Source organism: Sparus aurata, chromosome 13, assembly GCF_900880675.1.
Source record: "Sparus aurata chromosome 13, fSpaAur1.1, whole genome shotgun sequence".
In the NCBI taxonomy this organism is placed as follows: Eukaryota; Metazoa; Chordata; class Actinopteri; order Spariformes; family Sparidae; genus Sparus; species Sparus aurata.
The window spans coordinates 16,531,911-16,817,528 of record NC_044199.1 but is presented as its reverse complement, the minus strand read 5'-3'; the positions used below and the strand labels follow the sequence as shown (position 1 = coordinate 16,817,528).

The following is a 285,618-nucleotide window of genomic DNA, read 5'->3' as shown; positions in this document are numbered from 1 at the left end:
CCGTTCAGTCCGTTTGAAAATTGCATATTTGTCTTTGTAACTGTGACGATATTTTTGCAACACATGATTTGTGATACACAGTTTGCACATGCAGGTTTTCCACAAAAAGTAAATAAATTACAGCACTGTACTTTCACATTTTTGGGTTTTTTGACATATTTCATTGGGACTCTGATATCACATCATCTCAGGGGATCCATCTAAATTACTGATTGTAACCCCTTTGAAAATAAACTTCCAACTCCGACTCAAACCGCATCTGGATTACATGATGGTGTGTTTGCCGGTAATCCCACCCTGTCAAAAGCTGATTATTTTCCCAGTTAAAGGGACAATGTAACTGTAACATTATCTCCGTAAAGCCGGCTCTGATCGCACACGTGGGAGATTTATCATACCTCGTGTCTGAGTCCGCCCTTACGTGACATGACTTATTTCATTATCATGAACTCCAGTGGCTCACTGATCCCCCTCTGCCTCCCTGTGAAGATGTCTTTCCCCCTCTGTGTTGCTTGGCAGGTGAGATATGAAGATCAAGGGGCTGCGTGTTGATCCTAGCTCAGGAATGGCGAGCCCGAGTGTAAAAAGTGTCTCTGTAGACGGGCCCGGTCCTGCTGAAAGCTCCACAACTCCCACACAAAGCTCCGACCTGTGCCCATTCACAGTTGACTGCCATGTAAAACACGTGGAGCCTCTCTGGAACCACGATCACAGCCCCACTGTAAATGAGATACATACTGTGGTTAAAAAAAAAAAAGGTTGCTGTGGACCCTGTTTGGCAAACAGATTTAGACACAAGATCCGGGTGTTCCCAGAGGACCAGGGCTTGTTGTGGTCTGTAAATGTGTCTGCTCCAGAGACAGCATGACAACACCTGATCTGCTGGTCCCCGTGGAGCACTATAGGCCAGCCATGTTAGCTATACCAGTTGCAAGGTCAAGGTCTGGACAACAGCTCACTATTGCCTTTGTGTGAGCACTGGAGGTGCGGCGGATTCTCAGGGAAACTATACATTACTTTCCCACAGCTGGCTCCACAGCGTATCGCTTACAGTGCGGTTAATATTTAAGGAAATCAGCCCGTGCAGGAGAACGCTATGTAACTTTAGGAAGGTTTAATTTAGGAAATGTTAAAGGGCATACCTGTGTGTTGGATAGCATGTGAATACCACAATATCATGTCACATCATATTACTATGCATTGTAACCATTATAAAATAGGTTTCAAAGTGTTACGTTGCACTCAGAGCATCATTTACATTTCAAATTAAAATCACTCCAATGTCAAATTCACTTTTTGCTCTTGGAAACATTTATCATGGAGGTCACTTTGCTACACACAAGAGAGCGTGGCGGGCAGGCGTCCCCACAGCGGAGTCCTTGTTGAATTTTAGTTGTGTTTTTGTTAGTCTGAGCACAAAAGAGACGCCTTAGTGTAAAACATTGTTTCTAAATGGATTCAGATGAAAAACATGAGACATGGCGGCATTCAGTAATTGTAGCAGAATGATTCAATTATTCAGTACTTCTCCATGGGGCTGCATATTTAAAATCAACAGATGCAGAACATATTTTGCTAAATGTCAGGGCTTGGAACACTTTTGACACTTCTTGTATCCGTGTATCTTTTTATATTTTAAGAATGAAATACACTCACATAACTTATTATTGTTGAGGCCCTTCTGTTTTAACAGCATGTTTAGTGTTACTTAATTACAACCATTGCCGTGATGGTAAAACCAAAATACTACTCCATTATTTTGGCGGTGTTTCTCCAGTGCACCGAGTCAAAAGACTATTTCTAAAAGAGAATGCAACTCCTTAGATGACTGAGTGACATTTTCTTTTCTGTAGAATGATCAGACGTGGATGATATTCATCAGTGGCTGCAACATCAGCATCTTGTATTGGAAAAAAAATAAAAAATAAAATAAAAAAAAACAACAAAAAAATCAAATCAAATAAATAAATTATGTATATATATATATATATAGGTTTTGTGGGCTCAAATTTTAAAATACACCTACAGAATGAAGAACTAGAGGAGGTCAATGATTTCAAGTTTTTCTGAATAATCTTAGATCCTTAAACTTAAATTTGATGAACATGTATTTCATATTGTATGACAGTATGGGCTGGAGCATCACCGTCACACTGTCATACACATTACATCTTTACATGATAAGCCATTGGACATGAATGGACAGAAAAGCCTGTGCAGTGGCATCAGTGTCAGATACTAAACAATCTACTAGGCTTTGAGAGCTGTACTCCTTTATCTTCTCGAATACATCACAAATATATATATATATATATATATATATATATATGTATATATATGTATATCTGTAGGCACTGGGTTAAACTATATATATATATATATATATATAGTTTAACCCAGTGCCTCTTTACAGATATATCCAAAGAAAGGTCAGTAACAGGGTAACTCGGGGCACTGCGAATAGCAATTGTGAAATAACACATTGCTAAACAATTTTCTCCGTAAAGGGCTGTCAACTCAATGGAAATCAGACTAATTCCAGATATATAATCACTCACACCAAAGGTTAATCATCCAAAGCTGTACCCATGTTAAGCTCATTGTCATGTAGGTTATATGTGGTATGATGTGTTGTGACAGAAAACTGTATGTTTAATTTACTCTGCTGTACATGTAAGAGCTCAACTCGGCACAACAGTTAAAAAATAAATAATAGCTATAAACTGTCTGTGCAGCACATGAGTTTCATACTACATGTATTTACCCTGCGTTACCACCATTAAAGGGGCACTATGTAATTTTGGGGAAGTAATTCAAACTCGGAATTTTACTAATTACTATATCAATGAGGTTATAATACAAACAACATATTTTTTTTCTCCATACCTGAATAAACAAGCTGTTCTCTGAGGAAAATAAGTTCCAAGGACACTGTTTGAAGCTAGAAAGGTGGCAGGGTCTGCCAAATATAAACAAGGGTAAAACAGTATGAAATTGTCCCTTAAGGTCAGTTTGTTTATTCTGTCATGAAAACAAAGCATTTGTCTATTTCGTGTGCTTACGCACAAAATCCACTTACGGCGTCTCGCCCCAAAACTTTCATACCTTCAAATAAAATCCAATAACAGTAATAAAACAAATTCCAATCCAAAAAACACAGTCCACGTGAACACTTGTTATGCCTTATTTTATTTTTTTTCTGGAGCCTCTTTATCCAACATTTAATCGAATATTTTATGTCCGTGTCACATCCTGTAGAGTGAGCGGCCGGTCACATGGAACCACTGGCTCCTGTTAAGCGTAATGATAAGGTCACACTACACAGTGTCCATTGAGAGCTGGAGGAATTTTAATAGCATTTCATGGGGGTTTGATACCAGGGCAGCTATATAAAAAAGAAAAAATGCAGAAAAAAAAACTAAAAAAAAAAAAAAAACGAAGGTCACTGTGCAGCATTCATGATCACAGACACACTGTAACTCACTTCACCTCCCTGTGGGAATATTATAGGACTATAGCTCGGTAACCTCCCTCTCTCTCTCTCTCTCTCTCTCTCTCTACCTCCCTCCCTGTCTCTGTCTGTGTCTCTCTGTGCGCAGTGCCTCGCAGGAGAGTGTCCGAGCAGCTGTGCACTGGTCCGGCGCGCTTTTTCTTATGCTAATGCTGGTCTGACATCAGCAGTGAGATCAAAAGCAGGCAGGGGTACTTTAGAGCCGAGTCTGCCCCCACTCAGCCTCACTCTCTCCCTCTCTCCCTGTCTGTCTCTGCCCTCACACACACACACACACACACTCACACTCACACACACACGCTCAAACACACTCTCACAGCACTCTCTCTCTCTCGTGCACACCATGCGTACCTGTCCGGAGCTACTCCACCACCCCATGCTGGATTTTACTCACGCGTCTGGCTGACTCCGACGCAGACAAAACTCCCGAAAAGGATACTCCCGACCTTGCTGAGATTTTATTTTCTTTTTAATTTTTCTTCCTCCGTCGTGTTTTTTTTTTAAATGTATTTTTATTGTTGTTGCTGAAGGCTGAGAGCTGTGCGTAAAGGTGAGTCCGGCTTCTGTTCCCCCGTGTGCCGCTGTTAGAGGAGTCTGTGCGCGCAGGAGACGGCGGTTAAAGTTTGGGGATCACTGAGCTTGACTGCTTTGTGTTGTTTGCTGTGTGAGCTTGTCGGCTGTAGAGGAGCCATCAGCTGAGAGAAAAGTCTTGGAAGAAAGTTGGAAACAAAGATTAGTTTGAAATAAGGGGGAGACTCTCTGGTTAGATTGGTCGTTGTAGCCTATTTTGATTTAATATACAAGTACGGGAACAGTTTTCTCAAGATTTATATCTTCGGAGTGATTTAGAATCCCCTCAAAGACTTCAGTCTGCGAGCTGAATGGAAAACAGCATTATTGTACAATATAAATAACCTTGTCCGACCTTGTTAGTTAATCTCCTCTAATTAGATCCGCCCTGATAGTTAGGAAATATGATTAATAGTTGGCTCGGTGCGCCTGCCCGGCTTATCTTGGCTTGAGGAGAGGCACACATCGGTGTGTGTGTGTGTGTGTGTGTGTGTGAGTGTGGCTATCAGCCTTTATCTTCTGGTTGGAAACAGGAGCTGCCACTTAGCTCACTTTGGCCGAATGTAAATTTAAACAGCAAATCCGCTTTAGGCTTCTGGAAAAAAAAAGACAAACAAAGAGTGAGAACGCTCAGGGATTAACTTATTTTTCATCGATGGTGTTTAAAGAATTGTTCTTTTTTATTTTATATTTTTTTTACGATTTCAGCGTATCCGTGTGCTTTAAAACGCAGTTGATCACCGCACAATAGTTTCAGTCCAGCGCATTTAAATAATTAATACACCGTTCCGTCTCCGCCAATCAGCGCCGAGCAGGAACTGCCCCTGTATTAAGGCCCATTATCTGTTACCTGCTGTGTTGCTGTGAGCCCCCTTCAAAGACAGCTGTTATCAGCAGCTCAGGGCCATCAGACAAAGCTTCTGATGCGCTGATTAAAGATCAGTGGGCTGATCTGTGCTGCTGACACTTTTTGTTCTTTTAAATTAAAAATTCTTCACATTTTTACAAAGTGGAACAGAGCTGACACCCAGCTGAGTAACTGCAGTCGGCTCAAACATGCGGGGGGATAGGTCTGGATTAAATGCTAGTGCGTCAAAGTTTAATAAAAGTTCATGTTACTGTAAAACCCCAAGAAGTCCATCCATTTAAAAATCTGAGGTAGTAATAATACCAGCATATCAATGAGCGACATGACTGTGTTATTGAATGTTTTGAAGTTGAAATTCACTATAATAAAGTCAGCATGCTTTGCCTGTTGAGACGCAATCTGTACCACAAACACAGCACTGGTCCCTGTATGGAAATGTAGGATAGTTCTTTGTCATTAAGCGGGGACACTCAAAATGGGGCCCGCGGTTAAATCCCGGTCCGCTCGATGTATCTGGTTTCTACAATGTTTATGCTTTTTTTTATGTTTGTGATGGCAAACTTCTCTTAAAACTAAGGGGCTTAACCATTCATTTTATTTCATAATCTGAGCAAGGAGTTTAGAGATGACGATTTTGCATCGGAACAGTACAATGTAATAGGTGTCTACTTTTGACCCATGGCCCACCTTTATGTTAATGTTCAGGCTCTCTAAGGGAAAAAAAGTTTGGGCACTCGTGTCTTAAATGTTTCATTGCAGTTCTGTGTCTTGTTTCTTGTGATTATCTGTAACTGTAATACCATGGATGTTTCTTTACAGTGTGTTTTAACGCCCACTGTGTTAGTGGCCTGTATGCAGAGCACAATTCTGATCATTCCCAAATGTTTCTACCATGAAGCCAGTCTTTATTCAACATATGCAGTTTTTGAGAATAAATCCCATATTTCTGTTGTTTGATTTGCTCTGTTTTATAGATTTAAATGATGTCCAGAGCTCACACAAAGGCTTTCACAGTGCTCGTCTACTAACACAAGACTCTGTAAATGTCATTGATAATATTTGTATGATTTATTACAGGGTTTAGAGGAGGAAGCCGTGCTATGAGAGTTGACTGTTGAGTCAGAGCCCAGATACCCCGACTGCTCTCTGTATTCGTGTCCTGTGAGAACTGTCCAACCATGAGGAGCAGCTCTCATGCCCTGCCTCTTGGTGTGCTCACGGCTCTGCTGCTGTCTCAGGTCTGCTCCGGCATCAAATGGCTGTAAGTATTCTCCGGAGACCCCGTTGTCCCATTCCTGTCGCCGTCACTGCACTGCTTTACATTTAAACGCTGTCAAAACAGGCGACGTCATGACGCCACACGCCGTTGTGTGGCTCCTTGGCTGCAGTGTTTTATGGAGTGGAGGGCCCGTGACAGCTTCGAGAAGGGCCCCAGCATTCCTCGAGTGGCTGCGTGTTGTGTACATGTGTGTCTGATGAAGGGGACAGTAGATTAGCTGGCAGGTCTTCAGGTTGTGAACGGAAACTTCTTTGTTTGATTAACTTTGATTAGCTTCAGTAAAAAGGGGGATGCCATGTGTGTGTTTGTGTTCGGAGCCCTCAGATCAAACGCGCCCCTGACGTGCAATAAGAAGATGGGAATAGAAAATAAGGCAGATATGACGAGGCGCCGCGGCAGCGCAGACAATGCCGCTGATGTCACTGCTTACTGTGTGTGTAGTCAGGCCTCAATCGGGGTAAAAATAGTGTGCCGTCGAAGGAAACCGATGCCATAAATGTTGACACCGATGTTGATTGCTCAGGCTGAGCACCAGACTGTTTTTAAGTAAAAGTAAACAATCATTTTCTCAATAATGTTGGAAAGTCCGTAAAATTCCCAACTTGCTATTTTTTGAACTTATTTATGTTTCAATTGAAACTGTTGGACTGTTTTTTGTTTAAACCCTTTGAGTTTTTTTTTCTTTCAACCACAACTTGCGTGTGCTGTTGTATATTTGAAGAGTTCATTTGTAAAAACAGATACAAACCATTCCTAAAATGAATGAACCAACACCAGTTTGATTGATATCGTTCACCAAAAACACAGATATATCTGTTTATGTAAATTAACCCTTCTTTTCTTAGTCTGTGTCCCTGATCATTATGTCTGATCGCTGAACACACAGCTTTCTACATTGACTTAAGCAAGACCATCCATGCGTCTTATCAGCACAAGTGGTTGTAAATGCTCACAGTGGGGAAGACTTAAGCAGATGTGCCCATGAGAGCTGGGATGGCATGTGCTAAATCTAAAGCGAGAAGTCCTACAGGCTTGATAAAGCACAGCGGTGCAATGCAGAACAGATGCGGCTGTAAACACCTGTGAGTGCCGGGTTACCACAAGCCCAATGGAGTCACAGCTTATCATTGGGCACAGAGTGGCGGCCCCTCGGCCTCCTAATGTAAAACAGGCCACGGTGCTGCCTGGTTCTCACGAACTTGCAGCAGAGTGCAAGGCGCGAAGAGCCGAGATCAGAGCTGACCTGCTTCGCCTGTGGTTCCTCTATTAAGTTAATCCTAAACAAGTTGAAATTGTTTAATTCAAATGTGTGCATCCTTTTATAGTCTGTAAACAGGCGATTGATGTCAAATGGAGGCCACAGAGGACGATGCTTCCTGTGGTGGAAAATGGCAAGGGATCTATATAGATTTTTTATTTGACCGTGGATCAGAATTTATTGAAGTTTTTATATTTTTTGGCTGATGTTGATGCCTCCTCTCTGCTTAACAAAAGGAAATCCATGTGCCAAGAACGTGTCACTTATATTTTATGGATCCGCAGCTGAGTCTTCTTTGGGAATTTCGCGTGATAAGTTGTTCTTTTCGGCGCGCCGCGCCAAAATATTTCCCTGATTGAAGCATTATCTGTTTGGATTTTCAATTGTTTGTTCAAAGCTGATGTGGACCTCAAATTGCTAACACACCACTGCAGCTTAAACTCCCAGCATGCCTTGTTATTCCCATAAATGTGATAATTTCACAACACATAAAACAGAAACCCGTGATTGGGCAATCGCCCCATTGTTGTCATCGCCACCGCAAATTAAGATTAAGAAATGTATGGTTGAATGCATCCTGACAAATACCTCTTGTCTGTGTTTATCGCAACCTCCCACCCTGCAGAGCACTGTCACACACCCCTGCGTCTTTACACATCAACCAGACCCAACACTGTAAGCTGCTGCCTGGCATGGTGTCCTCGCAAGCTCAGCTGTGTCGCAGCAACCTGGAGCTCATGCAGACCATCATCCAAGCGGCCCGCGAAGTCAAGAAAACGTGCCAGAAGACCTTTGCTGATATGCGTTGGAACTGCTCCTTCAATCGAAATCCCCGCTGATTCCCCGAAGTATCGACCAGACCTCGACCGAGGTATGGTTACACACAGTTTGGAATGACAGCGCGGACAAGGTTTTTTTTTGTTTTTTTTTTGCCACGAGAATCTGACACTTATAGTCATGCTTGACATTCACTGAATATCTAAAACCGAGGTCATTAAGAGCTGCATGTTTAGTGCAGTTTAGGTTACAATAACTGGTGGAATGATCCCCAGACCTCTAATAGTGGTTGTGCTCAGACGCCACAACAGATTTATCCGTACCGTATGTATTAACGTGACAGCCATCTTGAAAACTTTAATACAGAGTTACATCCGTTTTATAAGTGAGTCCTAGTTTGAAGATGACGTGCTGCCTCATCTTTCCCCTTTTTATGCTGCCAGTAAAATGATTCCATCAGTCATTCCTGAGGAGGTTACACACTGCTCAAGCTGTTACTCAAGAATACACACACACACACACACACACACACACACACACCACCACATGTGTACTTTCTTTAGGATGAAATAATTGGCTTGTTATTTCCAGAATCCACAGCTTCATCTGACTGTGTTGCGCTGCAGTCTGACTCTGCTGTTTGCATTGCCAGAAAAGACCTTGAGCGAGCCAGAGACAGTTGCAGGGTCGTGGGTGGGGGGAGCGGGTGCAGCGCTCCTCAGAAAAGGACATGGCTGCCATTTACCGAACGAGCAGTCCGCACCAAACAGGAAATGGCTCATCTCTGTCAAGGGATGGCTTTGATCTAGGCAGCACACGGTCATACATGATTTCTTCCCTTACTTCAAATTGCTCCTCGGCCCCTTCAGCATATGTGCTTTCCGGGTATGCACATCAGCAGCGATCACATCAGAGCTCACTCTGCATTACAGCATGAGCAGTGACAGGCTGCGTTTGACTGGTTCATTGTTTCCCACTAAACAGAAGAAGGCTGAGAGGGAAGTCGAGGAAAAGATCACAGAGAAGTGTTGAACTGTCCATACATGGACGTACATTGATTTGATCACACTTACACTTCATCATGAGAGATGGTGCTGGCTCAGTTGCCTGTCTCAAAAGTATGAAATCTTCTAGCTTCTCAAATCAATGTGCACACATTTGAGCCATCAAAAACAAACTCATGTAACCCTTAAAATAACAGTTCACCCAGAAATTTCTTTTCAGTCATTATCTACTTAACCCCCTAGTTGATGAAGAGTCACGTGAAGTATCGTACGCCACAAAACATTTTCCGGAGCTTCCCAGCAAAAACAGTGTTAGAGCATTCTGCTAAACAACTGAAGTGGGTTAGAAGTTGTTTTAAATCTTTAAAAAAAACAAACTTAAAAACTGCGTGAGATGGCTCCATACAGCTCACCTTGCGTCACCCAAGTCTCCAAAAAGCCTCGAGATCCCAAATTGATTCAAAACGACCTTATTTACAGCCTCGACACGCGGTCGAGCTTGTACACCCACGTAAGACGGAGTGTGGTTTTACAACGCTGTTTTGCAGTCAAGTTCCAGAAATGTTTGTGGACTATGAAACTTCACCTGACTTTCCCTCGTCATGGGGGTGTGTAGATAATGACTGAATTTTCTTTTTTTTTTTGAGGAACTGTTCCTTTAAACAAAATCAGAGAAAATATTCACACACTGCATTGGCAGCGCCCTACATCGAGTAAATACTGTTTATTTCAAGTTTCTATATCTACAGTTGTTCGCCCCTGATAGCTGTTAGAGCTAAATAGCAATTAAGAGATCAATAAAAAGAAAAATAATCAAGCTAGTTTAATTATCAGATAATTGTTCCTTCTTTGTCCAGTCTAAAATGTGCGTTTCAGACTGCTGGTCGGACTAAGTGAGAAATCGTTCTGATGATGTCAGCTCAGGCTTTGGGAAACTTTGAGAAGAACCTTCACTGCATTCTGACCTTTGATAGAACAAAGATCACTCAATTAATGTCGACACATAATGACTGTACAGAATATATGCCTAAAGATATAATATGTAACATTTCTGCATCAAATATCTAACAATGACTAGACCTTTGTTATGTATTTTGTTGAGCTGTGTACTTACATTATCCTTAATGTTCAAGACAGTGTTCAAACCCAGAGAATTCTGTAATTTAATTCAATTAACTGCATTTCAATTGACCGACTGTCGCTATAACTTCTTATAATATGTCAGAGAGTGAAGAAGGAAGTTGGTGAATGGGACTTCACGTAAAGTGAATAAAACTTTAAAACCTTACTTAAAACTTAAAACTTTTCTGCCCAATTTACATTTCATGATGATTTCATCATCAGCATTGGTGGTTGTTCAACAATAAGGACAACAACTCCCATGATCCCACACTATTCACATTTTTTGTTATGTTTTAAGCGAGAGACCCCTAGTGCCAGAAATGACATACTGTGCTTGTCAGTGTCAGCACTGAACTCAAGAGGAAAATGATTATTGAATGACTTTGACGTCTTCCATTTTTACCCACACCATTTGGGTTTCTTATCTTTTTTTTAACAGGAACAAGAGAGGCCGCGTTCGTCTACGCCCTGTCGGCAGCGACCATAAGCCACACCATAGCTCGGGCGTGCACCTCTGGAGATTTGCGACTGTGCTCATGCGGTCCTATTCCCGCTCAGATCCTAGAGCCTGGCTATCGCTGGGGCGGCTGTGCTGACAACCTGCACTATGGCTTGATCATGGGCTCTAAGTTCTCTGACGCTCCCATGAAGATGAAGCGGGCAGGCTCTCATGCTAACAAGCTGATGCACCTACACAACGCTGAAGTCGGGAGACAAGTAAGCAATATGGAGTGTTTTTACTCTTTACTTTTTAAAACTTCACACTGCACATACTATTGTTAATGTATCAGGGTCCCACACAGAGTGAGCGCTATCTGACCTCCATGTCCTCTGTCCCCATGTCCAGGCATTGAGAGACGCGCTGGTGATGAAGTGTAAATGTCATGGCGTGTCCGGCTCCTGCTCCATAAGGACCTGCTGGAAAGGCCTGCAAGACCTGAGAGAGATTGCCATGGACCTGAAGACCAAGTACCTGTCTGCCACCAAAGTGGTCCACCGGCTCGTGGGGACACGCAAGCAGCTGGTACCCAAAGACATCGACATCAGGCCGGTGAGGGAGAACGAGCTGGTCTACCTGCAGAGCTCCCCGGACTTCTGCTCCAGGATTGACAAACAGGGGTCCGTTGGCACGCAGGACAGGTGAGACTGCCACGTCACATTGAGTGTTTCGACTGTGAGTGTGCATGACAAAGGGGGAGGATGCTTGGTGGTAATGATAGCTCTCAGTGGTTGGATTTATTAGCATGACTCATGTCAGTGACAGCTAAGCAGCTGACACATAGGAAACAACCAATTCTGAATGGCTGCTCATTCAGGATGTTGACTCTAGTGAAGTGCCTTCCTGCCTCGGTGGCACCGTTGAGTTTGCTGGCCGGCTGATAACCAGCGGCCCCTGAGAGCGCTCCGTCTGTGGCCTGTCTGAGCATGTGTCACTGGAAAGGCTGTGCTGACTGGAGTCGTTGTCCTGCTATCTGATACTATGACTAATGCAGTTATTCTTAGGACTGAGTGCACTCGAGCTGATATTGATTGGGAAAGGGCCACACAAATGGGGAAATAGTTAGTGGTCCCCCCAAAGATAAAGGTTTATTTAGACTGTTCAGCTCCAGTGTTTGAGTTGGGACAGTGTGAAGTGCTGCTGGTTCGCAGGAAAGCTAGGAGCCCATTAGCCAAAGGGGGTCTAACTCAGGCTTAGATCCGGCTTATGAACCCATTAATGATTATATTGTGTATGTTAGGGCCCTGAAACACCTGGCTGACAGTCGGCTGTCAGCCAATGTTAGGCCCATCGGCGAGTGTCTGTTGGTCTAGTTGTTGCAGTGTGTCTGTCGGCACTAGTTGGCCCTGGTCAGCAGCTTTCTGGCTTATTTTGCATGTCTGTGTTTGCATCTGTTAGAGAAACTACTCTGATTGGCTGATTCAAATCAGTGCAGAGAAGATAGAAAGTAAAAGGAACAGGAAAAGCCCATCAAGCCTGTCGGTGTAGTTTACATGATTTCTTTATTTGTTGCCCCCGCCCCTTTGCCGGTGTCATTTTGGATTTTCTGTTTCTTTTCTATTAGTACTGGCAGTGTCTATAAAAAACTTTTTTTATCAGGACAAAGTCGTCCTGTTTCCCTTTCTGAATGACCAACATAGTCAATATACCTGGCAGTGTGCAGAGGGACTTCCAGCTGTAGTCTTTATGGTGTGTTCGAGTGCAACTTTTTGGGTGGGACACAGGAGACTTGAGTCGATGCAGCAGTCTTCATCGTCATCTTAAGGAATCTCCCCCTGAAGAGTTTTTCCTGTTAGAGGTGGAAACACACTGCTGTGGACACTGGTCAGGACAGTTGATTTAGTTGATTTTCTTTGATGCAAAAAATCTAAAACAAAGTTTAAACATCCTTTTGAATGTTAAAAACAGACAAACAAAAGAATTCCGCTGTGAACATTAATCAGGCAATATCAGAGAAATCTTGCAAGCTTATCGAATTTCCCAATTTTCCATATTTCCAATATGTTTGCAGAGAAAAACAGATCATATCTCAGGCTTAAGCTTTCTTCAGTTTTTTTGGCGTGGCACTGGAGGCAGATTTGACTAGTGTGGTTGCTTAAAGGAGCACTTTGGAGTCTTGGGGAAGACATTTCAATCAGAAGAGAAAGCTCTTCATTGACCTAGTGTTACCCTGTGGTGTTGCTGTTGGTGTTATGTTCACAACATGGCTACAGTGAGCCGTCCAGAGCAAAAATGAATAGCACAGTGAAAGTGAGTATCAGTATTTACTTTAGAGTGATAAGTTCAAAGGAAAAAGTTGTCAATGGCCAGTTTAAGTGTCTCCATTCATACGTATAAAAACTTGATCTCATGTAATATCCCCAACATCACCCCACTGACTGACCTCGTTTCAGTTTGTTGAAGCAGGACAGCAAGGAGAAAAAGTTCTACTAAATGGCACATGATCTCGTTATGTGTTATAAATATCATCCATCATATGACTGTCATATCATGTGTTCCTTAGCCGTAGGCCACTCTGCAGATAACCAGGAGACATGCTCCATGTCAAAGACACTCACTGTGCCTGGTGTGTCCCCACGTCCGCAGGCTCATAGCGCAGCAGCAGCCACGCACAGTTTGCGACATTAGTGCATTTGACCAAATCATGAGGCGGCCGCTTTGCTGCCATCATGACATGGATTATTGACGCCGACGTTTGTGTATGAGAGCACATGCGCGGGTATCGATTATTTCCAAATGTGCAGAGGAACTTCTCAAACCCCGATCACATGGTTTCAGTTTAGTCTGCTTTGCTCTGAGTTCTCTCTATCGCTGGTGTCCATTCGAGGAGAGTTGTGCTTTCTAAAGTTTTACACTTGGACTGACCTCGCTCCTGCCTACGTTGTTAGCTGTGACCAAATCACAAGAGCTGAGGGCAGTGGATACTCTTTCTCGGGTCAGGCTTTGTGGCCAGCGAGATAATCTGGGACAGAGAAAGTGAATTTTTTGCAGCTGTTCCTAACGAATTAAGTGTGATCACGGACGCAAAAATAAAGTGTCAAGGCACACTAATGAAGCTCGTGCTTTAGTCTTTAATTACATTACTAGATGGGAACTAGAGAATGTACTGAGCTGTCCTCCCGCTCCACTTCCAGCACAGCAATGGTATAATGAGATCTTGGTCCTGACAAAACGTAATTGTGTGGGGGTTTCTGTCTGTTTCCCAGCTCCCACCGATCTAATAAACCTGTCTTATACTCTCAATGACTCTTGTCCCTCCTCCTCCTCCCCCTCCTCCTTCACTCCCGTGGCAGCCATCAGCTCAGCATCTCCCCACGCCATGCTGGTCATTAACACTCTGCCATCATAAAACAATGCAATTATGTGGAAAGGGCAAGCTAAAGAGAGGGAGGGCAGCCTTGTGATTTATGGCAGGGCTATTCTCCGCTCATTCAGGACGCCTCGGGCTTCTGAAATGAGAGGCTGAGCGTCCGCTGGCCAAAGACGAGGAAACAAAAAGAAAATGAAAGAGAAAAAAATGTTTGAAGGAGGATCGCACAAAAGGTTAAGGCGCAGCAGCCGGTCAGGCGCTTTTAAAGGACTATTACTGGCTCTTCCCAGGCTGAAAATGTTTTAGATTGAAGCTGTAAATTTAAACGCCTCTTAGACAGGAAACCAAACTGCGTCCATCGTCAGTTGCTCGGTACAAAAGTTTGCGGCGGTCTGCGTTGTTGAAGCTGACACAAAGCAACACAAAACAAAATAACTTGCTTAATTTCTTTTTTTTTTTGGTCTACTTTCAGGCAGTGCAATAAAACCTCCCTGGGCAGCGACAACTGTGACCTGATGTGCTGCGGCCGTGGCTACAACCCTTACATGGAGAAGCTGGTGGAGCGCTGCCACTGCAAGTACCACTGGTGCTGCTACGTAACCTGCAAGAAGTGCGAGCGGATCGTGGAGAAATACGTCTGCAAATGAGTCGACGCAGGCTGCAACCAGCAGTCCCCGAGGCTACAGATTAACCAAAGCACTACCATACCAAGAAGGCTTACTTTTGTCTTAAGCTTTAGCATGTGTATCTCAAGGAGAAATGGTCTATTCTTGTGTCAGTATCACTTTTTTGTATCGAGTCTCCGAGCTGACAGTTGGGCTTCTGAGGTTTTTGTTTTTTTTCGCTTCACAAACCTGGAATGCGGAGAGCATGGCGACAGCGCCGGTTTACGTGAAGACCGCCGTCCTCCTGGGTATTTCCTTTTTTCTTGTTATTGATTATAAATTCCTCTCACAGGGATGTTGAAAGTCTATTTTATTATATCTCTAGTAAAAAAAAGAAATAATGTTGGATTTAATGCTGGAGGAGAGGGATTGTTTTTTCCCCCTCACTAGACTGAGACTCATGTTTGGCTTCATTCCACGAAAATCCAGAGGGTTCTGATGGATCCATGCTGTACTTTTTTTCGGTACCATTCAGCTTTTTTCCTCTGCAGCGATGGACAATGGAGGAAAAAAGGGAACACAAAGGGAATTTCAAGTACTTTTCAATCACGGAACTTTTCTTTTTGTGGTTGACGTTTTTGGACGCTCGTTCATGTGTCCTGCGTGGATCTTCACATGGCCCGCATCCCTGTGGATTGAGAGAAGAAGAGCATTGAGGACTTTGTAAAATAGTGCATTATCTCCTTTATGTCTGACATGCAGTTCAAAATATATTCTATTTTTCATGAGCATATGAGCTGAACTCATGGATTTTGTAAACCACTTTTGTGTGGATGTACATACTGTTATTTTGTATACTGAAATAAAGAAAGAAGTATTTATAAAATAATTAAATGATCTTCACATGAACATTTTTCTTTTATTCTGTGACCTGCACCTTTAATAACGCACCGTATAGCTCTTACAGCGTGTTGGCATAGTCAAGCCCGTAACCTCCCGTCCTAATTATTTTTAAGCAAAGCAATATAAACTGTAATTCACTGCAAATCTAAAGTGTTATTAAAAAAAACAAAAAAAAAAACAGTTAACCACAACTTATAGCAATGTGTGATTGTAAATCAGCTCAGCACACTCAGTAATGAGTTGCAGGGTTCAACCTGACAGCCTGTTGGGATCACTCTCTGAATCACCCAAACCCTGGGAAAGTGTTTGTTTAGACATTCCACCCCCTCACAAAGGCCATCACAAAGGGATTTTTGTCACTCCTATCACGGCTTTAACACTCAAACACTCATTTGTGTGCGAGCCAGACCCCCGCCGTACAAACACCAAACAACAAAAAGAAGAAATTTAATTTATTTTGAACATGCAGCCAGACTGTTGGACTGTCGGAGGGAACATACTTGGCTCTGTATCGGGCCAGGATATTACCCTCTGGCCAGCCTAGTGTTGGTTAAAGTGGTTCTCATGATTTTACACTGACAGAAATAGCTGTGGAGGATGTAGGACCCATGCTGTGAGCTCACATGATCCAACACAGCACCAGCCTGTGCAGGCTGCACACTCACTGGAGCTGTAACACTTCTTGACCTTAGCCTGTGGTCGCACACACAAAGTGCCAAAACAACTCCACGTACTGTGGAAAAACAAGGCTGAGCGCAGTATTACCACCAGTCATTTATGTTTTAGAGGCCAATTTAATAGAATAGAATAGAATAGAATAGAATTACTAATAGAATTACTTTAATGATCCCAGACTAATGATGCTGGACTTGTTTCACAGTCCACTGCATTTCATCTTTGGACACAGATATATGTTAACAAGAGTTGATCAAGTTCAACAGCAAGACTGAAGGGGGTGACTGAACAATGAACTATAAGAAGTCTTAAAGCAGACACAGGACTGACACAGTGCACTGTGGCTTTTGGTTTGGGGGCAGGGAGGATCTGTCGGGTGCAGGTGAGCGGGGGTCTGCTCTGTCTGCACACAGGCCTGTCCGTCGACAGCCTCAAGGACTCTTCAGTCACTGGCATTCCTCAGCCTGGTAGTTGGAGAGAATAACCTGTGAATGATGTGTGTGTGCGTGTGTGTGTGAGTCCATCCACTGCTGTCTGTCACTGGGTTCACTGCTAACTGAAATGTGAAGCCTCATCTGCAGATTGAGGGCTTCCACACTGTCCCTCGATACAGGTAGCTCAGCCAGAGTCAGGACGATCAGATGACGCAATAGTGCAAATGTTAGCGTAAAAATAGGACGTATGCAGGATGCTCAGATGTCACTCTCAACACATTTGATAAATATACCACAAAAAAAAGTCTGATTTGTTTTGGAAAAGTGTATTTTAAAAGTCAATGCTTTTGAAAGGACACCAGCTGAACTCTTGACCCTCTGAAGAGCGCGCTCCGACCCGTGATCCCTCTCACAAAATGACTTATCTACCTTTTTCATCTTCTGTCAATATAAGTCTGTCTAGGAATTCGCTAAATTCACGAAATTGTGCTTAAGTAAATGTTGAAATCCGGTTGATAAATTCATTGTCTAACTCCAAAAGCATGGGGTAATTTCATCAGGCCTCCGAAGATTAGATAGAGCCTGAAGTCAGTCTGGAAATGCTGACCCTCTGAGCAACCACTGTTATCATTAAGACATGCAACTATTCAGTTGACCTCTGTCTCACCCCCCTGAAATCTCTGTCTTGGCCATCGCCCACACAATAAAACAACATTTCACGGGAAGGTCTGAGCGTGCTAATAATACGAACCTGTTGTTAACATTAATTTGCTCCACATTCTTCCATTTTTCTATCTGTCAACGTGAAGCTGTGGTGGTGCGGCAAGAGTGACTGTGTGGAAAATGGGTCTTGAATGGGCTGCCATTTTGGTGGGGATCAGGTACAAACGGCTTAAGAGCGGCCCTCATCCGGGCCGTTAAAGACCTTTGTGTTGGAAAGGAAAACAAAACAAAAGCAAAGACGACAAAAAAACGGAACTAATCGCCGCTGCGGTTTCTGTTTCTTTTCTTTCTCACTGTCTTTGTCCTAAAGTATCTGAGTATCTCTTCACGGTTGGCGTGACCCCTCGCTCTGTGGGAATTGCCTGGTAATAGAGAAGGAGAAGAGGACTTTAATGGAGAGCAGTGAAAATATCAGGGGTTAATGTCAGCCCGGACAATATAATACCAATTGCCTTTGTGCTGCCTGTGGTCCAGATAACTAGCTGTGAATGAGAGAGACAAAGAATTTGGCTGGAGTGGTAAAGGCTTTCAGATGTACTGACCCATACTGTAAATGGACTTTTGTGGACCCCACCCCCACCCTGACCCTCCAGCCTTTAAATAGGAACCCTGCATTATGTGCTGTTAAAGGCTATTTTTTTGTTTTGGTGTGTGTGTGTGTGTGTGTGTGTGTTTGTTTGTGTGTGTGTCCTCAGCCATGTTGCCAGGAGACCATTCAAAGCATGCACCTTTCAAGGTAAAGACAAATCAATGGACGGCTGAGGAGCAGGCAGGCAATGACTGAACCAGGAGTTTATGGTGTTAAGTCGGAAACTCATCTGGCTGAAGTCGGCCCTCAGTTAATACAATAAAGATTTAAAGATACATTATCATCATCATAACATTTCCGCATTCAAATGTCCAAAAATGACTTAACATTTGTCGTATTATTTATTGAGCTGTGTACTTACCTTATCTCGAATGTTTCAAACAATGCTCAAACCCAGAGAAAACCGTAAGTTCCCTCAAGGTAACTTCAGGTGTCACTTCTTGAAGTGCCTCTAGTATAAAGAGCCAGAAAAGTCTTTTGGGGGCTGTTGAGATAGGTCATATTGTAGACCAGGGTGTGTGTCCTGTTTTTGACCAGGTAAATTTATGTTAAGCGAGCAAATCAACATACGGTATATAGATTACGTAACTTATGTCATGTTATAATTGATGTACATCACTTTCATTGTAATGTGAGTAACATCACTTACCTTAACGTAGTTATTTTAACCCAACCCTTTTCATAAACCTAGTAAAGTAGTTTTGGTACCTGAACCCAACCAAGTCGTTTTGGTGGCTAAACCTAACCAAGTAGTTAGGTAGTATTGCTAACTTGCCTGCATAGCCCTTCACGTCTAAAACTGACTCAGGAGAGGTAGGTAGAATGTTTTAGTTTAATGCTTAATGACACTGAACAAACTGGTTGATTTCACTGCCTGATCCATGTAGATGTTTAGATTTCTTTCAATCTTTATCATCAATGGCGGTTGTTTAACATTGAAGACAACAACTCCCATGATACCATGTGACTTCATGATGTCATCAAATTATGTCTCCTGCTCTGTTTAGATCGAAGACACCCCATAGTGGCAGAAGCTACACATTGTGCCTTTAATATTTCACTGTGGAGACACTTTTTTTTATGAACTTTTAGTGCTTTTACTCTGTGCCATTCTTCAATTTTATGCATGACATCTTGTATGTGTCTTATGTTATTTACAGCTTTGTTTTTTTTAAACATTTTTCTTTTTACGTTTTGGTCTCTGCATGTGGTACATGTGTCTTTTGTTTTGGTTTTCTTATTGCTTTTTTTTTTTTTTTTACATTTGGACGCGTATGTGACGTGTACGTTCTTTACAAAGAATGGAACAAAAAAAAGGCAAACTGAGCCATACCTCCGTTTTAAATCACTCTACTACTCTTCAGCATGATATAAGGAGGAACCCAATATTAAAAACAAATCCTGTATAACTGCAAACAACTGGTGAATCGCTTCTATCTACTGTAAGCTTGTTTTTTTATTCAAGTAAGACTTGGCCATCTGAAAGTAGAGATACAAAAGAATAATAAACATGAATCCTATGTCAACAGGATTGCAATATTACAGTTTATACAGCACCATTTTTAGAGATGCTGGTCATAGTTAATTTCTTTCTGTTATGAGTCGCAGTGAAATGTCTCAAGATGGTTTGTGCATGATGAAGGTTGGTGAACAGCTGAAAAGCTTTGCCATATATAGTCACATTGATGAAAATCATGTACCTATTTACATTTAAAAACATCTCTAACATATTATTTCTGAGGTGTTTGAAAACTCTGTGAATCTAAATCAAAATAACTTAGTTTTAGTTTTGAGTTGTACACCCTACATTAAAACAGATGCCACGCTGTTTGGGGTAAAATGTGTTCATCTTCGAACTAAACTTGTCTTCAAACATCTGCATTTATACTTCCATAATCTTAACACACAGTGAATCAGTGACTGTCTGGATGGCAGACCCTCAGTGTGAGCCATCAGAGAAAAAGGAAAGATGAAAAGAGCCGTGGAGAGAGAAAGAGCGAGACTGAATTAATACGAATAAAAGAAACAGCGAGCTAAGTACGCTGGGAAAAGTAAACACTGGTCCGTGTAATCACAGTAAATCTGGCCGGGGGGCCGACATAGCAGGCTGCGCCCTCAGTCGAGGAGTCAACAAACCCAGAGAGAAAAACAGCTAGCTAACTAACATTAGTGAGAGGGGTTAAAGAGGGTAGCAGCGCGGCTTTATTCACATGAAGATCAGTGAAAAGCCGCTGTGTTTACCCAGTGTCTGGCTGAGTTAAACTATGTAAACTTCAATGCATAATTCAAGGAGAGAGCTCAGGGTCACAAATGTAAAGACGAGTTAAGTTTGAGAGGGTTTTTTTTCAGCAAATGTGCGTCCTGTGAAGCCAGCCGCGTGTGGAGAATATGGTGCGCTGATTGTTTTCTGACATGAAACCTGCCGCTGTTTAAGGCCAGAGTGAGAGGAAAAACATTCGCCCCGCCAGCGACGTTACTATCAGCAATGATGATCTGATAAATGGAGCGGCCCGGCCCCCCACACCGGCCACAGATCAGTTGAGGCGTCAGGCCAATTGCCTTTTGCATTTCATCACCCTGCGTGAAGTGTTTTCTTCCTCTGTAATATTTTAATCTTACAGTCAGCTGTCATGTGCTGCCAAGATGACTGATGTCATGCAAACATATCAAAGGAAGCTGGTTAATGGCAGATATGAAAAAGGCGGGATATTAAAGAAAATATGAGAACAAAGAGGTTATGCAAGACTTGGTATTATTAGTATGAGTATTATTACTTTTCCATCTGTCAATTGATGCAAAGGAAACAATGAGGTCAGTGACATTTTTTGTTTGTTTTATGTGTCTGCAAGATTTATAGAATCTTTTGTGTGTGTGTCACACATGTTTACTGTTAATTCATTTATAGTAGTTTCATTATTTTATGAACTGAGAAACAGATTTTTTTTTAAGGTTTGAAATCTGGAAACGTTTCAAATGACTCTGTATTGATTCGCGGCTCTTTATTTTTAAGCACGGTGTGCGCCGCCCTTTGTTTGGGGGTCCAGTTTCTATAAAATAAATGCCCAAGCGGATACTGTTGGAAAAGAACTTTGTTTATCATAATATATTGATGTATTGAGAACAGATGCGGTTGCTGTTTATGCCTAACAAATATTCCACTCTCTCGTTCTCCCTTGAGGTTTCCATTTCACGTCTCTTAATATAGGAGGCTACAGACAACTCAGGTCGAACCACAATCACGAGGACGGGTTCAGGGCTGGAGTTGCTCCTCCGCTACACGGTTGCTGAGTGGCTTGAGCACACACGCAGCCCTTGGCTTGAAGCAGATAGACCACATGAGCTCAGTGCACGGCTCAATTCCCCGCTGATCTGGATAAATGCCGCTGTTCTCTCAAGTTGTCCAAATGAATGAACGAGGCATAAAATTCAGACATTTCTTCCCTTGCTGCAACTCGAGCGCATCCCCAGTAAATCAGTCTCTCCCCTTGCAAATCTTTCAACTCGCGCTCTCTTTTAAAGGAATCATTTTTTACAGGGTGGGAAAGCGATAGATGTTTGGCGGGAACCAACTTTGTACACGCACATATTTGTTTCAATCTCTCCCCCATTTGAAACATCAGGGTCATTCTGAATGGTAGCCAGATTACCCCCCACCCCCCTTCTCTTTAATTGCTTCCACATTTCTAAGCCTGAGTGAGGTAATACCATTTATTTGGCAGCGGAACGGGCAGCCAGCAAAGCCATTATGTGTGATTAGAGCTTATTGCAGCACGGATTTGATTTGTGAATTGTCTGATTGGTGACACACCCTGTGGGAAAAGAGTAATATTTTTTTTCAACTTAAGAATACCCAACTGGAAACTATGTGCCACCATCAATCATCAATAACCTGCTACTGAAAGTGAAACAGGTGCTGAAATATTTCAGTCTCCACCAGTTTTGAAAGGCAGTATCAACAAAGACAGATGTTGGCTGATCTTTTGTGCTGATGTTGCGCAGCCTCTCTTTGTTTTTTTGGTTGTAAAAAATGATGTTGTCGAAAAAGAATTCGTCGTTTCCCACCCTAGGACAAATTCCTCGAAAGGAAGAAAAACAGGGATAAAATCAGAGATGCCTTAAAAAAGGGAAGGTGACATTGCTGTAGGTTAAATTAAAGGTGCACTATGTAGTTTTGAAAACAAATTCAAATTGAGAAAGGTAACATATACAATATTGATAAGTTCTTTCTGAAGCTAGAAAGGTGGCTAATTGAAAGGTTTTTGCAAATATAATCAAAGTAAAACAGTGTGAATTTGTGTTGTCCTTCCAGAACAGTTTGTTTATTCAGTTAATTTAGTCTCCGAAATTAACAAGTGATGGTTTTTCCCTTCTTCCCCAAAACAACAAAAATTGCACTAGTGCTATAGTGCACATAGTGCCTTTAAATAATAAATACAGTTTATTAAAACTTGGATCGTCTTCTCGTAGTTTTTGTAAACAATTTATTTTCAAATCTGATCTTAAAAAATCTAGGAAGCTGATGTAAATGTAAATAATAGTTCTAGTGCATTTCTATTTTCCACTTGCATAGTTTACTTCAAATAAGTGATGGAATACAACTAACTTTTACTTAAGTACTACACTTAAGTCCAATTTTGAGGTATTTGCACTTTACTCCACTACATTTTTTAGCCTAATATTGTACTTTTTACTCATTACATTTATTCAATAACTTAAATACTAGTAATTTCAGAGCAAAAATAGCACAGTTGGAAATCAATTTACTTATTGGATAACAAAAAAAAAATTGATTGATCAGATATGTCATTCGACCAAGCCAATAATTGGTCAACCCATATTACACATTACATGATTTACTTTTACTTGTGCTTTTGACACTTAAGTATATTTTTTTTGCCAGAAAGTTACTTTGGATATTTAAGTACATTGAATATTGTATACTTAAAGACTTTTACATAAGTACTGCTTGTATGGGTGATTTTAACTTTTAAAAAAGTTACATCATTTTTTGTGCTAAGTAATAAAATGACATTTTCACTTTTACTTAGATATGATTCTTTGGTCCTTTTTACAACATCACGTAAAATGTATTTGTATTGACTTGATTTTCTAAAGCTGTAATAGCATAGTAACTTAGTCTTTAGCTTTAGACCTGTGGGGCAAAAACATGACCAAGAATATTATGAAATGTTGATAATGACGACAGAAATGATGCTAAAAATGTAAATAGTAATAAACCAGAATTATCAATTGCAAACTTTGCAACCAAAAACTTGTTGAAAAATCATGTGAAGAAAATGAAATCTATTTCTATTTCCTTTTTTTCATAACTCTAGGAATAACTACTTCCCGCGCACTTCTATTTCACAGAAACTGAGTGACTTTTGACTTCTTCTTTGGCTACTGGAGCTTCAGGTGAAGCTCTGAGGTGTGATGACGGTGAAGACACCCGTCCACTGAGCTGTCTCTGAACCACACACCTCAGCCACAGGCCACAGGTTGAGTGTGTTATACCTGCAGCCTGACGCCAGCCTGATTTACTAGCCTCCATTAGAGCTGGAATGACTCAGGCCTCGGCTTGGCTGTGAAATCCACACGCTGATGTAGCCAAGAGGGGAACAGTCGGTGTTATTACACTTGGTCTTGACTCCTCCTCTCCCAGATACACCCTGCTTCTCCCTTCTAACCTGCTTCGTCCAAGTTCCTGACAGAACGGGGTTGCACAATGCAATTAAAGTTGTTGTCTCTTTTTGCTAAAAAAAAGAAAGAAAGGTTATTTAATCTTGTTTTGGTAAATACTCCCTGAAACCGTCTTCTTAAAAACGTGTACATATACAACTGTTTGGGTGGGCCCGTTCAGATCTGTCAAGAAAATCTGTCTATGGCGCACCAATGACGACCGCACAGCTTAACATACAGGTGTGAACACTTTCGAGATGCGCTGGGAATCCAGTCACCAAACCACATTAGTCGTTGGTCACGGACAACTGCTTCCTGGCCACATTAGACACACACATGTCGTCTGTGTGAGTCGGAACGCGGTGCCAAATGCCATAATGAAAAGCGGAACTAAAGTCCAGATCAACGCACGACAGTAGATGCACGAAACGGGGCAACAAGCCTTTACATGAAAGGAAAGTCTAAGATGCTGCTAAATTACAACAAGGCGGTGGAAACGGTGGAAAATTACACGAATTTCAGTTCATTGTTTATCGTACACATTTTCTTGGTTTATGAACCGGGGAGGTGAAATGGATCAGAGGTGCACGCAGGATTTTGAGTCACACGTTGAAATTGGCACCGACATGTGAATGCTGTTTAGCCGCAGACAAGCAGCTAGCAAACACGGCCTCTGTAACACGATGAGAAGGTATTGTTCCATGCCTGTTTAGTTTAAGGCAGTAAGTTTCCATGCATGCTATCCTTCACACACAGTAAAACGCTTCCAAAAAAATGCCTTTTTATACTCACTCACAGATACCAGCTCCTAAATATGCCTGTTTTTTTTGTTGGTTTTTTTTTTATCGTTATTCTCTGAGAAATTACGGAAAATGTCCCACCTCACGATGTTAAAGAAAGTACGTAAAAAATTCCTGGATCAGCACCAAAAGTTAGTGGGGTCTATTGTGGGCCAAGATTCGTTCCCCATCCAAGTTTCGTTAAAATCTGTTCAGTAGTTTTTGTGTAGTCCTGCTGACAATCCAACCAACAAATGGACCTGGAAAACAAAACCTCCTTGGCGGTGGTAATAAAAAAAAAACAAAACACACAATGCAGGTTATTTTAAGACTAAACGTGTGAGCTGGCTGTTGAACAAACCTCATCGTTGTTCTGCTCTCGGAGTTGCCACCATCATTAAAACGAAACGAAATGCAGTAATGTCTGTACCTGGCGAGGGGGAGATGGATCTTTATTTGAGGAGGAATAGCTGGAGGGCCATTACAAGGAGCAAGTAGGTGTGAAGGGTTAAAGCAATTAGCACACATCTCTGTCACATCCTGCTGGGGAGCACATTTCAGATGTTCTGCCAGTGGAGCCGCTCGCTCCTCATTTCTCCGGCTGCCCCTCTCATGGCCCTGCTGCGGGCTGCACATTTCCAAGTCTTTCTAAATAGTCAAGTCCTAATATTTACTTTTCGCTTTCAAGCCCAGGCAGAGCGGGAGCCGGGCGCAAGACTGTCGGCGCAGGAGAGCGGAGGTGGCAGGAACTGATGCCCTCATTAATTCTGCACAGGGAAACAAACATTTGTCCTTTCAGGGCCTTATGTGACTTTGCGGAGGGGCGCAGCTGTAGACTGACAGGAGCGGCCTTGTTTGTCGGGTTCATATTCGTATTATGAAGCTTATTGTGTGTATTTGTGTGTATGTGTGCGTTTATGGGTGTGTGTGAGTGGGCCGAGCTTTCTTGTTGAGCAACAGAAGAAGCTTATTTTCAGACTAGACGTTGGCATTGTCTCAGTGCAAAATACGCCGCACTGTGCTAAATACATGTCAACAGACAGTGCATGTGGGTTGATCATGTCGCTGTTAAACATGCGCGTGTGTAAGATGTAATCTGTAAGTGTGAAACACTCCATTGTAGTGCCTCTAATTGTTCTTTCTTTTTGTTTGTCTCGCCACTGTTGCCCAGAGACCGGCGTGACCCCCGCACCGTTCACAGTAGAATGACAATAACATCGAGTAGAATTGAATTTCCACAACCGGCCAATCAGCAGCGCGCAGCACTGGAGTCAAATTTAATGTTTATCCCTCGGCGGGTAAATGATTAAGGAAGCCTTTTCTCTCCGTTGGCGCCAAAGTCTCAGGAACAAACAAAGACGGTACAATAACCATCTGCTGGTCCGGAGATGTCGGATCATCGCCGTCTCAGTCTCTCAGTAGGGGCGTGTGTATGTCACAAACGACAGTGCAGATTTTGTTTTGTGTGTGCTGTGTTTATTATTACAGTTTGGCAAATTGGGATCAAGATGTATGACAGATCGTTTCCTCTGGTTTTCCATTCTCCTTCCCTCCATTCTCTCTCTCCCTCTGAGTCACTCCTCCGCAGTGGAACCAGACTATTGCCCGGGAGGTTGTAGTGCATTCCTACACGGATCTGTTCCCTAAAGAAATTGCATCACAATCATCGTTTCACACAGAACACCGCAATACACAGCTGCATATGTGCAGAAGCAGCGATCAGAGATGCCAATGGCAGACACAAAACATCTTTGATGACAGCTTAATGTCGTGAGAAAAAACATTGGAAAAGAAAATATAAATTATCCCTGCAACTATGGAGCAATATAACTGTCTTTTTTTATTTAACACTATCTGCTAAGTACACTTCTGAAATGTCATAAGAATATAGTTAAATAACTTTTCGCGACTAACAAAATGCACCCAGTTGACACTTACTTCTCATGGAGAGTACTACAGAGAGGGAAAAGAGCACCTATCCAGAAGTGCATAGGTTCACAAGTTAGTATTAAAATATAAAAGTTTTTTTTAAATGATATGAGCTTGGAGCGTGTCATATCAGATAAAAACACACTGCTAATTCTCCCCTTTAAAGTGAAAGTTCACCAGTCGCCTGTCAAAGAAGTATGAGATCTGGCAGCTTCCGAAAAACTGGAGTGCACACATTCAAACTATTAGAAACAGACTGTTCCAACACTCTGCACTTAAAGGATGAGTTCACCTTAAAATGAAAATGCAGTCCTTCTTCAAGTTCCTTCTCCCTCATGCCTCACGAAAAGCTGGTTGAAGTTTTTTCTGGTCCACAAAACATTTTGGGGGCTTCACAGCAAACCAGCGTTGCAGCATTCTCCTAAACATCTGAAGTGCATGTGGAGAAACTTATATATTCATCTATTTATTATGAGGTTAAACCCTCTCTGTAGCTGCTAAGCTAACAGTGTTAGCATGTGCCCCCATCTGCAGTAGGGGCACGTGGGTGTGAAAAACACATTTTCAAACCAATTTGGGATTTCAGAGCTTCTGGAGGCTTTTATCATCCCAGACGAGCTTTTGGGTGAACTGTTCCTTTAAGGCTTTTTCGAACCAATATGAGCTTTTCACATCACATATAAACATCCCCATAATTCATTTTGATGTAGAGTAGATCTTTTGTAATTTTCCTTTCTTTTGCTCTAATCTGAAATGAAATGAGATTTATTCTAACCTCTCAATCGTTGTGCACTTCCACCCGTAGTGAAGGCAGAACACCCCTCACTCTTAGTACCTCTGACAGAGCACTTCACAGTGACGGACGGCCTCTTCAGCTCAGAGGCCCTCACACTTCTCCTCAGCCTGCCAACTGGGGATTAGCACTACAGCCTCGGCTGCTGGCCCTCAGCCCCCTCCACCACACCTCCCCTCGTTCCCAAATCCTTCACTAACCTTGCCGGTTCCCCCCTCCATCTACCCCCTCCGACTCCAGCCTCCAGCATTCCTCCCCGCGTCACGTGCCCCTCGAGCCGGGCCCGACGCTGCCCCGGGCCGAGAGATCCGAGTATCCGCGCGGTGCCAACATTCCAGCCTGACGGGCGTTTTGTTGGAGGGATTTCCTGTGGGCTTTCATGCCAACATGGAACAATAATTCCTGCTCAACAATCACTGGCTGTGACAGGTGGACACAAGGCCAGGGGCGTCCCACCAATCATCTCTCTCTGGCTTGGAGTTGCCACTTTAAACCTAGTGCTCACTGGGAGGCCGTCTGTATCTGCATAGAAACTTTTTTTTAACCGAAATTTGGTTATCCTTGTCACAGAGCACGGACTAAAAGAATCAAACAGATACATACAGATCTGGACAGCAGGAGCCAGGTAGTGCCATGCTATCATCAACAATCGAATGGGGAATTCTTGCCTTCAGGGGCCTTTTAAGGGGCCCCGAGAATGTTTTTCTCCTTCAACTGAGGTCACTTCTTCTTATCAGTTTGATTGTCTGAAGTCATGCTGCACATCGACCACACAAGGGCCATATTAGCTTTAAATTAGATCATGTTTAGCGCAGATAAAATCAACCGAGCCCCCTCAACAAGGTCCAGCTGTGTGTCCGGCTCTATTTTGGCTGGGGCACTTGAGCAGGCTTTGATGAGGACCATGGAATGAATATTTGAATCAGTCAGCCTCACTATATTTCACCGATCTGCCTTTGGTCTATCAGAACGACTTAGCCAGACCCAGAGAATGTGCAGAGTCTTAACCTCGGTGGCATCTTGGGTGCATGTTAGCACATGAGGTGTTTTTAAAGAATGGAAATTGTTAAAAGTTTTGGTTTTGCATGAGAACTCTGCGTCCCCTCTGTCATGTCCACACACGCGAACACACTTTGAATCGGTTGGTTCCTATTGGGGCGAAGGTCAGGGCCCAGATGCCACTTAAACGGCTTTAATAGAGGCTGATTAACAGAGGACGAGCTGAGGACTGGAGATCATTTGGAGCGAGTGAGAGGGGCTAGAAAATCCTGCTCTCCACTCATGCATGCTCTCAGATCTGCACTGCGTCGTCCTTCACGATCTCAACGCAGAGTCAGTAAAAGTCTCCGTAAAATCTTTGCGAACCCTCCTCCCTTCAGCCCTGTCACGTTGCATTTGTAAAAAAATTTAAAATTAGAATCAAACATCTGCGCTTCTGAGGGAATCATCCTTCATTATCCTCAAGTCAGTGATTTCTGCTGAAGGTAAATAGATTCCGAGAAGGAGGTCAGAAATCTTCTCTGGGCTGTAATTCTTGAAAATGTCAGGGCTTCAATTGCTCTCAGATTGGCTCTTTCCTCTGCCAAACAAGACCAGAGTTACTGAGGTATTTTGTGGGAGCGCCGGGACAAGAGAAACTAATTATTTTCTATGACACTTTCGGTCCCAAGCCTTGTTGGTTAGAGGAAGGGAGGAAGGAATTATCTATCTCCGTCGCCACCAGTCAGAAGAATGAGATGTTTTGGCCTTGAAGCCGAGAGGGGGCACAGGAGATGGTCCCCACATGAAAGACTCAGTCGAGCTCTCTGCTTCAATCAAGGCTCGCCCTGGCTGGCAGGATCTATTTCACATCTGATCCTTTGGAGTCTCAAACAGCGTCTTTGTTTGTTTTCCTCCTGCTTTTGTTTTGATAGATGATAGTTGGTTTGCTTGCGGCTGTTTTTTCAGTTCTGCCTCTCTTCACGTCTGACGTGGAAAGATAAATGGGCATAAAAGACGACGGTCCCGGAGACCATCCCTTGATTTTTTTTTCTGTTACTGCGGTGGTGCCGATCCTTCTCATGGCATCCTATGTATCAGGTCATAAAGAAATTCCACATTAGCCGGGCACCGCTTGTTTACATTCAGACGTTGGTCTAACTGTGAGCCATAGCTCTCCTGCCAGAATCAATTACCTCCTTCAGAGCTGCGGTCGCTGCTAATAAAAGCTCAATGAGTCAGAAAACACCTTGGTTCTACATGGAGGGACGTGCCAGGGAATCAAACTAGCGTACTTCCTCCTTCTCCACATGCCTGAGCAATGTGTCTGAGCAGCACATTTGATTCATGGGCACCTATCGTCGAGCTAACCCCGTACAGCCAAGAGGGAAAAGGTTACTCCACAAATCCAAATTCTGATAGCTTTAAGTTTAAAACCTAAATGTTAGTCTCGAGGTCACGTGTGTGTTTAAGGGTTTTCTGAACTTCTTTCCTCTCACCGTGGCCTCTCAGGAGTGTTTCTCTTGTGGCCTGTTCGTGCTGTGCCCCCCCCCCCCCTCTCTCTCTCTCTCTCTAAATGCTCTACTGACCTTGCATTTCCCTTGTCTCCCTCTGCACTGGGTTCCAGCAGCTGGACTGGTAGCACTGGCCTCTGACTTGCCTCCATGGGGCCATGATCATTTCCTGTGCACCCCTCTGCCCTTTCTCTAGCTGACAGAGGCTCTAATCCCCTCGGCTGCACTCTGCCTGCCTGTTTGCTGCCTGCCAACGTTGGGACACATCTCTTAAAAAGAAAAAAAAAAAAGAAATTGAAATGATTTCCTGATAAAAGACTTTTTGTCCTCTGCCTTTGAATGAGATAAAAATGTCGCATAGTGACAGGTACTTTTAGTCCATGTTCTCTTAAAATCAAATGTAACGCAGCAAAATTAGTGAGGCAATAGGATTAACGAGCTCCATCCAGATGTCTCCGTAGAACAGTCTAAATGATAACACCATTAGTTCCAGCGTCTTGACTCTGAAACATTAGTAAGCTGACATAAAACAGGTGGTTACTAAATGCCTAAAAGAGAGTGACTTGAACATATTACCATAAGGGATCAAATAATGGAATACTGACTGTAAGTTTATGTGGAATTTAACATACAAACCATGATTATAAATATAATGCTTTGTTATAGATTATATTATACAACCACAACAACAACATTATACAACCATACCACTTAACAGAAGTAATTCACTAATTAAACCTGCTTACATGTTAGTAAGTCAGTCATAATAAGCCAACAATAATTACACTGAAAATACAAGCGTGATAGGAGCCATTTAACTTTGTAATGAATTGATGTATTTGAAATGGAGGACTTTTTTTGACTTGTAAAGGAGTTTTTTAATTGTGGTACTCTTTTAACAGACTTCTTCTCACTGCATATATTTTCAATTGTCATAGATTGAAAAGCACATGTGTAAATAGTGATATTAATGATCTGCTCTGTTGGTGGCCATGCCATACAGAGACTCCTAATATACGTTCTTTCACTTTAGTCTATAACATTTTATGCAGTTACAACGTTTTATTTTTAAGATTAAAATAATCGTTAGAATAGCGTCAATAATCTAATTGGACCATAGGCTCCACTATACTATCCAGCCTGTTGCTTGAAAATGTTTTTAGCAACTACAGTTACGAAGCAATCAACACTAGATCCATACTGCATGGCAAAGTTACAGCTATCTTGCTAACCGTAGCTTAGCATAGGTTACAGATAGCCAGGTGGCGCTCCTGCTTGGCTTCACTCTTAGCTAGTAAAAAGCAGTCATTAGTTATACAGCTTCGTTTTGTACCGTTACATCATTTATCGTTGGCTAAAATCAACACAGTTTGTAATTAAAACATACAGTGCGATAGTATCAAGGATCACATAAGCAAGTAAGTCCACAAACATATTCACTCAGGAAGTATTGCTCTAGTAATAATGTTAGCAAGCAAGCAAGCTAATGTTAGCCATGTAGAAGTTAGCTGTAGCATACCTACATCGCATGAATCTGCCGTGTTTTCTTCTTAAAGGTCCCATATTGTACTGTTTTTCACTTTCGCTGACTTCACCATCCTCGTAGGCAACTGTAAATACTATCAAAAAGTGGCGACACTTACCTGTGGCTTGGGTGCAGTCGCTGGGTCCAGTATGGTTCGGAGTGGGCCTGATCCTTTCACGAGGGTCAGTGTCGAGGCAAAGCCAGCTTTGTACTGACCCTCATAACTGACGCAGTACAACGTGAAGTGGATTCGCACACACATACAAACTAACAGGAAGCGTAGCCGGCATGTTGTCGTTAAAAATGAAATGCAACCACTGTCTCTTCTGTTGTTCTGTAGCTGGGACACAATATAGGCACTGATGTTGATTTATACAACCAACAACAGAGCAATATGCATGTCTAGCTCTGAGCGGCGATATTGTGAAACCCTGCCAGCTTACCGCTAGACACACCGAACTTCACTAGGATGGACGCCCCCCTCTCGGATATCTCCTATCGCCGTGCAGAGGAGGCCGGCCTATGAACATCTCTCCTTTTGTTACGTAACGACAGGAGCTGAATCTGAACAGTCTGTAGAAGCGCCGTTTTACCAGCGGGTGGGCTGCAGAGGCCATGCAGGACTCATTTGCTTTCCTCATTCTGGGAGTTGGCAGGCTCAGGGAGGACCTGTTCATATATGAGGAGACCAGAGAAAATGTGTTTTTCATAATATTATTGTTAGCTGATAAAGTTATTTGCAAACTGCAAGCTAACTAGCAATTCATGTACATTAGCAAGCAAGCTAAAGCCAGCTAAAACCCCAATATCACAATATGTTTCATGTGCTGTGCAGTCATTTTAACTTTGATTTTACAGTTTGTGTTGGACTATGTTGTGATGGGTGGGCTTCGTTTGTTGTTGTTAACGGACTCTAAGCTAATATTCCTAAGCTAATGTTAGCTGGTGTTGCACAGTGGGAGGGCTGAAGACTGTTAAAAAAAAAGAAAAAAAAAAAGAAGCCAAAGCTTTCACATAGGAATCAAGCTATTGGCTCTTAGGCAACTGAGGAATTGGATTTTTCTTTTAATTTACATTAGAATTAATTCACACATTGGCAATACAAAGCGATTAATATGTACATATTGTACCTTCCTGTTTAAGATACAACCTGCTCTCTACCTGAACTTTAATTTCAGCGTAACTCATTAGCATTAGCATTTTAAACCATAGACAAAATAATAATAATGTAACAAGCTTGCTCAACTACCGAATATGCTCTCCAGGCTGAAGCCTCAGAGCAGAGGGATGAGAGAAACAGAGTTGGCCTTGCATAACCAATATCTAGGCCTTCTAAAATGTCTCATGATTCTCTCAAACAGCTCAACAGGTATCAGCTTACCTGCTGCTTGTGTGTCAAAAAATGTGAGGCCAGGAGTCATCAGTGTGAACCTGATGCGGCCCTGGTGGTAAGATTGTTGTTTGAAATAAGGGCTGCTTACAATAAATTACATTTTTATATGCCTGGGGCAGTAAGAATATGACAAAAAATACATTAAAAGAAAATCTCATACAGAATTTAGAACTTTGAAGTGAAGCATAATTCCTTTTACATATGTTAAGCTCTTGATTATGAGCTGGAATCTGATCATTGAAAACTCAGGTGTGGCAGAAATGATCCGTCGGCGAGTGCATATATTAAGACAACTGTGGTTATTCATGCTACAAGTTATTTAATTTGTGCCACTTTTACCCTGTGATATTAAAACAAGAAACAAATTGAGTTGTTATTGCTGACAGCAATCTGAGCACCCTTTGTGGTCACTTGGCTCCCTACATATTCATGGAAATAATCCACACTTCTGGGAACACAAAACCTCAGTAGATGCCAGAAGCTACAGAGCAACAAATGCATATGCAAAGAGCATGCTCGAACCACATCTGGCTGTAGTGTCGGGGGAGAGGGTGTCAGCCCAGGACAGAGTGTAGAACGGTAAGCCACTTCTATCAGCTGCATTTTATTTAAATAATGTAAACATCACACATCTGTCTGTCTGTGCATCCCCTTTGGCCATCTGACAATGCATCTGCATATCATGAATAAAGTGTGTTGTCCCGCTGCAGCTCAATTTGATCATACTTTATAAGTAAATTTGCCATGAAGTTGTGGCGCACAAACTCGCTCAAAAAGAAAGTGCTGTGGAAGAAAAACAGCCCCCTTTCATCACCAATTACAGGCCTGCTTCAGACATGGAAATACTCCACATAACTCTAAAGCCGCTTTTTTTTTTTTTTTTAGAGCATTCTCTAATCTGGTTTGAGATTGTAGGAAAAAATGCCTATCTGGTCTTCCTTGGTTGCTGTTGTAAAGCCTTGATAGCAGCCATTCTGAATCAGCTATTTGTGCAAAGTATCTGCCCTGACAGAGTTATGTTCGTATAAACTGGGAACATAGAGTGGTTTGATGATCATCAATATCAGACAATATTGTATTTGTTGCTCGAACAGAATATATAGATACATCGAGGGATTGGCTCCAGATATATCACTGTATATACTCTATATTTTAGGGACATTATTTTACTTTATTTAAAAGTGATCCTGTTTTATATTCATTTTGCTATCTTCACATCAGTACCATGTACAAATAAATGAGCACAAGGTGCTATTTCAACTGTCTGTTTGTTTGGTTTCTTTTGTGGGGCATCTGCTGGTACTTATTTTTCTGACTGATTCATAGATCTATTATTTTTTATGTCTTAATTTTCATTAAGTTCAGAGAGTCCAAAAGGATCCTCAAATTAGATGACAATTGCTTCTTTGTTTAAAATAATAGATAGGATAATCCTTTATTGATAATCCCCTAGAAGAGAATGTTGGACAGAATAAGTACACTTGACTAGAGAAACATAAAGAAAATAAATAATGATAAAAAACAAAAAAAAAGTGCATAAAAACGTGTGTAAAATAAAAATAAAAATAAAATAAAATAAAGGAAATAAACGTCACAGTATGAGAGCAATTAGACTTCAAATCTGACTCTTTGTATTCTATTCTATGCGATATAAAACACTGAAAGGTTTCATTTCAGCTGGAGTTTAACAGCCAGCTGCTGTATTCAGGCTGTGTGATAGATGATTCACAGTCATTCGTATGTTGTTAAGAGCTTGGCGCAGTCCTCTCTCCAGATTAACTCTCTGATCAGAGTCATTAATGTGAGAGGACCTGCTGTGCTGATGCTAGTCAGCTGAGTCCAACTGCTTAATTCCAACGTTAAACTAATTTCAGCTCAGTTTAGGCCATTTTGGGTTAAAAACCTGCCCAGCTATTGATTATTACTCTCAGTTCAGCCGAGTGTTTTCCACACCGAACATGATCATTGTCATCTGAGCTGAATGAGATTCTAATGAAGCTCATGTAGGGTTTTTAATGTAGTTACTGAGATTGTTGCGTAGCTCCGCGGCTCTTTTTCTTGGGCTCCATTTCTGAAGTGTGTGTTCCTGTATCACAAAGTAAATACATCTACACCTCACAATACTGTGAATACTAACTGCAGGTTAAAAGTAGAGCTGGACCTATATATCGGTCAGGTCATGCAATTGGCTGATACAGATATGTTTGTCTAGCATAAAACATATTGCAGAGAACGATGCGTGAGGTAACTTAAAATTATTTATTTCTGAGAGAAGAACAGTAAAATACCCTGCCTTCATTATGCACAACCTCATGTACTAAACTAAACTAAAATAGCACCCAGTAGAGAACATACTTCCACCAAGGCCCAACAGCCCACTTTAATTCAATCAAGCCTAATCCAATATCAGATAAAAACATTAAAAGTTTGGATCTGCGTTAAATTATACTTGCTCATATATGCCAGCCATCTTAGTATACCCAATTACTTACATCGAGATCCATGCATTATTCCCTGAGAAATGTACCACAACGTTGTAAAATACCTTATCTCACAATATTAAAGAAAGAGAGAAAACTATTCCTGGATCCTGTTCTAGGCCAGGACCCGCCCTCCGTCCAAATGTCGGGCACATCTACTCAGTAGCGTTTGTGTAATCCTGCTGACAAACCAACCAACAAATACACAAACAGGCACAGATGGAAATATTATCTTTTTGGCAGAGGTAAAAATGCGTATTTGTCTGTACTATAAACTGTGTATACAGAATTGTATTACTCCCAAACATTGGCATATGCCGTGCCCCCAAAATCCCAGTATCGGTCAGGCTTTAGTTAATCGTTTCTGCATCACACCTCTGTAAGTTGAACATTGGACCACGATTAGCTACCACGCTAGTTGTGATGTCACAAAATCCTGCTGGTATTTTACACCCATGTTTTTAGGAGAGAAACTTTCCGCCCTTCAGGGAATGAATGTGTCTTCTAATGTCGGACTCTGCTCACCCATCATTCTGCACCATAAAGCTCAAACATCACAGTATAGTAACTTTTACTTAACACAGCTTGGAACAAGGGGACTTCAAATGATTCTGAAAGGGTTTTATAATCAAATCCAGAAAATGGTTCCAACTCAGAGGCACATGAGCAATGGGCTTAATTGAAGTGATTATTGAACAATAAAATCACAAGATCCGAAGATCTGGATTTACCTAGATGCACTAAGTAGTACAGAGAGGGCTTTTGTTTTTGATCTGTGAGTTGCGGCCATGCCTTTTCCCTCGGGTTCTCTCGGTTTTGGTGCTGACCTTTGGTGAGTCAGGGCCCACGAACTGTTGCTGCTGATTGGAGCTTTCGGTTAATGTGTTCCCCTTGAATGGAAACTGGCGTGAATAATGAGAAGTGGATGTTGAGACTCTGCCTTACTGACAGACAGCCGTTGGAAAAGATGTGTTTGTTTGCTTGGAAAATGCAACGATGAAAATTTGCTCATCAGCTCGGGTAAACATTATTAGCCGCCTCTGATAGCGGCCGCAGCGGTACACAGAGTCTCGGCCGGGGCTTTGATGTTTCCTATACCACCCTAAACATTTATGCTTCCATTAAAACCATATTTTGTGTCTCACACAAGCTGTTTTTGAGTCATTACACTCTCGAACCCAGCAATCGTTTGCATCTCGCCCTCTATTTGTAGCGACAGCTAGACAGCGCAGAAGAAAGACGGATCAAATATTTACTCTCTCCATTGTTCTCTCGGTGGCCTCTCCTCTCTCACATGCTGAGGTATCCAATAGATGTAAACAGGTTCATCTGAGGAATCATTAACAAATGGGATATGGCAGGGCGTAAGGTTATTTTCCCCCGCGCCAGCTCTGCTCTGTCATAATAGGGCACAGAGAGACATCTTTCTAAAACAAGCGTTCACGGAAACAATATTGATGAGGATGTTTTTACGAAGTTTCTTTCACAGCTGACTTAAGAGGTTTCGACATCCCGACGATCATTACAGGATAGCACGCAGCAATCAGCAGAGGAGCAAATATCATCGTGATTCATGCTCTCAAATCAAATTCCTCCCGCCGCTTCCAGAAGGCAGAGGTGGTAATTAGAAGCTGCGGCATGTTGTGCGCCACACATGCAGCTGATGAGGCCGTACGTCTGGCATTCAGCCGTAAACGCTCATCTTTTTTGTTTCCATGGCGACAGAAACAAACAGACAAACCAACACTTTAATATTACCTGTTAGAATTCAGAAGTCGTGTCTCTCTGTAATTACACACTTCCCCGTACAGTGTAATGATTTCTACCTGGGAGAAATATTTTTATTGCAAATTGCGAAAAAAAAAAATGTGGAATGTGAAATAACAGGGTCACTGTGTGGGATTGATAGTCAGTCACAAAAATCTGGCAGAGGCTTGTTTAATTTTGTCAAATTTCAGTCGCACGATAAGTTTTACAACTGGCAAATATTATTCTTTCTCTGTGTGACCTCTGATTCGGGGCGAACCTACAATTACTTCTGTTTGCATAGATTTATTTTGTATTATCCATCACTCATTTGAATGTGATCTTTTCTTGACATTCTATTCAATGATCTTAAACCTACTACAAGGGAACTTTAAACTGGTTATGAGACAGTTTTAATTTAATGCTGATGCCTCTCAACGAATTACATAAGCAGACAAGACCATCAGCGAGAAGACTGGCTATTTCTGTATGAATGTTATATTTATTGTTAACGCCTGTCATCCGGGTCAGATTTCAACTTATCTGTGTCGGATAACTCACTGGTTGAAACTGTTTTCTAGTACAGACTGCTGAGGAAGTGATTATTATAACCCAAGGAAAGAATGGAAATATGAAAATTCAGCCGTGATCTACTGGGGATTTGTTTTTAAAATGTGAAAAGCCCGTTAGTAAGCCCGTAAGCCAAGTTGCCGGAGGCCTCGAAACGCGGTCGAACATGTGCACACACTTCAGACAGGGTGCGGTAAACACTTTTTAGTGACTTGGATTACGCTGGACAAGCTGCATAGTGCTATTTCATAGTCTGTCTTTGGTTGTTTTTTTACATTTGAAAAGTCCCCATCGACTTCAGTTGTTTAGGGGTGTGCTGCAATATTGTTTTGCTGCCAACTTTCCTGCTCCTCGGACTACAGTATGATGGGCGCGCACTATAGAGCTCGGCCATTTTTGTGTTTCTTTCCCACAGACTTGCAACTAACCAAGACTGTTGATCGTTGATGAAACACAGGCGCCACGTGATTGCCAAGGCGTTATACTATCGGCTGACAAACCTAGGGAGAGAACTGTCCAAACTCTTACACAGACATAAACAAAACCCGACAAACACTGAAAAATTGTTGACACACGATCATAATGATGCACCTTTCTGCAACCTCTGTAGATGATTTGTCGAGATATTGATGCTACCAATATGAGACCAAGTGCTCAATAAATGAGATTCAAACATCGGACACAACCGCTGCAACATGGATGAGAACCACAATAACAATCGTGATAAACATGGTGAATAAGCTGGAGAAGATAGATGTGAAACATCCTCAGTGTTTGTCTTCCTGTGCCTCTGGATATTGAAATATGTTCGCTCCTTTATGACTCAGCTCCTCTTTAATAAACTCAGAGCTCTGTGTGCAGCCTAATAAATCTGCATGCTCTTACTCCGGTCTTCCCTTCAGTCCAATAACAATGGCTGCGAGGAGAAAGCGGCCACAAGGTATTTAGTTTCTCCTCAAACCCCGAACTGGAGCGTTGATGAGGACCTGAGATGTAGCGCTCACCAAGGGAACAAAAAAGACTTGATTGGAGTCCGTCCCCGCGGGGAGTTTCTGGCCTTTACAGGGGCTGAGCTGCCTGCTGCTGTCCACGCTGCTCCCTGTTGTGGTGGGATTACAGGGTAAAGGACCATCTGCCCCACTGGCAGATACTGACGCGCCCCCCCCAGCCCCGAGACATTCCTCTGTAGCACATAATGCAAACCGATGCTCTACTTTATTGTATTTTCATCATTAACAAACTATTTTTAAAAGTTTTTCCAGCTGAAAATAAGTGGCTCAGCCTATATCCTGTACATGAAACCCTCTACATGTGCCGTTAAACATGCCTTCCCTGGGAAAAGTCCCGTGGATCAGAGGAAGCGATTTTTACTTTTCCAGTAACAGCTGCAACAGAGGTTTCTTTGTAATAAATACGAGAGGAAGTGTGTAGTTAGCATGAGCAATACTAACCACACCTGAAAAGAGCACCACCTGCAGAAAAGGTTCAATGTGTGGAGAGCTCTTAGTTTCTATCAGCCAGTGTAAAGCGTCTCGCCTGATGGTACCTTCTTCTAAGACGGATATGATGTTTGTACGGTGAAATCAGCCGCGCGTGCAGCCTTAAAACTCCTTAAATTGCTTTCACTTTTTTTGCGTCAAAGCCTTCCCCCCCCCCACTTTCCATCTGTTACACGACTTATTAACACAGAACTGTTGATCCTCGTAAGCCAGGACACCCAGGGCCGACATTCACGGATGATTTGTTTGGCTCTGATCAGACGGAAGGGTCACACGCCGGCGATCCTTCACAGGATGCTCCGAAAAAACTGTAAGCATCTGCCACAGGACTGAATCCAGCAGGTGTTAAACTGCATCAGACAGCAGGCTAAAACATTTCAATGCTCTCTAAACTACTATTGCTCTTTGTGTGTGTGTATATGTGTGTGTGTGTGTGTGTGTTTTTTTTTTCCTGCTGAACACAGTCCAAAGCTGTGAGCTCGCCAAACTGGCAGGTCAAAATCAACCCAGATCCAACTTGGCCTCAACCCGTGCATCCTTGTTTCTAAGCTCGCAGCTCAGCTCAGCTATCTTCACTGGATTGCATCTATTCCTTTTTCTCTTTATCTTCTTCCTCCCGTCTCATTTCTCCCTCTGTCTTTCTCTCCAAAGTTGTATAAGGTGTACTGAGAGTCTGGGAAAACTGAGGAGGAGGCATTGTTGGTCAGGAGAGACCACTAGAATTCAGCTTATATAAACTGTGGGAGTTTTTACAAAGATCTTTACGGGTCCCTTGTGCAGGAATATGAAGAACATCAACATATAAACTCGAATCATAAAAACCAAACATGGTTACGTATGAGTGAATGGTTTCACATGATTGCAAAATCCAAAATGTGCGAGTTCCGCTCGCTTGCCTGCTTTGGCTGACCCTGCCCACCAATGGCGGACTTTCTTTCAGTCTTCAAGTGTGACTCTGCCTTGGAGCTGTTGCGACTTGACCCCCCCCCCCCCAAAATAGGTGAGGCAGGAGGTCGTCGTGCTGTTGTGCTGAAAATGTTGTGTGCTATCCAGTGTCTCTGTGGGGGAGCTGCATTGAGATCCTCTGCCCTAGGCTCAGTGCGCCGCTGAACAGCAGAAACACAGGCACTCAGTGTTTAGAAGCTAATTCAGGGGTCGTAATTGTACGCTGCAAATGATGCGTCGTAAATCACATTCAGGTAGAAGGGCTTGTCTGTGTGTGTGTGTGTCAGAGAGGACTCCAGTCTGACTGGCATCATCTGCCAGTGAACGCTGTAGCTTTATAGTGACGTGTGTTTTTTTTTCTCTGTTTATGTTTCAGAGCAATACTGCATTATAATTTCTTCATGTTATTGCCATGTTGCCGCAGCGTTGATGGACAAATAGTTTTCTGTGTAGATTAAAATGCTGGCTGCATTCCGAGCTGAAACCAGAGACCGGAGCATGGCATACCTCTGTCACGGATGTACTTCCTCAGGAGTTACTGTAATAATAGAATCTGTCTGGACCATCATCAAAATATACACCGTCCCAATTATGGGATACATCTGCAAGTATCTGCAGAAGCTCAGCGGAAATCGAGTGAAAATGTTCAGAAGTGCCCTCCGGCTCGTGATGTTGAGAAATCATTGGACCTGCACGCTCAGCAGCTCTGTGAAGCTGTATGAAGACACAGTGGTGCTCAAACTAAATGCTAGCTTAACTCTCCACCAGATTTAATTGAAATGTAAGGTAATTTACTTAGGTTTGTGTTGGGTTTTTTTTTTTCCAAAATTAGTTTAGTGATAATATGTTGGACTGATGTGATAGGGGGCTCTGTAGAATCTCTGGGTGAAAACAGGGGACGGTGGTTCTAAAAACCATTACAACATACATAAAGCCCCTTTATAATGTGTTCTGTCACACAGTTGTCTGAAGAAACAAAAACATCTCTTGGAAAACATTTTCCTACTAATCTGTCTTGTTTTTAAGGAAATTATCATTATCTTTTGCAATCTGATATATTTTGTCCAAGAGGACAACGAATGTTAGAGAGTCAAAAATGCTGTCTGTTTTTGTCATGTCAGTCCTGATTGTTGAGTCTACACGAAGCAAAATGATTAATCATGAAACATTTTAGAGGAAAATCCCAGGCTGACTTATCCGGACTACCGTAGCAATCAGCTAATATCCTAAAAGAATGGAGTTTTTTCATCTAACTCTGGTATTTCCTCTTTTGTTTGTCAAAGTCAAAAGCCTGACATTTTTGTTTTTCTTTCATCTGCCCTCTCTCTTCTCTGTAAAAAATCACAAAGTGCTTACTTTGTTCCAGAGGAGAAAGGTGCTAAACGAGAGCTGTATGTCATGTCCTGAGTGAGAGGGACGTGAATATGGGGCTCCTTGATGAAGACCTTTGGCCACTGCGGGACTTTGGTTTCAGGTCAGGCTGTGGACACATGCTGCCAGGAGCTGAATGGCACCCCGCCCTCCTCCTGAGACGTGAGGTCAGGGGCCAGCTACATCAATACAGCCTCCTGACCTCCCTCCTTGACCCCTGGAGAACCGCAAGTCTCCTCTGTACCTTGGCCATCAGAGCCACGAGGCTCACAGAGCTGTGTGTGTCACAGGTGTCATTTACAGAAAGAGAGATAGATGACCAGAGCCGGGCAAGTCAGACATCTTCCATGGTTTGTAGCTTTTGCCTCTCTTCAGTGGCTGTGACCCTCAGCAGGGTTGGCCCTGGCTTAAGCTGACTTCTTCTTTGAAGCCTCGGGGGACCGGGCTGTGAGTTAGACTTTATTGCAGGGAAATGGATGGGTCAGGTACCTGCTGTGGCCTGTCGTTAGCCCTAAGACAGTCTTATCAGCTTAGACTCAATCTGGGCTCTCAGCTACTGTGGAGTACATTTGTAGCTACCCCTGGCTGCCTCAGCGCTCCTGCTGCAGCCAAATGTCCCCTGCTGTCGATGGGCAGAGCATAAAGAAGCATTTTCACAATAGATCCCATTGGAGCAAAGTGTGAGAGCTGCATGGGATTATCTCGTCCCATTCAAGAGTTGTTTGTAAGCTCTCAACAAGACATGCCTCCCTCAAGTGTTATTTATCCCCGTTCTTCAGCGAGGATTTACAGGAAACAGAATATCTGCAGTAATTGGGCCTTTGATTTGATGCTCTGTGAAAGTGGGCAAAGCAACGAACTCGACTGCTTCACATCGCGTGCTTTGAAGATGACTTACTCGCAGACACAAATCTGTAACACAGATTGTTGGAAAACAGATACACTGTGACTCACGCACACGAAAGAGTATGCTAACAAGACTGCTGCCTTCCATCTGAGCTGTCATTTTATTGCAGACTTGCAAAGCTGTTTTTTAAAGAGCTACAAAATACTTAAACAGAGCGCGGCAGTAAAAATGTCGTAAAGCGATTAACTAAAGCATGAAATGGTGACGTTTAAAACTGAATAAAAAGTAACAGCAACAAAAGCAGAATAAGTACCCTCGAGGATGCCAGTTAGCACACTGAAATCACTTGTTCTTTTTCCATCATGCAATGCAAAACAACAATGGAGAGGCTACTTACAGCTGGAAAACATTTATTCACATTGTGGACAAGAAGCTCCAGGACCATCTCAGAGAAGAAAGACATATTTTTCATTCTGCTGAATCTTTTATTTTTCCAAATTTAAAACTGTTAGCATTTCCAAGTTGCGGTTTGACTGTTGATGGGAACTCCTCTTTCATTATTTTCTTGTTCATACAAAGCAGTGAAGTATTTGTACTTCTTATATATTAATCATCAAACATTAGCATATACAGTGTCAATAAAAAGTATAGTAATGAGTCCCAAAACCCGAAAATCAGCATTAACACACTCCAGGTTCCCTCGTCTCAAGGTCAGTTGGATTTTGAATGGGTTTTCAGTTAAGTGCCTGAAATAAGGTATCTGGTTACCATAGGCTGAAGATATTTACATGTACATAAAATACATCACTAAGTGTCCCACACGTCAATTGTAAAGCGCTTACAAGCGGCTAAATGGGAATACAAAGGTTGTACAAAGGAAACCCATCTACTCACTGATTTGTCTTTTCAGGCCAACTTTAGTTGCAGCTATTCCAAGTCTAACTTTGCTTAAATTTGTACATTGATCACTTCACAGAAAACGTGTATAGATGCTTAGTGGTGGTGACATTTAAGTCACGAGACCACAATATAGTCTGTTTATTGCCTAACATTAGCTTTTTATTCTAGCAATTTCATTTCTGTTTTGTAAATCACAAGAGTGGTGTTCACCTGGGAAGATTATCTTGCTGAACAAAACGTGTATGCATCATAAACATGCCACAGAGATTATATTTGACAATAATCTAAAAGCCAATTTAAAGTCCCATAAGGTTTCTGTTGAGGGAACCATTGCCATGCCAACTTCCGGGCTGACCTGCAAAAATTACGTCACCCCTACACCACTCTATAGTTCAGGTCTGAACTGGTCATCAGGAGAGCTGGGAGAATTATGGATGGCTGGCAGGCTGATTAAAAGTGCTGAATGAAATTTGTAAATCAACGTGAGAATGAGTAGCAGCATGTGCCTGCAGGCTACGCATTCAGGACTGCAATTGTGGGAACAACAGGCCTTTAACAACAACTCAGATGTTTGAAATGACAAATTAGATCAAATTTAAATAGTTAACTTTAGCCAACTGAAGTGTGAGTAACACTAGTTCACTATATTATTCTTAAAAGCAATAATGTTACAATCACCTGTTAGCTTAGATAGCTTACTGCAAAAACAAACCGTTAGCCTATTTGTATATTTGTTTGGTGTTGATTCAAAGTAGTGCAGTGGTGGCTAGCCCATCTACCTGTAACATGTAACTGTTGGTGAAATGCCTATGCTATTTTATTCTAGCCATCAAAATGATTAAATGATAAAAGCATTCATGTGTTTGATTTGTGTCTGTCAGCTACATTAAATCAACAGTATAACCTACTGTCCTCCATGTAAACACTTTTTTCATAGTCATTGTTTTTTATTAAGTTCACAGTGTTGACTGTTCACCCCACATTAACTGTAGCTTAGAATCAGGGTCTCGCATCATTGCGACATTGTATTGTAATGTTAACTTTTAAACGCTTGAGTTCTTGGACAGAAAGTTGTATTTGGATCAAATACACCCCTGGGTGAACTTGCAAAAGACTACGGTCCCACAACTGCGGTCCTGGAACTGCTGCCGCCTCCACTGCAGGAGCGTGATATTGAAAATGACACAGGGCGGCTACAGTCCCCCAGAACGGTAGACCGCATTCACCCATCATGGTGATAAACATAATTCCAATCAGGGTTCTGAGAAAATGCCAGGTACAAAATAAACAGAGAATATTTATTCTTGTTGTCCTAATTGTGGAACTCTTGAAACTGAAGACACTCGGCTGTTTTTAACTAGGGAAAGATATGTTACTGGCATAAACAGTAAACATCTCTAATAGGCACTTATGGTATAAGTGGTTTGCTATAAATGTGGAGATTGGCCCGAACTGACGTTAGATTCCCGGACAGAATTGCTATCCATGTCTGCCCCCGCCTGAGTTTCACCCAAAATGGCCGCCGGCACATGGTGAGCATGCAGCTTTTCTGTGGCCTTGATTGCGATAACTCTGCTGTTCTCACACAAATTCTTTGCGTCTGACATCTTCTTCTGGACCTAAAAAGACTAAAAACAGAATCTGTAAATAATTTACAGAATTAACAAAGACACGGCTAGTGACAATAAACCACGATCCTTAGAAGTCAAACTCATGGCTCAGTGAAACTGTGGTGCCTGCTCTTTGTAGGAGGACGGGGCATCAGGTTTCAGACATTTTTCAAACAGTTTTTGCCTTTGTAGACATTTAACAGCTCCAAAAATCCCATTTGTTGTCAATGTTCAACCCATTCCTATGCACCACAGACGATGTCTTTGGGCTTAATTTGTTCTGGTTCACCTGCTAAACATCTTCCACTCTCCTTACAGTTGGTGCCTCTAGTGTGTCCTTCTGTCGTACAAATGACCAACAGCTTAAACCAAAAGACGACAACAGATTCTTAACAGTTGTTCCCGTTTTTTTTGTCTGTTTTCCATTTTCCCTCTCTTCTTCCATATGCCGTTGTAAAGTGGTCTAATTTTCAGATAATGCTGAGGCTTTCCTCTGAGTAACTGGGTAAACACAGCCTGTCAGCGGGGGTGATAGCCACCAGAGCTGAGCTACTGTGTTTCCCGTCTGCTCATCATCGTTTCCTTGCAAATATTCTGACCAGCCAATCTGCTGACACCCATCGCGGATAAAAACCCAAACTTCATGCGAAAGAAAATATGAATAATAGAGAAAACTGCGGAAAGAAAACAGGCTGTAAATTAGTCAAAGTGACACACAGTTATTGTATCATTAAGCCAAAAAATGCGCAGCTTCGTTTTCACAGTGGGTTCCGAGACTTCAAAGTTTGTGCGTTGCCTTGGTACACCCTGTCGCGGTTATTAAAAAGGGCATCTTCTGAGAATGTTTTATTAGATTTTGAGGAATGGCGATCCATGAATAAAATTTATAGCTCTGCCACACAGAACGAAAACAACTCCAGAATCTTGTACTCATTTAAGCGGTCACATTGCCAGCTCGACGCGCACTGGTCCCGATCACATAGACGGGCTGTCAGCACAGTGATGGATAAGTGTTTAAACAAGGTCTTCCATAATTAGAGCAATCCATCCTACAAAAGGGATCGCTGTGAAGTAGACTTCACACTCAGATGAAATCCAATAATCTCTTTTGGCCGCAGTACGCATGCTTTAAACAGCTGCCAATCAATTGTGCAACAAAAGGCATTTGAGGTAGTCCGTTCTAAACATTTTCAGCTCATCTCACACTGCAAATAAACAGAAAAAACAGTCATCCAAGTTCTGATTGTTTGACTTCACAGAAATGTGGACATCATTTTAGCTCATTTGTGGTCCAGGCTGCCTCAAACAATCTCACATTTCCTATTGCACGCTAATTATTCTCACCTCTGGTTGTGGGAACAAACGGAGGGAGCAATCAGCAAATCATGGAGAAAGCTGTTGCTCTCTCTATCAAACAAGCGTCTGTTTTGGCTGTGTTTAACATGGCTGTAAACAGCGCTGCAAAACACACCATCCATTCAGAGTTGGACAGAAGGATAACAAACTTGTTCCCAGTACAGAATTTCACAGAAATGAACATACGCAATTTGAAAAAACAAGACAGAACAAGAGTACAAGTATCATGACAATAACAGCTGTGATAATTACTACCTATATATATATATATATGTGTGTGTGTGTGTGTGTGTGTGTGTGTGTGTGTGTGTGCAAATACATATTAATGTAATACAATAGCAATAATCCAAGATTTATCCGGCAGACTATAGAATGATATAACACTCTATTTTTCTAATGAGTGCTTTATTCTGCTACACACACACACACACTCTCTCTCTCTCTCTCTCTCTCTCTCTCTCTCACACACACACACACACACACACACATACACACCTAATTAAGCATTTACTAGCAGTGTAACTGTGCACATAACATTGCTGACACGTTTCCAATAAGTGTCTATAAAAGTGTTAGCATATAATACATGTATTTATTATGTTATTATTCACGCTTACATAGTCTTATAAATGTAAGTATGTCATGAGCATTTATAATTGATTTATTATCTATTAACTAATGTTTATTACAAGGACCTAGCATGAAGACTCAGAATATTCCTCTGCTTTACAGAGCATTACAGTGAGATCCAGCTCATCGTTCAGCTGTCCATTCCCTAACGTTACTGGTTGGGTTAGTTCTCATGGCGTTGTCAATGTTCCCTAACCCTAACCCTAACCCAGCATGAAAAAATAATTATCAAAAAGCTCTAAAAGCCCACTGTTGGTACCTGCTCAGGACCAAACAGAGGACAGAATCATGTAGAGACTAGCTGGTGAATATACTGGAACAGCTAAGGAGCCAGATATTTCCCTCAGGAGGTGGTAGAGACAAAAAATAGAGCTAACATGGAATCAAATCAAATCACATCACAGAATTCATGTAAAAGCTTAATGGGACCTTTAAAGTCTGGCCCTCACAGCTATATTTAATCATAGTAATGATTCTTTTATTCTAAGCCTCACCAAATGCTTATTTTTCAGATTGGATTTAAATTTGTGCTGAACACCAAAGCGACCCTGAGGATAATTTGCAACTTGTATTCATTTTTTATCATATTATGCCTTAATAGTTCTTGGTTGTTTTTTTGTTTGCTGTCAGAGAACAACGAAAGAAATGACCGGTCCTCTATCACGTCATGTTTTCTAACTATTTTCCACTCTGAAAGAACTAGAGAAGCCACCACGCTGGCGTGCGGCTCCCGAACTCAGGCGTGTTTTGCAAACTTTGACCCGCACGGCGAATTCAGGCGATCAGTCGGCAAGATGGCACAAGGATGACATTGTGCAGGTGTTTCAGCCTCTCTCCTCCTGTGTATGAATCATTCCGCCACACACACACATGAAACCAGACGTACGGGCCGAGCTGTGCGGCTCTTCCGCTAAATGCTCCCACTGTCCTGCGCTGGAAGGACTGAGGCAGTGTGGCTGAGGACTAAAATAAAAGTCAACTCTTTCTCCCCCGACCGCCGGGGAAACCGCAGGCCTTTTTGCATGCTGTATAAATGTTTTGACACGGGGAGGCCAACAGGCTTTCTCCTCTCATGCTTATTAAAATTGTAATAGTCCGTCACTAAATATGTAAAGCGATGAGCACCTTGAGGCAAGAAGGATGGAATTGTTTGTTTATTTGACTCGGCGCTGAATGTGCAGCGGAAAGCCCTGTCATAGCTCAGGGGCTATTGAAATGGGGGTTGAGGATTCAAAATATACCGACCTCATATTTGACTTGTGCTGACCAGAAGCGGGCATACAAATCATGGCTTTAAATAAGTCAACAAACGCGTATTCGCGTCGTAGTGTGCAGACACTCAGAGCTGATACCTGTAATGTTCTATGGACATACTGACCTCACAGTCCTTCACTGCTTCTTTTAGAAAACGAGTGACAGCTCGGATGGAGAGGGCTAAGATGGATGTTATCAGGAGGTGATTTGTATAGGTAAAATGTTGCCTGAACTCAGATATGCTTTGGCCCCTGGGTGCCCTGAGGGCATGTTGGCTCTTTGATGTCCCACACGCCTTCTGTTTGCCTTGGTGGGTGGGAAAAACAAAACCAGAGCTGGCCCAGGGCTGGTTTGGAGCAACAACACTAAGACGTTGTTAGCGTTCAGATTTCATGGCTGCTTTTCAGTGGTTATTTTCTGATGCATACCTTTAAAATCATGATCACACAGGCTGCCACACATTCCAGCTAAAAATTCAAAACAAGCAAGTCCTTCATTATTATATAATAACCTATAAATGCTGTGGTTTGACATATTTTTGAACTATATTTAAAGACAGCGGTACCCTGATGACCCTTGAACTAAAAAAGTTGATGAAAGTATATTGACATGGCCAGGAGGAAAAATCTTTTGAAAATAATGTCTGTGCCGTAGGATTTATTTTATCCTGGCAGAAAACATGCAATTTAGGCAACCGACTAGAGTGAAAAAAATTAAACGGTTTATATCCAGGGTGAAAACATTTATTTTGTCTTGCGTCTCTTTTTCTTGACATTCTTTTCTGATTAGAGACTAAGCAGGAATCATCAAAAAAGACAGCCCTTTCACTGTAGTAATATCCTTATAATCCAAATTTTCTTAAAGTTCACCACATACATTCCAGCCCGTGCAAAACCCTGCCTGTTTTTCTGGTTAAAATCTGTCTGTCAGTCCACGGTTATTTATGGCGCCGCTGACCTGGGTGCTGGATAATTAATAATAGTCTGATTCATCCTCATCCAAATGTACACGGTCTGCTCTGAAGGAGGACACAGCGCAGCTCAGCTTAGAAAATCCCCGGTGATTTAAAGCTCCCTTACTCGGAGCGCAGCCTGCAGCTCTGTGTGGACGGAGGCAACAGAAACGCAGTCGCCCAGGGAGCTCCTCCGGGAAAAATTACCCCATCGCATTTCTGTCAAAGGGAAATACTGTATGTGACATGTTTCTGTCGTTATTTCTGATAATGGAAAAAATGTTGAAGGGTCACATGCTTTCAGAACAGCTGTCCAATAGGGTTCCAGAGTTTCTAATATTTGTGCGAACTCTCAGTGTTTAACCTGACCATTTTGTAGATCAGTGGTTTTTCGGGATTTTACCCTTGTCAGCATTTGCCTAAATGTTGGCATTGTACATGTATCCATTGCAAGATCCCGGATGCATTAAATTTGTTTCATATGAGTAGAATCAACATGTTTACGATGTGTGTCATGTCGAGTTCAGATAACACATATTTGAGGAGAGGCGATAGTGGTGGTTTTTATGAAAGCCGGGCGAGATTGGCTGCCAAGCGAGGGGGCTGCGTTTCAACATTTGTAAGTGTGAAACCACTGAATATTTTTAACAAGATGTCGGGAGATTTCCAGTCTGGTTAGTTAGTTAGTGGCAACAAAACTGCATATTTTAAAGGCTAGAAAATCTCTTCACATTCCAACAGCAATCAGTAAATCAAATGCTTTGACAAATCAACGAAAAATATCCAGTATCTGTGGTCGGGGGCCTTCAGCAAGGCAAGGCAGATATATTGCTAAAGCTATTAGTAAGGTCGTGGCACGGGAATGGCAGAGAAAAGTGCTGCCCAAATTTCCCAATACAAGCATGCTAGCTCGTTAGCGATGATAATGATAATAGGGGGTGTTTTCTCATGTGTGAGACACAGGGTTATGTTGGCTGGAGATGGTTAGCGATGACGACAATGTGCTACGCTCACAGTGCACAGCCACCAAGACTGTTGTTCAGCAGCTAGCTAACTCAGCAGCACAAAGCCAACCATCCCTGAGCCATAGAGCGAGTGAGCAGCAGTGGCAGCAGCAGCCCTGTTTAGCTTTCAACCCATTTAGCACACAGCACACACCCACAGCAGTAAGGGGTTACTGTTGGGCCGCATAGCCTTTTCGGACTGAGGTCTCATTTGACAGATTTGTTTATTCATGCATTTAGTAGACATACAAGCTAATAGAGCTTGTGGAACATAGTGGACTAGCAGCCAACAGAGCAGTTGGTAAAGGGTTTTGGAGGAGCGGCTCTGAAAGAAGTGCCTGAATGGAGGGGTGGGAATTCTATAGACCTACTTTTAAAATTTAAATCATGTTTCAAAATAAATCTCAGCAAGTCCAAATGGTATCCCTTTACATCTATATAGCCCACTCAGTCAAATGAGCTGATTCAATACTGTGAGCAAGAGCTGTCCCCATCATTACCAATTGTTCTCGTCCACTGTTTATATTTATGAATATTTTCTTGGCATGTTAGGCCTTTATTATGACAGTCAAGAGAAGAAATGTGGGAGAGAAAGATGGGGAATAACATAAAACAAAGGATCCCGGCTCAATGTAAAGCAGGGATGTCACGGTTCATTGTCCTAATCTCTAAGGCCACTCGAGCAACATTTTCTCTGCTTTTTTTCTCCAGTGTCCTTTAGGGACAACTCTGTGTGTTTGTTTTTCTGACTACCGTGACGAGGAGATCAGAAGTCTGACGCAACTCTTAAATGTTTGGAGAGGAGCTTTAATATCTGAGTTGACATGAGGAAAGATTTCATCACCCTCTTGGAAAAAAAGACAAAACCCAGAAGTCACTTGGGACTGAGAGAGGGACACTGCACCCCGCTCTAATTACACAATGGCAGATCTGGTCTATATCTCAGCCACTGCTGCAGGTCACATCCAGACATGACCTCTTCTCTTTCCTGCTGCTGGTCCCCCAAACGTCATGTCAGGCGTTAGGTGATACCTCTTTCTGTTGAAGAGGAAAATACAAATGGTAGAGAAAAAAAACCTTGGAGAACAGCTTCAGAGGGACCATATTAAAAAGCAGAGATGCTCAAGAGTGGAAAATGTCTGGCTCAGAGGTAGGCTGGAGGTGAACTGTTTTTACAGATTGTAAAAGTCCCCATGACCTCTTTTTTTCTAAAAAAAGGAGTGCTCTAATGTATCTCAGGTATCGGGACTCATACTCGTGCTGCAGGTTAAATATAAATCTCAAGAATTGAGAATTGGACCTCTCACTCCTTTCCTAAAAGACTCAAAACTGTTCATCCAGGTTGGTCATTTCTGAGCACACATTCTTTTTACAGCTCTGCACAGCTGCAGATGTACACACTTGGGAGCTGCCCAGCAAGACTGGAGCTGTTGGGCCAAATGCCTTGCTTATGAGCACTTTGTTTCAGTTATAGTTGAGGAAGGAAAGAGCCCCAACACTACTTAGTAAGACATTTTAGGGCTATGAAGCAGAAACCTTCCTGTCAAACCTCCACTTGTCAAACCCTGTATTAATACCTCCATAGGAATCGATTTTTTTCAATAAAAATGTCCATAATTTATCACAAAACCTTGAGTTCCCACCACAAAATCTAATATTTTGAAATTAATACCTTCATAACACCCTTAAAATGACTGTGGTTCCAAACACGCATATGGTACCAATAGTTATCATTTTTTCAGTTCCAACTCCAATCTGAGTTGGCTGTATTTCGAAGTGAGAAAAAAATGTCAGATATGTTCCCAAAAATATTCAAAAGGTTTCCAAGACATGTTCATGACCCCGTGGAATCACAGTGCAAATCTAATGCCGAGCCAACTTTATATTCAAACTGAATGGACATTTTTAGAATTGTTCCACAAAATTAAGATGTGTGTAGCAAGTCAGAGGTCTGGAACCAAAGCTGATCAAACCAACCCCATCACTGGTGAATCTACTGCAAAGAGCAAACCACAACCGGATTAAAGATATGACACGTAACATTTCTATAAAGTATAAACACTATAAAATGTTGAAAAACCAGTAGAGCTTTGTTATATATTGTGTTGGGCTGTGTACTTACAAAATGTTTCCAACAATGATAAATCTCAGGTTAATCAAGGTTAGGGAGTGAGAAAGTAAGTTGGTGAATTAGACTAGATGTAACGTGAATAAAACATTATCTTATCCGTGAACATTTGTACCCGAGTCACGTCAGAGAGGTTTTCATCAATGATGGTTGTTCAATGCCAGCAGAGCATATTTCCACCTCACATTACTAGGATCAGAGCAGGATCAACTGCGCCTCTGGGTGTTTATTCCTCCAGAAGTTCTGGCTCTGCGTCCCCGGCTCAGCTTTTCAGAGAAGTCTGGCCCTCAGCTGTAGGACCCCAGCACCGCCCCAGCCTGGCAAGTAAAAGCCATTACCTCATTGTTTTAGTTTTACTTAAATTGCTTTCTTGCTTCATTGCCCAACTACAGTAGACATAAACAGCCTGGTAAAAAAAACTGTTTTGGTCTCTACAGCTAATTTCCCTGCTCATGATAACTGAACGAGGGGTGATTTTGATATGACTCACTTTACCTATACATTATATTAAATTTAAGCATAATTAGGGGGTGGCCGATTTGAGAGCGGATAGGAGACGGGGGGGAAGAAAAGACTCTGCAGGATAACAGAATGAGAAGGAAACTGAATACACAGACATACACACCCTGGGTGCAAATTGTTGCTAGCTACCATATGGCTAATGTAAAGTAAGGTATTCTGGCTATATAGGGCAAATAAACCCGCGGTCAAACTCACACCAGAAAGTTGAATAAACACAAATGATCCTGCAATCAAGCTCATGCCAATAATGTGAGGTGAAAAGTGCTTCTCTTTATGTGTCAACAAAGATAGCTTGGAGGGCTTGTTTAAATAAGTCACCTCAGCTTCACCCGCGCTCCACCTCTTTGCACATTTTTGATTAGCCCGGAGTACGGGAGGAGAGACAGGTACTGCCAAAATGGCAACGGCTGATACCACCCACTTTCATTAACCTGTGGGTGATGTCACGGTGACTCTGTCTGTGACTATTTTTTACAGTCAATGGCAGTAATAGGTCAGTGCTGTTCACAGCTTGTTTCTGCTGCCCCCAAGTGGCCAAATAAACTGTGAATGAAGTTTTCAGAATATGTCAAGTGCAGGATTCAAGTCTTCAGTATTGTATTTTGATGGCTTCATTTGACAGCCGACAGCCACTCATCGCAACTCCAGTTTCCCTCACTGCTTTTGGAACAGTTCTTTTTCTCACATAGACTTTAAACGATCTGAATATATTGCTAATGTTGCAACAGAAATACCAGACAGATCTCTGATGTGTTAATCGTTTTTTCTCACTGTAAGGACCAAATACAGGGGAGCACAATGGCGGTGTAATGAAGTAGACAGGAATTGGCTGTGAAAATCTGGAACAGGAAGAGGACTATAAAAACGTAGTGCCAGTGGATGACCTGTTGAAAAGGCATTCACATTTTACAGGCTTTGACACGCCACTTAGAAGGCCATTGTTTGTCTGTGAGGGAATTTATACTCCCTTTAATGGGTTGCAAAAACTGTTGCTCCTACTTACAGACCAGATGTGATTAATGTTTAAACACTTCATGGATGGGGACCAGCTTTGAATAATCAGGCATACGTGTCTGTTTGAGGTGACTTCTATGAGCACAGTACCCCACATTTGAACCTGAACATCCCACAGAGCAAAGTCTTAACACGTCCCGATGTTAAAATAAAACCAGCTGGATGCTGTAACTAACTAGCAGATAGGCATCAAGGCATTTTCATCCCGCAAATGAAGTTGCATATTGACAGGAGATTTTACAGCATACCACAGTTGTTACACTGAAGATCCTGTTTAGAAAGCCATTCGTTATGGCGCGAGATGCTTACTTAGTTTCTCAGCATTCTCCACATTCAGCCATGGATGTTTTATGTTTGATCACCCGGCTCTGGATGCAGCCCTGTGGTATGCCCTGGGCCAGCTGTCACTGGAGTGACCTCTAATTATCACTGAGCTCCAGGCTTTAATGTCCTTGTGAGTGGGTGTGTATTTACAGTATGTGTGTGTCCAACTCTCTCCATGACCGAGTAAATACCCTGCAGCGTGTAGTAGCGATTCTGATCACGGAACACTGTTTGTTTGTGTGTGCGTGTGTGTGTGTGGGCATGCATACTTGTATACATTATTTGCACAACTTAGTGTGTGTGTGTGTGTGTGTGTGTGTGTGTCACATAAAAGTTAAAGGTTGCTTTATTGGTGTTCAAAACAGAGTGGAAAGTAAAAAAAAAAAAAAAAAAAAAAGGTGCAACATTCTCCCACCTGTAACCAAAAAAGGAGGCGATACTGTTTTAATTAAGGATGGGATGTTCCTCCCTCCCACGCTCCGGTTAATGGTGGACTCACACGTTCATCCACTTCACCCACACATGCCTTCCACTTGTCGACCTGCAGTACCAGCCTGATCTCGTCTTTCTAGCAGCCCATAAAGACAGCCTACAGTGTGGACAGCCCCTTCACACTCAATGGTCCGTCTCAGATCTCATTACAGTGTGTTACAGCTAAGCCCACCATGTGTTCCCGCAGTGGAAAATCCTGCTGTTCTCAAGGTATGGCTGAAAAACCATTAATTCCGCCTCCCCCACCATCTTACGCTCATACAATCTCCCTTTCCTAATGTTCATAAAACCAGAGCGGGCTCTCCGTGACAGTGGGATACATGCTGCATGGATGGTGTTCCTCCACTATATGAGCAATGAACAAGGGGTGCCACATGCCTTGGGGGCCCCCGGTGCTCACAGCAGGAGCAGCTCAGCTCATATTGTTGAAAAATGGTTTGCTAAAAGAAAAAGAATGTGAGATATTCTCTGAATGAAATCTCACAGGATGTGTAAACTCCAGCGGGGCTGGCAGCACTAAATCAAGACAGAAGGGGCTTCATTAATATGCTTTTTTGTTTATCTCCCCGTGTCAACGCCGGTATTCTGAGAGCAAATGTGGAGCAGTTCATTCAACAGCTGTGACCCACCTGGGATGAGTGTGTGCATGTATGTTTGTATGAGGGTGAATGCTGTTATTAGTTCATGGTCACCATCCCGGCTTAGCAGCCAGTGATCGCTGGGTGGGGTGTGAAAGCGAGCCAGGCCACACACCTCATACGTGGCTTCAATGTTTATGTCCCATGGTTTCATCCCCAGCTGTATGAATTACAGTCAGAGGATACAGTGTTAGCAGTCAGTTATATTGGCCTGTACGGCACCACCTGAGAGAAGCCAAAGAGCTCACGTGGCAGATCCCGCTCACGCTGATACCGTTGTATGATCTGATACTGTGTGTTTTCACTCTGGATGATTTGACAGCGAGAAGCATGAGGGCAAAAAATTTCAAGATAGCGTCTACAACCCTAACCCACTGCACAGAGGGATTTGGGATGGGGAGGCCCTAGCTCTGCGTCTACAAAAATAATAATAACATGCTTCTTTGTAGCTCCCTCTGTGTCGGAATCCCAGCCCGCTGCGATCACAGGGGCAGGAACGAATTCCTGTCTGGAGATGCCAGAAGCTGTTAGTCTGAGCAGCAGTGCTCAATTGCTCAGCCCGTTCCAATCAGACATGAGGGAGGGAAGATGAGGGTTCTTCTGTATGAGGAAGTGCTCAAGGCCGGGTTAACATGCAGCAGGGAGATGGACATGCAGGCTTATAGCTGAGCATGAGGCGATTAAATCAGTGAAGGTAAACAGGGCTCGGGAAAGAAACGCGAAAATACCTGCGCACCTCTTACGCAACATTCACATTCTTACAATCTTTGTTTTTGTTATATTCTCTTTTTTCCTTCTGTTTTAAGATATCTTCCGTCATCTGTCCCTCGTTTCTTTTCCAGAGTTGTAGCCCTGTCCACACATAGACAGATGTTACTTTACCATTTGGCCTTTCTTGCAAAAGTAACCAACGTTTCAGGTAACTGGAAACAGACCTATTGGGAAACACCTGCGAGATGAAGATATTCAGTAAATCCCTTGTTGTCAGTGTTTATGTCTGGACATCGGAAGCTGAGATTATTGGAGATGATGACGCGGACACGCATGTTCGCATCACTGTCATCAGTGACAGACTAAAGACAAAATAAGTCACTGTGACCTGGACTCGAGGTTGACTTGAGTAACTGTTTTGCTGACTTGTTTTGATAGCATAAAATAAATAACTCAACATGGATATTAAAGACCTGAGGCTTGACTTGACTTTAGACATGATGACTTGACAGACTTGTCTGCGCTCGTATATGTTTTCAGTTTAGCCTCTTTTAGCCGGGCTGTGTCAGGATTTCACTCTGTCATGGGGGAGGGAATATTTCTCACTGAGAAGACATTAGGTATTAAGCTCTCATAAGGTTAGATGATGTTGATTACATTTATTTCACTGAATATCATCCATTATAATACAAATTCAATTCACCTTCTGAACAGGTTGGATAATTTGGTCAATTCTATCATAATTTGGACAGGTACTAATACCCTGTCTTTTCTCTCTAGACTGACAGAATACAGGTTGTAGATTCTTGACTTGACAACTCAACTTGACTTACCCTCGAAAAAATTACCTGGGTTTTGCATGAAATGACTTGGGTCACATGTCTGTTTCTTTACATTTCCACTATGTCCTCCATTTTTCCGCCCTTGCTTCTGTTATTGCTTCTTTTATTTTGGCTATTTTACCTTCTTCCTTCCACCTTTTCCTGTATTTCTGTTAGAGCCTGTCACTTTTATCTCCCCCCTTTTCCCTTATCTGCCCATTCTTTACAACCTTGCCCCCTCCTCACTCTCCTTTCACCTGGCTCACCTCTTATGCATTATATCCCTTCTTATTGTCTTTATCCCCTTTTCTCCCTGCCTGCTGTCTTCCTTTCCCTCCGTCCTCCCTCCCTCCCCACTTTTCCTCTATCTCGGAGCACCTCAGACAGTTGAATTCACACTGTGTCTTTGTACCTGTCTGACAAAGTGACAGGCGGACACCGAGAGGAGAGAGTTACAGTTGCACACTGAGCCCTATGTGTACGACGTGACAGCTCTTAAACGTAGCTGCCTCTGTAGTGACAGGCTGCTGAGCGCTGTGGTTGATGGGACACAGTTAAAGTTACACCAGCAGATGGAAAAGCATTACAGAGAGGCATGCAGAGCTACTTCACATGCCCCCTACCTTTGTGAGGCAGCAACATATATATATGGCGATGTATTAAAAGCAGAGGGTCACATATATCTTCTGGTCAAACACATCCTCGGCAACCAGGAAAGGAAGGCTCATGGATTTCCCACATTGCACCAGGGTGAATTTTGAACCATCCATGCTTGCTCACTGCCTTTCCTCCTTCATTTGTCTTTTGCCCTTTCGTTTTTTTCTTTCTAAACTTAGTCTGACACCTCTGAGCTTCCTCCCCTTGAAGGGTGCAGGGGGGGTGGCAGGCAGCGTGGTGCTACACCACAGGCCCCTGCGGTTTGCATTGTTTTCCCGCTGCACTGACGTCATTGGACATCCATACCCACCTCCTACCCTGCAAAATGGCTGATCTCGTTACCATTCAGCAAGGCGGAATTCAAGAAGAATAAATCCTTGGCCGTGTAAGAGTTTATAGGGCTCCCTGGATGTTATTTATCCTTGCAGCCAGAGGGAGATCCCATGTGAGTACAAGGCATTCAGGGGTTAATGTGAAATCCTCCTTATTCCCCTCATACAGGATGATTTATTCCTCCGACTTAAGTTGTAGCACATGTGTCTCGCATGGACAGAGCAGCACATCGGATATGACTGCTGCCCCGATGCCTTGGGAGTCATTTGTTCAGGGTCCAGAGGGGTCAGAAATAATTTTTGAACATACAATCAGCCAAGTCTGCTGGCCGGGACATGCATATCAGTTGTTGTACAAGCTGAACCTTAAAGGGTCTGTATGTTGCTTAACAAGCAGGAAGCTTAAACTCAAGTACCATCAGCTGGAAAGCTGTCACCCTATCAACCACCCCAGCACAAACACAGGCAGAATACGAGCGCCAGCAACTGACACTGAGAACAGGCAATGATCCGTTATTTTATCACAGGAGAGCCTGGATGTGTCTTGAGGCTACAAATCTGTAAGAGCCATTAAGGTGAGCAGCAAAGGTTAGCAATCAGGATGTCAAAGCCTTGTAAAGGCTTAAAATACACCATTGTCCCCATTGAAGCTGGAGATTCACAGTCCTTCATCATTGTTCGTCCCCTTCTCCAGTATCCACTTGGCTTCTATTCTTAGCTCTATTGTAGCAGGGATTATGGTGACATGTTGTCTTTTGTGGCTATTACATCAGCTACAGCATCCGTCGCCCGCAGGACAGCTACAGTTCTCTCAGTGCATGTTACAGGTTTCTTTACACGCACTGTGCACCAGGATAATGTTACCTGCTGGTTTGATAAAGCATGTTCACAAAGGTGAATACTGTTTGAAGGAAGTTACTTAGTTAAAAAGACATTTTCAAATAAAGCATAGTCTATTGATGTATTAATTGTCACTGATCAAAGATTTGATTTTACTTGATTTTAGTCATACTAAAAACATTTATTAATGCTCAAAAGAATAGTTGAACATATTTGGAAAGAATTCTTAGTTGCTCTTGTTGCCAACAGTTAGATAAGAAGAGCTATACCACTCTCATGGCTGTCCATTAAAGGTGCAATATGTAAGAATTGGCCACAAACAAGGGGCAACATATCACAAGAGTAACCGCTAACTGTAGCTGCTGTTAGTTAGATAGCTCATATATCCGTGCGTCTAGTGGTCCAGACTGGAAGCAACGAGCAGAGGAGTGTTGTTCTTTTACACCATTAGCACAGTTGGACCAGGAATGAAAAAGGACTAGCTGGTTAGCATGTTAATTTCAGTATCAATACAATACATGTACCTCATTACATCAAAACTGCAATTTCTTTTCTTCTTTTCCTTTTGTCAACCAGCTTAGATAATTTTTTAACATTTCCAACGAAAAAAATATCTTAGCATTTAAAGCTATAGCTATTAGTTTAGATTAGCATAAAAATTGGAAGCCGGGGAAACAGTTAGCATACTCGTTGCCCAAAGGTTAAAACAACAAAGCAGCCATCAGAACCTCTACAGCTCTGTGACTTACTTGTCATCAAGTTAATAGCTGGACACATGTTAACACAACAACTAGCAACTAGCTTTTTTTTGAGCAAATTATATTTGACACGTTGATATGTTAGCTTTAGAGGTGCTGGTAATGTTTGTGGAACCTTTGTAGAAAGGCAGGGTAGATGTTTCCTCCTGTTTCCTAGTCTTTATGCTAAGCAAAGCTAATCGTCTGCTGACTAGCTTCATATTTAGAGTAGTCTACAGATATGAGAGAGGTTCAGTCTTATCATCTGACACAGTGTGTATTTTTGCCACAGATGCTCTGCAGTCAGATGGTATCAGGTCAAACAAACCATCGACAGAGAGCGGCTTGTTTAATGAAACAGCTTCTGTAACAATAAAAGAAAGCAATATGTGGATCCTTCACTTGAATATGAGCTGGATGCAGAATGTTAGGTTTGTTAGTGCATTGTAATAGAGTGTTAATGATCTGCTGATGAATAATAAATTGACTGTAAGTTGATTCCTTTGTTAGTCATTCAAAATCAGCAGTGGCAAGTTACAGTGTAAACCCTTTTAGCGCTGACATGTCACCACATATTGAGATGTGATTTAATAAACTCTTCATCCTCAGACATTGTAGTCTCATATTTGGTGACGCATTTTTACATTTTCTTGTAATTTGAAGAAAAATCTAATTATGCTGAAGCTATAGTAAGTATTGACCTCTTGAGTCCTGCTGTGTTGGATATTCATGACAAAAGTTGCTAAATGACCCACATCTCTGAGTACTACATATGGCTGGAAGAAAATGCATACAGAGCAGAGGAGAAACCTGCAGACCGAACCCTGAATGTGCAATAAACTTTGTCTTTAAGGAGGAAAGTTACAATTCCCCAATGGTCAAAAAACATTGAGAGCCAAAGTCGGGTCAATCTGTCAATCAAGTTACGTCGTTGCTGCAGCGGTCCTCACCGGGGCGATCAGGTGGAATATTTTCATACTCCAGAGCAGTCTGACCCCCCTTGTCCTCTACTGCACACCATCTGGACTGTCTGTGTATTTGTTCACCTGTAATAAAATACTTCCCTTCAACAAACAAGAGCGGCATTACCCCTCCTGTTTTAGTTTAAGACCCTCGGTTGTGCCGTAAGTCTGTTCTGCGCTTTTAGCACCCGACGACCACGTAGCGCTTCATTCATCGGAAATAATTATACAGTCATAGAGTAAGGATTTGGGGATTTTTGGAAAATGTTTTACTGCAAACATCATATCACTTCTGGTCAGAAGTAAACTCAAAGCTGTTGTTAAACCAGTTGGAGTACAGGCATGGTTTTGAGACTTTGAACACTTTTATGCAAAAAAAAAAAAAAAAAACAGAACCCATTTAATGACCTCAAAATAACCCTGCCTGAGAGCAACAGGGGCAACTACTCATTATAGTTCTTTATACAACAGATTTATATCTTTACACTAATGTTGTGCATGTAAAATAGTCCAAATCAAATGCTTAGGCGAAAACAGGCCATTCAAATTGATATGGTTTGCATGAAAAGAATTACAAGAATCCAAGCTTTCTAAGGATATACGACATGACTACACACTTTAATGGAGGAGTTTGCCTATTCGCTTCTGTGTCTGTAAAGTTTGGCGAACTGGTCGGATGAGCTGCTGACTTTGAACAGGTTTAAATGTTGTCACTATACAGCATGCACTGGTTCATAAGAGGTTTGAGTCTGTTCAAACAGACCACAATAAGGTACACTGTAAGTAAAACAATTGGGTAAAAGTTTATTAGCATTAGCTTTTCTCTGGTGTCTTAAAATGTATATGTTTGCAAGCTGTGAGCGCTGACATGATGGCTCCACGTTTTTAAAGCTTGTGCACAGTATTTTTTCCCTTTAGACGGCAGATGGAATCAGTGGGTGATTAATTTTTCTGTATAGATGCGTGCTGACAATGCAATTTATGTAATGTTTAATCCATCCACTCTAACAGGGAAATCATGTGTGACTAATGAGACGTCATTGAGACAGTGTCTGATGTTTTCTCAGATGTGATTCATGGTGAGGCTACAGTGCAGAACTGCAGATAAAAAAGTTTTTCTTGAACAAAGTCATGTGGCTTCACGCTGATTCAGTTAGACTTGAACTGACAGAGAAGCAGCTGCAATGTTTCCTATGAGGCAGGACTACCGATTCCGATAATGTGGCCACATATGCCTCCAATAAGAAGTGGTGGCAAACGTGGGTCAAAGTTGACATCACTAAGGCCACAAAACATCAGAAGACACAGATATAAATCTGGCAAAGTCAATATTAGCCAGATAGGGGATATGCAGACTTTGAAGGAGACATCTCTAGATCAATGCACCGGCCCTCAGGGGGGTTTTTAAACAGAACCCCTCCGCCTTGCCCCACCTTGAGCCCTCCTGTCTTTAGGTCTGCCTGCACTGCGGCCTCTATCTCATCCATCTCATCTGCAGTGCTGCTGTTAGGCTGCTCCCGCTTGCCCAGCTGCCTGCTCAGGAATCCACATACCATCTTTTCTCTGTGCTCCCCCATTCTGTCCACAAACAACAAATAACGTACCTCAGCTGATGGATGACTCACTATGAAACCTAATACGGAAGCTTTCATCTGGTCTGCAGAGCTACTGACAGCTCGAAAGTCTTGATCATGAAGGGAGAAAATGGCACAGTCCATTAAAGAAAGTCAGATTAATGCTTCGCCGCTGAATACATGTTTTTTTCATGAATTCCACATTAACACAGCACGTTGAAATTGCAGTGCACACACGTGCAGATCCTGTAAGGTATCGGCTATAGGAGCAAAGGCTGGAGTTATGTAGGCTTTTTTCCAAGTTGGCTACAAAGTTAAGCTGGACAGCAGATTTCACAATACGCTCTTCTTAAACCTTCTTCAGTCCGAAAACATTATTTATCTTCCTGCTCCGAGAGCTCCACACTCCCCATGAGCCCAATGTTTTGATGATGTTGTGGTTTCTCGAGTTGCATTTAAAACGTTCTCAATGATACAGGAGCAACTCCGGGTCACATCACATTTATGCTCACCATAGCAAGAACAGTTTAGTTGAGCCTGCACAACAAAGATTTATTAACCAACAGAACGCACCTGTATTCAGACCTCTGAGCAGTCTGTTGTATAAAAGTGCTTCCAAAGCAGTCCCCAAAGGGAAAAATCTGTGTAGGATGATGATCTACATGGCACATAGATGTTTCCTAAATTGTTGATTTAGATCAGATATGTATTTTTACTATTGCACAGTAAACTCGTGAGAGAAAAAACATAACATTTAGTTCATTGTAAAATTTTTCTTAAATATTGATGTTTGACCAGGGAACAGGGAAGACTCCAGAGACACTTAACTCTTACTTAAGTGCAATGAAGAAAAAGCTGACAGTACTTCCTTATTAGCTGTGACGCGATCAGCATATATTATAGCAAAGATGTTCTTTTAATACATACTAACTTTTTTAATAGTAAGACTTTCTTGCTTATATTTGACGGCAAAACTAGAGAGGTGTAGGAAAGAGAGAAAGGAGAGAGTGGGGGAGAAACATTGTAGTTACATGATAAACATTAGTGTTGTCATGATAGTGAAATCTGCACTTATTTTTTCTGGAAGGAATTTGCTATTTGTAAGACGCATTTTAGTTTCTAAAAACCCATTTTTTATGCTTAGGCTTGGTGGGCTGCTGGTCTTGCAGTGCACTGGTAGAAACCTTGATGTGCGCGTGTGTGTGTCAACTCTGATTTGGTCATGTGGTCATCATGCAGAAAATGAGTATAGAAACCGTTTCAGATTATTCAGACTTGACATGTATCACACTAGTCAACATCCTAGAACCCTGACTCCGGGCCATGAGACACCTTTCATCTCACAACTTTAGGAAACTCATAAAAAGTCATGCAGCTCTCAGACACAACTGTAGATGCTGTAGCTGAAAATGACAAACATCCTCATATTGGGCTGATCAGCTGAGTTGAATTCACATCGCTCATACTGACAGGGAAATTGCCCTCCTGCCAACTCACAGCGCTGACAATTGCTAGAGAGCATTATGCATGAGGTGAATAATGCCAGTGTTTCTGCATGACTCACAAACACAACAAGTGCGCTTGTAGCTGCAACTGGAAAGGGCAGAATGAAAAAAATATATAAAAAAATGTAAAAGAAAGCTCCAGATTGGCCACTGTTAGTAGGTACACAATCATAATCTCTGAAAAAAATATTTTTATCATCTGTCATGTGAGGTACTGTGGCTTATCTGTATTCCCCAATGACACGGCTGAGACACTTCTTATCTTCTTCACAAGCCTCCGTTATATCTAGCATGCACTTCTGCTGTGACGTGAGAACCTACATCTGGCAAACCTACAGAACAGTCTGCAATGGAACTGTCTCCAGCATGGTGGTCAGGGGCAACAGAAAGTCGTTATTCCTCCGAGGGCCTTATATCTTATCAGTTAACTGGATAATCCTCCAGCCCTGTCTCATCATTGCCAGTCCAGTCAGTGCATGCCCTGTCTATTTCTGTTATGAACTGTATTCAATCCATACAAGCCTCTCTTTATGTCCACTCCATGCCTGAACGGATCAGAAATCGCTTGTCCATTGTATTTAGATGTTGCACACTATTATGTTAGTTGTCCTATCATTCAGTACGTTTACATGCACAGCTTAGTCAGATTACAGCCATAGTTCAACTATGCTACTCAATCAGACAACTGCAATTGTCCGAGTATACATGCCGGTGAGAAAGTCAGATTATTGGCCGAAGCATGTCATACCCCGGTACGATAGGTGGTGCTGTACCCATTTCAACTAGTGGTAACAGAGCCACCTCAGGCTGACCTCTTTACGTCACCAGCAACAACAAACTACCTCGGCATTCGAGAAAGATGGTGTACAAAGAGCGAGACTAAGCTACATCTTTGCATTTCGTACATGGTGTACATGATAATTACACAAACTAGATGCACAATTGCGCTCTCTCTTGTAGTGATTTCGGAGGAAAGATGCCGCAGAACGCAAAATCCGATCCGATCTGATAGAACGTATACATGCACAAGTAATGCAACTATCAATCGAATAATCTAGGTGTTTTAATCCGACTATGAGAAATCCAATGGTCCGATTTCAGTCAGACTAAGGTGTGTACATGCATCTTAAAAATCCGATCATAGTCGGACTAACACAGTAATTCGATTTTCTTGAGTGTCATATAAATGCACTGATTGTCTTTCAATCGCATGCATTATTAAATGTACATTTTTTGAAGCAGTACTGAGGTTTAGGCCACATTATCCTACATTACAGAGAAAGAGTAAAGAATCTGCCCCCTCCTGCATGGAGCAGCAGTTTGCCCCTGCTGGCTCCGTCTTTATTGTCTCAGCTAAAATTGACACTGCACGGTAAAAGCAGCAACCTGAGCCTGACTGTTGCATTTTCCTAGCAGCTCATATAAGTGCATTTCAGTTAAAAGGCAACTCCACCGATTTTACACAAATCAAGTGTGTTTACAAGTCTTAGGGACAACTACTGCATACAGTATATGAAAATAGTGCTATGAAGCCTTTTGTGGCTCCAGAGGAAGCTGCTTGTAATCTGACTAATTGCCTCCAGTGATGTTGCTCAGTGGCTAGGATGCATTGTGGGTAATGTAGGCATCAGGTCTGGCATTGCAATGGTAAGAAACGATAAAAAAAATTAATACAGCTGATCCAGACACTTTTGTTTTAACTTTTCAAATCCCTAATGCCTACATTACCCAGAATGTCACTTAGCCACTCAGTGACATCACTGGAGGCAATTTATCTGGTTACAGGCAACCCCCTCTGGATTCTACAAAAGGCTTTATACTACTTTTTTCACAGATGCAATAGTAAAAAAAATTGATGGAGCTACCCTTTAAGAAGAACATTTACTATAATTACTCTGCCATCCATTGATGTAAGAGTATGTCAGTGGATGGAGGAAAAGAAGTAGCTACAGCTGGCATCAGTGATACGGAGAAACTCTCCATGAACATGATACGTCTGCTCAGTAACTATGACATATGGGAATAAAGTTGAAAACAAGCAAAGTGCTCCTTTAATCTAAAAGGAGTTACCTTCTGCAGCAAGAAAATAAGCACATTTGCCGATGTTTCTGCAGCCAGTGTCCACAGTACATTTGTCATGCAGCTACTAAAGCACAAGCGCTTGGTGTACGTGTACGCTGTATGTAGACTAATGGACAAGCAGTCTGCACTCCAACCACTTCAATTGCTCTCCTCATTAGATTCTAATCAGGCTTTAATATAGCTCAGTGTTGTTTTACAGTGCATGTGTGACTTATGTGTGACTAGTCAGTTAATCAGTGTACACTTACTTTAATGTACTCTTGATAGATTGAAGCGATTTCGCCCCTTGCTCCATTGCTTGCCATTTCAATGTCATTAGACATTATTGTTATGTTAACCAGGACAAGATCCTTGAAATGCCAAAGGCTGAGGGAACATTTGATTAAATGCATCAATCTCTATTTAGGAGGCCGTAGAGTCTATCCTTCATACATGCAGACGATGAAACCTGCTGCACTGCTGGTACAAATTAAAGTGACATTTATCCAACTTATCCCTGAACCTTCTTGTCACTGAAATAAGATGCCTAAAATATTTAAGGGGTATATGAGTGAGTTTCAGGCTTTGAAAAATGTTATTCCTCTGTCAGATAGTTCACTATGTGTTACATGAACTTTGGTTTATCACTCCTGAATAAGAGCTTTGTAACAGCTGCATGGCACGCTGTGCACTATTTCTGATCCAGCCATTTATAACTGAAAAGTATACCTTTGGGTTAGCCACAGGCAACCCATGTTTTCTCTGTGTTTTTCTGACGTTGCACGCTGTCTGTTATATGTACTGCTCTCTGATACATGCCGCCTCTCCATGTGCTTCTTCTCCACCGTCTGCCAGTTGAAGCACGGTCTCATTCAGCCTGCTGTTCTTTGGCTGATATTGTGTCTGAAATTCCTGATCTTGTATTCAGCCCAACCATTGTTACACAGAAGTGAAATGTTGCCTGTTGGCGTTGCCTTCGTAGCTTATCTCATCTTTCCCCACCCTGCTGCCGGTGATAGGCAACTTAACAGTCTACCTTGGAAGAAGTCCAGTTGGACAACAGCAAAGCAGCACGTAGTATGGTTAATCTCTGAAACTGTCACACTAGAAGATACTTACGGTAAGCTAAAAGGCTATCATCAAGGCTAGCGATCTATCCACCAACAAGTTTAAAGTTATTTGCACACAAAGTCTGTTTGTTACGTATGCATTTTTGAGCTAACTTCCTGTTAGACGTGTCCTCTCTACGTCACCACAATGGCGCAACTCTTTTGACGCAGCTCTATGTGCGTCTTTCGATTCTCCAGGTGTTTTTTTTGCTTTGTTTTTTTTTGGGGGGGTTGATAGTATAAGCTATCACCAGGAGCGCTAGGATTGGAAGCTTTCCCTTTTCCGCCATTGCCATTGAACAGGAGGATCCTGCTCTCTGTGTCTTGACGAGAAGACAGGACCACCTCTTGATGGAGTTCTCTGTCCTGATTGGATAAAGTGGGCAGGGATACCAGAAAATGGCTTTTCTCTTTTATTGTATGAGCAGGATGGAGGAGAGACATGGGTTACTGACTAAACACTCTCATTGTAGCGGCTCTGTAAGAACATGTACTTAATGCTAATGTGACCATGCTAACATTGACTATTTAGCACTTTACACAAACTAATGATGGGAGCATCATTAGTTTTGTATATATTTGTACTAAAGTATGGGACAAAGAGACAGTCTTACTTTAGAATGGTATGAAAGTTAGAGGATGACCAAACAATGTCCGTGCCAAATGTCACGGTCGCCCATTTAATAGTTGTTGAGACATTTCACTCAAATCCACATAACCTCGTGATGTAGACAGAGGAAAGGTCATAGGATCCCTGAAGTCATCAGGATTCATAATTGGGAGCATGAATGTCCTTTCAAAAGTTCATTTCTTTCGGGATCAAAGTGGCAGAACAATGACAGACAGATCGACATGGCCAAACTGGGAGTATTGCTTTTAAGATACGAGGTATGAGCTGAGTCAAAGGTTTGGATGTTTTGCATACTTTACGTTGTTAAAGTATATATTTTTTTTCACACTGGCAGAGCCGCCACTAATGGACACCAGAGAGCAAATGCAAAATATTTCCAGAGCAGAGCAATCTCCAAAAAATACAGTCATTTTGCCCCTGAGGATTGGATGATTACACAGATTACAGTTACACTATCAAACATCTTTAACCAAAACTACAATAACATAATAACACCTTAAAAGGACTTGTTATGTGCTTTCTTAAGCTCAGTCCACATGATTTTGTCTAATATGTCATTCTTCACATTACAAAAGACTTTGATAGTGTGTCTGATTTCAGTGTTAAACCTATAATTAGAGTAATGTTAATGGCGTAATACCACCATTTTTATGATAGAGAGTGGGGGTATCCATTTCAAGGGCTGCTAATGGACTACTGGTGTGACAAAAAAAGCTGAGGAATGTTCCAGGTTTCCTTTTACAAACTCGTGACAGAAATACACAGCTTCCGAACAAAAGATACACTGACAGATGAGCTCTTTGGGGCTGTAGAAAATAAAGACACTTCGATTGCACAATATGAGGGAATCCATATCCCAAAATGATCTGATCAGAATTGACAATCATTTGAAAGCAGATGGTGCTTTTTTATTTTGTAGTGGACTGTCTTTGTGAAGAAGCTCTTGCACAAACAGAGGATTGCATTACATTGCATTCCTTTCTTGCTTTGTTCCACTTTTAATCACACATACAGTAGTACCTTATTTTTTATAACATGATATACAGACAACCTCCAGGTCTATAGGACAATGAGGTCTTGTCTTTCTAGAAAGTTAAGAGGAGTTGTCAGCCATCCTACAATTGAAGATTTGCACATGCCAGGTATTTTTTTAGCAGTAATTCATGTAATTTTAGGGCTTTTTAATGCTAGTTTCTGCCCTAAATCAATAGATAAAGAATTTGTCCTGCAGAATCTTGTCACCTGGTAGGAGTGAAGAGGGCTTTGAAACAGCATTTAGGCCTCCATATTAGAAAATAGATGAACAATAATGCTGTATTAAAGGAGACTTAATATACTTTCTGTTATTTTGTTCCTTTCCTTCAGTGTTTTATATATGTTATGCATATAAAACATCTTAAAAGTTAAAAAGATCAAAGTCTGCACCAACAGAAGCCGCTCTCTCTCTAACTCGTCACTCGTCCCGCCTTTATTTCCATGGCTTTGTGACATCACACTTTGTCGGCATCTCCTACATTTGCATAATTTATGCAGAGTGGCTACTTTGTCAAAGCTGCTCTGTTGGTGTTAATGGTGCTGGCTCAGGTGTGTGTGAGCTGGCCAATCAGAGGAGACTTGGTATTCAGGCAAGGAGGTCTTAAAGAGCTGAAAACACTGAAACACAGCACTCAGAGGGGAAATACAGTGCTGCAGCACTGGAAAGTATGGGAAAATTGACGTTTTTGAGCACTGAAGCATATAAACCTACTCTAGTAATAACCCAGTATGAAATTGTTAACCTGGAAATGTGCATAATATGTCTTCTTTAAACCACAAATTTTAAACGGGGAAAACATGAACAAAACATAACAGCTAACTCGAAAAGAAAATAAGAAAAACTTTTTGGTGTCTGTGAGTGATTTTGGAGGGGATTCTGTATTTCTGGAGTCACATCTGGACCCAATTCTTGTTTCAACCAGTTAAGAAATCACTTTAAAGATACAGAGCCAGCGCTTCTCTCTTTTATGTTCACAGAAATCTACGAAGCTCTGTCATACTCCTAACACAAACCTGCTTCTCCTCATTTATAACAGAATATTATTAGGCCTTGAATAACAACATTTGTTTGGGTTCCTCTCCAGAGGAAGTTGGTTGGGGAAGGTCAGGGTGGTTATGGCTGTTTGTCCTGAGCGGCTGACGAGCTGGAGCCCTGGAACAGATTTCTGGAAGGGTCTTAAAAACAGAGGCCTGCGATGTTTCTTCCCCCCATAGAAAAACTAGACCAGGAGGCCCTCTAGAATAACACGGAATGCCTGGAGCAAAAATAATCCTCCTCATATCACACAATAGGGGAGTATGTGGATTTTGTCTCCAGCACAGCACTGAAAAAATGTGTAGATTGATAAGAACCCTGCCCTCTTTATCATAAAAAACAAGGATACAGGTTTCACTGAGAAGGCTTACTAAGCTATCCATCTGACTTCCTGGCAGCCGTGCCTCTTGTTGCATTCATCTCCCACATGAAGAGGTAACTGAAACCATACTGGATGTTGTGAGCGGCAATATGTGCATGTAAAGTTTTAAAGAAACAATGTAAAATGATGTGTCAGTAACATATAAACCACACTTGTGACAGAGAGCCTATTTTTAAGCAATAATTCACTTTAACAAACAGGACAGATTATTATCTTCATTTTTTTTTTGTGAATGTCAGGGGTTGTTTGGAGCTTAGAGGTCATGGGCACAATTATAATAAATCATACAATAAAGTCACTTTTCAGGGAAAAGGGTTTTTTCCCTTTGTACTGCAATGTACTTGAAAATGAAGGGGAGGGAATTAGATCAATGAAATAGAGGTTAATTTAAGGACAACCCTTCAGGCGTATTTTGCAACAATGTTAAGTGAGGATTTACAGACTGCCATGGTCAGTGAAGAAGAAATGAGACAGAATTAAGGTAAAAACAAGTGGTACTTTCTCTAATATAGTCTGAGGTATGTCTCAGCGTTGTCATATTAAGTACTTGTTGCTACGCAGTGAATTCTAACACAATCTAAATGATAATTACATTTTCAATATTTCATTAAGGCAATAGACATTGACATTTGACATTTGGGGAAATTCACTTTCTTGCTGAGAATTGGATGATCAATGCTGCTTTCATATCCGTCCACTAAACATGAAGCCAGAGCTAGGAGACAGTTATCTGAGCTTAGGTTATTTTAGTGTAAAAATTGGAAACATAGAAAATGGCCTGCCTTGAGTAAGTTAAAAAATACACCTGTCAACACACTACAGATATCACAAATGTATATGTTATATGTCATTTTCAACCAAAGTGTAAAGTTGAGTGTGGTTCTGTGCTAGAACTAATTAAGATGTATGTTAATTTGTGAGCTTGAGATTTATTTTTATTCTTTTGGAAAGAGACAGCTGTCCTTCTGCTGCCAGTCTTTTATGCTAAGCTACGCTAAGATAACTGTCTCCTGGCTGTAGCTTCATATTAAACAGAGAAATATTAGAGTGGTTTCCCACAATATAGAACAATTCTATGAAATAAATATTTAATGCCTCTTACCTGCATGGAGTAGTTCCTCTTGCTACCTATGGACTGGGTAACTCCACTGGTGTCAGAAAGAAGCCCAGTCGTATGTAAGCTTATGAGAAAATGACCCCACTTCTCACTTGTTTATTACCTCAGTCAATAGTTTCCAAATTAGTTTATGGTCTTAATTGCTAGTTCAAGGTCTACCCCAATACAGCATGATGTTCATTTTGTAAATTATGGTCCAATTTAGAGAACAATAAAAAACATAGCAAAGTACGCTTTAGGGCAGGGCTACATTGTGATTGATAACCCGCGACTAGGGCATATGCTTGGCAGCTCTACTCTCTCGACCAGATATGGTCTCTTCTGGCTCCAGGACGGTGACGACCGCAATCCAAAACATGAGGCTACGAAATTCAGACAATTATTTTAATATGCCTGGCTTTTCTGTTTGTTGAAAAGTTAGGCAACAGTGAAGCAAACAATGATTGAGCACAGTGAGTCAGAAGACGGTCTCATGACCATCTGCCTCAACAACAGCGAGCTAACCAACAGCAGAACTGCAGTCGTTGGCTAATTCCAGGAAGCAGGACACGTGAAACACTGCCACCACGTTTTCCATGAACATGTTCCTTTCAGGTATTGAAACAATTTGGTCCATGAGAGACAGGTAGCTCTCTCCGTCTGAGTCCATCACCCTCATTTAATTGTGTTTACTGGTTTATGATAAATTCACTTTGAGTTGTGAATATGGATGAAACTCTCCCCTAGCTAGCAAACAGAGAAAACCTGGAACTACGTGGCTGACCATTGGGAAGACAACATCACATGTTGTGGTGATTTTAGGAATGGGGCACTTATAATGTCAGACATTTTTCCACTTGTGATTTAATTTATAGGCCCAAAGTATCTTGGCATGGGCACACAAATAAAAGTGGAAATGAAAATGGGCAAAAAAGCAACCTCGTGGTTCTGGAATCTCCCCAAGCTCTGGATTGTTTTTTTCATAACTTTCATGGAAGTTAGCCCAGAGAGAAAATTGAACATGTTTAGGTAATGAAAAACAAGGGACAGCCCTGGGAGACAGTAAACAGCTCCAACTTCGGTAAGGCTGATGTTAAATCAAGGATACAGATTTTATTGATAATACAGGGGGTCTGAACCCATCTGCACTGAATGTTTTCTTCTAACCTCGACAAACTTTAACGCTGAATCTTCAGACCAAACTGAATCATCACGTCACTGAACGAATCAGTGGCTTTCAGCAGTGGAGATTCACTCACTCGCTCCACCAATCCACAATATGCAGTCTGGTATTTGCATGTTTAAAGCTTATTCAGGGACTGCAAAAGCCACAGGAACAATCATGATGTGGTAACTCTGTGGTGAATACATTAACCTTACAGTGCTTTCATGACCCATATTCGTGCTCAACTTAACAGAGCAGCTTGAACCGGGAATGGACTGCATGTGCAACTGAACTGAAAGATATAATCAACATGTCTAAAGAAACGATTAGACTTTTGTAATATATTTTGTTGAGTTGTGTACTTCCAACAATGTTCAAGCCCAGAGAAATCTGCAAGTTTACTCAAGGTAATGCTGCATTTCATTGGGTTGCCTGTCACTATTCCTTGAGAGAGGCAGAGTGAGGAAGGAAGCTGGTGAATGACAATAAACGTAACGTGAATAAAACTTTTCAATATTGCCTCGCCCTTGAACATTTGTGCCCGAGTCATGTCCTACTGATTCTGACCATCATTTGACCACCGTCATTTGCATTAATTTGCTTAAACAGACGGATTACTTTATCGTACGTTAGCCGTAAGATGGCAAGCAACAGCACAGCCTCTCAATAAACTCAGCACTCACCAGGAGGCTCAGGTTATCTCTCTTCTTTTCCCCCTCTCCTCTGGGTAATGCTATGTTCATGAAGAAAAGTACATTTCCCCTCCAGCTCCAGTCAGCAGTCGACACCACAGTACAGACAAACTAATTGACTGCTGCAGTCATGTTGATAAACAGGAGTGAAGCTAAAACCCCCAAATTAAAAAGCAATCTCTTAGCTTAAATCGGTAAACTGCTCTGGATCAGATCAGAATCCATTGTGACTCCAGGTGTTTATTCCTCCAGAGGGTCTGGCTCTTTACCTGGCTCACAGATGGCTCAGTTCACGCAACACTCGGCATCTCTTTTTTGTTTTGTTTGATAGAGAAGCTCCTGACTTGGGAGTTTAAGATTTAAAACTTACATCATTGCTTCGAATGACTCACTAGCCCTATTCACACTGCCGTTTGGATGCGCGAATCCCGTGCCAATTCTCCGCCTCAGAGAATGCGGCTTGTCTGTGTGAGAGGGGCTACTGTGTCTCTGGAAGCACAGCTGCTTAGAAAGTGCAGATTTCAGCCAGTTATCTCGCTTAAAGCAATAATCAGATAATATACAGTATCTGACCATTTTATAACAGATAAATGTGCTCCCATCAATTCGGCTTCATTAAGGCATCTGGCCAGCTAAATAAGATAAAAGCGTTCAGGCACTAAACAGGAAGATTTGCTGCTTTGATGATTGAGCCTCATGGATATGTGACTGTTCAGACAAAGTCCAAATCCATCTGTTTATTTGAGCTGGTTCTCCTCAGACTACAGCCTGTGTTGTTTTGCGAGGAGAAGGGTCCTGTTTCATTTTAACATGCCCTGTAGTAATATGTTGCACATGTTAGTAAGTGACCACTCAGAGGGCTGGACAGGAAGCAGAGCATTTAGACGGGGCTTGCCATCAAAGTAACAGAAAAAAGTTTTGATCAGAATCCCTTTAATGACGTAAATGTCAGGTGCACCAGCGGCCGCAAAGACGAGCAACTCACTGAATCTTTGCATTGGGGTGATCCCAAGTTCGCCACAACTGATTATATCGCATTCTCTGAGAGATTCTTTTTTTTAAGTCGACAGTCTTACCAAAGAATTTCTACTATACTGAAGCTGGCAGCAGAGAGTACACATTTTGAATACCTGGAACTGAACTGAGTCATAAATGTGTGTGTGTGTTTGTGATGTGAAAGAGTGATTTCTGTGTGGGGTAATTTAATGTGAAAGCAATGAGGGAGAAACAAGTATTTTTCCACTATCCATCCAAGCGCAGTCATTCCGTTTTATTGTCTGCAAATCTACCTTGTGATTTATTTTAATGAATTTCATTCAAAGCCAAGTGATTCAACTGGAACGCTCTGTGTGTAGCCTCCTCTCTACGTAGGCCCTCTAAAATAAATAGACTGTGGCAAGTTAAGTGACATTTTTATAGAATCCAGAGTGGTTCCAAGATTTTTATGTATTCATTAAAAGTAAGGCAACGCTTTTACAGGGAGAAAACAAGCAGTCGGAATCCGTCTGTAATGTGACAAATGGGGAGAGAGGGAAACGCAGAGGGAAACGAGGGGCTGAGCGCAACAGGAGTCGCCCAATGGCATCAATTAGCAACATGTTTGTCTGAGCTGGCAAACGTGTGGCTGCTGGAGAACGTTGCATGTTGGGAATTATGTTATAACCCTAACCCTCACGCCACTGGATGATCCAATCTCTCTTCTAAAACAGCTATATATACACCAACTTACTAACTAACTAACTATATATATATATGTGTATATGTATATATATATATATATATATATATATATATATATATATATATATATATATATATGTATATATATATATTAGGGCTGCACAATATTGGAAAAAACTGACATTGCAATTTTTTTTAGCCCTGCGATATATATTGCGATATGAAAAAATACAGGAATTTTCATCAGATGACCTGAATAGCACTTTATGTTATGCTGCATTTCAAAATGATAAGCATTTATATTTCATATGAGCTCATTCATGCGTGCTTGCGCCCTCCCAGAACTTCCATTCCCCATGCTGGCTTACTTTCATTTATAAAAATTACGTCCGTCTAATTTTCCTTCGGGTGCGGGTCGGGCGTCGGTAACAATTTATAGGGTCGGCTCGGGTGCGAAATGTAATTTGTGCTACTGTAGGAAAACGGGTTGGATGCAGTTTTAATTATGGCGTGTACGGGCGGGTTTTCAAAATAAGACCTGTGCAGGACTCTGCTGTGTGGTACTGACGTAAATGGTCAAACAAATTAGTTGTGTTACCTCTCGTTGTGGCACAGAACATGTGTTCGGTCAATATCATCCTTCTTGTAGCGAAATAATTCCAGATGACTGACGTTGCTTTTCTTTTTGGCACCAAGTCTTCGTTTTCGCGATGTTCTCTTGTTTGTTGCTCATTTTTCAATGTTGTGACCAGCGACTCACTCCATGTGCAAGGGCATGGTCTGTTTCAGCACACTGATAAAGAACTAATGTGATTGGTGGATCGCTGTGCATGCACAGTGTGTGTCAGGTACCCTTGAAATTAGATGAGTTCATTTGTGTCCTACATCGCAGGCCCTGCAATGTGACTATTGCACACACGTACATCGCGATGCTCAAAATGCATATATATATATATATATATATATATATATATATATATATATATATATATATATATATATATATATATATATATATATATATATAGCAAATTAGTTTGTTAGTTGATTAGTTAGATAGTTTCCAAGTGTCATATCATACACCAAGAGGGGCCCAGCCTGCACGGGACACTGCAAACATAACAAAGAGCAATAACATTATAATATCATGAGATTGTAATTTTATGAATGAAAGAACAAATGACAAAAAAAATGAGCACATTCCTGCTGCTTAGATGTTACAGCTTACACAATGACTGCTTTGTTATCATGCCAGGCATAAAGCACCCTCCTACGTTGGGCGCCTCACAAAAAGTGAGCTGAATAAAACACCTTTTCTGTAAACGAGCAGGGAATCCAGCATTCAGTCTGGCACAGGAAACAGATCGGGGCGGCCTGCAGATGATTTAGAGAAGAGCTTTTTTTTCTCCTGGCAAATCATGTGTGATATAATACACAGAGAATGAATCCAGAAGGAAGATCATGACAGTGGACAAATGGTTTTGTCCATTGTTCCAATTAATGATAACAGTATTGTATTCACAAAGTTCACTGGTGAGCTCTTGAGATGTAGCGATGTCACTAAAAGATGGAGTCTTTGTGTCAGCCACTGGCAGTTCAATGGTGCCTCTCTTTGTGTGGGTGTTGACAAAACTACATCGGTGCTAGCCGTCTGCTATCATTAGCTGATACTGTTAGCAAAGCATTTTAGCTAACTCTTCAATTCATTTCATTTGTGTTATGCTATTGACTCTCTGTTGTATAGTGTGAGGCCAGACACACTTTACAATTACCGTACTAACCATAGCTAACTAGCTGCAGTATGATCATCTGACCACTTGTGGCTTTGCCTCTGGACTTCTGTGTTCCTAAATCTCAGAAATGGTCTTATGTAATGCTACATGCAGACCAAAATTACAAAAAAAAAAAGGACCGGTTCTGTAATAAACATGCATTATCCTGTCAACTGCATTACACAGTAAGATTTGTTGGAAAAAACGAGGTTGGGAAAGTTTGATGACAAGACGCAGTATAAATTCTCCAGCCAATCCATCCATCCATAACTCACAATGTGAATGAATCCTTCCCTTGGGGTGCCACAAATAATAAAACTGTCTGAGCTCACTTGATTTCAGGATGAAAAAACAGAATAAGGCATGACAAGTTTGTGGAAGTCTAATTCGGCCACTTCCTCACAGGGCTCGGCGTCGACTGTGTGCAGCGCTGATACTTTAGCACGAGCCATCATAGCTACTGTATGAGGCAATGAGCATTTAAGGTCTCAAACAGAGCTTATAAATACTACACAGGACTTTGAACTGGTTATGAAACAGTCTTAATTTAATACCGATGCCTCTATATGGCCTACAGGAGGACGCGAGACCAACTTTGTCATATTACAGTTAATAGGCTAACATAGCCACAAACAGATGCATTATCCCATTGCTACACATCCTGAAAGCAGCTGTGTTTTAAAAAGAAAAATAGTTGACTCTTCCTTTCACTCGCTTCCAAAACAAACGCCGGCCAGATTGTGACAAGGTGGTGGTGCTCATACTGCTTTGATAGGGTGAGAAATGAAAGTTTCTCGTAGCTGCTTTCCATGTGTTTGGTACTTTTAGCACTCTGAAGATGTCGATGAGGGTGTTAAGTGTTCAGCCCTGTTGATAAAGTTTCGTCATCAGAAGGATCTGATGTTCCCCAGTGGCTGCCTGGCCTCCTGGAGCAGTTTTCAGGCCAAGGTGAAATACTGGGAGCTCTCTGAGGACGACGCTTGCCAAAGCCCTGTGTAGAAACACAGAGAGGGGGACCAGAGACGATTTGTCAAAAAATTAACTTGACATGTTGATGAACGTTCCTGCTGAAAATTTGACCACCAGATACATAGCTTAGACCAGCTGCCAGCCTTTGGAAAGTGACGGTGGTCATATAGCTCTGACCGTGAACAGGGATTAAATATTTGAGAGGTGAGAATGTGCATGGAAGTTAGCGCAGAGCAGGCAGGCAGGCAGGCAGGCGGAAAAGATTTCAGGGGCTTCGTTCTGGGCGAGTCGGTCACTGTTTCCAGGCGTATCAAAGCCTTTGGGCAGCCAGGAGGACATTCTTCCTTTTTTCACAGAAGAAAGCTTTTATTCTCCGATGCTGCCAGGAAGAGGCTTTAGTAAATCCTCTGGCAGGACCGTCCTGCAGTACCTGCTGGGTGGATTTATAGAAAAGGGTCCTTGGCCCCAAGCTCCTCCCTGGAAATCTCACCTCCGCTACTTACCACTCAAGTGGCTCCCCTTCACACACACACACACACACACACACTCTTCTCATTCCTCTCCCCTCCTTCACTTCCTCTCGCTGCTTTGTGTAACTGCTCTCACTGAGAGACAATGAACATCAGATGTGTGTAATTGCCGCCCGGGATCTAAAAAGCCTGGATGCACCTGTGATGTACAAGATGAGACAATTACACACATAACAAGGTAATTAGCGAGCAGAGTGTTGGGTCAATTTACCAACCTTGAGGATTCCTTATTAAACGCTGTTAATTCAGTGATTATCAGCAACTGTGGCCATGTGTGTCCCATTATCAGATGACTGAGATGGCTAAGGCTAAGATGTGGGTTTGGTCTCGGTTTGAATCCAAATCTTCTTTCCCATGCTGGATATTTTGAATTTATATTGCACACTAGGAATGGGAGGGAATCACAAGGGAGTTTAGCTACTCGACAAGATGGTTTATAAGTACAGGAGCTGTTGTTTAGAGCTAGATAAATCTACGCAACTGCACAACAGTATCTCCCAATATGAATCGGTATTGTTCTAATATGTTTTCATTAAAGAATCTATTGTATGTTCAAGTTCATAAAAGCTGCTCATTGTACACCACAGTGCACTCTTCAAATGGATACCAGTATATCTCCATGCACGGCTTTTTAACACAACATATGTTGCTGATACATTTTTGCACAACACATGTTATTAATACAGCCTCTTTTGAAAAATAACCCAAATGTGCACTGTCCCGAAGAAGACACACAGATGTGGTAAAAAAAAAATACGGTGTGACCTGTGTGTGACTTGTGTTTGTAATGGTTGCTATGGGAGTAAAGTCTGTAAAGCTGAATGACTGTCTGACCTGAACGAGCTGACATTCAGTGGCCCAGTTTGGGTTCAACAATAAATCAAACATTAATAAACAAAACAATAGAAATTTCAGCATAATTGTGTCCTTGCCTATTATCAACGCTTGACTCAAGTCATTAGAGTGGCCCAACCTTTTTGACCTTTTGTCTTTTAACTGAAACAGCAAGCAGGTACTTGTGACAGGTCATCAGACGCTGCTTATGTCTTCGGGCCCTGACACACCGGGCTCACAGTCGGCTGTGGGCCAATGTCGGGGCCTTGTGTGAGAGTGGTGTCAAAAAGTGCTGCTTAATCGCAATTACAGTTTTTTCTTTCAAATGACGAATACAGACTACCACTACCTGGTGGTGATGGAGAGGTATTTTCTCACACCCAGGTGCAGAACGTACAAGCTAGCTGGCCGTCAGTCGCAGCTTTTGTGGTGTGTTCAATGCAGCTTCAGGCAATGTGCAGCGACGCAACAGTCAGTAGTATCACCATAGAGCTTTGAACTAAATGTTAATGCTATTATACTAATATGCTCACAATGACAATGCTAATATGCTGATATTTACCATGTTTACCATCTCAGTTTATCATGTTAGCATGCTAACTTTTGCTAATTAGCGCTGAACACGAAGGTATTTGGTCATAAACCAAATTTTGGACAAATCCTCCAATAATTACTGAAAAATTTTATTTTAGACCTCAAATGTGATTCCTCAAACAAACATTTTTAATGCTGCTTGCAGAAATGTCAGAGAATCTGAGAGTCTTTGAGGATTCAAGGAGTCAAAGTCTTGTAAAATGACCTTCAGGATTTTTAAAGCACTGTATTTGAAAACAAATGCTACAGCTTTGTGACTTGAATATAACGCTAATGCTAATACATGAGGGGCACAAACTGGGGCTAAGTGCAGTGGACTGAGATTGGGATTGGGATAAAGCTATGCTAATAGCATGGCTAAAATGCAAAGATTACACAAAAGTCACAAGCTTTTATCATAGAAATATGTTTTTTTATCATTATTTCTTGTTTGTCTTGTTAATCATGACCCCTCAGATTTATCAGTGAATTACTGCTTTAAAATAACACTCAAAGCCAAATTCAGTACTAACCTTAATTGTATTTCAATAAAATGAATCAATTAACTGACACCAGCACCAATATTTAGAATAAAATGTGAGAAAAATGCATAGTGTAAGCGCTACTTGATGTTTAGATTGAGGACGAATTTAGGGCAAGATCCTCCGCATCACTTCACTTAAACGCTTCAGTTGTGTGCTTTTTGTTAGTTTTGTCAAATTAAAGAAGGGACAATGTGAGTACTTTTAAAAAAATATAGAAGAATAGAATAGAATTTTTTTTTTTTCCCTCTAAGTGTTGTGGTTTGACTGACGGCGCCGCTGTCGCAAAGACGGCTACCGCTTACAGCCAAGCTAATGTTCGAAGAAAAAAACAACCATAAGAATCCCAATTTGACCCAGAACCAATGATCTCAGTGTTACAAAAATGTCGAGTAAAACACCCTGTAGTCTTTTTACTTACTTCTAGTAGAAAGAATGGCAGTTTTGAGTCCAGGTGGTAAGGGGAAAACACATAGCAGCTGAGACACAGTGCTGTCTATTGAGTGAATGCCATCTTTCACTCTTTTTTATCTGTATCAGAGATTTTCCCCAGTTATTCCAGTTGTTGTGCACTCATCTGTGGATAACGGCCAGGGAAAACAATGCATCTTCCTGTTTTGTTCTTTGCGTTTCCATTGTGCTGTGATTTAACCTTTGGTTTTGACGGAAAAAATCCTGCTGCGCCCCAATAGCATAGAGAGAGTGAGAGGCAACCGATCTATTCAAGGGTGGTGTCATTTTTCCACAGCCATTACACTGTACAATCAGAATGATAAGTTAACGCAAAAAAAACAAGACAATTGTCTACCACCAGTTCAAACCGCTACGGAGGATACATAATGATAATATAAAGGAGTAGTTTGAGATGAAGAGCAAAATCGTCATGCTGGAATGTCCAGTTGTGGCTCAATATATGCAAATAACAAGCAGGCACAAGCTGGTATTTCTTTTTCAGTTTCCTCACATCGCAGGCCATGCAGTGGTAATTCTCAGCAGCTCAGCCCCAGCAGGACACACCGTTGTTGTTGCCCATCGTGTACAGCCGGCGCTGTAGTCACGAGATCAAGGGGCCATGAATCAATGCATGGCTGTACCTCAAAGGCACAAGGAGATGGGGAATCATTCCCAGAAATAAGAGAGGAGAAAAAAGAAACATGATGTTATCCAAGAAAGTACTTCAAAACATGTACACCACATAGAGCACAATGGCTACCGTACAAAAGCAAAACGATCATCCGGCAAAAATCTAATCTTTCCCTTGGTGCTGTGATAGGCCTTTTATTATTGTCTCCCGCTGTTAGCTGTAGGGGGACTGTTGTTCAGGCCTATTGTGTGCTTGGGGAGTATTCCCCTCTTCGTCTGCAAGTCAGGTGTCAATTACGTCATTCAAACCTCCTACAGGTAATTATAGAAAGCCACATAATGTCTTCAAGCATGAATTTACCACGGACTCCTCATATGAGCGCGATGACATCAGTCCTCAGCAACCAGTTTTAATTTCACAAGGTCCACAATAAAACCGTCATGGTCATTGCGGTATTATTTTTTACCCGGACTTCTCCACTCACGGCACTCCAATCCTAATATTGATACTGCTGCGATGAAATCAGCTGGACACCACTGCATTTCATTAGGCTGTGCAACTGGACCATTTGGGGAGAAGAAGTCGGCCCTATAAAAGACAGAGTTTGCTAAAATGCTGGGAAGCTTTGGGTTTGAGTTATTAACAAAAGCCCAAAGACAACACCAGCAGTGACGTTTTACTGCCAAAAAATTATGAGAGGTGACTGGGATTATATCCAGGCAAGATGGTCTCGTTTCTGAGATGGTTTAAACAGCCGGGGCTGGGTCACGGCACAGTGTTGACCAGCCAGGTCCGGTACCGGGACGGGTGGAGGTGAGTGGATCCACCAGGGCCTGGTCCGAGCTCTCAGACAGGACACCAGAGCGGCCGTGTCTCCCTCCATGCTCGTAACACAGTCCCCCAGTTCCTGTATTATGACTGTAATCCAGCTATAAAGAGTTACAGTTGCAGTATGAGGTCTCAACTCAATGAATGAGAAAGTACTTTGTGTCTTTGTGTTAGCTATAAACCACAGATTTGAACACGGGCCAAGACTGATACATGACTCCTGCCCTCCTCTTGTCCCCTGTGACAAGATATAAGGGCTGGGCATTTACGTTCGGACACAGGCGGTTTAGTGATACATCCAACACAAAGTCTATTATTATACTGAATACTGTATAAGTCAAAAGAACAGTGTGATTTCATTTAGGAAATATGCTTATTTGCTTTTCGAAGAGCGACACCAATTATTGTGTGTTAAATATGAAGCTGCAGTGAGGAGATGGTTTGCTTAACTTCTGTAGAAAAAAGTTAGAAAATGCTTACTGTAATTGATAATTAAAACAGCTGAGACATCCAACTGTTTAACAAAACCTGAAGTGAAGACAGCAACTAGCAGCCCCACAGTAGACTCTGAGACACTGTCCACAGCCTCCAGTAAAACCACAACCTTTCATTTTCAGAAATACTTTATTACAGATTAAAACAGACAAGTTAATTGATGGTCTTTAGAGGTACTGGAAGAGTTTTATTATTAATTTTTAATCTTTGGTCTGGACCAGCTGTTTCCCTGCCTTCACTATACAGAGGAAGAAGAAGAAGAAGAAGAAGGAAAAGAAGGAGGAGAAGAAGAAGAAGAAGAAGAAGAAGGGGAGAAGAAGGAGACGAAGAAGAAAAAGGAGGAGGAAGAGGAGTAGAAAAAGAGGGAGAAGGAGTAGACGAAAAAGAAGAAAAAGAAGATGAGGAAGAACAAGAACAAGATGACAAAAAAGAAGAAGAGGAATAAGAAGAATAGGGAGAAGAAGAAGAAGAAGAAGAAGAGGAAAAAGAAGAAGAAGAAGAAGAAGTAGACCAGTCCCTTGGTCAGAGGCACTGACTGAAGAATTGACCTCATATACATGTTCGATGGGTGGGGAAAATAGGGGCACCTGGAAGAGACCCACTTAAGCAAGGGGAGATCATGTTAAGTCTGCACAGAAACTCAGGACCTTCTACACTAACGTCTGATAATGATTTCTAAAACATAATCTAACAAGAGCACAAGTGGAGTAAAGTCATGAAGTTAGCCCCCTTCTCAGATTGCATGCTACATAATTTTAAACACATTTATTTTATCAGCAATCTAATGAATACAAAACAAAAATCTGATGTTGATAATCTGAACAATGATGCTAATCGGCCGATTACCAGTCTACCCCGGGTGTACAGTGTACGTATAGGTACATACATGTAGGATTTACTTTTACTCTTACTTTCACATTTACATTTATTTTCAGATAATTACTTTTGATACGTAAGTACATTTAATATCAGATACTTATAAATACTCACAAATAAAGCCTCTGTTGCTTTTTGGCGAGAGTTTCACTTTAAATGTACAGTATGCCATTTCTGGGGTTTTCTCAATCAAAACAAAACATGGGACATACTACAGGTAGTGTGGGATCATGGGAATTGTTGTCTTCACTTGTCTCAGGCTGAAATGGTCCCGGACCGAGTTAGTGTTTTGAAGTTTCAGTCGGCTGACTTCCTTCCTCACCCCCCGAGTGTGAAGTGTTAGCAACAGGCCCTGAGTGAAGTTACAGACTTCCCTGGGCTTTGAACAACACTTGGGATGATGCAAGTACATAACTCAGCAGAACATATAACAAAGTTCTTGTTGACATTTTAGACGTGCAGAAACACAACATATCATGTCTATGAAACTGACTGGAAGGATTACTTCAGAGCTACATACAGCTTCTCTTCCTTCTCTGGTGCAGTTCCCGAGGGAAGCGCGCGTTATTAATCACACGAAACACTGTAATGCAGACATCAAATACTCTTGACTTCTTTGTCCGCCGTTAGTTCACAGATTTCTAAAAATAAAGGCGCAGGACACAGTGCTGCGCCTGACACACAGCAATGACAAATTACAGTGCGTGCGTGACACCCACAGTATTAATGACAAGGATATACTGTATGACGAAGAGCAGGTAATGACAAGAGTATAGAGTATCAGTGGGACCTAAGAATGACAAGAGTACGGCGAATGACTTTGACCCGGGCCTGTTGGTGTGTCAGACGATACGGCTGCTGTATAAATGAGGTGCTGATGGACTGCAGCTATTCCCCTCAATGTGCACACTGCTAATCCTACTTATGATGTTTGAGGAGATGGATCTGCTCCTATCGTAGGCGGCCATCAAGATGAGATGGATTGCACATTTTGGCCAGCGACTATTTAAATCAATAATCAGAGTTAATGGGGACGCTGCCACGGGGTAAAGACAGAGAGTGAGGTTCATTCATTACTGTCACACACACACACGCACACATACACCGGTGTAAAGTCCAGCGGCCCGGTTTTGAGACAGCCAGCAGTGCCGGTTTGGCCGATGTGTATTTTGTGAGGTGCCTGTGATGAGGAACAGTACAGCAGACTATACACTGCAGCAGTGCTGAACTCTTTAAACTGAGCACTCAGCTCAAAAATATGAAGATGGCTTTACGAGTGAGGAAATAGGGCCTGCTTACACTCACTCTCAATGCCTCGGTTCTTGTTCTCATAAACTTTAAACTACAATAATAACCTGCGAACTATCAAAGTTATAAGCTGTGCACCTGTGCGTGGGTGCATGCACTCACACGCCTCGCCGAGAGCAGGTCTGCCCCCCCCCCCCCCGATGGCACACATGTCCCGACTCTGGCTGGGTGAAATGTCATTCCCAGCGAGCCGAGCGTTGAGGCCTACAGACACCTGTATGTAGGGGCTTAGCGGTGAAGGCAGACAGTCTGCGGAGTGACACGAGGAGCTTATAGGATCGGGAGCAGGAAACTGCTTTATGTGAATCTGGAAACATAAAGTGCTAAAGGACAATCATCTGCGTTATTGGAATTCCTAATGAGAAAGACTATATGAGATGAGCCAACAGGTGATTCTAAGAGAGAAAGCTTTATTGCCAGTGAGTGATCGTCTGACAGATATTGATAGTCGCATGCCTGAAACAAGGAGGCAGTGAATTACTCCAGTCCTTCAAATGATATGAGTTCAGGTTTTCTGCTGATGTGAAGAAATTAATACATTACCTGGAGCCCTGACAGGGAAGTGACACCGTTACACCACCGGAAAGGTTGGATTTCACTCAGTTAAGTGAATAATGAGGTAAAGGAATGCAGATGGGCTTATTTAATTAGAAATGGGCTTACCTTAACTACTGAAGGCACTGTAAGGTGGGTCACATGTACCACGTGTACACACCTTGAACTTGTTTTGGCAAACCGACTGAAGCCGCTCTCGCGAGAACGAATGTGTTGTTTGGAAATACCGGTTTCCCTGTGAGGATAATTCGTGTTTCAGCAGATCAAATGAATAAAACAGAAAGAAAAAAAAAAAACCTGGCTTCTCCTCTCAGAAGCTGGCTAGAGTACAAATAATGTCAAAAAAAAGAGTCGTATAACAAGATTTAAGATGTCATTTATCACGTTGCGCTTGAAGCTTTTTCTGAAGTTTCAACAATATTTCACATCTTTCATTCCACACTTAATAAGCAGAGATGCAAGGTGCAGCATGTCTCCAAGACCTAAATTAACCTGTTGAGAACAAGAGGTTCCATCTGATTAAATTACACTGAGCTACACATAAAATATTTCAAAAAAGATGCATTCCAGGCTGATGAAAAACACAAAACTGTGTAACATTTATAGACCTTACCTGTCAAGATGAATGCGATTTAGGCAGTTTGAAGGAGGATGCATCTGGAGTCTTTCCGTGTCCTTAAATGACTGATAAAAAATTGTGTTTTAATAGCCCATAAACATATCAGCTACGGCAATGATGAACATTTATGTTGTTTATGTAGAATCTCATGATCCTGGGGCTCTCGTTTCAACCATGCAGCTGTTTTCGCTGAGTTCACCTGAACAGACCTTTACTCTGGGCCGAGACATTTTCATTTGTTGGAGCAGGAGGAGCGCTGATGCGATTCATTATGAATTCATTAACATTAATAACGGCAGCTTCCCATGCCGGTGTGCTGTGTGCAGGGCCCTTATATTGTGCATTTAGAGGCAGCTGTCCGACATCACATAACAATGTCAGCACCCATGGGGAGAATGGGACATTTAGGGCGAACTCACACTAGTCAATCCGTACCGTGCCCAAGCATGTTTGACCCCCGAAGTCCAGTTTGTTTGACTAGTGTGAGCGCTCCACACCGTACACTTCCTTGGCCCTTGCATAATCAAGAAATCTGGAATTGTGAGAAGCCGCCCGTGACCAAAAAGACACAAAAATAAGCCACGAAAAAGTCAGTGAAGTTAGTCATGATCTCTTTGTTGTTCTTCATTGTGCCGGGATCATTAAATAATGGGCAGAACAGTTTAACAAGATATTATGATGTTATAATTAATATGAATCAATTAATAACATAATTACTGTATGAATTCTTGAGTTATGGCCCAAGATGTGCTTTGTAAAGTCACAGTGACCTTGACCGCTGACCTTATGCCACCAAATTCGAAGCAGTTCATCCAAGAATCATATTGCACTTATAACAAATTTGAAGCAATTCTCTGGATTGCATTTTGAGATATGTTGTTCATGAGAATGGGACACCATGAAGACACAGTGACCTTTGAGCTTTGACCACTAGGATCTAATCAGTTCATCTTGGACTTGAGTCATAGTGGACATATTTGACAAATTTGAAGAAATTCCCTTGATGCGTTTCTGACATATTGCATTTTGAAGAACTGGGCGCCATGAGGTCACAATAACCTTGAACTTTGGACACCAAATTCCACCAAAATAGGTTAATCTTCCAGTCCAAATTTGTAGAAATTCCCCAAAGACGTTCTCAGGATATTGCGTTCCTAAGAACAGGATGGACGGATGGGCAGACGAACAGAAGACACAACGGCGTCCATGGCTGTTGCCTGTGAGGAGGCATAAAAATAAATAAGATAAAAGGTGGAAATTAAAATCATCGTCCACAGCTATAGTCTTTCAGCCAGGTGATCTATTAACCCTAAAGCTAAGCTAATGCTATCCTTTGTGTTTAATGCTACAATGCAAAAGCTAGCATGTTTACACCCTAAACTAAGATGGTGAACATATTATAACACATAACATTATAATTTATCATCTTAGCGCTTACATTGTGAACTTGTTAGCATGCTGATGGTTTACCTCAAAGTACCTTTTCATGGAGCTCCTAGCACCTTTTCATGGAGCTCCTAGCATGGCTGTGGACTCTTTAACCTTTTCAAAGGCGATGTTTGAATTTTGTCCACAATTTTGAAACTGTCATATTGTTCATCATAAATTCATTGCTAAAACTACCTCACAGGAAAACTTGAGCACACCCATACCAATAGAAATGCAGGCAGACAAGTCTTAAAGGGGGCTACATACATCCATGCCATTGGACTGCAAGTCTTTAATAACAAAAAAAACCCTCCATACAAAAGTATATGTACATGGTCACTTACTGAACTGTATAGCAGTATATGGAAATGGTCTAACATGGTTAAATTTTTTGTTTAAATACAATATTTCTCAACAGTCAGCAACCACAGTGCTGGATCTCAAACATAAGGTGGGCTACCGGTGGAGGGTCCATCTTCGTCACGGCGGGCGATGCAAAGCAGCTGTCCACATCAGGACCCAGACACTGGTTATGATTTCAGTCTAATGTTTGACAATAATAATGGGTGACGTCCCATGTGAGTGGGGAAAATAAAACTTGATATTGATTTCATTTGAAACAAAGCACACACAATTGTTGAGACATAAATAATGCAATTATTGAATACCAGTGCAAGAAAGCATTCGGACACGGGACAAAATCACAGACAATGGGATTGAGACACTTGCTATTAACATTTACAGCAGAGCCTGAGTGAGACATTCCAACTGAACACAGACACAGAATTAAATTTTTGCTCTACTGATGACAAGAATCAGCGGACTTAACATTAACATTTATGTTAATATTGATGGGATACATTAAAATTGCAAAAAAAAAAATAAAGAGAAAGGAAAAGGACATGGAGATGGTCAGAAAAACAATTGCACCGTATCCCTGCCATGTGCCGTAAGCGCCAACCTGCCACTCTTGTGATCCTCATCTTAAGACCTGAAGGAGAAACTCTACCCCGTGTGGAGAATGACGGCCGGGCTGAGCTGTTGCATGAGAGGAGATGCTGTGCGTCACAGTTAGGGAGTCCCTGATTTGGGCTACTGGCTCCAGCTCCCACCTCGCTTTAGGGTAGAAAAATCCTGCCTTGTTCACAGGTCATTGGTGGAATTACTGGATACCTCACTGTGATTGTGTGACTGCGGTTGCATGCTAATGTGAAGCCCCAATTCACACGCGGACACATCACGTCCTTCCTCACGCACACACCCACTGTCACGCACCCTGACTGAAGGCTCGGGAAGAGTCTAAACATCTGCTTGTACAGTCAAAGGTGTAAGTACTGGGACAGCTGTCACTTTGATAAAACCTCCAATTGCAACAGCTCTCTGTATGTCTGTTGTTTATATCAGTCCTTTTATAGTTATGATACAGTTATGGTGAAACTTGAGGTACAGTAGTAAGGAAAAGGATTTAAAGCTGCTGCATTGAAACATTTTTATACCCTGACGCACTGAGGCTGCACTCTGGGTGTTGATGTGTACTTTGAATGCTGTTCAGAGATGATGATGTTTTCTACACGTCACAGGCTGTTATTGCAGTAAGTTTGTGTGAACAAAGTGTAAGTGATATACATTTGTTCGTGTGTCGTTTTATATGAATGGTCCCCTGTTTTGGTAAATGGCCTACGTTGACTGACACTAATTTAGTGTCAGTCATCGCAGTCTAACAAAATAATTTAGTGAAAACAAAGGTCTGAATAATGTTTTGTTCTATTCAATGTTTAAAAATATATCAATGACGGCATCAAAAATACAAGTAAAACTTACTGTCCCAATACTTGCACTTTTAACTGTTTCATTTAAAAGATTACTATGGAAATGTTTACAATAAGTGCAAATTGGTCGTTATTCCAGAATAGCTCCTATGATTTTTGATGCTGCGATAGGAGAGCGGGGACCCCACCCCTGTCCTCTCAGTTCATGTCCCTGTCTTGTATTTGTCCAAACCCCCTGTGCAAGTTATTTTATGCCTCCCTCTCTCATTAGGTCCCCTGTCTCACTTATCAGAGCCCTTACGTGGTCTGCGGAAGCTGGACATGTTCTCATTTAGTGCATAGATGCGCCTGGAGAACTCCTCAAAGCCAGCGACGTCCAGCTCGCCCAGCACCTGTTCGTCACTCTCCACAGCTACTGCGTGGTCCACGGGGATGCAGCGGTAGTCATCCAGCCGGGCCTCGTCGGCTATCCCCAACCCCAACCCCAACCCTAAACCCAGGCCTAAACCGGTGGCCTCTGTGCCCATGATCTCCTCAGCTTGCTCCACAGAGCACCGCAGCTCTGGGACGAGGCTAACAGGCGCCTGTCCTGGTACCAAAGAGCCATTCATGGCACCTGTGTGCTGACTAGTGACCTCCGTTTCCTCGCTGGTGTCCTGCACTGCAGAACAGATGGGTGCAACTGTGCTACTGGCTGGTTGCTCTTCAGTATTGTCCTCTTTATCTATGTTGCTCTCTCCGTCAGTGCTTCTGCATCTCTCCACCTCCACAGCTTTTCCCTCACCCTCCTCCTTCTCTTCCTTCTGCTCTCCCTCCTTGTTGGCCTCCGTTGTCTTGGCCAGGTTAAGGGATGCCATGCCGGCATCGAGGGAAGAGGACAGCTGTTTGGCAGGAGGTGAAGGCGGTGCCAGGCCAACTGGGGGCTGCTCTTCACCCATGGCTGTGTTGTAGCTGGGTGGAGGAGTTGGCTTGTACTTGGGCTTATCGGCTTCAGAGCTTGCCCTTTTCCTCAAGCCTCGGTCTGGGGAGCTGGTGTGGCAGGAGTAGCCTATATCCGAGGCAGCAGACACACCAAGTTGAGACTTAGTCGGCACTGGGATGGAGCTGGAGACATGGTGTCTGTCACTGTGATGAACAAAGAAAAAAGACACTAATAAGCAAAGATATAAAGAAAAGCAATGACAGGCAAACAACTTGTATCCATTGCTTTGAATCCATGATACAATTTAGACTGACTTTTTACCTCTTTGCCTTGTTTTTTCGTTTTTTGTTTTGCCCTTCAGAAGAGTTACAAGGACTAGTTGTATAAATCTTCCCCTATGAAATGGGACAACGTCCATCTGGGAGTGCTACTGTCCTGAGATCGTATACTTGGTCTACAACAGTGTTTGGGTGGGTGGTACGTGTCAATTGGCCTCCACACAAATGCCAGGACCCAAGGTCTCCCAGCAGAACATTACATTGTACTGGATGATCAGTATTATTTACTTGGTCTGTTAGTAGATTTTATGTTGTGGCTGTCATGCACAAATCAGCATTAAGAATGTAGCATAGCTAGCTAGTTATCTACCGAGACATCATCAAATTAGTAGTGACTGTTTTATGCTTCTTCTTCTTCTAAAAAAGAACCATATAACATTGAAAAGACAGAGTTCTCATAATCCCCAGTCTGTGTGCCTTTGAAAAAACAATATTTGCAGGGCCATGGAGCTCTACACTTCACCCTACCCCTCCATTAAAATAATAATCGGGACACCCTCCTAAAGGCATTTACCCACAACCGGGCTCAGTGGTGGGGACAAGGGGTGTGCTGGATTTGATTGATTACAGTAAGCAATGATGTCTACAGCCAATATTTAAGACTGTGATGACCAAAGGGGGCGTATGAGACACCCGCACTCTATTTGGACCTAGTACACCCTTGAAGTCATTTGCACCCCTCCATCCCAAGCACACAACTCCTTGCCTGATCCAGGGAGAGAAACAGCTGCAGCTCTTTGTAAAATCACTCCACCTTACAGCATTCAGAAAACATTTATGCGGCCTGTGAGAGTCTACATTCACATTCTGCTGAGCACGCAGCAGGCGTCCACCCAAGTATGTCAGACATTTTCCTCTATAACAGATAACAGACCCAGGGTCTGGGACACCCGCCCCATCCCAGTGCTGGAGCCATAAATTCACTTAAATGGGGGCCTCACTGCATCTTCCGATAAGATCACCGGACTATTTAGCAGTCTGCTTAACGTGCCCATTCCTCGATCTGTGGAGCAAAGGCACTGTACTGTTGGGGTCAAAGGTGAAGCAGGGCCTCCCTGTGCTCTCTAGAGATTCACGTGTTGGTTAAAGAGTTAACGACAAATCTCTGCTTGTTCAGTTGGAAATGCAGCCATGATAGATGTCCTTGTAAATTTTTTCCTGTCACTCAGCACTTTGCACTTGAGCACTGGTGATGAGACCACTGGTTGATGTACGCATTTATTATGTACTAACTCACCATCTGATGAACAAGCACCACTAAACACATGACAGCTTGTAAATAGGGCTTTGACCTTGACCCACGCAGGCATCCCGCCGAGGGTCCTAACAGGGTTCACGGGCAGGACATTGCACTGAGAAAAGCCTGTCTAGTTTTAAGAGAAACTTGTCAAACTTCAAAGTGCCTGTTATAAAGTAAACGAGAACCATCCACGGTCTGAAGGTTCAGTATGTAACCACATATGGTACCAACCTGTTAATACTGTACCTCATGGCTAACATTTATGCTAATTGGAGGCCTGCAAATGTATATGTTGGATGGTCAACCCAGGTCAGGGTTAAGACAATAACGGCACAGGGTAATGACCTGATCCTGTGAGGGTGTTCCTGTTAAGTGGGCAGACTAGGAGATGGACTGTGCTTTACTTGGCAGTGTATGTACATCAAAACACATAATTTAATACAACTGGCTTTAGCTTGCCCCTCCCTAACAAGCACATGGTTAATTCTGCTCCAAACCATTTTTTGGAAAAATGGAAACAATGTGCTCTTTAACACCTAATTTTCTGGAGGGACAAATGAAAAGAGGCAGAATCGAGGGAAGTTCAATGAATCGCCATCTCTAACACTTATCTGTGACTTTCCAAATGAAACCATCATGCTCTCTTTGGAAGCCAGTCCCAAAATGCAAAACCTGATTTGGTGGAAAGGAATAAAGACGGATGTCATGAGAAGTCAATTATCATTTAAGTAAGTGGAAAATGTGATGCAGACTCTTTGAAACAGGATACAGGTTTGGAAACCAGAGATGGCTGGTACTGAGCAAAAAGTCTTAGGTTTCCATGCATCATTTATAACAAGCTAATAAGTGACTACTATGTTTTTAGCTTGACTGAGTGATGTCCTTACGGCAATGTCTGATTGAATGGCTTTGATTTTAATTATCTGCAGCCATTTCCTTCCATTTCCTCCTCCAACTGGCTTTATAATATAATCAATGTGGTCTGACCTTAGCTTGCCATCTACACTCCAAACAAATGCATTATTGACAGTGGCATAAAATCAAATGGTCATCACAGCGAGACTTGTGCATAATGAGGAATTTCGTATTTGGACCGTGGTATTATGTTCCACTTCGTTTTTAGGATTGAGTCAAAATGTGCAGTAGTGTGTGAGTAACTGGGTGTGTCAGTGAGGACTTGAGCCAAGTAAACCTCCGGGCAGTCATAACATATTTTTCTTGATACATTTCTACTGTTATACTGATGACATGTTTTTTGACATGGGCAATCAGGCTACGCATGTATCGACACTGTGAGCATGTGTGTAAATTTAGGGTGGTGGGGAGGCCAAACAGCTGAAAAATATTTCCTAAAGGTGATTGTAAAAACTGGAACTATCATGAGCTATCTCTGTCTCTTGTTGACGTTCTTGGTATGCTGCATGAGATTTGTCATATTTCTTTATAAACATTTACCCTGTTCCTGTTAGGAAGTTTCCTTGTCCTTGCAACCATTCTTACAAGTCTGTCTCTCGGTTAACTACTATGGTCCAGACCGAAATATCAGCCCAAAACAGCTCTCCAAAAAGCTACTGGAGAGTCTGCCACTATATTCAGGGTCCACAGAGGGATACTTCTTTGGTGGCCTCCTGACTTTTTGATCTTTAGCAGGTCAAACCTTTTCACTTATCCAGTTAAATATCAACATCTCCTAGATGGATTGGCATAACATGATACAGGTGATGTTCATGGCTCCCAGAGGATGAAATCTAAAGACTCTGGTGTTCCCCTGACTTTTCCTTGGGCACCTCCAGGAGTTTGACATTAGTTCCATTTAAAAAAAAATATTTAAACAACTACAGATGCTACACAAAAGTCATGTCCCTCTCAAGATGAACTGTTATGACTTTCGTGATCCCTTAAATTTTGACCTAGCACTATCATAATACTTTGGTTTACATCATTACACCTGCAAAACTAATGATATACTCATCACAGCTGTACATATTAACTCCATAAACTAAGCAGGTGAGAACTATACCTGCTTGGCATGTTAGCAGTGTCACTGCAGCATTTTGGCAAGCTAATGTTAGCATTGAACTAACAAAGGACCACTGTGCTATAGTACAGCATTACAGTGCTGCTTGTGCAGCTGTAGACTCTTACATTTGTTGAAAACATAGTTGGATCTAAATATTCACTGTCTCAGTTCTGTTGAGACAATATTCCGTCCTAATTTGTTGCCAAGCATCCCTGAGTCATGACACATACATTAATTATTGTCCGCTCTGCTCGATGCTGCGGTCCAGTAAAAGTTGTTATTGTGCATGTAATGATGCGATTGGACATGTATCTAGCATTCCTAATGTCATACGTATATTTTATGTGGTAAACTTGAGCTCTGGGAAATGTTACTTTCACCAACTATCAAAACCATGAAGGGTGGAAAGAGCTCAGATCCTAAACTCTCCGTTCAGCTTGGACTTTGTCTAAGGCATTCATGACGAGCAATGTGAATTCATGATAGCAGCTCAACATACCATACTGATGGGAAAAAAGCCTGTTGCTTATCCCTAATGTTTAATACCTAGCTGTGTAATGGTAAGTTCCCTCCACTCGTGGGCCCAAGCTATCCACCTACAGTACATCTTTTCATTGGGCCCCAGTCCCTCCTGCATTACACTTACAACAACTTCACTGCACACTGTAAATGCTAAGAGGCCTCTGCCTAAATCATCAAGCCGAAAACTTGACATGCCGAGCCAGAAATAGCCTTCACTCCTCCAAAGCTCCCTTCCTTTCCACTGCTGATGTCAAACCTGGCATATTTCAGGCCGACTCAAGAATTCAGTGAGCCAGACCTTTCCACTGTTCAATCCCCTGACAGGCTTTGCAACATGCCCCTGTTCATATCCAAATCCTGTTAAGGAGCCATGATTTTAGGCCAAAACAAACAATGGCAGATAAGATTTGGTTGTTTGATGTGGTTTAGGGAAATCCCTATGAAACTACTAGAGCAAACATTACAAAAAATTTGATATGCACTATGGTGGAGGCTAAGTTTTCTTTTGACTTAACAGGGCAGGGCTTATTGACTGTTTAGCCTTTGAAGAGAGGGAATCACTGCAGCACAGTTTGTGCAAGCTGACAAAATAAATCCCCTTACATTTTTTTTTAATCAAAAAGTTAATACTGTTGTTTCAACAACAAAATTACATATCTAATATGGAATGCAAAAGCAAATGTTAATGCATCGTTTTTTTTCAATATTTCAACCAAAATATCAAGCTGTGAATGGTTTAAATAACTTTAACTGACATTTCAATTTTTTTATGTTCACTTTGCTATATGTGGTGTGTTTATGCAATGACTATTAAAGGTGCACTATGTAGTTTTGGGGAATACATTTTAGTCAGAAGAGAAAGATCTGCATTGACTGATTTTTTATGCCAAAACAAACCAAATAAACAACCTCTTTGTTCTCATGACTGAATAAACTGAATACACAAATTGACCCTAAAGAACACAATTTCACACTGCTTTACTTTGTTTATATTTGGTGGAACCTGCCATCCCTCCAGCGTCTAACAGCGTTCTGGGAACATTATTTTTCCTCTGAGGAAAGCGTGTTCATTCAATTATGGAAACAAATACATAATTTGATAATATTTCTGAATTTGAATTTCTTCTTCAAAACTCTATAGTGCCCCTTTTAATGTAAACGGTTCCAGAATATTACATGAACAGGGAGAAGGGAAATACTCCTGATTTATTCTTCCAAACATCAACTGTTATTGTAAATATAGTAAATCTATATAGGACAACTGTCAGGCTTCATGTACCTTGCAAATACAACATATACATTTGAGATGATATGCTTTTATCTTTCACTGACAAGGCGGCAGCTGCTAAATATCATAACACTTTGAATACATCATGTAGCACTTGGGGGCTACAATGGTTTTGCTAACTTTTCGCTCACTATGGGATCTTTGGGGAGCTTCGCATCCTCCAGCTGCAGTGTTGAATCTGCCTGGCCAGGCGCTCCGCCACACCTTGCCTCCCCCCATGTATAGTATGTAGCCCTGCTCCCAGGCACCAGAGTGGGATTAGGGCCCTGTGAACCTCTGCCAGGCCCGCAGCGGATGTAAAGCGGCAAATGGGAGCATGTTGAACGCGTTTGCTTTGATCTCAGCAGACTGTACAGTTTACAAAGAATTGGTTTTCTGGTACTGTCTCTGTCTGCCTCTTGGCAACAGATTCACCATGTTCCGCCGCTTCTTATCTTTCAGCAGGATTTAAAAAACCTATACGGCCCATTTTTCACCAGAGCTGGACTGTATATATTATGACATGTTATGATGTGTTTCTGAGACAGTACTGTTTGAAAATGTATAACGATATAATCAGCAGCTTACCAGACGAACATCATATAGCCCACTGTGTTAAAATGACATGCTTTGTGGTACACTCTTTTCCTACAAGCACTCTGCTTTTCCTCAGTTAGACCATCCAGTCTGTATACAAAATCCAAGATGAACCCAGTACACTCCCATTGTGTGGTTCTTGGCCCTTCGGGAAAGGCTCTCCCTGCAGAGTGGATGCATGCTGAATTAGTTCTACATGGAGGGAGGAACGGTTTCCAAATCTGTTCTGGAAATGGTGCCCTCGGTCATATCCTTCATCACATCATCCCTGTTTGGATGTGTGGAGGGAAGAAAGAGGTGGCAAGGAACGATAGAGGAAGCAGATGAGCCTCTCGCTCACAGTCTATAGGATAATTACCTGCAGCTGCCATGCAGCGTTTTTTATACATCCATATTTCATAAGCTGAGTCCCAGCGCTGGAAACTTTATCTGAATTTAGGCTTTTTCAAACAAGACTGGAACTGATATGGCAAGGAAATCAGTGCATATCCTCCTATTACAAGATATTGTGAAACAGCCACCTCCTCATCCTTGCCAGAGGCTTTCACTCAGGCTGAAGGTGTAGTATGCATTATGAGAGGGGGGAAGGTTTAACCACTGACACTCTGCTTCAATTTTAGCATTTCTTTTATGTATAAATATATATAAATACACTACTCATAGTTAGTGATATTGGGATATGGGTGCATACATGCATGTTCATGGATAAACAACAAAAGTCAAATTAATTATTATTTTTGGTGAACAAATATATTCAAAAAACACAAAATAAGAATTCAGTGCTTCATGTTACAGAATCAAGTGAATCAGTAGTGTATCCCAACACCCCTAACTCATTTTGAGCAGTGTATAGATGACAAAGTTTCCGTCATGCTGTTTTGGGCTTTATGATATGATTTTGCAATTGGTTCCTGTCTTAGATAACACTGACCAACTGCTATGTATTAAGGAGATGCAACACAGTTAAGAGTAGATACATTTTAAAACATTTTTGGAGATGTCTGGTGTGATGCAAATGTGAAAATGACATGCTGTGGTTTTATGAGTGTTAATTTGTGAGTATCAGAGATGCCGATGGGTGCTAGTTACTTTTGGTCAGAGCCTGGCAATCCGTTTCCCCTGCCTCCAGTCAGTCTGCTAAACTAAGCTGATCGGCTGCTGGCTGCTTCATATTTACTGTCCAAAAGTGTCAAACTGTTGAATCTTTCCTTTAAGGTGTTGCTAAGTCTGTCACTTTTGCTGCAAAGCTCTATGTCATATGACAGTGAGAATGACTGAACTCAAAATATTTTTTTGAAGCTTGGTGCTGCTCCAGCTGATGAGAAAGGCAGTTTTCTTGATTCCCAGCTGGTGACTTCTGAGTCAGTTCAGGGCAGTTTTGTGTTCCTGTCCCTGTGGTCTCGTAGTTGCAGGAGTGTGGCTGTGAGCCACTGTACAACTCTTACACTCTCACCTCCACTTCTTTTAGAATGTACTTACGCACGCACGCACGCACGCACGCACGCACGCACGCACGCACGCGCACACACACACACACACACACACACACACACACACACACCCCTTCAGGGTTAGTGGTCCCTAGCTTTCATCTCATCTATCTTTGGCCCTTCCACTTCCCATTAAGGAGGGGGACGGTGGGGGGTTGATTTGAGAGCTCAGGCTTTTCATGGCTTCTTTCCTTTCAAAACAAAAGATTATTCAATTAATGTGTGTAATACACATTTTCCCCTTTGCTGACCCTGGGAGAGGACTGGAGATCAAAGACAGCCTTCTCTTTTATAGGGCAGTGGAGCTGAAGCCTGACACAGACCAACTCCCAGGTTTTACTGAAGGGTTAGGTGCAGGCCATAAGACTGTTGAAGGAGGGAGATCTAAGCATTCCACTTCATGGGACAAAGTGGCTGCTGCAAATCTCATCAAACAGTGCCTTTTTAAAGTGCTGATGTAGTGTTGATGTGCAGAGGTGGTGCGCCATTACAACTGTGATCTATATAGCATTCCTACCTAATAGCTTTTACCGTATACATCCATATGATTTCAGACAATATTGTGCTGTCTGACGATATTCAAATGTTAGTTGTCTCAATAAAAATGAGAATAATCTGAAAGAGATTGCAATGCCTGGTGTCATTAACTTAAAGCAACATTATGTCACTTTTTTTTAAACCTTAAAATAACAGCTTCAATCATGTCACAGTGTTTTGTAATAGAAAGAAGTAGTGGTGTTCATTTGTGAAGATTATATGGCTAAGCAAAATAAGTAAGTATCATGAACTTGTGTTTACCACACATCTTTCTTTCGGCGGTATTCCAAAATCCAATGCAAAAGCTCCATATTCCAAATTCCACAGCTTCACATTGCTAAGTTTCCTTTTAATGATGAGGACTCTTTTCTCATTGGACTGATAATATCCTTCTGAAAGTGTTTCAGATCTAAAAAGTTTTCTAAAAACAAGTGTTGGTAAAACACTCCAAACAAGTTATAATGGAATAAGTAATAATGAAAAATACAGTAATGTATTGTGCCATGGTGTAATCGAACCCTTTATCTGTAAATGTGTTAAAGATGAAAGCAAATACACTGTAAATACAGATGTATCACTTAAATACGCCATCTTTCTGGCTTCAGTGACCTCTGAGGGAATACTTGAGGTGTAAAGTTTCTTTCTGATACTTACCATCGGACCAGCAGGCCATGTTCCAGGAAGTTCTTCAAGTTCGGTAATGTCTGCTGCAGATCCGGGGTGGTCAAGCCATGTTGATATCGCAGCTGCAAGAAAAGGGAACACATACGGAACTGTTAACCTCAAACAACCTACCACACCGTATATCCTAGAACCATACATATATCTTGTGCTGGGCTAGCACTGCCGCAAAACACTTACACACATAGGCACGTTTCTCCATGTTTGGATGTCGTTTGGAGGAGAAAGAAACACCACCTACAGCAGAGGTTTGAAGTCTACATTCTTTCACCGTGACACATTTCTACTCTCCCCGTCAGGCCATTACTCATCTGGACACACAATGGGCAGCCTTCCCTGATAACAGGCGTGAGGACTAATACGTAAGGTGTGTGGAAAGACGGGATGAGATGCGGGTGGCAAGAAAAACCAACCTCGCTGTTAAAACATCTGGACGCAATGGGGCAAAGAGAGCACATCAGAAACCTCATTACATTCCCTCATGATCTCTCCCTCTCTCTCTAACAGACCCACTACTTCATTTGGCCTTGAATGTTCCCTCGTTGTACCACAATGCTTTTTTCCCCCGATGATAGAATCAAATCCGGTAAAAAAAACAAAACAAGGCCACCTAGAAACCCCAGCTTTGTTGCCAGAAATATCTCTTCTGGCTGAGTGTTGTCACAGCGAGCCAACTCTTGTCCGGGAGAGTTTATTTAACCTATATTGCTGAACAGCAGAGGAGCATCATGCCGCACGTCCAGCGTAACTCTCCGAGGCCCCTCTGTCACACACACTGCCTGCACCAGCTGACATCTGTTTTGTTTCCACTTGGGTGCCACGGCAACCACACTGATATTCTCACAGACACACACACACTTCTGGAGATGAAGCGCACATGAGTCTGACACACCACTCAACCCGGATAACATACTGCTTCTTCGTGAGCACATAATGGATGAGTGACATGATAATAAAGGAATTGCAGAGAAAAATATTTTTGAGTCTCAGAGGGCAAAGGTCACATTTTCTTGTTGTTTTTCAGTTTAGGAGGAGACAAATTGTTTTCAGGGTACCAGCAGCACTCAAAACACATCGATAACTGTTCCTGTGGGTAATGTTGAGTCGCGTGTGTGTGCGTGTGTGTGCGTGTGTGTGTAACTGTAAGGTATCAATGGTACGGTATGCACTGTATGTGACTTGTACCAAGGCTTTCATGTGTCTTTATCAATGTTCCAGTATCTTTGCACATGTGTGTGTTCTGGCCTGGAATGATCCATGTCTGTTAGGGGAGCCACAGAAACAACAGTCATGACAGTATGAGAGGAAGGCTTTATCAAAAGAAGCTCAGATTGAAGGAATCAAACAAGGGGTGTCACCTCGAAACCCAGCTGGTGATGGGATGGTCTAAAACCTGCGAGAACAACATAGAGATCCATTCATGGCTCAGAGCAAACCTCAGGGTCTAACCAAATGACGGCGCTGCGCTGTCCACAGAGCTGCCTGAACGGAATTGGGTTTGAAACATTAGGCCAAGATCAATAACTGCACCGGTTTTAGAAACAGAAAGAGCATAGCTGAATCGGGCAGGGGGGCTTGCTTGTTCTGTGGCCGGATGCTAAAAAAGGAAATTCCCAAATCTCATGGAAATCTCAAGGTTATGGTCGAGGAAGTATGAATCATAAATTGTGAATCAGATACGAGCAAAGAATAAATATTATGGCTGAGGAAAAGTTAAACAGTGTTTGTTGGATATGTTATATGCTTTTCTTTGATTCTCCGTCAGAAGGCTTGACAAAATGCTATCTTTAAGTCCCATTACTTGGCCTGACCTCTCAGATGTGTGTAATAACCACAGTGCGTGTCTGACAGGAGCCCTATGTCAAATTACACGCCTGTATGTCTGAGAGTGTGTGGGAGAAAGGGGGAACATGAGTGTGCATTTGTATGTGTGGCTCCCATTGTTTTCCTTATGTGAAGAGATCTTACCAAGCGTGCAGCACACAGAAACTGGATATAGGTGAAGACATGAGAGTGATGGGTGACATCACTGGCTTGCTCGGGGCGCACTTCATTACCATGGAGCTCGTTGCGTGGGGATTAAAAAATAGGAGGATGTTACTTGGAAGCACATGTGGGTATGTTTAATATTTCTGTAAGAAATGCAGCTTGTCCAACATTCTTCATAATGTGTGGCGCCAACAAGGAAACACAGCAGAGTTCGTAGCTCTACCTGCATTCTGTATGCTTTTGCCAAATCTCTGCCAGTGGGCACCAACAACACTTGAGCTAAGTGTCTGGTTGGCAGCACCGCAGAGCCACCAGCGCTGGGCGATTGCTCCTTCACACTATCTTTGTAATGAGATGTGTTAAACACATTCAGACAGTTTGGAAGAGTGAATACTGTAGTCCTGCAGCTGACCCAGCACTCAGCCAGACAGACTCTATCAATATTCATAAACTGGTCTGGCCCTTCCTGGTCGGGGCTGCATTAAGTTTCTCCAAAGAGTGTGCTGCATGTGTATATATGTGTGGAGCTCGTGGCCTCCGTCCTAGGAAGGCATATATCCTGGACGCAGGCTGTCGAATGTGCAACCATCAACCACCCCCCCCCCCTTCTTTTCTGCTCACTAGACGAGCAGAAAAGACTTTAACTACCCAGCTGTGTCATCTGAAGGAGAGGGGAACAGAAAATGTTCTGCAAGTGGGAGAAATGTCTGAGGAAGCTTAATGACATGAAGCCGTTTCCAAATGTTGGTGCCATGAAAGCTTCGACTGCAGGATGGAAACAAACATCATGAAAGTTTAGATTCTGGTTTTTGGGAGTGTGTTGAAACAGATATAAGACAATGTGTTGAAACTGACGTGAGGTAGAAAAATAAAATACAACAAATTGATTTCTGTCGCACACAACAGAAATAAATTTTTTTGCATACTTTCTGATATCACGACCCAGTAAAAATTAGTATCTTGGAGAATTTTTATACAAACGCTGAAACAAGAAACAATCTCTATGTCAACAACTCCAGACCAGATCACAGAAATTACTCAGAGTCAGTCCACTTGAGACAGCTTGTCATTTCCAGTTTCCCTTTCATACATCATTCTGATGAATGCTGCTGGAGTCATTTGCTTGCTTGTGCGTCTATGGAAGAGTGCTTTCAAAGCTGGCCACGGGGTTCTTTGTAATGGGGCTAACAAGATCGTGGTGAGAAATTCCCAGGGCCCATTTAGGATGGGTGAAAGACGAGAGGAGTTGCAGAGGTGGGGGCGGAGTGGGGGCACCCACCGGGGCTCTTTCACATGATGACATAGTGAAACAGATCCGGCAAGGACTCCTCGTCGCTGCTCACACCTTTGTGTCTGGACACCCTTCGCTGTTTCGATATTGAACAAAACCCACTCAGGGCTTTGGAGAACCAGCACCATGTGCAATGGGTAATCGGGCGGTATGGCAACAAGGTTTGGTATGGGTGTGTGTGAGACTTTTTAGGATGGACGGAACTGACTTGTCACGTCCAAGAATTTAGGAATCATCCTCATCCATCTCAAAGATAAAGTAACAAACCAAAGAATGCAGTGGTGTATACAGCCAAACCCTGCCAATCCACTGGAGCCATGACCACACGTAAACACATTCAAACTCACTAGAGTCGACAGGAACCAGTCAGTTTACAGTTCATGCCACCCATCATTTGGCAAAACCTGCGTGTTTGCCCTGAGCTCCGTACAGCGGCTAAACAAACACAGCCTGGCTTATGCCACGTATTACTGTTTCCCTGAGTTTGTCAGTACTAATCACGCTCAGATCAGACCACGAATGTGGGCGGGCTGCAGGAAATTCTGAGGCTGATTGCTGATGATGTGGTGAAGGAGGCTGGCCCAGGTAGCAAAGCAGAAAACCCCCTTCCTTCTCCATCTTTTATGTTGAGGTCATTGTAGGAGCCGCCTGTGAATGTACACGTCACAGTTCAACTGGTGCACATTATTAGCAATCGCTTGACAAGTAGTCTTCCATCGTCACAGGAGATGGGCAGTGGAGGTAATCTGGGATGCAGGATATTTCCATCAGGAGTTTCGTGTGTCAGGAGGTTAAAAGTCTCAAAATCAAACTCCGGTATATCCTGTGCATGTCTGACCTGCATTACAGACAATTACCCTGTGTTTTTTAATCAGCAGGCTTTTGTCCACTGGGGGTAAAAATAGGAACGGTTATTTTGCAGCACATAGGTTTTATATACTCCCTGGGGAAGATAATCAGGAAGCTCATTAGGTCCTATGACAGCTTGTTATAGTGGGGCTATCCAGGTGTTCCGCCCTCCACCATCCCTCTGGTCAAACTGTGGAGTGGATACTTAAGCAGAGACCGTGAGGTTGACGCAGACATTAGTCTGCATACATAGACCTCATATGGAGAGAAGTGGAGCTATGGGAGATAACCTGCCACTGATAATATTTCAGGGCCATGCCTCTTCTGGTTAAGATGATTGATTCATGAACAGCAGTGAATAAATAACAAGCTGTAAAAACATCATATTAGAGGAGCTGACTCACACTATGGCGTCGTGAAATATCCCAAAACAAATTAAGAACTTCAGTGTGGACTCATTTTCTACAGTTTAATGTAACAGGTCCTGTCACTTCTATCATCATTTCTACTGATCCTGCCAGTAAATGCTACAAAGCCTGCATGCAGTGCTGTTAATTATTAAGCCAAAACTAACAGTGTGAGTCACCAGAATGCCAAACAAAGTGGTCAGTCAAACTTCAGTCAACTTACCGGTTTGTTAAGGTAAAAAAACCACAACCATTACTATTTTACGCACTGAGCTTGCTTCCAGGTGTTGGGGAGGACCTCATGCGTTTGTGAAAAAAGTACATTGAAGCCTTTTTTGGGATCCAAAGGAAGCTGCGTGTAATCTGATTAATTACCCCCAGTGATGCTACCCAGGCTTTGAGAACAGTATGTGAATATTTTCTGGTTTCTTTATTCATCTATGAGAGGAAATCTTTGGGTTTTGGACCAAAAAACACATTTAAAAGACATTATCTCACACTTTGGGAAACACTGAGCAATAATTTTCACAATTTTCTGATATTTCACAGACCAACTACTAATCAATTAACAAAGAAATTTATCAACTGTGAAATTAATTGTTAGTCGCAGCCCTCCGTTATGCTAATGAATCCAATAAAAATAGTGAAAACTGTCTTCGACATTAATGTGCTGTACATTTAGCTAATGTTGCATTAACATCTATTTGGAGTGATATGGGTGGTACTCTCCATGGGCCATTTTAATATGTGTAATTTCAAGTGAGACTTGCAATAAAATGTTCAATAACCAGCAGTTTCTTGGCTTGTGAGAGCGGCTTTTGGGCATCTATAGCATCCTCTGGAGCCGGTTGGCTGGCTGAAAGCCACATGCGCCACACAAAGTTCATGTTTTGTTCATGATTAAGCTTTAGCAGCTATGAACTCCAGCCAAGAACTTGCCTACAGATGATTCCTTCACACTAGACAGCAAGCATCAACTTTCCTCATGGCATCAGGTGAAGTTTTAATTTTCTCATTACAGTGTTCATTAAATTTGTGTATACATGTCCTCGTTTCCTATGATCCTCTCATTATATGTCTTTGTTTTTGTATAACCACTTCACACAGTGGCACGTCGATCCAATTACTTTTAGTTTGTATTTACAGCTCAGAGAGCCACACGTTAGCTTGGGATCTTTTTGATCGACATCTTTTTTATGTTTGCCTGAAAGATTTGTTGTTGCCAACTTTTGGAAGGCTGGGTCCAGCTCTGGAGAAATAAACTCATTCACCTCAGTGGGCTGATATGGTGCAAACGTTAGAATGCTGTATTTACATGCATAGAGATTTCCGTCTGATCTATTGTTTGGACTTTTCAATAAACAGTTTGACTCGTTCAGCACTGGCCTTATCTTTTGTGGCCAAGCTGCAAAGCCAGACCTCATAAGTTTTTGTGTTATACAGTATATTTATTTTAACCCAAAACCTTCAACATAACAGAGCTATGCTTGACTTTGAACATGCAGAAGAAAGTACTTGCCTTGCCGTTGACCCAGAAAGTGAAAACTAGGAAGTTTCCTTGGTAACTGCTATTCAAACGGGCTCTATGTAACAATTTGCAGATATGTATATGTATTACTCTCGTTTTTATTGGTCACATCTGAGCAGATTGTGACGTGATGTGATGAAGTAAGACCCTTCCTGGTCCCTGTCATGTCTGAACAGTTTAAAGGAAAACAGGTTTCTCGTTTAAAAACAAGACACCTGATTTGTAGTGCTGTAAAAAAATATTCAACACTCATATTTTACATAAAAGTAATCGTGTTAAAACGTGCCAATGTTAGTTTGTGCTAATCTAGTTGTGTTGCTAGTATTAGGATACTCAGGTGAAATGTGCTTACATACGCTACATACTGCAAACTAATCAGTAGGCGTCTGGAGAAGATAAATAAAAATGGCTTAAATTCATGACTTTGGGGAAGTATCATTAAGAAATTCAGCTGCTGTTCTTCCCTTAAAGCCCCATTAACTTGGAACAAAAGAGTGTAAGAAAAAGCAGCCGTTGCTTTGGCTCATGTCCTCTCTCTGGCGGCTACAAAAGAAATGCCAGGAACTAATTTCAAAATCATTATTTCTTTACACGAAGGTTGAAAACTGACACATAAACACAGAAACGTATTTCTCGGAACCAAAAATCTCCATAGTTGTTATATAAGGTTCTAAAGAAATACGGTGCAAGATAGAACTTTATGGTCTTATCAGCATATTCATCATTCATGTGTTTTTTCTGTCTATTTTTTTTATTTTTTATGACCTGATTTGATTTACATTACACAGGATCCAGCCTCTGTGAAGCTCTTTCTAGCTCACTGGTGGATTTGAAATGGTTGATTATGTTTGCTACAGTGCAGCGCTTCTATGATTCCACCCATCTGGCTTATGGTGGGCCCATAATGAAACTCACTCGGTACAGCCTTCACTCATCCACCAAATGAATAACAGTGAAATGTTGTGCAGGATGCATACAAAATGGCTGAAACAAAATTGCTGTAGATGGAGGCTGTGACACGAGTGGAAAGAAAGATTGTGAAAATGTTTCACAGGAGAATGAAAATATGAGAATAATAGTCATTCTTATTGTTCCTTACAGGCTTCATTGAATGTTGTTAATTTTTTGGTTGTTCACTGACTTGGTGTTGTCAGATTTGTACGTTTGCAGACATGTACTGGAAGATGATGGGTGAAACCCCACACAATGCAATGGAGGCTCAAAACCTCAACAATCATGTGGTACAGCGCAGAATATGAAATCCAACTTGATTAATCACTGCAGCCTTTCATGTGTCGCAATAAATATACAATGCAGGGCTGAAAAGTTGTTTGAGTCTGACTAGAGTCTCATAATTCATTCACAACAGAAATTCACCTAAACTCGGAACAGTTTCTGGCCTTGAATTCGTGCCACAGTCGTCATCATCGTCCAGTCTTTAAGCCAAACTGGGAATGTGGACTCATAAACACCACAGGCATTTGCTTACAACGGAAAATATCTTCCCACAGTGTGAAGAATTCATGCTGTCTTATACGTGACTTTCAAAAAGTTATTTCTACAGGCAAAATTTTCAGTTACATTAGATTTTGACTTGAAAAATGCCATACTGAAATGTTGATACTTCAACATAATTGTTAGGACAGTAGGCCTAATGGTTAGAGAACAAATATTGTTCATCCAAATGGCCTGGCTTCAAACACTCCAAAGGGCAAACAGAAAGAGAAACTTCTTTTATTTGAAGTTTATTTTCATAAAAGTTTCAGAGGATGTAAACCTCTACTGAAGCAGCTGTTTAGGAACACTAAAGCACCAGGGATTCTACAATAAATTCATTTTCTAATTAAATTTAGACAAAAAGAAAAGAGCTGAAACTTTATCTGAAGGTTTCCATTGCCAGCAGTGTGTGTACTTTGCACTGATTGGACACGCAGGATCAAGTCTTTCAAGTCATTATCAGATTTCATGTCAATAATAAATGTTTACTGATTGATAAACTGCTCCCGTCAATTCCAGAAATGAGTCAACACAAGTGATAAGCAAGAATAACTGATGTCAGCAGGCCAGTGTTTATGAAAAATTAATCACAGTTACATTCCAACTAATTAAATCAACCATCTTGCCAATAACACAAACACCTGCTCCAGTATGTTCGTGAAGAATTTTAAATTCAATCAAATGTTTCCAACATGAGCTTTAAGTGGATGGTGGAAAGCAAGATAAAGAAAAATTTCAGTCTGTAGCAACTAAAGCTCATTCTTCTGCTGAGCAGCCCTCATTGTAAACAAGGAAGTGTATGAGCAACAGTAAGAGCTTTATAAGGGACGGGCAAGATTCAAATGGAGCTATGGAGCCATTTCTGTAATGAATAAAAGTCATGGGTAAATCATTTTCAGAATGTTATCAGCCTCTATCAGCATTAAGGTCTATAGCTCTGCTTACAGAGGATTGTAACTGGTCTACAGCTAGGGATTGGTGCCACAACCCAGTATTAAATGGTCAGTTTGGACCTATTATGCTGATTGTTAGCTGGCGTTACAGGCTATTGCAAACATTTTAGCAGTTTATCTTAGTTGCTAAATTACTAGTCTACAACATGCTGAGGTAACAAGTTATCTCATTTATCAACTGACTGCAGACCTTTTTAACTGGGGGCCCTTTAACAAACTCTGGCCCTTTGATAATTTTATAAGTAAACTAATTGGTCCCTTTGTCGGTTGCTAAGCACAGAAATACTATTAAGTCATTAAAAAGTTATACCTCAGGTTGTTTAAGCAGAGGGAATTGAGGAGAATCAAACTGATGACCCACTTCTACGATTAAAGAGGTGCATTGTTATTTGTGTTTGTTTGTCTGTCAATTTTGAAAAACTAAGAAAACTAAACTAAACTGAAATTTAAAGTAAAACGTGCATTGCTTCTACCCATTTAAATTCCAAGTTTAATTTACAACTCTTGCCCCTTAGTTCTTTCACTTTTTTCAATTACCACCGTTCTACAAAAGTAGCTGAATAAGCTTGACCTATTGTATTGTAATTTCAGGTCTAATCAGGTGGGCATACCTGCAAATATGGGTAATTTATAAATGTATTTATTTAGAATTTATTCACTGAAAGAGACTTTTATTACGTTTACCTTGTTAAATTAAGGTAACTTAAGGATATTTACAGTAAATTCAACGAACAGGCCACGGCCTGTTTTTCTCTCTAAAAAAATCACAAATAAGAACCTTAAATGATTAGATAATTAGATTGTAGATAGTGGAGCAGTATGCTTAAGATTAAGGTGTTTGACTAAGTTATTGACTTTAGGAGCTGCCTTATCACTGTAAGATGTTTAAGAACCAAAGTTAAGCCATCCCTCACGTGTCCATGGGAACTGCCTGAATACACAGCTCGTACTATGTGTTTTAGCACTTCCTGAGCAGGTGAAATGTAATATTCTTTGTACTTCCTGTCTCTGTTGCCATTTCAAACAAGCGTGTAATAAAACAGGTTTTAATATTGCATACTCAAAGTTCTTCCACTTCATTTAACATCCTTCAACTCTTTTTCTTTTTACTCTCTCTGCTTTGCCCTCATTTCTGTCTCCTCCACACTGCAGTAATGCAATACAGGTGTGGTGTATTCACTGGGCCTTAGTCCGATTCTAATGCAGCCCTAACTCAAACCAGACTCTTCCATCTTATTTTTTGTTGTTACACTTTGCTGAGTATCATGTTGCCGCCAAATTCGGTCAACAGATTTACATAATTACGGGAAAGGCATTGTGAGATGAATAGGAAATTCAGTTAGGGAGACCACCGGTGACAAGAGACCAATGTCGGTCTCCTCTGACCCTGATCACTGCAGGGAGGGTCGGAGGTCGGTACTGCCATGTCTACAGTCTTAATGAGATCCCTTTGTGATGTGGTTATTCAATCTCTGTATGTTCTGGTCAGTGGAGGAGGCCAATGAGTGTTGTGTGCTACAGTGACACCTATTGGACCTTTGAAGGTCGCCCTGGTCCTCAGGGCTAATGACCCTGGCCACTGTAACACTAGAGCCAAGCTATTTCAGTCAAGTAATCCAACACCCACACAGGCTGACCCGGTCTGTGAAGTCACAACACTGAGGTCAACTTCCTGTTAGCAGTATTGGCATGCTGGACCATCATCAATCCTCCATGGCAGCTCTCACAAGGACTCTTGGTGCCTGAATGAGTGACACCTAGAAGAGTCTTCTAATACACTCATTTGTAGACTCAAATTCAAAGCATACGAAGCTCTTGAGAGAAGCCACAAATATCTGTGGCCTTAAATGGCAAATGGAGCCAAACAGTGAAGGGCACAGGATGTGTGACGAGTGACTGGATGGAAATGGAGGAAAGTCTGAACTCTGGACAGGTCTAATGTCTTCTCCTGAGCATGAAATGATTCATTAAAGGAGGAAAGTGTTGCTGAACAAACACAACAAACTTTGCCCCAGTTGTAGCATGCCTTTTGAATAAAGCTGCCAAAAAGGGTCATTGAAACATTTTAATTTTAGCCAGAGTCTGATCACACTCATTTTATTATTTGGAATAAAAGTGTTGTGGTATTTTACAGGGAAAATCTTTTTTTATATGTGTGTAGCGTTTCCACAAGGCCCCTAGGAAAATAGTACTCCAGAGAGGAGGATGAATATATGGTTTGTGGGCAGGTGCCTATCCTGGCCTCGTGCTGCCCGCAGTTTCTCTCCCTTCCACTGCTTGTGAATGGCCATATTATTTTCTTTTCGTTTCCTCTTTATTTTGTGGATGGCTTTACGACTGAGTTTTTTCTATTAGTATTACCACTGGATTTGGGCTAACAGGGAGAGCCTGGGCTGGCAAACTGTGTACATTTCTCTTCATCCGTCTGAGTTACTAACTCTCAAATGTGTTGCTTTCAAAGTGATGATTGTTGAGAGCTACTTACCCAAATGTCTGCTTATTTTAACTTCCCTTTTCAACAAGTCAAAAGTGAGAGCGTGCGGTAACAAGAAATGAAGGATGAACATCAACTTTAGTTTGGTTGTTTCTCACTGTTCCTCACTACATAAAATTTGCAAACATTTGCATCTGGCAAATAACATAACAGTATAAACCTCCTTCAGCTTACTTCATAGAAACAGTTTGTCAAGTATGAATACAACCTTGATGACAGTGAAATGACCATGTGCTGGCCTACTACAGTGCAACTGACTGGCCAGCTACATACCCTATCCAAACAGTAACCAGAGAGCCGCAGATTAAAGCTCTGACTTCCAATATTTCACAGAGTTCAAAGGGATTTCCAGTCAGATCCCGCTGCTATTCTACCAGGATAAAATATGCAGCATCCAACTGCACTGTGGAGGAATTTGGGTTGGCGAGGATAAAGGTATAAATTAGAAAATGAAAGGTCTTTTATATATCCACATGGGGCAAGCTTTAGCTATGTATTCCACATGCAATATATGTGTGTTTATTGACTATACATTTATGCACACAGTGCATACTGCAGATTTGTAAGATTTTTGTTTTTGTTTTTGTGCGTATCAGCGTAAATGTGCATTTGTGTGCGAGCCAGACAGAGCCATGAGGATAAAGTTAGAAACATATTAAGTATTAGCAGGCATCCTAGTTGTAAGCCGACAGATCAACCCTGCCTGGACTTACACAGAGTAGATCTGAGATTGATTTCAGCTTTCCAAGAGCCACTGGCAAAGTACACATTATGCATCAGAAAGACCACTTATATGAATAAAATTAAATGTAGTCACACTAGACAGTAATAAAGACCAAATTGTGCTTAAAGGAAATCTGAGAATGTTAAACCTGAGCCTTATATTTGTTTGGTGTGTAAATGATTCATACTTATCAATAGTTTTGGAATTGTTCCAGTAGATCAACTGGAAAAACAAGTCTTGTTTTTATGGTCTTGCTCTGAAATCTTGTGAGGTGTGTTGTTACAGTTGTTGCCTCATCTAGACTGTCAAAATCAGTTCAATATTCAGCCATGACTTAAGAAATAAGTTCTTGTTGGCAGTTCTTCCAGGCAAACTCCAAACTCCTCTCCAAGTCTCTGACTCACGTTTCTACCATCATATTCCTGCAATGACTAATCTCTTGCTTTTTGGTCACAAAAAGGATCTTATTACCTAACAGAAAGGTCTCCCTTTAAGAATTGTTTCCATGTTGTCAGACACTTACAATAACAACTTCAGCCTGTCTGTGACAAAAACAAGCATTTTAAGTTTGTGTCACTTTGACGGTCGGATTTGCCCCAAAGGGTTACATGGCAGGTGACTGAGGTGATTCATTGAATCATTTACACATCAACACATGGAAATATAGGGCCCAGGTTCAAAAATACCAGAACTCCCCTTTAACCCCTCTAAACTCAAATTTTGAGTGATGCAAAAAATCTAAATACTGAGTTGAAACTGAAAGATGGATGAGTGCTACTCTGCTAGCATAACAGACTGAGCTAACAGTAATGACTTGGGTCATAAACATATAAGGACAAGTAAACTGAATGTCTCCAGTCACAGGCTCTCAGTCATAAATTATACAAACAATTATGTGAACTAATCGTGCATTAACATCCAATTCAGAAAATGACGAGGACTAAAAAAAAACATTGGTATACATTGGTATAATAGACAAAAGAAAGATAAATGCTTGGCTTTTTCTTCCATTGGCTTCAAGTATCAAATTGAAACCTGCCACCTTACTGGAAGAGCATAGCCTGTATCCGGTTTACTTTAGAGGGCCTCGAGCATTCTCTAGTCATCTGGGTTTGTTCAACTGTGACCCTGCACAGTGTTAAGGATGTTACAATCTTCTTTTTTGTGTGCACTGCCAACAAGCAACAGTGTTGGGAATTGAAAAAGTCATAGTCCGATACAGAAAAAACTGCTAATAACGAATAGCTAGATAGAATCAGAGACTTGTCTTTGGAATCCACAGTGGATTGCAAGAGGCAGTCTACTGTATACAATATCTGATCCTAAATGGAAAGCAAAGCACTGCAAAACTCTTGGCAAAATTCCCATGTAGAACATTTGTTGCATTATTTGTTTTAAATCAGATAAAGAGGTGTAATTTGTGATTAGTTTGGTGTATCCAAGCTCATAATGTTCAATTCACTCAACTTTGTGCTTCATAATGCTATAACAACTCACAGCTCTTCATTTGTTTGCCTATGATACAATGATTAGATTCATTTGCTACATATCCTCTCCAGCTGCTTCTCCATGCGCTACAGCCAGACAAACAAAAAACATGCAATATATTTAATTCAATAAACGTAATACATAACATTCACTTCCATTCCCATTTGCACAAAATTAGCTCTGACTAGAGATGCATGTTATGCGGCTCTACTCTGTCTCTCTTCTCTCCAAAAAACAGCTGCAGAGGGTTTCATATAAAATCAATAGGTACATAAATGGCTACAAGAACTTTTAATTTTTTTCAGGGGACCTTATTTTCAAGAAGCCGAATCCGATTAGGACTTGAAGAGAGAGGCAGAGCTAGAATGATGAACAGGAACAAATAGCTATTGTGTGGTGAAGGTTTTTTTTTTTCCCTCCACACTTTTGGTGGCCAACTATGTGGATTGTTCCATTAATTCAGCATGAGGGAAAGAGTGTGAGGTTGAATGTGTGGTTTCTAACTCTCTAACGAGCTGGAAGAAGGCCACCGCTGAATTGAATTGAAGTTTATAGTGAAATACGGGTCAATCCGGCGCTCTTACAACAGCCAATTCACTTAAACCAACCACTTCCAGCTGAGAAAAATTAGCTGGAGAACATTATATCATCTGTCATCTCATCAGGAAGTAGTAGTAATCTAATTTATTAGAATTATTGAATTTGACAAAAAAAACAGAAAACAAAAAAAAACCTTAAAGTCAAGTGAAACAACACACTACCAATCTATCGAAGGGCTATAAAAAGAACTGTTCACACAGCACCTCTCATTAGTTGGATTGATTAATAATAACTCTGTGGACAATAAGGATGGGAATCGATAAGATTGTATTGTTACGAGTGTCATTATTAAATCTGCTCATCAGTCCAAATCTTCATCATTTCAGATTTCTCATTCGCCATTTCTGGGTGAAAAAAAAACTAGGCCTACACATGTTTTCAACATCAATGCAACCGTTTGATTATCTCCGAGTCTGGACACAATGTACAAACACAGGAGAAAAAAGGCTGCCTGTGGCAACGGTCTGTGTGTCATCATATAAAAATTTATTAAATGAGAGAATATTTGTACAGCAGTCATTTTCATTTGTTTTTTCTTAGTCAAAGAAAAAAATCTGTTAACCCTGCGTGACACTGGATATTTATCCTCAGAGTGGGAAAGAAATCTGCTGCTCAGCTGGGAAGCAGTGTTACTTGTATGTAGAGTATCAAATACACAGCATTCCTACCAGCATATTGCTGGTGTTTCCACCCTTACTTGAAATTATTCTTTTCACAGACATTACAACTAGCACTGTTGTCATCGGCTCATTTCAGTTTATGAAATGAGGCATATGACTCCAATAGATCAGATCATTTGGAAGTGGTCGTCAACTGGAAACAACTCCATACATAATGTTTGATATTCTATAGAATTTATAGAATTCTATAGAATGTATTTATATATTTATATATATTCATAAATATGACAAGAAACAATGTTGTTAATATTAATTCAGGTGCAACAGTGTCTTGCTTGACTGTCATCTCCACGGTAGCCACACACTGTGATGGTAGCTAGCTCAGTAGTTGCTGTGTTTTGTTTTTTTTATCCGTCAAGAAGAAAGCCTTGTCAATAGGTATGGAGGACATACGACATTGCCACTGACAGGTGAAATTATCTGTCTCCTTGGTTCTCACAGCCATGGGAAGAAGCAACACTCTACGCTGCTCAAGAAAAACATGCTCCAAACTGCTTCAATCTGACTGTTGCAACGGTGGTGAGGCTCAGACTCAAAACACATAAAAGCCAATTACATGCAGTGACATAATAAAATTACAACGTGTGCATTTGTGTTTATATTTGTAGTTGGGTGCATACTTAGGTAAGGCTGGGTGCAGTTTCTGTCGACAGCATCCTAATTGCTGTGAAAGGCACAAGCCAACGACTTGGCTGAGGCGTGTTTAAATTTAAAAAAGGGTCAGTTTCCATGGGGACAACAACAGTATTGGCAGTAATTTGTCTGCTGAAACCTTAGAGATGCCTGTTTGGAGTCATAATGCGAGCGTAACAACCTGGAGTGCAACAACAAACAAAACTGTTGAGATGCAATCAAGCTGAATCTAACTTTATGATATGAGCTCATGTGTGGCTGGTGCTAACCCTTTAGCCGCAACATTCACTCAGCGATGAATGACCTATGAAACTGAATCCAATAAAAAAAAGTAATATCTCATTATATTGCTACTTACTTCATAGATGGTTAAAATTCCTAAAGCAGCGTTTTCTGCGAATGTATGGCCAAATATTTCTATATTCTTGCACTATATTTTTCTTGGTAACACTTTAAATTGACCGATTAATAATGACGGCTATATAGCTAATTAAACCTTACTCAAGCCTTCACTGTTGACGAACATTGAAATTGTTCACGAACAATATATTAAGGAGTTGTAAAGGTTTATAAACAGCAATTGCAACTTTTTTAATGGTCATCCAAATAATGTTTATAGAAGAATTTATCAACCATTTACAACATACTGTAAACATCATACAAACTCAACAATAAACAATTGATTAATAAATGGTTTATAAGTCATTTTGCTGTTGTTTTAACAGTCAAATAACTATTTATCAACTATACATTAACAAAAAATTAATTATGGTAATTAGGAGGTGTTGGCTAGATCTTGTATGTTTCTGCATCATATAAGCCTCTGGTGTTATCTGATAACACTATATAAAATAAAGTTACTTGGATTGAGAAAAAACAGCTTACACCAATTATTTTCAAAAAGTAAAGAAAAACTCCCTCGCAGCCATCTCTTTAAACTTGAGCTGGTGTTTATTTAACAGCTGCTTTCATGAGCCACTTAGCCCTTTTCCCCAATAACTGTAAAACAATTATTAGGCCTCTGGGACAACAGGCCTAGGCTCATCACAGGCGCGTCATTAATAAAGACAAAAGCTGTGGCTGGATGGCACAGAAGATGACATGACAGCGAGGACACCCCACCCATATCCTCTCCTCCTGGCAGAGTAATGGAGACTGACATCAGGGGTGACAGAGAGACCCTGCCCTAATGAGGTGAGACCTTACTTGAGGGAGAGGAGTGTTGGAGCGACTGACATTCAGAGAGAGGGAGACTAATGCTGGGGCTTAACTTGACAAAACCAAATTAGGGGAAAGAGACATCGACTCCCTTAACTCAGTGATGAGTGCCGCTGATAGAAGCCTTTGGTTCACAGTCACTCAGTTAATTCACATGAAAAGCTGCCGATTGGCTGGAGTCAAAGAGCTGTAATGAAATCCACATGGCAGCAGGAAAAGCACTGGATGGAAGGACTAACACAGAGCCAGCATGGCTGATATTTTTTCAAATACTGACCAGATGGGGCCAGCATTGTTTTATTCTAAGAGCTGTTTAATGTCATTGAGCCACAGTAAGGCCTGAGCTCATGATGGAATACCTCTACTCCCAAACACCCATATGACAGCACACAGGGTTTGATGAATTAACAAGAAAAACAAGTTTTTCTAAACTTGCTGACATAAAATATACTTGGTCTCTGCCCTCTCCTTTCTCATGACAAGTCGGTGGGGGCCCCAAGAGGTAAGCATGGCCAGCCAAAAACAGCCCACAAGCAGAGAGAATTCCTTCATTCGTGTGCCTTGGTCCAGTTTCTCGACTTTAACAAAGAGAAAACAAAATGGACCCAAAAGCTGCATAGATTTTAACACACAATGACATAATTATGATCAAAAGAAGAGATATAAACTCCACTAAAGAAATAACATGCTTAACATGCAACTCACTGTTTGATGGGGTTTTCTCTTGCCTTTAATCTACAGAACAGTTAGTTTCCTCTAATTTAAGCCAACATTTTTAGATATTACCATAGGAACATAGCTGTTTAAGTGGAGTAGAGAGACTTACCTGAACTAGCTGTAAGTAACGGGACCTTAGAGGCCTTGGTGCTCAAGCACAGAGGTATACTACATAGGGAGACAACAGGAGACTCCAAACAAACAGGCCTCAGCTACAAATTCCAACCCACTGGAAACTGCAGACACACTATTAAGTAAATGATGGAGCAGAGCAGCCAACACTTTCCAAACACCAAGAATCGCAGCAAAATCCCTCGTTTACAGAACGTTTTGCCAGTAAAATCCACAGTCAGACCTGTGGAAAGAAACTATTCTGAGATGATGGTCATAACATGATCACACTGATTGACTGTAAAAGATGAAGAAGACACAAATGAGACGTGCCACTCACTGCATCATCTCCAGATCTGGACGATTACGTTGTGATGTAATGAAATAAAAAAAATACCATCTTTAAAAGTCATGTTCTGTACATTGACGTCTTTGCCCCCATTAATCTCTGCAAATAACATAACATTTTGCCTTGACTTAATTGCCTAGTGATACCAAAAACTGAATACTTTGGCACATGACATTTTCTCCAATCACTCTCTTAGACACATACACTCAAACACACAGACACAGGATTAACATTTTCTTTTCACCCTTATATTCAGTGGAACTAGCTCCTCTGGTACCTCTTTGTGGCGATGGACAAACCCTGAACTACCAACCACGAAATGTGGAAATTCAATTAGACGAATTTAAGTGTTTCATAAAGTCATAGGTGGCTGTCCAGAGGAATTCCCATAAAACCCTAGGGCTCAGGCATAATCGCAGCGCACTGATGGCCTCAATACGAACACACGCCCAAGGCTGGAAACCACAGAACAGTGACATACACTTACAACTGCGGTTTGAGACCTGCTTATAAATCGCAACTTCTGGCCAACGGCAAGCTGACAAACTACAAAGACCACTCTCTCCATTGTACTGGTCAGGAAAGGCCCATCAATTACTTCCACACTTCGTTCTTATCAAAAACAGAACTTGCAAGGCAGTTAAGGCTTTTGTGGGCAAGGCATATCAGACACACTCCCACATTTCCACAATCTCCCTTATATAGCAGTATATGGTGAATATCTGTTTATGGAAAAGGGTGCTCCTAATTCTGGTCGTTAAAAAAAGGGGTCCCACCAACAACACAATCTGGCCGAGAAGTGGCACTGGATGAAAGCTGTAGCTACCAACAAAAGTTTGTGATGGAAAACAGAGACCACACACAGTAAGGCTGTGAAAAACCCATGAACATAGAGAGGTGTACACTGAGGCCTGGGTTTGGTTAATAGATAGCTTGAACAAGGACTTTCAGAACCACAGGACGACTTAACCACTGGGAGCTTTTTTCCCCTACAGGCTGTTCCTTCAGAGCAGAAAAAACAGTTCTTATCTGAATGTAAGCTCTCAGTAGCAGTTCTTCCTGTAACAGTGCAGGCAGCTAGTCAAGTTTCTCCTCACACATCTCCTGCCTGGCTCGGGCCAAGACACATAAACCACAGGTTACTCCTTATTCAGATTTAGAAACACGTATCCGTTCAATTATTCCCTTTCAGCATTATTTATTGCTTCTTCTTACTTATTATGAAAATGTGAAGACATACAAGTGGGGCAGCTTCAAAAACTATTATATGTGAGGATAATTCACCTGTAATCTGCAATATTTCATTGCAAACAAAACACTCATATTATCATAATCATATTCAGGTAGCATCTGTCCAATACATACAATGTACAATCCAAAATGGATAACATGGTAGAGCCGGCTTTACACTACAACCTTTGAATAGATCTCATCTTCAACCCAGTTTGCCACTTCTGCCACTGGGGTCTCGGATTTAAACCAAAACAAAAAGGTGCTGTCCAAGTGTGTTGTGAGGAGAGCCACAGCTACTCAGAGGTGGCCAGCCTTAGAGGAGAGCGTCAGGTGAGGAGCCTGAACCTTCTGGAAGAATAAACAACAGATTCTACTGTGATCCAGAGCCGTATACTAATGAAAATAGAGCTCAGTTTTTTTTATTTCTGGGGATCAAAAGTGGGTTCACTTTCAATTCTATCAGCCTGACTGCATCAGTGGTCCGTGGGTATGACCTTAATTTTCAGGTGTTTATGTACCATAATGTTGACTGCTGACTAGAGCTGGAAAGTGTAATTTACTTAATCAACTAATTAGACATTGCTTGCTAGCTTAAGGCTAATGTACAGTAAAGTAGTCTGGCTGTTTGGGGTAAATAAACACTCACACTAGTAAGGTAAATTAACACAAATTATTCCAATTATCTCTGGTAGTGAACACCTTGTTAAACACCCACCAATGCTGGCGAAAATCCATCTGACGTCACTCAGGCACAAATGTTTACAGACAAGGCAATGTTTCAAAGTGTTATTCATGTTCAGATTGCTCTTGTTCGTTGACTTGCTTCCTCACTCTCTGACTCTCTTTCATTATAGTGACACGCTTTTGGATGTCTTTGGGTTTGAACGATGGTAGAAATGTATATCAAAAGTACATGCTGAGTTCTATACTTTTACTAATATAAAAGTAGCTACACAACTCACAAAAAACACATGCCTATAGACATTTTGATTCAGAATTCCCACACGTTGTGTCTTTAAGGCTAGTGCTCTTAAAATAGTGGCTTCCCTCTTCTCCCCTCCCTCTTGCATCAATCACCAGACGGGGAGAGCAGACAGCCATCAGCCTTCTGTCTCTGCTCCTGTCAGGCTGTTAACAATCTCACAATACAACTCTCAATTTAACCTACTTATAACCTGCCAAATATAATTTCTCGCCTGAAATGCGATAATACAGTACGCTAATGAAGTGCTCTTTACTGTCAGCAGAGTACAGACATCTTGTTAAAAGTGGCACCTTAATGGCGTTCAAATGCAAAACACATTGTCAGACGCAGGGTCTTTGACTTATCCTCTATTACATGTAAGGGGATGATTATCCAACATTTGTACAGCATGTGGCCATGTGGGAAAAGATGCTCGGAGCATACAGATTCAGGCTATTCTTCAGTGGGCTAAAGCAAAAACAGACACGTTTATGGCTCGGCCTAAAACAAAATTTCACTTGGTGCCTCATTTCTTCTTTCTTCCTTCCTGTTAAGGGTGAAAGTGAGGTATATTACGTTGACTTGGCAGTACATTTTCTGCTGCCTGTCCTGCCCATTATGTGTTTTATCATATCAATCCCTTTAAAATGGAAAACGGATGTGGCTGCTATGGAAGGATGAAGACAATGAGTGGCAGCAGGCGGTTGAAATGGCCTGATTACTTCCAGGCTCTGTCTGACTTAGGATAGAGATGGTGGCAGAGCCTGGGGAACCGTGGTCCAGGGTTCAGGTAAACAAACTGCATACAGTGGGCCTCATTATGATTTCTGAGCATTGAGGAGTGCGTTTGTTGAGATGAGGTTTCTGCAGAGGGGGCTGGACAGCATAATGAATGCTGTTGTTGAAGGGGGACAGTGGAGATGTAATCGACAGTTTTTTTTCTGGAACGCTCTCTGGAATGCACCAAGAAGTGAGTCACAAACCGCAAGCCTCAGCTGGACGAAGAGAGTAAGACCAACAGGCTTCTGAGGGGAAACCTGGAATAGTTTTGTCTAAAAGTGTTCCAATTCTCGGAAAAATCCCGCTGAGAAATAGGCTGAAGCTCCACTTTCTGATCTCTTTCAAGGGTATTCAAGTGAAAGAGGAGTGAAGAATAGTAATAAATATGACAAGAGAGAGCAGAACTGTGAAGTTCTATGGATTGTTGTCAAGCATGATTTTTTTGTTTTTTACCGTTGAGGATGTAGGGTCTGATTCATTATTAATATCAATAACTTTCAGTCCTGTTAAGATTTTAACAGAACTGATGTTTGCAAAACATATGACAAACGGAATCAAAATTAAAGTCCTGTCACATTGCGATGTGCATAAATCAAACTAGGAAGATCAAAGGGCATATTTTGATATCCTATATTTGACATTATGCAATCACTCATTGTACACAGCCATGTCTGATTCACAGGCTTGTGGACCGACAGAAAGTAAACACAAAACTGCTGACATGAATGTCAACTGTGGAAAAACTGAGTGCATGTGCAAATATGGTACGCCCATTGTTTCAATAAAGGGAGGCAAAACCCAGTGGTAGACCGTGACCCATCGCCACCATCCACATTAAAGAAGAAAGGAAATAAAGGTGGAGATAGTTTTTACTTGGGAATTTTAACAGTTCACTCTGAGTTGGAGGGGAGCTGTGTAATTTTCACTTTTTTTATGTTTTTGCTCAGGTCATATGGTTTTTATCGAAGCACAGTAACACAAGCTAATGGCTGCGAAAGGCTATGCCAAGACTACGTCGTATCTCTTTTGACTGAGTTACAAGCTTTGTCACAGAGATTAAGAGGCTGAATTAAAGAAATGGCTGAGATAAGTGCGAGAGTGAACAGAAGAGAGGACGAAGTGAATGGGTTTGCTTACAGTCATCTCACTTAGCCTAATGACACATACGATATAGCTCCATATTCCTTATTCAAGACAACTAACAGAGACTGCTCTCCGACCAGTTTTAGTTACACAACAGCAACACGTATGTTTCGGTGGTATGAGTGAAGAGAAATGACTATATTCTTGTTATATTAGTATCCAAGCCAACATGCTAAAGTTGAGATTAGTGAAAATTATATTTTTGCAAATTTTTTTGGACCAATAAAGGTGCATCTTATCTTATCTACTTATCCTGACGATCGTCTACGAGGACAGTAGCAAAGACCAGTATCAAGCAAAAATGTTTTTTACAGGTAATTTGCAGACAAATCCAATTTTAGTAATAGGTATTAAATAAGAAGTTGGCTTGAACGTTCTGATTGGTTTTGTTTAGCTGTGAGTGTTTCTATTGCTCTGACTGGTCTGACAAGTATTGGTCTTTTTAGCTCTGAAAGTGATCCAAAATATGTTGTTTTGGTGTACTCCACCATACACTTGAGTTAGAACAATTTTCAAAACAATCTATTTTTAATCTAATTTTTAAAAATCCATGAGTCCTTTGGGAAAGACCTCATTTTGTTCATTATTATTGTCATTTTAAGCAAAAAGTCTTGCTAGAGCACCTATATCCTTTCTAAAGCCTTCACCCCAAATACCTCCAGCCAACCAGCTCCTGTTCTGCTTGCTGCCACCTCAACTAACCACTAAACACAGTAGGCTCCCCCATGACTCATTGCCGTGTTTTATGGAGCCACAGTTGCCATTCTTAATGGCAGCAGGCGCTCTGACGTATGCTCCAGACCACCAGAATGGCACTCTGCCTGCAGATTGTGCTGTAAAATTGGTAAGAGACTTGGAGGGTGGGAGACTGCAGGCGACTTTCCCCAGTAGACAAAAATAAAAGGTGAACCCAAAGGTGACCTGGTCGGGCCACAACAGATTTGCTGTGTTTTAATTCCCCAAACTAAGTTTCCTGTGCCTGAGGCCCACAAAATATGATACACAGAGCTTATTGACTGAGGACTAATTGTTGTGCCTACCCCCTTCACCTAAAAACCTAGAGACTTCGTGTAGCATCAGTCGTCAACTAATCATCCCCACATGCCTGTTTCACAACATCATAGCCGAGTGGATAACACAGAGAGTAAGTCAATTCAGAACATGGCATGCCTCCAGATAAAAGGCTCCTGGTTGTCCTTTGGAATCAGCCACACTAACTTGACTAATTTGTCTCTGTGAATGGAGGAATGACAGGTTTAACATTTTTGCACCCCTGCAGATGGGCACTTTGGGCCCTGTTACATACCTGTGGCCCGCTACTTCAGGGCAAATCAGCAGCCAAGTGCCACTCATTTAACAGCTAAGCTGAGAGAAAGTCACATGCTCCGTCAATCAAGCTCACGTTATGGTTTCAGTTCAACGGGGAGTGAAAACATGCATGTTCGCAAAAATGGCCCCACATAAACATGACTGACTCACTAAGGCCTTGCAGATTTCACAAATTTACTGATTGCACGGGAAGTAACAAGGAGCTGAAGAAATTAGCTGGGTTTGAGCCCAGCAACTTCCTGAGCCTTTTTTAGCTTCTTTTTGTCAAACAAATGAACCTGAAGTGGCAACATGTTACCAGCTGACATCCAGGGTGCACCAAGCAGCCTCTCCATCCTCGCCTCTGGCCTCATGACACAAGACCTAATAAAATCAAACTTCTCCCTCTGCCACATCAAAGCAGGGTCGAACTGCTGTGGCCCTGATCCTTCGCCAGCTTCCCTGTATCACTTTCAAACACAGCCACACAGGGCAATTTAATAAGAGATGGACAGCTAATGTCTCCCACCCAGGCTCTAGCCAGTCAGCAAACCAGCCAATCAGCCAGTCAGTCGGGTCTGCTGTGAAACCAGACCTCTGCTTTGTATACAGAGCCAGACACTGAACAAGCTGTGCAATGGCCTGGCTCAACCAATGGAGGCCATTAAAGATACAAAGAAAGTTCAAAAACCGCAAACTAAATAATAACTGTCTGCTCTGACTAAAATACTTTCTGTTGGTATATCATATCAACAGTAAAGGATTCAGGTTTAACGTCTAGGGGTCGGTAAAACAACCATTCCTTAATAAGAGCCCCAACAAATTAACAAGAAACATACAGCAAAGTGTCAACGATAAGGCAGTTGAGCATGACACTGTTACGGAATCCTAATTAGATTTAAAGGGAAATTTACATGTTGCATGAAAGAGATCTGTTGCTTCACGCTTTTCCCAGCCTCAACTTACAAAGCTTGAACATGTGAGATCCAAAAAACTGAAAGATCAGACACACAGGAGTGCAGCGTTTAATGCGGCACGCAGACACCCGAGCAAAGTGGTGCGGGGAGCTCCGTTTGTAATGGGTTTTAATTTTATCAACAGTGACATGTTTACCACTTCTTCAGGTTTGAAACAATGGTCTATTATCACTTTCATATGGAACTGAACTACTCATGTGGCAGCTTAATATTGTTTTGAAGTCAACCTGATAACTCATCCTTAACGTGGATGTCGTGAGGCACACATGGGATGTGTTAGACAGGACTTTGAATGAAATTTCATCCTGAAAAAAAAACTGACGCTTTACCGAGTTGTTTAAAGCTGAGAATGTTGGCTTTAGATGGTACAGTACAATGAAGATTTTTAAGTTAGTTTGCCGGGTATTAATCAGTCAATGAGATCGACTGAAACCTCAACAGATGTTACATATTCACTTATAATAGACAGAAGCATGCTTTCGTTTAACAATTCATCATTCCACAGATTGCTCTTTAAAAAGTTCTAATGCACCTCTCACATGCCGCCCTGATGGTTCACACCTGGTTTCAAAACCTTGAGTTCATATCTTTCTGTATTGGTATAATAGACAAAGGTGAAAACGTGATGCTGTCTGGATCTCATTTCTCATATGCTGCAGGTCAGAATTGTTTGAAGTACCATGCATATGAAAAAGTTTTTTTTTTTTTGCATCTTTATGATACAACAATCTTGTGTTTTGGAGAATATGTCCTACTTTAATGACAGTCTCCTCATGCATCACTGCAACATTCTGATACAACACATTCAAAAATATTATTCTAGATTTTATTGTTAGGAAGTAAACTCAGATAAACAGATTTTTCCCCTCAAGACACTTACATGTGCCTTCAATCTGTATTCTAATGAAACTTTCAGCAAAAGTGAGCATGCAGTTCTACATGCGATGGCACCACATGGTCAAGATTCCTGAAATAGATATCTCAGAAAGCTTAGATCATGATGTGTGGCTTTGATAAAAAGGATTATGGGTGGGAGTTATGCAAGTTGAAAGGTAGGAATATGCATTGAGATGAATGCATGGCAAGTTTTCTACATGTGAAAAAGATTATATAGTGTCAGGCACATTAAAATCTGTCTCTCCCTGATGCATAAATATGGTAAAGTCTGAATTTTTGGGTTTAGAAACAAAGTAGCCTATATCATACTCATACATTTTACTTTATCTTTTACTTTTACACTATCACAATAAGATACTGTTAAAGTTAGACTACATATCACTTGTTTCTCTGACACTAAAATGAATGTCATGGAAAAGTACAATATGTTCAACTTCTGGGATATGAGAGCAACGTATAACATTTCTTGGTTTTACGCTGAAAAACTTTGGACAGATTTTTGGACACCCAATATTCTCTTATTCAGCATTGCTGCTTAGTAAAGGTTAGTAGTATAATTGTGGTCTTGTGACTTGGTAGGTTTTTTGTAGGAATATGGTTATTAGAGTGTGTCAGGCAAATCTACATTTTGCCAACTGGTGATTGCAGGTATTAAGTAAAAAAACAGCATTACATTCAGTGGTAGGTTTGAAGATTTGTAAAATCAGAAATGTGGACTTGACTGACTGACTCATTTTGACAAAAAGAAATTAGATGATGGATAAATGAAATCAGATAAAGATCAAGATCTCAAAAATTAAAATGTAAGACTATTAAATGACTTTTAAGGCATACACCTCCTGTTCAGATTTTAAATCTTATAGCGGCACATTTGTAATTTGCGATATTGGGCTTTATCTAAAACATTTACTTCATTTAACTTGATGGAAAACAATACATATCACGGTTTGGCATTACTCAACAATGTGCACTGAACTAACAATGTACAAGACAGTATCAACCTAGAATACTGGCGTTAATTTTGGATTCATTACACACACATGATTTGACACATGACAAACTCTATCCAGTGAGACTTCTGTCAAAGCACAACTGGCCACTTTGTTGCTCCCTTTGGCTGTTTCAGAGGCCACTTACTATCCATTGCTATTTAAAATGTTTTCTTATCTGGATTATTATCTTACTCTGACTCTGGTAGGAAGCTGTCAGACTCGGATAACCCTATCAGCTTGTGGTCTGGTATTAGCACTAAAACCTCCCAAAGTGCAGTGGTTTGAAGTCAGCCACCTGCTAGTGCTAATTGCGCTGTGTTCTGCAGTGGAGAGGCCCTTGATTCCCGCCTGGATGAGGAGGAAAACAGGCGATGGAATGCAAATTGTTAAAAGTCAGTGCTAAACATCTGAGGGGTGACTGAAGGGAGTAACCCAGGTCAACACATTAGCTGTACTTTAATAAGCACGGATAGGTCAAGAGTGCAACCCTCTCCTGAGGTGTTGTGTTTAGGAGAGACGGGTTGAGAAAGAGCATTAATTTGACATGTGTGCCAAATGTCACCAGCACACATAGATTCATTTCATTTTGCGCCTTCAAAGGCAACAGTGTAGTAATACAAAGCCAGCTAAAAATCGGCAAAGTTCCCGTTCAAACACCTTCCTTAAAGAATGTCTTAGCTCCAAAACTCAAGAGGTTTCTCACTTTTGTCATGATAGGGTTCCATTCGCATAGTAATAGCAAACAGTTGTGAATTCTATGTGTGTTGATATATTACCTGTGCAATGTTCTTGTTGAGAAGGTAGACGCCATATTCAAAATGAAAGCGCTCTCCTCTTGAGTATAAAGGGAATCTGTGGAAGACAGGAGAAAAAGACAAACATGTTGTTACACGGTAGCAGGCGAATTATCCCACTTGATCCAGTCTAGAAACAAATGTGTTAAAACCCTCCAAACATACACTCAAACACCAACTGGGCACAGTAAAGCTTACAGCAGCATTATTTCCATACTACATATCACAATACACTGTAGGTCTACCCATGTGAAACTGTCAGCAAAGGATGGGGGGATAAAAAGGGGATTTATCTTTTAATAATTCTACTGGAAGGGATTAAGGCAACTGTTGCTCTTTGGCTCTGCAGCAGGCAATGAATTCATCCATTATTGAAAGGTGTTGCTCATAGCCAGCAGCGTTTACAGTTAGTAACTCTTGCAGGTGGTTGAAGAAGCTGGGTCAAGATCTATAATTCCGTCCCACAGATGCCACCTCTGTACCTTGTTAAACTGAAATATCAAACGTGAGCCGAGGCGTCCAAACAGTCTGTCCATCCGCCTCTGTAAAACAACAAAGTGAGCTTTTCCTTTCAGCATGGTGGGAAAGTCCCAGTGGTGCCAGTCAGCTGTCTGAGTAAGTGCTACACAGGGAGTGCTCATAAAGGACGGGGAAGATTCCTGTATAGAGAGGGAGAATGCTGACATCCAGAGTGGGAAAATTCTCTTTGCTACTGGGGACTTAAGGCAGGACTCATCCTTTCCTGTCATTATGTGCTTATGTCTGCTCATCTCCCGCTGAGGAGGATACGGAATTTGGGGAAACCTGCCCCATGAACTGGGAAGTGCTTTGGTCTGACAACACACACACACACACACACACACACACACACACACACACACACACACACACACACACACACACACACACACACACACACACACACACACACACACAGTTGCATCAACACACTTGTGATGACCTCCGTTATCTACATTCATATCTGAGCCTTATCTTAACTCCATCTCTAAATGCTTCACCTTAACATTCAGAGTCACCTAAATCTAATCCCTCTTTACCTCTCTCTCAAACACCGACACAGTGCTCTTACAGAAGTGGGAGGGAAGACGACTTCATTTTAGAGGTTGACATCTGGTCTTTGTAATAACACAAATCAGACCACACACACCTGAGCTGTTACCACCGCTAGGTACTGTCATACAGTACACACAGACACAGCATCCATGCGCTATGCACATCAACAACTGTAGCCTACTTTTGTTGCAAAAGTCGTTGGTTTTATAGCAACTTCCATAAATGATAATTATTTGCACAATGTCATTGATATGAGTGAGCTGTTGGTCTTTGATGTGACAGTGTTTTCATTTCGTTACTGCAGTTAGGTCTGTAAAAAGCTATTTCGAGAGCAGGTGTCACAAAACTCCAAATTCACAATTTTATTTTCTATCTATAATTATTATTTTTTTTTTTTTTCAGAATTGATGGCTAAGCCAATGTTAGACTATGATATCTGGCTTTGGAAAAGATCAACAGTTAATTTGTTTTATTGCCTGATAAAACCGTCAACTGTCATTTACATTTACCTATTCTTCATTAAAAAAGGTATTGATATTTTGCATCAGCAGTTTGACTTCATCCCAGTGCCATTTTGCAGGTTAGGGCTCGGCCGGTTCAAAGAATATTCGCCAAAAAATACGATTCTAGAGTACAATAAAGTATACTAGCCCTCATGGATTCAACAGTAAATAATACATAAGATAAAGTAGAAAAAATTATAAAAGTAAGTTTGTTGCAAAGTTTGATTCCTGGAATCTGTCCGAAGTAAACCCTCTTCACAAACAAATCAATAAAGGATCCGAAACAGAAAAATAGACCCAAACATCTCATCACAGTACCAGACGGTTGATCGACTTCGTACAAACAGGATACGTTTTTGCAAGTACAGCAGCAGGCTACTAGAAAGCTAGCTGCGCTGTCTTTTAAGTGTTTCTTCCCTTCAGACACTCGTACATAGGCAGGGGCGCAGAGACAAATAAAACACTGGGAGAATCACTGATCCTGCTTTTCATCTCGATGATTGGCTTCTTTCCCATAAAAACACTGAACTGAAGGGGAAATCAAGGTTCCTCAATGGGAGTCTTAATAATAATCAATTTAATATGCATCATTTTTAAAGAGCTATATGTATGCCACCAATAAATGTGACCAATTACATAAGAAATGTGTCTCTGTTATTACAGGATAAGGCTGCCAGAAGCAGCAGATCCATTCTCATGTGTTGGTGCTGTACAGTATGTGCAGACATGTTCTGAATGCTTTGCACATGTGTGTGTACTTGTGCATCCGGAGTCCTCTGCATGTGTGTGTGTGCCCCCCGAGGACTAGGTCATGGTCTTTTGTTAATCCTGTGAGAGCAGCTATGGGGCTCTTCACCACCTCTTCGTCCGGACGCTACTGCCAACTGAGATTATGTTCACAACTTGTGGCATGTTGAAGGCTACATTTTACTTATATCTTGATGCTCTGAGGACAAATCTCAGCTGACACCCATGTTTCAGTGTGTCAGCTGTGAAAGCATTTGCTCTCGACAACGTGAACTTGCCCGGAGGACTTACAACATGAGGTCTTTATTTCTTTTATTTGGTTTTAATCAATCAAGTTTGTTTTCTCCGACTCATATCTGAGTCTGTCTGAAGGCCTCAGACAACATTCTGATTTAGTGTTCAATGTAAACACCTCCTCACACACACACATTGCACTGCAACTCTGGGAATTTAAAGAAGCAAACCCTTAACAGATGGAGATCATTTCAGCCCTTGTGTGGATGCTAACAGGATGTTGCCATGAAGACTGGCGAGTACAAAGTGAGACGCCGTAGCCCGAGGGCCACACAGCCAGCCACATTTTGGCCTTCCATATTCCCGACATGCAGCCAGGGCCCTGGGGAGAACGCGACATGCCAGAGGACACATCTCAGCAATAGGAAATAACGAACAGAGAGAGGAAGAACAACAAATCAGGCATTCCCGTTGCACTGCTGGCATTTCCAATATCACTTCCCCACGAACAGATAGGATTTGTTTGCTGATGAACACGCATGAGAAGGAAAACAGAGCTACTTCCAACACACACATGCAAACATATGAACACACACAGACTCCGTCACAGTGAAGTGATTAATGACCGCTGTCCGCTGTGTCTGAAATCACACTGGAGAGACTCCGGTTCACCAAACACCAGGAATTCCTCCCGGGGACGTCCAGTAAAGTTAAATATATTATTACACACCAGCAGGGAGGATTGAGGGAGGAAGTCTGAGGACGGAGGAAAGGGAGGGGGGCACCAAAAGAGTCTGTGGTTCAGTTTTATTATTTTATACATTATCTAATCTGAACAGCTTCATCCCACTGAGATTAAGACACATTTCAAATGAGACATGAACAGGAGAGCACTCAGAGGAAGCATAGCTATGTCGATTAGGCGTACAATGTAAAAGTCACATTAAAAGAATATAAAGCACTTACAAAGAATGAATTTCGCTGTCCAGAAATGCACCAACTCAGCTGTGACTCAACTGTGAAGATAGCTACTGCTATCTTTTCTGCTACGACAGTAAAATGCAAGCGGTGTGTGTCTGGCAGAGACATAAGGAACAGAAGAGCACGAGGACACAGAACGCCATTTTTAATCACTCAGCCAGTGGCAGCAGCATAAACTGATGCAGTCTTCTACACTAAACAGGATGAAATAAATTACAATCCTGGAGGAATATGGAGGCCAAAATCAGTACCATGTCTGTCCATCAGGATATAAGGTCCAGAATAAACAGACACAAACCAGAGAGATTCACACACAGGCGGGAGGAGGGCCGTTCTGTGGCAGTAATTGTCCTTTCCCACTGGCTTGTAACTATTTGTTTTTCGTGTTGTTGCAAACGAGGTCGTGCCTGCCTTGCCTTTTTTTTTTTTTTTTTTACCTCATGCACAATGCCCTTGGTTCTTTTGTTTAATTTTGTTTTACACACAAATCAAATTAAATCATCTCTATCTCAGCAGTCCTGCTCAGATTTCTTCACTTTCCTTAATCAGGCTGTTTCTTCCGTCAGCACATCCCTCTACTGCTCCCCACAGTGGCAGCTCTGTTGAAGGGTCGTGTCCATGAAACTAACACAGCAAACTGAAGATGACAGGCACCGTAATCAACACACCCACTCGCTTTCGCGGCCATCTAAACGACTGATTACTGAAACATGAAATCTGCTTTCATTTAGCTAATATTCAACTTTGTGTGCACTGGACAAAAAGATGAAAAAGAAATCACAGTGGGTTGAGAGCAGAAGTAAATCTGTCACTTTTTTCCCCCTCGTCTCATAAAAAAATTACCCTTCAGAGCAATCTCACCACTTGAGAGTTAACGTGCGAGTGCTGGAGACACAGAAAAATGTAATTAATATTGGAGCCATGACACTATAAAAAGACAAAAGCTGCATCTCACAGGAAAGTCCCCTGTCTTTATGAAAGAGAATATGTATGCCCTCGGCCTGCCAGCTTTTTAACTGCAGGGTCTAGACACAGACAACCTCAAAATATAGGACTCTTGTGAAAAGGAGGAAACAACCAATAAACATATGGCCACAATGATGAGATGAAGTAATAGGAAGTTCTTTGCACTTTCTTCCTGTCCATTTCTTTTTTTAAAAACCCTCCTTGCCCTTCCTTTTATTCCCGTTGAGCGATCTTTGATAGCAGGCTGAGTTACGATTGTTTCATCTCTGAGTGATCCACCACCATCCTTTCCTACACTGTCTGTCTGAACTGCACCCGGGGGCCTACTAGCAGGTGTTAGCAGCACATGACGTCTTTTATAGCCTCTGGTTAAATGGCCACATTTGTGCAAAGAGAAAAGGTGAGCTTACTATGGCCCAAAGACTCCAGTTAAAGCTTTGTATACGCATTTCTTTGTACGTACAGCCTGAACATAGGTTTCTGGAGTTTTACAACAACGACAGCGCAAAAATGGAGGGCGCTGAGTCCATCTGGGCTCCGTTTTTCAAGTTGAAAATGACCGTTGTCTCCACAAGCAGCCCTGTTAAAAGCTACCTATTAGAGGAACAGGGCCACAAGGTCAGTGGGTACTTCTTGTGCAAACTTTGTATGTATATCTAAGCATGTTATAGTATATTGGACACCCCTTGCTTCCCTCTTGGGTGCATTGTATTAAACGTAGGAGTATTAGGGAGGACACAGCTATGCAGGTGGGTGGTCGCCCTCAGCTTTACTGCGCTTCATGAGAATACGGTGGGAAGACTCCTAGTGACTGGCTGACCTGCTGTAATGTATACACAGACTGAGGTCTCCACATGTGCTGGCTTGCCTGTTTAGACGTCCTAATTAATACTGCAAATGTGCAAAACAACAGTTCTGGCTCACATGTTGGAGACGAGGCTTGGCCAGGACTTACACTCCTGTGTTAATGCGGGGGGAAGGGCAGGGCGGGGGCTTGTGAGTTTCACAATGTCTTTAATGTGCAATTTCAAACAGCATGGGATCATAAATCATCTGGGCCTGCTTTTTAAAAAAACACCTGCCTTGCAACTGTCAAGGCTCTAATGGCAGTGGTTACTATATAAATCACGTTGAGCTGTAATTTTCAATATCTGAGAAATGATTACACTGAGCATCTGTCAGTGAATGCTATTTTAATGACCGCTGCTGCACTAAAGACCCCAGTGTAACCGTTTCGCCATCTTGGTCGACGCCGTTAAAGCATCTCCTGAGTGATGTGGCGGCTCCTCGCTCTGTCATACTGCGTTTTCATCACAGCTCTTAAGAATAACCAGGGGTCCAGTGACCCCAGCTTCCAACACACACTTTTTTTCTTTCCTTGCCTTTGTTTCCCTCCATTGTTTTAAATCATAAACAGAGATGGAGAAGGCTCAGTCTCACCAGCAGCCTACATAGCATTCACTAGCCAAAAAACTAAAAAAAACTAGGCCAATGTAGGTCATCACTTCCAAGACGCACTCATCAAAAACAAATATGACACAGAATATGACCTCAAATCAAAAGGCTGCAACACCATTTAGGCAATATGTTCCAAAATCATGACAAACTGAAGTCAACACAAGCAGGACCCAACACAACATTCACATGCCAAAAACCAAGGTCAAAGCAGATCATTACTGTCAAAACACAGTCTTTCAAAAGTGACATGAAATCTGACATAAATCATTTCAACAGCATAAATCAATTATGTTCCAACCTCACAGCAGTCCCAAGTCAACACATTACTGACAAGAATAAAAGTCTGAAGCCAAGCTAGCTGCTTTGTGAGACTCTCCCTCGCTAAAGAGCTACACTGAGCTAAATGGTATAAAAGGCATGCAGGTCTAATATTCGCCATAATTACCACCTTGGTTTAGAATTGTTTTGAACTACACACTTTCTTCTCAACTCGAATGCTGTCCACAGACAGACTGACAGACCTACCAACACCCGGCAAGATACTCAAAATTGCTTCTGTGAAAGTTCAAGCTACAAGAGATGTCTCCAGGACCACATTTTGCAATAATGAAACACCACACTGACTCACAAAGTGAAAAAAATTACAAACTGATGCTGTTGCGGCTGGTAAAAAATAATAGTTAAGACCAGAAAACCAAAGTGGTGGACCTTCTCTCAGACATACAGAAATTGTCATCCACAGAGCCATGCAGCTGGCAGTGCTAAAAAGACAGCAAGAGCTGAAACTGGCGGAAAAAAACTGCTACAAGTGCATTCACTTTTTCCCAACAATAAGATGAGATTGCTGTCAGCTGATTGGGCCATTCCCTTCATCCTACAGCATCCTCCAGTCTGCCATGAAGCACATATGCTTCTTGTTATCTTTTTAATGAAGTATGGACAAAGACTGCCCAAATAAGCTGCACAACAGCAGGACTCCAAGATGAAGAGCTGCTTGTGCAACCAACCTGTCAATGTCGAAGAGACTCCTTGACTTCTTCAAAGCTTTTATAAACATACCGTTCCTGCCATTGTCCTTGAGTGATTTGGCTAAAAACCTCAAAAGACAAGTAAACATTCTGTCCAGTCCCAGGGTTTCTTTGTAGTTGAGCTAAATAATGAGTGATTTTTGGGAATCTGATTTAAGCTCGCCAGCTCCCAAGTTAATCACCTCCTTCATCTCTTCTATGAAGAATATGGTAACTATGCAACTGAACCTGTCCCAAACATGTGCATATTGCACTGCTTCAATAACACAATTTATTCTAAAATGCCAGACAATCTGCAGTCTTTTATAGAACCCACTAGAACATCCAACAATTCTAATTGTATACTATGCCCAATGCTCATTTTAATCTGGACAGCACTGCAGGAGATTAGAACTGCACCAGAATTATAAAGATATTGAATTTCAGATAATGCTGAACTATGCAACTTGTTTGATACTGTCATTAAAGGAATCTGTACTTTAGGACAGATTTTTTTTAAACAGAAAAGAAGACAAATTTAAAGGGTATCCTCCTTAATGAAATCCCCTTGATCCACTCTTTATAATTATGGCTAGGTAACAGAAATGTCCAGACAGTCATCAGTTTTGATCATTACTATCATCATTGTTTTTATCTCATACAATTGTTCAGTATATCATTCCATTTTATTTTTGTGCAATTTAGATTGTCTGAGTTTACTTGTCTTCTGTTTCCTTCCATTATTTTAATCAAGAGCAGACCCTACATAGTATTTGTGAGCCAAAAACCCAGGCCAAAGAAGATCATCACTTCAAAATGCAGTCTTTGAAAAATGACATACTATCTGGCCATAAATCAAAAGATTTTGACACCATTGAGTATTTATGATCCAACCTTATGGCTTTCTCATGTCAATACATAACAATACTAACGAGACTAAGAGTCTGAAGACATGCTAGCTGCTTTATGAGACTTTCCTTTGGTAGTGGTACACTGAGCTAAATGTTACAAAAGACATGTGAATAGTATTCACCATAATTACCATCTTGGTTTAGCATAGGTAAAAGGTGACGGGAATATCGTTAGTTTTCCAGGTATTTGGACATAAACCAGAAGTTATTTTACCTGCATTGTCATGAAATGAATCTGTAATGAAACATAAAGACCATACATTTAAAGGGCATGATCTTTGATGAAATCCCATTAATCTACTCTGTACAATATTGGTTTGGCAACAGAAATGTCAGGACAGACATTCAGTTTGAATTGTTATTATCAGTACTGTTTTTATCTCATTTTATTGTGGGGCATTTTTCTTTTTTTTTAATTCAACAATGTAAAGCACATAATAACTTTGTATTGAAAATTGTTGTTTAAATTAAGTTTTATAATTTATCTATACATAAACAGAGTGAGTAGCTAAGCATTTAATTTAGGTGAACTGACCCTTTAACTTCATTACCTTAAGTAGAAGATGTAAAAGACAGCCGGATTGCAGCAGGATGTTTAACCTGCCCTGCAGGCTCCCAGTGTTTTCCATGACTTTGCATTGCAGGACATGGTAGTTTGGGTGCAGCTCGCCCTTTCCTCCTGTGCACATGGTCCATGTTAAGAGACATGAAACTGCTGAAGCCCCCGAACAATAACCCCTTTTCTTGGAGCTCACAGGTTGCTTTCGTCTTAAACTGGCCTCCCTCCCCTGGCATTAACATTCACAACCTCAAGCAACAGTTTATTTTGTGTTTGAACTAAGCAGTGATGTGTAAATCCCTCTTACACCGATTTTTCCATTAGCCAGTGATAAAGAAAATAAAAAAAAACTGATTTGCCTCAATACTTTGGGTGAACGACTATTTGAAGCGCTGCTTGCTTTTTAATGGCTGGGTTCTGGTCTCAATCAGACACTGGACATCTGGATCGTATCTGCCTGGTTCTCCCCCATGCAATCAGAAACACTGGGATTGGGCTCTCCACAGGACTAAATGTGGGCGCAACGTGTCGTTAGAGTCCACTGATTTCAGAGAACGTCTCAGACAGGAAGGAGGAGGATGTTGTGATCCAAGAAAGGCCAAATAACACAGATTGCCAAACAGACCGGTCGTACTCCACACCTTACTTCAAACATTGTTACAGGGACAGTTTCAAATTCTGGCCTGTGCCAAAGTGCCGGAGGGTTACACAGTTCAGATCAACACAAGCCTTCGCTGGTTTTGCTCTCGTAAAATATCAGACTGTGTGAAATAAGGCAGCCATTACTGTACCCTGCAGTTGTAAAGGAATAAAGTGATATTAGCCAAACTTACGGGGTGAAAAATATAAACACTCTTCACACCACACTGAAGAACAAACACTGCAACTAAACCCAGAGCTCTGGGGATTTCATGCTGGATAGTAACAAGGGTGAATATTTCTGCAACCAAAATCTGGATCCATGCCTACCTTAGTCAGTCGAATAAGATTTGGATCAGCCTACATGAGTGTGTTTTATCTGCGGCCTCAGACTCACGTTTTAATGACTTTCTTTTTCATCGGTTCCACTTCAACAGTCAGAGACAGTTAAAGTGTGCACCCAACACATAGTCCTAGTGGACATATTGGAGATACAGATATGTTTTCAGCATTTCAACATCTATTATTATAATGATACAACATCCAATACAAGTTTTTTACACAACAAACTACAGAAATCACAATTTTTTGGGGGGGAACCACTGAATTTCCTTTGGATCCACTCAAGTGACCACCTGTGGGTCCCAGGGACTCACTACATGGTAAACCTGTCAACATTACTAGTGAGCCACAGAAGGCGGATGTAGAGCTTTACTCTTCAGGGGTGCATGGAGTCATCTAAACAGAGCTCAAAGATTCCTCACATCTCAAAAGTGAGGTCAGAACGATAACCGTTTAACAGGGGCCTACAGTGCAACATGCAACTAAAACATAAGGTTCCTATGTGCACGCCATTATACCTGACGGACTGCCTGGTAATCCCACCACGCTCTGAGAAACTGATCTCATGCCACCTCACTTATCACCACTGGCTGCCTATTTCCGACACTTTAATCACCCCTATTTGTTCACTTTCAGAGTGCGCCTAGTTGCTTTCCGTCTACCCACACATCATTTTGCTGTGTGACTGCAGCCCGATGGGACCTTGGAGGTCATAAACATGTGGAGGGAGGGTGGGACGTTCGCTGGGGAGTTTGGCCTCACTCAGCCACACCTAAGGGAGAAGCTTTATTGTTGTGTCTGCTCAACAGCGACACATCCTACAGGTTCATTTTTTGTTGCTGGACGCTGGTGTAAATATCCTGCGTGGTAGGACTGGAAATGGGTAAAGTTGCTCCCAGTGAGCCTGTCCAGCTGTTGTCATGAGGCAATCACCCACACAAACAGATGGCCGCTCAATCACTGTAGTGTCTGATAAACTCACACACTTTCTCCCAGCTTATTGATGACAAATGGGTGTGAAAGTGTCAGGCTTATTAACACAACATTCCCATGTGCCTCTACCAGGGAAATGAAGTCCCTTGTGTTTGACTGAGAGTACAACACGAAGACATAGAAGTTGTTGAACCCTATAGGATTACACTCATGGTTGGCAAATGTCACTGAAATGTCAGAATAGAACCAAAAGGATTGTGGGCCTGTTTGCAGTCCTGTTAAAGTGACCTGATTTGACATCACCATGTGGCCTGCATCTCTTCTCCAAGCAATTTAAACAATTCACCGTAATGAGTCTTCTTCAAGTTTCAACCATCCCCAAATCGCCTCTTCACAGCCGCCTGAAAACACAGCAAACTCTCAAAACACATTTCACACAAACAAGGCCCACGGGTGCATCAGAAAAAGCCCGTATTTGTTCAGATTCTCACCATAAAAAAATCTTTTGATATTCTTTAAAAAATAAAAAGGACATGGACTGAGATATTCTGCTGTGAATGTACAGAAAAGCAGAAATGTTAGCATGATGTGCAGTTTGTGTGTTACGAGTGCAAGCACGACTCTGGACTTTCATCTTCTCGTGGCTTTGAACCAACCCAGACTATTCACTCCAACACATCTTCACCCACATCCAGGGCTATTAGTAACACTGCTGATTATAGCATAATCCTCCTCATCACTCCCCCTCTTGTACTCATTGAAGGAGGTCGTGCATGTGCGGAATGTCAATACCAAGTGAGAGGCATACCTCTGCAAGTGTCCCAAGCGTGCAATTATCGTATCGCAGTGGCGTTTTTTGTTTTTTTATTATGACTTGATGCATAGCTACAAGACCATAACACATACAAATAATAATTTCATTACATTGGCCCTTGCTGTGATTACAGTGTCTGCACAGTGCCTGACATACACAAACGGCGCTGACAAAGCCCCAGGTGAGGTAAGATTCTCAAACGTATCATTTGCCTCCTTCTGTGTCAACATAATATTTTCAATCATGAATAGCTCTTGATTCAAAATTTCAACAATTATATAACGCTGTGAAGATAGGAATCAAAGTGGATACAGCCCTGAGGTGTGATAGAGACGCTGGCACTAAATGGGCATTGTGATTTACAGGCTCAGCAGGGCTTCATCTTGGACTCTTTGAACACATGAGTAAATTGAAAGAAATGGGAACTTGTTACAATGGGCAAAACAAATCAGCTTAAGAAGAAAGCACCCTCCTCCCAAGCTAAGCTGTGGTAGTAGTGGAAATGGAGGGCAGATGTGCATTTTTTGCAAAATCCACTATATATACTTAGATTTATCAGCAATGCAACAGGCCCATTCTGATTGTTTAATATATTTATCTGTATTCAATCTTTGAATTTAGACAACACCAACGAGACAATGCAATAAATAAGCATGCACTTTTTCAGCTCTTGCTATGCACTGAAAATCTGAAACTGAAATACCAGTGTTTCTCAGATTATGGGTGCCAGTGCAGGTATTTCTGGTGGTTGGCCTCCATTTCATTTACCAGGGTTCAGTGACTTTAAAGATGTCAGAATTGTTAGCACTTAAACAAGTACTACTAAGAGGATTTTTTGTTAATTCCGGCTGCCCCTGTGAAAATAAGAGAATGATTTTATGACTTTTCTGACGCAGTTAAATCGGACTCTGTCTTAATGACAGGCATCAAGAATGAATATAATAATCATACAGAAATTGCCAATCTTCGCGCTGATGGTCTTGTTACATAGAGGGATCAGGATTAAATTACTGTTTCATAAGCAGTTAAAAGTTCCTTGTAGTACGCTCAAAAACAAAAGTAATACTAAGGCCCTGGATTAAATTAAATTGGGTGACAAAGCAGTTTCCAAATGATGTATTTGGAAACTTTTAGGGCCAGACATTTATTTTTGGCCCTGGAAGAAATGGAGTGAGTGCAGTGTGTGTTTATTCAAATCCAATCTAAATGCTCTTGCAATGTATCTGTTTTTGCTTAGATAGAATACTGCAGCTACCACCAGCTAATGGAAGACAGGATACATAGCAAGATGCAGCTGAGGGGTGTGAGGAGGACAAATAAAAATAATCCCTCTTGTGTTCTGCACTCCAAAAGGATGCGTATATAAAGCCTCAAAGAGAATCAGAGTATAACAAGGCTGGAAATTTATTGACTACAATATCCCAGGAGTTATCAGATGTGGTGCTTACTAACATGTAACTAACTTGGTAGAAATAAAAGAACAGTTAAATCATTATGCAGTGATTAAAAATGTAAGAAATTTAAACACTTGTATTGTGACTGTTGCAGTTGGAAATGAGCACCAGCTGAGATGTCTGATTAATGTCCCTTTCAAAAACAGTTATTCTTTACCAGAGCTCATTTAAACTGGTTCAATTATTCTACATTATGTTTCTAGCATTACCTTTCTGGGAGTACAATGATGTATTTTCCAGAAATACATCTATATAACAGATAGCGGTTTACAAAATAGCTGAAGTGAGTCTGAAAGGAAAATCAGAGAAAACCAAAAACATTATTTTGTAATCACTGATAGAAATTCTTTAAAGACAACACTACTGCGCAAACATAAAACTAATTTTAGCATTCCTCAATCAGCAAGTAAAGACTCAGAAGATGTTTTGGGAGGATTTGCATGAGCAGAACAAGCATGAAACGATGACTTAAGTATATATTGATTTTGTATGACGGCGATGAGGGAAAAGCAGAAAAGGGAAACAGACTGCAGTTTTATGGTTGAAACGTGGAATAAATAAAATCATTTTCACATGGACAATGTGGCTCGTCTTTTCCTTTGCCACAAAAAATCCCATTGCCATGTTTTTACCATTTATTATCATGAACCATCACAAATCATTTATTCATTCAAGTTTAGTTTTTTAATGATTTGCAAAATAACTTCACTGTTTGTGCAACTGTTAATAAAAGTAAACATAAAAAGGTGCTGTATTATTTTTCTTTTACTCAAACTTAACTCTAAAATAACTTTTTAAAATCAGTTTATGACACTGTGTCACATTCACAAACATTCACATTGTTTGAATCTGTGAAAGGGGGCATGCTCAAGCTAAAATCAGGCATTAAGTCACATTCAGTTACTCTACAGTCTTGCCTCTATGTACAAAAATAAAACTACCACTGTTGAAAAAAATGCTGAGTGCGTGTCTGTTAGATCCCCTTACATGTATAAACTGTCAGTTACCCATAACAACCTTGTTTACATGACAGCAATGTGAAGTGGACGTTTTTCTAAAACAAATAACTTGTTGCGTGACTCATCACATCATATCTAACCAAACATATCACAGACAGAATTATTCTCCATCACTCAAGGGCTGTCTTTACGAGAACCACATTTGAGGGATCATTGCAAAACAGTGTGTGTATCGGCCAATGCACTGATATCAGATATTTTTACTTCCTAGTGAGGATTTTTTTTGGTTTGTTTCATTCCGCTGATCCATTTTCTAAGTCTGACCTAAATTGTTTTCTCTCCTGCATTTATTACTCGATAAACGGGTGAAAAAAGACAGCTTTGTAAGGATAATCTTTTTTTAAATACATTTTTTTTTTCATCTGTGAAAACGCGTAAAAACATGTGAAAACATGCTTGCGAGAACTTATTTTGAAGTTGTTTTCCCCTGAAAAAGAAAAAACTGTTAGACACAAAACTTTTTTTTCTCCTTAAAAAAAAAATATATATATTTTTCACAAATATACAAAAAATTCACTTGGTTTCACTTACAAAAAAAAAATTGTTTCTCTCCTGAAAAAAAAAAGGCTTGTGACGCTAAAACCCTTTCTTCAACGGATCTCGAGACATAAACAAAGGAGGGAAAACAACTGAGACCAGACCCAACTGAGTATCAGCCAGGCTCCAGGCGCAACATTTAATTTGAATGACTATTCAATACAAATGGAATAAATATGCACTCATTTTATTAAATGTTCTCTGATTTCTGGTCCTTCTATGTCAAGTACTGAGTCTACTTACTCTCTCTCCTTTTCAGTGAGTCTGTCAGTGATGGTGTCCTTTATGGAGGAGCGTGAACCCTTGTGAATCACAGGATACCTAAGAGGGACCTGCAGGAAGCACGAGATCATCAGGACCAGGTGCGATGTGTAACCCAGGGCAACTGCCACGCTCCCATCATCCTTTGCTGCAGGACACAAAGTCAAAAAGAGGTTCTAGTTATTATACATTTAACAGAGTTGTGCCGAGTGGACAAGAAAATGTTGTATTTGTTAATCAATCACCAGGCTTTAAAGGTGATGACATTAACACATCAACGCCTGTAAATGTAATGCTAATTAAATTCAACAGAGCAGTATCATCCATAAGTAAGTATTCTATCACATCAAGAACTTTAAAGCCCACACTCGGCAATGTCGAATGTACTTTCATTACGTATGAAGATAAAAAGAGTTCACATAAACTGCTCATGAATCCAAACAGGAATGTCTAAACATCTGACCAAAGATATCTTGGTAACCAAGTATCCACAGGAAGACGAGCAGTTGCATTCATGTGGAAGAATGTTTGGAAAGTAATACAAAATGTGGCATAACACACAGCGTACCACAGCAGCAAACATTGGCTACAGTGGGATGACCAATTTTCTTTCAGATATGTGCTTGAGAAGCAAAAGCATCGCATAGAACCATGGAAAACTGGATGCCTTTGTGAACGTTTGTGACGGGGAAAGACACTCGCTTTGAGTACGAGAAATGGTTTCAAGACAACACATTAAGTGGTTTCACATTCTCTAACAGCAGCAGGACGCTGCTTGAGGCAAAGACTTCAAGTCCCCATGGTTTTTATCTCCACGCTTTGAAATAATAGACTATGGCAATAGTGAGTGGTAGACTCCTTGGCTCACACTGCATGTTTTTTTAACATGACACAGAAAGCCTGCTTTGTGTCATTACTCTTCCTGTAATTTTTTAGTCCATAGCAACAACAGCACCTGGAGTAAACAGCTTCCTGGCCTCTGGTGCTTTTGGATGCTGCTATGCACTAAAAGGGATATAAAGTCAACTGGAGGACATGCATCTATAAACGAGACCTAAGGGTGCAAGTGGAGACTGCTGATATCTTGTCAGGCTGAACTGACAAGGAAAGCTTGAGTTAAAAGTAAAGCATTGAAGGGCCTCAGCAAAGTACCATCCTGTTCCACTTTGACCTCTAGTTGGATTAGGACTCCAACTAACCCTGACCCTGGTCTCTAATGTGGAACATCCTCCCCTGTAGGCCTGTTTAAACTGACTTTGACACAAATCCAGACAGTTCTAGACTTGATCAGGCTTTCTTTGGGGCCAAACCTCACACGGGTGAGAGCAGAGTTCAGCAATGGGGTAAAATGAAGGGGGTAAAAAGCATGCTTCTACATCCTTCCATTAAAAAGTATGTTGTACTGGTCTCCGCAAGACGTCTCTGTGTGTTGCGGGGTTTTGTTAGAGGATGAATATTAATGGCTGCCTGGACTGCATGATACTCTACATTCTCTACATTTCACAAACCACAAGCCACCAGACCATGAGGGAGGGCATACAGGAAAAGGTAGTTAGCAGTAAATGAATTAGAATGTTTTCTGTTAGGTCTTTTATCTTCTGCCACAGCCCATGCTCTGTTGTTTACTCACTGCTAGGTGTCCACCTACGCAGAACTGGGAGGCAGAAGCAGACACAGGCCTCCACCTTATGGGAACAAGTGATTGCTGCAAACACAAATGTGCTGGCTGTCACTACTGTGCACTTCACAGTGCTCTTAATAGATGTTAACAGGTGGAGTGTGACAGCGGGGAGCGGAGGAGATTGGGAGCGGTATTTATGAATTATGGCTTCAGAGGTCTGCTGGGTCTCACCAGCTGGGAGGAAGGGCAGCAGGAGAATGTTGAGTGGACAGTAGCTAGTTTGTTCTCAGTATGCACACCAAAGCTAACCATTCATTACTCGTTCAATCCGACCCCACCCTCAATTCATCTGAACTATTGAGAGGTCATGAAGTCATCAAGTTTCCCTTGCTGTGACAGCAAATCCCATTTGTCACAACACATGCCGCGTGACCCTTACTCTAACCTAGCACACCACCATGATAACAAGGGCTTTGTGGCTCAAACTGCCTGCTGACAAAACCTTTTTATTCAGCAATCTGTTGTCTAAAACTGTGTCTTTCATATTAAATGATGTGGTTTCTGTGGCTGCATGTCATTGGGGCGCTAAACCAGAAACATCAACAGCCAACAGGAAATAAGAAAGGCAAAAGAAGAATGCAAACCAACCTATTTCTGTCTACCATCTCTGCCCAGCCCACAAGTCTGGCTCCAAATTTTTTCCATACTTAGTAGATTCCAAAGGAATTTTTTTTTTTTATCTCTCGATTCTCTTTTATCTTCCTTATTTTAGTGTTGATCAGCCGGGAGACTTTTCAATTCTCTTTTTCGGTAATATCTATTCAGGACACAAAATTAGCACCAGACAACTGCCAGATGGCTGGTAGATTTGTTTCCCTATCATCAGCCAAAAAGCAATGCGAATCCAAGTGTTAGTGGCAGGTAAAAATTAAACATTCACCCGTCACTTGGCCCATGGACAAAAAAAGTACCTTGTATCATTACAACATTACAATTACCTTGTCATGGTGGCGAGAAATAAATAAATAAAAAAATACACCTACGAAGGTTTGCAAGGGCATGTCTGTCAATTTGAGGAGTTTTTGCCACAGGGGCATGAAGGTGCGTAGTAATTGCCATCTCTATCATGCATATTATCTCAGGCGAACATACTGGTATGTGTGTATAATGTGATTTTAGCTACTAAGAGTGAGGAAGAATGTCAACCTGTCCCAACGAGCAAAACTATTGACTTCCTGTTGATAACACAATAGAGTTATCAAATGTAAATGTAAATATAAATGTAAATGTAAATGTAAATGTAAATGTTGACAACACAACAGCATTTTATGCAATAAAATGACATACCGGTAATTATTGCATGTTAAAGACTATTACTCGTTGCACAGTAATTCCAAATTGCCACCTATAGTTGCCAAAGGTATGATATCATAGATACTGTGTCTATGAGATCATCAGCCTTCAAATTGTAAAAGGTTTAATTGCTGTGCCACACCAAACCTTTACATGTAACCACACACATTAAAGCTAAGGCTAAACACTTGTTCAGCATGCCTTACCACCGCTTATCCTGGCACGTAATCAATTACCTTGAAAGTCTTCAGAGTTTGGCAGCTTCACTCCGCAGATGACATAATCTGACTGATTAGCCTGCGGAATTGAAGGAGAGGTTTCATGTTAAATACAATAATCAGTCAGTAGAAATAGACGCAGACAAGGTAAAACCCTGCACAGGATCAAACTCCAGCTTTGCCACTGGCAGAGGCACTTGCTTTAAATCATTCCATCAGTGTATCTTTAAAACAACAAACAAAAACACTTTGGCACACAACTATCTGCCCTATTTCTGCATTATGAAAGCCTCGTTTTTAGAGCAAACCATTCTTTGCAGTTGCCGGTCAACACTGCTTTGTACAGCTGTGTGCCACCAGGTTCGACTCACCACATCAATGGGGTAAATGTAGGAAAGCTCAGAGAGGAGCTGGCGACAGCGGAAGGTAAGCTGGGCGTTGGACTTGAGGAACTGCTCTCTGGGGAGACAAAACCAGACACAGGGACTACACAATTAGTAACCGACTGGCTAAAAGAGGCAAACGCTGCAGTTGAGATCGGAGGACTTGAGGAGCCATACGTAAGGCCCAGGAGGGACAAGAGAAAGAGCAGAGACGAGTTTGTAGGGCAGAGAGTGTAGCTGTAAGAGATGGGAGGAAGAGGAAATGAGCTGTAGAAATAATCCAGGCTTGTTACGGCTCCGCAGGGACCCACTGTAAGGCATACAGGTAATTAAAGTTAGAGAAAATAGAAAGGATTCGTGAGGAACAGAGAGGAGAGCTGATTCATGCAGCATAATGATGTGTGAGGGCAGGTTAATGTTGCTCTAAGGAGAAGATTAGGTCAATCTGCTTTTCTCTACGCCTTGTATGGATGAAAGCTATGCGACTCATCGTTGAATCACCTGCAATCTAAATGTAAAAATATTTTTCCAGTCATCCATCATCGGACGATCAGTGTTAGTGCAGGGTCTATCAACCCCAGCCAAATCCATTATCAGAGGAGGCTGGAGGACATTCAGAATTATGACCTATGAAAACTAGAGAAGATTTTCACAGATGTAAAACACCATCATAGACTGAAATACTGCATAAATTCAGACTTTGCGGTTAAAAATAATAAATTGTCCTGAAAACAAGTAATTACTTACATCATCATAAGTGATCTTGTTTCTGTAAATGGATGTTGAAGCTGTATACATATACTTTATTTACAGTACGTTCTAGAAAACAATCGTTGTTGGATGTCACTTCCACTTCAAGCAGCAATATACTGTAACACCACTGAGGAATACATAATATAAGACTTTGCATGTTAGATTAATCTAGTTGCTGATAATATCTGAAACCATTGCATTTCAAAAAGCCCTGCATTTTAAAAGTAAGTATTACACAACTCTTGCAGGATATATATGGTTATCCCTGTGACTGCTCATGTGGGAGCAATACAGATGTTTAGCTTTGTATGAATGGTGAGTTTGTGTGAGTGAGTCTCTCTCTTTGGGTGTCCTCTCTAAAACTTACAACACTACTTATGCGTAATAGCCCATCATTTCACGCAGATGAAAAGGGATTTTGGAGGGAAAATGGTTATTGAATGTGACGCTCCCTCCCATCCACGCTCCTCACTTTTCACTTAAATTTCCTATTTGGCTTTGCCTGTGGTCAGCAGTCTCTTATCATTTCCCTTTCCCAGTGTGCGGCTGCTTTGTACAAGTGTAAGAGGAGACAGATTGGTGTGTGATGATCGTTTGATCTGAAATCAGTCATCTGTCCAACAGGCTCTGCCTCATCTAATTGGTTAAACTCGTGTTGCGAGGCCTTCAAAAACGCTTCCTAAAACATGCAAACTCATGTTTCCCTCCTCAGCCCTTCTTAATGCATGCTCACAAATCAAATTCTTTGTGATAATCTACATTAATAATCTACATTAATAATCTACTCATATTTAAACTTGCAGCACATTTTATATATAAATGGACATCTTTTACATTCAAGCCCTTGCCAAACACGTTCACACAATGCTGATGAAGCAGCAGATAAATCTCTGTATTTGGCAGTATTGTACAGTTTTTAAATCTGGAGTCTGTGGTCGCACAGGCTCAATGGAGTATGGCAGAGCCTATGGCATTATAAGCACATCGACAGCATTTGTGTAATTGCTAAAGTGCCAGAAGGGAAGAGACAAAAGTTTTGCACAGCAGGTTTAAGTATAATCAGCAAAATGTACTTAGTACAAAAAAGTTTCACATTTTGAGAAACATGCACATTTGCAACCCGCTAGAGATTAAAATGAAAATACTCTCATATCAGTCTGCTAAATTTAAGGCTACAGCCATTGGCCAGTCAGTTTAGCACAAAGAAAAATAGAATATGAAGAGATTAAATACACAAGGTAAACATGACCATTGGCTTGGGGACTGGAGGGTGGCCGGTTCTAAATAAATAAATAAACAAATAAATACACACACATATTTATCTTAATTTTTTTCCTTTTGGGAACCACATTGTCTCCAACATTTGGAATTCCCTCCAAAAAAACTGTGCCTTCTGTCTTATGCAGAAACCAATAAAACATTTCTATCTGAATTCCCACCAGACATTTCATTTCCGCTGGAGTCTACACATAAAGACAACTTTCACTTGAGATGAAAAGATTAACCCTCTCTCTGTCATTTTTCTTGAATGTATTCTGTGGTGTTGGAATTCTTTTTCATAAGGCCATCATAAAGTTTAGAGATAACTCCCTCGTTAGACTTATTAAACTGTAAATATTTTTAGTATTCTTGATATTATGTTTGTAATGATTTTCGGTTTACTCAGGGAGTAAAATGTTGTTATTACTCTTGCAATCCAGGATTTAGTCCATTGTCAATTTTGCTTGGCTTGAACATGGGATCATAAGCACACCATTGGATTAATTGTAGTTTATCTTGTGGTCATCCCTAATAATATTCCAGATTTTTTGTTGAGCTTTGGTGGTGTTTTTTTTTATTTTTTTACTATTTCATATAAAGCCTCTTGGGAGGGTTGGGGAGCCCCCTCCATTAGGTCATAAGATACATTTGCAGGGTGGTGAGATGATCAATGAGGTTTTGCCCCAAAAACTCTTGAGCTTAAACTTTCTCTATCTTTAAGTTAAAAAAAAGAAGTTTCATAAAAAGAGACATTTCCATGAAAAAACACAAAGACACAGATATTTCCAAGCAATGGATGTTAGGCAGATGTACAAGTGTCGGCATTAATTTCCTGTTTGCTGGGTCTCTTGGCCTGTACTGGCCTTCCTGGGGCTCTGGTTTACCCTCTGTGACTGCCAGGTACCTCTCAGACAAACAAAGCTCTATCCAGGGTCAGCGCCCGCCACACACGTCTCCCCACAGGCCAAGGCAAACACAGGCCAACAGGCTTTTTAGCACAATGCATAAACCCTCCGTTGAGAACACATAAATAGGTAGTGCCAGCCGCAAAAACATCCCCTTGTTTTGAAAGAACATGGTGGGAGGCAGGGAGCAGGGTGTAGCCTCATCACAATTCACATCGAGTCACATCATTCACCGGGCTCTGGGTAATGTCTGGCTGACGAGGGTGACTGCATTTAAAAGTGTGTTTTCTCTGAAGAAATAAAGCAATAGTTAATTATAGGTTCACACATACCTCTTGGCAGTGCATTCCTTCTGCAGCTTGGTTAAGGATTCTTTCTCCTCCTTCAAACTATCGTGTTGAGTGGAGAACACTTCCTCTGGCAGACAGAAAGAAAAAAAGAGCAAATTATCAGGTGTACATTCTCTTCTACTACATCTGAACAGACAGGTGGGCTTGTGTTTGGTCGGCTGCCATCGACTGTTAAACTTCAGTGAGATCAAACAGCTCTTTTGATCAGGCCAGAAAACCATTTCCTTTTGACACCACATAAAAACCAAACAGCGTATGTATTCAAATTACAGGATTTGTCAGACGCTGTAAATACAGAGCTGAGCAAATAAATAAAATCAGGCAGAGAAGTGACGGTGATGATCCAGCCTGTGGAAGTTGTATAACTGCAATATTGGCAAGCTCACAATACCACAGAGTAGCATAAAACAGGAAAGAAGCAAATGTATCATTTAGAATATTACGACCCTATAACCCAATCTGTGTTTATAAAACATCACATACCAAGTGTCAGGCAAATGCAACAGAGACGTGGCTTACTGTAGGGTTCAACATGATTGTAATTAACAAGAGATTTGACTATCAAATACATGTCAAAATAGAAAAGCTATTAATTCAATTCCAAACCAGTTCTTTTTTGCAGTAATTATTATTACAATCCAAGTTGAGAATAAGTAGGTAGTTAGGGTTTCAACAATAGGAGATTTTCACAGTATGACAGCCACCTCAGAAATTATCGCCAGTATGAAAGCATGTGGTAAAACACATTTATTAATATCAGTTACATTGACCCTTGAAGGAATGAAAACAAATGTTGTTTTTTTGCTTGAATAAAGCCTTCATTATAATTTCACAACACAGAATGTCCTGACAGACATGAAATCTGATATAAAATTGTAATATATATTTTTCTAATAATGCTAATAGGGTAAAATTCAATACCACAAATGTGCATGGTGCAATAATTGTCAATTTTCATACCATGGTATACCGTGAAACTAGTATGACACTGCAACCGTAGTCGTAAGGCAAAGCAGTGAGTCCTAATAACCAAACCACATGTTTGCTACACATTTTTCTCCTGCATTTTTTCCCGACACTTCAGTATAAACAGAAGTGAGTGTTTGCTTTTTTAGCGTTCTATCATTGTTAAAAGCTGAACAGGGAAAGGGCATAAGGACAACTGTATGCGTCTTGTGATGATTATTAAAACATTTGGATTTTTGTCCTAATTTAGAGCTTATGGTTCTTAATTCTTGCAAGGTGAGATTGACCATCAGGTGCAACAGCTAAACGACTGTGGCGAAGAGAGAGCGGAGCCACAAAGCAAAGCTCTTCATGCCAAAAATCACATACTGAATGCTTCATGCTCAGACTGTTAATATAAACAGCGGTAATGAGGTTTCTCCCCAAGGTGGCTGGCCTCACTCTTTGTGACAAGGGAAAGAGCTAGGCCAAGTAGGAAGACGATGGTGTCAAGTCACTGCTCTTCAACAGCCAGATGAACTGAGAGGTAACTGTCAAATAATAAGTATACTTATTAGGTGCCTCCACTTAAAATGCCCCAAGGACAATTTAGTATTCAGGCTTTCCTGACAGGGCCTAATATTCCTCCAGGAAGAGCAGAAGGAAGTTGGTGAGGACAAGAACATTAAAGAGCAAATGCACAGATTTTACATATCAAACTGTGTTTCCATGTGTTGGAGAACATGACTGCATATGTAGAAAAAAAAAAAAAAGTACTGTGGCTCCAGATGGAGTTATACAAAAGCTGATAAATTGCCTCAAGTGATGTCAGCGTCGATTTGGGCTGAAGAATACAGATTTGAGGAAGAAGTGATCTTACCAGACTTAGAATAAGAAGGTAGCCTGCTCCTCATCAAGGTTTGAAAGCTAGTAGCTTGAAGCTAGACTAATAACCAACCACTAACTAATAACCAACCAAGACTTTGACCAAACCATCTGCAATTGAACTGAATTGTGAGTAATGTAGATGCCCGGTCGTGACAAGAGAGAGACATGCGTGGCAAAAGATGATATCTCTGATTTTGTTACATCAAATTTGATCCTTTTTAAAAAACGCTCAACTATTACTCTTTCAAGGATAGTAATATTATTGATACCAATTCTTATTTAGTTTATTAGTTACTTAAGTTGAAAGCAAAAACCACCAAGTGTCCTAAGTAGTGTCATAAATGTTCCGACGCTGTGATGCAAATCCCAGTTGGCATCTACTAATGTAAACCTAACAATTCCTGTTGCTTCCAAATATTTCTGTAGCCTAACTTACAGCTTAAACTAGACAGGGACTTTTTTATTGTTAAATTTATATATTACAGAAAGAAATTAAAAAGAGGGGCTTTAACAATTCTGTTGCATGGAAAACTATGCACTGATGATATGCAGAGCTTTGTGAAGTTTTAGCCAGGCTTTCGGGCACTAGCTCTGATGCAGTGCATCACCAACCAAAAGCACCTGCATCCAATGACCTGAGAACCCAAGAAGATATTCAACAATTAACTAGTGACGTTTTGCTATCATTAGCTGTATTCTGAGACTGCTGGTCTTACTGCACACTGCTATCTGTCATTGTCTACTGACTTAATGTACTGAATTGAACCATACCGCACACGGTTAACTGTCTACAGAAAGTTGACACACAGTGCATACTGTTAAGGTAATCTCACTTTTGAGTTTGTTATCAGTAGTAAACATTTGTTTGATGTCCCTGAATCGTATCGTAGCCCATGTATCTAAATACATATCAAAATGTCTTATAAGGGAGAGATGCGCTCCCTTGGTAAGTGTGTAATTTCACTGAAAAATTTGCTCCATGTCTAGTGTGAACAGTGCAATAATTTCCACCAGACATCATTATTTTACTGGTAAAAAAAGTAATGACACATTGTCCGTGTGCATTGAAATACAGGTTGTGAAAAACCAGATAGGAGGAACCAAACAGCACATTGCTTGAGGATTCCCATGCTTTTTCAATTTTGCAAAAAATTCCAATTCTAGTTTTACATATCAGTAGCCCACCCTTATGTTTGCCTGCATTCTTCTATCTAAAATGGACACAAAACTCTTGCACAATGTCTTTTATGTGTTAGAGTGCTGGGAAACATTCTTGAAAAACACAAAACAAGTATACATTTGACATTTGAGTCAACATCAAATAAAGCCTGCAATCCCCACTGAAACGCCAGCAGCTGGCAGTAAAGTGTGTTTTGCGCAATTACGTTTATCACAGTACATGTGTCATCAGTTGGATCACAGGACCTGCTTTTTATCACATACTTCCACTCACATCCATGTTACTCCTGAAATCATAAGGGTGCAAGAAGAGATATGGCGACAGAGACAGGGAGGGGGAAAATAAAGGTACTCAGAACTATCTCAATCAGTAAGAAAGAAAGACAGATAGTGTTAGACTGAGATCAGATAGAGCCATCCCTCTGTTGTCAGTGATGACATGAAAACACATTGAAATACTGACTGCTTGGACCTGAATCGCACCCTTTGCTTTCATGTAATGCCCAGCTCTGAAAAATATGTTCAATACGTCCCTCTTCTCATCCTTTCATCCCCCCTACCAGTTCCAGTTAGTACCGATGGACAGACAGACTAATAACAACATGCTATCTTTGATATTAACATGAGCGGAGAGTTTAGGATCCAAAACTTTCTTTTATCTGATAAATAGCAACAACACTAGACTAGTTAATCATTTGATAGTATTATTCCTCTGCGGCGCTTAAGAACAGTAACTTGTGAGTCTACACTTTCAGAGAAAAGATCACTGAAGCTATGGGGAAACTTGTCAGAAATTCCACACACAGAATCTCTAAAGGGGATGTGACATCATTATTAAGGGATGTTTTATCCATGCAGTAATCAATGCAGCTGCATCAAATGATAAAAATACAACATACAATAGAGTCGACAATTCATTCCTTCACCTCAAAAAATAACCACTAGTACCCCAACACATGAAATTAGCTCAAGAGCACAAGGAAAGTGTTTCCCAGGAATAAACTGTACTAGTGTCTTAGGGAAAACTGCACGCATTAAAAAAATCAGTATTCAATCAGATTCTGAAAATTAAAACGGCAAGTTGAGTATGAATTGTTGTTTTTAAACCAAGTCTGTATGCTCTGAAAAGAAAATGTTTGGCCGGGACATAGAGACAGAGCAGGATATTAGGGGGGTTAACAAAAGTGAGAGCAACGTAGAAAGACATCCTAGTTAGTCATTACACAGAGTGTTGGGCTGCAGTACCTGTCAACTCTTATTCTCCATCAAGATGGCAGCCAACTGAAGGATGTAAATGTGTAAAGCTGAGCTGCTGCTAAAGGAGCCTTAATGATGATAGCTTCAATATGAGGCCTTTTTCTCTGAGGTGACAAGTACCTCTGCACACCATACCTTCACAAAAACTGTGTTCCTCACACTTGAGAAACCCAACCACTGACATTTATTGCTCAGGAGCCCTGGCTGTGTTACAGAGCGTGAGAATAACTACCATTACTAAGTACAATAAACGCTGTTCACAGACCTGATTTATGTCGTACGCTCAAGGTAGAAGGAGGGAAATTAGACGGGAGGAAATTGTGACAAGAGGGTGACCCCAGCAAAACCAAACCCATTAATTCTGGGGGTAGGAAAGAAAGACTTATTCTAAATTCACAGCTGTAAAGAAGGAGAAAATTGTGGTCATGCTCATATGTCCTCTGTTATGGACTGTGTGAAAGACATACAGTGGAGTAAGTGTGTATGTGCAGGAGAAGAGGAAAACGACAGCTTTACTGAAGTCTACATTCCTGCTATGATTTTACTGCTATCACACTGCTAAATCAGCGGTCATTGAGCAGCTAGTACTTAACCTGTCATCAGGATGATACCGGTTGCTTGTGTTTTTTTTTTTTTTTTTTAGTTCCTATTATGCTCACACTGTCCAGGTTGGTAAAAAAAGGGAGCGAATACTTATGTACAAAGATGAACACAGATTAGACATCCGCACGTCGCGCAATAATGTTCTAATTGTTACTTTACAAAAATGCAGACACCCCACTTCAATCTCATCTTTATCTATTAGCTCACGTGTAGAGACACACCTGCAGAGCCTCGACTGTATGTTTGGGTTTTCCGGGAAATTTGTTTTGACAGAGGCCCGGTTTCCTGGGAATAACAGGTTGATAAGAGTCATTTGCTAATGGGCCCGATTACTGTGTGAGAGCTGGGAAGACCACACGGCCAGGTACAGATGAGATTTTTAAGAGTGTGACGACACACGGAGAATAACAGTCCATACGGGATGCCCTCTGGGGATATATTACATAGCAACCTACTTACACATACTGTTAAACTGTCAATAAAACTTAGAAAGAAACCTGTATCTAATAAGGACTGGAATGTGTGAAAATTCAGCAAATTAAACACTCACTTATAATTAAATCAACATTGACTTTATGTGAGAACATAAATCATAACCAGCATGTCACACGAGAAAACGAACAATTGATTGGGACTAATTCTGCACCTACAAGTTTGCCAATAGTATCCAGAGGAACGTTCCAAGATGAAATTCAAGCCACAAAAGATAAAATCATGCGTGTCCCCATTATGAAAGATGAGATGAGATGAAACAAACGCGTTGCGGTGCCAATCTAAATACAATCAGACACAAAATCAGCTGCTGTATGAAATACAGTAAACACCTGTCTCCCAGAGTATCCTGTCTGTAATTAATGCAGGGCTCTTTCCGATAGTGAAACAAATGAATATGTGCAGGCTGATTAGAAGAGTTAAACAACAAGTTGGAAGTACAGCTCAGCCCGGCAGCATATGGTTTTCAGCTTTTGACTTATGAGTTTGGGAAAGAACAACACGATTTTCAGCACGGCCCTATTCAGCTACAGCATTTCAATTTATCCTAAAATACCTCTTCCCTCTTTTTACCAGCTGAAGGAATTTATTCTGCTGTTTCTTAATAAGCACTTGTCCAGTCTGGAAAAAAGCCATCAATGAGCTGTGGAGCAGGAGAGCAGCGGGTTCTTTTGGCTGTAGAAGCAGTGGTGACAGGTAAAGAGGGAGAGGATTAACGGCCTTTTTCTTTTTCTTTTCTTTTTTTAAGATCGCAGCACAAAGGAAACTTCTCCCTGAATCCCTCTGAGTGCTCCCTCTTTTTGTGTGAGTGCGAGTATGTGTGTATGTCTGCATACATGTGCAGACTACATGCTAATCATTTCCAATCCCCATCTCAGGTTTACGTCTGGGTGAGGTGCCCTGCCCTTTGGCCAAACAGCAAGCTGATCTTACAAACCCAGGGGGGTTTGTAAGAGAGAGCACCTGGGATTCCTTAAGACATCCAGTGCTAATGAAAGTGGAACTGAGAAATATCTTGTCCAAGCTGCACAGGAACAGGTTGTTCAATCGCTAATCGCCAACAATCATAGTACAGCTGTTGCTCTAAATGAACCTGCTTTATTAACTGTTTGTTCTCATTTGACTGAACTAAGGTAGTTCTGATGCAATAAAGCCATCTACAGACCACTTGAAAGTGTATGTTCTTGCTATTAAAGCTGTATTTTAATAAGCAAACACATAACTAAATATGAAACAAAGGTTGCTGATGTGAGAAAGGAAAATAATTCATGTTCTGCAGCAAAATATACCTAAATTACAATATATGATTTGTGGGTAGATGCAATCATAACAAAATAGTTAGTGTTAAAGGGTAACTCCACCTATTTTACACATTAAAGTGTGATAACAGATCTTGGGAAGAACTATTGCATATGTGAAAAAGTAGTTTAAAGCCTTTTCTGGGTTACATTTTCTTCCATACAGTCCCTCAGTCCACTGGTCTACTCTGGTCTATACCACTGCAAGACTCATTATGGACAGTTTAAAATGATCAAAATGGATACAGCAGAAACAGGGATACCATCTTGATTATTACACGCATTATTACTCGGGTCGAGAAAGGCAGCCACCTTCATCCTCTCTCAGAAAAAAAAGCGAATACAACAGCCTTATGTCTCTGTTTTACTCTGTTCACGTCTCACCAATTTCACAAATACTTGTGTCTTCCTACTGCACAGACCTGCATGGTTTGGGTTTACTAGTGTGTACGTCTGTCAAACGAAGCTTCGTTAACACTGCTTTTTATGAGTGACAGGCAGCAGTAAAACCGTCCTCAGCTCTCAGGCATCAGTCAGGAGCAGCAGATTTCACAGGGTTAACTCATTGACACCACTGCACGAACACTGTTGCTTTAGTGGCCTGCAAAAACCACAGGCATTGCTCTGTATACTGTATACAACGTGTGTGTGTGTGTGTGTGTGTGTGTGTGTGTGTGTGTGTGCGTGCGTGCGTGCGTGCGTGTCTGAACGCATGCGTGCGTGTGGTTGCGCATATGTGCGTGTGTGTTTTGAGTGACTCCAATCCTCTCACTGGTAGCATGACATAGGTTTCCTGTATGTGACAACACTGTCTACTGTACCTCACTGTGCTCAGAGATGAACAGGTAAAACAGTGCACACACAGTCTACCTGCTGCAGCCAGAGGGAAAACTCTACAACAAATTACTCTGTAAACCTCGTCCGTTTAAGTCAAATTATGAAGAGTATCTTAATAACTGAGTTTATCGTGTGATACATTGCAGTCACAATCCATCAGCAGTGTAATTAACTTGTCTTTAAAATCCCTTTGGTGAATCTATGTATTCAAAAAGCTATACTACAAGGGATTTACTGTCTCATTCTAACTGTAAACTGAAAAATACACCACTTCAAGCCTGTGCTTTCTGTAATAAGAGACTAAATCGTGCTCAATCAGCGTCATAAAAACATTCTCTATTATTCAATAATTAGCAGCAGCAAAAGAGTCTTGTTGTTAATATGAAAGGATTGGTGCTTTCGTTTTTTTTTTTTTTACCATTGTCAGTGTACTGAGTAATTTTACTACAATTAAGATGGATTTGAGTCAAGTCTTTTTTTTTGTTTCGTGGCAGTTTATATTTGGATCCATTTACTGCAGTGTATTGTTGTCGTGCGGTCGTTTTCGTAAATTAGCGACCTGCTAACTTGATCTCTCGAGAGGGAGTCTAACACAGTTTCACGGTGATTTAGACCATGGATTAAATTAACACCGGAATATCCCTTTAATGCAACACTAAAGGCCCAGTGCCCTATATGTATTTTAGAAGCAGTGTGCTCATGTAAGCAGTTATTTGTGAGGCATAAACACTGATGCAGTGTACCGAATACACACAACCACATGTGCACTAATGTGTATACAGTATTGGCATTGGCAAGTTGCGTGTGTGTGTGAGCAACAGTCAGGCTTGTTGCACATGACAGCAGGTATTCTGACACTGACTTAAGATATGAATAGAAGAGCACGGTTTATCCCCCAAGACAGCAAACTGAAAATTGTAGGCCTCGATTGAACAATGAACAACCAATCATCATATCTGGTGTGTGCAAAAGATGAACCAAGCAATTGATAAGAATTGATTTCCCATCCTCTATTTCATTACGGAAATGTTTACAAGAAAATAAGACTTAGTTGTGGTATTAACAGTCAAATTAGAGCAGGTACACCTGTTGTCTGTACACCTTGTTGTCTTTACCTTTCCTCTGAAGCTGTGTCCTGTCCTTCTGCCGCAGGTCTATCTCCCTGCCGAGCGCCTTCCTCTGTCGCTGCAATTCACTCCGCAGCACGGCTATGCGCAGCTGCATGCACTCCCTCTCTTTCTTCTGTTCAGAGCAGACAGAGGAGAATGATATGGAAAGAAAACAAATATAAAATATTTAGCATGTGCTCACTGCAATCTCTAGTGTTTATTACCCTTTATAAAGATGCCTAGAGCTCCTACTAGCTTCTTCAAAAACACGCCATGTTTTCACAGGCTGATCCTGGGTTGCACTGATTTAGTGTACATCTACTGAGCCAATAATTCAGATTCCACTTCCAACAGCTAATGACGAGAGAGACGGGGAATTATTGGACTATTCAAAACATCTCATTGAGCCATGAGATCGGTGCAACAGGTGAAATGGTTTAGTAATAATGACCCCAAGTCATGGGAATCGCTGGCAGAGAGTTAACTGGTATGGAGTTCTGGCATGCAATCAGCCGCTCTGGAGAGAGCTGAGGGCCCTTCGTTGGTGGTGGTGCGACAAGCAGGGCAAGTGGCGCTCCAGCTGTTCTTTTCTCTTGACCTTGACATTTGCTTTTCCAAGAAAAGTGCAATGGTGCACAGGTGAGGCGCAAACATGTGAGAGGTTTATTAACTGATTCAAACCTTTAGACTTTGAGAGAGAATAAATGTCTCAATGCCTGTTTCTGGCCCAGTGTGACTCTGCTGCCAGTGTGGTCATTATATCAATGAGAACACACACAATACATGGAGCAAAATCACAAAAATGGTGGAAAAAATGCTTAAAACATAATATACATAAACTACTTTTATTCAACCAATAAATCTGGTTAATACAGTCCACATTTATCTGTCAACAAATGTCAGCGATTCTTACTTTATCTGCAACTACTGTAATAGAATCTTCTTCAGCTCACAATCTAAAAGCAGCAGGATATATGTTGATGAGTCTGCGGCATCTGATTTACAAAGTACCTTGCCAAAAAGCAGTGTCATTAAGTGCAGCTGTTCACTGCGTTTACCTTCATGAAATTGCAGGCAAAAGGCACCAGGACTATGCTGCTGCTGCTGTACTAAATAACCAAAAACATCTCTACAAACATCAGACTGCCGGTTATCATCTGCTATTCTGTCTGTTTATACAGCAGATGTCGGATTACAGCAGCTCACCACTCCTGTGTCTCACAGCCTCTTTCCCAACATTCTTTGTAGGAAAAGTGGCGTTTCAGGTTTTATGTGTGCATGCATTCTTGGAACTCTTTTAATACATCTATATGTACGAGCTTGGGTTTTGTTTTGTTTTTTAAATACTTTCATGTGTGTTTTTCTAAATGTTATGTTGGTATTTTTCTTTACATTTACCCACCGATTTCACACAGCACATAATTGTTCATATTAATACATAAATAACACACCCATTCTTTTATTTACAGCAGGCATCATGAAATGTTTTACCGTAAAAACAAATGGAAAAGGAGGAAAAGAGCCGTAATTAATACATTTAATGATGGCTGAACTTCAGTTTCAGGAGCCTCATAGTGAACATTCTGGCTCACTGTCACACGGTCATGTCTTACTGGGACACTTGAATATAACAGCACTATTGTTACTGTTATTAGTAACATCTGTGCTTTTCCAACTATGACAAGTCAAAATGGCTGCTGTGAAAAATGGTTATTACACATGCTTGTTCAGCATGGCTTACTTGGAAACTTAAACGAAAATAAATTGCTGTTATTAATCAAGCCCGTGCATTTCCTGGTATGTAAACTTAATAATTCTGCTGTATAAAAAGGAGTGTGTTCTTGAAGTACTACATTCCCACATGTTCCTGTTCTGGATTTCTATCAAAACAAGCCTATAAACATGTTTTTTTGTTTTTTTTTTAAATCCTACTATAATAAAGATCTTAAAAAATGTCCTACATTTCTCACACCCACCCACACAGGTGCTTTCACTTTATGTGAATGTATGGCTGCATACAGACCTTGCTGGACTGACAGCTCCATCATTCACCTGTTCATTTGTTTCACCTGTGAGAACTGAGCAACTAGCACCGTTAAAAGCTTTTCACAGCAGACATTTTGAGTTATCACGTGTAATCAATAACACTGATTATGGCTGCGTTGCTTTTATACACACACCGAGGACTCAATCAGAACTATTTAAAAAAAAATAATATGTATGTTTCAGTCCAACCTCCTCTTAGAAAAAGTACAATGTAACACCATTCACAGTCAGAATTCCTACTAATAAACTCAAATCTAACCCAACTCATTGAGGAAGGCCTCTGACTTTACACAAAAATTTCAGTCTGCATGGAGAGAGGTAAGAGCTATTTGTAGACAACAGCATTCGAATTAGGCTAGTGATGAGAATATTAAGATACATTTTCAAGTATCAAAGAGCTGTAAAGTAAAATGTATAATGGCGTCTGTTACCTCATGTGTTGTTTTCCCTCATCCGTTTCATTTATATATGCAAGGAGGCCACAGTGCTGATGGTATACTTGTGTGCACTCTTGCCAAAGTGACATCAATTTGTTATAGTCAGCCAGGTTTTGCTGTTAACTTTTAGTGCCGAGCACTTGGAATGCTCGGATGTTGTGAAATAGCATGGGATCATTGTCTTCGCCATTGCCGATGAAAATCTATCCATACCCACCAACAATAGGCTACGAAAAAGAACGAGATTTTCTGGGGTATTGGCAGATGGCCTATCATCAACGCCCCAACTGCCCCAAGAGTGGAGACAAGAAGACGAGTAGGGTGCAAATATCGATCAAAGGGAAGGTCTTATACCGATACTCCAGTCTGACAATTATAGTGGCACAAATCTAAAGTTTAGTACATTGTTACAAAACATAGAACTGCACCAACTGTAGAGCTAGCTATCCCAGGGCTACTGCTAGCAAGCCACATGTCCTTAATTCTCTCCACCAGACGTTACACCTGACAAATGTCCATTCAGTCAGTTGGAACTAAGTTGAACTTGAAGCTAATACAAGTGACTAGACCCGTAACCAGAATACCACTCAACACTGGTTAGAGCTAGAAGGTACGTCTTTCTGAGGGGAATCAAGAGGTAATGTTACAAAGATTTATTAACATTACACTGATTCATGTCTGCTGACTTCCTTCCTCACTCTATTGTATATCATTATCTGATGTTTACCTGAGAGTTGTAGTGAACAGCTGTTACAGTACCTTGAATACTATTACAGCTTTCTCAGGGTTGGAACATTGTTGTAAACATTTTGGATAATGTAAGTACACAAATCATAAATACATAGCAATGGTCTAGACATTTTTAGACATCTTTATGGGGAAATGTTTTGTATTATATCTTTAAGTGTATTTTTAGCCCTTGTATTGTGCACACTGGCTACCTGACATGGTTTTCCTGGGAATTGCAAGTGTGCCCAGTCACCTTTTATCAGATAAAAGAGTAAGAGTAATGCCCAACACAGAAAACATGCAAATGTGTGGATGTAGACCACAATAAAGCCCCCATTAACTCCAGATGAGTGTCTGTCATTGCCTCTGTACCCACAACTCTGGGGGCTGGATTCTCTCTCACCACATGCCCCCTGACCAGCAGCAGCATCAGTGTGCAGGTCATTAGTCAACATGTTGGCCTCTCTGTCGGGTGTCCCCTTCATCAGGCTTCGCATCTCTATCTGGAAGATGGGGAGCCTGCAGTTGGCCAACCATCTAATGAGGAACAGCACATGGGATACATGGACTGACGGATGTGGATGTGGTGTACAGTAGATGAAGGGGAGAGATTTTACATGAACAGAAACATACAATGAATGATGTTAAGTTTGGATGAACGGACGGGGCAACTTCAAAACATGCACAGAGAGATTTGACAGACAACGTTTGGGAACACGAGGATGATGACTAAGACATGTACATGTAATATAACCTGGAGGAGAAAATCATGACATGGACAGCGGTGAGCTGGGAGGGAGCAAACTTGCTGCCAGGATCACAGAGATTCAGCCTTGTTATTCATCCTGTAGTCTGCAAGCAGGGACTGTGGCATCTCACACACTCACTCACACACACACACACACACTCAGATAGTGATCATGGCCTGGATCAGAGGAAACACAGATATGCTTCTTCTTGAAGACTTCTGAGAGCTTTGTGGCAAAAACAGAGTGGGGTATCAGTGGCAGGGAGACGACTGATAGAGCCTCTATCTCTCCAATGTGTCGCACCCTGATGCTTGCATGTTAACCACCTCTGGCTTTGGCACGAACCATGAGCCTCCTACACTTTCACTGAGCGGCATAGTTGACAAGTGGGTCACAGCCATGTCAGCGTGTGTGTGTGTGTGTGTGAGACTGTTACCCACCATCAGGGCCCGTCTGACTCCTACTGAACATCAAACAGCACCGGGTCAGCTGAGTAAATAAGCAGCAGGCGTGGGGGGAACAGCAGATTAATGGCAGGGTGTGGGTGAGAGGGTGAAAGGGCCATGCGTTGAGGTTGGTGGCCTCCACTCTGTCCCCCTTTGATCCATGCTCACTTTGACGCACACAGAAGGATAGGACAGAGCCCTCCAAGGGCGAAGAGGGAAACCCTTAGAAGAGCCACACAATGATCCACTCACTACAAGTTGCCGGGTTTTACAGAAAGGTAGAGGACGAGGATTATGTGATTTATTAGCTGATGTGAGCTCTGAAAAGGGTTTCAAGGAATGTTTCACTGAGGGGGAAATATCAGAGGCAAGTTTTTGAAAGGGATCCTTTGTGGCAAAAGAATGGAGCCTCAATGTTTTTGTGGGAAGGCCTGCGAAGGCTATAGTGGAGCTGCTTTTATAGGAAGGGTGAAGGTCTGGGGAAAGGAACAAAAAAATGCAGATGGAGAGCAAGATGGAAAGCAACAGCTGTAACAGCTGTCTAAAGAGGTACTCTAAAGAGAAGCCTTAAAAAAAAAATACTTAAAATTTGGTATCCGTGCAAAAGCTCATACACAACACACACACACACACACACACACACACACACACACACACACACACACACACACACACATACATAAATACATACATACATGCATTCTTGTAGATTCAAAAAGCTGTTAGGTATGCAATCCTGTGACCGGGAAAATGCTTTTTCCAAAGGCAAGCTAGGATGGAAGTGTCACTGCCCTGGGGCTTTTGTAACAGGGGATGCTTTTGGAGTGAATGTTGACAATAAACACAATGTCAAACCTGGGATCAGTGCCCAGTATTCACAGCTGTGTGGCTGCCAATTCCAAAAATGTTAAATATGCCTTCTTGCTTTTGCTGTGGATCCCAGTTGAGGATATGACAGGAGGTGGAAACATAAACAGTGGACTTTGGTCGTAGCATTATCACTTTGGAGCAGGTTGGATATTGCTCTGTCTCCGCTTTTCAGTAGAGCCATCAAAACAAAAGATAGAATAGCTGCCCAAAGGATATAATTACATCCCACTTTACCTTATTTTACAATAACCTCAGAGGATCTGGGTGATACAAGCTCTTAAGTCTAGTTAAGTATTTAGCACAATACATACTGCTTATGTTTATTATTCATGTTGGAACCAATGGGCCCATTATCGCTGATCACAGCAATTACTGCTCTCCGGTGTTGATGAACCTTTTTCAAAAACACTGAATCTCAAATCGCACCTCGTCTTTATATATTTTCTCAAAACACAAACCTCAATAAATTTTTATATACTTCTACAATAACACAAGCTGAAGAAACAACACCTTCTGCTCCTGCAAAAAAAAGCAAATGCGCTCTCTGAAAACTGCTTCTGACTGACACGGACATCGCTGATGAGCTGCAAAATGCTGCTGATGGGTGACTGCGCTCACCCGCTCTGTGCAGGTCGCTGTCGTCCTTAGCTTCTCCTCGATCTCCTTCCCGATCTTCTGCACTGTCACTTGGGTCTGCTTGATGGCTCTCTGGGCTGTGTGAAGTCTGCAGGAGGAGGAGAACACAAAGTCACCATCCAGATCATTGTTCGTAACCACACAAACAACCCCATATTTAAACAGTCTTTCCGAGAGGCCACCAAATTGAGTGGCCGTGTCGGCGCTATGGCAACACCAGTGATTCATTTCGTTTAGCTTGGATGTTTACAGTGACTGTTTGGAGAGCATCGTGAATTATGATTTTCCCCAAGTGGAAGAGTCATTGTGCAGTGTGTTTGTTATGCCTCGTTTGTATTTCTGATTTATTGGAGTTGATCTTCATTGTTCCAGACGGCCGAGCTTGGTCTCCTAAACTATAAAGGTTTAGGTTAGTTTTGACTTTAAAAAATGGACAAAAAAATACTAAAAACATTCCTAGTAAAAGAGGTTTAAAGTTTATTAGACCACCAAACCACAAATATCCCAACAAGAGTTGAACCACTATTATTTTCTCCAAGTTGTGTAAGAAACCGGAATCAGAATCAGTGCCAGAAAGCAAAGACAACCGTTAAAAGGCCCACTGATTAATGGAAACCACAATGATGGATGCTTATTCCAAATGGCATGTCATTGTCATCGCTGAAATAGAGAACAGCTTCAGTACACAAATGACAAGCCTGCGCATTATTTACTCCATCAATCATGGGGCTAGTTAATGTCAAAAGTATGCTCTTTTTCAAGTCCAGAGCCCATAAACAGAGAGACAAAACCCCCGTCAGAGTAACCCAAGGGACTCATCTACAGACAACAATCCAACAGGGTGGGAATGAGTTACAGAAAACAGACAAAAGAGGGAACTGGCAATTAGCAATCATGATGTCAGACTGGTCTTAAATCATCCACTTTTTGCCAAATTTCTCAATGCCGGTACTTCTTGTTAGCACATTTTTTGTCACCCTGTGGTTTGGGTCATGAGGGTGATGTGAACAGGGTTTTCTTAAGGTATGCACTTGCTTTCAGTCTTCAAGAAATTGCCTCTTGAGTGGGTTTAGTGTAAAAGGCTTTTTTCTAACAGGCTTACATCTTGGTGGGGTCATTTTACAAATCCTATGAGGCTTTTCTGTTATGAGATTCACAGTCACCTCTGGATATTTTTGCCTCTCCATGACTTACAAAAATTCCTATGAAGATGCGAATAAAGGTTTAAAAAGGGAGTCCAACAGGAAAATCATTTCAGATTTTTTGCGCATGTTTTTTAATCTCTCTGAGGTGACAGCGATAGCAGTTGGAGATAGTCCTCTGGAACATCAGGGCAAATCTGTTTTGACAGCTTCATCTGTTTAGGTGATTGCGGTGGTAGAATCTGATATGGCCTTTTCCCCCAGGTGAGAATAGTTATCTCCTCTCTCCTTTTCACGCATGTCTGCCTCCTTATCATTGCCTGATTCTTGGCCTAACGCCTACCCATCAGGCTCTATCACAACCTATAAAGCAACAGGGGGCATGGGTGCTCCTACCTTGCACCCTCATTCGGGCAGCAGTTTAATCGCTGGGCAACCGTCCAGAGAACGTCTTCTCACGAGCCATGACAACTTTCTTTTTCCGAGGCATGAGAGGTAACTTACAACTCTGCCAGAGGGGATTTGCAGGAAGTTATGACTGAGCCTGTGCACTCAACCCTTCATGCCGATAAACATCAGAAAAACAATAACATTTTCTCCTTTGACCGTGGCACTCGATCCTGCAGGGGTGTCAGATGAAACTTGTGCTTTTGAAACGTCCTGGTTTTTGATAAACAGAAGGCATCTTGCAGAAATCTATAATAGGGGCTTTCAGGTAAAGTTAAAATCGTAAGTAAAAATGCTAAAAATGCTAAAAATGTTAAGATTTACAAATAAGTAAACACAAGTTGATAAAACTGATGACCTTACAGTCTGTGTTAAAGTCATTTTGGTGCTGCTGGATGGCAGCAGAGGTCTCCTGTTTTCAGTTCATTTACCTTACTAATCATCTTGAAATAAATATTTGCCATGGTTTACGTGCTGTGATCCAGAGTCTACAATTTCGTAATCAGAGCTGAGATCAGCAAATGCAGATGTGTCATCAAGGTCACGAATATAAGCAAGAGAAAAGACTGGAATTTGAAAAAGCCACCAGGGAGTACACTGTTGTTTATTTGAGAGAAACTAAGAGGGAAACGTCGAGAAAAGCAACATTTACGGCCTCACGTAGCACTGTGTCTTCACCGGTTGGTTTGAATGGCAAGATGTAGCTGAAACTGGTATAAACTTCTCAGTCAATCCTCTAATTCCTCACTAGAATCACTGCAGAGCCTTTTCCTGTTGCAGTCAACAAGTAGGATCTAGCAAACCAGATATAGTAATGTACACATGGTGACCTCCAGTCACAAATTCTGCATTCAAATTAGCTGAATTAAGGCTGCCTACACTTATACCAAAGCAGTATTTTAAATCTTGAACATTGTGTGTCCTGGCGAGTGTTCCAGCTGTACTAATGACTGCCCTGAATGCATTTCCAGGAACCATAACCCAATAGCACAGGGTGAACATGGCAGCCCATTAAGCCATTCAAATGAAGCTGTGGGACATTCTGTTCCACAAATTGAGGACAATGTCCTCCTGTCACACCTCCGCCTCGGACAAAACAGACAGCGGAACAGTAGGTAAATCACAACAAACGAACTTTTCTAAATCCTCTGAATCTCATTGCCAAAGAATGTAAACACGTTTAAGCACTTGTTATTCACTTTACTTCAACACTGTCTACATCTACTTGCAATTGAAGATAAGTTGACTGGACTGGACCTCGGGATCTGCTGAATTGTTATGACCCATGTTTACATGGTAACTACAACACAGAGATGCAGGTAAATCAAGCAGATCTTGAGAAAAGATATTTTTGGTTTTAGAATGGTTCAAAAAGAGGTCAAGCATTCTGTAGATAATTATAGAAATTTTAATCTCCAGTCATAAGCGTGAGCTCCTTGCCATTTTCTTACACTAAAAACCCTCAACAGTTAGTCACGGTTACTTAAGAAGCCTCTTGTAGTAAGTAAAATAACAAACAATGACTTAGTCATGTTTTATCTACAAAAACCTCATATAAGATTTTATTAGTCAAGGCTATTGTCTTTTGTGTGAGAAGCCAGAAAACAACAGACAGAGGCCAAGGCGTATTAGTTTAAAGCTGGGGCATAATTTTAGAGGTGGAAAGAATGAATCTTACATTAACAAGCTGAGATAACAACAGACAGCACTGCAAGGCAAGCAATAAAGAAGCTGTGAAGCTGGAGAAAGTAAGGGGAAAATACGAGAACAGGAAAGAATTAGGCAGGTAGTGAGAACAGAGGGCCGACATGCTGGAAAAAGTACACGTCTGAGGTCTTAGCCTTGAGACTATGTAATCCGATAGAAGAAATGTGTTGCAGGCCCACAGCCTACAATGAAAAAAACACAACCCTCTCCTCTTAAATTATATCCTTTTGTCCTGCCACACCAGTCCACTTCAAAGGCGTGAAATGAAAAAAGCAACATCCACATCGACACCTACGTAGTGATTCAAAGTTTAGGCGGCCAGTCTGGTTGCTGCTGGTTGAAACCTCAGGGTCATCTGTAGACTCTGATCCAGCTGCCTGGTTAACGTAGAAACACAACAAACTCGCTTGTCAGAGAGCCGAGAGCTGTGCCTGCAGCATCCAACCAGCAGGTGAGTGGACCTCAGGGGCCGCCTGCAGGAAACCATTATCACCTCAACAACCTCTGGGGCACGAGAGACCCCCCACAGAGCTTCACCCTCATTGTGCCCTGCTTCTGTTGACACATACTGTACATACATGCATACTCCACATAGGAACATACAAAAACAAATCCAGAAACTCAAGCAACATATGGATCTGATCACTGGGAGAAAAACGTTTCCCCTTTAGGCAGGAGGAGTTTGAGGTAAGCTCAATCTACAACAGCATAGGGGTGAATTGTTAAAGTTTTGACCCAAGAATGATGTTAGAACAGACCCGATACTTCAACATTCGGCATCCACAGTTCTCGTCACTATCTAACATCCTCAAGTTGGTGCATAACTCTGAGTAAGAACCGAGGGGCCACTCAAGCGCTTCCTCATATACACCACTTGAATGTGACATTCAAAAACACATAAGGCCATAAAAGATGGCCTCTAACCATTACAACTGGAACAGTAAACCACTCTGTCAGTCTTTCTGCCTCTCCTTTTTGTTACTATTAAACAAGTCCATTATGCAGCGCAGTCATGTCCTCCTTCCTCTCTTACTGCTTGCACATTAAACTTTTCCCTGGTAGGAAGGAGCAGTGTTACTGTGAGGTTGAGAAATATCTGAATGTGTATGAATAGTCTCTACAAAAGGAAGAAAAAAACAATTTGTTGAACAGCTGGTTCATCTTCATCACTGTCTTCTTTACTTTCAAGCTACGTAGACAGGGCCCCAGCTCTACATAGGATGTGGCTTAACTTCTTCTATCTAAGTCTGGAAGACTCTTTGGAAGAGGCAAGACTCTGCTGATTGATGAGCTGTGCTCTCCCTCTTCATCCCTCCATCTGAGACGTGTTGTGTTTGCTAGCTCAGATCACCATGCTTCTCACACAGGCGATGGGTGCTGTCAACATGAGCAAGGCTGAAAAGCAGGCCTTGAATCTGCTGACAAATTACCATCATTAATCAAGGCCAGGGAGCTCTTTGCAAAGCGGCTCTCATCCTTTCCATTAAAGCACTGCACTGGGCCAAGGCTGAGTGGGAGAGACTTGGGTGAGAATATCTGACACATTGCGGGTGTTCCCTGTGGACATGCATCAGTGTTCTTGGCGAGAAAAGGACATTTACTCCAAGTTCTCTGAATGAGACACAAAAAAACATTAGACGACTACACGAGAACAATATTTTTCATCACACTATATATGATGAAACAGTCAATGCATGGTAAATGCATGTGACTCTGTAAGTGAGCCAATAAATAAATCAGTTTTAACACGAGGCGCTGTTCCACAGGCAGCTCTCCACCTTAATGCTTCAGAAAATTAATGCACTTTGAACGAAGAGCTCTGTGGGTCAGAAACTGAGAGGTATATATAGTAATGTACCATGGGGGGTGGGAGGATAATCCCTGTTGGAGTGTACAGTATCTGATTAATCATTCTACAGTACATAATCATAAACTATGTGCATATGAGTGCACTGAGCCAAGGAAAAACTGTGACAGGGGTGAGGAGCTCCAGGCAGAGCAGTGTGTGGGAAGGGGGGAATCAATGTAACTGTATTAAACTCTGCAGAGTCCCACTGGATGTGAAGAGAAGAGGAGGATGTGGAAGAAAGCTGCAATAATAGAAGAGGCAAGAGCAGAGGTCATTAAAGTTATGATTCAAACTAGGCTTTTATTCCTGAAAGCTGCCGGGGAGGCAGAGTATCCTCTCATATAAACATAAACCATGACCACTTCTAAATGAGGGAGCACTGTTAAGGTTCAGCCAGCTTTGGCACAACTCCTATTTCTTGACACAGCAAAGGCCGGTGACGCGTTTACGTCCCCCTATTTAATTCTTAAAGTAGGAAAAAGTCGGTGGAAGCCTCCATAATGTTCATAATGACAGATCCTTATCTTATTTTGGTGGTCTCTAACTCCCAAACTTACATTCATTTGGTTAAAACTGGATGTAATTACACTGTTAAGTTATCAGGATACGGTTAGATAAGGGTTTCCCTCGGGGGAAGCCCTGGTAATGCTGAAAGTGGTCTTTACATCCACCACATTTAAATATAAATATACAAAACAAGCCTGTTTGTCAACAGACACCAGAAGTGCCTCGTGTTGCCTCAAGCTCTTAATTACTACACCGGGGTTTCCCTTCTAACAAGCAACCCACTCAGCAAATCTCTGTATCCTGCTTGTGGTGTAATTGTGTACTGCAGTCAACAGCACCCAGACTTCTATTTTATATCACAATCGCAAATCTGACTCTGGCCTTATCATAACTTCTTTTTGTTGAAATGGACTAATTAAAATGTCCCATTCATTTGTCCCATCATGTGCAAGATATACAGAGTAGACTACAGGCTTTGTGACTTTATATGAAGTTGGAGGCCAGCAGAACTTCCTTGACAATGGGTCAAAATGTTGGCTTTCCTGTGGCACCATCTGCTGGTATACAACTGCCCAAGACAAATATGCAAAACACATCATAGAAGGTAGGGGTAGGCAATATGGCCACAATCTACTGTCAGTTTATGTAATACAATTTTACAGTAACGGTATATATATCAATTAAGGGTCACGGTTCTATTTTTTAAAACATTTCCAGAGGAGAACTCCTCCGTAATGATGACTGTTTTGCGTTGATATTTTTACTAAATGTATTTGGATGTATCTGCAAAATCAACGAAAGAGTGTAAAGCAATTCACAGGCAAGCTAAAAAGAACAGGAAGCAACTACACTCAATGCAACGTCATCAACACACTCACTGTGTAGCAGGTCAGCAGTGCATACGCTGTGAATAACAGTATGTGAGGGATAGCTCCCACAGTGAAAACAGCATTGCCAAATTTCTATTGGTGCACCCCTTGTCTACCATTGCACAGTACATACTGTCATATCACCCAACCTTAATAGAAAGGGGTCAAATCCCATGGCTAATTCAAAAGTAAATCAAAGATCTATTTGAAGAAATAACTAGTTTTAGGTTAAAATAAATCAAATACACTGTAAAACATTCTTTTTTAAGGAGGTGAATTCTATCATACGTGAGCAAAAACAGTTAGGTTGCTGCTTTATTGTGATATTACTACATTTGATGAAAGTAGAGTCTCAATGATAGGATAATATAATGTAAAACAGCTATATGGCATGAATCTTACCTGAGCAAAGAGAAAACACTGTAGGAGTTCCTGACTGAACTCTGGTCGACTTGAAGCAGACTGTTTTTCTTCCGCTCCGACTGATCCTGCAACAGCCACATGTCAATGTTTCAGTGCAGATGTCCAACAATGTCCAAATACAGCTAATGAGATATGCACTAGGTATTCCATTGTCATGCTCTGAAAAATGGAAAAAAGGCCGTACCTTATGATCAAAGTCAGCTGCATAGTAGCCATCATTCAATCCAAATATGATTTCATTTGGATTTCTGGATCGAATCTGTGGACAAAGCAAGGCAATAGAGGCTCACTGTCATGACTAAGACAGAGAGAACAAAAGACAGCGGGCATCTGGATGTTCATGAGACCGGTCTATCTGTTTATGAGCTTTGAAAATAGTCTCACTATGAAAGAATGGAAACAACATTGAGCTATTTTATGGATTGCATTGGCTCATTATTCAATAAAATATTTTAGTAAGTAAAATCATTGTTTTCAAAACGTGTTCATACTGATCGCTAATCACTGCAGCTCTAGCCAAAGTTATACCATTTTGTGCGTCTAACCTGAGCCAAAGCATTTGTAAAATACAATAAAACACATGTAAAGAACTGAAAAACATGCACCTCATGTGTGTTGTGTAGCAACCGTATTATATACTGCCTGGCCAAAAAAAGGTCACACATTCTTAATATTTCAGTGGTATTTCAGTTAGCTTTGATTCCGACATGCATACACCATGGCATTATTTTGATCAGCTTATGCAATGTCACAACATTTACTTTCATCTAGAGTTGCATTAATTTTTCACCAATATCTTGTACTGATGATGGGACAGTCAGAGCGCTGCATAAAGTCATCTCCAGCACATCCCAAAGATTCTCAGTGGGGTTAAGATCTGGACTCTGTGGTGGCCAGCTGAAACATATTACTGCACTGCAGTAATCATTCAATGGAAGGCTCTTACCTATTTGCTTAGTTAAATCCATGTGGTGACATTTTTTTGGCCAGGCAGTGTATATCTAAATGATTGATAATCCCCATGTAGGCTGTGCAGAGTTACTACCACACTGGGATCCCAGTGAAAAGAAAAACTATATATCATCCACATAAAGTTTACTATTATCATTTTCATGTTTGTGTTTGCTGACCTGCTGTCCTGTGTATCTGAGGCCATCCAGATTGACCTTCCATTCTATGAGGAGCTGGTACTGTTCCTCCTGTCCTCCCCAGATCCTCACCACGAAGCAAGACACTGAGGTGTCCAGAAGGTCTGGCAGCATGCCAAAGTCCAGGCTCCGCCAAGTCGGATTCTGACAAACACACACACAGACAATGAGCAGTCACGTGAAGAGAACAAACAGTATATACAAAGGGCACATTAATACCTGACATAACAGCTGATCAGCACAATAACTTTAATAATCAAAATGAAACTGAAACTACTAATGTCAGACAGGAAAATCCAAAGGAAAGAGATTGAATCTGTGTGCTACCCCCGTCAAAATCAATGTCAATGTGATCCCTATCCACTGTAAAGTAATTGAATGATCCTGTTCTCCATTTACCTGAAAGTCTCATTGCTCCGAGAGTTGGTTCTCTGTCCTTGAACTTTCAGACTGACAGCACTGAGTACTGGTTCTGCAAAGCGCTGCAGCCATTTACATCATTTAATTATGTAGCATTTCCCTCCATCAGAGAGAAAATCTCTTGCTCTTTGAGCCACTTTCAAGGACAGGCAGGAAAAGCAGAAACAGAAGTACTACAATCCACATGGTGTGTGTGTGTGTGTGTGTGTGTGTGTGTGTGTGTGTGTGTGTGTGTGTGTGTGTGTGTGTGTGTGTGTGTGCTCGCGTGTGCACGTGTGTGTGCGTGGGGAGGTAGAAAACAGAACAAGTGAGAGCCAGTAGCGGAAGCAAAGGGGCATAACAGTTACAATGAAAACAGGAAGACCAACCGGTTTCCAAAGACAAATGATGACAGGAAGGAGACAGAATACTAGAAAATGACTGTCAGCAAGGATGTTAGATTCAACAGGAAGAAGCTGGGCTGAGAGATGACAGGAGTCATGACTCCTGCAGTACATTATAGAGTCTGTACGCTCAAGGTAGTGAACAGTATGCCTGGAAAGCAGCTTAGGTCAGCTCATGACTCGGCAGCGAGCCCAACAGTAATGGCTTGCTATCGTTGGCCGCTTCTACAGCTTCATGCAGAGCTGCATCTGCCATGCAAATAAGAGCAGCAATAGCCAAAGAGTCAGATATAGAGAAATATATAGCAGCTGGGTAATTTACACAACTGACTTATGCTTACAGGCCAGGGGAGAAAGTTGCGGAAAGAGAACAGCACATTTCATATTTAATTCATGTGGATGAAAGTCTGGCAATTTATTCAACAAAGCAAGTTTCACTACACGCCACTGTAGCTTTGATGTTTGAAAACCAGTTCAAGTAAGGTTATTGTGAAACGAGTCCAGAGGTTGCTAAATGTGCGACTGCCAGATAAGCAGCAGGTATAAACACCAGCCTTGGCATTAGAAACATACAGGAAGTCTGTCTTTCTTCATTATGGCACTGCACATAATGACCAGTGTACTTACACACAATATAACAGCAAAGTGCAGGTAATGACACAATCCTGATTCTATCCTAGGAGAGCAGACATGAAGAGTTTGAAAGTTAAAGGAAGTATACTCACAAGTGAGTCTCGGATGACTTCACTTTTGTAAAAATCTGAAAAGACATAAAAAAAAAAAAACACTGATTAAGAGAAGGTAGACAAAACGCATGCACAACCAGCTGGGTTAAATCTAACACAGAACACAATCCATACAAACTAAGCCTGGCTTTAATCTGTGAGGACAACACTGTATTGGTAGTGACATCTAGATTAACTTTTTGTAGCTGCTCCCCACAGAGCGAGGACACCACAGTATCCTTATTGGATTAAGGGAACATTGTGTTTCACAGCTGGGAGACGTACATTTAAAAAAGAATCTGAATGGATCAGGCCTGCAAAATTAATTGGAATCACAATGTGGCCTTGTACAATATCCAAATCACAGTAGCAGTAATTATTTTGACACGGGCGAAATGTGTGACAAAACCACATTAAAATGAAGTACTGTGGTGCTGCAGGGATGTTCTGACCTACAAATCTTGTTCTCTAGATGTAAGAAAACATGTTTGTTTGGTGCAGACCCAAACAAATTTCACATCATCAAGATTTTTATATTTCTTTCAGCCAATACAAAATATTTGACGCAAAAAGGATAATTCCCACTCATCATAAACCGTATTGGGACAGTAATATCCCTCAAAATAATTGCTATATGATTGTTTTTTTCACCATATAGTCCAGCCCTAGAAAGGAATACTTTTAATTAAATACTCTCACTAGGGCTGACCTTAATAACACAATATGTAGATTAATTAATTTTAAAGTCAAAGTTTATTCACATTATCATAATACTGAGGTTTAGAAGACATGCAATTCAGCTGCAATTCTTAAAAAGCAATAAAACACCGGTTATTAGGCTATTTATTGACCATTTATAAACATGACATGTTGGTAGATATACAGGACATGAGGTGTGTGCTTGCTGTCTTTTTTTCCTTTTCTTTTTTTTTTTTTTTTTTACACATTTCTGGCCAGGAAGACGAGCTTGTCTCCTACCTCTGGCTTGAGACATGCCCCATTGCGGCTTCGTAACACATACCTAGGGTCGAACATTTTCAGCATGTGGATGAACCTCTGGCTTTTCCCCTGTATATATGGGCACAATATCTTTAGCAATATGCAACGTGACTGCATTCGTAAAAGCTGTCCACCCGGCCCCTTTCTTCTCATATGGGGCACAATGATTAAATGAGTCCGCTGCTTTCTAGTGGGTATTTGTGGGCTGCCGCGCATCTCGTAGTGAACAACAAGTGTTTGAGATGCTGAAATAAATGGTTTGTTTCTCTGTGGAGAGTAAATGCGGGGGGGAGGGCGGAACCCACTTTGAATTACAGGATCCCATGAGGAGCGGTGGCGGAGCAAATTAAAGAGAAAATCGATATTTTTTTTCTTTAAATCGTCCTAAACCACAACCTCGAATGAATCGATTTTACCAATTTATCGCCCAGCCCCAACTCCCACACAGCCCACAGAGTCAGTCACTGGTTCAATGTCCATATATGGGTTAGCCAAGTATTGGCCTATCACAGACATTACAGCATTGTGATATATGTTGTCTGTTATGCACCAATGACTGATTTTTTTTTTTTTTGAGATTATAAAGCAGAAAAAGATGCGAGTGGTCGTTCCCACTGAAGTTTACCGTTTCAGTGCACTGTTGTTGTTTCAGACAGTGAAGTGGAAAACGTTCTGCCTCAGCAACATATCTTTGTTGCGTTTGTTGTGTGTTTGATAACCACACTTGAGGGATTATTGTAAAAAAAATGTGTGTATGTCGGCCAATATATCGTTGTCAGAACTTCTGTATTCCTGATATAGATATCAGCATTTGGTCTAAACACTGAGCATCAGTTGGACTCTACACTGATAATGATAACATCAGCTTAGGGGGACAGATTTTGTGTTTGGAGATGGTGAATCTAGTGTCCAAAATCAGTGCATAGTTTCTATTTTAAGGTGCGTCTCCTGGTTAGCGACAAACACAGGGTGGCTTGAGATGCTCACTGAATTACTCAACCATCACAAACCATATACTACAATTACAGCAATCTGGAGAGTCATATTTGTCACGGCCACTTTCACCATTTTGACCATGCAAAAGCTAAATCAGTTCATAATGGCTGGGAAAGTACTCCTTATTGGACAACATTGGGCTGAATAAAGAACTGTGCATTCTAATAGTCAAGTTCTACTACATTCAAGACCATAGAAAACGACTATTAGCTATTAACTTGGCTGGTGTGTGGGAAGGGTGTTAACACTGACCTCTTGATATACGTTCTCCTATACATAGGTGGAGGGTGAAGTACGTGTCCAACAGTGGGGAACCATTCTTGTTGACAATGTTCCTGGCTGCGATGCTCCGGAGATGACGCAATCTTCTCTGTTTGGCAGAAGAGAATACAGAAAGACACGGAGCGAGAGTGAGGAGAGATAGAGAACAAATAACAGGCCTCAGAGCTGTTGTATTCAGTTTCATCCTGATCATGTGATGATCATTGGCAAATACTATCTAGGCTGTTCAGAAGACACTGGATCCTAACTGTGTCCCAGGGCAAGAGTTTTGAGATTAATACAGAGATCAATGAAGTACCATCCTCATCCTATAAATGCCTGCCTAACTGCCTAAAATAGCAGTCATTTCTCATGCGCAGAGGCCGCTAATTTTGCAGCAGTTCAAATAATAGAGGCATGACATCTTCATGGTAAAATTAAGCAGCCGGTTAACTCGCCGGGCATGGTCAGTCATAACAGTCACATGAGAAATGTGCCAATATTTTTAGATCTACAATGAATTATCACATCACACAGAATGTACAAATCACAATGAGCTGACTGTGGAAAGGCCATCATTTGTAAACATGTGACTTCCCACACCAAAATCAGTTCATGTTAAAGCCAGCATACCACTGGTGCAGAGTCAAGACAAGTAAAGACACAATTCATTAGGGAATCTCTAGAGCAATACACAAACAGCCAACATCTGCATGGTTTCACCTTTAACTCAACGACCTGCTTCCATGAATCTTCCTCTCAGTATCTGGTGTAAGAAATATCTAATACTTTTTGGTGAGGTTAATGATGCCTGGAAAAACTGCCTGTGTGTTTGTGAGTGTTTGAATGTGAAGAGGCACAGACAAGTTCCCGCTTTAGGGAAAACACGCCCCCACAGCCTAACATCTCTGCTGACCAGCAGACGGCTCAGCCTCTCTCTCCTGCAGCCATACTGAGACTAAATCTAAGTCATGGGATTCCCTATAAGATTAAGGGCAGCAGAAACAAAAACACTGATTGTTCCGTCATGGACTTTTAACCCCCCCCTTAAATTTCAGTGCATGTTTCTGAATGGACTAATGTAGACCACAGGCAGAGAGAATTGGTGAATGAGCTTGTGCAGCATGAAACTGCTGTGCTAAGTCAGGCTCTCCATCATAAAACTACAGTTCTGATCAAAGCCTTTATCACAGACTACGAGCTCAGGCAAAGATCAAAGTTAGTACCTCTGTTAACTGACCAAATGCCATATTGTGATCAAAAAACTGGCAATGGTATGTGACAGAGTTACTAGTGTGACAAAGGGATTAGATGGTCACAAGCCCGCTGAACATCTGTAATTCCAACATAAAGACATGCACTTTCCTTACAAACTGGGCTGATTTAATTACACCAAAGCACTGGCTTCAAACAGTCAGTAAAACAACTGTAGGGGATGAACTTAAAATTAAGCTATACCCTGATACAAACTTCATACACACTCAGCTAACTGACAAATCCTGCCTTTGTGAAGGGTATAATGTTCTGTTTTTGATGATGTTGGTTCAGCTTCATGGTCGGTTGTCTGCAGGGTGTGGTTTATGGAGCTGTTGTTGGGTATTTCTATTATTAATTAATGTATCATTATTTCAGCAAGCTGTACTTAATAACTGGCAACCGCGTGCTTATTACTGCCATCACCACAGATATTCTTGATTAGCTAGCGTCTCACAGAAGAGTATCTGGGTTTGATACAAGAACAAATAGTATACCAACAGACCTGTCAGGCTTTGTGCAACTCTGTGTGTCACAATTTCATGGCTGCCTGTGGCAAATACACTGGAACTTTATTCTACCTGGACCTTGGGGTTATACTGTATATCAGTTCAATAGGAAACACAGTAGAATACATTTTATTATGATAGTAGTGAATTGCTTGGTTCTGTAATCCATCCATAATCACTGAGAACTATTTCATTAAACTCGCAATATTCAAGTTTTTGCCTTAACACATCGTTATGAAGTAAATGTTGATTGCACAGTATAATAGCTAAAAATGTAATTTGGATTAAGATGAAATAAAATTTAAATTAAGAAAATTAAAGATGATGAGCAATCCAGTCAGGTAGACAGCCTGGCAATATTTCTATCTGCTTTCACATCTCCATTAGCGAATAAATGGTTGAATAAAGTAAGTTTTGTCCTGTGTTATTTGTAGTTGCTATTCGTAAGAAAACAGAAAGCGATCAGGTTTTCTTTGCAACAGTGGCGCCAACATGTTTGGTCATGAAAGTATCTATTGGGATAAAATAACAGACTACTTTCAATTTCATGTTGCACCTAAAGCTGTAAATTAAACTTTCCACACAAGCGGACGAAATACTTTCTGAAAAACAACGGAATAAAATGAATTACTTTCTACTTATAGTTTCTTTATATTACAATTCCTCCATTGCAATAAACAATCTTTCTGAAGTTGAGACTGAGAAGTTGAAACCAAAGTTTACCCCTGATAAATAAACACAACAGAAGAGCAAAGCAGAGTGATATATACTGAAATATAATGAATGTGTGTGTAATATATTATTATTATCATTATTATTATTATCATTAGTAGTAGTAGTAGTAGTATTATAATTGTTATTATTATTATTGTTATTATCATTATTATTATTATTATTATTATTATTATCATTATTATTATTAAAAACTAGGAAAAGGGTGAAAGCACCAACTTATCCCACATTATTGTTATTATCACATTACAGTAGCTACACACAGACAGCAAAGTATTTGGTCCACAGTGCCATATTTAGTTTTTTCCAGATCACAAACACCTACACCAGAGCAAGCACTTCTGAGATTTGTGTACAGATGTTACAAGCCCCAAGTCCCACACTGATCATCTCTCCTTAGTTTAGCTCTCAGTATGTGTTTTGTTACCCCGAGTCAGTGGGCCAACAGATATATGTTGCTGGGAAAATGCTTTATCATGAACCTATCACATGGTGTGAGAAAAAGCACAACCAATCTAGCAAGTGGGGTTGGAATGTTAACAGAAATTATAGTAACACTGTTCCCTACGACAGGCATGTGACCACACTAGTGCATGTCAAACAGTCATTCATTACTCTATTTCTAATCTGAATTTAAAAAAATGAATATGTTAACCCTGCTCTTTAACTCAATTATTTGACACAGCTTCAATTAACACCCACACTAAATGTAAATCCAACACAATTATTTACTTAAATGACAGCCAAGGGCGAACTCATTCTCATGTTCTCACCACGTACACTGTTAAGTATGACTTACTATACATAGTAGGGCATACTAAGAAGAGAATCTGATCGAAAGCTGAACTTAATGCCCAGTCAGTGACACCCACATTAGAATCCAAACAGTGTACAGGACTCAGCAGGACAGCTTGATGAAAACATGTTGCTGCTTGTACAAGAGATCTTAATCTTGTGAATCTGAGATTGGCTGCACTCACAGTTTCACAGTTTACTTAAGTAAACTCATTTCCACACCTTTGCTGTGACTGTGGAGCAACATACCTAGAGGTCCTCTACTGTAGATGCTTTGATTCCTGAGGGGGACTGAGGGGGCTTGATGTTAAAGTCCAACAAACCCCTGGTGCATATCATGTTTGTCTAGGTGGATGCTGATGGGTGGACCAATAGTCATATGATTCTTAGGATAATGGAGACATCTGACTATGTGGACAGCATGTTTCTCACTATATACAGGAATCTTATGTGAGACATTCATGGACCAATGGTACATTCAGAGGTCGGTAGTCCTGATGAATGAACTGTCAACTCCTAGCATCTGAATGAATGGATGAATGAATGAATGGCTGAATAGAGGATGATTTCCGCATGCTTCCAAATAACCCTCCGATTAACTCTGCATCGCTGAAATGAGTTTACGGACTATAAATGTATCAAATTAAAATATAATAGCTGTATGCGCCAATATAACATCAGAGTCACTACAAATGCTGTGCTTACCTTTAAATTGAGCTGTCACCTGCGTGCTGACATAACGTTAAGTTACCATTAGCAGTAGCATACTAGCTGAACAATTAACACGTGCAGACTAATGTATACCTTCTTAAAAGGACAATACACTGAAAAGACTAGGCTCAAAAATGCATATCACCAGGCTAACTGGTTCAAGTGTGTCTGAAGTGTCAGTCCAGTTCCATTAATTTCCAGTAAGCTAGCTAGCTGCAAGCTAACAGCTGCTAACTAACTAGCTAGCCTGACAGGCCTGCCGTGGTTCTCCAGGCAGCAGTTGTAACTGACGTTAGAAACTAGCACACAACACACTGAGGAGGCCCCTCTCCAAGTTTTCCTGACTTCATTTGGAAGCAGTTCTTGTTAACATGAGCCCAGAGGCTTTGCCTTTACCTGCTGTGATGTGAGCTCTACGTGTAAGGCTCGAGAGGATGAAGCTCCAGAGTTGGTGACAGAGGCGGCGGGTATGGCGAGAACCCGACCGGTGATGGAGTTCATCCTCCTGTCGGCATCTAGCGGATCCCCTTCATTCAACAAAACATCCCATCCACGACATCCAGGACACTCTGTTTAAAGTTTGTGAAGCTCCAGTCAACCACCAGAGGCACGCAGAGACGGTTGTTTGCGTGGGTAAAGTGCTACAACAGCTGTCAGCTAACCAACGGGACGTAAACAAAGTGCAGGCTATTTTGCTTCACTTGGTTCGGAAATCCGTCTCCGGTTGGAAGGCGCGACACCTCGGCTGCCGATTGGCTCAAAGTGACGTATGTCATGTTAAGGCGGGGCTTCCTATTAAAAACGCGTGCTACTATTGGTCGTGTTGTCTGTTGATCTTCCAGGAAGGGGCGGGTGTTCGTTGAAATCTGTCAAAGCTGCAAAATATGAGGAAGTTGCAAAGCGCAGCGTGACATGCAGGTGACAGTTGAACGTTGTCATACGGGCCTTTCATCAAATACAATCCTCACTAAAGCTCGTACAAAAAGTCAAGAAAATTATCCAAATCTGAATTGTGCAGGCTATCCAAGGGTCTGTCCTCAACCTTAAGTCACTGATTTCTATGTACACAACCATTAGAGCATGAACCAACAGCTGATAGATGGGGCAACTGAGTATGACACCTGATCAATAATGTCCAAATTTGTCTTCCATTTGAAAATACTTTTTGCGCACTACACCAGAATAAAATCGAATTATTCCTCATCTAGTAGCAGAGGAAAGAACCACAGGAGGCCCCTGGATCCCTCATTTAAAGTACTGTAGCTATACCACAGTGTAAAAATACTCACTAACAGCTCAAAGCCCCGCATTCAAAATTACACTACAAAAAAACAAAAACAAAGCACAAAATACTTTCAGCAAGTGATTCAAGTGAACCAATTCAGATTTTTGTATTAATTTGGTCATATAATATTATTAGACTGGTGTTTTTATGGTTGATGGATGTACTTTCAAACAGCATTGTGATGTTTAGTTAATGTTGCAGTCAAGGTGGAGCAAGATAATCTTAAAGAAAATAATTACACTGTGTACGATCTGTTGAAATTACAGATTGTACAAAGTGATCATGTGTTTGGATGTAAAATCTCAATCTTCAATGAACATGTCTCAACAGATGTCAGATACATGTAGTGTAGTAAAAGTATAATGGCCCAGTCTGAAATGCAAAGAAGTGTTGAATAGTTTAATGTGAAAAATACATGTACTTCACTATTGTACATAAGTACATTTCTTTTCCCCACTAGTGATCCCAACCAGCCTTCATCAGAGCAGTAATGGTCGTCCTTACTCTACTATCAAACAGATTTCTATGAGTCTTTATCACCATGACTGCAGAGCATTAAGAAGCCATCGGGGGGCAGCATCAGCCACATTGAGGAGTTCTGTCTCCCCGGTCATTGGATTTAGAAAGAATTGATTGCTCTCTGCTTCTAGGAATACTTTGTCATGTATATTTGAACAGACCCTGCAGGGTTTGGTTTAATGTCTTTTTGGTGTACAGAATAACCTTACACTGCGATCAGGTCAGGTTTAAATTCAACATTTACATTGACTAGTTTCCCTCATTTATGAGTATTTTCATTTTCTACCACTTCATACTTACAGTCTACCATAGTCAAGTGCGGAATATTGTCCTTTTCACTCTAGAACATTTATGTTACAGCCATGGTTACTTTTCAGGTAAAGTTTTTCATCCAAAACATTATCAATTTATAAAATACAATGCACTGTTGTAGAAATTATACATTATCGTATAAAGTTCTAAAATGAGCTCCGACCCAAACCATCTACAAATGAAAATTCTGTTTACATGTTAATGCAATGATAAAATATTGTAAAAATGATAATATATCATTCTGTGTTGTATGAAAGGAGCCATTCAGCATGATGGCTTTTGAAAGTTGTTAACTCTAACCCTTTGTATTTGGATGAGACTCCATTGTTATAATAGATACTAGATATGCCACATTTTTGTTTAAAAAATATAAAGATTTGATGGAACCATAAAATAATGTGTTTGGATATTTCACTCAGCATAAACATATACTGTAGCTTCAATACAAAATATTGTAAATAATACTGTCATAACATTATTTTAGCAGCTGTACAGCTTCTTATGGAGGAATTTGTATAATTATGTGCTGAATCGTGAAGATGAACTATACCTACAATGGCTTGACATAAGTCATGATCAAATGACGGACACTTTGCAGAGTTACTTTGAAAAATCATGTAGCAATGGAAAGAATCAAGACCCAAAAACCCACGCATCTCCTTCTGAAAATATACAAAAGTTTAATTTAAATATCAGCAGACAGGTCATCATATTTCATCATATAGACAGGTCTCACTGTTTATTCCTTGCAAATTTATTGCACTTGGATTACACTGCTCTTTATAAGAAGTCACAATGGTGAAACCACAGGAAATTGTTCTTCTAATGACAATATTATAATCTACCTCCCCATCCACATGGCACATGCATATTTGTTTTGACGATTCCCAGGATACTCACATATTACTTATTTTTACAAAAGTATTAGTGACACCCCCACTCCCCCAAAACATGTCATAATACCAGGAATAAAGCCGGTATAATCCGTTCCATTTCAATCATCACCCATTGCATGGTTCAAAAAGATCCACGGTACACTGACTGGAATCATCAAACATCAGTATTTTCACCTACTTAACCTGATCTTCCTCCACTGCAGCCCACAATGCTTGAAGACACGATACAACACTGTAGTTTTTGTTGCAAAGACAAAAACCCTACCCATCCGGACCTGGACACCTTGTGGGACAAGAAAGTGAAATCAAACCAAGCAGCACCATGACCGTCTTGGAAAAATCTCATATCGAAGGCATTTTTCTTGAGACAAAAAACCTCAGAAGGTAATCGGCGATACAAAAAGTGCATCAGAGATATTCATTGAGGGACAGGCACTTAAACAGGCTTTTTCCTCTATAGAATACAATTAATACTTTATGGCATTAAACAATCACAGGCTCATATGTATTGTGCATTTACAATATAAATCCACCCTGTAGAATTCCTTTGCTTTCAGCTTTTATACAGTAGAAACACATGCATCTCCGGGGACAACATAGGTCTTTGGCTCAATTAATCTTTGGGCTTACTATCCCAATAATAAAGTGGTAGCTTCTGTTTGCATTGTTTGTGCACTTAGCATGTAGTAGGACCTTAGAGAGCTTAGGAAGAATTATATGGACGCATGAGTGAAAATAGAACATTGGCACTTGGTGTAAGTCCCGTATGTTTACCTTCCAGCTCCATCTAGTGGACCTTACCCCCCTCTGCACTGATAAGGCAGTCCGAACGCGATGCCTTCACTGAGAAATATTAATGGAAAGAAAAAAGGCACTTTTTACACTTACACTTGAACTGGAGACAGCGGCAAGGAGAGTTGACTATTCTCAAACCTGCCGTTTCCTGAGAAGGAACAATGTTTATGTGTGTGTGGGTTTCTGTGGGTATGTGTGTGCGTGTGTAATGACACACAGAGCAAAGGTTTCTTTAGCAAATGTGCTCATGTGTGGAGTTCGCAGTCCAGAGATAATCCAAACCAGGCACCAAGATTGGACGGGGGACAGGGTGGGGAAAGGGGCCGTGTGAGGAGGGTCTGAAGATGCTGCCACAGTTCAGAGCTTTGACAGGAACCCCCCGTCCATTCAATTGATGTACAGGACGTCACTCTCTTTCAGGCCAAACCGGGTCTTGTACTTGTCAAAAAGGCACTGGAGGGACTTGATGTACATTGTATGATAAATATCCACCATCTCCTCAGTTGGGTCCTCAATTTTTGGCACAGTGATTGGCTCCCCAACTGTAACAGAACAGGAGAGTGTTAAAACGAAGAACTAGAACCGTCAGTGTTAAAGGTTATATTGAAATCATTTTTATGAAGACAAATCATTTAAATGAAAATAACACATTTACAGATCTTGTAGAAATGTGCAGAATAAAATAATCTCTTCAACAATAATTTAAAAAATGGCCCAGCTGGCTTGCAAGCATTAGAGACATTAGCGTTAAACACTAGCTAACTTTAAAATTTGCAAACACTAGCTAAATTTAACGTTGCTAAAACTAGCTAACATTAATGTTGCTAGTTAGCATTAGCAACATTAGCTGTTGCAACCACTTGAGGGGGCAGATAATTGGAACAACAGCCATGTTGTGACATGAATGCAATGGAAGGAGGTGACTGGAGCCCTAACCCTAACCCTTCAACCATTAATACACTTTCAAAAGCTGGCAAATAGTGACTTTGTCTATTCTGCCAATCTGTTAAAAGTTTGTGTCATTGTTAAACTGTACTAAAAAGGGGGGATTTGGAGTATTGTTTACGTTTTTAAGACAACTAATGAGCAGGTGAACTTGCCTATGGTGGTGATTGGCTTGCTGTAAGGCACGAAGCCCCAGGAGTTGCCGAAGAAGAGGCCACATCCGTGGAAAATGCACGGGGCAAAGCCTAAGATCTTCTGTAACCTCTTTTGGATAGCCCTGGAGTAGGTCCCCTCCTCGAAGATCACTTGCTTGTAGGCGTCGTTCTCCCCAAAGGAATACACTGGAACCAGGTCAGACCTGAGCAGACATAGAGGAGGCAACTCATCAGCTGTCACCCGAATGGACATTTACCAAAGCAGCAGCACTGTAGGACCATGCCAAGCAGTATGGTTCTGACAAAGCAGCAGATGTGAACAGATTTCTGAAGTGTTAAGTGTTAGAAACCTGGGTTCTACTAACGATAATACCTCTTTTCAAAAAGGGATATTTAACAGAACTTTTATACAACACTTTCCCTTTGCTTAAACAAATTTCCCACACTTGTTATGTCACTGTTTATATGACCAACACTTTATGCTTCAATATTTTTATGGTTGTATAACGGTCATATCTCTGATGACTACCCTGGCTTCTAAAACAATTATCACGGCTCACTTTAATGCACAGTACATCTGTGATAGCCACCACACAGAACTGAATGATTTGTATTTAATAGGCATGACTCTACATGAAGAAAAGCTCAAGTTGCCACACACACATACACACGCACACACACATTTACTCACTCACACACAGGAAGTCACTTTTGCTGTGGCTTTTGTGTGCAACGTGCCAATTATCATGAATCAGTTGAGCTTACTGTTCACGTAGGTCACGTAGTTTCCAGTTGCTAAATCACATACATTCGTCATTATGTGTGGGTCTTTTTTCAGCATTACTGAACAGCTAATTTAATTTTTTTTTTGTCTTGCCGTGGAATAATAATTGTAACTGAACAAGATCAGTTGCCAAGCTTAAAATTCCGAATTTAACCACTGGCACAATCATTTTCAGTGTTTTTTTTTTTATTTTTATTTTTTATCAAAACTTGTAGCAATTTTATTTCTACTCAATATCATCATTTGTGAATGTTTTTCCAACATTTTCACTGACCAGTGCTTGCATCGAGCATCATCTGCACTAGTGTTTGCCGACCTTTTTGGCTTGTGGCCTTTCCAAACAATACAAAGTCAACTCGCGACCACTTATCAACAGTAACATACTTCTGTGAGCTTAGAGCACTTTTAAGAGTGATTCATCATTTACCTTCTCAGAATGTTTCATTAGAATGTTTTTTCAAGAACCAAAATGATCCAGTATTTTATCTACACACTTCCACAGGGCTGGTGTATCTCCAGATACACCAAAATCCCAAATTGATTTGAAAATACGAGGTTGAAGGTTCAAACCTTTTTAAACAAATCTTCGTTTTTGGGTGAACTTTTCCTTTAAGGCCTTTATAAATTTTAAATCAGCATTTCTTTATTAATTTTCCTCATTAAAAACAACTCACTTGTCAGTTGTTATTTAACTGATTAAGACATCGAATTCTATTTTTCAAGCAACCAGTGGAAGCTGTAAATGTTCCAGAGAGAGAACTCAAAGTGACCTCGATTCATAGTCTGGGACTTAGCTCAGCTGGAATGCCAACCTATTTGTTATGAATTACGTTCTGCATAACTACATGTCTTTTCTAACAAGCTCTAATCGTCTTTCGAAAAGGTGCACCCTGACATCCGACAGCTACACCCGAGAAGGGATCACCAATGTTTGGGTTAGCAAACAATCCGGGTCCACCTCCCTTTATAGTACAGTTTGTTACGATGATTAAAGCACAACTGAGCTCAGCCTAATGCCAGCTCTCACAGCCTGACCTTTCCGAAAAAGTACTGCAGGCCAAAAAGAGCTCAAAGCCTTGTGAGGGACAACACTGCACATTCATTAAAGCTCTGGTAATGCTCCCTGTGAGGTAATTTCAACCTTTCTGTGAGTAATAATCTTGGGTTTATTCATTCTGCTGAGTCACTACGGCCCTGAGAATGATATGTCATGTCAAAACAGATTTTGGTCAGCGCTTTGTTTTGTCGCCGCTGCACGTGTCCTTGTGTGTAAAACTTGTGCAGCGAGCTCACCCTTTCTGGAGGGCCAGCCTCACGAAGCCTTTTCGTTTCTTCAGGGTGACAGAATTCACGCCTGGAGCACATTGCAGGGACTCCGCCGCTCCTCCCACAACAATGACCACGGCATTACCTGTCCCATTGCGTGACAGCAGGTAGTCGATGGAGTTCTTGTTCACCGGGCAGATACCTGAGAGCGTAGCGGAGGATGTGGACAGATTATTCAAAATGCAGAAGCCAAGCCAAAAGGGAAACGCATCACATCTGTTTGTACAACTGAGTTTGTTTGTCTTAACATCTTTTGCTGTACATTTCTCCCTTAAGTTATTGTTTTTTTTCCTACTAATCTGTGATGGGTTTTTTTATGTGCACCGAAATAAATAAATATACTTAGGTCAAGTCTGTTTGCATTAGTAATACTATGAAGGAGACAAAACTGTCTCCTGCCCGTCAACGGCTCCTGATCTAGCTGAACCCCAACACTTCCCCAGAGCCCTGAGCTCTCAGTCTGGACCACTAGCTGCACGGCTAACCGTGCAAACTAGCTAACTGCAGCTGTAGTTGGCAGCAGTTAGTGGTTACTGTCATGTTATGCTTTCCCCCATTTGTTTTATTAAGTATATATTTTTAAAATCAAGCGCACCCACAAAGCGTCTGTTACTTGATCTACATGAGCTGAAAGTGTGCTCTGCTTCTGAAATGTAGACATTAATGACGACCTTTGACTTCATATCCAGGAGATAATGTCAGTAAATTCAAGTAAGACTTTGCTCAATCCCATGCAAAAGCACCAAAGGAAACACAAATGGAGGGAGGTCATTTTTAAAAACCACATGAAGTCCCCTGGTTGTGGTAGTCCTGTGCAAACAGGGCTGAAGAAACATTCTGAGACAATGTGTACAATAACCTGTAGTAACCTGAGTATGTATGTACTATATCTGTGGGCAAAGATGAAGCCTGAACAGTAAACAGCCCTCCGAGCAGAACAGTTAACTCTATCAATCAGCTCAATCAGCAGATCCAAGTAAACAGTAGCCATTTCAGCTGTACAATAGGACAAAGGTCCACTCTCAAGCAGAAACTTTATCAGACATTACGAGTCGACTCCGCGGCTTCTCAGACCATCTCACCTCCAGACATCAGGTAGTCGCGCAGGACGGGCAGGCGGAAATTTCCCGCGAGCGTTGCCAGGGAGGGCTTGATGCCCGGGAACTTCTTGGAGAAGCCTGTGGCTTCTGTCCCAAAGTTGCAGAAAGCTCCGAAACAGAAGATGCCGTGGGGATGGTACCCAAAAATGTAGTTCCGGTTGGGCAGCAAGTTGTGGGTTTTAATTAACTGGAGGACAAAAAGACAAAGAGGAGTAGTGTGAGGCTGATTTCCATATGAGGGGCACACTGCGAGGAGAAATGTCATGATGGTGACCAATATGGCTGAAAGGCTTGAGAACAGAAGCTGTGTGTTATTTCCACCCTAAATACTTATCATGCACATTATCTAAACAGTGTACTCTATTCTTAACTCATGCTGGGTGCTTTACTGGTTCCCGTCTGGATGCTTTTTTTTCCTCCTTTATTTATTGCGCTGTGCAAAAGTAGTTGTGACTCTGTTTTTTTTCTGATGAGATGGAAAAAAGGATCAAGGCACCTTTCTTGAAAAGAAAAAAAGCTTGGAAAGCCTTTATGGCTATTTCATACTGAAAGGCGCATTATGCAAGAATTTTACATTAAAGCCTTTTTTTTTTAAGTAACTAAAATTATCAACAGAATGTGAAAGAGTGAAAGTATTCCGATAGTATGCATACAGTATGCACATACAAGTAAATTCATGGAAAATTTTACTTTTATTGGTACTTTTGATACTTAAGTCATTTTAATATCTTTTCCTGAACAACTACTCATATGGGTGTCATTCACTTTAACCAGACTGCCAGGCTTTATCACAATATCTTTGTCTTTACTTGAGTATGACTTTCGGGTGCTGTGTAAAACCCTGTACCTACAAGGAATCTGAGGCGCAGTTTGTTTTAGTAGAACTAGGACATCCTTATCAGCTCAGGCCTGGCATGACTCTGTCTGCTCATTTGCAGTATCATAAAAAAATGACCCAGTGAACAAATTGAGCACCTGTTCAGGCTGGCAGCGATACAATTTAAACACACAGCATTGTTATATCCTCTGTGGTTTCATGTTGTAAAGCTGCAGGATCTCACAGAAAACTTTGCCTTGTGCTCTGCTCTGCTCCTTACCGTAGACCTAGATCCATCACAATGTGTACACAAAGCTGCCTCAGTAGCTGCTCAAACACAACAGTTGCATAAGCACATTAGCAAAGGAGATCACATTCAAGATCCCCATAGCACCGCCGGACTCCGCCAGGCTGGTATGGCAGGTTTAAGAGGGGGTTACAGAGGGGAGAGAGATGACAGAGGTGTAGACAGCAGTTAAAACCATGTATAATGAGTGGAGACAGTAGAGAGATGGCAGCTGGGTGACAGTTACTGGATATTATTAAAAAAAAAGGGCCCTAATATTACAGAAGAGTCTTTGTTTGTATGCAGCGTTGAAGGCAGTCGTACAGACGTTCACATAACTGTTTTCGTAAGAGTCACACTCGAGACTTCTTACAGTCCTCCCTTAGATTTTGATGTTGGTTTGGACTTTGACCAGTTTGCTTCCAACTCACTTAAATAATAGTCATCTGTTCACGACAGACACATAACTCCTGCCCTACAATCAGTTGAGAGATACTTTGTAGGTGTTTGTGGCTGAATTATTTCTTACTGCAACCTTAACTGTTTTGGGCAAAAGCAAATTTGAAAAAGCTATACTAACAATGTAAAGGTTTTCTTAAAGCAAGATTAACCAGCTGGTATCAAACTACTGGGTGACAAAAAGAATGATCTAATCAACCTGCTGAGACAAACAAACGGCTGCACAGCACACACAGTTCAGATCAATGTGATGGACAAAGTTCAGCTGCAGAGAGTAGGACTTCAGAGTCAGACAGCCCTGTTGTCTTTCTTCCTCTCATACAGCTGATAAGCTCATCAACACCTGGCAGGGCATTTGTCCTTACACTGAAGGGATTCATCACACTGAAACATAGTCAGTCATTACAGTTTACTTTGCTATGGAGGGGGAACATGCTAAGTAAAGAAATGATGAACGACTGCCTGTGTTTCATTAGCATTCTGAAGAACAAAGAAAAGCCGAAACTACCTTAGCAACAGATTAAAAAAGAAATCGTAAGATTAGACAAACATTGATCCTGTCCGTGGTATCTGTTGGAACGGTTCCCCCTGAACTAAAAGATTATCAATTGTTTTGTCTATAAAATGCCACAAAGTGTAGAAACATGTCCATCACATTATCCCTGCACTGTAGGCGACATCATAAATTGTTTTTTTTTTTGCTTGAAACCCACATATATTCAGTTAAATAATAAGACAAATTAAGTAAAGCATTATTTTTGTGGTGATCCACTTATCGATCACTTAACTTGTCCTTGCACATCTAATCTGTATGAAAGTGATGATTCAATAAAATCATAGGACTGCTGACTGAATGGAGCACGTATCCACACACTCCAACCTTGACTTTTGGCTTCTTCCCTCAGTCATGCATCACTACTGTACAGTGCTTTACTGGCGGTGTCCCAGTTTTGTGATAAGGCGTCCTCCTACACCCTGAACCAGGGGTTTCCTCTCATCTAAAAGATGCATCAGCTAGTATCTGATGGAAAAAACAAGCTGAGCACTGCTCCTTGGCCTATCAGGGTAGGACAAAGTCTAAAACTCGGCACCAACGTCAAACCCTCATCATTATCAACATAGGGCAAGGAACGGCCTGGAGACGGGCTGATACCCGATCCAACCCCGATAAGCTTATCTATAAGTCCAACCTATGCACGACTGCAAATTAACTGGCTAATAAGTCATACAATACCAACCATCCTAAGGAAGAGTTAAAATGATTAATTTACATTTTGTGTGACGGTAACAAATGCACAAAGCCACACCGGTTTTAATGGTATATTTCTACTGTTTGCAACCCCAACATCTTCGTTCCTCTATTGTTCTCTTGACGTTTCAAGTTTGGGGCTGGATAAATTAGCAATGGTACAACAGCAAACTGACAAAGTTACCTACCCTGATTGGAAAGTAGTCTCGGAAATATGTCCACACTGTCCAATTCCTCACCCAAGACGACCTCCTGCCACCTGAGGAGAACATTACAGATGAGATATTACATTATCACATCAATAATTGAGCTGCAGCTAACAATTATTACCTCCACCAATGAGGTTGTGTTTTCAGACTTTTGTCTGTTGGTTTGTGACCAAGATTACACAAAACTACTGAAGAGATTTCTGCAAATCTTGGATGTAGGATGGGTCTCAGCCCAGAATAGAGCCCATTAACTATTGGTGCGGATCAGGATAAAGAAGAACGATACTTTTCTTTCCACTTTCTTTATCATTGCAAGGGCTTTTTTTCAACATTTTCTGTGTATGTCCCTCTTTGATTGTGGAGGTATGCGTTCTACTGAGTGCCATTTTAGTTTTCTTAAGCGATCAACCAGTTAGATTTCAAGATGTCAGGTGGCCATCCAGAGCCAACATGGCTTGTTTTATCAGGTTACAAAAAGCATTTCAATTGATTTACAATACCAAAGTAACGATCACATTTGAGGAGCTGGAACCAATAAGTGTAACTGTTTCATTCAGTTACTGAACATTAACCTTCCAGCTATCGTGCATTTTAGCATGCTATCCAGGATGGGAATCACCAAAGGCAGCAAGGTTCAGCCTCTGGGAACCATGAATGTCCGTGCAAAGTTTTATGACAGCCCATCCAGCAGTTGTTGAGATATTTCAGTTTTGACCTAAGTGAAAGACCAACTAAGTAAGAGGCTGCCTATACCCTCTTTGAGTCTGCACAAAATGAACTTTCTGATATGAACACTTTGAGAGCTAAACACCCTCTAAACATAATGCAGTCATTGTTGGTACTAATCATTACATACCCCACGCTTATGCAATAAGGGTCTCAGTGCATTCATTCATGTGCTGTCACACTTTTTCACACAATTTAATTGGTGACCACCGTAACCGTTTTAGACCCAGAAATGCGTCATTCAAACAAATTTCCGGAAAATTCCAACCAATAGCTTTTGATATGTCACGCCTTTAAAATTCATCGTCGTCATCAGACCAGTGATTTTTATTCGCATTAGGTCGATACTGAACTATTAGCTGACAGAGATTACTGGTGTCTCGCCTTGTTTCGGGGTGTTCCAGTCGAAGATGAGCCAGGCGGTGTACATTGCAGCGATAAGCCAGCAGTCGGTGCAGAACATGTAGATGAGCAGCAGAGTGCAGGCAGCACCTGGGGCGACAGAGGAGAGACTGTACAGTCAGGCATTTGAAAATGTCTGTCATTCTTAAATACAGAAATATCTATTATATACACGCAAAATGATTCTCTTCAAGGGGAGGAGGGTAATGAGGAGTCAGAGGCAAGAGAGTGTGTCAGTGTGTGTGTTTCTGCGTGTGTGAGATCTGACCTCCTTATGACACTAATGAGACCAGGTTTCTTGGCTTAAGTGAAATGCATGCGGTGGCCTTACACGAACACACTCACTAACTCACCTAATGCCAAGAAGCTGATGACCCACTGCAGCACTGAAATGACCTGCAGATGTTTCTCCATCTTGGATCTGCAGGGCCAGAATGCCAAGGGCAGGTCCTGCAGGGCAGAGAGGATGCTGGAGCCGGTGCCTGGAGACAAAAGGTGAAGATGAGAAAACAGAGTGTTAAAAAAAATTATCCATAAAACTTTTATCAAAACTGTCAAATTTCCAGTGTGGGGATTATGGAACATGCAGTTACAGAAGCCTCAAGAAGCATTTGGTGAAAAATCAAACTGAAGAGACAGTTAACACACTCCCAGTAGTAATACTTTGCTAATCCTGTGCTGGCTTAACAACCTCAAAGATAGACGTCAAACAAGACAAAGTGATTTCCAGGAACGCGGTCAGACAATGCAACAACGCAGCCCGCTGTCAACAAAAAAATGAGCCACGGCTGAAAACCTCCTCTACTCACCAGCTCTGTTCGGTCACCAGCCCATGCAGCTGCAAGTGAGGAGACTGTGCACAGACTGGCAGCGTAAAGTAACGGACACATTAAGAGCCACTAAAGCCAGTCAAGCTCATACCGCTGCGAGCCAATGAGGAGGAAGATCTCCCCCTTCAGGAAAACACTGTCTTCTAATCCCATTGGTACACACTGAAAATAACCCAGCACACACCAGGCTGCTGGTATTACCTGTAAACTATGATGCTATGACTCCTCAAAAGGCCATCACTGCTTGAATCAGTGGCCAGGGTCTGTTGGAGGCGGACAGAGATTTGGCAAGGATGCAATCAGTGATGGCTCCCACTGTGAGCCAGATCGAACTAGTCACCGGAGGGAGGAGGTACGCAGTCTTGTCTCTTGGCTATCTGTGAAAGAGCATCCTGCTCCCGACTGATTTGTGAATGCTGCTGGAAGACTTGCTCAGCTAAAGGAAATACACTCCAAAAAGGCAAACACTGAATCAATACAAGCGCCTCAAACGATTCATCTCTAGCTGCAGAGCTGGCTCAAAGGATAAGTTCAGAATTTACAGTGACCTATAACCCTTTAAGTGTACTGACGGAATAGGCATGTTTATTTTGTTTAAGCCTAAAATGTTAAGCTGCCACTGTGACACATGTGGACAGGTTCCTGACCTGTCACCAGTATCATCTCATTGACCCTTCTCGATCAGTCGGACCCCACACTGCAAACGAGTGTCAACAAGGAAACAGAGGAAATCTACCACTAAAGCCGACTATCAGTTCCTGTACCAGCACCTTTTAAATTAGAAGTTCCTTCATTTTCCACAGAAAATGTGCAAATAATTTTTCATTTAGCCTACATTTTAATTTGAAGTTCAACTTCTTCAACTGCTGAAGAAGGCAAAACATGTCAAAAATGTAAAACATTTTTTTCAATACAAACGTGTTTAAACATTTGAGGTTTTCCCCATGTATCAAACATTGCGTGTATTTTCTAAGGTAACCTGGGCAACACCAATTCACACCTGAAGCTGCTCTATATGGTCCCGTGTTTATGATCTGCATATATCTGAAATTTTGTCATCATAAAATGTATGAACTCCAATTCTTTTCTTTTGTTTTGGTCTGACTCTATTCTGTACACACATCTATCGCAAGTCTGCCCATTCTGGGAGAGGGACCCCGTTTCTGTTTCTACAAGTTCTTCCCGGTCAAAAGATTTGTTTTTGAGAGTGTTTCCTCATTTGAATCATTAAAGACAGAGGATGTCATATGCCGTACAGCGTGCAAGACAAATATTGACTAATAATATGACTATGAAAAATTAAATTGACTTGACTTCTGACTTTAAAGCAGTGGCACAACCAGTCACAGAGCACAAATCAAACACTGTTATCATAATATTCAGCAGTTCATCGAGAACTTTGCACTGAAAAACAATCTTAAATCTCCAATAGTATTACCTACAGTAGAACATAGAGATGATGATGATGATGATGACGATGATGATGATGATTATTATACATGTGATTTTTGATGTTCTGTCATATTTCTGCAGTAATATTCTCAAATGATCTATGTTATGATAACGATTCTGATATTTTTTAACTGAAGTTTGGTTTGTTTGGGTAACATGATGTTAAAAGGTGTTTAAAACAGCAATAATTGTGTGTGTGTGTGTGTGTGTGTGTGTGAGCTGTAGCCTCTGTCACACTCCTCCATTCAGCTGAACGCGTCTTACCTTTGAGCACGCCAGAGTACGCAGCCAGAATAGTCTTCATAGCTGTTGCTTCTTGGATGGTGATGGTGCCCCGAAGAGAGGAGGAACAAAACAAAAAAAAAAGTCAGATGTTTGCTGGCTGTCAGGTCCTTGAACCGGCCCTGCAGCTCCTCTGTCACCGCTGCCCTCTACTGCAGCCGCCTGCAGCGCGGAGCGGGCATTTAATGAGTGCGGGGAGGAGCCACGCACAACCGAGACAGCTGAGTGCGTGAGTGCGTGAGTGTGAGTGTGTGAGGGATGAAGGAATGTGAAAAGGAGCGCCCGGACACTGGAGTCCTCGCCGATCGGCAACACGTACGTCTGCAGGTGGGAACCAGGAGCATGAGTGTCCCCTCTGAGCCGCTCTCTGGGTACTTATGGGAGAAGTCACGTGGGTCACCGGCGGGTCAACCGTGAACAACAAACAGCAGTGACCATCAGCCCAGCCTCACCTGTCAACAAGTACCTTCCTATGTCCTTCATTTCAACGACCACATTTAAAGATGTGCGTTGTGCCACTTATATGAAGGTGGTGTTTAAAAAAAAGTTACATTTTCTTTCAGATGTTTGTGTTTTTAACATGCAGCATGTGTCATATTCTGTGGCTACTTATCACAAGGCCGCCATACAATCAATTATTTACCGATGAGGACAGGGTCGTTTGGATTGCCACCAGTCTTTTTAGCGTCTTTGTGTGATTTTGTCCATTGGTTGGTCCAATGTCCTAGATAACAGTACAATTATATCTACAAGTAGCTTGCTTTACATCAGTTACTATTACCAGTCATCATTTTAAGATCATGCGTCACTTTTCAAGATAGTTTTGGGATGGGAAGTGAATTTAATTTGAAGTTTAAGGTCATTATTTTCACAAAGTTTCTGCATATTTTGAGGAAGTTTCTCATTATCTTGAGGTAAACAGCGCTGCTCAGATGCTAGGTCAATTTATATGAAACATTTTGTCAGTATTTTTAGATACTAAGTATTTTGAGAAAGTTTATCATCATTCTAAGAAACTCAGTCATTATTTTGAGATAAGTAGTCATTATATTGAGAACATTTCTTAGTATAATGACTTACACAATCTTTTTCATTTCATCACAGTAGTGTAAACGGGTTTCCGTATTATTTAGTGCCTAACTTAATTAATAATATTATAATATTTAATTCTAACAGTATGAACTTGGAAACAATGAGTCAAACAGTCCTTGAAAAGAGGCTGCTGTTGAGAAACCACCAATATCAAACAGTTTGGGACATTAATGATTTGATCACATCTCAGCATTCTACCTTAATGTTTTCTTTCTGTTATCTCATACTCAAGTGGCTCTTTTGGCGTTGAATGTTTGCTACAGTCCACTTTATAATGATGTGATGAGTTCAAGTGCCCAGTTCAGGTCTAGATTTTGCCACAACGATGTCAGCTCTTAAATTATTTCTTCATGTGTAATGCAATGCCTCAATTAGTCTCACCTGTTTCCACCTGTTTTCAGCGTCCCGTGCTCTTACATAAGTCATTCTGTGTACGGACGTCTCTATCTGTAGAGCAGATACCAAATCATCTAGCGATATGACCTTGTTATCGCGCAAGCTTCCTTTCTGTATCTGTTTTACCTCAGGACTCAGTAAGCAGTCATGTTTGTCTTAATACGACTTTATTCGTTCAAAAATCTGATTCATACAAAAACATGAAGCTACTTTTGTTACTCTTGACTCATGGAGCATTCTCTTCTGTCTCAGGCTGGCTGCTGTATGTCAAGAGAATGTGATTGATGAAAAAAAATACATCTCTTATAAAAACGCAATTGCCCTCACACAATATCAGAGAGAGGTTTAATGTGTTGTACTGGTACCAAACATATGTAGGCAGCTGTGGGTTGCAATGTTTGAGTCCACTGAGGCTGCAGACACTCCAGGGACACCAAGCTATGGGGCCTGCTGAAACTGTACACAGGAATGATGAGGAGCTAAAGCAAAGTATTGTCAGTGCTGGAGGAAGAAGGATACTCATGTCTTTTACTAGTAAAAGTATCAATACAGTACTACATTGTAAAAATATTCCAGAACAAAAGTCCTGCATTTTTTTGCCCCTTAAATGGTGCACATATAGTTACCTTGAGGTCCAATGTTTAGTCCTAGGGAGTACATTAGTGTAGGGTTAGTATTTCCCCCCTGAAATGTAGTGAAGTAGAAGGTGAAAGTAGCAGAAAAGGTAGCGTTACTCAACTAAAGAACAAGTACCTCAAAAATGGATCTACGTGAGGTGATCGAGTAAATGAGCTTAGATACTCTCTTCCACTGATTATGATCAATTCAGCTTTGTATCAACTCAGCCTGACGTCCTAAGATTCAAGTCTTGAGTCATGTCCCAGGTCTAAATGTAACAGAATGCAACTTAAACCCACAGAACGGCAACCATGCTGACCTGGAGAGAGGGCAGTATTAATTCAACATCCATATTCCTGGAATTCTGACACATTACTGTAAGGAAAACATTGTTACAGCAGCCTCGATGAACCATTAAATGAATAATCACACACTCAGGTCTAAGCTTGTGTGCTGATGTGAGGATTCTGCTGAAGTCATAACTCCCAAAAATCTTGTCTGCAGTACATGTCCTCACCCCATATGACTTAATCAAATTGAATATAATGACCAGTCTCTACTGGAAAAATCTTTTGCACTTTGTATCCCATGCGGTTCACCCCCAAAAAGTTGAACTGATAGCAGGTATCTAGTGGGACCAGGCCAAAGAATCATAACTGCATTTGGATGAAATCCGTCATACGGTCCTTGACATGAGGCTGCTGTTGGGAAATGTCAACATCTATCATCAGTGATATAATACTGCAATTCTGTCCACCTCTAACATCCTCCATGTTTTCTCCCTTTTATTTAGAACGTCAATTTGATTCTCCACATCCGATGGAGTCATTATGTGATGAGTTCAAGTCTAGTTTTTGCTGCAATCATGTCCATCTTTGAATTATGTCTCATGTGTATGGCAATGCCTCGATTAATCTCACCTGTTTACACGTGTTTAGCGTTCCATGCTCTTATATAATTCCTGTTGTGTATTGCCTACTCTGCTGTATCTGTAGGGCAGATACCAAATCATCCATAGATATGACTTTGTTATCATGGGAGCTTCCTTTCTGTATTTATTTTTGCTCAATTAGTCTGTCCACATATAACTTGATTCATTAAAACAAAATTCAAAATTGTAATTCATAAAAAAATATTAAAAAATTATAAAAATTAACCCCTGTTGATATACAGTATATATTTATTATGACCTCGGGAACTGGAACTCCATTTATGATTTGTTTTCTGTCAAGAAAAAGCCAAGATAAGATATGACCCGCGGGATTCAGTGAACGCAGGGCCTAGATTCTTTTGTACTTTGGCCACTGTCTTCAAAAATAAGTCAATAATGTTGTTAGCCCAGCGTCACTCACGCCCACCGGAGAGGAATGTGTGACCGTGCAATTATCAGCTGTGAGCACCTTTGTCCATACAACAACCCTTATGTGATATATGAATACACTCCCCACAACTATAATGTCCTCAATATCACTGTCTCTGAAACGCAAAGCCCGGCCCACTGACATCCTATCAGTTCTATCATGTTGTGATTGTAGCTCTGCGGGGTATGAAATTGATTGGTCTGTTCTGATTATGATTAAAGACTATCAATATAAGAGAATCTGCTCATCTTAATGTCCCTAATCAAGTGTATGAATACAGCTCTGCTTGCCCCACGACAGTCTTTGCAGTTGACATGGTTCCACGACAGGTTGGCCGGTCTTTTCCAGATTCGTACCATCACATACTCATCACTGGTTTACTGTCGACTGGCTTCAGCTGGCGTAAGATGCCGATAGATGATGTGGGTGAAGGTGAGGAGTCATGTTCATTTTCAGTTTGTCAACTTTTAGTTTTAAATGTGATATTTTCCCAATTTCTGCCTTTGGCATCCCATCACTGCTGTAATTTTTTTTTCCTTTAGTCAGCATTTTTATCAGCCCAACACACACACACACGTCTTGTCCAGTACATGATGAAATGATTGGGGCATTACCAGTCATTCGGTTTTGTAATATCAGAAGCCTGCCATCTCATATAAAAAAAAAGTTTGCCAAAGTTCGCAGACAGTCTTATCATTTGGGCACGATTCAAAGTACAGTCGTTGCCTGATTTCAATTGTAGCAGCGAGTATCAACTGTGGCTCAGGGGTAGAGCCAGCATCTTGTTATCGGAAGGTCACTGGTTCGATTTCCCTGGTCTGCATGTTGAAGTGTCCTTGGGCAAGATACTGAACCCGAAACTGCTACTGATGTGCTGGTTGGCACCTCGTATGGCAGCCACAACCATCAGTGTGTGAATGTATGCATGAATTACTGTAAGTTAAGTACAAGAAGCTCAAAATGAGTGCTTGAGTAGGTGTACTTTGTTACTCTCCATTACTGTCCACATATAAGAAAAACCACCATAACCCCAGTTTAGTTTGTGTTAAGGTGTCATCTTATTCATCTTGGTAATTAAAATAGATTTGAAGATTTTTAGTTTTCATTTAAAACACTAAAATTCATCAAAAGAATGTGAAGAAACAACAAACTTGTTGTTATGTCAGTGCCGTCTATGTACTGTGTTGCCGTCTCTTAAAGTTAGCGTACTAACCAGATAGCCCTGGGCCGAAGAAGCTTCTTTCTCCAAAGTGCACACCCCAACACTCCTTCGGCAGTCCTGCTAGCTGCACAGCTAACGGAGCAAACAGACTTACAATTCTACAGTCATGGATGAGCAGAATACAGCTGGGAGTTATTTGTTTGGTGTATGAATTCAACGGGTGGCTAATTCTCACACGTTGCACCTACAGATCTACAATGTATCTGTTTTTTCATGCTGTTTCACGTGTTAAAAGTCTTGAGTTCTTGTCTCTTTTTTAGGCAGTTTTTATACATTTAAAGGCAGATATTAAAGGAATAGTTCAGGATTTTGCGGAAATAAGCGAATCGACTTTCTTTTCAAGAGCTAAAATAGAAGATTAATACCACTCTCATTTGAGTTAGATATTAAGATAAAGTCAGGAGATGGTTATTTAAGCTTAGTCTAAAAACTGGAACCAGTGGTTAATGTAAAATCTCAATCCGGAAAAAAAAAAACAAGAAGTAGCTAATTAAGTAGATAAACTTAGTTGCTTTCCATCACTGAAATGTGGAGAATTCCTGTAGGTGCATATTATAGAAAGAAAAGGCAGACAATTCAGGTGAGTGTTGTGTATGAGATTTTTATTTCACGTTTATAAGATACAGAATCCTGTAATTATTAGTGTTTCATGACAGTATCTCCAAATGATGTTGTAACCCAGATTCGACCTATGACTCTGTTTCAGAAAGGGTCAGTTCTTGCACAAAATGCAAAAAGTCCAGACAGATGCCGCCGCTGGGAGATTAAGTAAGGAAAACTTGACTTGTGTCATGAGTGTTCCCTCTGAACGATGTCCCACACAGCTCAGACATAAGCATTTCCACTGTGGCTGATTTTCTCACTCTGTAGATGAATCCTACTTTTATACAAACTGACACAGCAGTGTGCACAACCACAAATATTTTTTTTATTTTTAATCAACAGGCCAGTTGAGAGCAAAGTCAGGCTTACAGGGCCAATCAAAAGGTACAATTATCAGAGCACCAGAGCTTTAAAAATAAATAGCATTCAAATCCGCTCCATCATCAGTCCGCTTTAGACAAAGTTCAAGTGTGTGTCTTTGTCCACTCCATAGTTGCCTTTGTGCTCGTCAAACAGATTGCTGAGCTCGTCCATGTACCGCTGGTGGAGGGCATCAAGTTCCTCTGCCGTTGGCTTCTCGTTCCTCTCCACCCTAATCGGCCGTCCGACTGCGGAGAGGTGAAGAGGTGAAGGACAACACGCTCGCAGTCAGTGCACTTTATAATTTTCTGTTCGGTCTGTTTGATTTTATTGGAGGTATAATCTCAAACATGATGACATAGTTGGCCAGCGTGCCAGCAGGTCTAAAAGGCGTGCACTGTGTGTGAGTCAATCACAGTTGCTGTCGATGCACTGGTGATTGCATCAGACTGGGCCATATCTGACAAATCCTGCTCTATATCTCGCTGATATTAATCACATCTACTGGAACGCTCTTTACCAACTTAGTGACATTAGAGGTGTCTGCCAAAACACATGAGCACTGACAACGTAGCTCAGGTTTTTGCCTACCGGACAAAGTCTGAAGCAGTGTATCTTTAATTTGACATCCTGCAGGTGATGTTTAAAGTAATTCACATGATTAAAGCAAAGTGCAGTATGTAAACCTGCTGCATGTACTGTATGACCCCGAGAGTAGCAGATGAACAAAACTGCTTACTCACCGACTGTGCTGATGGGTTTTCTGTAAGGCATGAGGCCAAAGGAGTACTGGAAAATGCCACGCGCGTGGAAGAGAGGCAGGGAGATACCCATGATGCTTTGCAGCCGTTCCTGTGTCCATCGGAGCCAGGTTCCTCTTGGGTTTTCCACCTGATCAAACACCTCATTCTCCCCAAAGGAGAAGACTGGCACCAGATGAGCACTAAAAAGAAAACATATTTCGATGTAAAAGGTTGCTAATTGATATCTTACTTACTGACCTTTTGTATACATCATTATGTTTTATTTTAAACTGATCTCATAACAGCCACTGTGCTTTCCCAGGAAATTCCATGTGAGGGACTTGAATGAGCCTCTGTTTCAAGAGGCCACGCTCGAGACGCAAGAGATCTAAAATGAACAGACTGACACAATCTTTTCAATAAGCCGTGAGACCTCTGAGCATCAGCTGCATTTCCCAGCAAACTTTCCTCACTCCCTCAGGGACCTCTGCTCTCACCCATGCTCCATGGCCATTTTGATGAAACCTTTCTTCTTAGCCAAGAGTACATTGTAGGATCCAGGGTGGGCATCCAGGGCCTCTGGAGCCCCACCGACTGCTATTACGACAGCGTTACCACCACCCCTCTTGCTGAGCGGATATTTCGCACTGTCTTTGTCTGAGGGAATCAGACCTGTAGTGATGTAACAGGAAAGAAGAAGTGGTCAAAATGTTAAAAAAAAAAAAGTTTATACTTTATCTGTATGCTCAGTTGAATTAAACAGTCCAGTAGGCAAACTAGTTGTATTCAGATGTCTGTGGCCCACACCTGCACACATGATGTAGTCTCTGAAGAATGGTGCTCTGAACCAAAGGGGCAGCATGAGCAGGTAGCTGGTGAGGCCAGGGAACAGCTGCCTGAAGCCTGTAGCATAGGTGCAGAAGTTAGCGAAGGCTCCTGCCACCAGCACGCCGTGTGGATGGAAGCCCATCACGTAGTTGTGCTTGGGGTCCAGGTCAGCTGTCTTCACGAGCTGGGGGAAGAGAGGCAGAGAAAAATTAAAGTGTTAATGTTGCTTTACTTCTGTGTCTGAATATGGGTCCATACATTGTATGTACATTAATCTTGTGAAATATTTTATTTCACATAATCGGATTATTGATAAAAGATCAGATCACTGCCTGCTCATTTATCAAAATTGCTGGCAGCCCAGCTGGCTGCAACCCAAACATGTGCCTGCATATCCCAGTTTCAACAGTGTCTTCGACCCTCTGAACCCTCTCATCCCTCCTGTCCATGACCTCGGCAAACTGACTGAAAAAAACTGGAACCAACCTACTGTAAGGTACACACAGCTACAATACCTTAAGTGTTGGAATTAACATTCATTTACTCAAGTACTGTATTAAAATACGATTTTGAGGTACTTTAACAAGGTCCTATGTCACTTTAAACTAAACAGTTCAGATGGAATTAATGTTCCTTTTACTGTCTTACATGTATTTGACAAATATAGTTACTAACTATAGTTAATGCTTAATATAGTGTTAAAAATGTTATAACGAGTGCAACTATAAACCGTTAATAGTATATTAATAATTAATAAACATTATTAATTATAATTTCATTGTTTGTTAATGGTAAAGTAACATTATCTTACCTTAATAAACTATCTATTTGCCATTTATAAATGATCGTTAAACATTAATAAATTATCTGTTTACCATTTATAAATGAGGGTTATTGTAAAGTTTTACCAATAATTGTAACGTTTACGATTAAAATGTTTAGTTTAAAACCATTTAAATGCGACTATTTAAAAGCAGTGTCTTGTGGAGGCTTCCTGTCACATTTTTAGCAGTTTTACCACCAAATTATGACAACATGACCAGTAGTTTTATTTAAATAACTGATTGAGGCAGACAAAATAGCAAATAGCTTCTTTTGTCTTGCCTCAGATTTATCTCTTGACACTTTCGAGGGGTCCAACCTTCTAGACTGAACTACCTCGCTGTATAAAAGCAGTCAGGAGCTCCATCATGAAACAATGATGTACTCTTCTGACAATCTAACAGTGTCGTATGATAATATCCGTAACAGGGAGCTTGGTGCAGCACTACTAAAAAAAACACACACCACTGTAGTGTGTGCGGAGTGATATGTGCTGTTTACTTTGGACCTGTCCGTGAGGTTCCCTTGTTCCTCTACTATGTCTATGTCCATAGGCTACGATGAAACTCTTTACCTCTCATCAGTGTCACATCAAATTCTTATTTATTCGTGGCACACAACAATTGTTCAAAAGTGTACAAGTTATTTAGCACATTTCTAAACCAGGGCTCACTTATAGAGGTGAGGAGACACCTGCGCAGCACCTCAAATCTATTGAAAAACTCAAAATGAATTTGAGTTGAATCAGGGTTCAACATGCATCTTCCAACAGTATGCTGCTGAAAGCAGAGACAGAGATTTCCCCTGGGGGGAAAATCACTGGACTCTGATGAAGACACAGTGGTGTTGAAATATTAGTCTGCTAGCCTGCACAATTAAAAGCTGCAAACTAATGAACTATATACACCCTGGAATAGTATCATACTCCAATTGTTTATCACTGGGCAGGAATCCTGAAGAGATACTTTAATGTTTGCACTTATTATGGCTGATTTCTCTGTTTGGCAGGTGATTCCAGTGTTAACCCCTTACATGTGCCACGGATCCTTGGCAACTGGGTAATATTTCTTTGTATTGTCAGAAATAATGGTTCTTGGTCATCAACTGTACAAGAGCAGATAACATATCTCACCTTCGGATTGTTGTTTGCATGCCTCCACCGGCCCATAGTGGGTAGGGAGGAGATAGTGAAAGGCCTTAAAGGTCACTGTCAAGAGTAAAGAGTCGCTTGTCATGTGTGGCAGTTTGTTTTGCACCTCAAGGCGAGCACTGTGTCCTCATGTAGAAAAATAACAAAACCCTTTGTTGTTTTCTTTTTTTTTTCTTTTTTTTTCTTCTTTTTTCTTTTTCTTTCTATCATCAAATAAAAGATGCAATTTTCACCCAGCACTGATGCAGCACCTGGTGTTTAAATTACACATTTTCTTGTAGCCAGTCACCTGTAGAATGTAAAACAGCAGGCCACGATGTTGGACAGTGTTGTTTTGTGTCCACTTTGTTTGTATTGTGGGTACCTGCTTCTGCTGGCCCCTAACTACCAGTTAATCATTGATCTGAGTTCCTCTAATCAGGACCAAAGCTGCTCAAAAACAAAATATCTGTCCACTGGTGAACAATCACAGATTAGTTTGGCCGCCAAAGCTGTTTATTTCAGTGTATTTTGCTGGAGGTCTAAATGCGGAATGTTTCATATTATCAAAAAAAAAAAAAAAAAAGGATGCGAACACTGTTCAGCCTCGGGAGCAGTCTGCGCTCTTTCAGTCCTTTATTCACATCCGAATTTGCATCATCATCCTGTCTAAATCTGTCGCGCCCTCTTAAAAACCAGGAGAGCACGCATCAGCTGGTAAGGACTGAGTGGGAGCCGATGATGGTGGAATTAGAAACGGAGGGAAAAACACACCAATGAAACTAATTTGGCTCCCTCAGGGACGCTGCTTCTCTTTACCGTTACATTGATGCTTTGTCTCAGACTTAATGTGGCATACAGTCAGATGATACAGAAAATGGCTGACTTTGAACTGCATACCATTATGTGAGAGATCACAGAAGAAGGGGGATTATTGAAAGTTCAGATTCTTGGAAATGAGTGAACTTGTGTATATCTTTGCAGAGAGAAAAAGTAGGATTACTCTTCTTCTGTCTAATATACCATCAGCCACAACATTAAGAGGACTTACAGGTGACTTAAATAACACTGATCATCTCGCTACATTCAAATGTTCTGCATGGAAACCCCGAATCCTGGCATTTCACTCTGACATGAATCACCCACCCAAACCTGCTGTCAACATGGATTGCTGTTGCCGTAAGGGGGTGTGCTCCGTCTGCAACTGTGTTTGGGTGAGTGGTGGCGCATGTCAAGTGGCGTCGCTGGTGCCAGGACCCAAGGCTTCACAGCAGAGCACTGCATTGTAACTGGTGATTCAATGTTATTCGTTTTACCTGTTAGTCTTCCATGTTATGGCTGACTGCTGTACATTCAGACAGGATATCCAACAAAAGACTGACACGATAACCAATTACAAACTCCCAACTTATTTGAAAAAAATCAGCAATAATACATATGCAGTCTTGCTTCGTGGTGTCGGCTGTACCTGCCAATTTTTCTAGTCTACCATTGGTGTCAGTATCACTGCTTTAATCTTTGAAATACTCTATCTGTTATTATGACTTCTGTACCTGTCTTCTCCTGACTTTTATTATTATGTGGTGCCGCTTTTATGGTGCTCACCGCTTTAACTACTGTATCTATCTTGGCTATAATTATTGTGATGGTATTATGCCATTCTTGTTTTGAAGTTGTCTATAAATCCATTTTTTTAAACATACATAAATAAAGTACGATGACACTGCTGGTAGCAGCAGTAGCATTAATATTTCTGTATGTAAATCAGTAACTTCACTGCATCATCTACATTTCAAAATGGTGGTCTTATCCCCGAAGTGTTTTTTGCTTTTGCTTTAGTCCCTGCTGTAAAATGAATATAGATGACAAGAATCTGATGAGCGAAGATAGCTCAACCGAACAGCCTGATATAAAGAGCTTTGTTTATGTCACATTTTAAACATGTCTGTATGTATATTTTATACAAACATTTATAACACATGCAGCGCCTCTCATAACATAGATATCTAGTAAATAAACAGAAATGGCTTCTCAAGGGTTGAAGAGAATGTGTGCAGGGCTTTTTTTTTAAAGGGCTGTCTGACTTCTGTTATTGTTGTTGCACTCTGTTTTTATCAGTACAGTCCAAAGTGCTCAGGGGCAAGATGTACATCCATGTGGTGGAAATGGTCAACAGGCTTTCTGTTCTCAGCAACTTTTTTCCGATGACGTTCTTTTATTTTTCATGGGGTTAAGAATGAAAATCCCAACATCGAACCCCTACTGCTAAATTTGATGTGAATACTGGACTTTCCATAATAAAATGACATCAAATTAAAGTCATATGGATGCACTATTCATGCATGACCACAAGAGGGACACTGCAGGCTTCAAGAGAGACCCTTGTACTGAGCAGCCGGGGCCAGTTTATTGGCCCTGACTGCCCCAAATGTTTGCAGTGTCACATTGAAAGAATGGCTAACCTGCCTGAATAGATGATACAAGTTTCTTTCCTGGCAAACAAATTCCACTACCAATCCTACAAAGTGAGCAGCCTTTGTTTTGAACAAACCTGTACAGCACTGATAGAAATCTGTATCCACCCCGGATCACTGGATAATGTGTGCCAGTGTAATTAGTAGCAAGCCTCTGGCAGACTCGTTGTGTTTACTTGATTTCTATGATTTCTCCTCATTCTCGAGGCGGCGATGCATGTTTTTCAACGTGCTGCTGAAGGTTATGGTTTCATGGTTTATAGTCATAACTGTAACAAATTTGTTATCCATTTTCACTTTGAATAACAGCCTTGTGTTCTTCCACTATAAGTGCCTTTGAACACTAAAATATCTTTGGTTTGCAGCAGCATTTGGTGAGAATCTGTGAATAATCACTAGACGGGCAACGCTTTGCTACGAGATTAAAGGAATAGTTTGACATGTTGAGAAATGTACTGAGGCCCTGTTCAGACCTGATATCAACATTATCAACATGTGTTCTGAGTGATTCGATCACACAAGTGGACAGCTCTGACTACAGGTGTGAACAACCACAATACGCACTGAGGATGCATTTGAGATCCAATGTCACATCCAGAGGTGGTCCGGTCCGCATGTGACCACATTTTTTTAGCTGTGTGTACACACGTGGCCTGGGCCACACTGAAGGACTGCCTGTTCAACTGACAACCTCCACAAACCAAGAAGCAAAAGCGACAGCAGGCAGAATGGATCACACACTGTCTGATTTGCATGTAATGTAATTTAAATTCCATGTTTGGGCTGTCTTAGCCAGCAGATGTTTGTGAACACACATCTGAAATGAAATGCAATACATTAAGTTGTTCCTTTCCATGTACAATGCTGCCACCACATTTACATTTAAGGTAAACATGTCAAATTTTGCAAGTACATTAAACAGTTACTAAAACATGCTACTTTTTTTTGATAGATAGCAGCTATATGCTCAGAAACTATGCAAAATTGTTTCTATTTTTTTTTTCTTACTTTATCGACGGTGATATGTTGTGGTTTCTTTCTTGTATTAAATGTACTTATTGTAAGTCACTTTAGACAAAAGCTAAATCTGCTAAATGCCCTAAACGTAAACGTAAATTTACTTTTTGATCTTTCTGCAAGATAATCCCCAGACTCTATTAAAGATTTGCCTGATGTTGTCAGTGTTGAGTTAGGGAGACACTTTATAAACTTGTGTGAAACGCTGTCCGCAACGCATTCTTTATTGTTTGGGCCCACTTGTAAATGTGGTATTCTTTAAGTTATTTCTTCTTTGGGGAAACAACATTGTGTCTATTTGTCCCAGCGATACATGTGTTTATTTGCATATAGTTTGGGGATGTGAGATGACTCTTATCTGCTTTCAAACCAAATAAGATTAATCTATTCTACTCTCAGGTCTGTCTGTTAAACATGAAGCTTGAGCGAGATGGTTATGGTGATGGTTACCTTAGCTTAGCATAAAGACTGGAAGCTCTGCTCACAAGAACAAATCTTCTTAGACACGTCCTACCTCTAACGTTTGAACACAATATGCATTTTCTCCACACAAAACCAAAGTGAAAAACAAGAAGGGATTTATGTTATTATTCCCTCACCAAAAGCAGTGAATTCCTGGAGATGCCTCATCATCAGGCGAGCTCTTTCCCTTTTACTTTCAGTCCTTGTGCTACGCTCAGCTAACTGTCTCCTAGCTTCAGCTTCATATCTATCAGACTGAATTGGTAATGGTATCAGTGTGCTCAATGGCAACAAAGCAAATAAAGTATTAAACGTATGATTGAAATGTTTTTGTGGGGAGGTTATGTGTGCATATACAGTGCATGACTATAGGGAACACAGGGACGTCGTCCATTAGTGGTCTGTTTGCTGCCAGGACAGAGATAAGGCCCACTGCCTGTATGTAGCTGGAGATTTGAGATTAGATTAAATGACCTAGCTGAGCGAGATGTTCTGATGTCTAAATCCCACCGCACCTTCCGTGGACTTTAGGTCTGCTCAATGCCAGTGATGTGAATATTAAGTATACAGTGATTAAGATGTAGGCCTTGGATAATAACTGCCTGAAGGCTATCTCCTTACCTTGATGGGGAAGTAATCCCTCATGTATTCCCAAACTTTGAGGCCACACAAGAAGGGCACCCTGCGGCCTCCACGTAATGGAGTGTCGTAGTCAATGAACCACCAGACGGCGTACAGCACACTGATCAGCCAGAAGCGAGTGAACAGCAGGTAAAAGAACAGGACGATGCAGGTGGGTGCTGAGGATGGACAGAATTCCTATAGTGAGCAGCTAGAATGTAATGTATGCATGTAACCATCCGTTCTGGTGTGGCAGAACACGTCAAAAACACATCATATGAAAGGTTACGAGAAGATCATGTGTTCAGTTATCCATTTCATGTGTGTTGAGTATCAGCTCTGCATCACTAGTGTACACTACGACTGCTGCTGAAATCATTGGTGGTTACTGATAACAGCCATGATGTGTGAGAATGTCTGATGAACATTTCATGTTTCACCATGAATTATTTAAGCCAAACCTAATCTATACATTTAATGAAAAAATCACTCCCTCCAGGTGATGACTTGGACACCAGTGATGAAATCAACTAGAAGTTTCTGTGTTCAAATAGTTCTGTCTCAGCTTGAGTTGGGAGGTTGAGATGGGCATTCTTGTATTGTATGTGACTGCTGCCTGTATGATGTAACTGGATTCACTCCTGATTAATTCACTCCGATTCAAAAGAACAGACAGTAAAGCAGGGCCTCTGGGATCAGTATACCGCAGTGATTACCAACCAGCAGTTCCCAGGGATAATGTGGACTTAAGTAAAAAAAAATAATCTAAATTTGAAATATATCCAGAGGTAGAGGACAAATGTAACAGATGTTTGAACTCACAAGGTCATTTGAGTCATATTTCTTGCTTCTGCCCAGAATTATATCATTTTTGTTCCGGTTATTGTAATGCAATGCCCATTACTTCTAAACCCCCATCCACTGGTTGCTATCTGGGGGCCCTTAGAGTCAGATTGATTAATAAATACTTTGCCAAAGCAAAGATTAGTTTCAACAGCCACATGTTGCACAGTCCCCCTTCTGTTTTACAGTGGCTCAAATGTAATGTTTTAATTTCTCAAACTGGTGGGTGTTGTTTGTCTGTAACTCCTTGTTTTTGCTGCCAGAGGTGGTCAGGACCCTAGACATTTTTTTTTTTTTTCAAAAGAGGGTTAATTGGTGTGAGACTGATATATATTGTCAAAGTCATCAATAAATAATAAACTGACGACACAGGCCACACCTCCCAGCCACTCCTGTAACTCATGTAACCCCTGCTTGTGATTGAGACTCCTGTGTGTTTGGGCCTAAACCTAAACAGATCCTAACCACAGCATTGTCACATTATTAATCATAATTTATAATTTTTCAGAGGGTTTTGTATGGTAACCTTCTCATATTGAGCTTGTAATGTAAAAGTAATAGAGAAATGGTTGAAAGCTTATCTTGTCTTTTTTGGGCTCCCTCTTCTGGTTGTCTAGCAGCTATGTCAATTATAACAGTTCCCTGCCTTTCACCTTCCCTTACACTTAAAGCAAGATCAGCTTGGCCAACATGTTTGAAACCCCACAGTGAAAAAAAACAAAGACTAACTGTAGATTTGACGTGATTTAACATTACCATCCCACTGATACTGCACCATTTCCAGATGTTTCCAGCGGACTCAGACACAAACATGCACACTCACCCAGAGCGAGGAAGGAGAAGACCCACTGCAGCACGACAGCCGTCTGCAGCCTCCTGTGCATGGGCAAATCCAGGGGGGCAAAATCAATCTTCATGTTTCCCACAAGAGAAAGAGAGACTAACCGAGGAGCTGCAGCCGGTGGCAAGAAGGAGAGCGAGTGAAGCAGGTCCAAAGTCTGCCCTTCTCACCTCTCCACCATTACCTCCTATTGACAGTCTTATCAGACAGTCAGTGTAGGGCCGGATTTGTCAATCCATATCTAACATATCTGACTTTTGACCCTGTGAGGAAAGAGCTGCTCAAACACAGAGTGGAACACTAAAAACATGAAAGAAAAAGCACCATAAATAAGTAGAAGATGGGAATGTAAAAGGCCTTTTTTTCAGTGTTGCCTTTGCTGTTTTGTTTTTTCTGTCTGCATGGAAGGCAGCATGACTGTGTGATATTTTGGCCTAAAATGCTGAAAGGCAGCCATCTGGTTGAGCAACCACGTAACTGCATCTTAGAGTGATACAGATAGTGATCAAGGTCCTCTGACACATTATTATCACATACTGTCATTATCAGTGCTGCTATTGTTACTTTGATTTGATTTGATTTTTTTTTTAATTGCTGTTTTTTTAAGCCCATCATCAAGGTGTGTATGACACAGTGGGGCATTCTCAAGGGTTATTCAAGGTGATGAGGAGGAAAGAAAAAAGTCAACAGGAGATAGTGGAGGAGCCATCCATGCCTTATCTCAGCGATCCACACTAAGACGCTCAGATAAATGTAAAACTTGAATTCTCTTGCTTTCTTTGTCTTCTTCATATTTACCTTTAATGTTTCCCTCGTTAGCTTCTGTAAGAGTGACACTTGCCAGGGCCAATAGGTGTGACTGCCAGTCCATTTTGTTTTGCCCTTTGATTACGTCCTCATAAATTATTGACTCCTTCAGGGCTTATCTCCTTTTAATCACCTCATTACCACTTTGATCTTGCAGTCAGTTAGACAATCGGTTGGTTAAGGTTTTACCTGCCCGCTGACAAAAGAAAGTCAATGCAGCTGCACATAATATAAAAGAATAGCAGCAATAATGATATTAATATATGATGTGAGAAAATAAACATATTTTGCTTTAAAGCAAAGGAGTGATTATTGCCTCTAAAAATGAGCTGCCAGCCTTCATTATTCAAAACCTCCATTAAGATAATGTGCCTGTCTTTTTGGAGTCTCAGAAATTGCAGTCTGATGGGAAACAGCCCCTCAGGGTGTGCAATGAGTTGGCATTATTCATGAACTCTTTCATTTGCTGGCGCAGTCTGCAAATACTGGATGGGCTTTGTCACAAAGGCAAGTCTGCCTGAATCAGTGTCGTTATGTTTAACAGTGAGGAGCTTTTTACACCCTTTGATTATCTGTGTCATACATAATTCATTCAGAACTTTCTTCCAAAATAAATTTAAAAAAAAAATCAATTATTAATTGTTTTTAATCCAATAGTGCATGGAGATGTTATCCAACTTTATTATCTTCTTCTGTTGTTGTTGTTGTTTTTTTTTTTTTTTCAATTCACGAATTCATCTGGTATTATAATCCAGCTTCATCCATCATTTGTATCCTCCTGAAATATATTAATTTTACTTTTAATACGCTTACATGAGGCAACAACGCTCATGTTCTTACTGACCACCAAATGTTAGGAAAACATGAAAATGATGCGAGTAACAGAGGTGATGGCTGGACCACACGTCCTTCCTCCCGTACCACGACGCAGGGTGAGTAAAAACACGTTTACGTCGAGTTCACTGTGTTGATCCGCCTTGCAGCGGAAATCCGTGTTTAAATTTCAAAATAATAGCAGGCGACCTAAATCAATGTTTGTAGCGACAGATATGTGACATGACCAATCCAATATACGTACATGTATACAAAAAATATATATATACATATATATATATATCTGTTGATGTGTTTTATTCCCCATTTCGGTGTGTTTAAAGTTAACTCGCCCTATTTCACAAGCGAACCAGTCCCTCCTTGAGGCTGCAGGTTGAACCGGAACGCCTTCATATTCTTTCTGAATTGACTGTTTTCCTCCTCGGCGGCCCCGGTTTGTCTCCGGGATGCTGAGCAGGCGGGCGGGGCCGTTTTTCCTTGCAGTGCCCTGCCGTGGAGTGATGTAGCAGGACGTACGGGACAGAGCTGCACACAGGGAAGCAGAGCAAACAGCACCACGGTTGGTTTATTTTTCTCCAATAAATTCGTTCCAATCTGTGTATTTATGAAGCACAATGGATCTATTTAATACGCTAGTTTAACCGCCAAACGTCTCGGAGCCAACCGTGCAGCCTGACATACGGACATCTTGTTTGTCTCACATCAGGAGTGTAGAGAGATATTTTTTCTAGATTCTGGACCCCGGCTGTGCTTCAGTGGAGGCTCTCTACAGCCCGTCATGGCGTGGCCCTGTATCAGCAGGGCGTGCTGCATGGCCCGCTTCTGGAACCAGCTGGACAAGGCTGACATTGCGGTGCCTTTGGTGTTCACCAAGTACACGGACGTCTCTGAGATGCAGCACATCCAGCTGCAGCCGCCGCTCCACCCTCCCCAGGCCCGGGTCGCCATAGAAACGCAGCCGTCTCGCGCAGAATCCCGCACACGCGCGCCGCGAAGGTGCGTCTCCGAGGAGCGCGTGTGCAGCTCGGTGATGCGCGAGGACTTTAAGCACTGGAAGGTGCGACCCGAACCGAGCTGCAAACCCAAGAACGAGTACCACGGACCGGAAACACCGTTCAACAGCGAGACCCAGTACCAGAAAGACTACAAGCCGTGGCCCATCCCGAAAAGGTACGACCACCCCTGGATACCCAAACCTCCGAGCGACGAGCGGGCGCCAGACAGGTCCAGGCACGCCAAACAGCACGCAGTGCTGGCGGACGCGGACAGCGGCGTGGAGAAGAGCGCTATCGCAGACAAGGTGCAGGAGAAGGACCTCCTGCAGGCCCCGGAGAGGAAAAAGAAGTCCAGTAAGCAGGACGGGGCGAAGAAAGTTGTCCTGAAGGTGGAAGGAGAGGACAAAGGGAGGGCGGCGGCGGACGCTGTGAACAGGCAGATCAGAGAGGAGCTCACAGGAGGCAGCTCGTACAAGTGAGTTCAAACACTGTCCGTCACTATCCACTGAGTCCAGAGCCAGGCCTCCAGCCAGGCTCTCGGGGGTCAAAGGTCATATCATGCAAATATAAATGGGTATTAAGACGCTAACCATAGCCAGAGATTACACACACAATGTACCTATTTACACAATACACAAGAAATTAATCTGTTGTCTGATGAAAATGATTAGGGACTGTACGAAAACTACTGCAGTGAGGAAAGGGGTCTTCTTTTAAAGAATAAAGGCCTCTCTAGCCTGATTACATAGACAAAAGTCGCAGCAATCTCCCCACAACATTTTAAAGTAGCATACCACTATTGAATAAATTAATCCAGTTTATTTATCCATTAAAGGGGCTGTACATAATAATTACTAGCATTTTACATGTGTTAATCGCTGTTCTATTGGTCATCTGTGACCAGATTGTAACTATGTGTGAAAAATGAGACCTTCCTCGTCTCACTCTGTTGCCTCCACAAGCCTGTGGACGATTTGTTTGAGTTGCCTTATGTGCTGACTGTGGATCTCATTGTATAGGATTCAGGATCGGATCTGCTGTGGCAGTCTAAAGACTTTTTGCACGTTCTCGAGTGCCTCGTCTGAGTGCCTCTCTCTGCTCCACTGACAGACAGTTACAGTAGCTAACTTCAGTATAGAAATGGAGTCCACTAACTTAAACTAACAACCGACTAGTAGTACAACAGACATTTCCACATAGCACCTTTAATACACAATTGTTCAGATAATTTGGGAGGATTTAGTTCAACTAATATTGTCATTTGTCAGTGGTTCAGTGTGTAGAATTCAGTGGCATCAGCAGTGACATTGTAGGTGAGGTCAAGCGCCAGAGTTTGGTATGTCCGTTCTGGGCTACTGTAAAGGCAGGGCGGTGCAACATGGCAAACTCCGTAGAAGAGGACATGCTCCCTCGATTGATACAAAGGCTCATTCTGAGTTAACGGAAATGCAATGATTCTTAATTTCATGTTCATTAGTGAAAATATACGTATGAATATTATATTCTATTTCTGCCCTCTTAATCCTTCTAAATCCTGCACACTGGACCTTTAATGAAAGTGGAATTGAGAAACTGTCAAACGGAACTAAATGATGTATCCTGGTTACCCATTTGGAGCTGTCATTGTTATAGCTTCACTTTACTGCAGCTCTGCTCTCAGTTAAGACCCTAAACTACCAACACCCCAAAACCTAACCCTCCCCCTTCTTTGAACCCATTCCCTGAATAATCACATAGTTTTTTACTGGAGGCCCCCTGACAAAACATTAATATAATGTGAAATGTGAATTCCTGCACATTTGAGACTTAATGAGGGGTAAACAATTTGTCACTTAAATTGAGGGAAACAGTTGTTTAACAAACTAACTGAACGCTTGTTATCTTGAAACAAGCAGCTCAGAGGTATACGCATCATGGTGAAACATTACAGAGCAGTCAGATTTTCCCTACAGGTAATGAAATTAGATGAAAAGGTCAAGGTAGAGTTGTTGCCAGACACTGTTGATGCTTAGGTCCACGGGGCTAATCTCTCTCCTATTATGCAATGTTCCTGAGGATGATAGGGACTGGTGGATGGATGAGCATCAAGTCACGCATGTCAACAGTCACTGTGTGCGCGCATGTCTCCTGAAGCTGTGCATTGACGTTAGTGGTTGCATTAATGTTCAGGGGAGGCTGCTGGTTGTGTAAGTGAAACATGATGTGACATATGAGATCCATGTCACTTTTTTTTTTGTTGGTACGGCTGCTGTTATCTGGATTTGGTGGATTTTTAAGGGTTTTAGCAGCATCTAATGGGTAAGTCTTGAAGAATAGTCTGACTTTATATTGAATACAATCGGTAAAACATTTATTTTCACACACAATATTCACTTGAAAGAATTCAAGTTAGTATATTTTTGCTCAGGGTTTGTCACAGAGTACAGACTTGGGTTGATACAGGAATCCTTGCAGAGCATGATTCGGCTGGCACTCTGAATGACACTGTGTGCCATCAGCGAGTGAGTCTTACAGCTGTTTGGTGCCTTGCTGCCAGGCCTGTGTTGTAGAGCAGTCAGCAGGGTGCAGCCCGGGGCGCTTTCCCCCCACATGGCATGAAATGGCTGCACGGTGACAAGCAGAAGCCCAGTCAGACTCTGTCTTCCTCTGCAGCAAGCAGAGATTCAAAGCAGGTCAGCTGTGGGTTAACACAATGACTAGTGTGCGTAGAGTAGCAGTACAGTGACATACACATAATTACCCCATTTAACAGTCATTGCATTACTAAATGATGAGGCATAATTACACAGTCACCATCACTGTACTTTATACAAAGAAAAGTCTAATTTCTGATTTAGGACAGGGCCATAATGTTAAATGTCACAATATAAAAAAACATTGTTACTGATATTGACACATCACTGAACTGTGTTCCACTGGACTGCTTTACATCAAGCAAACTCTTCACATGCTTTGAGCAAATTACTCATTTTGTTTATAACTATATCATTTATTCGGACATAATTTTGTAAACGCATTAACAATGCGATCAAATTATGATAATGATATTATAGAGTGACACTACATGATGATATCAAACTATTTCCCAGCAGCACACTTAGTTACTCAAAGGTGATGGATGAGAAGTGCTGTGGAAAACATAGAAACAGAAAAGGGCCATTAATCAATAGAAGTGTCATTAAAGTTATTTAAGGTATTGGTTCGGTTGGCTTCTTCATCCCAGTTAATGTTCATATTCCAAACTAACTAAAGACAGTATAACAGCATAAAGGTTAATGTCACAGAAGCAGTTACACACTATGGAGTACATTTTTTTGGCTGCATGTTTTTTTTTATCTGGCGGTCTTCTTCTCATTTGTGTAGTTGTAGTAAGAGTTAGGTAAAAAAATCAGCCATGCTAATATATTGGCCAATATAAACTCATTGAAGTTAGATATATCCGTATCAGATAACAAGCAACAAATTATTGTAGTACAGAAATACCAAAGACTATATTTGAGGTAGATTACACGTCTTACTGAAACGAATGAGAAGAAGAAACCTCTTTGCATCAATTTCATGGATGAAAAAATAAGCAAGAAAATGGGTTTCGACATAAGGGATGTTTGCGATCGCTTGACGTCAGTTTCGGGCAGTATAACCTTTACTTAATTAGATCATCTCAATGAGATCAAGAACACAGATGAAAACCCAAGTGGAGGTAACAATATCTCTGTCATATTGCTAGTCAAAAGCATCCTACTGTTTCATATAATAACATAAATAGATAGTAAAAACAATTATGTATCTCCTGTGGTGAAACGGAAAGCACAATGATAAACATCATCAATCATTTTCTTGTCCTCAATAGAGAAACAGTCTTTTGTTTTATCTTTAGTTTCTGTGCCAGTTGTTCCACATGAGGTTTAAAACGGAGACTGCCATCTAGCCACATTCACAGGTATTTATAAGATTGGAAATTTTTAATTGGAATGGATGGGCTCTTGAGAATGATCTACTTTGTCTTGTCAACATTCAGGAGAAGTTTGAAATGACACAGAGATGTTTTAAGAATGTTAATAATAATTCTTAAACTCCTTCCTCCTAAAATCCTGTCTCAGTTAGGTTATGATTGTACCAAAACTTTCCTTTCTGCCCTTAGTGTAATTCCTGTCAGTCAGTCCGTATATAAACTCTGTGGAATGATGTAACGTTCATTCAGGAGACACATTCACAGTCTATTCAAGGCCAGCCCTTCATTCCATTGTGCCCATTTGCACCAGGCCAATTACACATGAAGCCCTGCTCCCCTCAGCTCTATTTTCCGTTTTTATAAACTCGTATTTATCCACAGAGAGCTTGCTGAACATAAAAGCTCTTTTTACTACAGTGCACCTGGGAAAGCTGATGGCAACCACCATTGCTTCGCTGTTTCTTCTCTTGCCTGAATTGGTGCAATGTTTTTACCCAACAGCTTCCCAGTCACAAGCCCCATCCAACCCTCATCACGCCTCCAACTCGCTGCATTATGTTAAAATGCCATTTTTTTTTGCATGAGTCTCAGACAGTAACTGCTGGAGTCTTTGTTAGTCTTTTCTCCCTGCACCGTTGTAAAAAACAAAGGCTATTCTTCATCTTGTCAGCATTATTTGTCACATCATGTGATGCGTGGAGTCTAATAAAAGAATCCAAAGAGCAGATTGCTTATAGAATTATCAAGCAAAAAAACAGAGAATGACAAATGAGAGTGCACTTTCATCGCCCGCAGTAAGGCAGGTAGACCAGGTTCATTGAGTTCAAGAAGGATAGAACGACTGAAAAGGCATTAATTTTTAATTTTGATTTGTGTCACGTATCACGGGCCGACCTCAGGAGCTTCTTCTTTTGTCTTTCTTCTCACCTGGGCACAGTAAATCCTCCCTCTTCCAGACAGGGATGCCCGACCAACTCAAAATGACTTTGTCTTTTTTATCATGTTTAAAGAACCTACCCAGCACTCGAGGTACCACAGAGTACAAAGTAAAGAGGCCAATGGATTCTGCTGGATTTAAAATATGATCCTCTTAGAGAGCCGGCAAAGCCTCATGTTCTTACTGACGAGCGGTGAATGCAGAAACACCCATTCAGCTGCAGCTCAGAGACAGAGACATGGGACGAGGTGGGGGGGGGGGGGATGGCATGTTGTTATCTCACATGTCCCAGACTAACTCATTTGCAGTAAAAGTGCAGCAGTGCGGTTTAGTTCTGTCAGTTGCATTGTTGCCGAAATATAATCCTAATATCTCAGCTGATATAAATTTGTTGCATGAATTTAGAGCTCTGCCAGCTAAAGCTAACTGTCTTATGTCATCAATCTAATCTGATTGTATCAGATCTGATTACACTTAATTCATAAGGAAATTTCTTCAGGATGTGAATGAGTTATGTGAGATACTTAGGCCCAGTTAAATCTGCAGCTGTAACTGAAACCATACTTTGTGAAAAACTGGCTGGGTCATTATTGTTAAAAACCCAAAAATGGCCTAGGAAACAATTTCAAACATTACTTTTTTTATAGTATGTTGGATAGCTTTTTATAAGAATTAGCAAAACATGTATTTTTACCATTGCAAAGGCCCAGGCACTGACAGTAATTACTGACAATACCAAGAATGCTTGTAAAATGTGCATGCTAACCATCCTTTTTGACCCAGTGAGAAGCCCCTCTAATTCTCTAATTTATGGTTACAGCTCTCAGTGTAGCTGTTTCCATTGAGCCCCTGCCTGAGAGGCTGTAGAGAGGCTGCGAGATAGAGATGAGGCCAACAGATCCCAGTGAAGGGAGGGAGTATTGACCAGAAGCCAGGCTCAGACACACTAAGAAGCTACAGTATTGTGCGTAGGCAGATTGATTCCCTGCAATACTGTGAGAGAAGCAGGCCAGCCTTTTATCTCATGCAGGCCAGCACTGGTGTAAGACCTAGAGCCTGAATTACTGTAGTCGCCATCAATGATAGCTGAACACAAGTTTGTCTCAGTGGTGTTAGTGCACAGATTTACTTATGGCTTACAGAAGAAAGAAGTGCATTCCAACCCAGAGTCACACTCAAAAGTCCAACTGATACTGATACTGATTGTATTATTTAAATAGAAAATGCTCATCACAGTTTCCCAAAGCCCACACTCAAATGGCTTGTTTCGTCTTACAAATAGGTCAAGAGCCCTGCATTGTTTAATTCATAATGACAACTGAGAAGGTGAAATCTGTCCGTCTAAGGAGTGCCATGACATACATTTTTGTAGGCAAACTCAGAAGTAAGCATCTCCGGGCGCGCAGGTGGTCGAGTGGTTAGAGCGCATACCATAAACGCAGCCGACCCCGGTTCGATTCCAGCCGGAGGTCCTTTGCTGCATGTCACATCCCCCCTCTCTCCCATATTTCCTATCTGTCTACTGCTTAATAAAGGTGTCTATGCCAAAAAAATCTTAAAAAAAAAAAGAAGTAAGCATCTCCCTGGTTCCCTTGACAAAAACTCTTTGGGATTTTTTGATTGGATTTTTAATCATTGCCAAAATGAACCTTTTTTTAAGTGTAAATAAATTCTCCAGGAGTGAAAAGCTTATGATAGGCTATTACAAACTTCATAGTGGTTGCATGACTTTAACTTCACCGCTACATTTCCTACTACAGTAAACTATACACACTTGTATAGTATAGTAAGTTGTAAATTTAGAGTTAGTAATAATAGTTTGTGATTAAAATCTACCTGTAAAGATGGACTAGTAAGTTCATGTTCATGTTTGGCATGATGACATCTAATGTTCCCACAACCTCCTCTGTCTCATTTAGCCACTTCTTAGTAATCGTCGTTTGAGACACCTAATCACTTAGTTCAGTTGTGGGATGTCAACAGACGTATTTTTATGTTGTAGCCCAAAATGTGCACATCTCCCAAGCTTTGCGTCAAAAACAGACCTTACATAAGGCATCCAACCAAAAACCCATCCAGAAACCCCACTGACTTTGATATGAGGGAACAGGAAGTAAGACCGTCCTAGGGCAAAATATTCTGTCCTTTAGATGACACGGATGCAGGCTGGAAATTAAGCATGAAGGCAACACAAACAAACATGGAGGAGAGTGAATGGGACTGGACAAAATGAGGAGCTTGTACCTTAAAGGGAGGCTACTTCTGTCAAGTGGATGTGGTTTGGGTTTAAAAAGTCTAGCGTGGACTGTAAAACAGTCAAAATTTAATAGGCAGGCCTTTCCATGAGGCCATTTTATGTAAATTATTAATACATAGAGTTTACAGAAAATGTGCCGGATACATATCGTTATCTGCATACAAAATTGAGAAGATTTGGGCCCTAGTATGTTGTGTGGTGCACTTTATGTGACATTACGTATTTTTACAGCAGCCCTTCAGCATTCCTGAGAGCTGCTTACAATAAAAAGCTTGGTTCACTTTATTGATTTGGGGTTTTAAAACACAGTTAAATTTCTTCCTCAATGGGAATCCTTAACTGAAGTAAATTTGATCTGATTTGGATTTACTCTAATCCCTGCTTGTTTTCTGCGGCCTGCCAATAACTTGTCATCACTCTTTTAACTGTAGGGTAACTTGCGCACTTGACGCTGTCTGAGCCCACAAGTGAAGGCATTTCGTTTTTAGAGTTTTTCTCCTATCGGTCTCCCTTGGTGAGCGATCCAGATTGCAGCATGTTAGAGCAGGGTTGCATGAAGCTCAGCAGTGCTGTACCCTGGCATCCTTCCACCCCTGTCAGTGCCAGTGTTCGGTTGCAGCGATGAGGACTTTCTCTGAACATCCCCTTCGCCACAGCGGGTCAGCAGGGTCAGCTGTCCAAAGCAGCTTTAGTCATACAGCAAGAAATATCAGGCAGTATAAAACGGTGCCCGGGCCTCAGTGATGCACAGAACTGAACAAAATCCCCCCAAATGAGAAAGCAGAGAAGATTCAGAGACAGAAGAATTGTAATAGTACGATAAAGAAGACTTGGTTTATTGAAATGTGTATGAAATTTTAGTTTTTCAAAAATAGGGATTTGCCTGCTTTTCTCCATCTATTGTGATGGAGCAACTATCTCTAGTTTTTGGAGAATTGGTAGGTAAAAAGATGATGTTGCCTTAGGCTTTAGGAAAGTGTGATCAGCATGTTTCTTTAATCAAATGATAAATCAAGAAGATATTTGGCAGATTAATCATTCGCTGCAGCCTTAGGGTGGATTATATTGAACCTTTCATTTCTGTGACACATTCTCAGCAAAAATCGAACATTGGGAGTACTGCACAGTTTTCGCAATGACAAAACATCAAAAATATTAAAAAATAAACTTACGACACAGTGTATGCCTATGAAAAATTATCTTTAGCTTCCTCATTGTGCTTCTGTGGTTAAGTACTCAGAGATTGCGGTCCAGCACACAAACATAGCGAGGTGCACACTTGTGTAAGCCTTAATATAAAAGTTAAATAAAACACTTCCCACCACCCCTCTCCAGTGCACCAAACATTCTTTACCAAACATTTTCACCTACTTGCCTTCATCAGAGTGGTGTCAGAGGTTGTTCCAGTTAAATAAAGTTAATAGATGGGTGCCCACGGGTTAACCACTGATCGACATTCTTACATTAGTAAGTGTTTACATTAGTAAGGGTTAGAAAATTTGGATTCAACCTTTTTACCCACTGAAAGGTTGTATTTGCCAAAGAATATTATGAAAGGTTTTTTTGTAGTATTGTCTGTTTTATAATTATGAAAGTTTCTCTTCTAAATACACAAATTTAGAAGAGAAACTTTTATAATTATAGATTATAATTAATATTAAATTATTATTATATATTAATAATATATAATATTCAGTATTGTTTGTGGAAAAAACAAGACGTTTAGGGACATCATGTATGGGATTTGGGAAATACTGATGGACATTTTTTTCATAATTTTCCAGCATTTTGTAGACCAAACAACTAACCAATCAATAAAGAAAATAATCAATAGATTTATCGACAATTAAAATGGATAGTTTTATAGAAAAAATAAATAGTTGCAGTCATAATACTGAAGAAGAGTAGTGCAAGGTGGTGTAAGTACTTAAGGATTAAGAAGCGTTTTATCTTGCCAGTTCTTTGTGCAGTCAAAGGAAAAACGTTTACCAAGTACACTCATAAAGTGTCTGTACTGCACAGTAAACTGCTTGTGTCCAACATTAACCACCTCTTGAGGCACTGAACACTGAGAATATTTCCTGTGCTGAAGGGAACAGCCTCATGTGAACGTCACACTGTTGTGTTTTCCCTGCTATGAGGTGTCCAGCAGCTCTCTGACGTGACAGCCGCAGAACCGAAGATGCCTTCTGACTGTGGATTTTTAAACAAGTACCAAGTACACCCTGACCACAGAGACACTGGCTTGATTGTTGCACAGTCATATGTCTATGAATAGTAGCAATGTTACTGTACAGACCGGTGTTTCACACTGTGAACCCTGTGTGCACTCACAATCTGTCTCTTTCTCTGTCTCTCTCACATACCCATGTGCACCCTTTGGTGTCATATGAGTGTTTTATACCCTTGGCCTTGGACATTGTTGTATAACCTGTCTTTGCGTTGTGGCTTCTTGGTCCAGCTGAGAATTGAAAGTGGACTTCAGTCCTGTTATGTAACCTCTTATTCGCTGTGTGATTTCCACCTCTCCTCTGCACCACTGGAAGGATTTCTGTGTTCAGCAGCCATGTCCCTGTCACCAGCCTTTGGATCATAAATAGTCCGTTTATCACATTATGCTAAATTGACAGTGAATGTCTCAGTTTTGTTAAATACATGAGCAGCTTAAATGTTAGCGCCAGACAGCTAATTTAAATTGAGATTAACGGGAACTAATTATATCGTTGTACAGACGAAAGTTTTGTTGCGTTCATCTTTGATCGAAAATCTGTTAAATAATTTGTAAAAGTCAGTTGTCTCATTCACAAAGGTTAGATTTAATACTTGAGCAACTTCTGTAACACATCATGAAAAATGATATTCATAGCAACGTTCGCAGAATGGTTTTAGAGACAGTCTCTTTATGAATTTGAGTTGCAATTTGTAGGATATGGACATAATTTTAGTTTAAAGAATTCAGAAAATTAACTAACATTATCAACAGAATATGAAGACACAATAGTGTTGATGCTGTCAAAGACAGCTATGTGTTGTGTTGCAGAGATGTTTACTGAAGATGGCATCCTAACCAGCCAGCCCTAGCCCGTCTTGTCTCCCCTTAACCACTTTGTATCAGTGACATTTTACTAGTTTTCTTAGCATCCAATGATATATATGAACAAACCAAACTCACAAAAAGACGTCAAGAATGTCAAGAAAAGAAAATACTCAAACATCTGGTACAACTATACACCTTCTGGATTCAGGTTTATCTCTTTTACTGATCTAGGATGAGCTTAATTGTCCTGTTAACTGTTCATACAACACACTTCATTCAAACTGGACATAAACCAAATGAAACTCACCTCAACAGCCTTGGTCTGTCTCACCAAGTAAGAAATAAAAAATGTTCCATCCCTACACAACATTTGTGCATGCTGCTGCAGCCCAATTCTCTCTTGCTCCTCTCCTGCCACACCCCTCCCCAAAGCCACTGCAAGTCTTAGATGCAGCGTTCACTCTAGTAGGCTAGTACGTAGCTTGAGCTGAGCCCCGCTGCCTGCAGTGACAACGACACAACCAAACAGTTATAATTATTAGGTCTAAGGGCTGTAACCTGTGCATGACCTGTTGTTGTTTATCATTTCACTACCACATGCCGTCCCATGATAACGCACCACAGGAACACCTGAGGTCACAGCCCTGCTTTCACATTGCGATGCAATGTCAGACAGCTCAGCTCTGTCTCGTAACACTCCTCTCAGTGTAGTACATTAAAAGATGTAAAATCATTGCGCCTGTCCTTGCCACATGCATAACAGTACATTAAGCAGGATCACTCACTCTCCAAGGCTGTTTTCCATAACTGCCCGTTATTGATTTGATGTCTTTTCATACAACTTGGGCTTACAAATTGTTCTAATGAGGCTATAGTACAGCAGCCCAGCCTTGTCTGCTCCTCTGTCCGCACTAAGTGGTGTTGCCAAATATAGTGCTTTTCTTTACTTGCACAGGGAATGGGGACTTTTCACTGAGCCCTGGCTACAGTTACGTGGCTAAGTGCTCACACTGGATTGTGCTGCGTTGGGGGTTGGAGAGTGTATGTGTTTGTGTTTGTCACTACACTGGAGCCACAGGGGACGAGTGATAGGTGTCATCTGACTGGCCTTAATCAGGGAGCTGTCTTTTTTTTCCCTTTGTAATTAGCTGAAGCATTGTGGCATAGAAGCAATAGGTTTGTGTGTGTTGTTGGTGTACATAAATCTTCTTTTCTTGTTGATTAATGCCAATTTTTAACCATTTTTATATTACTGTTAGCCAAGTCGTTATATGTTGACATTGTCCATTGTTTCATTTCCTACAGAGCTGCACAATGGTGCAAAGAATATCTGCATCCAAAAAGCTAATGTATTTGTTTGTTTCTGGCTGTGAAAGAAAAGTGTAAGCTTCCTCCTCAGGTAATAGGTTCATATGGTAAATTTCTGTGTCTAAAGCATTACCTGATGACCTTTATATAAAGATTAGTGAGACGTTAATATTTTAAGCAAAGGCCAAATAATCTCTGGTTCCAGCTTTTCCGCAGTTAGGTTTTGTGAAAACTAAAACCACACTGTTGATGAACTTAACATCTTTAGTCTTGAAGTGTTGGTTTGACAAAAGCAATTTAATGACATTACCTTGGTTAAGAGGAAATTGTGATAGGCTTTTCTTTTTTGTGTGTGCTATTTTTAAACATTCTGGAACAAACAGCATTGAAAGTAACTGTTAGTTGCAGCTCCTACAAGGGAGATGGTGTCGATAGATGCACTGTCTCAATCTGTAACATATGTTGGTCCGCTCCATATGAATAGATAAATGAGTAATGCTTAGGGGATACGGTACACTGCAGAGAAAAATAGAAATTGTAAATGATAGAGAGGGAGAGAGAGAGAGAAAGAGAGAGAGAGATAGAGAGCGAGCGAGCGATGCAGTGTGATATATTAAACAGCGTTAATATGCACCTGGTATTAAGCTGCAGTGGTTGTCCTCTGCGGTACAGTGACTGTAGCTATTGGTCTTTAAATGGCAGGAGGAGGATACAAAGCACATGCTACAGGCCAGCCTGCTCTGTGTGTGAATGCCACACTGCTGACCTTCTTCAGAACTGCTTTGTGAGGGCTACAGAGTATCACAGCATCAGACTGTGCTGCAGACCTCCTCCCACCTACAGTACCCCTGACATACTCCCCTCTACAGTAGTAATGCACCACTTCACTTCACATTTTTCCTGTAGACAAAGATTACAATGTTGGTGTCATGCCAAGTTAAAAGTGATTGCTTTTTTTTATTCGCACCAACATAATACAGCAATATACACACCTACAAAGACAATATAGAGACGCATAGCTAATTTGCATCTAGGGATGATCATAGCAGGGAAATCAGCCACAAAACAAAAACAAAAAATAGCACTTATAAAATATGCAAAACATTGTATGAAATGTACAATGAACCAGTATAATTAGTAGTATATATCGTGAAAAACTGTAGCAAGAAGGGTGTCCTTAATAGTCTTTTTACAACACCAGGTTTGTAGAGTGAAATGTGAGTTGAAGTTCCTTTATGCTACACAAGATTAAAAAACAAAGCAATTTTGTGTGTTAGATGAATTGTGGAGTCTCACAGCCTTAGGAAGGAAGCTGCTTTGTAGTCTGGTGATACAGCAGCAGATACTTCTGTATCTTTTCCAGTCGGCATCAGGGTGAACAGACTGTGGTTGGGGTCAGTACCAGTGGTCTTTTATTAAATAACAAACAGATTCATCTGTATTATAAGGAATAATCGGGCATTTGGGAAACATGCTTTTTGCTTTCTTGCCAAGAGTTAGATGAGAAGATTGATACTACTGTTGTTTCTGAATGCTAGATATGAATAGCAGTCAACAGCTGAGTATCTTAGTGCAGCAAAAAGACTGGAAACAAGGGGGAACAGCTAGCATGTCATTAAGTGAAAGCAGTTAGACTGGCTGCACCCCTAAAGTTCAACATGTTAAATTGACAAGTTTTTGTTGACAATCTCGTGACTGTCATGTCATGTCATGGTCTGTAACCGCTTTATCCCTTTTTCAAGGGGTCGCGGGGTTTGTTGGTGGTGCCAATCCCAGCTGTCTCCGGGCGAAGGCAGGGTACACCCTGGACAAATCGCCAGCTCAGTCTCGTGACTATAGTATTATGGCAAATGAATATATTTCCAAAAATAACAAACTATTCCTTTAACTTGAAAGATTTATGTAAAAAGTATTCTTTTGTTTATCAGGAGCATTTATAGAAGATAATTGTCACTCTTACTGTACACTTGCTCAGCAACACATCCTCATACCCAAACGACTGAATAAGTTTATTGCCAGTGACACCCCAAAACGACATATCACTATTCCCAAAACATCATGGCATTCATGACCTTCATTGTACTATAACAGTAAGGTTAGGTTTAGAAAAACATTGTAGTGTGGGTTACAAAAACCAATGTTCCATTTCTGTTTAAAGCAAATCTACGTTTCGTCCATAGCTTCACTTAGGTTATGAAGTCCCATGAATATGATACTGTTAAAATAACTCAACATCCTGTACGTGTTTATTCCAACCACCCAACCTCGACCTCCTCCACTCCTTCACCTGACTTCATCCTTTGTTGCCGTAATAATTACTATGACAACTAGGGGCTGTCCTTTTTCAACAGATGTAAATATGGCTGGAAACAAATTCCCTGATGAGGACGGGTGGAAATCATTATTGAAGGGGTTTAAAGTTCTACAACATTGTGTGTTTTTTACTGAGAGCTGACCTGCTTCTTTCCACACAGAACTGAGTACAAGGCTTACAGAGATGTGAAGCCAGCGAAGATGATCCGGGCCAAGTCCCAGTACCTGCCCCCGGATGAGAAGACCAGCCTAGAGACCAGCTACAGCGCCACCTTCAAGGGGCAAGTCCCTCTGCGGTCGGCTGACAACAAGGCCCTGGAGAGGAGGAGGATACGCAGTTTGTACAGCGAGCCTTACATAGACCCCATTAATCAGGTGAGAATGCACCTTTCTAACTCTGAAGAATGAATTTGAAAAATAATTTATAAGGGGAGAGCTGTTTATATTACTGTAACGTTGTGAAATTCTTGCCATGTTCATCTCATTGCACAGCGCAGTTTTAGCCATAACTGAGTCATTTCAGCTCAGGATTCTCACTTCCACTGTCCGACATCCTTAGGTTGACAGGTATAGTGCCCGCTCTAAACCCAGAAAGTCTGGAGCCACATCATCTGGCCAGGGCAAGCCAGGGAAGAAAGCCAAAGATAAGCAGAGCGGCGCACTGAGGGGCTCCAAGAAGACAGCCTCGGAGAACCACCCCGAGAACCGACCAGCTGTGGGGGACAAGGAGAAAAGTAAAGAGATGAACAACAAACTGGCTGAGGCAAAAGAGTAAAAATCATTTGGCACTACTTCTCCTTTTTATTTCTTATTTTTGGGGGTAAAGCAAACACAGAGGCTGCAAAATTAATTAAGGTTTTCATCTTTATTCTCATCTTTCCCTCTGTTTCCCCCTCCAGTCTCTTTCTTCTTCTTCCCTTTTCTGTTATGTCTCTAGTATGCACTCATTCTTCCTCTCTTTCCTCTCTCACTACCTCTGGGCTACATTTGTACAGTAATAATAATAAAATAATATGTTCGGGTTTAGACATGACATTGCTCCTCCCTTTCTCACGCTATACTAGATCACTATAGTAAGGAGTGGGCGGGAGCATCCTCTCCCTCCGCCATTTGATGCCACCCACCACTCTGCTCGCCTCCATCTCCAGGTTGCCATGGCTACTGGCTGCCTGGCTAGCCAATGGATGGCTCTTATTGCATGGGCCCAACGACAAGCAAATCTGACAGGTTGGCTTTGATCAACTGAGCAGATTGCTTTGTTGAGTTTATCAAGGATTTTTTTTTTCCTTCTTTTTTTTGTTTTTTGGGGAAAGAACAATTGAATTGGCACTTTGGATATAGTTTCTGCACTTGCTAAATTCACAGGAAATCTGAAAATCTTTGATAAATGTCCCGCTTGGTTACTCATGAGTGTGTAATCCACGGCTTGTTCTGTACCCGCTTTGTCATTTCTGCTGCTGTTCTCTGTTCATGGTAAAGCTCACAGGGCTCGAAGTCTGTGTTGGGCAATGTCACAACGCTTTGTTAAATGTGATTCTGTAATGCAACTGTTGTTGGCTACATAAACCTGTTCATCTAAAGATAAACACCCTGTTCTCCCATTCAGCATTTGCTCCGTTCATGTGAAACCCATTCATACATACAGTGGTTTTTAATTCACTCAAGGCTATTTTGTAACACCCAATTTGTTGCCAACTAACCATCTGGGTCACACTAAACTGATTATGCATTAAACACCAGTCATTTGCATAGCAGATGAGTATTCCCACCGAATTAGGTAACACTGTCGTGCAGTCAGAACGGCATTTTACATTAGAGTAACAACATTTCTCAGAATCAGAGAGAGATGAGTTCAGTGGAGCAGGAAAACATTGTGTTGACTGGTTCAGGTTGTCTCATATCTGCCAGGCCCGCAGCCTACAGAGCTGTCAATGTCTATAGCCATAACTAAGTGTATTCACCTCCAATGAAGTCTTTGTTAACAACACTGAGCTCTCAGCACAGCCACACAGCAGATATGCAATTTAAATAGCATGCACTCAAACACAAACCTCATTTTGGCTTCTTTTTTTTTTTTCTATGCACTCTGCCGAGGGTGACCGTGACCAATGTGATTAGACTGCCACGCGACAACAGCAGACGGCTCGTATTGCTGCTTAACAGCACTTTTACATTTAGCGAGGGAGCCCTATAGATGAAGCACAGACTCAAATTCCAAATAAATAAGAGGAAGAATCCACTGCCGTGTGCAATTTGTTTACAAGGATAAGAACTTTCTTTATAGATACGTTATATCTGTTAATACCGTCTGCCATTTTAAAGGACAGTTCACCCAAAATTGAAAAATCTATCATCATCTGCTGAGCCTCATGCAGTAGAAATGTTGTTTTCGTTGTCCGGAAAACATTTCTGAAGCTTCACAGCAAAACAGCGTTCCAGCTTTCTCCTAAACAACTGAAGTAGATGGGGGCTCCAATCAGTAAATGGCTCCATACATTAATATGATACGTAATCCAAGTCTCTGGAAGCCCTGAGATCCCAAATAGGTTTGAAAAGATGTTATTTACACCCTCAGTGAGTAGTGAGTACACACTCACACGTTTCGCCTTGTAGCTATGGTGAAGATTTAAGCTTAAAAAGGGTCAAAATAGGGTCTTTTCAAAATCTGTTTCTGATCTGTGGGCTTCTAGAAATTTGGATTACATTGAGCTGTAAGGAGCGATTTTCATATTCAGTTTTGTTTTGTTTTTTTTTCAGTTTTTTTATTTTATTTTATTTTAAAACAGCTCCCTAGATACTTCAGTTGTTTAGGAGAAAGCTGGGGATGAGTTGAAAATTACTGAATTTTCATTTTTGGTTGAACTTTAATGCATAATGATAAGGGCACAATGATGTAATATGTAACTGCTTGCGTTTTAGACTCCACGTTCATTACTCTCTGTTTCTGAATCCATGTTGTTCTACTAGTTTTGCGTAGAGTCCAGGCCAAAAGTATGACAGCGAAATTGCTTTGATGAGGTTGAGTATGTTTTAAAAATGTTGATTCAACACTGGGTGTACTTAGCAAGTTCAACATGGTGGTTCTGTGTTTGTTGAGAAGAGCAAAACCAAAATAAGCTGTAAAAACTCATTTTTTTAAATCCTGGTTGAATCCGGAGTTCATCAGTGAGATGTGTTGAAGAAAAAGGGAACATAAAGTAAGTTGTATTGTACCTGTTATCTGTTTGAAAAGATTATAACCACCCTTGTATATATAGCTTATATCTGTCTATATATATTAGCAGGGCTACATGTTGGCTTGGGCCGCACTTGGTCCAAAGCATCCAGGTGCTTTCTTTCAAGTTTTAGCATATAAATCTATATAGAGAGGGATTTTTTCAAGTCTTTGTTTTTGGATTAGAAGAGCACTGTACAGTCCTGTCATGGGTCGACCCATCATCATGCTCCACCCCCCTCACATGCCTCACTGTTCTCATTGGCTCTGCTGCTCAGCATCCTTCCCTCCATTCTGAGTGGACGACTGCGCTGTCTCTATAATGTGTGGTGTGTGAGACACCACCCATCACCACTGCCACCATGTTTATCCAAGATGAGCATGTGCCCCATCAGGGATGATGGCCCGACTCATTAGCATTTTGCAGCCTTTGGTTGGGGAACCCTTTGTCATGTAACACAAGGGTTGGGGCTCTTAGTAATGTAAACAGTGCTGAGCACACCACACACACCCTGTGCTAGCTTTGTGATTATTAGGCCAATAAGGATAGAAAGTCTGGTAAAGAAAGTTATGTCTTGGGCAAACAAAAAAAAAATGACTGTGACGTGCTTGTGTTTCTATCTGCTTGCTCATATTAAATGAAACATTACAAATAAACGCAAAAAGCAGAAAAAGCAGTGTCTTCTTGCTTTTATTTTTTTGTTAAGAAGAATGAAAGATTGGCGATTGCAGGTATCTGTCAGCGTTTTCTCCTGTCCCAGTCTTCGTCATTGTGAGACAGACTACATTAAATACATCCACATGGAAGAGAATTTTGCTTTCACAGTTTCTTTCTATGCTTATCCAAGATTGCGCCCCATTCTGGCATGAGCTCTGACATCCTGTGCAGGCCGTGCATGTTGCCCTCACACGAGGACTGAAGAATATATTATTCTTGCATCATGTCTCCAATATATTCCAAGAACTCTTTGATTTGCAGGGCAATATGCATGTAAAAGGATGTCCTGAAACTTATTCCAGAATAAGATGTCATGTGCTTCTTAGGCTTCTAGTTTATGTACGAATGATGCTCCTCTGTGCAAAAAAAAAAAAAAAAAAACACCCACAGATGTGTGTTTGCTGAGATCACATTGTTCTTTCTCATATTTGTGTCATAGAGTATTTGAGGATGTCACATTTGGATGATGCTGTGTCCAATTTGTCGTGTGCTAATGAGTGACATTCTGATTCATTTGAAGGGTTGTGCTAAAACAGTACCACTACATACAACTCTGCCAGCCAATCCGAGATATTGGCTGGGTGCAGACTCTAAAGCAACACCTGTGGGGCTGTGCACTACCCAATCCCAGGTAATCAACCCCGAGAGCGACAAAAAAAAAAGGAAAAACGATAGACCATGAGCCATAAATGCCACTCATTCCCATTCATACATATGTGTGGTTTAATTTTGTTTTCTATTACAGTGGCACTTTTTATTTTTCTGGTGCACCACCACATTATCTCTGGTCTACTCCTCAGGTCATAGCCCCTCTGTTCTCTTCCATATGGACACTAGAGTAGGTGGGGTGGGGTCGGATGGGGCCGTCTGGCTGCCTGCTGTCACAACCTATATGTACGGTTCCTTAAGGTGCCTTTTCTTAAGGAGGCCTCGGGTTTAGTCCAGTCATCTCCAACCATTCTTGAACCTCAGTCAGCTGCTGTTTCGCACCCACTCCTCATGGTTCAAACAAAGTGCATGACATGAACCACCCACACGGGGACGAGAGTTTGGTTTCATTTATGAAGCAGGTCACTCATGAAATCACCTTATATGAAATGAAGCACCCTGCATCTTAGCTTGCTGTCACTGGGTAAAAGATTCATACTGTTTTAATTCTTTATTTTTTATTTTTTTCATTTTGAACTTGTCTCTAAAGCATGCTGCCACTGTTTTTCTGTTGGACCTGCAATCTGATGTTATGCTTGATAATTTGGTCTAGACTCTGCACTAGAATGTCTGAGCGTTAGCTCGGGTGTAAGGTGAGGGGTAAGTATGAATGGAATGAGGGAAGCCGCTCTGCTTTGGAAAGAGACTGTTCAAAGGAAATTGTAAGTGCATGTTAAAGATATTCACTCTAATTTTGTGATGCCTAGTTTATTTCCGTAGGCCTTTTGTCACACGGCGGCCATTTTCCTCTGAAAGTCAGGGTGGGAAACTTGAATGCTGGGGTGATGTAATGCTGCTGTGTTCCAGGTTGCAAGTTGTGTGAACGTTGGTAATCTGACACATTTTCCACAACTCATCAGCAGCTGAGAAGATGAGGATAGTGAAAATCTGGAGGCACATTCGGCCTTATTCCCAGGTAAAACAACATATTTGCTAACATTAGTGTGTCGTTACATCCTATGTGTGACAAATGTCTGCAAGATGTGTTGTTGTTTCTGAATCGCTTTACACCTCTCCTAATTGCATAGTAACGTTAGCTAGAGTGTGGTTGAATGCTAACGTTGGCTGAGCTAATCCGTTATCAAACCTGTTGTTCTATCCTGAAATATGGTCCCGTGTCCCTCTGGATTGCACCCTCCTCTGTCCTTAACAGTTGCTGATCAAGCAGTGAAATGATAACAATTTGTCAGATTGCCTACATTCCTACATTCGAATCGCAGCATTACAACATTTGAGCTTCCCACTCTGAGTAAAATGTTGGAGGAAAATGGCCGCTGTGTGAATGTGGTCTTATGTTATTTGGATTTTCCACCAAAGTGTACTGCATCTTGTGACTTCTCTTTCACAGAACACCCGAGACCCTCATTGCACTATTGGCATCCAGTAGGTCGTACTGTCACTGTGACTAATTGAATGGCTCAAAGTATAGATTTGAACCACTGGCCTGGATTGATCTAATTGTAAAGCTGTCCAATGCAACATTAGAGAAAAAGCCAGAGGATTTAATTTACGCGTGCATTCCAACAACACGACGGGTAAAAAATTATACATTACATGATTGGTAAGTCACTTAATTCTATCACGATTGCCTTGTAGCATTTTTATGACACAATGTAGATGAGTAAATGGCTAAAGAAGCCTTGTAGCCATGTTGTAGTTCTGTCTCTGGTTGAGTGTTCAGCCCTAAAACAAAAGCCCGATATCCTCCTCTGAAAATGAGCGGTCACAGGGTGCTCAGCCCACCTCAACCCGGTGACTTGTCCGCCTGAGAGAAATGCCTCATCGTGTGTCTCTTTCTGTCTCCCTCTCCCCTGGTGTCTTAACCATGTGCTGCCCCGTAGAGATGCTAAGGACGAGCCTCTCCGACCCGGTCATCATCATTCCCAGGGTGCTGCTGGAGGAGAGCCACAACCACTGCTGGAGAGAGCCGAGCCTCGGAGGAGCAGCGCGGTCGTACGCTTTGCCCTAGACGGGAACCCGACTGAGTAGGTCTGCACAGGGCAGATCCACTTCACACAGAGACTGCTGCTCTGTACTGTACATATCTAGTATTTGCAACTAAGTTGGATTAGGAAAAGAGGTGAAGCCCACAAAAAAAGAAAAAAATCACTCTGTTCTATTCAAGAGGAAGCTCACGTATTTGAAAACATGCATGTTTGGAACAGCTTTTGGCTCTAAGGCCGCGGCTGTTTGACCCATGGCATTATCGCAAAGGTGCTACACCATTTCTTTCTGGTTTCATGCAATTTATTTGAAACAAATATGTCGATATCATTAGAAATACCACACCATAAAGTGCTTATACAACAATTACACACAACTGTACTGTACATTGATCAGTTTTAGTGTAAATAAATCAGCATAACTTGCAGATTGCCATACTGTATTGTAGTTTTTGTTGTATGGTCAGTCATTTTTCAGGTACGGGTCTTGTACGGTGTGTCATGATATAGAGTTCAGAGTGTAGCATAACCGGAGGCTTCTAAAGCCCATGAATCTTGAGTGCATAGCAGTGAGTACACTCTGTGGGTTATAGAAACATTGTGAGTGATACATGAATGATTTTTAAAGTTACAGCTCTTGGCATCGTTCGAAGCTGTTTCATTGTACTACACATGGTGCTTCTTTTTTTTTTACAAAGCCCGTTTTTCATTTAACAAAACAAGACAATTATTTTTTTCTAATTTAAAGTCCCCCTCCATTCAAAGACTTTTGTTTTGCTTATTCTTCACTAATGTTTGAGCTTTACTGTGCAGGATGATGTCTGTGCTGAGGTTTCACATTAATCTATAGAAAAGGGGAATCACCATAAATCCTAGTGTACCACCTGGACGTATTAGCAAGAAGTCAATCGTGGTAGAATATTTAACTTTGGTGCAATGTGGAGAGTGCACATATACTTAGAATAGACTAAATATGAGACATCTTGTATACAGTGAAATTTAAGAAACCATAATGAGGTACTGTAACTTACTGTGTATAAAAAATGAATTATTACTCACTAAAGAGGATTTTTTTTGTGTGTTCTAAACACAAAATTTACACATCAACATCTCTTCTCAAGTGTTGGGGCGCACGATTGCATATGTGAAAGAGTTGTACAGAGCCTTTTTTGTGTCTTCAGAGGGAGCTGTGTGAGATCTGAAAAACAACAGTAGCCTCTACCGCCAAACCATTTTAGAATCTCCCGCAAAACAGTCAGCGGCTGGGTTGCATTGTGGGTAATGTAGGCACTTGGTTTCGACAAAAGATGATAACGATGGTTCTAAAGCGTCACTTGATCTTAAACCTGACCATCATGAGTGAGATGAAGTGTTGTAGTAGTATAATGTATAATTGGTGGAGCGCTCCTCAAATCTTGGCAAGTTTTTTATAGTCAAGAAACCAAACAAGAATTTGACGGAAAGTGAATGGTCAAAAATTGCCAGTATTAGATTTAATGGACTCGCTGGATTCTCTGCGTTGTGCTGGAGGCTGCTCGTTAGTTGATGTTAGCGGAACTCCATTTCTAAACTAATGTGAGCTGCTGTTGCTCTCTGATAGCAGAGCGGAGAGAGGCACTGAGACGAGACATTCAGTCGCAGGGAAATCCGACTCAAGTCTTTCACAAAGAAATCAACAGTCCAGCAGCAGTAAACAACTTCGACGAGAGACGGGGAAAACCTCTCTCAAGTTTGATCCAACAAACACCAAGCCCGTATGTACAGAGCTGGTCAGCTCTGCTTGTGTAATGTATTCCTGCTGGAAGGAAATAGACTTGAACTTGTTTCTGTGCACTCCTGTCAGACGTCCAAGTCAGCAACAAAAAGGAAAGAGCGATGGGTTCCCTACTTTCCCTAAAAAGCACAAGCATCCTTTTTGGAAGCGATTTTTGGCAGCCTTTTATGGGAGCCTCTATTAACGCAGGTACTCATATTTCATTTATGACTTACAGTCCAGTGCATGAGGGAAAGAGGGATTATTAATAAACAGGACGGGAAACAAGACTCTGCAGCTGGTTTGAGGTTTTGGTGAGGAAAGCTGTTTCCCTGTCTCAGTTTATCTTGCTCCTCATTAGACTGGCCCTCCTTCACTTGCAGCTTCACAGAAAACGGTGCGTATATATACATATATATATATACACACACATATATATATATATGCCTCAGATACAGTTTCTCATCACAAGTTGAATCAATGCAGAAGTAAATCTCAATCTGTCTTTATCCGCAAGTCAGCCATTTTTATTTAATACTTACAAATCATTCAAAATCCAAAAAGAGGACTGTGTGAAGAGAGTCACACAAAAATCATTATGTTGTGTTTGTTACACCGTTTATACTTGTTGGCGGTGAGAGAAATATCGGTGAAAAGACTGTTATTTTTGCCGCGGCACTATGAATGCAGGTCTCAGATGCTACAAGTGAAGACCAGAAAACCTCCCTGAAAACAATCCTCACATACAGAGCTACAAATCTTGCCAGGAATCAGTAGCGAAGAAGGCATTCATATGACTTGCTTAAAGCATCATTATGTAACCTTTTAACTTAAAACAAATCCGCTTGAGACTTGTTTTGATGCCACAGTGTCTTGTAATAGGGTGAATGGTGCCTCTGTCTAAGTCACTCCGCCCTCCTATCACTTGTTTCTGCAATGTGTAACTTAAGTGAGAGGGTAGGATCACAGCGTTACATATGTGTTTACTTCAAGAAACTGTTTTTTCTTTTTAACACAAACCACCGTTATGATATAATGAGCTTTGTTTGTAGTTAGCACCTTCATTACATCTGACAAACTATTACAGACCTGGGATTTGAGTCGCACAGAATGCCAGTTTCCACATAATAATGCTTTAAGAGTCATCTCATGAGTGGAGGCGTTTGATGTCGTACTCAGCTGTAAGGTAGAAGTAAAAACAGAACTTGAATATATACGGTATATATATAAAAAAAAGTACTGACACATATGCTGATAAACAATTCCTAGGGTCTAACTTGCCAACCTAACCTCTTAGATGCTTAGCGCCAAGTGCAGAGGGAGTCCAAAATACATTCTGCTTTCTCAGTCAAAACATCCTCTTGCTGTGCATTGATGCCTCTCTGACTGTTGTCAGCTGTCTTAATCCTTGGTCTAATTTCTCGCAGTATCTGTGCTGTTGTTGCCCTCCTCACTCCATCGGAGGCAGGTTTTAGTACGACCCTTCTCAGGGTTCTCACACACACTGACTTGCTGGGAAAACAAGAGAAAAGCGATGGAGAGAACGTGCTAGCTGTCATTACCTGCGCCTGTAAATTCATCTGAAAGCTCATTGAAAGGTCTAAGAATCACTGTATATGGAAAATGAACAATGAGTGTTCAATTAGTACTCAAGTACAATGGAAACATTCTAATGAGTTGGTTTTCAACATCTCTTCACAAACCCCAAACAATTAACTAAACACAAATGACTGTCGTGATAATTTGCACTAAATAACAGTACAGTTACGTAACAGTAACAGGACCTGTACGACAAAGACTGCTAATTTTAACTACTTTGTATACTGTTGGTTACAGTTCCTTGTTGTCATTTTATATTTCGCAGGTATAATATTGTTGAAGTACATTTCCCTCTGAATTACAGTGGAGCATAAGTATCTCCGATTTTCAGCCGAGTAAGTGTAGTTCAAGTAGTTACATTCCACCACTGACATAAATAAAGTTAATTGACAGGCGATAGTCTCATGGCAGGGCTAAGATTCATCAACTGTTCCTTGGTGAGGCAATTACACTGTTCACACTGGAGGACTGCAATCCATTGGCCTCCACTGTCCAGGTCCTGAGCTGCTCTATAAAAACACAATAAGGATGTTTAATTAGTAATGAACCGAGTGAGGGGAGGCCTTTTGAGACCCATGTGTATCCTGAGCCCGCGCACGCACACACACACACACACACACACACACAGACACACACACACACACACAGCATAAAGTGTGATGAATGACTGTGTCTCAGAGCCGACCTGACCTGGATGAACAGACGGAAGCGAGGATGAGGGGGAGGAAAGAGGAAGGACTGTGGAGACAAGGATCGTGTTGCAGCCATTACGAGGGATGTGGCTCTGCTGCTTTCCAGTACTTAGATGTACAGTGTGGAAAAACCCATTTCTCCTCCAGTGCACCGTCTCCGCAATCCCCAATGACTGATTTATGTATTCGTGAATCACTCCCCGGACACTTGTCTTGTGTATTTAATGGTTGTTACTAGCTGTGATCAATCTGTTTGTCCCTCCTTGTGTGTGTGTGCATGTGTGTGTGTGTGAAGGTTATAAATAATCAAACACTTTGCTGATTTTACAACCCAGTGCAATCCAAGGCCATCCGAAGTAGATTAACTGCAAAAAAACAGCCCTATAACACTCATTAAAAGATGAAGTTTGGAGCCAAAGCCGAGGAATTTGCATTTGTTTTTTAAAGGCACATTTCATCTGATTTCACTAGTCCCCGCTCTTTCCCTCTCCTGTACTCGCTGTCGCTCCCCTCTCCCTCGGTCCATCATTCCCTCCATCCCTGCACTGGGCTGTTGCCATAGTGACGGGTTGCCATGTCTGAGATGGTGAAGCTGAACGGGTTAATTGGGAGGCGGGGCGTTCGCAGCCCTCCAGATGGTAGTAAGCCCTCCTTCGCCGCAGGTCTCTGGGGACCTTCTCTCAAAGAGAAAGCCTCTCCTGTTTAGTATTCAGCCCCTCGCCGTCGATCCAGGGGCTGCCTTTATGACCCTGTAGTCAACAATGTGGGATTATGGGAGGTTTTGAGGGGGGGTCCCCCTCTTCAGCTCTGCTCAACTGAGAAAGGCTTACTCAAGATCTTTCTTATGTGATCTAATAAAAGTAGGATCATACCCCTCACCCCACCCCCTCCAATCTAAAAAAAGACTAAATATGTATCAACTTTTTCTTGAATTGTCTCACACCTTTTGTTGTCCTCTGTCCTAGTGTAAACATGTTATCTGTCTGCATGCAGGAAGCCATCTTGCCTTGTTTTCACAGATTGAAGCACAGTGTCAGCAGCGCCCCCAGGTGTCTGCATTCACACAGGACGTGTTTATTGTCACACCACGTACAGCACAGAGAGTTTGCACAACTCAGAACAGGAATTAATATTTCAGATGTGTGATCGAACAGTACAAATACATAAACACGTCTTTGTAGAAAAATAGCAGCTAAAAGAAAAATAAAGTGATAACTGTGCTTTACCAGTAGTACATATTGTATATACTAAGCATTAACAACATGAACATGACCATTTACACAAAGCATTACAGGCTAGTTTAGTGCAAACTCATCACATCACAACCTTATATGTGAACCATGTAGTCAAATATTCTCCATACCTGGTGTTCTGACGTTTGATTGATCCATTTTGTCTACTGTATTTTCATGTCTCAAGCTTCTACAAGCGTTTTATGTAGCCTATCGCCTGAAGACTTCCAGACAGCAATAGTTTTGAAAATGTAAACAAGTCATATCTATTCATTCTTTAATGCTAAACATTAAATTAAATGTATTAAATATTCTTTGTCTCTATATTTGACATTCCAGTGTACAACTACTAGTAACTTTATAATAACCAACATTCATAAATGGTACATTTATAGTTAATTAGACATTCATTAATAGTTATTTGACTGTTTACAAACAATGAAATGCTTTATTAATCATTAATTAAGCAATTGTAAAAGTTAATAAGATCAACTTTATAATGGCCATCCAAATAATGTTTATAGATAACTACATAATTTTATTTATTGACCAGAACAACCAGAAGCACCAAACATCAGTTGTAACTTAACAAAAAAATGCCTAACAAATGGTTTATAAAGCATTTCACTGTTTGTTTACACTCAAATAACTATAAAATAAAGTTTTATTAACTATAAATTTACCATTAATCAATTATTACAGTGCTACCCAATTAATCGTTTCATTATCTTAAATTTTTGTCAAGGAGCAGGTAAAATATAAATATAATCTGTACTTCAAATATTGTTTAATGTGCAAAGATTTGCAATATGTAGGGATAACTAATATGTAAATTGGTGCAATAGCACCACTCAGTGGCAGCTGAACTGTCACAGCCTGCTAAATGTATCTGCTGCTGCAACAATGTTAATCATTTCTAATTCTGTGACTTCGATCGTGGGTGCCGCTGCACCTTTAGGTGTTAAAGACAAGGTAGGTGAAGTTCTCCTGCTTGGGTTTGGGGCTGAAGTTGTAGTGTCCAATGCGGTTCCTTTGGTAGTAGAAAAGGCATACGAAACCAACGATGAAGAAGAGCGACAGGCCGACTCCAAGACAGGCCATTCCAACTATATGAAGTGTGTCGTATCCCTCTTCAAAAGCGTCTGTAAGCATATGTGTCAAGTTTTAAAAACAGTAATTTCACAGTGAAAAGGAAAAGAATGGTGTTGGATTAAAGTCATTACTTTAAACACGCAATAGTGAAGACATTATTTTAAAATACTGTTACTTTATAAGCTTTCATCTCTTTTGTTCAGCAGTACTCTCTCCCTTCGGATGAAGATACCTCAAATAAATTTGACCAGGTTCAGGGCTTTTGAAATGCTTGTTTTCCATCAAGTACTTAAACTTTAACCTCTCCACCAGACAGATGGTAGAGACAGCAGCACTACTACCATTATTCAATTTCTAGATGGCCTATTCACACTTAAACTGGAGAGACACTTGGGTTTATAATGGATACCGAAGACCTTGATGGCTGTTGTACTTTTAAAACTGCCCGGTTTGTCAGTAGCAGAGTAGAAGCTGAAGTGTCATATTTATATTCTAACAAACCTTGTATCACATAAGAGTGGCATTTTTTATAGTAGATTACATTATTCTGTGTGAAAGTACTCACTTTCATCTGACCTCATCACAGGCCCAGCAGAACCAAAACCACCTCCAAGTGTGTTGAAAGACCGAGCGGTTCTTTGTCGACAGTCCTTCAAGAAAAAAACACGTGCAAAGATGACAAAGGAGAAAATCCCTTCTCCATAATACCGTACGATTTTGTAGAAGCTCTCTGGTTGATTACAATAATGATTCCATAATTTCTAAACAGGATGTACTCACAGGCACACAGGTGTCTGATCCGATCTCTGCACAGATCTGGACCTGGCAGTGCAGATAGATCACATTCAGGTCGACAAAGGAAAATATCTGCACAGACACACGAGATGTGCTGGAGTTCCCGTTCATCAACACTTTGGTGTATGGGTTCAGGGAACAGCTGTGGAGACAAAGACGGGAAACTGAGAAACTGAAGCAGCAATTTCTATTTTTAGTCTTACTCTGCATCTGACGTGGCTGTAAATTGTGTCTAAACTGACTATTAAATGACAATCACATACAATATTCGATAGTCCGTTTCAGCTTTCAGAACTTTATAAAAACATACAGACTCAATGATACCATCAGCTGACATTTTTTCAATACATGTTAAATACCTGTGCTGTCTAGTTGAGTCAGTGTATTAACTTATTGTTGCAATATTTATTTATTTTTTTTTATTTATTGTCCCCTGTTTTTTTGTTGTACTATTGTTGTTATGTGCGGTGTCCTTGAGTGCTTTAAAAGGCGCCTTCAAATAAAATGCATTATTATTATTATTATTATTACTATATTGCATTCAAATTAGATTCCCTTGAATGTCTAGGAGGAAGCAGAAAAAGACTTATGGTTATAGGTGCAAAGTTGTTTGCTTTCAGTGACGTCATCACTCGTGTTGCTCATGTTAAGGACAAGCTTATACTTGAATCGGTATAGTGCTGTACAATATAGTTCAGACGGTTTTAGCAGCCTGAGAAGGAACATTGCTGGGCACACAACTGGAACTCAAACTAAGCCAACAAAGTTCAGTTTGAAAACAGGGGACACGATATGGAGGTGATGACCATGACTCTAACTCCAGGAGTGAGAGAGAGTGGTGAAGGTATTAGTAAAATAATTAGATATAGCTGTGACTAAAATAAAGAAAAGAATATATTTATTACTTACATTAGCTATCTGCAAATACTTTAAGAGTGATAGTGCTGTGTGTAGAAGCAGACCTTTGTTCTATGAAGATGTAGCTGATGGTGTCGACAGGGTTTTGGGAGGGAGTCGCCCAGCATTTGGTAATGACCACTTTGATCTGATCTGAGGAGGTGTTGAGGCTGACTTCCACCACCACAGCCTCATCTGGGGACAAGCTGTAGTTGTAGGGTAGAGGCATTGAACCGTTCATGAGCTGCACCGTCACCTGGAAAGACCCCGAGCCCATGATTCCATCTTTGATCATGTCATACCTGGAGACGAGTGAGAAAAACACACATAGAGCCATAGGTACAACAGGGCCGTAATTCAAAAATCCACCAACCAGCACCTCTGACACTCACAAATTAACATGCTATATCTTTTTTGCTTAATTTGACCAAAAACAAAAACATTGACAAAGTGTTAATGCAACAAGTTGTTGTTTTCTTAGCTGGGACCAGTTTCTTGGCAAACAGTGTGGAGGAAGTAACTGATGGGATACAGGTTAATTAGTGAGCTTCAGAGGTGCTGATAGGCAGATTTTGTTTCCTTCAAACAGTGCTAGGCTTGCTGTCTCCCCCCGTTCCCAGTCTTTTTGTTAAGTTAAGCCAACTGTCTGCTGGCTACATTTGCATATTTACAGTACAGTAGTTCGGAGCAGTATCAATCCTGTGTTGTAATTTTTGGCAAGAAATCAAATAAGTATATTTCCGAAATCTAAGTGGTATTCCATAAGCAACTGGACTTGTTTCACCTCTCATCCAAGAAGCTTCTACAGTTCTAACTCACTGGGGGTAGTTACAGGCTTTGAGCCCTGAGTGGGTGTGTCCTTACTTACAAGTCCTTAGGGTCACATGTGAATTCTGACTTTCCAGCTTCCTGGATGTTCTTTCATTCTCCCGTACCAGTTGACGGGCGGTCCTCTCTCTTCCTCATCCTAAAGAAACTGAAACAAGTCCAGTTGCCTACAATATGTCTGACAACCTTCATCAATATATGATCTAAAACGCCAAATTATTGTTTTAAAAGGACTCATTTGTAGGATTTAGTGTCATCTAGTGGAGAGGTTGCAAATTGCAACCACATGAATACACCTCCCTTTCCAAGCGTGTAGGTGAACCTATGGTTGCCTTCAGGTAACATCCCAAAACAGCCTCTCTACAGCTAGTGTCTGGTGTGATAGTTCATGGCGCTGCAACATGGCGAACTCTGTGGAAAAGGATCCATCCTCTCTGTAGACAAACATAACCATTCTTACTTTCAGGTGTTTAGACACTAATGCTAACAACATTTTAGATATCATATTCCATTTCCGCTTATAGATCCAATTAGTCCTACACACCAGACCTTAGGACTGTTCATTATATGATATGGCAGTGACAAAGTTCTACATCTGCACATATAATTCATCAGAAGCACATCAACTGCATCCAATTGAAGCATACCCCATGGAGCCAAAGTCAGCCGAGATGACCATGTTCTTCGTGTAGGCACACACGATGGGAACCTCCAGACGTATTCTGGGCGTCTCCACTGTTCCACCGGGTGAGGTGTACTGCTCCATGTTGTTGTACAGGGTTACAGATGCCGTGTAGTGAGTTTGATTCTAAAATACCAGATGTCACAAGCAGTTTGGGTTATTTTCAAATACAAAAGTTTCTAAAATGCAACACTTTTTGGAAAAAAAAACTCACATGGACAAGACTAGTGGCGCACTCATTCCAGGCCACGGTCAGCTGGGCATGGGTGACGTTGCCAGCATTGACGCCACATTGCGGCAATCCCAGATATAGGGCACTCTCCCTGATATTGGTGTTCAGAAGAAAATTTCTGGCAACTGTCACAGTGATGGAAGGAACTCTGCACTGGACAGAGATGGCCCCTGTCGTGGGGGTATTGGTAGCAGTTCTTGGGGCAGTAGCATTGGTTGTGGGAGCTGTCATGGTGGAAGTGGGGCTGGTAGAGACAGTTGAAGGGGTAGAAGGGACAGATGTCATTGGGGTATTGGTGGTTGTAAGAGTAGTGGTGGTCGGAGGAGTAGTGGTGGTTGTAGGGATGGAAGTGGTGGTTGTAGGGGCAGTAGTTGTTGTAGGGATGGTAGTGGTGGTTGTAGGGGCAGTGGTGGTGGTTGTAGAGACACTGGTAGTGATTGCCGGAGCAGTAATAATTGTTGTTCGGTCTGTACTAGTGGTTGGAGTAATAGTAGTTGTTGTTGTTGGGCCAGTAGTGGTGGTTGCTGGGGTAGTGGTAGTGGTAGTTGTTGGGGCTGTAGTTGTTGTTGGGGCAGCAGTGGTGGTGGTTGTTGGGGCAGTAGTGGTGGTTGTTAGGGCTGTAGTTGTTGTTGGGGCAGTAGTGGTGGTTGTTGGGGCTGTAGTTGTTGTTGGGGCAGCAGTGGTGGTGGTTGTTGGGGCAGTAGTGGTGGTTGTTGGGGCTGTAGTTGTTGTTGGGGCAGTAGTGGTGGTTGCTGTTGGGGCAGTAGTTGTCGTTGGAGCAGTGGTGGTGGTGGTGGTTGTTGGAGCAGTGGTAGTGGTGGTTGTTGGGGCAGTAGTTGTTGTTGGAGCAGTGGTGGTGGTGGTTGTCAGGACAGCAGTGGTGGTGATAGGTGCAGTAGTGATGGTTATTGGCGCAGTAGTGGCTGTTGTTGGTGCAGGAGTGGTGGTTGCAGTGGCAGAAGTGGTGGCAGCTTGACCAGTAGTTACAACTGGGAGAGCTGTTTGCGTGACTGGATCATCAGTCATGGGTGTTATTTGAGAGAAAGGGGTGGTGCTAGCTGTAGAAAATATTGTGGGAGTAATTGTCTCAGAGGTTGAGATGGCTGCAGAAGACAAAAAGATACTCTGTTATTATTTAATTACATCATATTAGTAAAAGTGAGTCCTCCCACTACAATACTGTTAGTCTATACCTTGACAGGCTCGTCCACGTCTTTGAGGGTTGATGTCGATAAATCCGTCTGAACAAGCACACGTGTATGATGCCCAGGTGTTTGTACACTCAGCCCATTGGGAACAGTCATTTTCCCCTGCAGCACATTCATCAAAATCTACAAAATAAAAATAATTTGGCTCAATAACTCCGGCTTTATGTTATCCTGAAAAAGACCGACTGGTACATTTGTAGTCCTCATTTCAGCACACCTCTGTGTCATTGTGCTTAGCACTAAAACACCATAGCAAGGGGTTTCTCATTCCATGATTTCCATGATTTCACCCATTTAGATGGTTTCTTTACCATTTTTCACCTCTGCCTCGTCACCAGTGCCAACTTTTAATCTGACAAATTCTTGACTTTCAAAGAGAGTTGTCATGAAATGCTGCTTTATCATAACATCTTAACATTCCTAGATATTCAGCTTTCCATTTTTGAATGATATTGACAGACCATTGGTACTTAGTGGTATGGAGAGATATTTCCTCTGTAACAGCTGGCCATTGGCAGCTTTTTGGCCAAGACACAGGTGACATGAGGTGACCCAGTAGTCAGCCTTCGTCCCTACAAGTTCTGTGATGGCATTTTGGTGTGTTTGAGCTCGTTGGTTTTAGTCACATTGGCTGACCTCCATCCTGTTCTCTGACTTATCATCTGGTGTTTCTCCAGAAGTCATAATTACAGGTGACCGAATGACTTTGAAATATTGCTTACCGAAAAAATGTGGGTTTCTCTGGTTTCAATCATTGTTGGAAACATCTGAGACAATATAACTACACAATTCAACAAAATATATGACATGGGTCTTGTTTTATAGACATTTTTAATGCGGAAAAGTTACATATTATATCTCTAAGGGTGTAGTCCATCACTTTTGTGTTTGACTACTTTATATGTAGGGGACTCACAAGAGCCGTATTTAAAAATAGTCATAATTGACACAGCAAAGGCTGAGTATGGGTAAACACTGAAAAACACTGCATCCTACAAATCCCCCAGTTTGAAACAGAGGCTTTTTGATGAGAACTTGATGTCTCCAAACCACAGCTGAGATAACTGAGATTTTTTTTTTCAGACTATGGGAAGCCCCTTTGGACCAAAAGAAGGAACCGCATTCAACTATTTCTAGTAGTAGTACTGATCTAAACTCATCTTGATGATCAAACTTTGCTTGAAGTTACCTGTAGCATTCTGAGACTATTCTTTCAACCACGTCCTAGCACTTTTTGGAAACAGCTGAAAACTTTCTTATTTAAGCAGGCTTTTAGTTAATATCTTAAATTGTTTTATTCATTGTATTTTTATGTTTTTACTGTTGTATTTTATTTTATTGTGAAGCACTTTGTGATTTTTATCTGTGAAAAGTGCTATATAAAAAAAAATTACTTACTTACTATGAGTTTTAGCTACTGGCACTGGTTATATAAAACACATCAAACAGAGCAGAGACTAGAAAGAGATGTACCGTTTATGCCTGTGTTATCTTTATCCACTGTGTACTTGGTGCTGTTCATCAGGGAGTGCAGCAGAGCATCGGACACATTGCTGATGTCTTGGCTTTGACTTGGGGTGAAGATGATGGTGAAGTTGACCACCACACTCCCTGGGGAGAAGCCTCTGATTTGAATTCTCACGTGGCCTGAATCCACCATGGCCTTCATCTCCGGAGACAGAGACTGGTAGATCTGAAGAAAACAGTGCCACGGTCAGAAGAAAGATGGACAACACTTATTCATTTAACTTTGTTAATTCTTTCAAGGAGATGTGTTCAAAGACAGATGTGTGGAGATTTTTTTTTTTTCAGAAATTATATTCTGTCACTGACAGTCCTTGTAGCACATGTACCTCATCTGTAATACTCTCAGTGAGGTTTCTGTAGGCCTGGCTGCTGGTGTTGTGCAGCTCAGCAGTGAAGTTGATGTTGGTAAGTCGTGCTGTGGCATCAAGTGTCTTAGCATCTGCAAAGAAAAAAAAAGCCTTAGTTGGTAAAATGAGCACATTTTCCATAATGAAATGGCAGCCCTCTTAACACCCATTTCCAGTTGGTTTAAACTGTAATCTTTTTTCTTCATCACACATTAAGTACTTTATCACTAACTACTCCCTTGGGAAGTATTCAGTGGTTGCTTCTCATCTTATTTTCAGTTCTTTTATGCTCAGAAAAAATAGAGTTCCTATTTTTTTATCCTTTACCCAGAAAAATAGAATGGGATTAATGCAACGTTTTCAATACAAACTGCAGCTTCATATACAGTAGTGTGTACTGTATACAGTAAAACAAAAAATCAAAGGCCCGGGAACAATCAACTTTTTTGTCCACAGTTCTTACCGGTCCTGACCGACATATGGAGGGTGTTTCCTTGGCTTCCACAGGCAAATGGTGTGACAGTAGCATTGTAGAGCACCCCAGGCCTCAGTCCTGTCACCTTCACCATCGTCTGACTGGTTTCCCAATATTGAATGACACCTGACCCATTGCTTAAGACGACCTGATAAGTCTGGTTCATCTCAGACCCGCTGGACCAGTAGATACAGAAGGAGGTTCCAGTGACATGAGTCGACCATATTCTGGTGATGATGGGAGGAGCTGGACGGTGGTGGCAGGTGGTGGGGGAAGGAAAGGGACAGTGAACATTGTGGTTAAAGAAATTTGACAATTATTACCAAATCCACCTTCCCAGACCTTGAAGTCTGTTCCCGCCCAGGGCAAGGCCAACCCCAATCTGAAATTCAAATATGTCATCATACCTGGTCAAGAAATAGTCTGACATGTAACCCCAGCCCCACCCTACAGTTTGTTTTTGTTTTTTCATATTAAATAAACAACATAATGTGTTCATCTGCAAGCTGGATGCTGGATTTTGTATTTCGTTTGTTTCAAAAGCGGTCCCTTGGCATAACCTGCCCAAATGTGGGGGTCAGATGATCATGGTGTCGGGGTGAATTAAGCTATCTAGGGGTAAACAGTAACTGCTAAATGTTAATATATATAAGCAGCACAAGTCATACCGTTTTGAGGTCATTTTGAACATTATCAAAGCCATCAACTTAACAAAATAAGTGAGCATAAACTCAATACGTTTGTTTGTGTGCCCATGCTAACTCTACATTTTCAGTAAAGGTCAAACTGTAATCAGAGAGAATGTATGTTTAAATGTGCTTTTGTGTTTGTCACATCCACAGTTATTCTAGGTTCATGACCTTGTTTCGTAGCTCTCACTGACTTAAATTAAAATCTAACACTACTGTCCAAAACACAACTGTTTTAGGACTGATAACTTTTGAAACACAATGAATTTATTTGGCATGTCCTTGCTCTGGTTTGCTTACCACTTTCCCCCTGTGTGCTTCAGTCCTGAGGAAGTGCATTTCCTTAATTTGCGGTCACATGACTACTTTTGTTTGTGGTTACCTAGATACAGGGGGTGGCTCATTTTATCCACTGACTCATACCATTTTCCCCTAATCGAAAGTATTTTTCTGAAAACATCCGAGGTGAGAAATAGGCAATGAGGTAACACAATCTTGATTCGTATGCGCAGTTTGTCAGTCTGATGTGAGTTAGCTGAGCTCCGCTTTGAAACAGATCACTAAAACGTAGTTCTGAAACCTTTCCATGATCAATAGATGTAAAGTAATGCGTTAAACCAACAGTCTAGAGAGCTGATCGGCACCTTTGAAAGTATGAAAACATTTTTATGAAAACAAGTATTTCCTCTCAAATACACCCACTTCTTTGGCTTATAAATCAATACAGGGTTTTTTTTTAACAGTCTAGAGATAAAAAATAAAGTGTTTTCTTACAGCATGTGGTTGTTGAGCTCATGCTGGTGTAAAATGCAGAACTTGTCCACTGCGGAGCATGTGATGAATTATAAGGGACAAAGCTTGCATTGCTCAGAGCTGTGGTCACGCTGGTCTCGGTGGTGCTGAGGAGACCTGTGGTGCTGTAGCTCTGAGGGTCCTGTGTGGTGTTGGAGGCTGGGGTGGGGGTTGCGCGTGTGGGTGGTAGGTAGGTAAGCGGGGGCTCTGTGGTGGTCGACACGCTGATGTCAGCTGGGAAGAAAGAACAGAAGTTGATGCTGAATCCAATACCTCAGATATAAAATATTAAAGGAAAAGTTCGAAAATCCGGTATATTATCACCCCCTCGCTGATGGACAGATTTCTGGAGCTTCACAGCAAAACAATGTTGTAGCATTCGCCTACAATGAAGTAGATGGGAAAATAACAACAGAAAGAAAACAAAAAAATGGCTCTATAAAGCTCAACTCTCACATAATCCAAGATTCCAGAAGCCCTGAGATGACAAATTGATCGGAAAGATTTGCACAGTTTTTAAGGAGAAATCTTTGCTGTAGCGACTAAGCTAAAAGCGTTATCGCGCCTCTCATATGAAGAGGATGCATGAGCTTGACTTTGCATGAAAGGTGTGAAAAAAAAACATCTTTCAAAATCATTTTGGGATCTCGGGGGCTTCGGGAATCTTGGATTATGCCAGACGAGCTAAATTTTCTTTGAATGTTTCTTAAGAGTTGGATGGGTCCAGCAAGCTGCACCGTTTTCTTTCCTAAAGCTCATCAAAGAAGTTTATGAATTAAAAACTCAGCTAAGATTTTTTTTTACACTGACGAACATCATGATATAAAATGGTTCAGATTTTAGCTTGTCTGCATGCAGAAATATGAGGTCTGCAGTGATGACAGAATGTCGTCATGCTAAACTTAAATACAGTTTCCTGCTTCAGTTGGCTTGAGGAACTACTTTAGCCCAGGTTATGGCTAATCAGGTTACAGCTCAGGCCTACTATCGTTCACCTACATTACAAGATGGCGGTTCTCTGTCCGCATCATTCACACCCTACCACAATGTTCCTGTGTTTGCGCTCGAACATTTCTCGTGATTTTTACATAACTAGTGTCTGATGAATTTTTACTGGCAGTTTTTTTTTCCAAATTTCACCTTTTAGCAAGAGAGTGAGAATGCAAGGGCATTTCCTATGACATAACCCTGACAGGAATGTGAAAGTAAACCCACGCAATCATTGACTCGCAAAGAAACATACAACGCCACAGCTCACTCTTTCTCTTTAGCTCCAGCTCTGGTCTTCTGTGGTAGCTGCTAGAATCCTGTCGCAGCTCAATGCACGATGCATTCCACGTATTTGTTTAATAAATTACAAAAAATACATGGTGCCATCAGCTATGATGAATTCAGATATTTTTGGCTACTGCTAAGACACTGAAGATCATGTCCATTTACTTTATCAATACACCGGCAAAGAATGTACACATTTTTACACGTCAGAGGGCAGATTTTCCACTGGGGTTGGGCTGGTGTAACTATATGAGTCGCTTTCAGACATAACCGCATGTTTACAACATTTACGCCTTGCAAGCGTTTACAAGTGTTTCTGACTTTTACACTTTTCTTACTCTGGAGCTTGGTCAGTGCTTGACAGTACCTATTTATTTGTAAGAGTCCTTCAAAATCTGTGCACATTGTTTCCTTGTGGTGCACATTGTATACAAATTCAATATGTTTTATAATATGACAACACTGTGGTTGAGATCTAGTTTGGTTTTGACACAGAAACACTTGGTCAGGTGAGGGGAAGCTCATAGTGTGGGCTGAGATGATCACTCTCACAAGGTCTTCCGTGGGTTCAGGGTCACCATCTAGACACGACCGTGGAGCTTGGGATGAAGACTGCAGACGTTACTCACAGCTGAAAAACTCCTCTTGAATATAATTTAGCTTCTTAGATTTCTGTTTTTATTTACAGACATTTCTCCTGAAGACATTAAAACTGATCATCAGTTAAAGCTAATGCAGCGAAAGATCGTCTTTTTGTAATCAAGACATAAATATACCAATATTCATTAAATTTAACGGTTCATTGTTGACTCTGGAAATGCTAGTTTAAATTTTTTAAACATTTTCCTACTGCTTAACATGTTAACAATAATATAATATTTATCTAATAGCAGCAAAATGCAGCCATCTTTTCATTTTTTTCTATACTTACATTATTATGGAAAGCATGATGATCAATTTAACGATAATCTGGAATTTAGTAGACGATATAAATTGTTTGGGGTTTTTTTTAACTCCAGTGTTCTACCCATTCTAAACACATGGTAAAACAAGTGGTATAATAGACAAATAATATATCTATTTTGCTATTTTTTTCATTAATATCCGCTGAACAATTTGTATGAAAAGCTGTTTCTTTGAAATCTAGTCTATGAATCTCAGAATCTTAGTATTTAGTGTGTCCCCCTTTAGCTATAATGACAGCATGCACTGGCGAGGGCATGGATTCCACAAGTTTGTCCAAAATCCAATGACTCAATGCTGTACACACACACACACACACACACACACACACACACACACACACACACACACACACTGTCTAACCTGTACAATTGGCTCCAGGGTTGCTTGGGTCAACATCCATATATCCTTGGTGGCAGGTGCAATAATAGGAGCCCACCGTGTTGTTACAGTCTGCATGAAGCGAACACTGACGGAGAGCCGGGTGTGCGCACTCATCTACATCTGCAATTTGAAACACAGACACACGAGGAGTTTGCATCAGAGTTACTGAACTACACATGGATGTGTTTGCAGGTGTAATGTGAAAATTAAAAATAAATACTTTTCTAACAATAAATTATAATCTGAAATAGCCATTTATTGGGAAAGACATTCAGATTGCGAAATGATGGATTATTAGACGAGGCATTGTTAAAGGTTTCAGGTAATAGTACTGTTGCTTAAAATGCACAGTGCATGTTGGACTTGATTCAGTTGTCTCCCTAGTATAGGCTCCCTTCAAAGGCTAGGTCAATGCGAGGTGGCCGAGAAGTACGGTTTGTTGCTGAAATAAAGCATGGAGAAGGAAATCATTATCTGTAACAGCACATTTTAAAGGTAACCCAATGTGTGTTTGAGTGTGTGCGTAATGGCGTTCTTGTTTCTGCATCTTTAGTGCAAATGTAGGAAGTATGATTGATTCATGATTAATGTGTTGTGTGTGTGTCTGAGGGAGTGTTTGTTGGTGCACGCGCGGACGCTTTTGTGTGTGTGTGTGTGTGTGTGTGTGTGTGTGTGTATGTGTATGCACTCGCCCTGGTGTTATTTTCCTCTATTGCAGGAAACATCCCACAGATGACTGTCACTCAAATAGAAGTGGTGGGAGAAGGAAACTGTGGTGCGGCTGAGTCATTTTTTCCTGAACACTGTGTTCTCCGCAACATGAATCACTTGCAAAACTCCACAAGAATGTCATTTCTCTAAAGAGAGAAAAGAAAAAAATCCCCCCAAGTAGCTTCACTTAGAGGCGAGCGCTGCTGTACAGAACGACGGCGTCCCCTCACCTTCCACTGTTACAGACGACACCTCCTGTATGTGTTTGAGGAGGAGATGCAGCTGCGATGTGACATTGTACAGTGACAGAGGAAAGTTGCCGTCGATCAGCAGCGAGGTGGCGGTTCTGTAGGGGTGCACAGGCCACGTGCTGAGGTAATAAACCGACACATCAGACTCCAGAGCTCCAGTCACCTATCAGTGATAAAAAATGTTTTAAAAAAACAAATGATCTTTGAGAATCTAATAAGAAAGACATCTTCATTTAATTGAATGCATTGGTATGCCTGTCTGTGTTTCAATCATTCAACTGTTGAAATGAACAGAATACGCAGAGCAAGTATTGGTCACTGGCTGGCAGTCTTGGCAGCGTTATCTTATTATATAACCAGCAGAGGTCTTAGTGGCTGCAGTCGAAGCAGATTTAGTGTTAGCAGTAGTATTACCATTGCTTGTAGCAGTCTCGTGTGATTCAGATGTCCTCTGGCACTGGACATCAGTGGCTCGTAATCTGCCTTCACTGTCACCGTTGCATTGAAACGGTATCCTCCATTCTCAGAATAATTTGTGGAACCTGAAATTCACAGTTTAAAGGTTCAATTCACCCAAAATCGTAAAGCAAAACCCATATTTTCTCACCCACAGGGACTCTACAGGGGGGCGTCTGAACCTCATGGTTCAAAAGCAAGCGACAGTGTTAAATAAGTTCATATTTTTTATTATAAAAATGTCAGATCAGGCTTGGGAGGGTAACTTTAATAGATATTCCAAAATATACAGATACAGTTACTAATAGCGTGTTGAAAAAATGACATCAGTAACCTAATCCGGGCATCACAATGTTAAAGTAATGTAAACTGATTACTTTCCATATTTTTTTGGATTACCTAAATACCAAATTTAATTAAAAAAGCATTAAAATGTTGGTTTCTATTATCGGTTATTTTATTGGTATCGGCCGTGAGCGTCGGGTAATTATCGTTTATGGTACTGGCTGAAATAAAATCCATATTGCACACTATCGATACACACTTAAGTAATCAGTTTGTACCGAGACCACAGTAGAGTTGTGTGACATTCTTTATCTTAAATTAGTTATAATGTTTGTAATCCCCTTTTTTTAGTATCCTAAATGTATCTGTAATGTAATCATCTATTTATTTTCAGTAACTTTAACGGAGCAATGACTTTTATTTTGTGTCCTTATTACAGAATCCCGTTATGTGTATCCTGTTACTCCCCAAACCTGGTTGAGACGAGCATAAAATTTCAAATGGCAGATTATTTTATCCAATTTTGAAGTTATAGCAAGTATAGTGCCACTCTAGAGCCAATTTATTTTTGAATTATCAAATCAAGCAGACACAGCTCTGTGGAGCCTAACCTTAGACTACCCTTTCTTCTTCCATCCATCCATTATCTATACCTTGAAAGCGTTGTGGGAGGTCGCCAGTTCATCACAGGGCTGACAGACAAACAACAACTCGCGCTTGCATTAACACCTACGCGCAAATTTCCTGTCCACGATTGACCTAACCTGCATTTCTTTGGACTGTGGGAGGAAGTCGGGGTACCCAGAGGAAACACACGCAGACACGGGGAGTGCATGCAAACTCCACACAGAAATGCCTCAGCCACCCGGTGGGTTTGAATCCGTGAGGTAACGACGCACCACCATGCTGCCCAGCCTCTCTTCAGCAGAAAGAAAATACACTTCATTTCTCCTAGTTTTGGGCTAAACGTGTGGAACAAATAAGTCAGTAAAGTAAGTTAAGTAAAAGTGACTGTACTTTTCCGTAAATAAACCACAAGCCTTGCTCTAAACAGTTTTCAGTTCAGATATTGTTGTGTAACTGATCAGGTCACTCATTTTTTATGACTCCTGTCTACTTGTGCTACTGTTCATTACCTTTCAGCATGAGCTATTATCCTCTAATTGTCACTTGTAGCCATGGTTACACAGCTAAAGTTAGATGGACTCACTTTAAGTGAAATGTTCCAGTGCTTTGAACACGACGAACAACATTCCCCTCACCTCTGTAATACTGTGCTGTATTATACTGAGGGAGACCAGTGAGATGCGTTTCGGGTGAAAAAGGCTTCAGTAAAACTTAAAACTTCAACCGAGAAACTAAACTAACGGTATACTTTAATGACAATTAAAAACAATCAAGATGCATACTAACTTGTAGGATCACTGCAGAGGGAGCGATCCGATGTCTGGCAGCATTTTTGCCATCCTGGGCAGTCCATGTCCCACTCACAGACCTGACATCCAGGATACGTTCCAACCGCACCTGGACAGGATCCTGGCTTAGCAGTGAACTCCCCGCTCCTGTTTACAGCTTTTGTTTGAATGAAATAACATGTTAAAATAACATGTTAAAATAACATGTGCATCCATCTGCTGTCTTGCACAAAGCACCACACACTGAAAGGTCATGCTGATGACTTGAGAGTTTACAGTGTGTGGTGCTATATCAGTACATGTTATACACACTTGTACAGAAACACATGAAATCTGGCAAGAAACATTTTCTGCTCTTCTATAATCTCCTAGATGGATAAGTGATGTGCAGTACACTCACGGAGGGCACAGTAACGACCAACTTGAACGTAGTCGTCGCAGCACCTGGTCGCCTGCTCCACCACTGTCTTGTACTCAGTGCGCTGGGTCATCCTGTAACGTGTGACTGTACACGTCTTTAGAGGCAGCCAGCCGCCACATAGCTGTGTCACAGTATAGGGGTCCTTATGCACCGCCAGGTATGTCACATTTCTTGTCTTATTATGAATACATAGATGGTACCCAGCTGGAGACAGGCTATTTCCTGGAATAAAACACATCTTGTAAAGTTGACTGTTGGTTTCCTTTGTAGTTAGTCTCTGGCTGCCTAATGGCATCATATTTTCAATCAGTCATTAACAATCCTACTGAATTTTGACATACACATAAAGCATCACAAAACATGTCTGTCATCTAATAATAAAAATCTTGTAAAAAAAACAATTAAAGCAGGCAAATCAAGAGGTATAAACCCCCCCAATGCCACATTCTGTTGTGTAAATACATTCATTTCATGTTAATCCATCATTTGAGCAGAGGCCTACCTTCATTCACAGTGTTTTCTCCTCTACAGAGAGTCAGCAGAGCTGCAGCCACGGAGATGGAGAGCATCCAACTCATTTTTCACGGATCAAAATCTCAACCACACATTTAACGACCACATTGTACGTGCATGTCTCTCTTTGAGATGATGATAAGTGACTGTTCAGGGTGTGCTCAAAGACCAAATCCTCTGTGGCTCTGTCTCTCTCCTCCCCTCGTTGCACCATCAGTCCCTCATGGAAAACAAAATCACGGCAGCTAGCAGGTGCTGTTAAGTATTAGTTCAATGAGAACATTTGGAGTTAGTAATGTCAGTTTGCCGATATTACAGTTATTTTTTGCAAGAATATTAGAATAGTCAGACGATATGATATCTTGCATTGCAATGATGTCTGGCAGCATGACAAGCTAGTGAGTCAGCGTGTTACAGAAAAGAAATGCCTTTGGTTTACATGATTTTTCACTGAGGGAGTCAGGCCTCGCTTTCATTTTGGTAGCATAGGTAATTTGTCATTTCACTCATTCTCTGGCAGAGTCAGGGTCAGTAAACATGTTTATGATGCCAGGGAGAGAGGTGTTGCATGGGAGGAGTCAAAGTCCCTAATGACTTGGTTTCCACACAGGTAACCATGGCAGTGCTCGCTATGCTGGCGGCATTAACAGCCTGTGTCAGCCATTAGTGTCGAGTAAGGAGGAGTGAGAACTTCCCTGCCACGTTCCCACATGTCTTCATTCTCATTATGTGAAGGAGCAGTGGGATACTTTGGCTGTCAAAGATGTGTTCTAAAAAAAGACCACGTCGAGATTCTGTCCTCGCTTTGACAGTATGAATGTGAAAATTCACGTTTGATGGAGGAAGATTCTACAGGTTCTCTGTTCTCTCCTCTTAAACCAATTCATGTATTTAATTATTTTTTGACAGTGACTCTCTTCTCTTAGTAAATGAAGAAGAAGACAAAGAAGAAGAATGCTGTTGAAAAAGAAGCGACACATAAAAAATGCAGTGATTGATGTAATGGTGCCCCTTTTATAGTAATGAGGTGTGAAAATGTGCATGATTAAACGTCAGTCTGTCATTAGGTGATAATGACTGGTTACATGCTGAGGCACTGGAGCATATGGATGCAGGGTGAGGCAGGGCTGCAGGCTGAGTCAAAAAGGGTCACAACACATTAAACACAGACTTACAAAATAAAATGCATCAGCTCAATAGAACCTTGCTGAATTCCGCACGTAATGAAAATAACGTATTTTCACCATCAGTGCTGCACCTGAGTAATGAGGCTGTTGCCAGGTGCTGAAGCTGACAACGCTTTCCAGGAAGAGGCCTGGAGATCAAATAAACATGGCAACAGGTCCCCACTGGATTCCAGCAATGACACAAGCCTACTAGAGTGACTCCCATTCAGACATGGATCTAATTAGTTTCATTGGGGTTAGGATGTGTGCAGTTACAAGCATATCATATCTGCACCTAACTGAACCAACCAAAAGCAATCTCTTCTGTAGCTGGATACATAAAATAGATTGTAAAAACAAATATGTATATATATATATATATATATATATATATATATATATATATATATATATATATATATACATATATACACATATATATATATATATATATATATATATATATATATATATATATATATATATATATATATATATATATTGTATTCTGATATAATCAAAGGAATGTAATTTGAAATATTTACATTAAGTGATCATGTGAGTTTCGTTTTTTTAGCATCAAATTAAAATTATTAAATAGATAAACAATAACACTCAAGCTAAACAGTGCTACAAACTGACTACACTTAGACTATTCACATAACATAATTATAAAACAGTGCTCTGGTTCACCATCAACTACAACATGCAGAGTAGCTTTAGTCAGCAGCACTCAACAGAAACATTAGCAGCAAGACGAAATTGATGACCTATCCCTTTAAATTAGCCTCACTGTCAAGTCGTCCGCCGGCCCCGCCTCCTGGTCCTTTACTGGCCAATCAGAGCGCAGTGCACGTGACGAGCGGTCTTTGCGATGACCTCATCCCTGGTGTGGGATGACGTCAAATTCAAGATGGATGGAATCACGACCAGCGCGCAGAAATCTACACAACACTGAATAAAGTCCCGGCTGTGTGGAGGAAAGACCATATTGACGACGGGCAGGGTAAGTGTAGATAGACTACTGAACTTAACGTTCAGGAAATATTAACGGGGAGGCTGAAACATAGTTGGCAGAGCGCTGTGAAGGAGAAGCTTTTTCCTTTTCCTCCCTGACGTAACTCGGAAGGGGGATTGTGCTGCTTTGAAACCCGACTAGCTACAACCTGTTTTTTTTTTTGAGCCAGCAACTGCGCCGTGTCAGGCCGGGCCGAGCCGCTCTAGAAAAAAACAAAACAGCACTTCCACCGGGGGTAGCGGGCACAATTCTCCCCCCCACACACACACAAACAGCTTCCCTGTCTGCACCGACTGTGTTTTCATTCCGGGATTACCGTGGCGGAGTCCATTGAAACGCGCGCAACTTTTGCCCTCTCGGTCTGGTCGAGCCGTTGTAACGTTAAATCTGAACTGCCGTCTTCTCGGGGTTTTTCCGCCATTTACCCGCAAAAGAGAGAGAGAGAGAAGCGCGTGACGAATTTCTGAAGTGAAAGCGACGCTTCGGTTGGAGAAGTTATCTGTCATGACATATTGAGCCACGTCTCATGGATGATCTAATGCCGAAAGCCTCAGTCGACTTCCTCATAGAGAACACACACGACTCAGTATTCCCTGATGTTCTCTGTACGTGGGCCACAAGTTTTCATGAAGAGGCGGCCGAGCGGTGCTCAGTTTTTGATGAATGAATGGAGCTTCTGCCCATGAACCTATTATAGCATGTGTCAATAACGTCGACATAAGTAACGTGCCTTCCGGTCATAATTTTCAAAATAAACGCCTTAAGGAGCTACGTGGGATGTTTTTTTGAGACTAACAGGATTGTCCAAAACACACAGATGAGAAGATCAGCTCCAGTATGTGAAGATGGAGTAGTTCTTCTCTTTAGAAAAGTAGCTCCTAATAAGCTCCTAACTAATACAATAGGCCTCTCACATAATGCGCTGTAATACCTGTTGGATGATCAACAATTGCTACGTGCCAGACAGTGATTGATGTGTGTGCATATAGTATACTATATAAACAGTTTGAATGAAGTGACTTGGTGAAGTGAATTTGTGGCTCATCACAGGATCATGTGAATACATTTCCACTTTGTTAGGTATACCTAGTCCTATATGAATGTTCAAACAGCTCCATAAACTCCAACCTCCAGAAGGAATCTTAATGTTGATTCTGACCTCTCTAAATCAGTTTTTTTTTTTTAAACTTAACACTAGTAACGTACCATATATTGCAGGGACTGCATCAGGTCTGGCTAGGTGTACCTTGAACGACATAATTTCAAATTGGATGGAGGGAACATGCCCCACTCACTTTTCCCAAACCTTCTATTTGTGTCTACCTCACCTTTTTTTTTTCTTCAGATGAATTTTATTACTAAATGAAATCTTCCTCAAACACTATAGACAGAATCACCAATGTGTCACACCAATATAAGCAGTCACTTCCCGGTACAAAAATGGCGACAGATTTGCATTGACAAAATGCGTAAAAATTGGCAAACCTTTTTGTTTGTTTTGTCATTTCTCAGCCATAACTGCTAATTTGGGGTTGAGTCAAACTGTCTTTTCTTTAGTCTGTGGACCAAAAGGGTGACTTAGGTCTCCCAACTTGTGTTTGTGAAAGTGTTGTTATTAATGAGATATGAAACCCTCAAACATGCATTTTAGATGTATACACTTCGAAATAATATCATGAAATAAACAGTAAAACTGTATGTAGTCTAGCGTGTGAATAGGGCTTTTCTATCAGAATTTATTGTAAACAAACTATCTATACTGGGATTTCTAATTTTGATACAATACCAAGGTAGCTTAAGATTTTGTTATTTTCACATCAACTCCCTTTATTTTTTCCCATGTGTATGGATTGTACTTTTGCCCACTGAGTTTTGCTTCTCGCCCTACAAACGGACTGCACTTGCTGGTTGCTTGAGGTTGGTAAAGCCGTATGCAGGCTGAAAGAAATAGCTGCAGACTCATATGTGGCATTTGCTGCATGAAAGACCATTTTTGCTCTTATCTTTGAAGGTTAATGTTTAAGTCATAAAAATGTATTAAAAATGTGTATTATGTAAGTGGAGGTTATCTTTAATTCAAGTGAGGATGCCTACCTCTGCACATATTCTGTGGTGACCTTCATTGTAAAGTCAAACTTTTGAAACTTCCTGCATTAGTCCGTGTCACTGAGGGTGACTTCACAGCTGCATTTCCATACCTTCTGACTACTAACATGATGTTCCGTTCCGTTCCGTTCTCTTTTCCGCTTATCCGTGAGGGTTGCGGGATGTTGCCGCTTTTTCCCCCCTAAGGGGTTGCAGGGCTTACTGGGGCCAAATCCAGTTTCACTCTATGGGCGTAGGCCAGGGTTCACCCTGGATGAGTCGCCAGCTCATCGCAGGACCCTTACTGATGGCAGTGGCTGCCTTCACACAAGGTGCCAACTGCACATCAGGAGCAACTTTGGGGTTCAGTATCTTGCTCAAGGATACTTCGACATGTAGCTCAGTCCCGCCCTGGGGAGCCGGGATTCGAACCAGTAACATGATGTATTGCTCTTAAATTTGGTGTGTATGTCTGTCTGTCCTTGCATGCACCTTGTAAAAGTAAATGAGAGGTTTAAGTTGCAGACGTTAACCTAAAGCTGTTATTTTAATTATTCTTTAATCTGCCGATGATTTAAAATCAATTAATAATTTGATCTAAAAATATCACAAATACTGAAAAAGTCCAAGCCGATGTTTTCATATGATTTTTTTTTTCATATAGCCGACAGTCCAGTACAAAAAGATATTTGGTTTACATGATATAAAGCAGAAAATCCTCACAAATAGTAATTTGTATATAATACATGATACAACATTTACTTTTTAATTAATTGACTAAACATTGCAGCTCTAAGACTTTGCAATTAAATTGTATGTTAATATTATTATCATTAATGTGCCTTTAAACAATAATTTGTTTCCATATACACCTAATACTTATCAAGCAAGATGTCCAGGCAACACTGTCAAGTAACGTCTAAACTGAAGTAATCATAATTAAAGAAATCCATCCAAATACCAGTGAATTCCAAGGCTTCTAGTTGCCTCTACTTACCATCAGGTGGCAGCTGTAAACTTCAAAATTATGTTAAGCTGTAGTTAAAAAGTCAAATTATTGCTTCAAGTAAAAAGGATTGTCTTTTTCAAGAATTCTGTAAAACAGGGTTCGTACGGGTGCTTGAAATCCTTGAAAGTGCTTGAATTTCAGTTTAAGTGCTTGAAAGTGCTTGACATTATAACTCTGTCTTTCACAAAATTGGGATCAGACTGGATAATTAATTTCTGAAGTTTTTGCTATTATAAAATGTAATTTTAGATGTTTACAGCATGATACAATGTACATAACTGTGATAAAAAGTGAAGAAAAAAAATCACAAGTATATATATTCCTTTAGATACGTATTTCACCCCAGCAATAAGGTGCTGGAAAATCTTAAAAATTACCCTTAAAAGTGCTTGAAAAGTGCTTGAATTTGACCTTGAAAAATGTGTACGAACCCTGGTAATAAGGTAACAGTGTTGCTCTAATAGAAGAGTAATCTTGTAACTAATAATTAGTTTGTTATTTTTGTAATATATTTTCTCATAAACAATTAAAAACTCAATAACCCCTCCTGTTTCACATGTAAGCATAATTGATTTATAATTGACAAGTCTTGTTTGACTGGATTAACTTGATATAAGGCTACATCATATTATGGAATATCACAAACAAATTGTGTACACCATTAATGATAACTATTTGTATTTACCATTCTGCATTAAAACATGATCCTCTTGTCTTGTCTTCCAGCCATGGAGAGCCTAGTGCATTACAGCAATCCCTCCCATGCCCTCTCAGTGTTAGGGGCTCTCAATGAGCAGCGCCTTCGGGGCCAGATGTGTGATGTTGTCCTGGTTGTGGCCGACCAGAGGTACCAGGCCCATAGGAGTGTTCTGGCTGCCAGTAGTGAGTATTTCCAGTCCCTGTTCACACGGATGGATGCAGAGTCACTGAAAGTTGTAAACCTGGACTTCTGTGAGCCCGACGCCTTCGAGATAGTTCTGAATTACATTTACTCCTCTTCACTCTTTGTGGACAAAGGCAGCCTGGCGGCCATTCAAGAGCTGGGCTACAGCTTAGGAATCCCTTTCCTCACCAACATTGTGTCTACAAGGCCACATGCTTCCTACTGTGTTTCCAGAAAAAGGCTTTCGTTCTCTGAAGGGGATGAGAATGATGTGCAGACAAGGAGCGTCATTGTGTGTCGAGTACGGAATGACACAACCCATCCCTCTCGCTCAAATTATCAGAGAAAAACAACAGATAGATCATCTCCCCACTCTACTCGAGAGCCAACTCAGCCTCCATCAGAACACAACTCATATGAATCAGTCAGAAATTCTGAATCCATCACCAGGAAATCATCTGAACAGAGTGAAGCTGCCGAGAGGAAGTCCACCTATCCATACACCTCCATATTAAAAGGGAATTTATCACACATTGCATCTGTCAGGCCCCAGCTCACATCCTCAGTGTCCTTCAGTGATGCTGAAGTGCAGCACATCAGGCTGCAGTCTGCTGTTGATCACGACCCTAAAGAGGAGAATGAGGAGCAGGAGCCCCACTTCCATACCAAAGTGCCCTTTCAGGGTCAGGCCAGTGAGCCGAGCCAGACCATTGACAGGAGCGGGCCGCTCATAAAGAGCCTACTCCGAAGATCATTATCCATGGACAGCCCCGTTCCGGTCTTTTCACCTACACTTGAGCTCAAGGAGCTGCAAAACCGTGAACAGTCAGTTGTTAAAATGGCATCAAAAGCATCTGGGCCAGAAACATCTGCTCACAATGGCAGTTCAAAAGGAACATCTCCCCTGGTTCTCAGGTCAAAGTACCCCAGCATGTATGATGAAGAAACTCAGGTAGAAAGAGAGGTCAGTGTGAAAGCTGAGCCCAGCAGTCCACTTGCTGACCCCATGGACATCATTCGAATCACAGTTGGAGATGCGCTGCCAGTCAATCTTAGAGACTTGCAAACAAACTATGACCAGGGTTCCAGATCAGACTTCAATTCTTTTGGGAAAAGAAAGGAGAGGCCAGACAACAGGAGGTACCCATTCAAGAAGAGCAAAATATTTAAAGAACATGTCCTGTCACTCGATGCGAACATGTCAAAAACGGTACCTCAGAGTGCCAGTGGTGACTCTAATGAGAACAGCGAGGAGCCGCCTCAGAACAAGATTTTCAAATGCTGGAACTGTCTAAAGGTTTTCAGGTCGAGTGCTGGACTCCACCGTCATGTAAATATGTATCACAATCCTGAAAAGCCGTACGCTTGTGACATCTGCCACAAGCGGTTCCATACCAACTTCAAAGTGTGGACTCACTGCCAAACTCAGCATGGTGTAGTACAAAACCCGGCCTCGTCCGCCAGCTCCTCTGTACTGGATGAGAAATTTCAAAAGAAGTTAATAGATATTGTGCGAGAGAGGGAAATAAAAAAAGCCTTGCTTTGGAAATTAAAGAGGAATAAACAGGGTTTGCAGTCTGCTGCACACACCAAAAAGAGATCAAGGCCCAGCTTCATCTGTCCTTACTGTGGGAAGGTATTTGTGTTCCAGTCTCAGTACAGACAGCATTTAAGGACACATCCTGCTGAAAAAGCTGACCAGGAGACACCAAACGAGAGCAGCCTCTACCAGGAACAGGATGAGGTCATTCAACAGAAGGACACAGACGCTGGTGTTTACTCCTGTCGACTTTGTAATATGAAGCTGTCGTCCCTCTTTGAACAGGGCGACCATGAGAGGGGCTGTCGACACGCAACCGTATGCCCCTACTGTGGCCTACGCTTCTCAAGTCCAGCAGTCAAGAAGGACCATGAGGCACACTGCAAGTACAAGAAACTGACGTGCCTGGAATGCATGCGGACTTTCAAGTCCTCCTTCAGCATTTGGCGCCACCAGGTGGAGGTCCACAACCAAAACATGATGACTGTTAAAGACCAGGCTCACATGAAGCAACACGAGAACAATGATGAGGCATCTGAAATGCTCAGAGAGGAGCATTACAGCGATGACCATCTAGCAACTGGTAGCTCCAGAGATAATATCAGTTACAGTGACTCCTCAGGTCCACCCATGTACGATTCAGAAGATTCCTCATCCTATGTGCCTGAGGACCTGAGCATGGGTCACCATGGCAAGCTTGTGGTGAAGGAGGAGCCTTTGGAGGAGGCTGTTAGTGAGAGGGAAAACATGGAAACTGCCAAAACTGAGCCCGAGGAGCCTGGTGTGTGGCCATGCGAGAAATGCGGAAGTCTTTTCGGTTCTCGCAAAGACCTGGAGAGACACCAGGAGCTGCTATGCCACATCAAACCATTCATCTGTCACATCTGCAACAAAGCCTTCAGGACCAACTTCCGCCTTTGGAGCCACTTCCAATCCCACATGTCGACTGCTAACGAACCTGGAGCCAAAGAGATCGACAGGCAGCCCTCGCCTCTTTCTCCCTCCCCTCCAGCAACCCCTCAAAACTCTCTGCGTCTCTCCCCGCAGCCCTCCGTGCTCAAATCCACTCAGACAACGTCAGTCTCTGCCGCAATGGCTGAGGAGTCCAGCAGCCCAGAGCCCTGTAGCTCATCAGTAAGCAGGACGAAGAGGCCTGAACTAGAACGGCAACCCAGCAGCCACAGCCCTCTGTCAAGGTCAAACAGCATGGAGAATCCAGGTGGCCCTCAGGAATCAGACACACTCTTTTACCACGCACCTTCTCTCTCTGCCCTGACGTTTAAGAGGCAGTACATGTGTAAACTCTGTCACAGGACCTTCAAGACAGCCTTCAGTCTCTGGAGCCATGAGCAGAGTCATAGCCACATGTAAGCACCAGACAGGTTAAATTATAGTAGTGCATTTCTGTTGAGAGACAATACTTAATACTAGAGTAAACACACCTCAGCCTACAAAAGGAAGACTTTGAATGTATAGCTTAGTCGCTTGCCTCCAATGTCATATATTACAGTGGCCATGTTGATTAGAGGTGTAAACGTGAATGTGCAATCAAGTGCTAGATTCCTCTGTGAGATGAGATTATCATAAATGGATTTATTTTCCTTTCCAAATGAGCTATAAGCATATATCTATTTTAAGCCTCTTTTAGTTGTCTTCTTGTAATTATCTATGTGGGTGTTTTGAGAAAACAAGGTACAGAGTTGCACCCCTTTCTACTTCAGATGTACAGTACCACTGAGAGGGAACACAGACCTCGTATTACCATCCATTCTGAGTGATTTGATCAAAAGTGGTAAGCTTTAAGCCATTCAGTTTACACCCGGCATTACCATGCGTCTCAACATGGGTCTCGAGTGACCACTTGGGATGGGATCCCTGTTTTATATGCAAACAAACACATTCTTTTGTAGACTGCATTTCACAAAGTTTATAAAATGTCTCCTTAGTCACCAACTAACAGAATTTAGAATATTTAGAAAGGGAGTCTGAGGACTTTATTCACGGGTGACAAAGAATTAGCCTATATCAGGTACTGTGTGTTTACAGTCAGTAAAATCTTAAGAGCTTGGTGTAAATGGTTAAAACAGTGTGTTAAAACAGGTGACGAGGTAGGACACACTTTAGACACAGAAGCAGACGGGCTAGTACAGCAATGCTACAACATACTGACACTTTTTTTAATAAGGAAAGAAACAACTAACTGTATAGCAGTTAATACAAGATCTACAAGAAGGCTCAAGTGATTTAGAATTTGCGTTAGCCGGTTTACAAAGTTTTGTTTCTTCTCTCACAACAACTTTTAAACGTATGTGATTTGTAAGGGAGTCTGGGGATATTGCAATAGTGTGTGTTCACAAACATCTGCTTAGCAGGTTAAGAGAGCCTTAACATGTAGTTTATGTAAGGGATGATGCCTTACGAGCCAGCTGATGCCAATACAGCTCATTTCAGATACAGGCTGTAGCGTACTAACTTAGAATGGCAGTTTTACTGGAACTACTTGAGGAATTCCAGAGGTGCCGTATATTGAAAGTCCATTCACAACTTCCAGCCAATCAGAATCAAGTATTCATCGAGACCGTGGTATAAATTACAGCAAACTACATGGAAATCAGATGGTGTATAATACACCCTGTTGTTGTTGCTTCTAGTTTCACATACGTCAGTTGAGTTGTGTGCGTACACACTGCTAAAACAATGTGGTCAGAAGTGGCTCAAACCACCTCTGAATGTGGTCTGAGTGATGAGCTCAAATACGTCTTCAATGCATCTTGGTGGAGCTGTCACCTTTTTTTTGGATCACTCTGGACGGATTTTGCTACCAAGTGTGAACAAGGCCTTAGACTTAGAGGTATAGCGAAAAAAGGGACAGCTCTGTACAGTGTTTTCTCAGTGTGGAAAAAGTGCTTTAAATTTTCTGGAGGCTGCAGTTAAATTAAAGAGTAGTGCTTTGCTTTTGTATCAGATCTGTCTCTTGATGTGAGTGACATCCCTTAAGATAATATTGGTGGCCTCAACAATGTATTCAATATGCAGTTTGATTCTGTTATAGGGGGGGACATAGTACAAAATGTTCACTTGGGTCTTTCACGAAATTTGGTTTTAGGCTGCGGAGGTAAAAATGATGATAAGGCCCGGGTTTCTGTTCTGTTTCTTTATACTTCACATTCTTTTGCATTTGTTGGCTCATATTTGAGTTACTTGTTGCCTTCGTGTCATTTTCAGAACTGCAATTAGGTTATATCACACGCTGTACATCAAAAACACACCACCTCACACACAAGTTGTTTTAGGCACCTCATTCAAGTATGCAACCTTGATGAATTGCTTCATTCAGTACTTATAGTTTATCTTCCTAATTACAAGCCTGGTGAATCGTTTTCATGTGTATTCAAGTGGGTCAGACTGTGCAACCATCAGTCCTAAGATTGAAGAAAGTTATGATTTTCTTTTTTTTCCACAGGTTAAATGACTTAACATGTCTACATGTTGCTGAAAAAAACCTGTTTGTAAACGGTGCTCAGGCCAGCTTAGTAAAACTGGGGAAATTGTCAGTGAAAATAATGGGCTGGGTTGATATCATAGTATCCTAAATACAACATGACATCATTCAAGTATTCGGCTCATTTCGTCAGCTGCTGGAAAACAATCTGAAATATTTATAGCAAGCAAAGCACATTGCAGCACGGCAATGTAATTTATGCTTCTACTCCAATAATAAACATGGAAATTATCGTATGACTTAGATATAGTCACAATTTCTGATTCACTAAAGTCAGCCACCGCAGTGCAACACCAGTGTTATGTAAATACTCATATCCTGACAGATTTTTTGCAGTTAAACACATTTGGTAACTAACAAAGCTTTAAGATGCTTTGATGGCCTTATGCAACTTGAAAAAATATTTTGTTGATCTTGTTTTACATAAAAAGCACAATAGAGTTTCAGATGACTTATGACTCAGGCTTTTCAAGGTGGTGAAGTCAAGAGGAGGGAGGCGTGAGAGAGCAAACCTTTTATTCTGCACACGGTGAGAGTGTTCCTGCTTCCTAAAGATTTATTATTAAAGATTGTGTTTTGATTGTATTCCAGTGGTTTTACAATTGTATTCTTGTACAAGTATACTGTATACTTCTGCTTCGGCTTGATGGATTAGAACTTTGTCATGAATTATTTTGACTGCTTCTATTTGGGAGATGTTGCATTCAAAGAGTGCTCCACACAAACTATGGGAATTTGTTTTCCACAAAATGAGCAACGCGAGCTGCATTGTGATGTTAAATTCTTTGGAGAAATTATGTATTGATAATAGTGCTCTTAATTTCTTGTGATGAAAGCTTTTCTGAAAGTTTCACAGAAATGATTAGAATTGTGTATACGGAAGTGTTTGTATCCTCGATTTTGTACCAATTTTGTTAGTAAACAAAGGTTTTATCTTTTTAGTATTCCTGTGCTCTCACTGCAATAATGAATATTTGTATCAAGCATTGGTTGCATAATTGTTGCTTTTGGACACTTGCAGCTGTTTTGTGTTTAGGTTTTTCTACAGTTTTGTGCTTCATTTCTGTAATAAAGAGTAACAATGGGGTATATACTACCAAGAGTCGAATTTTTGTTATTTTTCAGATTTAGTTTTCAACTCTACCTGGCCATGCAGCCAATTTAATCTTAATCAAACAACATTTAACTAATTAGCCTAGCTTGTTTGTTGCTGCTTAAAGTACAAATCTCCCCAAAAATGAAAATTCAGTCATTATTCACTCACCCCAGGACAATAAGAGTCAGTTAAAGTATCGTAGTCCACAAAAACAATTCTGGAGCTTCGCAGCAAAACAGCGTTGCAACAACTGAAGTAGACTAGCTAGTGAGCCCAATTTTGACAGGGAGTGCGATAACACTTTTAGCTTGAGAGCTACAGTGAAATTTGTTTGTCATAAAGGGTGTCCCCATCTACTTAAGTTGTTTAGGAGAACAGTACTGTTTTGCTGTGAATGCTTTGTCGATGGCCAAACTTAATTTGACAGAAATAGGGTGAGTAGATCTTTGTTCCCATTTTCCTGAAACTTTCTCTTAATGTAAATGTACACATTAGAGCTCTGAATTTACCTTTTACCAGGTTACCCTGGTATCCTATTAGTAAAACCATATTAACGTTCTGTCACAGTTCTTCAGAGCAGATATAGGTGAGTGCAGTATTGACATTATTTGAAATGTACAGGGTCATGAATTTAAGTGATAAACATCTACCAGGGTCTTAATTTAGGGTTTAAGAACATCTTTTCCATGAATTCCAAAATCTCCAAATCTATAATTCTTCACCTAATTTAACAAGCCAAAAGGTTTTCAATTAATTACAATATGTATGTGTGACACATACTTTACATACTCATAAATTACAGATAATACCCAGTTGTTGGTTTGCTTCAATGTAACAGGTGACGCAGAAAGAAGCCTGTTGATGACAACCTGAAGAACTACAGTGTGTGAAAACAGACACACACCGGTCATCCTGTGGGCAGACAATCCTGAGCCAGAGGGATGTTTTTCAAGCTGCAGGCCGCGTTGACATTTTTTTGACTGGAAACTCAGGAGTGAACTTGGGAGGTGTTTGCTTTAATTTGGAAAAAATGGCCAACTGGAAATCCTGTCCTACCCGTGTGTAAGGTCACAATCGGCCATCAAATTGTGTGCAGAGAGGAAGTTTTCACATGGATGAGGAAATCTGTTCACATACTCAGCCATTGCTTTTGGATGAAAAACAGATTTTATGTTATAACATGATTCATCCTTGTGAGTCTGTATTTGCTAGCAATTGTTCTCATATCAAAAGTTGAGTCTGAAGGAACCGAGATCGTTAGGTACAGTTACCATCCATTACAATGAGCAATATTTATTGTCAAAGATTTACAATAATTTACAGATCTGACATGATCAGCAACACAGCTTTTTAAAAGAATTTACCTGATATATAGTGTTACTTGCTACTGTGTTGAAGTTGCATTACTAACTATTGGAAGGTGAAGACAATCTGGAAAGAGAACTCTTTCAAAACCTAAATATCTTTGAAACAGACACATTACATAAGAGTCTTAAGGTACAAGCAGTACTGGGAGCCACAGCAGACTGATTATGTGTATACACTGATACTGCGCTGTTGTAGCAGGAGTAGAACTGACAAATTGTGTTTTGAGCATAATAGAGGTGAAAGGCCTGACTATAGGGAAGTTTCTGGATAAAATCCTCCAGATCTTCCCCCTCTCTGTCTTGGAACATCCTCACAGTGCCAGGGTGTCTTTGATCAGCCTTCTCATGGTTGTGCTCACAGAGGTGCCCAGAGAGTCAGTGATCTGGAATGTGATTTTGTAAAGGTAAGGCTGGACATCTTTGAGACTGGTGTCAAAAACGTTGTCCACTTCAGACTGGGTGGGCATCTTTGGCAGGTATTCGTGGCGATTTATGACCTCAACAACGTTGATCACCTTCTCGCCCAGCTTCTCGCCCACTTTCTCCCTGCAAATCTGTCTCTCCTGCTCGTTGGCCAGGTTGACAACGTTGACCTTAATGCTCCACACTTCCCAGGGAATGCACTCGTCTGAAAAAGGCCACCGAGACTTCTTCTTCTGGTAGAACTCCAGGGAGATCTGCCCCATGCCGTCGCTGCCAGAGTTGCTCAGAGCATCCTGTAACCAAAACATATGACAACACCGTGAAATTATAGGCCTGCTCGGGCATTACAGTCAACAATCACACGTTGAAACCACCAATTACCTTGAATTCAGACACCGCTTTCCTGATAACCCTGTCCAGCTCCTCCGAGGACACCCTGACAAAGGTGAAATCGATGAAGTCACAGTCGATGTCCAGTGTGCCTACGGTACCAATGGAGTAGGTGCCCTCCTTTTTGTAGTGAAATTTCCCGGTGCTGCGATGGAGTAAAATAGTATGCAGCAAAGCCAGCATAGCTTCTTCCACCTGCCTCGCCTCCACTGTTACCTCCAGGACTTCCGAGCGGCAATTCATTGCGAAGTTATATTTATTTCCATTTACAAGCGACGACGCGACTGAGGTGGCGATGGCTGCTGTTTAGCCAGCTCGATCACGTTAGGTGACGAAGATACTTTGTTTACCTCTACTGGTGGGCGGCGCCTATTCCACGCAGTGTATTACAGTATATTAAAATACGAAATACTTTTTTCCCAGAAGCTATCCTACCTCAAAATATATTTTGATTGGAGGGACGACAGGAACATTGTTGACAATAGCTAGCAGGCAGGCTGGCTGGCTAGCTTGTTTGCTACAAATGGGACAGGAAGATGTGGTAATGATGACTGGGAGACAATCTACGGCAAGTCACGGAGTTCAAAATACTGTTTCGGAGTTGTTTTTCACAATTGTGTTCTTTTAATGGGCCTTTCTTTAACTCACGTGGGATAAAACACGATCCAAGATTGAGACTAACTTTGAAAACAGCACACTTTAGCCTATTTTGGGCAATACGAGTATTTTCTCACGACCACCAGGCAACAACAAACGTTCGCATTTGCCGCGGTGCACTCTGGGAGTTACAGTTTGTGCCACATATCCGTTTGAGAACGGCAACTTTGTACAGTCAGACTGGGCTGCAAACCAAGTCCAGAGGCAAGGACAGCACTCTCCGTCTCGAGGATGTTTCACCGGGACTCTTGTTCGCTATCTGGATACAGTCGGGTCGAGCTTAACCGTAGACGCCGGAAATAATTACTATATGGGAAACTTTGGCGATCGCGTAGCTGATGAATGTAGCTAGTTAAGCGAACCGCGGCGAAGATTAGCTAACTAAGCTAACAACCATAGTCAGTGAGAGGAGGGGAGTGCGCTTTTCTGCAGGTACATTTGAAGCCAGAGACTACCTTCTGCTCTTTGGCAATGGTCTAGGTATCTATAACCGTCTTGTGTAATTTGAAGCCTCTGTGTAGCTTTTAAAAGCTGCTATGAAGTACCGCAACATGGATAGCAATAAGCATAATGTGCGTTGGAGGTTGGGATCGGTGCTCTTATCAGTTGCGGGAGATTGCTTTCATTGATTTCGCCCTTCCCTGACCAAACACATGCTATGAGGTTGCCAGGAAATTTCTCCGAGGAGGTGTGTTAAAGCTGTGATCATCGCTCTCATTTGCAAAGAATGTCCGACTTTGAAAGTTCCAGTTCGTACTTCGGTTTGGAGGATCCGCAGTGGCTATGCATGGTCACACTTTTCATCGCGTCCCTGGTCACTCTGGTACTGTATTTCGTACAGTATTTCCAACAGAGGGGTGTAGGGACGAAGCAGAGAGCAGCGGTGGACAATGCGGCGAAGGAGGAAGCCGCCTCGCTGCTGGGATGGGCGCTGTCACTGAAAAGCTGGAAGGGTCAGTGGAGAGGAGCCTGGTGCAGGGCTCTGACTGACGAATCAAGGAAGCGTGGGGTAAGTCTCATGACCATCGAGCCACCAGTCCACTCTATGGCAGGGCAGGTGACACCAATAAAAGTGCAGTTTGTCATAGGCGGTGATTGTTCAAATGACCTGGGGAAAGGAAAAAAAATCATCTTATCTGTGCTGTCATGCAGAAGACTCAGCCACTTCAGATCTCACCCCATCCACTGACACATTTTCTGACAGCTGACACCAACAGTATCACTTTACTGTGCCTGCACCACCCCTGATCCACCTGTGTTGTTTCCCCGGAATTGTCAAGTTAGAACATAGTCATTGACGTTGCCAATGCGATCCAATACAGCCTGGATCATTGCTAATTTTATTGGCCAACTCCCTATTTTCCTCCTCCGTGAGCTGTGTAACTGGTTTGCTGTTGTTTCAATGTTTCTGTCTTCCTCCTCACCCAGGGCCCTGTTCTTTTGACGTTTGAAGAAGATGACGTGGAGGCATCAGAGCTCATGGTCAGCCAAGTGTCCAGCTTTCAGAAGTCTGCCAGAAACAAGGTGCGCAGACCCCAAAGTCCATCGTAAATACAGATGCCTTACTGAAGATGCCTTGATGATGTTGGCGACGGTTTTGTGCAGTGATCAATAAATGTAATATTATTTCAAATCTAGATCAGTTGAACTGTTGTTTAAGTGCCAGTGCCCTGCGCTCCTCCTCCGTCCAACCGCTGTAAGATAATATCTTTTGTTTTTTCATGGCAGCTTCAGCATTTATCTGGATTATAGCATCAGACACTAACAGATTTCTAATTTCTTTTTCTGTGTACTTTTATTGACAAAGGCTGTCCCTCAGATCAATCTTTCCTGCCCTAATTCAGTGCAAACAGAGTCTTTCTTCGACCGGTGCTGCGTTTTAGCCTGCAGCAGACGGCCTCTGATTCATCCACTCGCCAACCTTGCTACAGAGACTCCCCTGATTAATGAAGATTTGGCAAATAAGTCTGCCTGTCCTTTTAGTCAGGTGTCCACATGGCCGTTACACATGCCGTGATTTGATGGACACACTTGATGCATGATGCGTCTTTTATCTGTCATACAGACTGTGTTCCAACCTGCTGCAGACTGTGTCCAAAACAAACTGCAACCAGAGGGCTTTTTACTTTTTCGAGAGGTCAGATAGGGACAAATTGCTCGCCGTGTTTGCAGGCCACGGTTGGCTTTGCAGTGCTCCCAATGCAAACTCAGCCCTTTCTTTGTGATCATCATGATATGGGGCAAAATACCAGGTGCTGTGTCGCTGAATGCTGTGAGTTTAATGAACGGCGGCTTATTTTTACCCGTGTATGTGTGCCTGTGTGTGTGCGCAAGCTGTAAGAAGCTTACATAGCTGTCAAGCTCAGCAAGTGAGGAGGAGCAGGCAGACAGGAATGCAGCAGCACCTATGTTTATGTTAAGGTTTCCCCTTACTGTGATCTAATACCCAGCTAGATACAAACACACCCATCCTCCACTGAAAACTGTGTGAATACAGCGAATGAACATGTGTAAAGTAAGGACATGCTTCACTGTTATGTGATAATTGACTAACGTTCAGTTACAGATGCATTCCCTTTTCAGAGAAAGTGATTTTATTGTACTCACAGATGATTGAATCTGATGATAATGCCTTCAGAAGTTAGTAGAGACCTTTTTCCCCTTTCTCAGTTCAGTGCGAACTTCCCTTAAGGCAAATATTTAGCTTTTCGATCAGTTTTAGTAAAAGTCAGTCTTGTAAACACATCTCAGTGGTTTTGTCTATTCAGTTTGTGCCATGTGTTTATTGCAGGGCAGCAACTAACGATCATTTTCATTGTCAATTAATCTGTCGATTATTTTCTTGAGTGATCGATCAGTTGTTTCATCTGTGAAAAAAAACGGTGAAACATGTCAATGAGCGTTTCCCGAAGCACAAGATGACGTCCTCAAATGTCTTGTTTTGTCCACAACCCAAAGATATTCGTTCTAATGTTGTGGAGGAGTAAAGAAACCAGAAAATAATCACGTTTAAGAAGCTGGAATCAGAATTTAGACCCTTTTTGAAAAGAAAAAATACAAATAATACCCTAACTGATGACTTGATTATCAGTAATTGGATTAATTTGATAGTTGAAACTTGAGTACAAATTGGAGTTTGCCTCCCGGGTCTGTGTTGCTTTCTCATCACGTAATGTCACGACACATGAGTTGTATGCAACAGCTGTCACTTCTGTTCAACATTCTCAGTAGATGTATGTAACACTAATGCCTCACTTTTTCTTCCCAACAGAAAGCTTCCTGCAGTGTGGTCGGGGAGACACTTCAGTTCTCTGTCGGCGCAGCGCAGACAGCCATGGCTCCAGCAGATCCTTGTAAATACACAGTGTGTATAGCTCCACTGGAGCTGCAGGTAAATGCTCTATAGTTGATCCGAGGGTATCTATTAAAGCCGTAAGTCTCGTGTCAGTAAAAACAATACTCATTTGTTCATTGCTGGATATCCCTTTAACACAGGGGCGTCTGGAGACAGCGTTACATCCCTTGGAAGTCATTGTGGTTGAGTTTAATGGGAGATTTTATTGAACATGATGTGCTGCCCGGCTCAATGCTGGCAGGAGTCTTAGATTAAATGGTTGGGATATCTCTGTGCTTGGCAAATGTCCCGAAGACCTCATTAAAATCTCTGTCAGGCCTGTTTCCAGTAAGGCCTGCCCGCTTTGCCCACATTCCCATTTGTCAGGGGCATGCATAGGATTGATGTAACTCTAAGGATAAGACGCAAATGACTAATGGCTTCCTCGCTCTTACCTGGAAATTCCAGTAATTGATTTTCATTAGTCATGGCCAAATCTGACATGGTTCATTTTTCAGGAGAATATTCCAATGCCTGACTCACAGCGATTCCTAATATTCTTGGGAAATACTTTGACCCATTGTTCAAAGTGTTTAAAGTAGAATCGCAGTTAATGCGTTGAGATGTGTTATGAGTAGTGCTAGCTGCGGTAAGCTTTCATCCTGTTCTCAGGTCAGTGTCAAATCTCCACCATTGTATGGATACAGGTGGCCATACAAGCTAACCAAATTGTATTAAGGCTATATTTAAGCCAATAAGGTGCTCCCTGTCATCCCTCCTGAGCTCGTTGTGCTATAAATACAACCTGAGTGAGAGCCTCCATAGCTAAAGTGAGGCTTAGAGTCTGCCCTGTTTTGTTTTGGTTGTGGATCGGTTGTTGTTGCAGGAACATAAAGGAAGCCACTTGTCTCCTTTTCACTCTGATTGTTTGAGCTTAGCCTGGAAAGGTCAAAGAGCCTTTTCAAACGTCTCCATCCAACCACCACTGGAACAGTTGGTGGCTTTTGACTGGGATCCATGCTAGAATGCTCCTGGCTACTCGGGTTATGAGTGCTGGGATACGTGGGACAGAGGCTTTGGGCACTTGCAGTATATGGACACAATAATGCACCCAGTAGACTGCGGTGTGCTGCTGAGTGGACTTTGTCTTTTAACACACTACTGCACCACATGGCATGTTGCATGTGATGGCGAACACATGTGACATTGTCATTTCGTGTTCATCTTTGAAATGCAAACCCGGCATTTACATATCTGTAGTAAGGCTCCACTACAGTCACATGTGTCTTGTTGTAGTGATGTCAGGTGACGTGAGTCATGAAACCATTTCACTAGCTGTGTGATTTAGTAAGATTCTTCTTGGCAAACACTTTTTGATTGATTTTCAAGTTTTGTTATTATGCTGACATAAACTTCCAGTTTAAGCTATTCGTATGAAATGATCCGGATTATATCAGTGCAGCGTGCGATATTGTTCTTCTGGATCCATCTCAGTGTCCTCGTTGCCATCCATCTGATGAGGCCTTTGTTTGGCACCACAGAGGCGGCTGTTCAGTCCTTCGCTGGAATCCAGGCATGCTAGGACAAGATGGCCCAGTGTGTTTTCTCTTTTGCTTTTTTCATCTCTAATTCTTTTACTTTACAACTATCAGCATGCCATCTACTCTCAAAAATAGTTCCTTACAGATTAAAGCTGCAATGATTGGTCAGTTAGTTGATTAATGGATAAGTCAATTAAGACTAGAATGATTTGTCGGCTATTTTGATAACCAGTTAATTGTTTCAGGCCTTTTTTCAGGCCAAAAATGTCAACATGCAGTTTCCAGCCTCTTAGATGGACAGATTTGCTGCCTTTCTTTGTCATTCATGATAGTAAATTAAGAGTCTTTGGATATTTGGAAAAAATAAACAATTTGAAAACATCACATGTTTCTGTTTTTATATAAATAATTGTCAGTTGAGGCCCCTTTGCAGATTGTATCACACCAAATCATACAAATGATTCCTTTTCTAATTAGAAACTCATCCACAGATTACATTTTTGGATGAGTAGATTGACAAAATAACGTCTTCAAGGTGTGGCAAAACTGTCCTCTGTTTTCCTTAGCCTCGCATTTCTCGCTGCTGTGCAAGTAAGTCAACAAATTCACAGTAATCCACTGGGATGCATTATGTCTAATGTTGTGGAGACATTTATTTACTTTCAAGTGAGGGACCAAAAGCGCACAGAGACATAGTTGTTACAGTTGCTGTATGAGTTACAGAACAATCTGCAGCGGCAACAACCCTGTGATTTGACAGTGTTGGATATGTTGGTTAATATACAGAGAACCAGCATTGATACTGACAGTGAAATTTATTTTAATCTAATCTACCTTTGAAATATTGTTATGGATTTACTATATGTGAAACTGATCAGCACTGTTAGACTTCTGATCACCATGTTGTCAGAGGGCATCATGAGTTTGTCTCCTCTGTGTCCCTCAGCTTGATCTACAGATGCAGGAAGCTGATGATGAGGTGAAGGTGAGCTGGGGAGTGTCTCGGCTAGAGACAGCGGAGCTGCGGGTGACGCCCGCTTCCACACAGGTAATTTTTATGCTGCAGATGATAAGATGACCTGCTGTCTACGTTAAGTGCTGAATTTGTGTTAATTGTCATGTTTGTCATCTAAATGAGAGCCTTAGCATTTAAAGTCAGATGTCTACTGTTTCTTGTTTTGTTTTTACTTCAAGAAAGAAGGTTATGTTTGTGTTTCAATCAGTTTGGTGTTACGAGTAATTTATCCGACATAATATTTTCTCTCCGTCAGGACAATCCCAGTGCTTCCAGTGTAGCAGCCATTACAGAACAGTTGAGGCAGCTGTTATGCGCAACCCGTCCCTCTGTGATGCTGAGCTGCAGGCCTGCTCAGGCCTCAGAGGTCAAGGTGAGAAGAGACGTCATTTCTAATGCACGATATGTAAACATCTTCCACACAAGAACGCCATGTGGACAAGTGTGTACACGTCTGTTTTGTTAGGCCATGTCGGCAGATTAACAAATAGTGTTTAAAGAGGCTGTAATCAATGTTGTTGTTATAATGACAATGTCAACGTGTTCATGATTAATGAGGAACCTACAGAAAATTATTACTTGAATCTGCAGTTCCCTTTGGCTTCCTGGAGCTTTATAGCGGGTTTCAGTCCATTGTTTTGCTGTTTGGCTGCAACGTTCTTTCTGCCACAGCAGGCAGCTGTTTTCAGCTCAAAACCTCCACTGTACACTACCTGCTCAGCACAAACTAACAGACGGACACAGTGAACAACTAGCTGGTGAATAAAGTGAGAGATTTAGCATCTGAAGAGCAAGATATTTCCTCAGGAGTTGGTAGAGTCCAAAAACAGAGCTGAAAGAGAGAGAATGCTAGACTTGTTTTCACCAGGTGGCCAAGAACAAGGCTTCAAATGAATGTCAATGTTAATCTGTAACTTAAATGTATTCACGTAGAAAGATAGAATGTGATTTTTTTTGTTTAATTTAGTATACGTTTCCTCCAAGTGGCAAATAAATCAGTTATGGCAGGTTTAATCCATACTTTTATATCTAAGTCTTAGAACTGCTGGCTGTATATTCATGATTGGAGCATGTAATCATCCCTGAGCAAAGTCTGCACTAATGTAGAAAGAGTTTATTATACTGATATCAATTCACAGAAGGGTTTTTACTGATTAACTCCAGCCATCACAAGATGTCATGTCATGTCATGCGTTTCTGATTTGATTATGTGTCATGAGTTGGCATTTCGGTCAACTGTAGTTCAAATTCTTGGAGTGAAAGAAGGCACCACATCAGGTATAACAAGTTTTTTTTTTTTTTTTTTATACTAACTCTCTCTGAGATCAGTATCCAGTACCAAACAAATGATGTCCTCTTAGAAACAACTGATTATTTTCATCCTAATATTGACAAATAACTATTGCCTAAGTCACCAGAGCCCAGAGAGATCTCTTGTAGTGTCCTATTTTCCAAATGTTTTGAATTTTCCCAGATATGAAAAGGAGAAAAACAGGCACATTTCCCATTTCAGAGACAGAATATTCGGTTTCGGTTTGACCAACGACGCACAAGCGGCCCTAACGACTCTGAAACTCAGAGCTCACGCGCGTCACGCGATTCTGTAAGGGCACTCCCACACACAGCTTAACAGAGTCTTCAAGAAACTGAAACAAGTCCAGTTGCCTACGATGCAGCACTTTGAATTACCATGACCTGGAAGACTGAGAACCTTCATCAACGTTTGATTAACTTGTTTGATTAACAGTTACAGCACACACTGATTTTTCCCTACCGACACCCGAATCCCGTGTGATTTAAAGATTTAAAATGATCAAGCAGATCTGTGAGCCCATCAATACTGGATGATCTCTTCCAACAAGTCCAGGCAGGCATCTAAGTATCAGGATTGGCAGATCTATTCTAAGACTTGCGAGTTCTCAGATACACTTGATGTGCTCTGATGTTTCTTGTGTGTCTAAACACTGCTTTTCTTTTTTTTACTGCACCAACTTATAAACAATGGTTACATTGTCTTTCTCACAGAGGCATGGATACACTGCACATTAAAACTGCTGGAAGCCATTAATAAATGTTTTTAATGCTGTTACTTCACCAATTTCAAGAATACTATCGGCTGCCTCTGAGAGTAATGATCCAGTTTGCCCGGCTAAAAAAGGTTTTTGGAATCTGGTGTGGTTCTGAATGCCTTTCGATCATCCTGTAATATGTTTGTGCGGCATTGTGTCGCTTCTGTATAGAAAGGCAGGGAATAGGGTACCTTGTTTACATTGGTGCTATTCATATTGCCGCCAGGTGATCCCCATTGTTGACTTGTTTATTTACTGTCATTTTGCCAATAGGAAGCCCACAATAATGTGGTTTCACCCCCCAAACCCCCCCGCGCCCACGACTGGAAGCTGCTGGTGAAGAACACCCGAGTGACACTGAATCAGGAGGAAGATGCTGCAGGTGGGACACTTATCCTGTAAAAAAAAAAAATTGCTAACCAGGATCTGATGAAGTGTTAAAAACAACAAGTTGTGTTTTTTTACGGTAGGATATGTGCCAGACTATTTCTTCATAACACATCAGGGTGTGAAAAAGACAGAGATTTCTGGGGTATCAGCAACACGGGGTTCTTCTTTATCTTTTGCCAGATGGCAGCTGGGTGAACAATTGTGGCTGGTGTAGGTGTTGTCTTTTATTTTTCCTTTGGCTCCGTACAGACATCTCACTTCACGGATTCAGCGGTGCTCTGTAGTTGGGTGTCAGTAATGTTCTGAACTAAAGAAATAAATACAAAGATGTGAAATTCAATGACTTTCAACTCGTCTTAAAATCAAGGCTCACAATGAAAAAAACTATATAAAAACCATGCAATATGTACGTAAATTGATCAAAACTCAACATTAGGAAAAAAGAGGAAATGATGCAGAACCAAGTCTGCAGAGTAGAGGCAAGACAGGCAAGTGAGACAGGAGGCATATGTCACTAAAGGGGAAGGTCTCACATAGCCTGGGTCCAGATGTTTGAACCTGCCCACTCCACCAAGTTGACTGATTCTGAAAGTGAAATTGAAAGCGTTGACAGTTGATAGTTCTGTTTTCTTCTATCTTTCTTCTTTCTTTTATTGGCACCTTTATAATAAATTTCCAGTGGCAAGGAGGGGGGAAAGCGGAGGGCCTTGGGAGATTAATGGCAGAAATTAATTACTCAGGAGCACAACAGGAGAAAGGGAGACTCAGGTTAAAATCATTGTGTTGGCAGGTATGTGCCTGGTAGAGTGACTTCCTGCTGTCCTCATGAGGTTGCCTGCAGGCAACAAAGACTTTGAGAAGTCACTGCCCCTACCAAGAAACAGTCTGGAAATTAACCCCCTAGATGCCACAAATCTTAACAACATGTTTATCCATTGGTTTGGTGACTCTCTCTTTTTATTCCAAAATGTCTAACTGTTCCTTTATGTGCACTTTTAGTCCAGGACATAAAGAGATGTTTTACAGAAGTAAACATAAGAGTTTGATAAATCAGCTGCTGGTTCTGTTTTGTGTGCTTCTGTCTTTTCGGCAAGTGTAATGCTGGTGGGGATTTTTGCAGCTTCACATATTTTATTATTAATAAACCTATAATTTCAACTTTTAAGATCACCTCATTTTCAAACAAAATTTTAAAAACACTGTCATAACATGAGCTAACATACATTCTTTATAGACCCTTATAGCTAATCAGTTTATCTTTTTTTTTTTTATAAGGTGGAAGTATAACTATTTAAGGGAGTGTTTCTGCCTGGCCTTTGTTTATGCTACCAACAAACTGTAGCCTGTGCATCCTGGTCAGAGCCTCTCCAGACAACGAGGGGGAGGTTTGTTTGTCAGTTGGCTGTCGAAGGTGGTAGTCTGCTGGTTAAAGTTGAAGAATGTCGGCCGTATTTTAAATAATACACGCACATCAATATCACACCTGCAGACCTGCACAGATTGGAGATGCCCGTATGATCCGAGTGAAAACAAAGCACCGGGGCGTTGTCAGCCATGACACTAGATGCCAATATGCTTTGAGCTGCTGTTAAAATGACAGTCCAGTGAAGTCTTATCCACAACGACTTTGTTTTGGTAGTTCCTGCGCTGAGTCATTCATTTATTGTGAGTCAGTGCCTTTCAGGACTCCAGACATCCTCTTAAGTATTCTGCCCAACACGTTATATTGTACAGCAGAGACATGACACAGCATTCACCACTTCACTAACTGTCTTCCTTCCTTTTTAAGTGAAGAGCAGTTATACTTAGCTTAACTTCACTTGTAACACTTCCTGTGGGCTAGAAGCCAGATCCAGAGCTGCTGCGGTGAGCACTCGGTCTTTAATATTCTTGCTGATATTGTGTTCATTAAGACACAGTGCTGTCACAGTGTTGGAGCTTGGCTTGTGGCTAGTAAATATCAGTGTAAGTGCTTCATGAAAATGGGCTTCATCGCATGTGCTGAGGAGGCGCTCTCGACCAGAGTCTCCTCTGACCTATGCATAATTCATCAAATAAACAACGTACGCTGACCTCGCCTCTGTCCATTAAAGTGAGGCAGTGGATGAAAAAAGGAATGACCAAAGCAGAATTGAATCTCGCTCGCCAGCATACTTTATTTGATCAAGAAGATTTTCGAATGAGTTTGCAGTGAGATCTCTGGTCACACACTGTTTCTTTTTCCGTGATGCAGACTGTTTTCTGCTGTGTTTGCAGGCAGCATGAATCCTCTGTGTGTGCTGAGGCTAGATGATCCTCCACAGAGGTTTAACACCTCTGTTTTGAAGAACACAACCAATCCTGCCTGGGACCAACCGTTTATCTTGTAAGTTTTACCGCAGAGCCTCAGAGCGCTGCAAAACGAATGACTGTTTTTTCCAAACATGTTTTTTGTTTTGTTTTGTTTTGTTTTTCAATGCAACCCATCTGTAATAAAGTGATGTTCCTCCCTTTTTCACCAGTGAATTGAATGGCCTTTCAAAAGAGCTCATTGTTCAATTGGTGAATGATGGACAACCTCAAGAAAGTAAGGAAATCACTGACTGCCTTTTCTTTTATGTATTTGTGACAATATATGAGACATGGTATTTTTTTCACTTTCTGTGGGGGTTGCATGTTTTGGTGCCACCAGATTAAATTAGGTGTCTCTCCTCTCAGATTGCTTACTTGGTCAGGTGTCAGTGCCTTTCGATCTTGTAAAGAAGCACCCCAAAGGACAGCAAACATTTGCACTCATGACCAAAGACAAAGTGACTGGATCACTTACTACTGAGGTAAGAGCATCATCCCAGTTAACTTAAGACATTATGATGTTTGTTATGACAGATACAGTTTGATTCTCTTAATGTGTCTGAAGTTTTCATGTTAGAATATTAACTGTTGAAAATCGTACCCATCAGTTTACCTACCTGGAGCCCAGTGAGGTGAGGTCCTGGCACCCTCCCACCCCAGCCTCCAGTAAGAGGGTTGAGATGGACCGTACGGTCATGCCCTGTGGCACCGTGGTTACCACCATCACCGCGGTGAAGAGCAAGCCAGGTCGGCCTCTCCCTCTTGGACTCAACATAGGTATGGCCTGCCACAAACTGCGAGACCACACGGCACAGGGAGGCTCATGGAGGTTTCTGTTTATTCTGCTGGTAATGTAGAAACAGTTTCAAATCCAAACAGCTGGCGCAAAGAGATAGTTAGTGTTGGCAAATATCCACTGACGTTGAGCTGCTGCTCCAAAACAGCCAAACTAGGCAGAAACTTCAGTTTTGAAAGCTAGAGTTCTTGGCACCTAGCAGATCTATGGAGACTCTACTCCTCTGCTGATATATGACGACCCTTTGGTGCCCTCGCCTTTAAAAATTTATTTACTTAAAGTTATTGAGTAAATACACGTTCACTTTTTTCATATGAATTGATATCTTTTTAAATACTGCAGTAAATATCTTCACATGTAGATGCTGAGATGTTGCTGTGATAGTTATGTTAATATTGGTCAAATTCATTGTTTGTATCCAAATCAAAAGCTGTAACTCCGGCAACGATCATATGAAAGCTCTGACAGATCCTGCTAAGACTGATTAAACAAAGGCCAGAGCGGCGTGGCTCTAAGGACGACAATGCTAATATTATACCTAGCGTGTTAATATTGTGAGAATGTTAGCATCCCGATGATAGCATTTAGCCAATTACAACCGTAAGCAGCTGGTGTGAGTCTTGTTATTTTAGAGGTTATCAGAGGTTTCTGTATGATGCATCTAAAACTCGAGTACTAAATAATTAAGTTAATAGTGTCCACGCCAAGAGAGAAAATGATAATGGCAATGATAAAGATGTAAGCATCCACACTAATGAACAAGACTGTTCTGTAAAGAGTAGTGTCAAAGCACGCTGAGGACTCAAGCTCAGGAAAAATGGATGTTGACCTGTTTCTGCCTCATGGTGCACAGAGAAACAAGAAGAAAACTAGAAGAATATGTTTTGGTTGAATTCTTCAGAGATGAGAGTGTTGGGAGTTGGGAGAATCCTAAACTAAGTTACAAGAGTTGTTGTTGTTGTTATCCTGGCAATTGTCAGAGGCTTCAAATGTGATAACAAAGATATCACTTGCCACTGTCTTTGTCATCATAGTTTCCGGCATTCACTTGAGTTAGAACAATTTTCCTGCAGTGGCAAGTCAAAGATGCCTGCTGTATACAAAGGCCTACTAGTGGACCACAGCTGAAAGTGCAGTCATTTTTTTTCTAGCTACAAATCTTTGAGGTATCGGTTTTGAGCTTCCATTATACCTGTCATAATAACTTTGTGCTCCCTCAGATCCTGTCCATAAAGCAGTGGCCAACAAGCCCAAGCTCGCAGAGCGTCGTGTTTCAGAGCAGGCATCTATGCTGGGGGCCACAGTCAGCAAGGCCCTGTCCTCTTCTGATACCGAGCTGCTGATGCTCAACGGCACAGACCCGGTGGCCGAGGCCGCCATCAGACAGCTCCACCAGTCGGCCAAGCAGAAGCTCAAGTCCCCAGTGAAGAAGAGCACCATCATCATCTCCGGCATCGCCAAAGTAAGGACAAGCTCCAGTACCGGAGGAAATGTCTCACTTTTAGTGTCAGGGGTTTACACCGTTTCCATCCAACACCTTTAAAGTTTGTGCCTTTCCTAATCTGTTGATCATGAAAGAGGAAAGAAATGGAAAATGAAACAATTTGTGCCAAGTCTGGAGCAGAGAGAGACTCCCTACGGATTAAAACTGGGCTTTTCAGTGGAAAACAGTTTGCTTAACCCCATGATAAACCTCCTGCCTAAATTACATGAATAGACGCAGAGCTTCAAATAGAAATAGTTGGTCATTCATGATGCCTGAGGGACTGTTTGCATGCGTTTAAATGCAAATTTTAAGTCAAAGGAAATATCGCTTTTCCATAAAAGTATTTTAACCATGTAAATACGCTTTAATTTTCCAGACACCCTTGTCTCAGGATGATGAGCTTGCTCTGATGGCGGGCTACGCTGCAGCGATGGACGCCTCGATGTCAGAGGGCGGCTCTACTCAGGATGTGACTACAGCGATTGCGACAGGGACCAGCAGCCCCCCAGACGAGTCCGAGCCTCAGGAAGGCCCCAGTGGAATCGGCCGCCCTCCAGAGGACTGGGAGAGCCAGACCGGAGAGGAACTAGATCACACCTCGCTATCCATGTGTGTGTCTGAGGCGAGCTGTAAGAAGACCAGAGGTGAGAGGTCACACAGTGCTCTCACTGACTACTAAAGCCATCAGTTACTGTGGACATGGTGATGTAACTGGTCGTCAATTGGTGTTTTATACCCTAAATCATATTTAAAATCTTCCAGTAACATATTGCCTGAAGCCAGAACTTTTCTCCACTTGGCTGTGATGACAGCCATCTGTTGCTCCTCAGTGACGCCTTCTGTTTTTGTGTTTTTCTCTCTCTTTCCTTCTGTTTTAACCTTTCCTTTTTTCAACTCTCGTCACTGCCATCTTAGAGGAAAGCAGTGATAAGCTCACATTATGTCCCAATGAGTAAGTTACCTCATGAGTTGCTTGGTAGTACCCTCGGCACTCTAGTGTGTGTAGTGTCCGCTAGTTATCAGTAGAATAGATGACATAGTTTTTTTGCAAATTATTTTTCATTTCATGTCAAATCAATTAGATATTAGCACATACACCCTGTAGTTACTCTATTTAAGAGCTTGTAAGTGTTATGGGGCTGCAGATAGAGACAAAGTGCTGTTAACATTTTGCTATATTCGTGTACAATATTCGCGGTTCAGTCACGTACTTAAATAGAAGTCGTCAATTGACTTTACTGTATATCTTTGCAAGAACAGGAATTGCGTGTTCTTTGGAATTATTTATGCATTTACTTGAATAGGCTGCGTTCCACTGTCTGCACGTGTGTCTCCTGCAATTGCGTCATTGTTTCACACGCCATCTCACGGTCACATGCGTGCATGACTGACTGAAGTCGATTGAGGTTATGGAATGCAAGTGGGACAGCCAACATTAAGCGATCCTTTAGGCCTGTTAGTTGAGTCTCTCAAAATATGCCTTTTTTTGGTCCTTGAATTTGATATTCAAGAAGGTTTGGGACCCTTGAATGTTATCTGTTGCATTGTAGGACATTCGATGGACTGTAGAAGATGATCCTTCTTGACCTACCGGTGTCAAAGACCATTGTCACTATTATTCCCTTATTTAATGCGTCTGCCATTTCACAATCTAAAACAAGGCCGAGGTTTGAGGCGCCCCGAAAGTACAACAATGGCTTGGACGACAAACCTTGGATTGTTGAATACATTTGAACGTGAATGGATGTCGAGAAAAATGGGCTGAAGTGGAATGTCGAATACCGAGAGCGGTTTTGTTGAAAGTATACAGCAATTAAAATGCCAATAAAGCAGACTTGTTAGTGCAGAGTAAAATACACCACACATACTGGAAATCAGACATCTCACAGTGGAATACCAACAACATTTGTTTGCTGTTCTGTATATAGTTCAACCTTTTGCTGTAGGAATTAGGGGTGGTGAAAAAAATTGATTATTGATTAATCGCCATTATAACATTGACGATTATGATTCGATTATTAAATTTCCAAAAATCGAATTAAAAAAAAAAAAAATTATTATTTTTTTTTTTTTTTTAAATAGTAATACAAACTGGAGTCCTCCTCTTACTGGCTTCCGCTACATGGTCCACAGTCTGGAGCCAAGATATGTTATTCCATGTCGGAGCTTTTTCACACTTAAATCAATTCCAAATCTTTACAAGGAGACAAACCTTTCCGTGCAAGTGTCCCTCAACTCTGCTCACAGGGTAGCAATAACCTGCGATGCCTGGACATCCAGAGCTACAGTCTCATATGTGACCGTTACAGCTAATTATGTCAGCAGTTAATGGAAGCTAATGTCCTACGTACTTCAGACGAAAGCTATCGATGATAGCCACACAAGCGCAAATATGTGTGAGTTTCTCAAAGCAATGGCAGACGAGTGGGGAATAGAGAAACACGCCCTGGTTCTCGTCACCAACAATGCCTCTAACATGAGTCCAGCTGCTGAGCTTGGCAGCTTTCTTTTAACAGTGAAACACTACATTTAAAACAAATTAAAAAATAATAATTTTGATATTACAGTTACACTATACAATATTGAAGGTGCTGTGAGGTGTTACTCAAAAGATAAGTAAAATAATTCAGCAGCTGACTGATGTTAAATGGAAGATCAATAATCGTTAATAATTGAAAATCGATTTGTAATTGAATCGAGACTTCTATAACCAGAATCGAATCGAATCGAATCGAATCGGGAAATTGGGCCGATTAACCACCCCTAGTAGGAATTTATTCTGGAGGATTATGGAGGATGCCAGTGTTACTGTCTCCATATGTCATTAATTCAAAGTATTTATAATCTAATCTACAAATATAAAATAATCCTAGCATCTCCTTGTGTGCAGAAAGGAAGTAGGATTGCACAATTAATCAAACGATTATAGAAATGCAATATGGCCAAATGCAATATCTGAATGTGAATATTTTCATACAGGTAAAATGTGTACATGTTTGTTTGGTACTAACTCCAAACAAATGTCATATCATCATGATTTTAATAGTTAATTTAGTTTGATGCCAAAATAATTGCATTATGATTTTGAAAAAAAAAAAAATAATGCCTGCTTCAGGGTTGGAATGTGCGGCTGCTTTCTGTTGCTACCTTTCAGTATGTGTTAGCTGGTAGTAAAACACAGTTCAAAGTCTGATTGTCTCTATTGTTCGACAGAGCTCTTGCACAGAGGAAAGACTAGTTGTCAAAGGGGGAGTAAATACAAAGTTTCGTTCCTCTAATCGTCCAGGCTAGATTTTATTAATCAATAACCAACTAACACAAATCCTGTGCCCCTTCTGCTTCAGACTGCTGTTTCTAAATCGCTGCTACGTCGGATACTTATATAAATATTGCACATGCCTGTTGTCTTGATATAGTCCTTGTCTAAATCAGAGCTGCAACAATCAATCGATTGATCGATTAGTTGCCTGCAAATATTCTGATATTCATTAAATTGGTTCCATCATTTTTCTCAAAATAAAAAAAGTCAAAATTGTATGAACCAACCTCTTAAATGGAAATATATCTGGGCATCTTTTCTTCTCTATGACAGCCACCTTACTGTCTTTGGGTTGTGGGCCAAATGAGACATTTGAGGACATCATCTTGGGCTTTTGGACACACTGAATGACATTTTTAAACCCTTTTTCGGACATTTAGAGACCAAACAACTAATCTATCAATCTAGAAAATAATCAAGAGGCCAATCGAACAATGGAAATAATCATTACATGCAGTCCTCATCACAATAAATACTTTCTGCTCTCCACTACAGGCAGCTTCCTTCAGAAGAGTGCCAAGCTCTTCTTCCGGCGGCGTCACCAGCGCAAGGACCCGGGGATGAGCCAGTCGCACAATGACCTGGTGTACCTGGAGTCTCCTGCAGCAGTGGAGCGGGCCAGCCGAACAGCCACACTTAGCCGCATGCTCAACCGCAAGAGTAAGAATAAGAGCAAAGCCAACGGCTCTACCTCCATGGGGGAGCCACATGCGTGACCCCCCCGAGCCCACCATCCTCTCCTGTCACCTCAGTCCCTCCTACAACAACTACCATCACCACCTTCACCTCAAGCTTGCACTGGCAAACTTCCTGGCTAACCTACGCACACACACCCCCCCCCCCAGGTGCTCGACCTGCATACTGGGGCTCCTGCATTGTAAATGGGAAAGCTGTGTAGATGGAAAAATATCCTCTCTACTGCCGTTTCCTGTTTCCTTTGAGTAGCACATATTCCACCAAAAAGCAAGTGTGTGCATGTGTGGATGAAGGTCTCCCGTCTGAGAGATTAATGGCATTTCAGAGGATATTACTTAGCATGTTTTCTTCTACTTGATTTTATGCAACATTTTGAAATCTTTTTAAGTGCTTTTGTGGCCTTATTATGGACAGAAAAAGGACTGGTGCGGGCCGTCGAACTCTCCCTGCTGTAAACCGTAAGTTTCCTACGGTGGAGCAACAGGACCAAAGATGAAGAGAAGAGTGGTGTTTGTATGATTTGCACAATTTTAGTACCTTTTATTTAAAGTGCAATGACAGGAGCTACTCTTGTGCTCGAGATTCATGTTAAAAAAACATTCAACAAAGGGAGATGATCTTTTTTTTAGTGCACGACCGGTGCAAGTGGGAGATTGTAACACGACTACTTTTTGACACTAATACTATGAAATATGGCATTTATACTAGCTCATCGAAAATCCTTTTAATTTTATTCCAAATGAAATGAGATTGGAACAACAGCTATATGAAATGGGCATATAAAAAAAAATGTCAGCCTTGTGTCTAACGAAGACATCCGAACCAGACATTTATGATTGACACGTACAGAGGCAACAAAGGCCATTGACAGAAATAAACAGCTTTCCAATGTGACGAAAAAAGCAACACTGTGGCTAACAGAAACTTTAGCTAAACGTGAACATTTTATGTTTACGCCTCTCTGCAGTGTTTTCCAAATGATATGCAACTTTCTTATTTGTCTTCCTTTAAAGATTGCTGTACACTACTGTTAGCAGCATTGTTAATGTGTCAAAAGGGAACTGAATGAACCTTTACCCAGGGACTGTGATGTTACGCTCGGCCATACTCGCATTACGCACTAATGAAATCTGTTCTATACTCGGTCCAATCTGAATGAACTCCTCAGTCTTTTTATTTGATGTTTTATTGTTTTTTAAACGATGTAGCTATGAACACATGAACAAGAGGAAGTGTGAACACGTTTGGGAGCAACCACGTAGTTTGGCTGCTTTTTTTTTTTTTTTTTTAAATATCCAGCTAATGATTGTATTTCCTTTCTGTAAAGCAGCTTGTTGAAGAAGTTTTCTGTACATCATGTTAACTACTGTTTCTTCTAGAAGTTTAATAGATGCAGCAAAATGGCAGACAGAGCTAACAGATTGCCTTACAGTTATTCTGAGGATGATGTCACCGGTGGACTTGTTCCTTGACTTGACTTTTGGCCTCCCGAGGCCTGTCCACCATCACACCAGAGGACTGAAGGACCACCGCGTTCCGTGCACCATCAACAGTGTCTAGAATCAAGACGCCTATGCACATAACATATCTGTTAACTGGGTGTTTACATTTTTAAGACGGTCAGAATTAAAAACACTCACCTGCTGTTCATGCCAACACTCTGCTGCAGATCTACCGCGGGTTGTCTTTGTGTCTTGGTGTTAACAGTAAATGGTAAGAACTGTGATCCCTTCTCACCAACCGCTCTCTGCCACCATCATGGACTTGATTCCGGTCTGTTTTCGGGGCTGAAAACAAAACAAGAAAAACTTTTAGCATCCGGACAGAATCACCTTTAAACTCTGAGGAACGGAGGGGGAAAACGGGTTGTTTTAATCGTGCTCGAGCCCTTGCTTACGGAAGCCTGCGAGCATTGGCTACTGTTATGCATTTAATAAGCAGTAGGTCTGTATGTGATTAATAAACTGCTTCCTGGTGTTTTTTTTTTTTTTAATTGGCAACTGCTCTGTGCACACAAACTGACTTAACTGTTGTTGCAGAATGTCAGTCATCTCCCTGCAGGGATTGTAACTAATATACATATCGAGTTCATTTTCAACAATAAATATTGATTGGATAACTGAGATGTTGTTGCCACTTTGAATGTCCTGGCTGCAGTGAATTATTTTCCAGAGCCCCTTTAACGCAGAAACATGTTAATGTGGACATACTATTTCAACTCTTTGTTTTCAACCAGGAAAATGTGATACAGGTGCCCCTATGAGAGCAAAAGCAATGGGTAATGTGGTGGAAAGTGACTATTTCCATTGTTTGTACATGAGACTGCTACTCCACCAAACTGCAGAGGGAAATATTGCACTTTCTACTGCATTACATTTGGTGGACAGCTCTACTGTGTACTTATTTTGCAGATTATTTTTCTTACATGATTAGCTCCAAGCACATAATGCATTCCTTCAGCAAAAAAAAAAAAAAACTGTCTCCCTCTATTGTGGTCACTTAAGTCTGGAGTCCTCAGAGGATTATGTTCTATTATTTTTGCTAAATCTGCCAATGAAGAGGAAATATTTCAACTTGGGTTTTCTGCACA

General features: G+C 41.3%; 9 protein-coding genes across 17 annotated transcripts; 4 read left to right on the top strand and 5 right to left on the bottom strand.

The window, feature by feature from the left end:
* The first annotated feature begins 3,615 nt into the window (after window positions 1-3,615).
* wnt11 (wingless-type MMTV integration site family, member 11) lies at window positions 3,616-15,692 on the top strand. The gene is given in 7 exon segments (XM_030437063.1): window positions 3,616-4,061; window positions 6,027-6,210; window positions 8,112-8,304; window positions 8,306-8,357; window positions 10,829-11,106; window positions 11,237-11,529; window positions 14,671-15,692. Coding segments are annotated over 6 exon segments (1,074 nt in total). The 5' UTR covers window positions 3,616-4,061; window positions 6,027-6,127; the 3' UTR covers window positions 14,846-15,692.
* Window positions 15,693-86,687: 70,995 nt separating this feature from the next.
* uvrag (UV radiation resistance associated gene) lies at window positions 86,688-176,841 on the bottom strand. Its single transcript, XM_030438423.1, has 15 exons — window positions 176,514-176,841; window positions 172,108-172,225; window positions 169,861-169,895; window positions 168,315-168,476; window positions 167,369-167,443; window positions 167,164-167,249; window positions 160,223-160,328; window positions 154,334-154,460; window positions 145,702-145,786; window positions 142,440-142,527; window positions 142,087-142,147; window positions 138,859-139,024; window positions 124,420-124,495; window positions 97,795-97,886; window positions 86,688-89,332 (listed from the first exon to the last, which is right to left on the bottom strand). Exons 1-15 carry the CDS (start codon window positions 176,616-176,618, stop codon window positions 88,489-88,491), a joined length of 2,226 nt encoding a protein of 741 aa, XP_030294283.1. The 5' UTR covers window positions 176,619-176,841; the 3' UTR covers window positions 86,688-88,488.
* A 2,047-nt stretch (window positions 176,842-178,888) lies between these two features.
* dgat2 (diacylglycerol O-acyltransferase 2) lies at window positions 178,889-191,273 on the bottom strand. The gene is made up of 8 exons (XM_030438786.1): window positions 190,929-191,273; window positions 188,736-188,864; window positions 188,365-188,472; window positions 187,234-187,304; window positions 184,217-184,421; window positions 183,102-183,276; window positions 181,025-181,227; window positions 178,889-180,466 (listed from the first exon to the last, which is right to left on the bottom strand). Exons 1-8 carry the CDS (start codon window positions 190,966-190,968, stop codon window positions 180,312-180,314), a joined length of 1,086 nt encoding a protein of 361 aa, XP_030294646.1. The 5' UTR covers window positions 190,969-191,273; the 3' UTR covers window positions 178,889-180,311.
* Window positions 191,274-196,216: 4,943 nt separating this feature from the next.
* mogat2 (monoacylglycerol O-acyltransferase 2) lies at window positions 196,217-206,612 on the bottom strand. The gene is made up of 6 exons (XM_030438787.1): window positions 206,361-206,612; window positions 204,695-204,873; window positions 198,149-198,353; window positions 197,839-198,013; window positions 197,342-197,541; window positions 196,217-196,846 (listed from the first exon to the last, which is right to left on the bottom strand). The coding sequence occupies exons 1-6, from the start codon at window positions 206,452-206,454 to the stop codon at window positions 196,692-196,694; spliced, it is 1,008 nt and encodes a 335-aa protein (XP_030294647.1). The 5' UTR covers window positions 206,455-206,612; the 3' UTR covers window positions 196,217-196,691.
* Window positions 206,613-208,429: 1,817 nt separating this feature from the next.
* On the top strand, window positions 208,430-230,460 carry map6a (microtubule-associated protein 6a). Of its 4 annotated transcripts, XM_030437881.1 has the most exons (5): window positions 208,430-209,489; window positions 222,980-223,193; window positions 223,378-223,589; window positions 227,271-227,381; window positions 229,300-230,460. In XM_030437881.1, exons 1-5 carry the CDS (start codon window positions 208,798-208,800, stop codon window positions 229,445-229,447), a joined length of 1,377 nt encoding a protein of 458 aa, XP_030293741.1. In that variant the 5' UTR covers window positions 208,430-208,797; the 3' UTR covers window positions 229,448-230,460. The 4 variants fall into 4 exon arrangements, with proteins under 4 accessions (XP_030293741.1, XP_030293743.1, XP_030293742.1 ...); XM_030437883.1 differs by lacking the exon at window positions 227,271-227,381 and having other exon boundaries at window positions 208,431-209,489; window positions 223,378-223,552; XM_030437882.1 differs by lacking the exon at window positions 227,271-227,381 and having other exon boundaries at window positions 208,431-209,489.
* Window positions 230,461-234,476: 4,016 nt separating this feature from the next.
* umodl1 (uromodulin-like 1) lies at window positions 234,477-253,824 on the bottom strand. 5 transcript variants are annotated; one of them, XM_030437874.1, is made up of 19 exons: window positions 252,875-252,994; window positions 252,091-252,300; window positions 250,905-251,170; window positions 250,382-250,624; window positions 249,980-250,138; window positions 248,240-248,367; window positions 247,805-247,988; window positions 246,843-246,983; window positions 244,224-244,475; window positions 242,749-243,006; window positions 242,265-242,377; window positions 241,885-242,104; window positions 240,397-240,534; window positions 239,186-240,306; window positions 238,937-239,097; window positions 237,527-237,763; window positions 236,550-236,706; window positions 236,335-236,419; window positions 234,477-235,819 (listed from the first exon to the last, which is right to left on the bottom strand). In XM_030437874.1, the coding sequence occupies exons 3-19, from the start codon at window positions 250,978-250,980 to the stop codon at window positions 235,632-235,634; spliced, it is 3,861 nt and encodes a 1,286-aa protein (XP_030293734.1). In that variant the 5' UTR covers window positions 250,981-251,170; window positions 252,091-252,300; window positions 252,875-252,994; the 3' UTR covers window positions 234,477-235,631. The 5 variants fall into 5 exon arrangements, with proteins under 5 accessions (XP_030293734.1, XP_030293736.1, XP_030293735.1 ...); XM_030437876.1 differs by lacking the exons at window positions 252,091-252,300; window positions 252,875-252,994 and adding an exon at window positions 253,416-253,824; XM_030437875.1 differs by lacking the exon at window positions 252,091-252,300 and having other exon boundaries at window positions 252,875-252,984.
* Window positions 252,973-263,214, top strand: zbtb21 (zinc finger and BTB domain containing 21). The gene is made up of 2 exons (XM_030437877.1): window positions 252,973-253,087; window positions 256,920-263,214. Exon 2 carries the CDS (start codon window positions 256,922-256,924, stop codon window positions 259,985-259,987), a length of 3,066 nt encoding a protein of 1,021 aa, XP_030293737.1. The 5' UTR covers window positions 252,973-253,087; window positions 256,920-256,921; the 3' UTR covers window positions 259,988-263,214.
* Window positions 263,215-264,476: 1,262 nt separating this feature from the next.
* Window positions 264,477-265,941, bottom strand: atg101 (autophagy related 101). The gene is made up of 2 exons (XM_030437885.1): window positions 265,386-265,941; window positions 264,477-265,297 (listed from the first exon to the last, which is right to left on the bottom strand). The coding sequence occupies exons 1-2, from the start codon at window positions 265,635-265,637 to the stop codon at window positions 264,893-264,895; spliced, it is 657 nt and encodes a 218-aa protein (XP_030293745.1). The 5' UTR covers window positions 265,638-265,941; the 3' UTR covers window positions 264,477-264,892.
* Window positions 265,942-266,165: 224 nt separating this feature from the next.
* On the top strand, window positions 266,166-285,151 carry c2cd2 (C2 calcium dependent domain containing 2). 2 transcript variants are annotated; one of them, XM_030437880.1, is made up of 14 exons: window positions 266,166-267,060; window positions 267,480-267,575; window positions 269,323-269,442; window positions 271,873-271,974; window positions 272,198-272,314; window positions 274,284-274,392; window positions 276,657-276,765; window positions 276,902-276,966; window positions 277,098-277,213; window positions 277,340-277,508; window positions 278,748-278,989; window positions 279,390-279,657; window positions 279,929-279,965; window positions 282,828-283,044. In XM_030437880.1, exons 1-14 carry the CDS (start codon window positions 266,779-266,781, stop codon window positions 282,910-282,912), a joined length of 1,917 nt encoding a protein of 638 aa, XP_030293740.1. In that variant the 5' UTR covers window positions 266,166-266,778; the 3' UTR covers window positions 282,913-283,044. The 2 variants fall into 2 exon arrangements, with proteins under 2 accessions (XP_030293740.1, XP_030293739.1); XM_030437879.1 differs by lacking the exon at window positions 279,929-279,965 and having other exon boundaries at window positions 282,828-285,151.
* The last annotated feature ends 467 nt before the right edge of the window (window positions 285,152-285,618 follow it).

Coding starts and splice junctions, on each gene's coding strand:
- uvrag (XM_030438423.1), bottom strand. CDS start 176,618: ATGAACTCCATCACCGGTCGGGTTCTCGCCATACCCGCCGCCTCTGTC. Junction 167,444..168,314: donor TCAGATACACAGGACAGCAG/GTCAGCAAACAC, acceptor CTTTGTCCACAG/ATTCGATCCAGAAATCCAAA. Junction 142,528..145,701: donor AAGGAATGCACTGCCAAGAG/GTATGTGTGAAC, acceptor TTGTCTCCCCAG/AGAGCAGTTCCTCAAGTCCA.
- dgat2 (XM_030438786.1), bottom strand. CDS start 190,968: ATGAAGACTATTCTGGCTGCGTACTCTGGCGTGCTCAAAG. Junction 188,865..190,928: donor GTACTCTGGCGTGCTCAAAG/GTAAGACGCGTT, acceptor TTTTGTCTCCAG/GCACCGGCTCCAGCATCCTC. Junction 187,305..188,364: donor CTGGAACACCCCGAAACAAG/GCGAGACACCAG, acceptor TGTTCTCCTCAG/GTGGCAGGAGGTCGTCTTGG.
- mogat2 (XM_030438787.1), bottom strand. CDS start 206,454: ATGAAGATTGATTTTGCCCCCCTGGATTTGCCCATGCACAGGAGGCTG. Junction 198,014..198,148: donor AGACTACATCATGTGTGCAG/GTGTGGGCCACA, acceptor ACATCACTACAG/GTCTGATTCCCTCAGACAAA. Junction 196,847..197,341: donor AAAACCCATCAGCACAGTCG/GTGAGTAAGCAG, acceptor ACCTCTCCGCAG/TCGGACGGCCGATTAGGGTG.
- map6a (XM_030437881.1), top strand. CDS start 208,798: ATGGCGTGGCCCTGTATCAGCAGGGCGTGCTGCATGGCCCGCTTCTGG. Junction 223,590..227,270: donor AAACTGGCTGAGGCAAAAGA/GTAAAAATCATT, acceptor ATTCATTTGAAG/GGTTGTGCTAAAACAGTACC. Junction 227,382..229,299: donor TGTGCACTACCCAATCCCAG/GTAATCAACCCC, acceptor GCTGCCCCGTAG/AGATGCTAAGGACGAGCCTC.
- umodl1 (XM_030437876.1), bottom strand. CDS start 250,980: ATGAGTTGGATGCTCTCCATCTCCGTGGCTGCAGCTCTGCTGACTCTC. Junction 244,476..246,842: donor CCCTGGAGCCAATTGTACAG/GTTAGACAGTGT, acceptor CTTTCTTCCCAG/CTGACATCAGCGTGTCGACC. Junction 237,764..238,936: donor GCTGACTTTGGCTCCATGGG/GTATGCTTCAAT, acceptor ACTCGTCTCCAG/GTATGACATGATCAAAGATG.
- zbtb21 (XM_030437877.1), top strand. CDS start 256,922: ATGGAGAGCCTAGTGCATTACAGCAATCCCTCCCATGCCCTCTCAGTG.
- atg101 (XM_030437885.1), bottom strand. CDS start 265,637: ATGAATTGCCGCTCGGAAGTCCTGGAGGTAACAGTGGAGGCGAGGCAG. Junction 265,298..265,385: donor AAGCGGTGTCTGAATTCAAG/GTAATTGGTGGT, acceptor TTTTGGTTACAG/GATGCTCTGAGCAACTCTGG.
- c2cd2 (XM_030437879.1), top strand. CDS start 266,779: ATGTCCGACTTTGAAAGTTCCAGTTCGTACTTCGGTTTGGAGGATCCG. Junction 267,061..267,479: donor ACGAATCAAGGAAGCGTGGG/GTAAGTCTCATG, acceptor CTCCTCACCCAG/GGCCCTGTTCTTTTGACGTT. Junction 276,766..276,901: donor TGGGACCAACCGTTTATCTT/GTAAGTTTTACC, acceptor CTTTTTCACCAG/TGAATTGAATGGCCTTTCAA.